At 43.4% G+C, this 220,717-nt stretch overlaps 1 protein-coding gene across 1 annotated transcript; it reads left to right on the top strand.

Annotated features, from left to right (window-relative positions):
* Positions 1 to 24,495: 24,495 nt before the first annotated feature.
* fbxo38 (F-box protein 38) lies at positions 24,496 to 190,421 on the top strand (the record flags this gene model as incomplete). The annotated part of the gene is made up of 20 exons (XM_083652523.1): positions 24,496 to 24,629; positions 39,960 to 40,093; positions 51,619 to 51,782; positions 54,805 to 54,970; positions 74,143 to 74,418; positions 76,554 to 76,647; positions 86,154 to 86,284; positions 124,802 to 124,972; positions 133,724 to 133,866; positions 141,881 to 142,088; positions 142,336 to 142,482; positions 147,303 to 147,482; positions 148,952 to 150,121; positions 154,813 to 154,913; positions 164,967 to 165,069; positions 170,406 to 170,572; positions 176,515 to 176,660; positions 179,642 to 179,745; positions 184,276 to 184,389; positions 188,279 to 190,421. The coding sequence occupies 20 exons, from the start codon at positions 24,496 to 24,498 to the stop codon at positions 188,455 to 188,457; spliced, it is 4,032 nt and encodes a 1,343-aa protein (XP_083508649.1). The 3' UTR covers positions 188,458 to 190,421.
* Positions 190,422 to 220,717: the final 30,296 nt, after the last annotated feature.

Consider the following 220,717-nt stretch of genomic DNA (forward strand, 5'->3'; position numbering starts at 1 on the left):
TAATGTGTAGTTAATCCTCTAGCTCTGTAAATATGGCACTTTAAGTTCTAATAATTTGTGTCTCGCCAACAGCAAGTTACTCTGGAAAAGTAATTAGTTACTGATTACTGATTACTCCTTAAAAAAGTAATAAAAGTTACTTTACTGATTACTTTTTCAAAAAGTAACTACCGTAGGTACGTTACTAGTTACTCTTTTTTTTTTTTTTTTTACCCCAAATACACTTAAGTCGTTACATGTCTAGCATGTCACTGTATTAATCTTTTTTGCTTTGGTATTATATAGGCCAGGGGTGCCCAATACGTCGATGTCGATCGACCGGTCGATCGCGAAGGTAGTGTGGTAGATCGTATGGCATTGAGGGGGATTTTCTTTATTTTTTTTATAATAAAATAAAATATAATGGAAGTACATGCAGTTGTTTATTTTAATTATGGATCATAATACAATGCAATTGTATTGTAAAGTGAGAAAAAATAAATCATGTATTGGGGGAAAAAGTGATGCATCGATTTAAGATGCATCGATAATCGTAATCGAATCGAATCGTAGCCCTCTGAATCGTAATCGAATCGAATCATGTGGCCAGTGAAGATTCACAGCCCTAATGTCAAGTGGTTGTGGGACAACGAGAAAGTGTTGTGAGGTTAGTTACTGCAGGCTGGAAACGATGTGTGTGCGTTTGCGATGTTGAAACTGGACTGGTAGATCTCGGGAGGCTGGCTACTTGAAAAGTAGATCTTGGGTCAAAAAAGTTTGGGCACCCCTGATATAGGCTATGTTAAAAGAAACGCCAACGGCATTTTACTTTGAAATTCGGTTAGAAAGAACAGGAAGTGGTGTGTTAAGACTGGCTAGCTTCACACTGGAAAATACGTGAAATGATAGTCAGACAGATAACCTGAGTGTAAGAAAGATGCTGTTACTGTCGGAGACGAGTGGTAATAAAACAACTAGGGCTGGGACTCGATTAAAAAAATTAATCTAATTAATTAGAGGCTTTGCGATTAAAGGCCGGCTTTACCGTGGGGAATATGAATATATATTAATTCTTAAAAAATCTTAAATTTCGAATCCGTTGAAATTTTTGAAATTGCTTGTTCACAGCCAGAGAAAAAAAAAAAAAACGGTAAAGCCGGCCTTTAATTAATCGAAATGAATCGCATACGAGAAGCAACATTTTTCAAATCTAATGGTTTTTGGTATATGAGTGAATCAATGAATAGAATAGACATATACTATGTGTAACAAAATCTTGTTTATTTTCTATAAAGCGAGTACACAGACCAACAGCTGAATGCAATTTTTAACATAAAGTGCAGCAATTTTAGGAATATGTTAGTGGTTTTTGAGATCACAATATCCACAAGGCTCAAACTCAGAGATTCAGGTAGCATATTCAAGCACTTTTGGGACCATTTGTAGACCAAAAAAAAAAGTGTGATTAAAATGCGTTAATTTTTTTAACGCGTTAATTTTTCGGCGATTAATTAATCGTAATTAACGCGTTAAAGTCCCGGCCCTAAAAACAACACAGCCTCAATGCAAACGTTTCAATCTTCGTTGCTGTAAGAAAAGTGATGATGATCTGTCAACATTCCCTGGGCCGTCTGACTACGTCAGAAGGCTTTGACGAGAAGGGTAGGAAGTAACAAAGTGTACAACACTTACCCAAAGTGTATCTGTTAATCCAGTGAACTGTTACACCCAAGTCTACCTCACCCAGCGTCGCCTTCAATTTAGCCTCCATCCCTATGCTCCATCCCCGCATATTCTCTCGAGGTAGCCAGCAAACGTCTTTCTGTGTGGCAGCTTGATAATGTTCTTAATGGCTATTTTCTCTATGATGCATCGATATGAGGGCGAGTCAACAGCCCACATTGACATTATGATTTCATTCCTTTTGGAGCAAATGTTGGTTTAACAGATGAAATCTAACCTTGACGCTTTAGGCTACGTAGTTTACTGGTATAGTCAGTGGGCTGCCTCTGAGTTTGGGGATTACTTAGCCCAGTGCGTTAGCCAGGCTGCTTGGTCTCTTCTCTGTATAACATAGCGAGTAACTAATAAAACATTTTCTGAACTTAACTACTTCAGTCCCCAACCAACGTTACTTCCTCGCACACCTTTCTCAAAACAATGTCCTTTTTATTGCAGTCCATCAATATCTCTGGTGGATCAAGCAGTGTTCTTCTGTTTTATCAATAGGTGAGTGTCTTGTCTATGTAAAACTAACGCTAGATCTATAATATGAAGAGCCTGTCCAGCCAATGCCTGCTTGAGACTGGCTGCCACAGCTGTCAATCATCCATTTTTATATAGTCAAATAACTAATTAAAAACAAACTGATCAGAAAGATGACCACAGGCATAGCGTGATAATAACTATCTAAAATGATACAAACCACCTTTGGAAAATAAATTGACGTGTACTGTGATTGTTTCGTTTGTCCATTTCCCCATCCACTAACATGGGGGAGGCGGGCCTTGTGACATATACTGGATACAGCCGCCAGAGCGGCGATCTAACATGCACTAAAGGGGACCAGATCCTCTGTCCATTGTTTTTTTATGTCGATGGCCTACACTGAAACAGAATTCATCAAAAATGTCAGGGTGTCAAGGGCTACATTCAACTACATCTGTCAGCGCCTCTCCACAAGACTCACGGCAAGACGCTCACTACAGGCAACCCCTCAGGTTTTGCTTGCACAGAAGTGCCCGCCTGGCCCTCCAGTCCAATACAGTGCTGTCCGCTTTGGCTTTTTGTTTGTCAATTAATAGAGCTCAACAGGAACGTGACTTTTTGTGATGTAATTTCCCCCGGAAATAAGTTCCGCATCCATTTTCTCTGTAGACATTTCGATAAATCCAAATATAACGAGTTTTAAGGCTCGAACCAAGCCAAAAGTCTTCCAGAGAATCGTGAGTGACCATAAAACATTTGGTTTAAGCGAGAACAAAAAATAACGGGGGGGGGCAGGGGGCAAATTGATTTTTTAAATATATGCCCGTATTCCGATGTGAAAAATGAAGGTACTCGAACGTTAACTACGCTATGGTGCGACGCAAACATCTGACTAGACATAATCCCAAATATGTATAAATCTGTGATTGTGAAACAAAGCATCAAAATGAAACTGCGGTCAACAGACAGTCGGCGGCATCACCTGTGACACCTGGACATCCATGGCAACGGAATCGTACATGACTGTTACCTCTCACTATATAAACAAGTGGAGCCTCATCTTTTTACTAAAGAAAGCACTAGTGGTGGTCAGTCACGCTGATTGGAGAGTGCACAACTTGCAGCACATAGCACAGTATTGTGTTGTTCAGGTTTGTAGTTTACAGTGCAACACTTGTTGATTGTGGGCCAAATGGTCATGACAAAAATATAAAGTATGTACTTTTTTTAACTGCTTTGGGGTGAATTCTTAAAGGGATACACCACTTTTTTGGTACATGACTGTTACCTCTCACTATATAAACAAGTGGAGCCTCATCTTTTGTTTTGATATCGAGTAGTGACTAGCTGTGTTTCCATTACAGTTTTTCGCAAAATAATTGCGATATTTCTACAACTTCGACAATGTACAATTGCGACTTGTAGGCGTTTCCATTGAAGTTTAGTTTGAGTGACGGCGCACACACCTGAACGCAATTCCCCGTTGCAGCAGCTGCCACAGTGATTACGCACGGGGATCTGCCCCAAATCCCGTCCCCTGCATGCTCAAATCTAACCAATGGTCAATGCAAATCACAACATGAAGTTACAACGCATATAAACGAGCCTGATTATCAATTCAAAAGAACATGTTGCTGGCTGTGGTGAATGCAGTGAGCGCGAGAGGCAGAGGAAAAAAGGTAGCCTACAACTGCGCGCACACAGACAGGCAGCCTGTCACCATGGACCGATTTCTGTCATTAAACATGATCTATTTTCCTCAGCTCCGCTTTTGCACAACACTCGTCTTTCTGCTAGGTTGCTGCGGAGGTTTTGCCACGGCTTATCGAACCCTTTCTCCCTCATTTTCCGCTCCTTTTCCAAAGGAGAATGGGTCACATGACGTGCAAATGCGGAAAAGTGTGTTTCCATTACACTTTTGCGATAAACTGCTATATCGACACGTCTGAAAAACCACCTCATGAGAGCGCAAAAACTTTTTGCGATATTTGGGAGGTTTTTCGAAATGTATGTGTTTCCATTACCCACTTTCTATTGCGATATTTAGATTTTGCGCATTTCTGATGGTAATGGAAACACGACTACTGACTGCATTACTAAAGAAAGCACTAGTGGTGGTCAGTCACGCTGACTGGAGAGTCTGCACAACTTGCAGCACATAGCACAGTATTGTGTTGTTCAGGTTTGTAGTTTACAGTGCAACACTTGTTGATTGTGGGCCAAATGGTCATGACAAAAATATAAAGTAAATATAAAGAAAAAGAGATCTTGGATCTTGGATCTCAAGTAATTTTCCTGGTAAAATAAAGGTGAAATAAAAAAATATATAAAGTATATTTGTACTTTTTTTAACTGCTTTGGGGTGAATTCTTAATGTAATATTTTTTAATGATGCACCAGGTTAGAGTTCCTAGTACAATTTACAGCTTTTGTTCTGAGAATCTTTTTAATATCTAAGCAAAATTTGTAGTTGAACTTAAAGAGTAACTAAACTCTCACTTTGAAGCTATTTCTGTCCACAGCATATTTTTGAAAGATGCAATAGCCTACTGTCAACTTTCTGGGAGGGGGGTTGGTCCTTGCCATTTTCAACAGTTTCAGCCATTAAGTACTGATATTTCATATTCATTTGCTGTCAAATGTCAATATTAATACCAGTATTCAAGTGTTACATAACTGGACAGTCATGTAATTCAGGTTAGGGGAGAGTGGGGTGAGTTGTGCCATCCCTTGTATCTAGAAAACCATAGAAGAAATTGGTCATGTGACCACACATTTTTGAAGGCATCCATTTTACTCACTCTGCAAAGAAGGGAGGCAGATGGCACAAGAGCTAAGCACATTTAAGTTAAAAAAAACTCTTTTGCCTCTCAAAGTAAATTGTTTATGATCAAGGTTCATTGATTGTTGTGTCTGAACAATTATAGACAAGCTTGAAAACATTTCACACATGTGTTAGTGTTTTAGTAAGCTACAATATGAGGCTATACTGTTAGCATGATGTTAGCTCCAAACCAGCTATATGATACAAGTTTGTTAAAATGGTGGGGATGGGGTGATTTGTGCCAAAAGGCCTGGGTTAAGTTGTGCCAGTGCAGTTGCAGTTGATTTAGTAAAGTTTTATGTCATTTTGTTCTTAAATGTTTAAATAGACCTTGTTGAAGAATATTGCATTATTGGCAAGTGTAGCCTGGCTCTGTGATAGTTGATTTTGTTCATTTTGAACATAATTTTTATTTCTGAAAATGTTAAATATATAGGTCAACTGCTGCTACCGTTTAGCCTTGTTTAACCCTGTTATAGTACACTGGACTTTAATGTTATCTTTATTTTGTCTTGCTTTGATATAGCATTACAGTATATGAGATGAAAATGTTCTGTTTTACTTCAGTAATCAATGGCACAATTTACCCCAACGTATTCTCTCCAAAGGCACAACTTACCCCGCACCGGGGGCAAGTTGTGCCAAGAGACCACTTTTTTCTTTAAAGCCATATTTTTTAAACAGTTTATTTAACATCCAAAGGGAGTGTTCCCAGTGGTGCACAACATCCTGAAATATATTTACATATTCTAGTTGGAGGCATTACTGTCAAGCCCTCACTTTAAAGACACCTCAAGTAAAAACTGGCACAACTCACCCCACTCTCCCCTACAGCTCAAAAAACATGTTTTAGTATCACTAACCAAATCAATATTGAATCAAATCGTGATTAATCGATTCGGAACCTTGTGAATCTGAATCAAATCGATTCATGAAATTTGAACCGATACCCAGCCCTATGGGAGATTGTTGCTTTTTTCTGCTTCCCGGTTTTGTTAGACAATCGTGGTCATTCCTGTACACCTTCGTGCTTAAATACTATTTCACAAGGTGAGTAAGACAGCGATCTATCACATGATAACTGGTTATATCTTATATAAAAAGCATTATTCCTGCTAGCATTGATCCATTACAGTTTGCTTACTGTTCAAACAGATCTGTTGATGACGCTATTTCTCTTGCTTTACACACTGCCTTGGTACATCTTGAGAAGAAAAACACTTATGTATGTCACTTATGTATGTCAGACTACTGTTTATCGACTATAGCTCCGCATTCAACACTATTGTACCATCAAAATTGATGTTGAAACTCAGGGGCCTCGGTCTGGGCAGCTCCATCTGTAACTGGCTATTTGAGTTAGGCCCCAATCTGTGCGCATTTGTAATAGATGTTCATCTATAATTTTCCCCAGAACCGACGCGCCCCAAGGCTGCTGCCTTAGTCCTCTGTTGTACAGTCTGTTCACCTTCGACTGTGTCGCCAGATTTGGAAACAACATCATAAAATTTGCGGATGACACCACAGTGATCGGATTAATAACCGATGGCGACGAGAGGGCCTATAGGAGAGAAATAGAAGATCTAACCCTATGGTGCCAAAACAACAACCTCTTTCTAAATACCAATAAGACCAAAGAAATCATTGTCGACTTTAGAAAGTCCAAAGTCATTCACACCCATATTTCCATCAACGGGTCATCTTTCGACATAGTCGATAGCTTCAAATTCCTGGGCACACACATCACAGACACACTCACACACACACACCACACACACACACACATCACATCACAAACACACTCACATGGTCTCAACACCAAGTGTATCCTCAAGAAAGCACAGCAGTGACTGTACTTTCTGAGGCGCCTCAAGAAATTTGGCTTGAGCACTAAAGGCCTTGTGAATTTCTATCGCTGTACCATAGAAAGTGTTCTGACAGGGTGTATCACAGTGTGGTACGGCAACCTGACCGCCCAGGACTGCAGACGGCTACGGAGGACTGTGAAGACAGCAGCTAAAATCATCGGCACAGAATTACCAAACCTCCATAACATCTTCACCACTCGCTGTAAAAAGAAAGCCAAAAACATCATCAAAGACACCAGCCCGCCCTTACCCTGTTCTCACTCCTCCCTTCCAAAAATGCTACCGGAGCATCAAATCACACACCACCTGTTTCAGTAACAGTTTTTTACCCCAGGCAGTCAGGCTGCTGAACAGTTGATTTACATGCACTGCAATGCACTGACACTTTGTTGCGCACTATTATTGTATTGTTTTTGGACTGTGTTATGTTTACACTAAGTGTACAGACAGACATGTTTGTATCCTGTGTAGCCTACATAGTGATGTAGGTCTACACCCTTTTTGTCGGTCTTTGTGACCATGTCCTTGTATGTTTAAGGCTGAGGGTGCTCAGAGCATAACGAATTTCATTCTATTTATACACTGTATTTATACATTATGTCAAATAAACTTGAACTTGAACTTGATGGTGAAAACACCTATTGATGTCCCATGACGGCAATGGCGGGGAAGCATTGTCTCATAACGTTAATGGACGCCAATGGCGGAGAATGAGTTCAAACTGGGAAACGGTCTTTAAACAGTCGGGAAACCAGCCAGGGTTAGCTCTAGCCAGGCTAGCCATTGTTAGCAATAACAGTTGGTAACAATGCATTTCACGGTATTTTGTGCATAAAAACACTGCAGCAACATGTCCACACACATAAGTGTATACAGTGCTGTGTGTGCTGACACAAGCCAGATGACAAAGCATGACAGGTGATGATATAGTCAAGTGAGTCCGTTTAACGCAACGTTACTAATTAGCACTATTAATCACAAACGTACAGTAATTTTGGAACTGTTGTAAGACGAGTTGACGTCTTCTATGCAGTGTGTTTATGCGTTAACGTTATTAGCAAATAGCCGAAATGGACGCGGAAAAGGAAGTGACGGTGGCTTTTCCGTCACTTCCGCTTTCTGATATTGTATCTTTCGGCTATTTGCGAATAACGTTAACGCATAAACACACTGCATAGAAGACGTCAACTCATCTTACAACAACAGTGGAAAATTACTGGAAAGTCGCAGTGCAAGACAAGTTGCTATTTAGACTCAGGGCCGCTGGAAGTCACTTTAAGCAGGGGGTGCTGGGAGGAAGGGACTCAAAAGTTTGATGTTTTATTTTATGTTTTTTAGCCATATTTAGAGGAATGTCTCATTTTAAATTAACATTAGGATTATACTGTTGTGATGTAATTATTCAGTATTTTCTCCTTTTCTCACTCATTCAGAGCAAAGGGGGATATATATATAGCATGATGATAATGCTCTATATCTCCCTATTTGCTCTGAATACACCAGTTAACATGACAGAGTTAACATGATAGAAATATTATCAGCAAACTTAATGACTAGACTAATTATTCTGATCTGAATGGCAATGATTATATCAAGAAACATTGACTCCTCTCTTTGCTGTATAGTGGGAGGTGCATTTTTGAGTAGGCTATTAAAATAGCATGTCAAGTTCACATTTCTTTATTGCCAGATTAAACAATTCGTATTGGTTGTTGGTTGGTTCAACACATGTGTGCGCATGCGCGCTTCTTCTTCTCTAGCCTACAAGCATGTAACTTCCTTGATTGTTATTGTTGATAATTCTATTTAAATAGGCTACATTTTCAGTATATCAATAATGCAATAATTTTCCGAAACATTCCCAAACAAGAAAGAAACATAGTGCACTGCAGAATATTTATAATTACATTTGTAAAAAAAAAAAAAAAAGTTAAATCATCTCGCCACTAGGGTGTTGGCAAAGCTGAACTTTGGATGAACTTTTGCTCCACCACCTGCGAGGGGGCAAAGCCGACTGGAGGAGAGGAGACTCCTATTTAATCAAAATGCTATTCACCAAAGTTTTTCTATATATCCTGTGTGCACTGAAGTCACAATGTTATAACCATATGTCACGTGAAACATGGATTGTATTATATCGTTGAAATGCATTGTGTTGACTGAGGGATGTGAACACGTGTCTATGGACTTCCAAGTGGAAAATGTAATCTCAATATGAATGGATTTTAATTGTATGCTGAAATAGTCTGTGTTACATGCACAAAGTTTGAAATGACAATTGTATTAATGCATTGTTGTGTGCAGAAGTAAGCCTGTTACATAACATGTTTTCAGATGAGAGTGGGAAGAGAGTGTCATTGAGTTCAAGACCATAGGAGGTGTCCCAGTTGATGGATGTTTTTAGATAAGGATGGTTTAGAGTATCAGTGAGTTCAAGACACCTAAGGGAGGTGGCCGAGTTGATGGGCAGGGCCACCATTAGGAGAGGGATCATGTAGCATCCAATCAGAATTGAAGTCATTGAGTCAGCAAAAACATAGACACACCTTCGATGACAATGACAGATAAAAGGAACGGAACTCAGAGCCTTTTTGCTCTCCTGCATAGGCAGGGAGTCAGACGGGAGACCGTCACTTAGATGCTCTCGAATCCACCAGGGAGAGAGCAGAGATTCTGTAGGCAGACCATTAGATTAATAGAAGTTAAAAGAAGTTCTGGAGTTAGGGATAAAAGAAGCACTGAATTGGGTGCCCGTGCAGGAAATCCCCTGTGAATTTACGGGTGGAGCACGAAGAACAGAGGTCTGTAGGCAGACCATTAGATTAAGAGAAGTTAAGAGAAATTCTGGAATTAGGGATAAAAGAAGCACTGAATTGAGTGCCCGTGCAGGAGATCCCCTGTGAATTTACGGGTGGAGCACGAAGAACAGAGGCCTTTAGTCAGGCCATTAGAATAAAGGAATGATCTAAACGACAAAACAAGGTTTCATTTAGAGAGGTTGGCCACCTCAGATAATAAATCTTTAAAAGCCAAGAGTGATACTTAAATAGGGAGAGTATAATGAACTCCATGTTGAAAATTAAGGTAACGTACATTGGATAATGATGTCATGTATATTGGACTGAATGTAATGGACAATGATAGTATGCTTTGTAAGGAGAAGTGTTAACTTATATATAAAACCTATAAAAACCAAGGATTTTTCATTTTATTATTTTTCTTCTTCAAAACATCATTGAGAAGGGTCCACACATCTAATAAGGTAAGAGGCATGATTTTGGGTTCAGATAATTAGCCTCCTCCATGCATGTAGAAATGACAGAATGATCACGGGCTTCAGCTCGTTTTTCTCACCAGAGAAATATGTACTGGGTGATTCTACTATATAGGTTAGTCAATTCTTTCACCCTGGAGGGAAAAAGTGCCGTAAGGCCACCTGTATCGGTAGACTGCCCACCCGATGTTCGGGGAGGAGGGGGTAGAGGTCCTAGATTAAGACCCGGAGGTGGACAAAGGATTAACGTGTTGTTACTCATCGGGGGGAACTTACGTGTCTGCCTTTTTACTCTGGGTATTTATAGTCGTATGGGATAGCCTCTATTAGGAAGAGATCCGCTGGTTATCACGGTCTCTCGCCTCCGTGATTTGGGAGTGCTCCGATGACACTATTCTAGCTCTCAGGGGAGGGGTCATAGGTCAGAGGTCGCTCGCAAATCATTTCAGGGGGTGCTGCAGCACCCGTACTTCCCGCGGCCCTGTTTAGACTGTAAATAGTGGAGCACGGATGCGGAAAAGGAAGTGACGGTGGCAATAGAGGCATGCTGTACAGGAAGCTGGGAAAAACGGTAGGGCTGTCCCAGAGTCTATTTTTCAAATAAAAATAGACTGGGTTCCCAGATTGGAAGTAATGCAACAGTCACAAATATGCCTATAACGTTACTACCATTATGCTTATGTTCATGGAACATTGTTTGACTGACTGCAGTTAGCTGCGGTGGTGGGACTGCCTATCATAACATTAAGGACTGCCTATTATAACGTTAGGTTGATGCTAAACTAATAGATTTAGCTATATTTGTAGAAATTACCACCCAGCCCTACTAATAACGTTACCGTCTTGTGTTGATAATGAATGTGTCGGAAATATGCCTAACATTACGATTATGCTTATGGAACATTGTTTGACTGTTCAGTTTGGTCAACTACTAGACGGTACCGGGGGAGAAGGGGCGTGCATAAGCGCATGCCTGTTATAATTGTACTGGACATAGGCATGCCACATGCCAAACAGGTGTATCAGCGCAAAAATGTGGGGATAGATGGCATTATCCTATCGTGGGCACTAAAATACTCGCTGCGCTGATGAGCACACTATTGTAACGATCCCACAAACCAGTCGAAGAGTCAGGTTCTTGTCACCGCACTTTATTGTGGATCGCTATTCACAGGACTACTGTCAGCCGTAGTCCACGCCACCAACACCCCACAAACACACTCCCAAACCCAGCTAGCTTCTCCTAGCTTCGCAGCTCCCAATACACACAGCCTCCTTCCTCAGGCTCCACATCAACAACCCTGAGCTGTCGCTCTCTCGTTCAGATTCCCCCTTCCCCCAGCCAATCACAGGTGAACCCCTATCTTCCACCACACCCACTGGCTGGTATGCTGCCTTTACGTAACCCCGTAAATCCCCACAGACATGTCAACCCCAGACTAACGTGACAACTAGACAAACCCATGTTTACTGACAAACCCACATCGCTATAATCTCTGCGCAGCGCAGAAACATCAAGCACGGACGTGCCACGCCAGGACATCAAATTCTGCGGTAACACTTTACAATAACGTACACAAATACTGTAGTAGTTACTAGTAAACTAATCATTAACTAATAGTTAGATAATGAGTAGCTAAGGAATAATTTGCCATTAGTCAATCACTAGTTAATCATAGAGTAGGTAGTCATTAGTTAATGATTAGTATCTAAGTTCCTGAGTAGAGTAGTTAATCAATACTTAATGATTACTAAATGTCCGCTCGTGAATATAGTAGTTAATCATTAGTTACTGATTAGTCGGTCAGTTCCATGAGTAGAGTAGTTAATCGTTCGTTAATGATTAATAAATGTCAGTGCGTGAATATATTACTTAATAATTTGTTAATCATTAGTTAAGGTCACATTGTGAGTATAGTAGTGAATCATTAGTTCATGATTAGTTGTTAATTCCTTAGTAGTGTAATTACTCATTAGTTAATGGTTAGTCAATGGTCAGTTTGTGAGTATAATTAATTGTTAGTTACTCATTACTTAATTATTACCTGTCCATTAGTTACTCTTTTTGTGTACCCTATTGTAAAGTGGTGCATCATACTCAGTAGTTTATGAATACTGAATCATTACTTAATTATTATCTGTCTATTAGTTAGTCTTTTTGTGTACCCTATTGTAAAGTGGTGCATCATACTCAGTAGTTTATGAGTACTGAATCACCTGTCCATTTGTTACTCTTTTTGTGTACCCTAATATAAAGTGAAAGATATCCTTATCAAATAAACACTCAGTCCAGGTGAGATTCGAACCCTGAACCCCAAGATTGTTAAATTGTAAGTCTGGTTCTCTACCATCTGAGCTAACCAGCCTGTTAGTTGGTAGAGCCATACTAGGGATCTGTAGAGCCAGAGACTAAGTATTATGTTATATCCATATACTACTTTCTGTTCAAGTACTTTTCCTTATTCCACCCAAATACTACCTTCTCTCCAAATACTTATAGTTTTAAAGGTATATTCCATCCAAATACTGCTTCATGTCCAAGTACTTAGGTATGTTTCAGCCACATACTACTTATGTCTAAGTACTTGTGTTTTAAAAGTACTAAGTATTAAGTACTAGGAGAGAAAGTAGTATTTGGGTGGAATATACCTTCAAAACTATAATACTTGGTCTCCGGATCTACATATCCATAGTATGGCTCTACCTAGCAACAGGCTGGTTAGCTCAGATGGTAGAGAACCAGACTTACAATGTAACAATCGTGGGGCTGAGGGTTCAAATCTCACCTGGAGCGAGTGTGTATTTGATAAGGGTATCTTTCACTTTATACACAAAAAGAGTAACAAATGGGCAGGTAATGATTCAGTACTCATAAACTATTGAGTATGATGCACCACTTTACAATAGGGTACACAAAAAGACTAACTAATAGACAGATAAAAAATTAAGTAATAATTCAGTATTCATAAACTACTGAGTATGATGCACCACTTTACAATAGGGTACACAAAAGACTAACTAATAGACAGATAAAAATTAAGTCATAATTCAGTATTCATAAACTACTGAGTATGATGCACCACTTTACAATAGGGTACACAAAAATAGTAACTAATGGACAGGTAATAATTAAGTAATGAGTAACTAACAATTAACCATACTCACAAACTGACCATTGACTAACCATTAACTAATGAGTAATTACTCTACTAAGGAACTAACAACTAATCATGAACTAATGATTCACTACTATACTCACAATGTGACCTTAACTAATGATTAAAGTCCCTGGAAACCAGAAATATTTCTTTATTATTTAGCATTTTGAGTTCATCACATCACAGGACCCTATGTTAATAAGCTACCAGCCAAATTTGAACGATGATGAACGTTGCAAAGTATATAAATTTAGGTTTGACAGGTGTGGCAAAACGCATGAGATTTCATTATTTTTTAGAGTGTACTTTCTCCCGCGGAATGTGTGGGCGTGTCCGTCTGCAGCAGGGACATTTATCTCCTCCGAGAGAGCGCGAGAGAGAGGGGGGGGGGGAGGGAAACGGAGAAAGAGATCAAGTTACACAGCGTGTGTGTGTGTGTGTGTGTGTGTGTGTGTGTGTGTGTGTGTGTGTGTGTGTGTGTGTGTGTGTGTGTGAGTGAGAGAGCCACCAGCCTGTGTGTCTCTCGCTCTCTCACTAGTAGAGAGCGAGTAGATTGCTTTGGCAATATGTACAGTGTACGTCATGCTAATAAAGCCATTTGAATTGAATTAGAGAGAGAGAGAGAGAGAGAGAGAGAGAGAGAGAGAGAGAGAGAGAGAGAGAGAGAGAGAGAGAGAGAGAGACATGGCCTGGCTTGGCTGAAACCCGACACCTTGCTAATCTCACAAGCATAGCGCTTGGCAGACGCACACAGAGGGAGACGGACAGCAAGGGAGCGCTGTCACTGGGGGCAAAGAACGGACTTGCCATAACGGGTGCGGATTGCGCGCGTGTACAAAGGTTATATAGAGCTTATGACGTCATAAGCTCCTGCGTTTTAGCACCTCACGCACTGCTGTCTTCAATGAGGAAGTACTTTGTAGAATCTTGTAGAAAAGTGGCGATTTTAAGGCTTTGGGTTGAAAGTAATGTATAATAATTTCGGAGGCACAAAATTACTAACATAAGACCCTAAATAACATAGTTAGAACGTTTTTGTGGATTTTGGTTTCCAGGGACTTTAACTAATATATTTGCACTGACATTTATTAATCATTAACGAATGATTAACTACTCTACTCATGGAACTGACCAACTAATCAGTAACTAATGATTAACTACTATATTCACGAGCTGACATTTAGTAATCATTAAGTATTGATTAACTACTCTACTCAGGAACTTAGATACTAATCATTAACTAATGACTACCTACTCAATAAATATGATTAACTAGTGATTGACTAATGGCAAATTATTGCTTAGCTATTCATTATCTAACTATTAGTTAATGATTAGTTTACTAGTAACTACTACAGTATTTGTGTACGTTATTGTAAAGTGTTACCAATTCTGCTGCTAAAATTGGGTAACCAGCAGATTATTCGTTGAGGCAATCAACTATAATTCACTGAGAAACCTTTATCACATCGCAAGGAGGGGTTATGGTAAATAAATTGAGAAAACTCCGGAGGGTCGTTGGCACCACAGCCGATCTGTCACAAGCTCTCTGCATCTCTCTCTGTCCTCGGGACGAGTCGGCAGCTCAATGTTTCACAAGTTTTAATTGAGTCCACTGGGAGGAAGCAGAAGCAAGGAAGCGCCAAATTGAAAAGGTGAAGCCCAGTTGGGTCAAGTTGGGGACCAAGGAGGCCAAGTTAGGAAGCGCCGAGTTAAGACGTTAACGCACCAAGGTCGAAGGCCAGGCTGAGTTGGGAAGCGCCAGCCGCAAGTCGCTGTAAGTCGCTAAAGGTCGAGGACCAGAAAAGTATAGTCAAATTATTGGTGCCCGCAAGTCAAAAGTCAGGCCAAGCTGGGAAGCACCACCTTCATTTTGGGGGGATTCTCTATCCTAGCCTATACAGATGCCCTCCTCTCACCTCAAGTCAGCTATGTCGTCGTCAGTCAAGTCCAAGCAGGGGCGGACTGCATAATTGGGCACGTCGGGCAAATGCCCGGTGGCCTGGCCTGGCCTGCAAAAAAAAAAAAAAAAAAAAAATTTGCAGGCCAGGCCCGGCCACTCACTGAACAGCAGGCCAGGTGCCGCCTACTGGTTTACTAGTGGTTTTATTACTTTATTCAGGTTTAAAGTGGGTGCATCTCATTGTAATTGCCCAAATCGGGCTTCAAACGGCCCAAATCTGGCTTTAAACGACACAAATAGGGCTTCAAACGGCCCAAATCTGGCTTCAAATGGCCCAAATTGGGCTTCAAATGGCCCAAATTGAGCTTCAAACGGCCAAAAATTTTCGCCGCCGCCCTTCGGACGCCAGCACGCGCGTCGGCCCGTATCAGCCTGGCCTGCTTGGTACCTAATGCCCGGCCTGAATTATGATCCCAGTCCGCCCCTGAGTCCAAGTATAACGTCAGCTATGACGTCAGTTTATTCTAGTACATATAGTATAGCAAGGGTTCTACGTCACCTCTCTGTCTGGCAGATTATAGCAGCAGCTGGCTTCACGGCAGGCCATCTCCGCCACCAGTGAGTCTTGACTCCTGAAGAATTCCCCACAGTGGGGGGGGGGGGGGGGGGATTCTCTATCCTAGCCTATAGATGCCCTCCTCTCACCTCAAAAGGAGCGCCACTGTTCAATGAAGTCATACGCCAAAGTATGCATGCCGTTTGCTTACCAAGTGCCTCTAATCAGTCAATTCAACTCTAACTTTATTTTTTTTGGTTATCATTTTTTTCTTTTTTTCTTTGACATGACAACAGACAGTACACATAACAGAAACACAAATGCATAACAAAAAATTAACCCCTACCCCCCACCCCAGGCGGCAATCAATATACATTACAATTGACCATATTATCTTGCTAGATCAGGAGAAAAAAATCTAAAAGATTGAGAAAAATAAAACAAAAAACAATCAGCTTGTATTATTTAGAATATACATTAGGTACACTATTATCTATTAGATAATAGTGTACCTATTATTATCTATTAGATAATAGTGTACCTAATTGTAATTGTAATTGAATTACTTGTAATTCAGCTCTAACTTTAGAACTGACTGTCAATTCAATGTACTTATATTGGGTCATATAAGAATTGTCTGTCCTCATGCTTTAATGGTGCTAGATTATATTGTCCAGTATCGCTCTTTGGGCACTTATACTTCTAAGGTCAAACTGCCTTAACAGTCTCAAAAAGTCTTTATCATAAATGTAAATCCAGGCGCTTTAGTTCCATTGGAGAACTTAACCCATCTCTCCACCTCCACCCCAACCACCCCACCCTCTCCAGATAGTCTGTGTGTCCATGGACAGGCTGGACTGTTCCATTAGTCATTCTGAGATTGAAATTCAAAATTACACAATCATAAGGAAAGACAGAAACCGGAACGGAGGGGGGGTGTGTGGGTACATTGGGTCGGACATTTCCTTTAACGTGCAGACTGATCTTGACCATGCCCATATTGAGGCTGTTTGGCTGGACATTTTATTGCCCAAGACGAAACCCCTCTTAGTCGGGGTTTTGTATAGACCACCGACCCAGTCTGTCTTTTATGATAATTTGGAAGAGACATTTTCCAGCGCTATTGACAACACAAAACGATTCTAATTGGAGGTTGGATCCCCTACGTCACAATCTATTATTGATCTTATTCTAACATCTGACAAGTCCAATATTTCCAATAGCGGAGCAATTGATTACGGCATAAGTGATCATGCAATAATTTATTGTATACGTAAAACTTGGAGACCGGTGATTAACTGTCACCACACGGTCAAAATTAGATCCACGAGGAAGTATAATAACGAGTCTTTATTGCACGAGCTAGGAAAATTGGACTTGTCACGTGTTCTCAAAAATGACATCTGCAATGTTATTTTAAATTTGTGTTTTTAAGGGCTATTAAATCAGCTGGCCCCTGTAAAGTCAGTCAAATTCAAAACTAGATTAGAGCCCTGGATTAAAGCTATTATGGCCAGAAATGACAGTCTGCAGGAATAAAAAAAAAGGATGAATCATCTTTCGGCTTGCTTAAAAAACTCAGAAATGTAGTCGATAGTCGGGTTGATAGAAAAAGGCCAAATTAGAGTACTATAATGACATAATTGCTGAGAACAAAGATGATCCTCAAAAGCTCTGGAAATCTTTGAAACAATTGGGGTACAGTAAAAAACTCAAAACAAAAACCCTCAACATGAACTTGAACTCAGAAGGTACCCTCACCTCAGACAAATCCCTGGTAGCAGGTATTTTTTATCAATTCTTTACAACCATTGCTAGCACCTTGGTAAGCAAATTACCCTCCCATTCGGGACGGTATGGTAAAGAGCATATTGAGAGTTTTTATAAAAGTTTAGGAGTCCATACAGATGATTTTCATTTTAATGAAGTGGCGGAAGAGGAGGTGCTGTTGAAGGTCAGGGCCCTTAAGCCTTCCAAAGCTACACGTAACATCCCAAGCAGGTTCATTCGAGATGCAGCCGAATTGATTACACCCTTCATTACCCATCAATCTGTCTATCAAAGAAGGTCACGTTCCCCATGATTTCAAACAAGCCAAGGTAATCCCCCTACACAAAAAAGGAAGTAAACTGGACCCCGGAAATTATCGCCCGGTCTCAATTCTCTCTTCCATATCTAAAATAATGGAAAGAGTGTGGGGTCCCTCGGGGAAGTATTTTAGGGCCCCTGTTATTTTTAATACAGTATATATCAACGATATGCAATCTGCCTGTGACTGCAACCTGTTCCTTTTTGCGGACGACTCGGCCCTCCTGTTCTCTCACAAGGACATGGGGGAGGTGGAAAGAAAGTTGAGCAATGAGCTTCACAGGGTCGGTATATGGCTCTTAGATAACAAACTATCACTTCATCTGGGTAAAAGAGTCAATTTTATTTGGATCGAATTATAATTATACTTATAAAAGTCCCCCGGTTTTAAAATTATGGTTGGTGATGTAGCCGTTTCCTCGAAGGAGGAGATTAGGCTACATACCTTGGCTGCATACTTGACAATAAACTCTGGAGAGAGCATGGCATTTTTTTTTTTTTTTCTGCTTTCCCCAAAATCTCAAAAAGCCTTTATTGGCATACTATTACTACTGGTGTTGACGGTGTTGACAGTAATAGAAGATGCCAAATCATTCAAACAATAAGTATTTTGCTTTTAGGAGCATTGCGCCAGCATGCAGCGCTGTTCCAAAACGTTGTTGCCTGGGAAACGCACATCCCATAATACAACTGTTCACACTGCATCACATAATAGTATGATGATACTTAGGATGCGATTGCGAACATAGATGCGAACAGGTTAGCTAAAAGTTTAGCGTCGCCAGCGAGGGCCCCCACCATTGCGGTCGGGGTACGTTTCAAAATCCCTCCAGGCCTGAACATTTTTCTAGGGGAAACACTGCTACACCCAATAACCCATCTCCTCCCCTCTCACTTCCTCAGCCTCAGGTGGCTCAGAGTGGAGGAGAGGGTCTCTCAAATCAAACTGTGTACAGGATTTTTAAACTGGAGGCTCCACGTTACCTCACTGACTATTTTTGTAAAGTCAGTGACGTACACGGATATTCCACCAGAGGAAGCTCCACCAACATAGTGCCTTTCAAATTTAAATCTTTAATAGGCAAATGTACCTTTTTATATTCTGCAGCACTTTTATGGAACAGAACCCCTGAAAGTATAAAGCTACTTACTTCCAGGTTCACCTTCAATACCACCTTAAAGAAATGGCTGCAGAATGGTTCATAATCTGTTACATTTCTGTCTCCTATTGGTTTTAAGCATTGGAACCCCTGTAGGGTCAGTGTTATTTGATGAGCAGGTCTCTTTTGATGTGTGAAGTGTTGCTTTTTCTTGTATGAAGTAATTCATGCAATGACTGATTATCATTGTATCAATGACTCCACAATCATTCAGTCATCAAATGACTGGGTGATTGATGTGGGCAGTATTGTTTTTTGTATGAAGTGTGTGAAGTAGGCTACTGTTTTTTTTATGAAGTCTTTCATAGTGTATTTTGTATTATGTTCCCCGCGCACACACTTGCTCACATTTGCACACATACATTCACTCCACTTGTCTTATACAAAGGACCACAATGGAAACAAGCTCTAGGGCTTTATTGTGTTTCTATCCCTTTGATCAATATTCCTTGTATTGTCCTGCGCAATCCTATGTTATTGCATCAATAAAGACATCAATCAATCAAAAAAAAGTTTGTTAAATCCCACCAACTGGCCTCTCATGATTGAAACGTAGGCCTAACCTACAGTATGGGCCTGTAACCTTGCTTGCAAGATGGATAACCTTGCGAGATCAAAAGAGATTCTCTCGACGTATCCATCTTGTCATGCACAGGCAGTTAAGATGATTGGTCGAACCATGCCGGCCCGACCAATCAGCGGCAGCCGTAGGCGGGCTCAGGCTCGTCTGGGCAAGTAGTGGGTACATGGTCTTTGTAGTTCTTTTCACTCGTCAACATGGCTGCCGCCGCGGAAGTGACAGGCAGTCTGAATGAAATTGAATGTAACGTTCCCAATTCTATGTATTAAATTCTAAAAAACGACCCTCAACATTTGGGAAGGCTAAGCCAGACAACTAGTTCGTTATAATCTAACTAAATGCTTCGAAGGTGACTTTACGACCGTGAGGACTCAATCAATGAATACCATGGAGATCAAGCACAGGCACCTTCGGCGATCTGATTGGTTCAAGTTAACACCCACCAGCGGTGATAGACAGATGGGTCATCCAATCACCTGCCAAGTAGCTTGGAAAAAGTGCCCGCCTCCGTCAGCGGGTCTGATTACTGCATTCCCAGATCGACTGGTTTAGTGAAACTATGTGGAGCTATACCGTTCATCTGGCAGCGTCAGGTTAATGGGCCTGCATTTCGTTGTATTTTTTTATTTTTTATTTTTTTATTTTTAAATGAGGGGCGGCTTTAGCTCAGGAGGTAGAGCGGGTCGGCCAATGACGCAAGGGTTGGCGGTTTGATCCCCGCTCCCTCCCAGCTGCTGTCGTTGTGTCCTTGGGCAAGACACTTAACCCTCCTTGCTCCCAATGGTGTGTAGGCACCCTGCGGTGTATGAATGGGTGAATGTAGACTACCTACTGATTGTAAAGCGCTTTGGATAAAAGCGCTATATATATGCAGGCCATTTACCATTTACCATTTAATGATCTCTCCTGTGTCAATAAAGTCTGTATTTCCCTGTGCACTTCCCCACCTCAAGTTATTGGAAATGTTTCGAACAGGGATGGGCAACTGCATCCCTGTTCTAATTGCGATGGAATTGCAAAAAAAAAAAAAAATACAGTGCACCTGAACATGCAAGATACCAGCTGAATAAGTGTCCAAATGTTCATGTCATTCTGAGCAATACTCCACTTCTGTTATAACATTTCAGTCTGGAATACGGAATATCTTTCAATAATCTTTATGACTAAAAGGCTAAAAGTAATCTCATGTGTAAGAAATGACTGTTCTACATTGAAATAAAAATTTAAATAATTAACTCGTTGGTTTTGGATTTATTGAGCTTCAAGAGTGCATTTTTGTTGTTGTGTGACCCTCAACACAGGCTTTGAGAATCCCGGCCCACTTACTGATACTTATGCTTAAATTAACTCACTCGAATATTCTGGTTTATTTCAAGAAAAACATTTTGGCTAGTGGAAATTCTGGTAACTTTAAAATCTAGCAGCCATATTGGCAGGTGGTCAAAAAAGTTAATTTCAAGCCCCTCAGGGAGAGCAGGTGGTGACATAGGAGTGAGGAAAAGGTTCATATATTGGTGGTTAAGACTGAATAATGACATCACAACAGTTGATTTAAAATGAGTTATTAGGTACCTAGCCCTCAGCAAAATCTGGCCCTCTGGTAGCGAGGACATTTTTTTGTGGCCCTCTCTATCATCAAAGTTCTCCCGAGGTTAGCTGAGAGTGTGATGTCATAGAGGAGGTCTTCCTGAGTGCGTGCATATATTGTTTGTGCTGCCACTTTCGACACGTGTTGACACATCTGTCGATATGTTTGGCAAGCTGCCACTTTGAACACACACCTGTCCAGTGTCTAATTTGTAAAGGCTATGCATTCCAGTGAACAGCATTTATCCATTTAGATACTGAGAAGAATGTTTTCAATGTTATTAAAACAGTTATTGTTATACAGAAACATAATGTGTATTGTATAGCTTCGTTTAAATGCTAGGTTTATTGTTGTAATGTGCAAACTAACACTTTTTCAGTGTTACATACATTACGTTGCTTTTACTTTGAAGGCAACCGGAAGTCTTACTGTTGCTAGCTCCCTCACTAGACAGGAAGTCGTATTGCTCACAGGCGTGTGTAGAACATTTCTGTCTGACGTCACACCCTGTGGACTGCTGCTAAACAAACCGCATCATCCACATCTCACATCTCTTTGTTTCAACTCTTTGTTGAAAGGAGCAGTTTGGGCAGAAAGAGAGCGGTAGGTTAGTATGTTTATGCAGCAACAACAACATGTCTGATGCTCGTCAATAAACTGGTTCAGTGTGCCTGCATGCTAAACGGGATAGGGGGGTTAGCTTAGCATGCTGTAACGTAACGTTGGTTCGGGTTGAAGAGGAGGCTAACGTCATTTAGGTGTTTACTTGTGCCTTTATAAGCTAGCTAACGTTATGTGAAAGACGGGTACACTTTTTGACAAGGTTGTACTATTTAGGGAATGTGGCAGGATAGCATGCGTGTTTACCTACCGGCCCAGTAACTGTAACTTGCTTGAAAACCGATTGCTAACATTAGCTGGAGAGATCAGTTCGCTAATAGCGTTAGCTGGAGATTGTAACGTTATTTTCTTGGTTAACGTTCTTCATATTCGTGTGTTTGCTTTTCGCTTACTAACTTGATTTGTTATAATATTGGCCATTTATTGTCTTCTGTGGGTTCATACGTACCAAGTATTAACCTTCTATCGCTGTAAAAGCAATGCTACTTAAGTAATACTAACGCTACTCCAGTAAAGCCACGAAACCTTACGTTTTTTTCAAAGCTTTATTCAACAAAAAGCACGTACAAATTACGTCAGGTACAGACAACACAGCACCACACAGGAGAGCTGAAAACATAAATGATTATATAGGTAGCTATATAAAAAAACGAAATGAATGAAAAATAAAATACAGTAATTCAATGCAATGAGAGATGGCTACAAAGAAGGCAAATACAAAATGTTACAATAAATAAGGAAGCACAGACCTTAGACTAGATTCTAGTCTAAAGTCTGTCCTTAGGGGTGGGCAATTCTTTCCCCCAGAACGCCATTCTGACTTATCAGAGCTGTAGTCGAGTCCACCTTCGTCGAGTCCAAGTCCAGATCGAGTCATTGGTGAATCGAGTCAGAGTCGAGACCAAGACCAGGGGGGAGTTGAGGGGATCGAGACCGAGTCAAGACCGCCACCATGTATCTGTGCCTTCTAGTAAAGATTTGTATTCGTTTTTGCAATAAGTTGTTAACATCAGAAACCGGGGAATAATAGTGGATGTATAGCGATCATCTGTCTGATGACTGATATCTGGCACGACCAGCAGCTCTATTCATAGTAAGTGAATCCTACTGCATTATAGCGAACATTCCTGAGTCCTGAAAAGTGACTTTTCATTTCATTGAAATGTCAAAAGTGACATTTCATTTTGCAGTCAGTTTGGCGGCCTGTGTGTTTTTCCTGGACATTTTCTGACTGTAACGTTAGTAACGTGAGGTCCCGCTCAGCCCCACTGCTATGTGCTTTGAGTTGCCGACCTGCACCAGCCTTATCACACTCGCTGACGGGGGCATCTTCTGATTGTAACGTTACGTAAATTGAATTAATCCAAGACCAATTCAAGTCCGAGTGATATTCACTCCAGAGACCGATTCAATTCCGAGTCACAGCACTCCCGAGACAGAGTCGAGTCCGAGTCATTTTCACCTGAATCTCCCATTTTTAACCCTTTCTCCTGCTGTTATTGGTCATTTCTCCTGTTAATCTCCTGATATAATAGTGATACAAATCCAATGGCTGTAGCAGATGAGATTTATTAACATAATTCTGCCTTTTATTGAGTTTTCAGGGTTGTTTTCTTTTCTTTTGAGGACTTTGGGGGCCGGATTGAGAGGGTCCAGGGTAGGGATGCCACGGTATGGACATTTCCCCACCGGGTAATAAACACGTGACAACACCGGTGTTACCGGTGACACCGTAAAAAAAACAAAAAACTTTCAACTTAGAAAAGGTCACGTCTACCCAGACAATTAAAACATCACATTAATTTAATGGTTCTTGATTATACAGAGGTAGGCCTATGTAAAATGTATTACCAGACGCCACTCTTCAATTCGGATGATTTCGTGAAATGATAGAAGGCCAGGGGCCAGTTAATAAACAATCAATATACATTTGTCTGTAGCGGATTGTAGGTTTTTGGGGTGTCAGCCGGAGTTTAGTCTGACAATGTTGTGCACACCGGATAGTTAGTTAGGTTAAGTACATACATAAGTGCCTGGGTAGCGAGCAGACGGCGGTAATTGACAATTTAGCAGCTAAATCATAGATTATTGAAAGATATTCCATATTCCAGACTGAAATGCTGTAACAGAAGTGGAGTATTGGCCAGAATGACATGAACATTTGGACACTTATTCAGCGGGTATCTTGCATGTTGCGTTCAGGTGCACTGTAAAAAAAAAAAAAAAAAAATCCAATCGAATCGAATCGAAAAGCAATTCCATCGCGGGCCACACAGGGGGCGCCCGTGGGCTGCATGTGGCCCGCGGCCCGCCAGTTGAGTATCACTGCTGTAGGTGGTCCCACATGCTGTTTTGTTGTGATAACGTGTTCTAAACACAACTTGTCACCGTGCGATCATAACGTTGCTGCGTTCGTGAAACGCATGTGTGTTTGACTCCTATCAGCTGAGCTACAAGTCGCTGTAGACTGATGTCACCTTGCTGTCTTATTTTCATCCATTTTCGCTTTGTCTTAGCGTTAACTCTTTCTTTCTGTCTCTTTAGTGTTGTGCTCAGAATCAAGGTTGATGTGTGAGTGATCGAGCCCCCGGCCGCACCGTGTGCAGGAGGAGGGAGGACGTGTGTTCGTGCCCCCTGCCGCACCGTACGCAGGACGTGTGTAGAAGCTTGACTCTCGACTTGGAAGCCATGGGTCCGAGGAGAAAGGCCACTAAACTCCAGCCTGTAGGGGGCAGCAGTGGGGGGGAGCTGGTCTTGAGGCACAACGAACCCAAAGACTACATCAACGAACTTTCACATGAAGTCCTCTGTCACATATTCAGGTAGTCTACAGCTATTCACAACCACCATGCTCTATTCTATTCTATTCTATTCTATTCTATTCTATTTTTTCTTTTTCTTGTTTTTCTCCCCTATTCTCTCCCCAATTGTACTTGTTCAATTCCCCCTGCTGTCCCGGTTGTTGCTTCCTCCAATATATTATATTCAGTTGAGTTCAGGGATGCAAACTAGGGAGGGGCACAATTAATTGATGATTGATAATTGATCATTAAGAATTTTGTAGATAAATTAATTAATTGATCGTTAATTTTCCCGATTATGGACCTTTCTTCAAATGCCCATCCCTAATGCAAACATGTCGCATTTCGGCACAATCCCCTTTTTTCATGTCAATTTGGGTGAATTCTGTGATTCATCCAGATCCGAAGAGATGTTTTCGATGGGGGTTGGGTGTAATGGGTGACAGGCTAATCTAGTACTAGCCAGTCAGAAGAAAATAGGGGGGGTCTTGCGAAATGAAATCCAACTCTCATTGGGATCTATAATTCTATCGCTCACGGAGATGTCCATACAACGCTGTGATCTACTGCAAAAGAAATGGAAATTATTATTATTATTGATACTTATTACTAGGCCTAATGATACTGTAAGTTCATACAGGGTATTCACGGGGTCTTGAAAAGTCTTGAAAGTTGGGAATTCAATTTAGGGAAAATCAAGACCCTTGAAAAGTCTTAGGTGGATTTCAAATTCAAGACCCTTTAAATGTGTTATTTGTTCGATGTGAATAGATGTGTTTTCATAACGTTCATTTACGCCGAGTTAAAAATAATTTGCGTGCTTTTAAAATAAATAATGTAACGTTACATGCATGTGACAGTGTGTCCATGTGGGTGTGTCGCGGGCGTCCCCCCTCCTCTCCTTCACTCAGTGCACTTGCTTCAACACAACAAACATGGCTGCTGTGAGCGCATGCGGTCTTGCCAGGTCTAGAGAGCGAAATATGTTATTTTGCTTACGTTATGTTGCTGACAGGGATGGACACTACATAGCCTGTCTGTAAACAATGTTTAAAAGTGCGGAGGCGAACTGGCAAAGGGAGCTGACCAAACGCAGACAAACATCGCAACTTCAAAGAGCAACAGGTAGCAAATGTGATCGATAACATAATTACACTCCCTCAAATAAGTCGTCAAACGATTTTTATTTTGTGACAGCAAACATTTTTCACACAGTTTGACGAGGACATGTGCTCAGTACGAGCGACCCTCTGCCAAGTAACGTTATTGAGTCATGACGCTGTTTATTTAATAGGGTGATCTGGTTGTAAAAATAAAACAATAGGGTGATCTGGTTGTAAAAATAAAACATTTATATCAGAAAGACGTTGAAAGCAGTGATTGATAATCAATGAAATCTAATCTTTTTCTGCAAATTGCATCATTTGGAGGTTGATTCTGGCACTCAATATTACGGGTGGGCAATATATCGATTTTATATCAATATTGTGATATGAGACTGTGTATGGCAAGGGTGTCCAAACCTTTTTGAATGGGGGCCAGATTTGATCATGTGAAAATACCTGGGGGTAGCTCTCAGAGTGCACCAGATTGATCCTCAGGGAAACACTGTTGTGTGCATGTGTGAGTGAGTGAGTGAGCGAGCATGTTATTGTTATAAATATACTTTATATATATTTTTAAGTTTAAATAAACCTTGCCTTTGGGTTAGTGACTCAATTTATTCTCTTGAGCTTGATTCCTTCCCGGCCTATCTGAATTCTGTTGTATTGATACATAGAAGTTATGGCAAACTAACATACCGGTAGTTTAGTTTTGCAGTCTCAAGCTCAAAATGTATAGTAAGTGTTAGTTAAAGGTGTGTCGCTGATGTAATCGGTCACAGCTCGAAGTGGCGATGGGGTCTTGAAATTCATTGGAAGGGTCTTGAAAAAGTCTTGAATTTAACCTCAGGATTGCTGCATATACCCTGATATACAACTGGCTAATATACATTAATACACCCTAGACCGGCTGACTATTCTCACTGTAATCAAGCTAAAATGAATCGATGCAGCTCCAATTGCTATTATTTTGCTTTCTTGGCTTTCTTTTGCGTGTGTTTGTGTGAGAGAGAGAATTATACTGCGTCATGTAACGTTATTGGAAATAACCATGCCTAGCCTTCACTGCTAATTGTCAGCTGATTATATTGAGCTAACGTTAGCCGCTAACGTCAGGTGAGTTGGGAGTTCTATTTATCCTCACAAAAAGCTGCATCAAGTAGCCGTCGCATTGATCAAGTATTTGAGAATATAGAATTCTGGCTTGCCTCTGGCCAGTGACACTTAGGAAAGACTAGGTGACAACCAAGTATAGTTTGGTGACGAGCTGGAGAGACAGTTGACGGCCGGAGAGACGGCAACCGGTACGGGATGGGATTAGCACCCCATCTTGGCTCTCTCGTGAGGGAGAAATCCATAAACGCTACGGATTAGCCTCCTGAAAATCTGCGCAAAGATCGGCGCGGCCTGGGGTCCTCCAGGCTAGAGCGAGGTGCTCGACGCAGGTAAATGACGTGCAGCGCACAGGCCCTCTTGAGGCATCCTTGAGGCATCCTCTCAGCCTCTGGATTGCCTTTGCCACGGGAGGGTCTGGTGAGACGAAGGAGGAGCACGGCCGGGAGTAATCCCACAGAGCCTAGATCCTCCATGCACCGAAGGGCCAATACTGCGGCGTAGCACTAGCTCTATTGCAGCGGATTGGGCGCTCTCACTTACCCCTCCCGCGGGCAACGTTGCAGACAGAGTAGTAAGGCTGATCCGTGAGCGGCTTCTGGGACGCGAGTCGGGGTCTTAATTGGCCTCGGCTGGGTCTACTGGGCGAGGGTGTATGATGTTGACAGACCCGAAACACCTAACGACCCCAGATAACATCACTGATGACGCGTCCCAGCGCATGCGGCAGTAGTGTATTTGAGAATATAGTAGCCAGCCTTACAACTAGCCTTAATTTTGATTAGCTGTCATAGATTTACGTTAATTTAACGTTAGTTACCTTGTCTTGGGTCCACTCCATTTAATGATGTCTTCTGCTCTGGTAGGTAGACGAGTACGGATACACTTCATGGAGTTTTCCTTCTTTTTCAGCTTGAAAAGATCCCAAACCTTAGACAGTTTCTTCACTATTTTATCTTTCTTTCTCCACTTAAAGTGTGTTGTGCCACACCAATAAGCGTCCGTGCGAAACAGTCTAAATGACGTGTTGATTCAAATAATTTTTGCCTCGATCATTATTTGTAATCGAATTACTCGAGTTACTCGAGGAATCGTTTCAGCCCTAGTGCGATGGTGAAGTGTGCCATACCCCCATCCCCCCTGTATCTCTCTATTTTATCACCTCATACATGTGTTTGCATCCCTGTTTATTCTATTTTATTCTATTCTTGATACTCTATTTTTGCTCCTGGCATTCTGTGAGGCTACCTTCACTCTGCAGCTTTTCCCCTCACATGCCACAGATGCGATGTTTTCTAAATCGTGTGAACAGCCATAAGTGCCATTGAGTCACATTTTCTCAATCTCGATCTGAACTACATCGATATTTGGTATAAAATGTCAATCCCAAGGAATGTGACCTAAATGGCACTTGTATTCAGGGTTCATACTAGGGATGGGCATCGAATTTTGAATTTTAGAATAATCGTTTATTGATTTTTTTTTTTTTTTTTTTTTGGTGAGTGAAATGTTGCATTGATTCTAAGTATAGTCGAATCGCTTGGTTTGAGCAAGTAAAACAATTTTTATAAGCAACCTCTCCCTCTTCATGGGATTTCATCCGCCATTCATTTTTCCATAAACCTTGCTTAAAATGCTTATAAAAATTGTTTTACTTGCTCAAACCAAGCGATTCAACTATACTTAGAATCAGGGGAGACAATGCAACATTTCACTCACAATTTTTTTTTTTTTTTTACATTTTTTTTTTCTTTCCGAATTTCGATTAAAAGTCGACTTTGGCCAGCGAATTTCGAATAGTGTTTTTGCTAGAAATGCCCATCCCTAGTTCATACAAGGTCCTTGAAGTGCTTGGACTTTGAGAAAAATAAGCAAGTACTGGAATGCCTTGAAAATAGCATTTCTTTTTACCAGGTCCTTAAAAAGTCATTGAAATTCAAATGAACCACATAACACTGTCTCATATTTTGACTAAAGTTTTGTTCATCAAGTGATTATAACTAAATTGCTCAGAATCATATTGCATGCAGTAATGGTGCATCAACTCTGATGTTACACAATGGTGAACAGCACACCTGCAGCTGTTGTAGAATTTGTCACAACCTTTGGCTATAATAACTTCACACAAGGCCCAAACAACAACAACAATAATCGCTAAATGCAATGTCAAAATAAAGGATGCTGGATTGACCACATCAAACTTTATCAGGCACCTGACAGGTCAGCCTATCATGGTAATGTGAAAATTAACTCATTGAGTGCCAGCCACTTTTGGAAAACGGATGCTCCCAGTGCCAGCCCTTTCAGAGCGTTTTCAGTGATTTCTCGAGGCCCACAGAATATTGTGTGATATTACTATGTAAATACCGAACATGCCCAAAGAACGATGAGACTCTCTTCTATCATCAGCAAAAAAAAGTTTATTGATATCATTTTCCGTTCTTTAGTTATCAGCCGGAGAAGATAGGTTGATTTCAGCAAAAACAGACGTTTCAAATTAGAAGCAGAGATAATGAGCCTTTTGTGAAATGAAGCATTTCAAGCACATCACTGACTCTGAAGTTAATATTTTCTGATGTAGTGACACCTCAAAAATAATTTCCTTCAATAAAAGAGCGAAAACAAAGGAATTTTGATGGCAAAATAATATTTTTTAGCTGCAACCAGCAGCGCTGGCCTTCTTGCTGGTCTTGATTTACTGCTGGTGGGCATCAGATATTCTAGCTTGTGTTTTGCCAATCTGTCCATCGAGCCTGCTGTCTGGGTCGGTACGTGTTGTATGGTGCCCTGCGTGCCCCACCCCCCTCAACTGCAAACGTGGGAGTGTCTCTGGTGGCTCTCTGCTGCACGTTTGCTCTGCACGTTTCAAAGTGCGCTACACCCAGCTCTATTTTCACATCGTTCCGCCGTTTTTGTTCGCCGGCTCCCAGCGCTTCCAACTGAGAATGATTTGGCTTTTCAGAAAGACACTGGTGTCGTGCTCCTTTTCTGGCAACTAATCATGTGGATGGGCTATCGCAGCGGAGACGGAGGGGCTCAATTGTGGCAGCAGATTGGCTGCTGTTCACAAGCACAGCTAACGTTACAGCATTTCCGTTTCCCCACACGGCTTCTTCTACTCTTTTTTCTCATCTTTCTCTAATCCGGAGAGCACTGTCGCCACCTAATGGGTCCGTAAAATAGCTTCTACACCAGGGGTGGGCAATTATTTTTCATGGGGGGCCACATGAGAAACCCAGATTGTTGCCGGGGGACGAACAAATATTGTCATGCCGTAACCCATGGATGGGTAACTTTGATGATAGAGAGGGCCACAAAAAATGTCCTCGCTACCAGGTTTTGCTGAGGGCCGAACGGCACCAGCGTGAAACATTTGGTGCATTTGAAGCCACGTTTAGAGGAATAACTCATTTTAAATTAACAGTTGTGATGTCATTATTCAGTGTTAACCACCAATATTTCATCCTTTTCTCACTCACTCCTATGTCACCACCTGCTCTCAGGGCTTGAAATTAACTTTTTTGACCACCTGCCAATATGGCTGCTAGATTTTAAAGTTACCAGCCAATTAGAATTTCCACTAGCCAAAATGTTTTTCTTGAAATAAATCAGAATATGAGTGTGTTAATTTAAGCATAAGTATCAGTAAGTGGCCCGGGATTCTCAAAGCCTGTGTTGAGGGTCACACGAAACAAAAATGCAGTCTTGAAGCAAAATAAATCCAAAACCAATGAGTTAATTATTTAAATTTCTAATTCAATGTAGTAGCCTTTTAGTCATAAAGATTATTGAAAGATATTCCATATTCCAGACTGAAATGCTATAACAGAAGTGGAGTATTGGCCAGAATGACATGAACATTTGGACACTTATTCAGCGGGTATCTTGCATGTTGCGTTCAGGTGCACTGTGTAAATTTTTTTTTTTTTTTTTTTCAATTCCAGGCGCCACACAGGTGGCGCCCGCGGGCCGTAGTTTGCCCATGTATGTTCTACACCTTCAAAATCCCCCATACTTTTAGAGGAGATGCATCAGGCTTTGATCCACGTCCCACCGTCAAAAAACGCATTTGCCGTCTTTAGACGTCATTGGCACTCTATGTTACTATTTGAATTGACGTCGTTCGACGTCATTGGCACTCAATGAGTTAACATTAGCTCGTACGGACGGTTAGCACTTAGCAAACATGTTAGCAGATGTTAAAACACTCATTACATTACAACCATCAAATATTTGAGACCTGAATGGATTTCCCAAAAAATACTTGTGCATCTCTGATAATCACTGTATTTTAATTGTACTGATATTGGCCATATTTATTGGCCATAGTTTTGACCTGGATGTGGACACAGACCCCCCCAGTGACCAGTCTTGCTTCTTTTGCTACATTTACCTGGCCCTGGTGAATGGATATATGATAATATGAATCGCAGTTGTCATCACTCTTCATGTGGGTCTGGACCCAAGCCCATCACTGGCGTTTATTCAGGACAGATACTGTCCGGGACACCCGATTGGCTGGTCAATGTAAGCGGCGGGACCTATCTAACGTTACCGATGACTAGGGCTGGCGGATCAGCCCCCACGGTTCGGAACGTCAATGGTCCGCGGACCCCCCCTCCCTCCCCTTCGTTTCATTTAACATTTAATGTTAGTGTATGAGAACGCCTGCAGCGCAGCCAGACACAGACAGGCAGGCAGGCATCATCATGGCAAGCACAAGTGAGCTTCCTCATCCCTTGTCGCCGCTGTAAAGTCTCTCTGAAGGCTGTGGCTAGTGGCTACTAAAGACAGCATCACAACAAACTTATTTCAACACCTCTGAAAAAGCACAGGAATGCGAGCAGCGTGTTGCGGGCTGCACAAGATAATGAGAGCCACAACACACACACGCGCACACGTTTCACGAACACATTATCACCGGTGAAATGTTGCCTTGGACACATAACAACAAAACAACACGTGGGGCCACCGAGTAGCTTAACGTAGCATCAACATTATGTTTCCAGACTCACCCGGTCTGGTCTGTACTGTGACTACGTTAGCAAGCAACAGCCAGGAAGTTAGGCGCAGTGCCACCTAAAACAGGAAGTTGGGTTGTTCTGCCTTCAGAGTAAAAGCATAAATTGTGTCATGAGAAAAAATATTTTTTGAGCTGTGCAGGGCAACAAATGGTTAGAGAAGTATAATAGTATTAAAAAATCAAATCGAAAATCAAATTTTGAGAGAAAAAATCTGATATAGGCTATTTTTGTTTTTTTGCTGATCCGAAAAATCTGTGATCCGTGGCTCAAAATCCGTCACGCGATCCGATCCGTGGGTTTTCTGATCCGTGCCAGCCCTACCGATGACGCATTACAGAGTGCCGCAACAACACACCTGTATGTTAAATAGCTAGCTCAAATCACAATTGGTCAGTGTTGCCACTATAACCTTACATCATTCATCTGAGACAGTTGTCATAGTTTTACAAACGCATACGAAATTTCGGACTGTGTGTAAACTCCGCCTGATATTCAGACTGAAGATCGTTACTGTAACTCATAAACTCATTTCCCCTTCTACTCAAGAAGACTGGTCTGGAGCCAGACTATAAACTCCTTGTCCATTTTGATGTTCTGTTGTACCTGTTTTCTTTTGGAAAAGTAAATGCATGATAGCTGTGGGATATAGGCTATTGGATTTTATTAAAATTTTTATTCATTGTATTTGCACAAAAAAGCTCTGTCCAGTAACCTGGAACACTTTTATTATGTCTCCGCCGGCGATAGCCAGGCAGGAGGCATTATGGATCCGGATTGTACGTCCGTACGTATGTACGTACCGGTACGTCCGTACGATGTTTGTTAACGTGATATCTGAGGAACGCCTTGACGGAATTTCATAAAATTTGCCTCAAACATCGACTTAGACTCAAGGATGATCTGATTAGATTTTGGTGGTCAAAGGTCAAGGTCACTGTGACCTCTCAAACGCCATTTTCAAGCTTGTTAACGCAATATCTAGTCAAGTCAAGTCAAGTCAAATTTTATTTATATAGCACCTTTCATACACAAGGCAATTCAAGGTGCTTTACAAAAAAATTATCGAAAAAACAAGCAGCAAAGCAATGCACATATAAAAAACATAAAAAACACAGCCGACAGTTTTAGTTAAAATATATACTCAAATTAACAAACATGAAACATTATTTCTGTTTTAAATAAGTTACAAGGCATTCTTCAGTATTATTATTACATGTACAGTCCATTTGTTGGAAATGTACAGGAATCTTTTTTTAAAATTACAGGCCGAGAGAGGCAGTAGTTTAGTAGCAGTTAAAAGCAAGAGTAAACATAAAGGTCTTTAGCTTGGATTTAAAAATAGGCAGAGTAGGGGCAGATCTAATGTGTTCAGGGAGTTTGTTCCAGTTATGAGAGGCATAGTGGGAGAACGCGGCTTCACCATGTTTTGATTTGGTCCTCGGGACAATTAGTAGACCAGTGCCTGAAGATCTCAGGGATCTGGATGGTTCATAGTGTAGAAGCATTTCAGAGATGTAGTGTGGGCCTGACCCGTTGAGAGATTTGTAAACTATTAGCAGAATTTTAAAGTCTATTCTAAGATTTACTGGCAGCCAATGCAGGGATTTGAGAACTGGTGTAATGTGTTCAGCTTTCTTGGTTCTTGTTAGAACTCTAGCAGCCGCATTCTGAATGAGCTGTAGTTGTTTAATAGCTTTTTTGGGAAGACCATTGAAAAGACTGTTGCAGTAGTCTAGCCTGCTAGAAATGAAAGCATGAATTAGTTTTTCAAGATCTTGTTTGGACATATAGCCTCTAATCCTTGCTATATTTTTTAGATGATAGAAGGCAGATTTTCTTATAAGCTTGATGTGGGAGTTGAAATTTAGATCAGAGTCAATAATAATGCCAAGATTTTTTACCTGGTCCTTTGGCTTCAAAGATAGGGATTCGAGGTGAGCAGTAACTTTGAGCCTATCTTCTTTTTTGCCGAAGACAATTATCTCTGTTTTGTCTTTATTAAGTTGGAGAAAATTCTGGCACATCCAATCATTAATTTGCGCAAGGCACTGACACAGTGTCTCTATGGGGGCATAGTCATCCGATGAGAGGGCTATGTAGAGTTGGGTGTCATCTGCATAGCTATGATAAGCTATTTTGTTTTTTTGCATAATTAGGCCCAGAGAGAGCATATAAAGGTTAAACAGGACAGGACCTAAAATTGATCCTTGGGGTACCCCACATGTCATTTTGGTTTGGTCAGATGTGTAGTTGCCAATGGAGACAAAGTAGTTCCTGTCTTGCAGATAAGATCTGAACCACTCTAGGACCGTGCCGGAAAGCCCGACCCAGTTTTCCAGTCTGTCCAATAGAATTTCGTGGTCAACCGTATCAAAGGCAGCGCTGAGGTCTAGTAACATTAAGATTGAGATTTTACCTGAATCAGTGTTCATTCGGATGTCATTTATAACTCTGATAAGCGCAGTTTCGGGGCTATGATGGGGTCGGAAGCCTGATTGGAAGGGATCTAGGAGATCATTGGAGGATAGAAAGGTATTGAGTTGTTGGTAGACAGTTTTTTCGAGTATTTTGCTAATAAAGGGAAGATTTGATATTGGTCTGTAATTGCTGATTATAGAGGGGTCGAGGCTACGCTTCTTTAGCAAGGGCTTAACAACTGCAGTTTTTAGAGATTTTGGAAAAATGCCTGTAAGAAGAGAGGTATTAATTATCTTCAGTATGTCGGTCGCCAGGCAACTGTAGACATTTTTTAGAAAGCTTGTTGGCAGGGTGTCTAGGCAACATGATGAGGATTTAAGGCCTCGTATCGTTTCTTCTAGTTTCTTGTGGTCAATGACATTGAACTGAGTCATGTTAATTAAGCACCTATTCTGTGGGTGCGGCGGAGCCACATTTGTTCTTGATGTGGAAATAGTTAGTCTGATATTTATAATTTTATCCCTAAAGAAGGTCGCAAATTCATTGCATTTGACATTGGATAGAAGATCAGGGGCAATTTGTGGGGGGGGGGGTTTGTCAGCCTGTCAACAGTGGCAAAAAGAGTGCGAGCGTCATTGGTGTTTTTGCTGATAATGTCGGAGAAGAAGAATTTTCTGGAATTTTTTAGTTCCTGGTTGTAGGAGTGAAGACTATTTTTATAGATGTCATAATCGATGTGAAGTTTAGTTTTCCGCCATTTGCGCTCGGCTTTCCTACAATCTCTTTTTTTGTTATTTACAGAGGGAGCGTTTCTCCATGGTGCTTTTTTCTTACCGGAGATTAGTTTAGATCTAATGGGAGCTACAGCATCAATAGCCTTTAGGGTTTTAGAATTGAAGTTATCTAGGAGATCATTGACAGAGGCTGAGGAGAGGGAAGGGGCCAGCGAGAAAGCCTCCATGAACCGTGTGCTAGTGCTCTCGTTGATGTGACGCTTTTTGATGGTTTTTGACCGAGTAAGAGCGATAGGGGTGATCTTGAGTTCAAGAAAGATACAGAGATGGTCGGACAGAGCAACATCACTAGCTGAAAGAAACGATGACTCAAAGCCCTTGGTGATAAATAAGTCTAGGGTATGGCCTCGATTGTGAGTGGGCCCAGAGACATGTTGTAACAGGTCAAAAGTGTCAAGGAGGTTATTCAATTCTTTGGCATTATTATCATTGGGGTTGTCAATATGAATATTAAAATCTCCTGCAATAGTTAAACAGTCGTGTTCTATGGAGATTATAGAAAGGAGTTCTGAAAATTCATCAAAAAAACTACTAGAGTACTTAGGTGGTCTGTATATAATCAGTAGTAAAATAGAGGGAGAGCACTTCAGAACAGCGGCCAGATATTCAAACGATGAAAAGTCGCCAAACGATACCTGCTTACATTGAAAAACATCAGAGAAAATAATAGCTACTCCTCTCCCCTTCTTACCGACTCTGGGGGCGTCAATGTAGTTAAAGTTAGGTGGGGCTGACTCATTAAGAACATATTCCCTGTTGTTTAGATCAAGCCAGGTCTCTGTGAGGAACATGAGGTCCAGTTTATGACTCGTAATCAGATTGTTTATTAGAAGCGACTTGCTTACAAGTGACCTAATATTTAGCAGTGCAGCCTTGATACTTGCATTGCTGGGTTGATTTTGTAAATGCTTTTCAGAGTGTCCCTGGAGAACAGATACTAGGCTTGGTCCTGGAACAGGACGTGCTGAGAGATAATCTTTGTTTGTTCTGTAGCTAATCAGGGTGGGGATAGCTAGACATTTGATCGTTTCATGATGCTCTGTGACCTTGTTTTTGGGGCCGGAAATGATTTTTTCAGTTTTCCCCTTTGGGGCGGGCAGGGAGATTGAGGGAAAGGTGAGCGGGTGGGAGGGGGAGGTGGTTTTGAGGGTGGGGGGTCGGAACAAGGAGGTCTTGGGGGTGGGGAGGAGCGAGGGGGTCTTTGGGGTGGAGAGGAGCAGGGGGTGCTGGCTATGCTGGCATGAGTCTGTTTAGCCAGTGTGTTCATGGATGGAGAGGGCTGATTAGCCAGCTCATTTAAGCGAGGGGGTCTTTGGGATGGGGGGGGGGGGGGGGGCGAGGAGGAGGAGGTGTTGAGGGTGGGGAGGAGCAGGGGGCGCTGGCTATTCTGGCGTGAGTCTGTTCAGCCAGTGTGTTCATGACAGATGGAGAGGGCTGATTAGCCAGTTCTTTTAGGCCAGGAGTCTGTTCAGCCAGTGTGTTCATGACAGATGGAGAGGGCTGAGGCTGATTAGCCAGTTGTTTTAGGCCAGGCGGAGGGGTGCACTGCAGGCCAGCTAGTCCAGCGTCAGCCCGCTCAAACAGTTTGTTGGAGGTGCGGAGCGGGCTAGCTAGACTAACATTAACCTCCTCAATCAGCTTGTTCATGCCAGCTGAGAATGGCAGTAGGTGGAGGGAGGGGGAAAGGGAGGAGGGCGATGAGAGGGAGGTGGAGGAGTGGAGGGGGGGGGGAATGAGGTCTCCAAGGAAACAGCTGGGGGGGCGTCGCTCCCCGCCGGGTCCAAGGAAACACCTGGGGGGGCGTCGCTCTCCGCCGGGTCATCAGGCCGTTGAGCTGCGGTGGGGGGCGAGAAGAGGGAGGTGGGAGAGTGGAGGGGAGGGGGAAAGAGTGGGGAAGGGGGGGTGGAGGAGAAAGGGGGGGTGGAAGAGAGGAGGGGAGGGGAGAAGATGAAGTCGTCGTCGTTTGGTGGAGCGTCGACCAGTTGAGCCGCGGCGTCGACCTGTAGAGCCAGGACAGCTGCTGCAGGAGGCGTGGCGTCGTCCTGTTTAGCCGCGGCGTCGAAATGTAGAGCCGGGGCGGCGGCAGAAGGTGGGGCGACGACCTGTAGAGCCGGGACAGCGGCTGCCGGGACAGCGGCTGTCGGATGTATCTGTCTTTCTTTTGTCTGAGCATGCTGTATGTGTCTGTGACAAAACCAAATATCTGGGCCACTTCATCACTGACCATATGGGTGATGATGATGATATGTATAGACAGCGGCGTGTGTTATACATTCAGGCTAACATGTTGGTCAGGAAATTCCACTCCTGTTCTGATGATGTAAAGATCACACTCTTTAGGGCTTACTGTACCCCTATCTATACTGCCCCCCTGTGGGCAAAGTTTAAGAAGGCAAGCATGCATAAACTTCAGGTTGCCTATAATGATTGCATGTGCATCTTGCTGAAAAAGCCCAGGTGGAGCAGTGCTAGTGAGCTGTTCTGTAAGGCGGGGGTGGCCACTTTCCAGGCGCTCCTGAGAAATCTGAGGTACAGGTTAATCTGTAGATTGAACGTGTCTCAGAATGTGTTTCTGTAGGCATTATGGATCCGGGTTGTACGTCTGTACGTATGTACGTACGTCCGTACGTATGTACGTACGTCCGTACGATGTTTGTTAACGCGATATCTGAGGAACGCCTTGACGGAATTTCATAAAATTTGCCTCAAACATCGACTTATGCCTACCCCACACTACAGGATTTTCAAATCCTTGAAGATTATAAAAATCTTGAGAGCCCACACACTACAGGACAGAGAGAGCCGATTTTTTAACATTTCAATCTTGGGACACACACACAATCGCGTCTGTTCAAACGCAACCCCACACACTAGAAGATTATGCCGAAGATTCACATTGGAAGCAGGGCTCGACGTTAACTTTTAAAATGCCTATTCAGTGTGCGCACCGGGTGTAGTAGTAGTAGCCTAATAATGATAATAATAATAATAATAATAATAATAATACATTTGTGTCATTTCGTTTTCTAAACAAATCTTATTTTTTGATGACAATTTCCTCGTTCTTTGTTTCTGTGCGGGGCTGCGGGTGGACGCGGACCAGATTATTTTGCGAAAAACTAATGGAAACGCAGCTACTACTGGCTCTCTGCTCAAGATGCAATCGCCTGTCGGGTTGTAAATATCTAACATGTTAGATATGGCCGATTCACAATCGGGAAGAGGCAGTCTTCCCGATTGTGAATCTTTGAACCCCACACACTACAGGATCATTTGGGAAGATTATCTGCCCGACGCGCTTCAAATCGGGAGCACCCCCGAGAAAATCGGGAGGGGGGAATCTTGGCCATAATCTTGCAAATTATCCTGTAGTGTGGGGTAGGCATTAGACTCAAGGATGATCTGATTAGATTTTGGTCTCAAACGCCATTTTCCAGCTTGTTAACGCGATCTCTCACGAATACCTTGACGGAATTTCATTAAATTTGCCTCACACATCGACTTAGACTCAAGGATGATCTGATTAGATTTTGGTGGTCAAAGGTCAAGGTCACTGACCTCTCGAACGCCATTTTCAAGCTTTTTAACGCGATATCTCAGGAATGCCTTGACGGAATTTAATCAAACTTGCCTCAAACATCGACTTGGACTCAAGGATGAACTGATTACATTTTGGTGGTCAAAGGCCAAGGTCACTGTGACCTCTCGAACACCATTTTCAAGCTTGTTAGCGCAACATATCAGAAATGCCTTGACGGAATTTAATCAAACTTGCCTCAAACATCGACTTGGACTCAAGGATGAACTGATTAGATTTTCGTGGTCAAAGGTCAAGGTCACTGTGACCTCACGAATGCCATTCCCAAGTTCGTTAAAGCGATATCTCAAGAACGGCTTGATGGAATTTCTGCCAATTTGGCTCAAATGTCGACTTGGGCGCAAGGATGAATGGATTACATTTTGGTAATCAAAGGTCAAGGTCACTGGGACCTCTCCAACGCCATTTTCAAGATTGTTAACGCAATATCTCAGGAATGCCTTGACGGAATTTCATCAAATTTGCCTCAAACATTAACTTGGCCTCAAGGATGAACTGATTACGTTTTGGTGGTCAAACTTCAAGGTCACTGTGACCTCACGAACGCCATTCCCAAGTTGGTTAACGCAATATCTCAAGAACGGCTTGATAGAATTTCTTCTGATTTGGCTCAAACATCGACTTGGACGCAAGGATGAACTGATTCCATTTTGGTTATCAAAGTTCAAGGTCACTGTGACCTCTCGAATGCCATTTTCAAGCTTGTTAACGCGATATCTCAGGAATGTCTTGATGGAATTTCTTAGAATTTGCCTCAAACGTCCACTTGGACTCAAGGATGAACTGATTACATTTTGGTGGTCAAAGTTCCAGGTCACTGTGACCTCACACACCCAATTTCCAAGCTCTGTAACGCAACATCTCAGGAGCGCCTTGACGGAATTTCTTCCAATTTGCCTCAAATGGCCATTTGGACTCAAGAATGAACTAATGGCGGAGGCATAAGTCCGCGTTGCGGTCGTTCTAGTTTTGAGATGTGTTTGAGTGAGATGGTCCTACTTAAGGCAAATGATAAGAATTGTTATATGAATGTTAATTTTCAAACAAAGTTACAAAAATCTTTGTGTAAGCTGTCAATTATTGTTCTTAGAAAGAAAATCGGAATCGGCAAGTCAGACTATTCAAAAATCGGAACCAGCCAACAAAAATGCAATCGGTGCATCCCTAAGGACAACAAGAAAGAAAGAAAGTCACCAAATAGGCTTGGTTAAAAACTGATGTTGAAAACTAAATGTGTGTGTGTGTGTGTGTGTGTGTGTGTGTGTGTGTGTGTGTTTGCGTGCGTGCATGTGTGTGTGTAGATACCTGCCCATGAAGGACATCATGTGTATGGAGTGCCTATCCAGAAAACTTCGAGAGGCTGTCACTCTGTACTTGCGAGTGGTCAAAGTGGTGGATCTATGTGCCAGTCGCTGGTGGGAGTATATGCCTGCAGGTAAGGGCTATCACTACAAAAAGTAATAAGTAATAATACTCTTAATAATAATAAGCACGCACGCACACTAGGGATGGGCATTTCTAGCAAAAACACTATTCGAAATTCGCTGGCCAAATTCGAATTTAATTCGAATTTCGAAAAAAAAAAAAAAATGTAATTTTTTTTTTTTTTTTTTGTTTGTTTGTGAGTGAAATGTTGCATTGTCTCCCCTGATTCTAAGTCTACGGCTTTATTAATTAATATAAAAAGCTTCTGCTGTGGATTTTTAGCTCAAACAAGCATTGCACCACTGAAGTAAAGAACATGTTACATGACATTGACATTTTCGAAAATAAAAAACAGTTTTGACAATCATGAGTGGTTCATTAAATATTTAGTAGGCTCAGGTCTGAGTGCCAAAGGGGTGCCAAAGTCACCCCCTCTCCCTCTTCATGGGATTTCATCCGCCATTCATTTTTCCATAAACCTTGCTTAAAATGCTTATAAAAATTGTTTTACTTGCTCAAACCAAGCGATTTGACTATACTTAGAATCAGGGGAGACAATGCAACATTTCACTCAATTTTTTTTTTTTTTTTTCGAATTTCGAATTTCGAATTTCAATAATAAAAGTCGACCTTGATAATAACAACGATTATTCGAAAATTCGAAATTCGATGCCCATCCCTAACGCACACACTACTCGACGGTTGTCAGTCGCTGTTCTGTTCAGATTAAGAATCAGAATCAGCATTATTGTTCAAGTATGCACACATACTAGAAATTCTACTCCGGTTTACATTGTTGTTGCTCCCCATGTACTCACACAGGGGGGGAAAGGGTGCATACAACAAGTGAGTGACAGTTTACATTTTAACTGCTATTTACAATAATAAGTGTGATGTAAGCCCTTCTAAACATGCAGTGAAATCCGGATTATTACCAGCTGCTAGCCGGTCGGCCTGCATGTTTAGAAACAATTAGCCGCCTTTTGCGCACTGCCACGAGTGCGGATCATGACCATCTGAGCCCCTAGTAGCCTACAGGATCTGCATCATTGGCAAAACGGCTGTTGTTTAACACCGGCAGGTCATGTTCCGGATCATGTATGTCTGAGTGGGCGGGTGTTTTACAAACCATTAATGTCCTTGTGCTATTTAATAAATTCATGAATGGACGTAGTTACATGGCTGGATTATTTGTAAGAGAGTCAAATTATGTGAGTAAACAAGTAAAAGTTGAATCATTTCATCCCCCCCCATCTCCCCATTTATCATTTACTAGGGGTGTCACAATATATCGTCCCACGAAATTTCGCGATAGTAAAACGTCACGATATGTATCGTTGAGATGAAATCTCATATCGCAACAAATTTTTTTTTTTTTTTTTTTTTTTTTTTTTTTTTTTTTTTCAAAAATCGACTAAGAAACGTCTTTGTTTGTTGAAGTTCAATGTGTGGAAAGTAGTTCAGTTGAACAAGTCTCTGAAGAGACACATGAGAAGTTATACAGGAGAGAAACCATTCAATTGAGTTTCTGGCAAAACTGTTTACTTGACAGGAAAAACTGAAGCATAAAAAATAGACTAAGAAAAGTCTTGTTGTTTGAGTTTGAAGAAAAACTGAAGATGCATAATGAGAATTTATACTGTTGAGAAACCTTTTAGTTCAAAGTAAATCTAAGTGACGGTGTAACTCATTCTATTTCAAGATAAGCCTTATCTCCAATCTCATGTTTTTTCTAGTTGTTATTGTAATAACAATTTCCCACAACAGCATGTTTTGTATTTGTGCATTTCAAATAAAATACTACTTTTCCAGTCATATATTGTCATTATTCAAGTTTAAAAAAATATTGTTAAAATCGTATCGTATCGTATCGTTATCGTGAACCCAGTATCGTGATACGTATCGTATCGTGAACTGAGTGTATCGTGACACCCCTATCATTTACCCATCTGCCAGTTTGAAAATGCAACAAGGAGATGATAGCCTACTACTTACTGCATTAGGCTATTGGGTGATAAGTACCCGCTAACGTTCACGTAGCCTATTAATTACTTAATCGTTCGCACAATTGCCTATATAGTCCAGTGCACCCGAAAGATCTATTTTTCTAACATAGATTTTTGTACTCCTCAAGGTGTCTAATAAACACATTTTGTTGTTACCCCGTTGAAATAGTGTCCCATGTGGGCCCTTTGCGGGCATATTGCGATGTCTGATGAAAATGGTTAAGGGTCATAACTTTTGAACTAGACATCATAGTAGAAGACAAATGACACCACTTTTCTGTATGAGTCTGGTATGAGGAATTGATTGAGAGGGTTGTTTTCATGATTCTAACAGGTTTGGTATAGTAAAACTAGAAATCTCTTGAAAAAAGTGTATAATTTAGACTCAAATTCTTGCAAAAGAAATCTATCTACATATTAGTCCATTAGCCAGAAGGGTTGGGAATAATGCTCATATAGATTTTTGGCAAGGTATACATCTCTAGAGTTAGAAAATATGTGATAGCATTGCACCAATGGTAGCTAAATGTGTGTTATCACTCGATTTATAACACCATGCAAAACACACTTTTCAAACCTATTAGTTGCGGGACTTAGGGACATTTGAGGCTAAGTTCATGCAAATCAAATCTAAAAGCACCAGATTTTGACCAGAATTAGCCCACGGCATGTTCTAACAATTGAGCCAGAGTGCCCGAGCCGGTGACCCCGGGGTCACCATGGTGGCCAAATCCAATATGACCACTGCCCGAAAATGCTTTTGGCTATAACTTTTGAAAGAGATGAGCTAGAAATACAGACTTGGTGTCTATCTTATGTTTTTTGACCATTAGAAAGGTGTTGGAATGCTAATCTTTACTAGGGAAGATGTGTGTGGACCCCTAATCTGCATATTTCCAAGATGGCAGCTACCTGAATATGAGTTTTACCATAACTGTTGATGCTTTTAGCAAACTCGGTGTCCATTTTATGGTTTTTGAGTTTTAGAAACACATTGTAATACCGTAAATTCCGGACTATAAGCCGCGGCTTTTCCCCCGTTTTTTGGGCTTTTTTGGCCCCTGCGGCTTATATAACGGTGCGGCATATCTATGGATTTTTTCAGAAAAAAAAACAAAAAACGGAATTCTCTCTTTTTTAGCACTCTTTCTAACTATAAATCCACTTCTGTTTTAATTTCCTCTCTTGCCCTCTTTTCACCACACTGTATGACACTGTGTGCACTGTAAAAAAGAAACACAGGTGGTGTTGTGTTATGTTGTTTTGTTGAAATGTTAATAAATGGGAGCTTCCTCAAACAGCCATCTCTTTCCCGACAATCCCCTCTGTGCATGAACCCTTACATATGGTAATTAAACATTAAAACACAAAAAAAAAAAAAAAAAACCATTAAAACACCCGCGGCTTATAGTCCGGTGCGGCTTATATATGTAAAAAACAGTCAACTTTGCAGGTGCGGCTTATACACCGGTGCGGCTTATAGTCCGGAATTTACGGTACTCACATTTATGATTGAATCTGTCTATAGCACTCTAACTTTGCATAGTAAGTAGGCTACCAATATGGTCGCTATCCCATTTCTTTTTTACATACACTTTCACCCAGATGGAGTGTAGAGTTGTAAGAATGAGTTACCATCTAACTCTGTATGATGTCTAGTTTAAAAGTTATGACCCTTATCCATTTTCATCAGACATCGCAATATTAAAGATATATATATTATAGATAGATATAGATATATATTTAAAGAAATTAGATGTGTCTCCCTGGAGGTGACGGCCGTCTCCGAATCATTTCCTCAAATGCTGCTTGGTTGGCAGAGCAGCACTCTGACACGGCCGGCTTTTGTAGGTTTTGTAGAATGGACAACTGCAAGCTACTTTATGGTTGGATCCGCCCGTTGACGTCAACAGGCGGGAAGTTTTAAGCACCGCCCAATTCAAATCTGCCTTAAGAATTTCTTTTTATATTTAAATGGGTATATTTAGGATTTGGGTTGAAACTAATGTCTCAAACTTTTTGAGGCTTACCCTTGACCTATCGCTAAGTCCTGAACGCAGACGAGCAAATCACAGCGCGTGCAGCTACACAATACACTCGGACAAGCTGAGCCTAGAGCTCCATAGAGAAGCATAGAGAAGCAGAAGAAATCGGGATCTCCTCTGGTTTTATGGTGTTTCATACAGTTATAAATTGAAGAAAATTGTCAAACGATGTGCATGGGGGTAAATGCAACATTACGAGGTATCCTGGGAGGCCAGGCAATTGATAATATTAAACTAGTAAACGTAGATCCATTCACATCCACAATGCTACTGTTTTGGACATTAAATCTGCAATCGTGGTGACAGTGAGATGAGTCTTCTCCCTCATTTTCCTTCCATGATCCAAAGGTATCATGAAATCATCATGGTATTCAGAAAGTCGGCAAAAGAAAATGCTTAATTATGCGCGTTTCCAGTCATTACGTTATGCGCGTAATGGAGTTGAAGAGGATCAAGGCGCATTGATTGATGTAAAAAAACATCGCCAGACACCAATCAAACCCTAAAGCGAGGGAATTAATCCCGTTCCCCAAATAAATGTGATCCAGGAGGAAAACATGATGTTAACAGCTGTAGGCTATGCCTCTGCTGATCTGCTGCTACATCAACACCCCATGCGTGCCTGCCGTTGTCTCGCTATGAAAAACATCTACACTATTTAAAGTTTCTTGATTATACAGAGGTACATGAAATAGATTACCAGGCGCCAGGGTGGGAATTCAGTTGTTTTAGGGGCGAGGCCGTTTGGCCTTTGGCGTCGCATATTTCTTTTAGGGCACAAGGCCACATCACATGCCAGGGCACAAAGGCCATGAGGAGCAATTTTTCTGAAATGTGTGTTCAAATGAGCCAATTACACATCCTTTGCATAGGACAGGCTACATTAAACTGAGACCACTGATGCTTTTAAAACAGCCGACAGTAGCAGGCTGGTAGCAGGGCACTGCCAAGGTGACCTTAGGGATCTCAGGGCATCACGGCCAGAGGGAGGGGCAACGAAGGCCATGGCCTCATCGCCTCCGTGTAATTCCCACCCTGCCAGGCGCCACTCTTCAATTCGGCATATATATAATCCACTAAGTCAGGGCTATTCAACTAAATTGTTCAGGGGGCCACATTGTCAGAAACCTAAGGGGCCGGGGGCCGGACCGTTCCGTTCCCCGAGCTATTAATCCCATTATATGTACACTTGACACAACGCGCCACCACAATTTTCAAAACTTGCATTTCACGTCATTGCAAAAGTAGCTTAATTTTCATTTAAAAGTGCTTCATTTCTGTGCAACAAAAGCTGTGTTAAAGCCCCAAAAGTGAACACATTTGAAACAAATCTAAGTATTCTACAACACATGCCAGCCATTTGAAATATAATTTGGTCAATTCTGACCTCTCTTAGCTACACCACAGCATTGTAAACATGTATAGTGCATCAGGAAAGGAAAACAACTGTAAACATTCTTTCTTGTTTAGAACCTAGCACAGTATTAAATACTGAGTATCTCATGAAAAACTATTAATATTGCATATTTTGTGTTTAGCTACGTCTCATAGCATTGTAACATTGTACTGCAGCAAGAAAGGAAAACTACTGTAAACATTTTAACCATATTTCTTGTTTAGAACCTAGCTAGCTACAGCACACATTTCCTGAAAAACCATTTATAATGCATCTTTCTTGATTAGCTACATCTCAGCGCCATCTCCTGAAAAACATTAATATTGCACCTTTCGTGTGGCTACATCACAGCATCTCCTGAAAAACATTCATAGTGAATCTGACTTGTTTAGCTCACTTTAGCTAGATCACATCTGAAAAACAACTAGTCGGGTGTAATAAGTAAATGAGGTTTAATTGTAAAAAAAAATATATATACCGTAAATTCCGGACTATAAGGCGCACCGGTGTATAAGCCGCACCTTCAAAGTTGACTATTTTTTTCTTATATAAGCCGCACCGGACTATAAGCCGCGGGTGTTTTAATGGTATTTTTTGTTTTTTTTTCAGTGCACACAGTGTCCGCGGTGTGGTGAAAAGAGGGCAAGAGAGGAAATTAAAACAGAAGTGGATTTATAGTTAGAAAGAGTGCTAAAGAAGAGATAATTCCGTTTTTTATTTTTTTATTTTAGTTACTCACAGTACTATTGACCAGTCCAACTCAAAAGATATTCGGCAGTTTCACTTTGAGCTCTTGTTCCGCCGTTGTCCATCAATGGTTATGACGAGTCTCGCTGGGTACAGTACGCCAAAGCGATATCCATTGACTTTAACCTTTTCAATGATGCTGTTGTATGTTGCGCGTTTCTGTTGCACCAACGCGGAGAGGTCCTGCCGGACGAAAAAGCGCGTACCCTCCCAGGTGAGGGGCTTCTTCCCCGCAGCCTGGAGGATGAGTTGACGGTCGGGCCAGCGGAGTAGGCAGATGAAGATGGCCCTCGGTGGCAGGCCGGGGTCTGGACGTGGCCGAGGCGCCCGGTGTGCCCTGTCCACCTCTGGTGGTTTCTCGCCTTCCTTCAGGTCCAGGATGTAACACAGGATTTTGCCACGAAAGCGTCCATGTCACCAATCTCAGCTCCCTCTTTTACATTGATCAGGCGAATGTTATTTCTTTTACTCCTGCTGATTAAGTCATCAACCTGCGTGTGCAGCGTTTCGATGTTTTTGCATTTTATCCACTTTCGGACTCACTGTGTTGTTTTTGTCCTCCAGTGCGCTGATGCGCTTTTCCGCATTAGAAACTCTGTTCACGGTTGCATTATTTTCTTTAGTGAGTGAGTGGATGGACTTCTGCACGTTTTCAAACTTGTTTTCAAGCTGCTCAAACCTCTGAGCGATGTCGGACTTAATCGATAGTGTTTCACGGAGTAAAAGTTTAGCCCAAGCCGTGTATCTCCAGCCTCCAGCAGGTGAGTCATTTCCTCATTCATGGCGGTGATTGCTTCGTCTTTTTCTTTCTGCTTACCTGTGTTGTGTTATGTTATGTTATGTTATGTTGTTAAAAGAGGGCAAGAGAGGAAATTAAAACAGAAGTGGATTTATAGTTAGAAAGAGTGCTAAAAAAGAGAGATTTTTTTTTTGGGGGGGGGAAAAATCCATAGATAAGCCGCACCGTTATATAAGCCGCAGGGGCCAAAAAAGGCCAAAAAACGGGAAAAAAGCCGCGGCTTATAGTCCGGAATTTACGGTATATTGAACTCAGCCGCCAGTTGAATAGCCCTGCTCTAAGTGAATCTCAATTCTGGATGTGAGTCGCCTGTTATCCCCACCCACTGTCTTCCTCCGTTAAAACTACATGTTTTTGGAGTTTCATTACAGATTTGCTAAAGCCGTTTGCATGCACGTATCGCATTTCTTTTTATTGATAGCTTTAAATGTTGTACATCATCATTACATTACATTACATTATATTACGTCATTTGACGCTTTAAAAAAAGATACTTACAATAACACATTTTTGTCAGCAATAGAGCAATCAACTATGCAACACAGTATGACAACTACAACATCTGAAGGAATAGTGGTAAAGTTAAGTTAGTATTTTTTATTTTATTTTATTTTTTTAAGAGAGAGAAAGAAGTTAGTTCAAGAAGGGCCCAGATGGAGCATGAAAAGGTGTGTCTTTAGTAGGGATGCACCGATCGATCGGCACGTGACCGGAAATGGCCGATTTTCACGTGATCGGCCTCGATCGGTGATCTGCGCCGGTCACTCTAAAATGCCGATTCTGTGAGCCGATTTTCAAGTGACGTGCGCGCACCCAAAAGCAGCGAGACAGAGACGGATGAGTTGCAGCCAAAACAAAAGCTGCCACTACACACATGCCACAGCATGTCTTCGTCGGTGTGGAGCCGCGGAGGGGCAGGGTAGGTTGGAGTCCACTCCAGTCTGAGCGGCTCGCTTCACCTCACCAGCTCTTCCCCGACCAGCGTCCACTTCACCGCTGCCTGCTGCTGCTGCTATCTGTCACCAGTCACGACTCACGTTGTAACGTGGATACAGCCAGGAGAGGACTTGTGTTTCGTATTGCGAATAGATGACGAACATAATAATAAAACGCATCGGACCAGTGTGCGAGATGATTTTTTTTCGAATGGCGGATTAAAAAAACCGCGCTCTGTGTGTAAACTACGATATTCAAACGGAGTCAACTCAAACTCATTTCCTCATCTAGGCTACTCAATAACAGCCAAATCCACAACTGTAGAGTGGGCATGGCTTCGAAGGTCTCTGGGCTCCAGAGCTATAGGCTATAAACTCCTTGTCCATGGATAACATTTTGACGTTTATTTATTTTATTTTATTAGTTTATTTGGTAGGGACATATACAAAAAAACATTAAACCCCATAGGGGAAGAGATGCTTTGTAACAGATTTAGCCATAGGCTACTTTCCATCTGAAGCCCCTGTTCTGTTGCACCTTTTTTCTTTTGGAAAAGTAAATGCATGATAGCTGTGGGATATACTGGAATTAATTGTTTTATATTCATTGTATTTACACAAAAAAGAAAAGCTCTGTCCAGTAACCTGGAACACTTTTATTTTGAGATGTTTTTGAGTGAGATTGTCCTACCTCATGCAAATGATAAGAAATGTGACATGAATGTTAATTTTCTATTAAAGCAAAGTAAAAAAGTAAAAAAATAACCCGCCAATTATTGTTCTTAGAAAAAAAATCGGAATCGGCAAAAATCGGTATCGGCAAGTCAGACTATTCAAAAATCGGAAATCGGAATCGGCCAACAAAATCGCAATCGGTGCATCCCTAGTCTTTAGTCTTTTCCGAAAGATCGGCAGTGATTCAGCCGTCCTGACTGAAGGTGGAAGCTCATTCCACCGTTGAGGTGCCAGGGACGAGAAGAGTCGCGATCGGGATGAGCGACTTTTTAGCCCGCAGGACGCGGGGCGTCCTGCACTGGTGGAGGAGCGAAGGGAGCGGTGAGAGGTTTGGAACCTGACCATAGATTGCAGGTACAGCGGAGCTGTCTGGTGTACTGCCCTGTAGGCCAGTACCAGTGTCTTGAATTTGATGCGTGCCGAGATGGGAAGCCAGTGAAGGTCCTGGAAGAGGGGAGTGACATGAGAGAATTTGGGTTGGTTGAATACCAGACGGGCTGCAGCGTTCTGAATGAGCTGAAGCGGTCGGATGTCGGCGGCAGGTAGGCCAGCCAGGAGCACGTTGGAGTAGTCCAGGCAGGAGATGATAAGTGACTGGACCAGGAATTGAGTCGCTTCCCTTGTGAGAAAGGAACCGATTTTGCGGATGTTGTAGAGGGAGAACCTACAGGAGCGTGCTGTCGCAGCTATGTTGGCCGAGCAAGACAGCTGGTTGTCAAGGATCACCCCAAGGTTCTTAGCTGTTTGGGAGGGAAGCACAGTGGTATTGTCAATGGAGATGGAGAGATCTGCGAGAGGGCAGTCTTTCCCTGTGAGGAAGAGTAGCTCTGTTTTACCAAGATTGAGCTTGAGGTTGAGGTGGTGGGCAGACATCCAGTCACCAATGTCTTTGAGGCATGCAGAGATGCAAGCCTTGATTTGGGTGTCGGAGGGGGGGGAAGGAAAGGAAAAGCTGGGTGTCATCAGCATAGCAGTGATAAGAAAAGCCATGAGATGAGATCACATGGGCAAGAGATCTGATATAGAGAAGGAAAAGTAAGGGGCCCAGGACTGAGCCCTGGGGGACACCGGTTGTAAGAGGGCAGGATCTGGAGAGGGACCCTCTCCATAAGACCTGGTATGAGCGGTTAGAGAAATAGGAAGCAAACCAGGAGTGTGCAGATCCTGAGATGCCGAGGTCAGACAGAGTGGAAAGAAGGATTTGGTGGTTGACTGTATCGAAAGCAGCAGACAGGTCAAGGACGACAAGAACAGAGGAGAGGGATGAGGCCTTAGCAGTGTGAAGGGCCTCTGTGACTGCAAGAAGAGCTGTCTCAGAGTGAGAGGCCTTGAAACCGGACTGCAGAGGGTCCAGGAGGTCATTCTGGGAGAGATAGAGAGAAAGTTGGTGGGACGCTGCTCGTTCGAGGGTTTTGGAAAGGAATGAGAGAAGACAGACAGGTCTGTCATTCTGAATAGCAGTAGGGTCAAGGGAGGGTTTCTTATGCAGAGGCTTGCAGAGGCTGCAGTCTTTAGAGCAGGCGGAACAAGACCAGAGGACAGAGGAGTTTATGAAGGTAGTGAGGAAGGGAGATATGTCAGGTGAGATGGTTTGGAGGAGAGAGGAAGGGATGGGATCGAGGGGGCAGTAAGTGGCTCGGTTAGAGCTGATGAGTTTAAGTACTTCATCAGGAGAGAGGGGAGAGAAGGAAGTAAATCCGGGGACGGGGGGCAGAGAAGCAGGATTGGAGTCGGGAGTGTTAGTGAGGGTATCTGGAGGATGGAAGGAGGAGCTGATGTCATCCACCTTTTTAGTAAAGAAGGTTACAAAATCATGCCATTTATTCTAGTCAGCGTGCCCTCTGTCCGAGTCAGCATGGGGCTTAGCGATAGGTCAATTAGTCATGCCTCTCAAACGCCATTTTCCAGCTTGTTAACGCGATATCTCACAAATGCCTTGACGGAATTTCATCAAATTTGCCTCAAACATCGACTTGGACTCAAGGATGAACTGATTAGGTTTTGCTGGTCAAAGGTCAAAGGCCAAGGTCACTGTGACCTCTCGATCACCATTTTCAAGCTTGTTAGCGCAACATCTCAGAAATGCCTTGACGGAGTTTCATCAAATTTGCCTCAAACATCGACTTGGACTCAAGGATGAACTGATTACATTTTGGTGGTCAAACTTCAAGGTCACTGTGACCTCACGAACGCCATACCCAAGTTGGTTAACGCGATATCTCAGGAATGTCTTGATGGAATTTCTTCGAATTTGCCTCAAACATCCACTTGGACTCGAGGATGAACTGATTACATTTTGGTGGTCAAAGTTCAAGCTCACTCTGACCTCACACACCCAATTTCCAAGCTCTGTAACGGAACATCTCAGGAGCGCCTTGACGGAATTTCTTCCAATTTGCCTCAAATGGCGATTTGGACTCAATAATTAACTAATGGCGGAGGCATAAGTCCGCGTTGCGGTCGTTCTAGTTAGTTCGTTCTAGTTAGTTCGTTCTAGTTAGTATTTTATTTTGCACCCCTGTTTTTTTTAAATATACTTAATGACGAAACGTATTCACACTTTATGTGAGGCAGGCGACAACAGCACAGCATCGCACAGTTCCCGGACAATGGCATTTGGAGATTGATTGACAGCTGTCATGTTATGATATTATTGGTTGACATTTGATAGTCTATGCTGACGTAAACACACTGTAGATTTCATTATGAATAAAGACAACATGGTTGAATTTTGATGTAAAAAAAACAAAGAATTGGGATTTTTGTGAATTTTTTGCATTCATTGTTAAATAGGTGCACTCTATGCCCATGGATGTTGGGATTTTCATTTAAGCTTGACTTTAACCCCATGTAACTGTGTTGTCTGTTCTAGGTTTCACAGACGGCAGCTTCTTGCTCCTCCTAAAGAAGATGCCAGATGTGGAGCAACTGTACGGTCTCCACCCTCGATACCTGGAGAGGAGACGGGTCCGAGGATACGAGGCGTTCAGCATACCAGGGGTACTGGAGGCGCTACAAGCCTGTCCCAATCTGCTGGTCAGTATACCAGGGGTACTGGAGGTGCTACAAGCCTGTCCCAATCTGCTGGTCAGTATACCAGGGGGAGTGGAGGCTCTACAAGCCTGTCCCAAACTGCTGGTCAGGATACCAGGGGGAGTGGAGGCGTTGCAATTTCCAATCTCCTTGCTGTGCCAAGGAAAACGCTGGCCAGCATGGGTGCTAGGGCTGGGCAATATAATCTATACAGCAATATATCGCAATATTTTATTTCCCGATACTGTATCGATACTTGGACGGCAAGTATCGCAATATAAAAAATAAAAAAAACAAATTTGCAGGCGATGCCATGCCAGGCCTCTGCATCTGGTGATTCCCACCCCTAATCGATACTGTATCGATATTTCCCATATCGATGCATTCAGTAACACTCAACACTCAGTAGTTTTGACTAAATTTGTCCACTAACTTATCAGTATAAAGTGATGTACATATTATTACACTACCTGGGTGGTACACAGTAGTAACACTCAACACTCAGTAGTTTTGACTAAATTTGTCCACTAACTTATCAGTATAAAGTGATGTACATATTATTACACTACCTGGGTGGTACACAGTGTGTTGTATCTTTAGCTCTATTATTTAATTTTGAGTAAATTCTGTAGAATATCGCAATATATCGCAATATGTATCGCATCGCAATATATCGTGATACAATCGTATCGTGACCCAAGTATCGTGATACGTATCGTATCGTATCGTGAGATCCTTGCCAATACCCAGCCCTAATGGGTGCCCATGCCTTTTCGTCGCTGGGGCCACGTCTCTGGAACCAGCTCCCAGCAACAATCAGGGCATCAGACTCTCTCGCTGTTTTTAAATCAAAACTTAAGACCCACTTGTTCCTCTCTGCGTTTCCCTAGACCCGCCGCAGCCGAAGACTCCCAAAACTCCGACAGCTTGAGCGACACCGCATTAACAAACATGAACGCCCACACAACGTTACTCCACAACGTTTCCGTAACCGACGAAAACAGTCAGGGTCACCACACTTTGGAGGCGCAGAGAACAGGCAGGACGAAGGAGCTTGATTTGGCACTCATGTCGTTTAATACAAACACACCAACCTCCACCACCTGGTAACTTCCTCATATCTACACCCTCCATATCACCTACCACAACCCACAGTGTTAAAGGGCACTGTCCACACTGTCAATTATGGTGAATTCGATCCCACATTCCTCTACAACAGGGGTTCCCAAACTTTTCCGACCAAGTACCACTACTTACCAAACCAAATTTCCCAGGGACCACTTCCACTGCGTATACCCCCCCCCCCCCCCCCCATAAAATGAAATATGCTGATTTCACCATGCAATAGCAGCAGAAAGGCTAAATAACAATATAAGGCTACTAGCTGGTTCAAAATGGATACACACAGACACTCACACACACACACACACACACACACACACACACACACACACACACACACACGTCAGCATTAGGCTGTGAAAAAGAGGACCCCTTTGAAGAAAAACAAAATGTCCCTCGTCAAAATTTAGCCTAAATTTGGAGTGTTATTTAGCTACCTTCTTGACAAGCTAACATGACATGGTTGGTACAAATCGATTCCTTAAGTCTTCTAGTTTCATATGATACCAGAAACTTCACCCTGGCTTTAAAACTGAGCCTGCTGCAGCCTCTGAAAATAAATGTTCAAAATTGTGATGTTTCCGAAAATCGGCCCAATCCGGCAACTGCTCAGGGTTAATGTGTATGTAAAAACTGTTGTCTGTAAAAAAAAATATATATATATAAATATATATACGGTATATTAGGGGTGTCACGGTACACAAAAGCCACGGTTCGGTACGTACCTCAGTTTTGGGGTCACGGTTCGGTACGAATACGTTACGGTACAACTGCGGAAAAAGCAAAAAAAATCATTTTTTATTGAACCTTGGGCATTCATTTTGAACAGGCAGTACATGGCCCTGTTTAAAGCAGTAAACAGTACACAGTGAACATACACTCTCTTGCATTAAGTTATATTTTGCTGGCTCGGTCACAATGTCACAATCAGCTACAAGGCTGAAAAGCAGTATTTAAATTACTTAAAATGCCCATCCCTAGGGCTGACACAATTATCGCATTACCGCGGTTATACAAAAAGTCACGCCCACTGCAGGGTCAAGCTGGTTATCGCATAATTTTTTAGCTTGTAAAAGTTATGTGATCTGAAATAAATGCAATATTAGTTTTTAAATAATCATAATTGTGTGGCTTTTTTCCCACGTCATGTGATGGAAATTTCCACTCACCAATTGGCAGTTTTCTGATGGAGAAAGTGCTTTCATCTGCTGGGCACAGAGAAAGCGCTTTGATCATCCCCTGCTAATCGATACTCACAATTCTCAAAGGAATTAGTAACACATGTCGGATTTAGTGTAAAAAAACTACTAGTCGACTATTGTTTGGGAGTAGTCAATGATTACTAAAATGCGGTACTCGTGAATGCCGTACTGTCGTCATACTTCCTTACTTTGACCTTTTTATCTGTCATTCTGGTGACGGTCAGCTGCGTTCACATTGCGGAGTGGTTTCCGCCTGAAATCTGCCGCAAAGAGTTGAAAATAGTTCAGATCCGCACAGAACGGGTCAGGTCACTGCTCCACTTAGTTTCTGACACTTTTTACAGCGGGAGGCGGGTCACAGGTTTCAGGTGGAAACTGCTCCTCAATGTGGTGGGGTATTATGCACTTCCCCAAACCAGGAGGGGGTGGGGGTTTAGCTAGGGATAGGAAGGCTGTAGAGAGTCGGGATTGGATGGTAGCGGGAGTGGCTAGGGCAATGCGGGTAGTGGGAGGCGGCGTGGACAGTAACGGTCGGGGCTATACAATAGGGGCCATAGCGAGGGGTGGGTTGACTTGTTGGTGGAGGCATATAACCGTGAGGCAGGAATTACTAGAGGTCTGGTAAATTCTTATATCGCAGTGGCAACCCTTAATTAAACGTTTATTTTGGACACTGCCTAATCCTTTTTGTTGTTTTTTAGGGTGTGGAGACCTCCCATTTGGAACTGGTGGAGGCTATATGGAACTACATGCCCCAGGTCCACATACTGGGAAAGTTCCGCAACCGTAATGGGGCATTTCCCATTCCTGCTGAGAACAAACTGACCATCCCCATAACTGCAAAGATACAGACCCTGCATCTAGTTGGTGAGTAGAACCCATAGGTGGGGCACAGGAGATTTTATTTGGGTCGCCAATTAAATTCTTCTAAATTCTAAAGTCTTTTATTTAAAATGTCGATATTGTTTTACTGTTGAGAAGGAAAAACAATACATAGCCTGTTAACTCCGCCTAAATGCATTTATTTGGTCTCATTTATAAAGTATTGAACATGTATATAGCCATTTAAACATGAACTCTGGACTATGCCCATTGAATCAGGTGCAGATATTTCCGAGTGTTACCTTTCCTGACAAGAGGCATTGGTTTTTCCACACTTGAGGAAAATCCTCCATTGTAGAGACTAGATAGTGGGGGGGGTGGTCTGCAGGCTGCAGCCAGGAATCAGTGTTTATGCGAGGCAGACTTTGAATTACATTTTTATGTACCGGTATGTATGTAATACATTTTTACGTATGTACGTTAGGGCTGGGTTAAAAAAATCGATTCTCCGATTTTTTTTATCTATTTTTATTTTAATCCTTTGATATCGATCCATATGTCCAGAGATCGTTTTTTTTTTTTTTTTTTTTAATAAACAGGCTATAATATTATAGACTGTGTGGTAGTTGAAACATAGTTTCAAGTTGATGTTTATTTATGTTTGTAGTTGAAACAAAAACATAAGTACTGTAGGCTACTTAAATGGAAATGTTTGATCATTAATATCTACTTTTAGAAATGATATAGGCTGAAATCAAATCACTGTGCATAATTGTGAAAGTGTCTTTATTGACAGATGAAAAGGCTTTTATTTACCCTTTGTCACCACCTGGTGAGTAAATATATGTGTAACTAAAACCATTAAAATTGACAACCGGTCCGCAACTTTTTCCCCCCATGTATCTACCGGTCCTTGGCGCAAAAAGGTTGGGAACCCCTGTGTTACATAACTGGACAATCATGTAATTCAGGTTACAGCTCAAAAAACATGTTTTAGTATCACTAACCAAATCGATATTGAAATTAATCGGAATCGAATCGAATCGGGATTAATCGATTCGGAACCTTGTGAATCGGAATCGAATCGATTCTTGAAATTTGAACCAATACCCAGCCCTAATGTACGTCCATACGATGTTCGTTAACGCGATATCTCAAGAGCGCCTTGATGGAATTTCATCAAATTTAGCTCAAACGTCCAGTTGGACTCAAGGATGAACTGATTAGATTTTGGTGGTCAAAATTCAAGGTCACTGTGACCCAGAGATGGGGACTTGGACTTGAGACTTGGACTTGAGTCGCACTTAAGTCACACACACAGTGACTTGAGACTTGACTTGAGACTTGTCCTCAAAGACTTGAGACTTGACTTGCACTTGAAGGTTTGGGACTTGTGAACAATCTTTATTTTTTGGTGCATTAACATTAACTCATTGAGTGCCATGGACGTCGAAGGACGTCCAATTAAATAGTGACGTAGAGTGCCATGGACGTCGAAAGACGTCCAATGCGTTTTTTGACGGTGGGGCATCGATCAAAGCCCCCTGCATCTCCTGTCCAATTATTGTAGGTATTGAAGGTGTATAACCTATTTTACGGACTCATTAGGTGGCGACAGTGCTTGCTCGGTGCAGTCCAGATTAGAGACAGGTCCGAGAAACAGCCTAAAAGCCGTGGATCAAAGACAAACCGATGCATGCTCCCAGAGCCATTTGCTCTGTCGCGGGAGCTGACATTGGCTCCAAACAGGAGTCAATCCGCGCTCACAACTGAGCCCCTCTGTCCCTGTCTGTCTGTCTGTCTGTCTGTATAGTTTCTCCACCCGATTAGCAGCCAGGAAAGCAGCCCCTGACGCCAAACCATTCAGCAATCCGGGTTGGCTCTTCCCTGCTGTGGCGCTGAGAGCCGACAGCAGCACACAAACGCAGCACTCCGAAAATATAATGGTTGCGTGAGGCTGTGTGCAGTGTGGGGAGGAGTTTACGGGGGGAGGGGGGGAGGGGGGTGGTGCACGCAGGGCATCACACAACAACTACGTCACTACATCAGAAAATATTATCTTCAGACTCAGTGAATGTGCTTGAAATGCTGCATTTCACAAAAGGCGGATTATCTCAGCTAATAATTTGAAAAGCCTGAAAACGCTGAAAACAACCTATCTTCTCCGGCTCATAACTAAAGAACGGAAAATGGTATCAATAAACTTTTTTTTGCTGATGATACAATAGAGCCAGCTCGTTCTTGTGCGTGTTCGGTGTTTACATAGTAATATCACACAATATTCTGTGGGCCTCGAGAAATCACTGAAAACGCTCTGAAAACTCTGGCACTGGGAGCATCCGTTCTCCAAAAGTGGCTGGCACTCAATGAGTTAAGGAAATGCCTACTAATGATAATGTCAGTTAATCAATGCTGATACTGTGTATGTTAATAAAGGAGTGAAGATAATACAGTACATGCTTTGAATTCCTTAGTTTTAGCTATGCAGTGTTCTAAGCAGACCAGATGGCATTGCAGCAGATGATAGCATTCTCATCCATAAGAGACTTGAGACTTGACTTGGACTCGTGAACAAAGACTTGTGACTTGACTTGGACTTGAGCTCAAAGATTTGAGACTTGACTTGGACTTGAGCTCAAAGACTTGAGACTTGACTTGGACTTGTAAAAATGACTTGTGAGCATCTCTGCTGTGACCTCACAAATGGCATTTCCTAGCTCGTTTACGCAATATCTCAGGTCGCTTTCACACATAAGCTGTTTGGTCCGCTTTAACCGCGCCAGAGTTTGTTTCCTCGGATAGTGCGCTTCGTTTAGGGTGGTGTGAAAGCCCAAACGAACTCTGTTGCGGAACAAACAAGTGAACTCTGGTCCGCTTGAAAACGTGGGTCTCGGTTCGTTTGCAAGTGAACTCTAGCGCGGTTTGTTTGTGGTGTGAAAGCAAACCGAACCAAACACAAGAGCAAATATAAGAAAGGCAGTGCATCATGAGTAGAAGGCGGTAGAAGGAAGCAAAACAAACACTGCGGCGCGCACACGGGTCGGTGCGCACAGCTTTACCTCGCTCGTCTCGTCTCATCTGCAGAATGATGTTGGACCCAACAACTCGCTGCCTCATCTGCTGCTCATATTGGGCAGATTCTAGTAAAATATTTATTTGATAGTAACACCAAAGTAAAACCAGAAATCCCAAGATTGCATAAAGGGGGTGTTTCTCTATGGATTGTGTTTCGCGGATTCATTTGTATTGTTCAGTCAGCCCTCAGCAGGCAAGGCGGCAGAAGAGGAGAGATTTCCCCTCTATATTCTGTCCAATAGAGGAGTGACTGTTTCGACCACGTGACATAGAAAGAAACAGAAACATAGAAACAGAATGTTTGGTGCTCTTGGCAAATTGAATGTGTGACGCCTCATACACACCATGAAACGCTAGGCGGCATGCCTCCTGTGAAAGCCTCTTTGACGCTGCAGCTTGATAGGCTGTCTTGCTCTATTGTCTGATTGTCTGATTGGTCCATTTCAATGCAACATGCAAGATACCCGCTGAATAAGTGTCCAAATGTTCATGTCATTCTGGCCAATACTCCACTTCTGTTATAGCATTTCAGTTCGGAATATAACTAACTTAACTTCTAACTTAGTTAGAATAACTTAACTTTACCACTATTCCTTCAGATGTAGTTGTCATAGACTGTGTTGCATAGTTGATTGCTCTATTGCTGACCAAAATGTGTTATTGTAAGTCGCTTTGGATAAAAGCGTCTGCCAATTGACGTAATGTAATGTATGTAATGTAATGAATATGGAATATCTTTCAATAATCTTTATGACTAAAAGGCTACATTGAAGTAGAAATTTAAACTAGAACGGGCTAAATCTGCTGAAGCAAATTTGATTGTGCTTGCTCCCGCGTGACGCTCCGCCCCCCTTGCACCGCCCCTGCCTTAGACCCCACCCTCCCATCCAGTATAAATACAGCCTCAATCGGCACTGTGTAGCTCAGACGTGTTTGGGCGGTTGCAAGGGTGTATTAACTGGTTGCTAGGGTGTTTTTGGCTCATCAGTATAGGGCGTTCGTAGATCGTTGCTAGGGTGTACTAAGTAGTTGTGGGCCGGAAATGGGCGGGCCTTTGTGACTACAAGCAGGAGGAGCCAAGGAAACCAGGGCAGAAATAATTTTGATTGTAGAAGCTACGGTTCCAAACTTATGAACCAGAACGTAAAGAGGGCAGCTATAGCGCCACCGTGAGGTCAATCGGTGTCATTTTTTAGGCCAGTGTAGAAGAGTACTCTATAAACCTATGTACCCAATTTGTGAACAGTCGCTCTTATGGTTTGTGAGATACAGGTACTTAATGTTGCTATAGCGCCCCCTATAGGCGAAATGACACAATTTTAGTTTTATCAGCTCAGAGTACATATGTGCATACCTGGACCAAGTTTGGTTCGGATCGGACAATGTGGTCCGGAGTTATGGCGATTTTTGTGAAGTAGGCCACACCCACAACATTTCGGAAGTCGATTATATCACAACGGTGCGGAATTTCAAAAAACCGTGAAATAAGTTTTGTGCAGGACAGTCCACACACGCTGTGTGATGTGGTTTGGTGAAGATCGGGCAAAATTTGAAGGAGAAATAGCAAAAAAACACTTTTCGACAAAATTCAAAATGGCGGAAAATCTAGTTAGACGGAAATGGGCGGGGCCTATATCACCAGATGCGGAATGACCCAAGGAATCCTAATTTTGAATGTAGCCCTTACGGTTCAAAAGTTATGGACCAAAACGTAAGGACGGCTGTTATAGCACCACCATACGATACGATACGATACGATATACTTTATTGTCAGTTCACACTGAAATTTGTCTTGCAAGACAGCGGCAGTCCCATGCACAAACACATGACAAAGAGAACAGAACCAAAAAATACAAAGATACATACACACATACAGCACACAGAGAGCACTGGTCACTGCTCCACTGACCCTCGGCCATGTTCTTGATTAAGCCTCAGGATCGACTGATGTTTGACCATCTGGTCAAATAGTGTAATTTTCCCGCACATAGTAAAAGGTGACTCTGTAAACCTACCTACAAAGTTTGGTAATGGCAGGTCATACGGTGTCTGAGCTAGAGCTAATATAATGCCAACGATTTCGAAACCCCATTCAAGTGAATGGGAAAAAAAATCGTACCTTAACGCGAATATCGCGAAAACCGGCTAACAAAACCCTTAGCAATCCAAATGCGCACGATTCCTCAATGCGCACGTTTTGATGTCTCCCATGTCTGTGTAGTGTGAAAACTGTAGGAGAAATGGCGAACACAACTTTTGGATAGAAGAAAATATAAGAATAATAAGTATGAGAGATTCTAAGATTGTGTTTGCTCTATCAGTTAGCACAATAATAATTAACTTGTTGGTTTTGGATTTATTTAGCTTCAAGAGTGCATTTTTGTTCGTGTGACCCTCAACACAGGCTTTGAGAATCCCGGGCCACTTACTGATACTTATGCTTAAATTAACACACTCATATTCTGGTTTATTTCAAGAAAAACATTTAGGCTAGTGGAAATTCTAATTGGCTGGTAACTTTAAAATCTAGCAGCCATATTGGCAGGTGGTCAAAAAAGTTAATTTCAAGCCCTGAGAGCAGGTGGTGACATAGGAGTGAGTGAGAAAAGGATCAAATATTGGTGTTTAAGACTGAATCACATCACAACTGTTCATTTAAAATGAGTTATTCCTCTAAACCTCACTTCAAATGCCCCAAATCTTTCGTGCTGGCGCCGGTCGGCCCTCAGCAAAACCTGGTAGCGAGGACATTTTTTGTGGCCCTCTCTATCATCAAAGTTGCCCATCCATGGGTTACGGCATGACAATATTTGTTCGGCCCCCGGCAACAATCTGGGTTTCTCATGTGGCCCCCCATGAAAAATAGTTGCCCACCCCTAGCCTAAACGCTGTTTGAATGCCATTGAATTTAATTGAATTAAACGCCAGAAGAAGCGGCTAAACGTTACATAACACTGACAAAGCTGCTAACTTGTAAACAAGCAAGTTACACTGCGTGGGATGACAAGCAAGATGCGGTGAGGAAGAGGGGATGACTCCTTGTCATGTTCCAATAATCCATTAGATGACCGAACTTAATCATCATGGTAAACAAAACTCGCATCCAATAACGTTAACAAGCTAACAGGCTAGTAACAGGCTTGCTGTCAATCTTAACATTGTTCTTCTTCTGCCGTTTTATTCTTCTTCTACTGAACATGTAGGTATTTTGACATTGACTAAAGAAATACTGCCGCCTAGTGGCCGCTTTTAGATAGGATTCCAAATTAGTGCTTAAATCAAACACATCAATAGCAAATGCTACATAAAACAAATACAACAGGGGGAGGGGTTCTTTGTTTAGAATGAAGTTACCAAAGTTGCCAGTTGGCAAATACCTGGCTGTATCTGGCCTGCTACCTCAGTCCCTACTAGTAGCTAGCTAGCTACTAGCAACCAACTAGGTTGTTTTGTTTTCTGTCTGTTTGACAGGGTAAGGCTTAAACTTTGAATGTTTATACATAGCTTAATTTGAACAAATTGAAATACCCGGTAGTACTCCAATTGCACAAGTTTAATTTTTGTAATTTATTTTTGATAACTAAATGCTTTTCAGCCGTGTAGCTGATTGTGACATTGTGACCGAGCCAGCAAAATACAACCTAATGCAAGAGAGTATCAATCAATCAATCAATCAATCAACTTTAATACATGTCCCAGAAGGGCACTTTGGTTTACATCAGGCAGTAGTGGTTTTAAACGATACACTCAGAACATTATTACTAGTTTGAGAGTAATAAAGGCACACTTCAATATTATACAATACATATACATTTTAGAGATGCTGCGATCCGATCATGTGATCGGATATCGGCGCGATATCAGCCAAAAAACATGGATCGGATCGGATTCCAGCGAAAATGACCGATCCAAGGCTCCGATATAAGCACTCCATTCCATGACTCCGCTCCAGGATTTCTATCCAGCATGCAGCAGCAGCAGCACACAGAGGCCACGTGATCACAAGTTACAACAGGGCTTCTAGTAGCAGGCAGCTAGCCAACTGGTATCACCGTAGCACTACACGGAACACGGCAACGGCATAGAGAGCGAGCGAAAAAACCCAACGATGTCCGCCGTGTGGGAATATTACACACTAGAAAGCGAAGGGGACCCAACAGCCAAATGCAAAACTTGCAATAAAGACATTCCACGCGGTGGCAGCGCCAGTAGTAGGTACACCACAACGAACCAAATAAACCACCTGAAAAAGTATCACAACGAGCTGCATGGGGAATTTGTGAAAGCCACTGAAAATAAAAAGCGTCAACAACCTGGTGGTTCCCTCAGACAATCCACGTTGACAGCGAGTCTTGCAACCCGTGAAAAACTCCCAAGAGAGAGCAAAAAAGCCAAAGAGTGTCTATCCCACACCCGTTGACAGTGGACACATAGGAAGATAATATGTGTAAATGGCCGAACGTAACTACAGGCAGGATTATAGCGTATTTTGAGGAATCAATAGACCCCTTATACGCCTACATCACAATGACAACAAGCAGCGTCAGATGCGCAAGACGGAGGCAGAAAGACAGACTCCGCGCAGCCCTGTCAAGTAGTTTTCCAATGGCTGGAAAACTATTCGAGCTAGATATGTCTTTGTGTTGTGCAGTGCAATGCCAGAATCGGAAAGCTATTGTAGCAGAGTATTCAGGTCCGCCTATTCACACTTGGTTAATAAAATAATAAACGATAGAGCCAGGCTGTAACGCTATAGCTTCTCCCCACATATCCTGTTCTACGCAACTCGAGGGAACATACGCAGACTCGCACACACGCAATAGAACACAACACAACACTGAACAGTCTGTTACACTATCAACAAAGCAAGGACTAAAGTTTTACCGAATCCCGTCAACTCATAGCCTACTGCTTTTAATGCTAACCGTAGGTGTCTTTGGTTGCAAGCCGAAAGAGGAAATCGTTAAAAATGCCCGACTTTGCAGTGCTCGCTCATTTCATATCAGGTATCTGTAGTAGGCTGCTAGTAACATCCACATCGCTCGGTTAGGTAACAACCAAGTAACGTTAAATAATGTCATCATTATTGAGTTGAACTGATTGGAACGAGGACATCATTAAAAATGCCCGACTTTGTAGTGCTCTTCATAATCAGGTAAGCTGCCTGAAACTGTAGGCTGCTCAACATCGCTCGGTTAGTTAACGACCAAGTAACGTTACATAATGTCATTATTGAGTTGTGTGCATTATCAACATAACAATATATCTTTGCAAGTTACAGAATAATTATCTACGCTATCCCCAGTTATAAAGGAATGCACGATATGTATGACTAGGCTTGGCCAATTGACAGCGCCAGTGCGTATGGGTCTGTAATGCATAACATTGCTTATCACTAGGCGATAAGCTGTGGTAGTAAGCCGAGAACTGCATTTTAAAACTAAAATATAACTGTGTGTTGCAGATGGGCACAGAGCAGTCCTGACAGCGGGGCTTTTCCACAGTTCTCACTGTCTGTCAATGCTGGGCTGACGGCTTTTTGCCTACACGATGCGCGCGCAGCTCAATGTTGACAAGCTGTATAAGGGGTCTATGGCGGTGGACGGCAACGCGATGAACAATCTCAAAAGCTCTGAGGCGTACCAATATCTCCACAGCAACAAAGTAGGTCGTGTGCTCATCTACAAACACGACGGCTTTGTTTACTTGAAGGCAAGTGTTGTCAGTCAGTCAGACTAACGTTAGGTTACTGTCCTCTCCTCTGTCACAGTCAGTCAGACTAACGTTAGGTCACAGTCCTCTCCTCTGTCACAGTCAGTCAGACTAACGTTAGGTTACAGTCCTCTCCTCTGTCACAGTCAGTCAGACTAACGTTAGGTTACAGTCCTCTCCTCTGTCACAGTCAGCCAGACTAACGTTAGGTGTCTCTCCATTCAAAAACAACACAGTTTGCCTTGATCACTGCAAAACATGACATGCCGTGTATAGCCTCCACACAATAGGGCTACACACGGTAAATCATGGTAAATACGAAGCACAATACCCGCCGTGTTAAACAGAAGAAGACTGGGATATTAACTTTAAGGCGACTCACTTCTAGACTTGAATGAAATTGTATTCACTTACTCACTGCTCCGTGGATTACCATTTTACAATTTCGGAGCCGAAATTGTAACATAGCAACGTTGGTCCACAAACGTTGCTATTTTACAATTTTTTTGGAGATCGGGTTGGGATTATAACGTTAGTTTGCCGAGTCGCACCTGGTAATCCAGAAATGGCGTTATGGTACAAGAAACTTTAAATTAATAACGTAGTAGCTGATGTTATCCATCGTTGTAAAAAAGTTTTGATATTTCGGCTGCTGCCTTCTGATGTGCTCGCTGCTGTGGACGCAATGTGGACTTAAACGGAAGCCGGGGACACGAAAGGCTGCTATGGCGCCGCCCTAGGAACGGCCCAGGAAACTCATCTATAACAGAGCACATTGCCCAGTTTATAGTGCTCGATGACCAGCCACTGTCGGTGGTTAACTCATTGAGTGCCAGCCACTTTTGGAAAACGGATGCTCCCAGTGCCAGAGTTTCAGAGTGTTTTCAGTGATTTCTCGAGGCCCACAGAATATTGTGTGATATTACTATGTAAACACCGAGACTCTCTTCTATCATCAGCAAAAAAAAGTTTATTGATATCATTTTCCGTTCTTTAGTTATGAGCCGAGAAGGTAGGTTGATTTCAGCAAAAAGAGACGTTTCAAATTAGAAGCTGAGATAATTAGCCTTTTGTGAAATGAAGCATTTCAAGCACATGACTGACTCTGAAGCTAATATTTTCTGATGTAGTCACACCTCAAAAATAATTTCCTTCAATAAAACAGTGAAAACAAAGGAATTTTGTTTGGCAAAATAATATTTTTTAGCTGCAACCAGCAGCGCTGGCCCCTGCGTGCGCTGCTGGTTGCAGCTTCTTGCTGGTCTTGATTTACTGCTGGTGGGCATCAGATATTCTAGCTTGCGTTTGCCAATCCTGTCCTGCTGTCTGGGTCTGTCTGGGTCAGTGTTGTATGCTGCCCTGCGTGCCCCACCCCGCTCAACTGCAAACCCCTCCTCCGTGGGAGTGTCTCTGGTGGCTCTCTGCTGCGTTTGCTCTGTACTGAAAAGTGCGCTACATCCAGCTTTTTTACAGCGTTCCGCATGTATTTGTCACCGGCTCCCATGCTTCCAGTTGAGAATAATAACAACTCCACAACTAATCATGCGGATGGGCTATCGCAGCGGACACGGAGGGGCTCAATTGTGGCAGCAGATTGACGGTTATGCTTCATGCATATCGATGCATACGGATGCGATTTCCGTTTCCCCATGACTTCTTCTCTGTTTTTTCCTCGCCTTTCTGTAATCTGGAGAGCACTGTCGCCACCTAATGGGTCTGTAAAATAGCTTTTACACATTCAACATCCACCATACTTTCACAGGAGATGGATCAGGCTTTAATCCACGTCCCACCGTCAAAAAACGCAATTGACGACTTTAGTCGTCATTGGCACTGAACGTTACTATTTGAATCGACGACTATAGTCGTCATTGGCACTCAATGAGTTAATAATGTCGGGTTTAGACGCTTGGTAGAGCAGCTGGAGCCCTGCTACGATATGCCCAGCCGGAGTTATATCACTGACACAGCCATCCCGCAGATTTATAAAAAGGTGAGAAGTTTCCTGTCTACATATTTGGGAAGTGCAAATGCAGTTAGTTTTCCAGACTACAAAATCAGTACTAAAAAGTAAAGCTAAAAATGTTTGTTGCCTGCTAGCTATCAGACAGCATAGAGAGGCTTAAATATGTGCTGTATCGGTATCGGATCGAAATCGGTATCGAATCGGGTATCGAAATTTGATCGGAATCGGATCGGTTTTGAGGCTAAAATATCGGAATCGGATCGGAATTGAAAAATCTCGATCGCAGCATCTCTATACATTTGTTGCAATATGTACAGATTCCAAAAGACCATCTACTCCCTGCTGCCAGTCGCAGCGTGTGCTGCACCCTTTGCAACTAGCTCATCAACAAACGCAAGAGTCTGCCATAACATACAGCGCCAGTTTTGGATGTGTCAGAGGAAAAAAAAGGGGGGGGGGGGGAGAGGAGGATGCAAAAAGCTAGGGGGAGTGTGTGAAAACAGCTAGGGATGTCGAAAATCATAATTTTTCTTGACCGACAACCGACCCTCATTAGCCGACAATTGTCGGTTAACCGAGAATATTAAAATGCGCCACATTAAACCATTACCACAACAAATGCTTGATTTTTTTTTCATTATAAAGCGTTTATTTTTTACATCTACAAGCAGAAAAAAACACATTAACAAAACGAGAAAAGACAAGTTGAATCCTCCAGCCATCTAAACAAAAACATTCCTCAGATAGGCTATGATAGGAGCTGCACGCATTGCAGAAGGGGGAAATACGGAGGGAAAAAACCCATACTCACGCTCACAATTCTTAAATGAATTATCTTACTGCATGTGTCGTAAATAGTCTAATAAAACCAGCAGAAACTAATTTTAAAAGCTCAGAACGAAACGTGTCGCTAATTGAACGAATTTCCACTTTGAATAGCACATCATGACACCGCCCCAAGCCTTCACGCTGCAGGGCGCACTGACGAAGCGCTTATTGCTCTCTCCTCCTTCTGACATTCTCACTAATTCAACAGTGCTTTTGAGATCTGCAAAAAATAGTTTGCTTCTCTCTCCACGCTTCTCCCTCTCTCTCTTTATCTGCGACGAGGGCTGTAGGTGGCTATTATGCTCTCTGTGTGTCCGGCTGCACGACATGACGAGTGCAGCAAGTCCGCACGCTGACAGCTGTCCGCATTGCGGGACTCGGGAGGATGAACAAATTAAGCAGTCTGTCCAAACTTTTTACCGATCTAATGAGATGCAGAGAAATAATTATATATTAATAGCCGATGTGTTTAGAAGAGCATTCTCACTCTTGCTGTAATCGTTGTGGGATTATTACACCTGAGAGACAGACAGACCCAGAGAGAACTCAATTTACGGTAAAAGTGTGGATTCCTCAGTGAATCGATGTGGAAGACGCAGCTTGTTTTGAAACGCGTCATTGAAAGTAACCTCATGGTTTCATGACAGCTGCTGGAACACAGAAGGAGCATGACTGACTGGCTCGCTGTAGTCTGCACAGGGCAGGGCGTCTTCTCCCGTCTGGTCAAAGCAGAGGGGAGGCGGGGGTGTGGCGCATGTGTGGAGCTGAGTTTATCACAGAGCACATCTCGCACGCGGGGGGAGAGGCGGACAGTGAGAGAGACAGTCAGGGCTGACAATGCACACTGCTTTTCTATTTGGAAAAGCCTTTCTCTAAATGAATGTTGTTCTGGCAGTGGCAGGAGCTTTTAATTCCTATATAATGCTGCTACAGTAACTACTTAGGCTACGTTAACATTGTTGCTTACCGTGAGGGGAAAAAAACACCATATTGGCAACACGTTGTATGCCAATTTAACTCATTGAATGCCATGGACGTCCTTCGACGTCCAATTAAATAGTGACGTAGAATGCCACGGACGTCCTTCGACGTCCAATGCGTTTTTTGACGGTGGGACGTCGATCAAAGCCTTCCGCAGCTCCTGTACAACTATAGTAGCTATTGGAGGTGTATAACCTATTTTACGGACTCATTAGGTGGCGACAGTGCTTGCTCGGTGCAGTCCAGATTAGAGACAGGTCCGAGAAACAGCCTAAAAGCCGTGGATCAAAGACAACCCGATGCATGCTCCCAGAGCCATTTGCTCTGTCGCGGGAGCTGACATTGGCTCCGAACAGGAGTCAATCCGCGCTCACAACTGAGCCCCTCTGTCCCTGTCTGTCTGTCTGTCTGTCTGTATAGTTTCTCCAACCGATTAGCAGCCAGGAAAGCAGCCCCTGACGCCAAACCATTCAGCAATCCGGGTTGGCTCTTCCCTGCTGTGGCGCTGAGAGCCGACAGCAGCACACAAACGCAGCACTCCGAAAATATAATGGTTGCGTGAGGCTGTGTGCAGTGTGGGGAGGAGTTTACGGGGGGAGGGGGGGAGGGGGGTGGTGCACGCAGGGCATCACACAACAACTACGTCACTACATCAGAAAATATTATCTTCAGACTCAGTGAATGTGCTTGAAATGCTGCATTTCACAAAAGGCGGATTATCTCAGCTAATAATTTGAAAAGCCTGAAAACGCTGAAAACAACCTATCTTCTCCGGCTCATAACTAAAGAACGGAAAATGGTATCAATAAACTTTTTTTTGCTGATGATACAATAGAGCCAGCTCGTTCTTGTGCGTGTTCGGTGTTTACATAGTAATATCACACAATATTCTGTGGGCCTCGAGAAATCACTGAAAACGCTCTGAAAACTCTGGCACTGGGAGCATCCGTTCTCCAAAAGTGGCTGGCACTGAATGAGTTAATATGCAAATTAACTGTTTGACCGACATGCTTAACCGACCAATGACGTTGTCGGCGGTTAACCGGTTAACGGTTAACCGTCGACATCCCTAAAAACAGCATTCCAATTGATTTCCGCTCCAGACATGGTCTCCAACTAAGCACTTCCATGCAGAGCAGTGAATTTCTCCAAAATGTGATCCATCTTGCGATTCTGATCAGAAGTCATAACAGTCTGAGTACTCACGGCTCGGCCCCTTGAATGGCTCCCATCATTTTTACTTTCCGATAGACTAGGGCAACGCTCAATCCAAGAAGCAAATGTCCTGCTATCATAAATCCAAATATGTAAACTTCTTCGATGTCCTCAACCGAGAGAGCCGCCAGGCAGACAGCCCGCCACTTCTCCCATGAGTCCATCATATAGCCCGCAGAAAAAGTACCATCTGGGCAGATAGGTTCCCCCGAACCAGCGATTCTCGTTGGATTCTTTTTTGTCAATTGCGTTGAGAGACCAGCTTATCAGTTCCATGATTACTTCAGATAGTTTTGAAGAGACAGTGCAAGAGTAGCCCGGTCAGGACGAGTGAGCAGGCAGTGGGAGAGAGGGAGAGACGAGAAAAAGCGACCGCCTTCGTTGAGAGCAGAGCAAGAAAAGCAAGAGTATGTTCACTGTGTGTACTGTTTACTGCTTTAAACAGGGCCATGCTGTACCAGTTTGTGACACTAGGTGGAGCACTAGTACTGCCTGTTCAAAATGAATGCCCATGGTTCAATAAAAAATAAAAATAATTTTTTGTTGTTGCTTTTTCCGACGTTGTACCGTACCGAACCGTGACCCCAAAACCGAGGTACGTACCGTACCGTGACTTTTGTGTACCATGACACCCCTACTGATACGTTTCTACAGCTCCAAGCTGGAAGCTGGTTTCCACGCCCACAAAACGCTGCGGCACAGCGGAACAGCGATTTTGCCATTGTAAGTGTGTATGAGGCGTGAAAGCGAACCAGACCAAATGAAAATCGCAACAATGTTGCAACTTCATCCCCCCGAATCGCACAGAGTCCACCAACTTATGTGTGAAAGCAACCTCAGACACGCCTTGACTGACTTTTGTCGCATTTTGCTCAAACGTCCACTTGGACTCAAGGATGAACTGATTAGATTTTGGTGGTCAAAGGTCAAATTCAAGGTCACTGTGACCTCACGAACGCCATTTTCTGCCTCGTTAAAGCGATATCTCAGGAACACCTTGACTGAATTTCGTTTCGTTAGGGCTGTCAATCTTACTCTATAATCCAATTAAAATTTCAGTGCTTTATTATTTTAATATTACATTTTTATTTAAGAATTTAAAATTAATTTTTAATTAACACATTCACTGCCAGCCATTTTTTTTTTACTGTAGGTAGCTTCTGCCAGAGGGTTTTTTTGAGGATTCTGGCTCATCTTTCAAGACCCGAGGATTCTTTTCTGCTAAGATTTTGTGAACACAAAATATCTCAAAAGAACTAATAGAATGTGTGCTTTCTCTGTCTAAAAGAGTTAGTTTGTAGAGTTAGTAGTTATGTAGGCATTAGCACTTGAATACAGCATGGTTTCAGCGTCTGAAAATTTAAGCTGAGATAAATAGCTTTTTGTGAAATTCGATAGAACAGTCACTTTAACCATTCATTTTTGGCATCAGTAAGACGTCAGACATCTAAACAATAGTTTTGAACAGTAATTTCCTCCATAACAGCAGGAAACCCCCCTCTACTTCAAACTCCTCCCTCCGTGTGTGTTCTTCTTGGCTGCAGCGGGCGTGTCACAAGCTCGTTTCTGCTGCTGCTGCTCCTGTCTGCTGGCGGCCGCTGGGCGAGGATGGGCTCGCTCGTTTCTTGGGGTTTCGGTTGAGAAACCCCAAGAAACGGGGTTTCTTTTGCGATTCTGGTCTTATTTATGCTGTGTGTTTCAAAGTGTGTTGCACCCATAATCTATTATGCAAATTTGCAATCCCCCACCGCCAGCAATCAGCGCGAAAGCGAAAGCGTTTTCGCCAATCCATTTTACAGTATGAGAATGGTTTCATCGCGCGTTCCCCTGCAGTTTTGGCTCGACTTTTTCTAGTCTGGAGAGCACTGTCGCCACTTAGTGGGTCGGTGGAATGGGTTGTACACGTTCGGTGGCTCCAATATTTTTATAGGAGACGTGGGGGGCGTTGATCCACGTCCCACCGTCAATTTTTTTTTTTTTTTTTTTGACGACTCAACTCGTCATTGGCAGTCAACTGTTGGATTTTTTTTGACGACTCAACTCGTCATTGGCAGTGAACGTGTTGACAAAAAAATAAAAAAAAAATAAAGCATTTTTATTTTGTTTCAGTCCGAGTGAAATGTTATGTCTCTCCTGATTCTAAATATAGTTGAATCGCTTGCTTAGACCAAGTAAACTATTTTCATAAATAAGCATTTTACGAAATGTAGATGGAAAAATGAATGGCGGATGAAATCCCTTGGGTTGTATGCTGAATGCAGAAGAGAACATGACTTTGCTGCTATGCGGCAATCCCATTGATGTAGGCTATTAAAAAGAATGGGACACACAACTGTGTGAAACTCATCCTGAAGGAATGGAAGTCCCCCTCCTCACCCTCTTTTCAATTGTGGCTGATGGATAGGACCTCTGTTATATGGATAGAGAGACTGAGGTTCCTGAGGACCAACTCACTTAAGAAATTCTCTGCTATTTAGGACCCATTTCTAGCCTACCTCGTTGAGGTTGGGGGTGACGGGTGATTCGCCGGGCTGATTTCTCATAGACCCCCTGTGTGGGATCCCGGGCACAATACCTCTTACAAGCATATAAGCACCTTACGTGACTGGTAGCATGACGTAATACTGAATGTCCATAATTTTTTCCCTCTCTCTCTTTCTTTTCTTTTCTTTATTTTTCCGGTGTCTGACTGAGCCTGTTTGTTTGTCTTTGTTCATATGTTGGTCAAAAAAGTTGAAAATAAAATATTGAGGAAAAAATAAAAAGAATGGTACACATGTTACTTTGTAACGTTACAATTAAATCCCTACACGGAACTTTTAAACTGGTTATGAAATACTGGTGCCTCTATGAGCAAAGGAGACCATCAGCGGGGGCGTTGGATATTTCTTTATCATTATTTACATGTCTCCGGAGTAGGCTCTAGCAGAGGAGAGCATCCGGACAGTAAAGCCCTGCCTGTCCAGTTGCCAGGAAAACCCGTGGCTCCGGCAATTGAAAACGACTGTCTTGTTAAGGCTGATCAAGGGGATCGATTTTATTCCACCAGATGCTGAGGGCAGCAAGACAAAAGACTGCTGGAAATATAGGAGAGGGAAATAACACACAAGAAGGTATGCTCCACTAAACATCTCCACCTCAGGCTGCAACGTTAATGTACTGCGTGCTCACGAGATTACCATTGTGTTTTATCACCGGGTTTTATTAATATTTATTAAAATCGAATGATATTTGAATATCGAAATTCATTCTAACAGCCTTACTAAATGCCCCCCAAAAAGACACTCAAACAGACACAAACAAGTCTATTAGTGATCCTAAAATGGTTGTTTGTTATATTAAGTTGGCTATTCAACATCTAAATTTGGGTCATATGGGGGGACCGGTGGGGACAAAAAACACTTTTTTTGTGTGATTATCGATTCTGGGATAAAAAATCAATTAAAAAAATCAGCAAATAAAACATCACGAAACTTAAATTAATCAATATTTTTGATCACCCCTAATATAATGTTTGTCACATCGTTTTGTCTGTCGTATGCGATTTTAGTATCCCAACTGTCCCAGAAATACCTTCTTGGTAGGGATGGGCATTTCTAGCAAAAACACTATTCGAAATTCGCTGGCCAAATTCGAATTTAATTCGAATTTCGAAAATAAATAAAAAAATGTATTTTTTTTTTTTTTTTTTTTTTTTTTTTTTTTTTTTTTTTTTGTGAGTGAAATGTTGCATTGTCTCCCCTGATTCTAAGTCTACGGCTTTATTAATTAATATAAAAAGCTTCTGCTGTGGATTTTTAGCTCAAACAAGCATTGCACCACTGAAGTAAAGAACATGTTACATGACATTGACATTTTCGAAAATAAAAAACAGTTTTGACAATCATGAGTGGTTCATTAAATATTTAGTAGGCTCAGGTCTGAGTGCCAAAGGGGTGCCAAAGTCACCCCCTCTCCCTCTTCATGGGATTTCATCTGCCATTAATTTTTCCATAAACCTTGCTTAAAATGCTTATAAAAATTGTTTTACTTGCTCAAACCAAGCGATTTGACTATACTTAGAATCAGGGGAGACAATGCAACATTTCACTCAAAAAAAAAAATTTTTTTTTTTCGAATTTCGAATTTCAATAATAAAAGTCGACCTTGATAATAACAACGATTATTCGAAAATTCGAAATTCGATGCCCATCCCTACTTCTTGGCTCTTACTGTGTCACCTCTACCTAAAATAGGTAGGTACTGTATGTTTAGCTATTTCCAAGGTTTCCGCAGGGTCTGAATTTTAGGCCTTAAAATGTCTTAAAGTCGAACTGAACCTGTTCGTCACGTGCATAATGAGTCCGTTTCAGACTGAAAACATAGTTTGTCTAAGATGACAGGTTGAGAGGCGGGTCATAGTATCATGTCGATGATTTTATTTGACAATTCTGGGGACTGGATTGGGCTTTGGCCAATCCTGGCGTGTTCCGCCTCCAAATTGAGTGGGATTCAGTGTGTTGTGGCGCTCCCCTCGTGAAGAGCCTTTTGACGGGAGGAGTGGAGCTCAGCGAGCCGCAGGCAGCCAGCTGCCTTCGTGTTGCCGAGCGGAGAGTGCAGCACGTCGGCCTGGAATCTCCGAAATGCGACCCCTGACAACCAAGCTCTCGGATGCGCGCGCCATTATCGCTGCTGTAAATACGATATCCCTGGAATGCATTTCTTTGCATTATTAGAGATTATAGTTTTTGTTTTTTGTTCATGTTTCTAACAATTGGCCAAGTTAGTAGTTAGTTTATGGGATAGGAATTCTGCCAGATGACAGGCACTAGGCGCCATTTTCTACTTCATTTGGAAGAGAAAATTATCCAGAAATGAAGATTTGATTGACAGCTGCATGTTGTGATATGATTGGTTGAAATGGGGTAGAAATTTGATAGTACTAGGTGACGTCAGCAAACTGTACATTACTGTTATCAATGAAATCTTGAAAAATGAACTTTTGATGTGAAAAAGTGTGAAAAACTAAAGAAATTAGATTGTTGTGATTTTGTTTGCATACATTATTAAATCGGTGCACTGCATACCCAGGTATTTGAACTAAAAGAAAAGAAAAGTCATTTTTGGGTTCAGCTCGACTTTAAAGTGGACTGCATTTAGTATATAAAATGTCTTATGATTTTGTCACGTCTTAAATTGTTTGTGTTATGAAGTTAGCGTTGCTAAAGTTGCATTAACTTCAGTCTTGCATAAACACTGTAAAAAGCCAGCAGCAAACACCTGCTAGTTTCACATCGTGAGCATCAAAGCCAGATTTCCCTACATATGCCTCATGCTTTTTTGCTAGTATAGATGTGAAAAAGGTCTTAAATTGCATTCATAATGGTCTTAAAAAGTCTTAAATGTAACTTGTTGAAACCTGCAGAAACCTTGTATTTCACATAGCCATTGTTTCTCCTAGGTGTGAATGTCCCAGAGATCCCCTGTGTGTCCATGCTGCGTCACCTCTACCTAAAATGGGTTCGTCTCACCAAACCACAGCCGTTTAAGGACTTCCTGTGCGTGAGCCTGAGAACCTTTGTGATGCGTAACTGTGCTGGGCCGACAAACTCCCTGAAGTATGTCCCCCTGGTGACGGGTTTGGCCTCGGCCCGGAACCTGGAGCAGCTGGAACTAGTCCGGGTTCCCTTCCTCGGAGGGCTCATCCAACATGTTGTGGAGGACAGCTGGAGATCAGGTGAGCAGTGTACATGTCTGGATTAACAGCTGGAGGTCAGGTAAGCAGTGTGGATTAGGGGTGGGACCATATGGAAATTTGTCACGATTGTGATGAAATTGTCACAACTATTAGGGATGAACCAATATGAAAATTTTGGCCGAACCCAATAAATAACCGATTAACATTGCTGTTACGGCCGATAACCGATATTAACATTGCTATTATGGCCGATAACCAGTATTTACCGATGTCGATATGATCTGTATAAAAACAATTAATAATAATTTTTTTTACATACTAGGGATGCTCCGATCGGGCGCCGATATTAATTGACCGATATTGCCTCTATCGGCTTTGATTGGAGTTCTCAAAAAAGCCGATCAAAGTGGGCCGATCACATGCGAGCGAGACAATTAACCATGCACCTAAAATGACTTCACTCCTCTCTCCCTCCCTCTCTCGGTCAGCATAGACACAGTGCAGTATAAGCTCCTCCCTCTCTCGGTCAGCATAGACACAGTGCAGTATAAGCTCCTCCCTCTCTCGGTCAGCATAGACACAGTGCAGTATAAGCTCCTCCCTCTCTCGGTCAGCATAGACACAGTGCAGTATAAGCTCCTCCCTCTCTCGGTCAGCATAGACACAGTGCAGTATAAGCTCCTCCCTCTCGGTCAGCATAGACACAGTGCAGTATAAGCTCCTCCCTCTCTCGGTCAGCATAGACACAGTGCAGTATAAGCTCACTCCCCTTAAAAAAAGAGGCCATCATGACACTGATCGATACCTGTCAATCATTCAGTCCCGCATTTGGACAATGTTCTTAAACTCAACCAATTCTTGTAATAAAATGACAGTGTGTTTACTTGGAAAGAGTATATTTTCACTTTTGGTGCATTCGTTTGAAGTGGTATTAACTCATTGAGTGCCAATGACGACTATAGTCGTCAATTCAAATAGTAACGTTCAGTGCCAATGACGACTAAAGCCGTCAATTGCGTTTTTTGACGGTGGGACGTGGATCAAAGCCAGATCCATCTCCTGTGAAAGTATGGTGGATGTTGAATGTGTAAAAGCTATTTTACAGACCCATTAGGTGGCGACAGTGCTCTCCAGATTACAGAAAGGCGAGGAAAAAACAGAAGAAGTCATGGGGAAACGGAAATTGCATCCGTATGCATCGATATGCATGAAGCATAACGTTAGCTGTGCCTGCAGCAGTCAATCTGCTGCCACAATTGAGCCCCTCCGTGTCCGCTGCGATAGCCCATCTGCATGATTAGTTGTGGAGTTGTTATTATTCTCAACTGGAAGCATGGGAGCCGGTGACAAATACACGCGGAACGCTGTAAAAAAGCTGGATGTAGCGCACTTTTCAGTACAGAGCAAACACAGCAGAGAGCCACCAGAGACACTCCCACGGAGGTGGGGTTTGCAGTTGAGCGGGGTGGGGCACGCAGGGCAGCATACAACACTGACCCAGACAGACCCAGACAGCAGGACAGGATTGGCAAACGCAAGCTAGAATATCTGATGCCCACCAGCAGTAAATCAAGACCAGCAAGAAGCTGCAACCAGCAGCGCACGCAGGGGCCAGCGCTGCTGGTTGCAGCTAAAAAATATTATTTTGCCAAATTCCTTTGTTTTCACTGTTTTATTGAAGGAAATTATTTTTGAGGTGTGACTACATCAGAAAATATTAGCTTCAGAGTCAGTCATGTGCTTGAAATGCTTCATTTCACAAAAGGCTAATTATCTCAGCTTCTAATTTGAAACGTCTCTTTTTGCTCAAAACAACCTATCTTCTCCGGCTCATAACTAAAGAACGGAAAATGATATCAATAAACTTTTTTTTGCTGATGATAGAAGAGAGTCTCCTCGTTCTTTGTGCGTGTTCGGTGTTTACATAGTAATATCACCCAATATTCTGTGGGCCTCGAGAAATCACTGAAAACGCTCTGAAACTCTGGCACTGGGAGCGTCCGTTCTCCAAAAGTGGCTGGCACTCAATGAGTTAAAAAGATCTTTAAAAAGTATTACATTTAACAGTTTATACCTGTAGACACCCTTTTAGCGCTGCACATACTCAATATTTTGCAACCTCTTTTGTAACCTCCACCCAATATAAATGATCTCTGTTTATGTTTATGTTTCAGGAGGCTTTCGGAACCTCCACACCATCGTGTTTGGAGCTTGTAAGAACGCTCTGGAAGTGGACCTGGGCTACCTCATCATCACTGCTGCTCGCAGGTCCTCAACCAACCACTAATTCCTCAAACTCCCTGAGGAAAAACACTGTCTTAATATCAGGGTTTCCGCAGGCTCTTAAAATGTCTTAAAGTCTAAAATCTATTAATCCGAATTTTAGGCCTTAAAATGTCTTACATTTGACTGGTCTTAAGTTGTTTTAGGTTATGAAGTTAATGTTACCTTTATAAAGTTGCATTCAAGTCTCCGCTGTAAAAAGCCAGCAGCAAACGCCTGCTGTTATCCCCAATATAGTTTCAAATCAGGAGCATCAAAACCCAATTTTCCTTCATATCCCTAGTTTTCTTTTTGTGACATTCACAATGGTCTTAAAAAGGTCTTAAAATGTCAAATTTAACTTGTTGAAACCTGCTGAAATCCTGTAATATATGATGATGTCACTGATGATATTACTGATCTACCGGAATTTGAATGTCTGTGGTCCCTAGATTTTTGTGATGTCAAAGTGGTGTCAAAAGACAAAAATGTTGAGAACCCTTGCTGTAGCTTATGTCAAGAGACATACAAGCATTAGCAGGGTTCCCGCGGGGTCTTAAAAGTATCAAAAAGGCATAGAATTTATTATTCTCAAATTAAGGCCTTAAAAGTATTGATTTTTTTTGACAGGGTATTGAATTTTGTTTACAAAGGTCTTAAATTTGTTCTTGTTACGTCATAGGGACAAGAGGATTTTATTTTAGCATTTTTTTAGCAGAAATAAACATGAGAGCAGCCAGTCAGTCTACAATGTTCATCTTGCACGTCGAAGTAAACGCCCATTTCCTACCGCATATCATCATTGTATGAGCTGCCACTGAAAAGAGTGGACGTCCTCTGGAAAACAGTGAAAAAAGTGCCAAAGCGACAGTGAAACTAGCGTTAATGGTAGTGGAATGAGGAGCTTGTTGTCTGTTTCATCCATAGACCAGTAAGATAGTAGTTACGAAGTAACCGAAGTGACAGTGGAAGCTAACCGGATAGCTAACGTTACTGTAGTTCAATCATGAGTAGTCTTGCAATGCCAGCCGTAGATGATATCTACGTCTGGAGCACAACTCTCAAAAGTGGTTAACGCCCGCCCCCAACATACGTGACAGACACATTAATTGACCAACCATGGACCTCGTGGGCGGTGCATTCGGAATGTGTGCTACAGCTAAATAGACCCCGGGTGAAAACATCAACTTTATTCATTCTCACCACTACTACTTCCCACCATGACTAAAACTGCAAACTTTGGCTGCCTTCTTTGCTCCAAATCATTCAGTTCAGATAATAGAGATAAACTACGATTATTTCGATCCAGGTCATCTATCAAACAGGACTTTACGATTATCCTCTGAGGAGTTTATTGGCAAACTGCATGATACAAGCCTGGCTGTTTGTGCACCCTGCAAAGGTATTCTCCTGTAATATGATTGCTTCTCTCTTCACGGTGTTCCACTCTGAGCGTGTTTCCTTGTCGGTCTGTAATATGGGAGGGACACTGTATGACGCGGTGTAGGATTACGCCGCGGGAATCTGCCTGGTGCCGCCTTCCGTCAGAGACTTGTGATTCAGACCCTCTGTCGCTGGAAGCTTGATGACGTCGACGGTGGGTCTGACTACATGAGACTAAATCATGAGAGACCAGTTGGTAAGATTTACCAAGCAAGCTTTGTTCAGCAAATGGCATGGCAACTACTTTGGCATATGACTCATTGTAAGATGACGCTCCTCTTGTGTTGAGAGAGGAGGGCATCTGTGTGGCCTAGGATAGAGAATCCCCCCGTGGGTAATTCTTCAGGAGTCAAGACGTTGGTGGTGGACTGGAGGGGGGTGGATGGGGTGACCCACAGCTTCAGTGGAGACGAACAGCCGTGATGTAAGCTGCTGCTATGATCCAACTAGAAGAGGAGGGTGACATAAAACCCTCGCTATACTATGCCCATCCTCTACGGTGATTGGCTCAGGGGATGAGGCATGTATGACATCACAGATGACATCATGCAGCAAGTATGACATCACCAATGACATCAGCAAGTATGACATCACCGATGACAAAGACGTCATGGGTTGATTGGGCGAGATATATCGCAGGGTGACATAATAGGATCTTCATGCTTGAAATTGCAAGAAACCCATATTAAATCAACAACAGCGCAGTCTAAGGGCCTGTGTCCACCTAGCGTCTTTTCATCAGCTCCGGCGTCTATTTTCAATTGTTTCCAATGGGGGGAGAGCGTATGCGAGCGCACACGGACGTCTAGAGAAAGTGCGCTGCGTCCAGCGTATATTTTCAGAGCGCTCTGGTGTTTTTGTGCGCCCGGCTCCCAGCGCTTCCAGCTGAAATTATTTTAACTTTTCAGAAAGACGCTGGTGTTGGGTGCTCCTTTTCTGGCAACTAATCATATGAAAAAACTATCGCATCAGAGACAGAAAGGCTCAATTGTGGGAGCAGATCGGCTAGACACTTCATATTTCTGGTGAGTGTTGAGCTAAATCACTGTATGTGTGTTGTTTGCTAATGTTAGCTGTCAGCTATCAAGCTACTACCACACTGAACTAACGTTAGTTTCAGACTGCTTCCTTGTTATATTGTGCGCCGAGATCAGCGTTCCCCAGCGCACTCCCAGCGTTTAACGTCGGAAAAAGACGCTAGGTGGACACAGGCCCTTAGGCAAAGCTGGATTTCAATGGTTTGGTTTTTCAATCGCCATTCTCATCTCATGCCAGGGGCGTGGCTATTCCTTTTAGGAGAAATATTCAATTTCAGCTCACCTCTATGACGGGGGGGGGGGGGGGGGGGGGGGGGTTGACAGCCAAATGTTGTCTAAAGGGAAATATGGTTCCTCTTAACCATTTTCAAACATGGGTTCTCGGACTGATGGGTGTGAATGATGGAATGTCACAGCCTTGAACATTTTTAACAAAATCAGTTTACTGAGTTCTTTGACAAAAAAACATAAATTTATTTAGTTACAGAACAACATTACTTCTGACAAATGTTACTAGAAGCTTTTAGACTTTCAGAAGGAACGCTCTGATGTTTTCTAAAACTTCAACTGGTCTCAGGGTCCTTCTATACTGTATGTTCTGCACAGTGCAAAAAAACAACTCTTTAATGTCGCAAGGATTGCTGGCATACCAAAATATCAGTTTGTGTATGTTTACAACCTGTCAGCATGTACAGTAAGTGCTGCTGCGTACAACTTAATTTAGTGTGTGGATATTGGAGGCATTTTTTGGGGGAATATGTCACTACTAGGAGAGGAGAATAGCACTAATTTGTCAAACTCTTGACAGCTGTTGGAGACTCTGGTCTGAGATTTGGCTCTCACCAGTCTACAGCTGTGCCTCTGTCACAGGCCATCATGGACAAATTTGGACTATAGCACTAAATGTATTAAACCACATACATTCAGTAGATCAGACCAATCATTCTTCTTCACTTGCAATTTCGTTGTATATCTTTTTATGCAATGATAAATAAACCTACTACTACTAAAGATAAAGAAAATAATTGTATCTGAAAATTATAGTAAAACACATTGAATAACAGTTTTTAAACTCTTAAATCAAATCATATTTTAAATGTATTTTAAGCCCATGGCACACCAATCAAACATTCTCCAACTGCCAAAAACAATGTTGGCAGTTGTTGGAGAATGTTTGATGACAAACAAGGATTAAACATGTTGAATCTGACCAAACAAGGCCAGACCGCCATGGCACACCAAACAAACATCTGTTTGTCTGTGTTTGTTGTAGAATGTTTGATTGGTGTGCTATGGGCTTTAGATGAAATTGACACATTTACAAGTAAAAAAAAATTGCCTAAAAGTTAGGATTATGCCTATCTTTCCATGGTTAACACGTCTGGGGCCGGTTGCACCAACTGGTCTTAACTATGCCTGGTAGTAACTCCTACGTTAAGACCAGTCTTTAGAGTGGACTTACGCCTGTTGCACCAACAGGGCTTACGTCTGGTCTTAACTATGCCGGTCGTAGCGATGCGCGTCCATGTGAAAGCATGGGAATGCCCACTGGAATGCGGCACGCGACCTGTTTAGAAGAGTGTGCCGACGTCAAATGACGCGACGTGCGGCTGTAATAGTGTGGCTAATGTTAGCGGTTAACTGTTACTTGTCGTTACTTTACATGGCAGTAAAATGCCACTGAATGACCAAATTGATTTAACTTTTAACCATTTCGATTTCCACTTTCCATACGGACCCCCAGCATTGGTTAGTTGTTAACGCCGTGACTATATTTATAACGTTATAACATACTCCGGTTTGCGGTTTATAATTGAGCGCTGAATACAGCCGTGCTGAGGGGTTGTGACTATTGCGCAACACACAGGTGAAAACCGTCTATACTGCACCTTACGCCTGCTCTGGACTAGGCGTAATATTTACGACCGGTCTTAGTGAGAAAAAGGCTTACGCCTTGGTTGGTGCAACCGGCGTAGCTGTTAGGTCGTGAAGTTACGACCGACTTAGCTTAAGACCAGTCGTAAGACCAGTTGGTGCAACCGGCCCCTGGTGTTTACTTGCTGAATGCTTTAGTGGATCCAACAGATAAGTGCAACGTTGCATAACACAACAGGGTGTGTAACGCACCACCGTTTCCGTTTTAGACAAGCGTTTTGCTATGTTTTGTCGGAGCTGGACTCAGCCCTTGTCTGCCTTGTCTGTTCACTTCACTCCGCAGATCAGAGTGGGTACGCAGGCGGAGTGTGAGAGAGAAGGAAAGACAGAGAAAGAGAGCGATGCGAACATCTTTGTCGATAAACGGCTTAACGCTAAAGTGCTGTGAGTGTTTGTGTGTGCGTGCGTGTGTCGGTGCTTAAAGCTGATATGCGGGGGAGAGAGAGAGACGGTGTCTTGCAGTGTTGAGCGGAACACTCATCAGGTGCCCCTACCTACAGCCTCTGTTCCACGCCGTTGCGCGGTGCATTCTAGCTCTATAATCCTTCATTTTCAGAAAGTTCTGTTCAGGGTGACTAACATAAATCCACCTGGAAATAAGGTCCAGGTTGTAATTTCCCCCCCCCCCTTCAAGTCCAGAATTCATGCGGGATGCAATGAAATGCATGCTTTTTGTAAAGAAAAAAAAAATATATATAGCTGGGAGCCCAAAATCTTTACTTTTAATGGGACAGAAACTGTCTCACAGTCGGCTGCACATAGAGACCAATGTTATTTGTCCAGCAAGGAGGATTGCTCGTTTTGGTGAAAATGAGGTTGTAGCTCATGGTTTGTGCATTAAAAACACTTCGCTTATGAGCTATTGAGCCGAGAAGTGTGAATCTGTCAATATATTTGCAACTTTACCGAAGTCAAGCAGAGCTGATGTTTTTAAGGGAAGGCAGACGAGACGGGCAGTAAGTTGCAGAAACTTCACAATCTTGTGATCTATTTCAATGATGACAAACATGGCCAGTTATGCAGGCAGTTACAGCACTGAAAATGCCCCAAGGCACAGCCTATACGGGACAGCTTTAATCGCTCGCTCTTTTTTCTCTCCGTCATGTCTGTAGGATATGTTTTCACTGCGAGTCTGCATCAATGTAGGTTACGTTAATTGTTACTTCAAAAAGGAACCGCAGCAGGTAAACTGTCTCACATATGGTTAAAGTGATGATACGGAAGATTTCAGTTTTCTTGTCTCTGACAACACCTATGGCCATGCGCAGTAATTGCAGATGAGATCCACACAGTGGCCCATATGTGACGTGAAGGTTTTTTTTTCTTCTTCTTCTTAACACATTCACTGCCAACAGTTTTTTTTTTACTGTAGGTAGCTTCTGCCTAGGGTTTTTTTGAGGATTCTGGCTCATCTTTCAAGAGCCAAGGATTATTTTCTGCTAGGACTTTGTGAACACAAAATATCTGAAAAGAACTAATAGAATGTGTGCTTTCTCTGTCTAAAAGAGTTAGTTTGTAGAGTTAGTAGTTATGTAGGCATTAGCAGTTGAATACAGCATGGTTTCAGCGTCTGAGAAGGGAAGCTGAGATAAATGCCTTTTTGTGAAATTCGATAGAACAGTCACTTTAACCATTTATTTTTGGCATCAGTAAGACATCAGACATCTAAACAATAGTTCTGGGGCCGGTTGCACCAACTGGTCTTAACTATGCCTGGTCGTAACTCCTACGTCGGTCTTAGTTAAGACCATGGACTTACGCCTGTTGCACCAACACGGCTTACTCTGGTCTTAACTACGCTGGTCATAGCAATGCGCGTTCATGTGAATTGTCGGGGAATGCCCTCTGATTGGCCCAAATGTGCCTCGCGCCGTCACCCACTACTGTATGTGCGTCACTACACCCTCCCTCCTCCCACCCCCCTCCTCCTGTGGAAGCCCCGGGGGAAAATGGCGGCGCCCATTAGTGTCAGGGAGTCTGAATGAAATTGAATGTAACGTTCCCAATTCTATGTATTAAATTCTAAAAGAATTAACGCCAACATTTGGGAAGGCTAAGCCACACAAGTAGTTAGTTATAATCTAACGTCGTGCTTTCAAAGACGGCGAACTGGCGATGTTACGACGATGACGGTCAAAAAGGTCTCCGCGGAGATCTCTGTTACAGGCAGGCTCTACGCCTCCTCCTGACGAGGCGTAGGAGTTACGCCTGGTCTTAGTGAAAATAAGGCTTAAGTCGTCTTGGTGCAACCGGCGTAGCTGTAGGTCGTAAAGTTACGACCAACTTAGCTTAAGACCAGTGTAAGACCAGTTGGTGCAACCGGCCCCTGAACAGTAATTTCCTCCATAACAGCACCCCCACCCCCCTCTCCTTCAAACTCCTCCCTCCGTGTGTGTTCTCCTCCTCCCTCCGTGGCTCTGCAGCGGGTGTGTCACAAGCGAGTTTCTGCTGCCTGTCGGCCCCTCGTCGGGCGAGTCTGCATGGGGCTCGCTCGTTTCTTGGGGTTTCGGTTGAGAGCTTTGATGAAGCTTTGTGCGATTCTGGGCTTTATGCTGCGTGTTTCAAAGTGTGTTGCACCCAGTCTATTTTTGGAACCCCCCACCGTTGTGCGCCACCGTTGTGCGCCAGCGCGAAAGCGTTTTCGCCAAACCATTCTACAGTATGAGAATGGTTTCCTCACGCTTTTCCCTGCAGTTTTGGCTCGGCTTTCGCTAGTCTGGAGAGCACTGTCGCCACTTAGTGGGTCAGTGGAATGGGTTGTACACGTTCGGTGGCTCCCATATTTTTATAGGAGATGTAAAAGGGTTTGATCCACGTCCCACCGTCAAAAAAATGCTCCTTTTCAACGGCAGTGAACGTGTTAATACATTCAAGTTGGCCAGTGGGGGCGGTAATGCAATGCTTGGACACCAACCGCGCACACATCTCAAAAGAAGAAGTTGCTCAGCGGTGCTCATCGATCCCACTGGAGATCGCTAGCCACTTTCAGACATGAACTCCGGGTCAGGTCAGGGTTGCTTGCCCTGAGCCTGACCCGGGGGATATGTGAAGTGTACCCTTTCAGACATCAGGCATGTTGCTTTCATACATGTGGAGCACCTCTGGGTGTAAAGTAGAGAGGGAGAGGGGGTGGGGGAATTTGAGCATGACCACACAATGGGGAGTTGTGAAAACTGACCACACAGCTGTACTTTACTGTCTGAGCATAGCCTTAAGTGAATCGCATTGACATTCAACAAACTATCACGACATGCAGAGTCTGAAAACAAGTTGCTAAAAATAGATAATGGGCGATAACTGCCTAACGTTCACGGCATATAATCGTTTGCGCATAACGTTAGTAATTAATTAAACAACCCTACAACTCACATGCATCGATTTCCTCGAGTCTCAAGCGCTACAAAGAAAACAGGTTTTTGCTATGTTCAGTCCTAAAATGCATCAATCCTACTAAAATTATAAAGAACACAGGAAGCTAGACGTTTTTACCTTCAAAATAAAATCTATGTTGTATTACTTAACAAAAAATCAGAGCGGTCGACTCACTACGGGTTAAAATTGACTTTTCGAAGGGAGCAGATATTCTTCCAGTTTATCTCCGTTCTGTATCTTTCAGATCACACACACACAAAAAAACATTACACGTGCATTTACTTTATTTAATTGCCGTTATTGAGAAGGTTGTACCCAGAAGTTTCCGTTTTATACTGCCTGACTTGACGCTACTTGTAATTTGCGGTTCTGCACATGAATCTTCACAAACGCTGTGTAAACGTTAAATCAAAGGCATGAACGCAACCAGATCCAGATACCCTACCTAGCGATGTCCAATATTGGGAAGCAGGACGACCCTCGTGTCTAACAATACTCTATTTTAAATGTGTGTGCTGTGCGAAGCTATGCAGAAATGAAATAAGATCAAAGCCATGAGCGTTTCAATCCAGCAACACATAGCCTGTTGGCTGACGCACATGGAGCAGGTTCGAGCTTCATTTGGAAGCTGAAACTGAAACTACATGATGTTTTTTTTCTATTTATATAATACTAATCTGTCACGCTGGCTTTCTGTCTCTCTCCCTCGCCTCGTCCCACTCACTGAGCTGGCTACTTAACGGAGCTCTGGAGGGGAGGGGGAACAATCTGCCTCTGATACTAGAGTAGGAGCTGGTCTTAGAGCAGGAGAATAGGAGGGTCGCGGGAGCGCGCATAGCTCACCAAAATGTGTTCATACATACACCGCCACCCGGATCCCCTCTAGATAACTCCCGAGTCCCAAGGCATGTCTGAAAGCGGCTTATGACACGTGGCTGGCTGGGCGGTGTGTGTGTGGGAGATTTGAGCTGTCAAAAGGTAACAAAAGGCTCGCTCCTGGCCAATAATCCCGCCGCTTGACTGCTGCGTAGGCGGGCACAGGGTGTGTTCTGCCCAAATCTCTAGTGGGATCATAATAACGCGGAAACAACAGCAACTTGCTTCGACTCCGCCTACCCTCGCTGGCGGGTGCTGGATGATGTGAAACCCGTCAAGAACTGTGCGCCACTTCGGATATCTTTTTGTCTTTTTAGTTTTCTGGACCACAGACACAAGTTCATAAGTGTTGCAATACAGAGAGAGGCAAGGGCTTTCATCAATGGGCCATAGGCTCAATCACCATTGTGTTAACTGATTTGAGGATATATAGTGACTTTACAGACATTTATTTAGGTTAAAATCTTCCGTATTATCACTTTAAACTTGCAATTAATCGGCGGTCCACATGCGTGCCAAACCGTGGAGCCTGGTACGGATCAACTGCGACCAATTGCAGTCGTGTGTGTGCGCGCATGTCTAGGTTCGCTCGTTCTAATTTAGCAAGCGTCCCAAGTGGGCGGGGGTGAACATGTAAGCAGCCCAATTCAAACACGAGATGAGAAGGCATCTCACAAAGCGGCCCATTATGACTGACTGAATGACACACCCTAAACAGCCTTGTCTTGACCACGTTTGCTTCACACATGGTAAAAAGGACACTTTTTGCCCCCAACCAGGCAAAAACTTCATGAAATGGGTGGGACATTGAATAATATTGAAAAGAACTGCATGGTCATGTTTTTTCAGGCTTCATGAGGTGCGGATTCAGCCGTCGCTAACTAAAGATGGAGTTTTCTCAGCTCTCAAGATGGCTGAACTGGAGTTCCCTCAGTTTGAGACTCTTCACCTGGGATATGTGGACGAGTTCCTGTTGCAATGTAAGTTAACATTGCATTACATTACCAGGGTATCCATGGGGTCTTGAAAAGTATTAAAAGTTGATAAATCAATTTAGGCCAAATTAAGACCCTTAAAAAGTATTAAAAAGTCTGAAGTCTATTTCAAATTCAAGTACCGTACTTTTAAATGTGTTGCTTTATAAATGCTCTATGCTTTAAAATAGTGTTGTAAAAGGGCCTGTTGCAAAGTTGACTGAACCATTTACTGCTCAGCGTCTGTGGCTGCAGTGTTTCCCATCCCACAAATAGATTTTGACTGATACAGTATTGATAAAAGTATTGTCTGGGCTGAACATCAGTCCAATCAAAGTTAGGAAATTCCCCTTTTATTTTATTTTACTTTTGTTTATACCTACAAAGCAAATGTTACTTTGTACTTTAGTTCTCCCCTGGAAGTGATGTTGGTTTAAATGGGCCATTGTATTTAAGCAAACAGTATTCTACCATATAGTGACCTGTATGCAGAATATATGTGGAGACAATTCATCATTTACTCATTGAGTGCCAGCCACTTTTGGAGAACGGACGCTCCCAGTGCCAGAGTTTCAGTGATTTCTCGAGGCCCACAGAATATTGTGTGATATTACTATGTAAACACCGAACACGCACAAAGAACGATTCTATCATCTGCAAAAAAAAAGTTTATTGATATCATTTTCCGTTCTTTAGTTATCAGCCGGAGAAGATAGGTTGATTTCAGCAAAAACACACGTTTCAATTTAGAATCTGAGATATTCAGCCTTTTGTGAAAGGAAGCATTTCAAGCTTTTCATTGACTCGGAAGCTAATATTTTCTGATGTAATGACACCTCAAAAATAATTTCCTTCAATAAAAGAGTGAAAACAAAGGAATTTTGTTTGGCCAAATAATATTTTTTAGCTCCAACCAGCAGCGCTGGCCCCTGCATGCGCAGACCCTACACCTTCTTGCTGGTCTTGATTTACTGCTGGTGGGCATCAGATAGCCTATTCTAGCTTGTTTGCCTGTCTCTGTGCATCGAGCCTGCTGCCTGGGTCTGTGTTTACTGTCAATGGTTGTATGCTGTAGTGCCCTGCGTGCCCCACCCCCCTCCTCCTCCTCCTCCGTGGGAGTGTCTCTGGGGCTCTGCTGCGAGTGCGTTTGCTCTGCGTTTGCTCTGCACTGAAAAGTGCGCTGCACCCCGCTTTTTCACAGCCTGTCGCCGGCTCCCAGCTGAGAATAATGTAACTTTTCAGAAAGACGCTGGTGTCGGCAACTAAATCATATGGAGGGGCTATCGCAGCGGAGACGGAGGGGCTCAATTGTGGCAGCAGATTGACTGCTGTTCACAGGCACAGCTAACGTTATGCTTCATGCATATCGATGCGATTTCCGTTTCCCCATGACTTCTTCTCTCTTTTTTCCTCGCCTTTCTCTAATCTGGAGAGCACTGTCGCCACCTAATGGGTACCTAAAATAGCTTTTACACATTCAACATCCACCATACTTTCACAGGAGATGGATCTGGCTTTGATCCACGTCCCACCGTCAAAAAACGCAATTGACGAACATACTCGTCCTTGGCACTCTACGTTACTAAACGAATTGACGAACATACTCGTCCTTGGCACTCAATGAGTTAAGCCACAGCACATATTCATGTGATGTGTGTGTAGTTCTTCATAGATCTAGCCTCTTCATTTTCCTCTCAAAGTGCACCAGATTGATGCATTTTACTTTAAAATGTACAAAAACAACAATAGCAAGCACACTCAAGAGTTAAGTTCAGCTTAGGTGCAGGGCCAAGGCTAAATATTGAAAAGGGAAAAAGGCCAACACTCTAGAATGTCCTTTTAGAGTTTATACAAGCAGACACAACGAGCGTGTTTCAGTTAACATCCTTCATCAGCATCAATGTTGATGAAAGCTGTTAGCTGAAACGTGTACTGGCCTTTTTACCTTTTTTTTTCTTTTTTATTCAATATTTTGGCATTTATTCATAATTTATTCATAATATGGCATTGCTCTCTGTCAGAATTTGCTTGGATGTCCTGATTTTGGTTTAGTAGCAAAAGTAAACACAAGTTAATAGCAGCATTCACTATAGACTATAGTGAATGCTTTCCACAAAATCATGAACAATGAAGAAAACCAGAAGGAATACACTTCCACTTTTACCAAATAAACCAAAATGTATGTTCTGCCACAAGTTATATCATCCTGAAAACCCAAATATTTGAAACCAGTAAAATTATAAAATTATCTGTCAGTGCAACAAGGTAAATAAAATAAGTTGTTGGTCCCCCATAGTAAACATAAACATTATAATGACATCTTCCCATATCTGTTAACCTGTCACAAGTAGGTGGCTGACTCCTACTGGAACAATTTGGTGTACCCATTACACTTAACTCATTAGAATATAATGCAACTTAATCCCCATCCCTGAACCCACAACCTCTGGCAACCTACTGCCAAAGTTGCCCCCTACCAGCTCACCCTAATGTAGCAGGCTAAAATCGGGCCTGGTCTACATTGCACTTCTATTGAATTGAAAATAAGTCTAAAATTCAAGATCACAAAGTACATTTATTTGCATTCATTTGATTCTCAATCACGACACACTGCTAAGAATTATTAATATCGAATTAAAAATGCTTTGAAATGCAAAATAATGGCATTTTAAACATGCGATACAAAGATGCGATTAATCGCAATTAACTATAGTTAATCGCAAGATGAATCGCGATTAAGAAAATTAATCGTTTGACAGCCCTATCAGAGACACACCAAAAAAACCATACCAACGTTACAATATGGTGCTAGCAGTGCTTGTAAGAAATGCTCGACATAAAATTCCCTGCAAGGAGTCCATGAGAAATCAGCTGGGCCAGTTATTCGTAATTTCTAACCTCGTTAAAGTAGACCAGGAACGGGTCCCAAATATTTGAGAACTTCGTAAGTGAGTTGGTCCTCAGGAACCTGAGTCTCTCCATACGACCGAAATCATGTCTGCCAGCCACAGTTGAAAAGATGGGGGAGAGTGGGCCTTCCACTCCTTCAGATAAGTCTCTTGGCGACAGTCGTCCCCTGTGTCAGAGATTGTTGCACAGCCCTAGGGAGGAGCAGAGAAGATTCACAACAGCCGAAGATGGCTGTTCTGAATCTAGCACCTCTCACATAGTGGTGAGACAGAAGGGTAGATCCTGTGCAACCTAGACTTGGAATAGTGAAGTTGTGAGTGACTTTAAATTGGATCAGCTGGTGTCTGCTGTTGATTGAGTTGTACCGAGTTGTACCACAGACAGCCTTCTGTCCCATATAATTTCAGACAATTCAACACCAAGTTCCTCCTGCCATGCCTCTCTAATCCTCTCAGTGCAGGCCCTGATACAGCCATCAAACAGATACACTAATCTAGAAGAAATATGCCTGGAGTCAGGGGGACTCAACAAAACATCAAAAAAGCATGTTCATTTGGGAGAACTTCAAAGTCATGAAACTTTGATCGAACATAATGTCTAACTTGTAGGTATCTGAGCCAATGCGTGCCGTGTTGGGCAACTCAAGTTTCCCAAGATGCGAAATGACCATCTATATAGGTCTCTGACGGAAACTAGCCCCTTCTCACTCTCACTAACCCTAACCTCAATGGCTGCCTCCAGCTTGCTCTCAACTTCCGCGGGTTTTGCAGCGTGGCTCGTTACAGCATCCTCGGAGTTTAAGATACGACCCTCTGCTTCAGAAATCCGAGTGTCAAGTGTAGCTATTTTAGACGAGAAAGCTTCCAATTTTTTAAGAACGGGGTCGATCTTCTTGTCAAAGGAGAGTGCCACGCCTTTAAGCACTTCAGTGGTTATTCTATTCACCAAGCTGTTGGTCTCCTCCTCGCTCAGACGTGCCGCCGCCATGTTGACTGGGCTGCCCTGGTCAGTTTGGTTCTGGTTATCGTCAGTGTTGCCTCTCCCTCTGAGTCTGTTTTTATGGCATCTGCTCATTTGCAGACTCCTAATACATTATTCTCGCTCACATATATGCTCACATTATATATGCCTGAGATAAATACTAACAGCGAGCTGCAGGAGCTCTAGTGTCAACCAGCTATTCCGCCAGCAATGTCACCGGAAGTCGGCCTTTTCACTTCAGCTTTAGCTCAGGAGGTAGAGCGGGTCGGCCAATGACGCAAGGGTTGGCGGTTCGATCCCCGCTCCCTCCCAGCTGCTGTCGCTGTGTCCTTGGGCAAGACACTTAACCCTCCTTGCCTCGTATGATTGGTATGAATGTAGACATGAATGATGGTGGTCGGAGGGGCCGTTGAGTGCCGATGTGTGGCTGCCACGCTTTCGAACCACCGGTACGAATGGTGTGAACGAATAATGATTCTGTGAAGCGCTTTGAGCACTTGGAAAGGCGCTATATAAATCCAATCATTATTATTATTATTACAATGGGTGCACAGCTTCCATCGCGTGAATCAGGCGGAGGCGGAGTGCCGACAGTCTGGCTGCCTGCCTCTGTTGACGTGAGCTTGGGCTGTCAATTTTTTTTTTAATGCGTGTTTCACAAATACGATCACGGCAATTATTTGTATGCACTGTACATCAAACACATATATGCTCATGTTTTTGTATCTGTTTTGGAGCTATTTCAGACTAAGTTTACAAGATTTATGGGGCTGGGGAACTGTCCCCGCTGTCCAGCCTCGCTGCAAACACAGTCCATACGGGTTGAACATGCAGAGAACTCAACATTTACACTCGATACACTGCACGGGGTGGGTATCCCGCTAGTTATAAAAAAGAGGTGTTAATGATTAAAAGTCCTTAAGACGGGGTTCGTACGGTCATGGAAAAGCCTGGAAAATCATGGAAATTTAAATTCAATTCCAGGTCATGGAAAAGTTTTGGGGGGAAAATAAAATCCGACAAGGTTTTGGAAAAGTCATGGAAATGTGTTTAATAAATATTTTCATGATGTTCATTTACACAGAGTTCAGAGCATAAAAATAATATAGTGTAAATTGGACGTTAACCGTCGCTGTGTTTCTGTTGTGTGTGAGAAGTGAATTCAGTGAGTTGCAGGCACGCCCACTAGCCTACATCTGCAGCTGAGGTAACATTAGCACTTAGCAGTTAGCAAACTCGTACTATGCCGCCTAGGGGCGGGGCCGATCCCATCCAATATCGGTATCGGGTGCCGATATTGGCACTAATTCACGGATCGGATCGGAATCGTATTTTTCTTATTCTTTTTTATTCCAGCGCAGGCTGGCCGTAATTTGCCCATGTATAATAGTATCCTTCTTTGCCTTGTATATTTTCTTAATTTTGTCTGCTTTTTGCAAGGTTTATTTTTAAAAAAAATCTTTAATTGGCCAAATCTTTGCCTATACTGTATATTCAAGAAAGATATTGGTATCGGCATAATATCGGTATCGGCAGATATCCAAATTCAGGTATCGGAATCGGATCGGAAGTGAAAAAAGTGGATCGTGCATCCCTAATGCCGCCGCACACATGCCAGGGAAGTACAGCTTCAACAATATGTGGCATTTCAAAGATAAGTACCAATTATGGCTCGCGAAAGACAGACGACGCGCTAAATGCTAACTGTGCTGTAAAATGCTACTGTGAAGCGGAAAAGCACGAGAGCGCAGCTGCTGTTGCAAGCAGCCCAATTCCTGTCAGTGAGTTTGACATCCATCGACGCTAACGTTAGTGTCCCTTACTGTACCACAGCAAAGAAATAGACAAGTTTGGACGTTTCAACAAAAGACGAGATAAAGGGATTTTGACAGTCAAACTACGGTAGTGTTAAATAAATCCACAGGGAACCAGAACGTCGGCTCCATAATAAATGCCAGTCAGTCAACACAGCAATCAGCGAGGTGCATGTGTGTGCGCGCGTGTGTCTCAAACGAAGTAATTTATCGTCACTATACCATTTAACTTTAATAATGTTTTTCTGCAAATTGTGTCTCAGCGTTTCTACATGGCACTCAAGGTTAGGGCTGGCCAATATTGTGACTAGTGTTACGTCCCTGGCATAAGGGAAAACCAGGACATGACATGCTAGGTGCCCCCACTCTTCCCATTCCCAAAGATAGACAGCTGGACCAGGATCTGCAGTTCTCAATGTAGCAGTTAATTCTTTTTAAGCTTCAGAGAAGAGCAATACCCAAAAACAATAAACAAAACCATACTAGAACCTTCTCACTTCCCTAACCAAAACAAAAGGGGATACATAAAAAAACATTAATCTTACCTCCCTCCTACAACAAAAACAGGGACTAAAGTAATAAAGAAAAGGGCTTTCTCCCTCCTACGGGCCTGCTACATGAGTAAAAAAGAGTTATTTACAATTGACAACATGAAAGGGCTACCATTTTTAACCATGACAATCAGGTGCTTGGATTTACCAACACTAAGTAGTTCTCGGTTCACTAATATGAGCCTACACAGAAACTATCAGGAAGAGTCCCAGTCGGTGTCGCAGATCAGCCATATCTTTTGGGGAATGAGGAGAGCAAGGGGCAGACAGAAGGGCTCAGGTGGAGTATATCAGCTGTAGCAGCCAATCAGCAGCCAGCCCTCCCACAGCCCAAGCAGCACACACCTGCAGCTCATCACCCACTCAACACTGCCACATACACACAGGGAGGGAATGATACAGTTAACACACAACCAAATGACCAAGGTCATAACACTAGATGAGACCGAGATCTCATCTTAGATTTTGTTATGGTAATTTTGTGATATTTTATAGTCTTTTCCTGGTTTTAAAGGCTGCAGTAAAGTGAAGTCATTTTCTGAGCTTTCCAGACTGTTGTAGCTGTTCTATTATTTGCCTTTACCAACTTAACATTATTCATTATATCATTATTCACTGATGATTATTTATCAAAAATCACATTGTGTAAATATATTTAGTAAGAGTCTGTTAGAGAATGCAATTTCCACTCTTCTCCGCTAATGTGATAATTATAACAGCCTATCTAAACCAAATGAATTGAAGCCAGGAGTCCAGGAAGATGTCTTATGAAAGTATATTTATTACCATAACATTCTCCTATACACTGTGTTATAGGAGAGACTGAATCTCAATGTACCATCTGATCAATGTACAGAGTCCAAATATTCAGCAAATGACTCACAGTTTAACATATGCTTATACTGTAAGGAGGAAAAGCAGAGAGGAGGGGGATGAACTTTGGAAATGTGTGTGCGTCCACTTGAGTCTGACAGGGAAGCTGTTATCAGTTGTTATACCATGGTCTGGGTGAATACTCGATTCTGATTGGCTGCAAGGTGTCCATTAAAAAGTGATATTGTACAGTGATAATGGACACCTAGCTAAATGGTCTGTTCACCGTTCATATCAATGCGCCATAGTTTCATCAGTGTTATCAGGAGAGCAGTTTGAGCTCTATACCCCCGTTAAGGGTTAATATGACAATTTTGGATGTTGAGAAAAAAATTGACTCGGTCAAAGTAAGTATTTAAATCACCCCTGTGTGCTCAGTTTATCAAAAATAACTCTTATTTACAATTTTGATTTTCGTTTCGGAGATTTTTAACCTCGCGTCACCAGGCTCTTCTCGGCGACAAAGAGGATATTTCCCTCGGCTCGTGCACGAGCGGGGGCGAGCCCTTTGAGAGAGAGAGAGAGAGAGAGAGAGAGAGAGAGAGAGAGAGAGAGAGATGCATGCAGTGCGAGCCCCCGCTGCACTTTTCACTTCCTGAAACTATTCGCTCTTAAATGTTAATATACTTGGCCAATACGTATCTATCATACAAAATAAAGCAAGCAGCCAAACGGTAATGTCTTCATTTAATGTAGAACGCAAAACATCGTTAAACCTGCATTCCTGTGATGAAGTTAACGTTTGAGTCGGCTTTAAAACGGAGATTGGTGGAGGTGGGAGGGACTATTTTATTTCGTGGAAGACTGATTTACAGTATGAATAACAGACATTTAGCCATTTAGATTGCTTTATTTATTACACATGGAAATATAAATGACTGGTCTTATTGTTTTGTTGGCAAGTGACCATGGTATAAGCGGGTTAATGCCCTTCGAGGTGTACATTATCACTTTTTAAGGGACTTCGCGGAGGCAAACCATCCTCGGCTTCGCCTCGGACGGTTCACGCCTCCGCGTCGTCCCTTAAAAAGTGATAATGTACACCTCGTCGGGCATTAACCCTTACTTATTGGACACGATGCACTGCCCAAGGTCTCAGCAAAAGAGAGAAGTCCTCAATGCCACTGGGGTGAATCTATATGTGTGAGATGTCATAGGAAATGGCATGGAACTTATATTTTTCTCCAACAATCCACCCAATTGTTATGTTTATCAACTATAACAAAAATAATAACAAAATTTAAGTTCACTATTCAATATGCTTGTATCTGTACTTAATGTGGGCCGGGGCTGGGGCGGTTTGAAAACATAGAAACTTTGGGACTATTGGGAAAGAGAAAACAAATCTTAGTGATACAAATAACAAATTTTACGTCACCACTGTGGCTATAATATAGGAGTGGGCCTGCTAAATGCCACTGGGGTGAATCTATATGTGTGAGATGTCATGTCATAATGTGTGAGATGTCATGTTATGTTAACTTATAGCATAATTATGCGTATGCAATTATTATCTTATTGAATAGGAAATGGCATGGAACTTCTATTTTTCTCCAACAGAGTCCATATCGCCCAGCCCAATTTACAATTGAAAATGTTGCCCACTTTGTAGAAAATACCTTTATACCTATAATATAAGATATATCATCTTTCGCCATTCAGCCTAAAAATACTGAGTTATGATTTTTCGTCCATATCGCCCAGCCCTATTCAAGATCTTTGTTGTCGTCAGTGTTGGGGCTAGTAACGTGTTTTAGTACTAAATTACCATGTTAGTTTTTCAATTATTGTCATCTGTTAGTAGTTACATGACATAGAATATTTTTACTCACTGACTTTTTCCTGTATACACAGAGAATTTACTAAATGTTTGGTCATGGAAATTTGGTTTAAAGTCATGGAAAAGTCATGGAAATCCATTGGTCAAAATGTGTATAATACCTGTTCAGAGTCGTTAAAATGTTTAAAAGAAGATATTTGATAAAGAAGTTTTAAAATCTTAAAGAATATAGGATGAAGATGTTTACAAAATCTTTGGAACTCGTTATGCCTGAGTGGAGTATACAACAATAATAATAATAGCTTAATGGCAATAATAATTGGCTGGGGAGGCGCAGCTGTCTATATGTTCTCATACATTACATTACCGTAATTTCCGCACTATAAGGCACACCTGAGTATAAGCCGCAGCAGCAAAATTGCCTGTTTGTTACATGTATAAGCCGCACCGGACTATAAGCCGCGGGTGTTTTGATGTTTAATTACCATAAGGGTTCGTGCATAGAGGGGATTGTCGGGAAAGAGATGGCTGTTTGGGGAAGCTCCCATTTATTAACATTTCAACAAAACAAGTTGCATATTTGCATAACGTATTCAAGTGTTACCATTTAGTGCAATAGTAGCTACAGAACATGTACTGTGCTGTGTAAATTTAGGGGTCCTTGGCATGAAAAAGGTTGAAAACCACTGATCTACATTATAGCCTACAGTAGTACCATAACAAAAAACAAAGCTTACAGCGCTTGACGAGGCAATATCAATGGCTACCGTAAATTAAATGTGTTTTTTTTAAAGTGCAAAATAAAGTGCCTGTAACACGACAGTAAGCGCGTAAGCCTAAAGTTGCAGTAACACGGCTGCTTAAAATATACGGTAATCAGCCTACCAGAAAAGTCATTAATCCTCGTCTTCATCTTTTAGGCTAAGGTGCAGTACACGGCTGTAACCAGAAAAGTCAAGTCATTAATCCTCATCTTCGTCTTCTTCCTGCGTACTAAAACCACCAAAGTCCTCATCTTCAGTGTCGGAAACGAACAGGCTCAGGGTGGCTTCGTCAGCCACTCTCCTCTCTCCTTCGTTGTCGCTCTCAAAACCAACGAACTCCTCTTCGTCACTGTCGGAATCGAACAGCCTCTGAAGGCCCTCAGCTGTGGCGGCGTCCTCCTCTTCATCACGCAGCAGTCCAGCCTTTCGGAACCCGTTGGTGATTGTGGATGTTTTGACACTCCTCCACGCTGTCAGGATCCACTGGCAAACTTGAGCCTTCAGTCGGATCTGAACGGTGGACACACCTCGGCCGTCTGCTCTCTGTGTCAACACCCTGATGCCAAGGTTACGTGCTGCTGCTCGATTTCCTTCTTTCCTTCTTCTTCTCGCCGCCATCGTCGTAACACAGCCAGTTCTCCATCTTTTGAAGCATGATGTTAGATTACAACGAGCTAGTTGTGTGGCTTAGCCTTCCAAAATGTTGCCGTTAGTTTTTTAGAATGTAATACATAGAATTGGGAATGTTACATTCAATTTCATTCAGACTGTCTTTCAGGCTCAATCGCTGCCATTTTCCCCCCGGAGTGAGGGAGGAGGGAGGGTGTTTTACTGTAGTGGCTGAGAGAGCGTAGTGGCACAGTGCTCCAATCAGGTCGCGAGGCACATTTTTTGCAACATCATCCAATCAGGGTCTCGCTCTCGTAATGTCTGTCTTGCTCTCGTTCTGCCTCATACCAACATCCATAGATTTTGGAGGTCCCCGAGCGGCCGTTAGCTGATAAAATCCATAGATAAGCCGCACCGTTATATAAGCCGCAGGGCCAAAAAACGGGGAAAAAGCCGCGGCTTATAGTCCGAAATTTACGGTACATTACATTACGTCATTTGGCAGACGCTTTTATCCAAAGCGACTTACAATAACACATTTTTGTCAGCAATAGAGCAATCTACTATGGAGCACAGTCTATGATAACTACAACTTCTGAAGGAACAGTGGTACAAGTTTAGGTTAGTGGTACAAGTTTGGGTTAGTGTTTTTTTTTTTTTTTTTTTAGAAAGAGAGAACGAAGTTAGATCAAGAAGGGCCCAGATGGAGCCTGAAAAAGACTACAGTGCAGAGGAATTGCGCCGTATGGAAGGAGAGGCAGTTGAACAGGCCGCCGGAGACGAACCAGAGGCCGGGGCCCCGAGGCTCGCCGTGCGGGGACAAATTCTGCATCGTGCCGCTGCCGATGGACCGCTCTGCTACAGCGAGAGGCCAATTTCTTCTTGAAGAAGTCACTGTGTAAGGTGTGTAAGATTGCATCAAAGTTTTGGACCATAGATCGTTGGGTTTTAGAGACTCATTTTACACGAAATTACAATAAAAAAGTTGAACCAAAGATGTATCTGTTATTGACATTATCGCTATTATAACGTACTAAGCATATAGTGGGCAATTGCAGAATTATGGCCAGATATTATCTACTGTGAAACAACACTGTATAGCCACCCCCATTATGTAACTTTTTCATGTCATTCCCTGAAGCATACTTTATTTTTACTCCTACAGCAGCGTTTATCTTGGGTGAGTGTGGCACTGTGGCATGCTGGAAGGTCTTGTGGATCTCCTTCAGGTGGACTGGTCTTCGGTCTCTCGTCCAGCAGCAGCAGATGTCATCGACGTCATCGCCATCATCGAAGTCTTTATCCACGTTATCGATGATTATTTATAAAAGATCTCATTGTGTAAATATTTTGTGAAAGCACCAATAGTTAGAGAAGGAAACCTCTCTTTGCATTTTATTTTGGTTGGTGTTTTAATAAAAGTACTTGTGATATCTCACATGTGGCTTTGATTTACCATTGCAAATTTAGCCCAATTTGTAGAAAATGCAGATTTGAACAGGTCTAATGGTAAATATGGAATATCACCCAAGGAAATACCACGGTTTAATGCCAACAGATAAACCATACAGATTTGTTGTAATTGTAAACACAAAAAGGGAGCAGATACATATAACACAATGTACAACTTTTATTCAAAGACGGGATTGAAAAGTATAGTTCACTTGCATTCACCTCAGACAAGACTGGACACTACGTTAAAGTCTGAAATGTACCTAGATTTGCTAGAAGAATTGACATTTCAGCTTGTCACCTGATGTCAGTATAGGAACAGTAGTAAGGATTTTGAAAGTTTTGATGAATCAATCCAAGTTAACGTTAAACAGCATGGTGCAGGTTAAAAAAAAATCTGAATTGACATTTTGGGCTCATGATTAGGCTACAGTGAAAACACAAAAAAAAGACAAAGATCCCCCCGCCCCCAGAGGCCCCCAGGGTATAAATATGGAGGAAAAGGTGGCATTTTATAAATGGGCGTGTGACATAACAACAGGAGTGACATCACAAGAGGAGAATGTTCTGCTGGGGCTGACACAGGGATGCAAAGTCATGGAGAGTGAAAAAAGGTGACAGATACCAGGGCAGACATAAACCCACTCAGAAATCCTCATATTTTGGGCTGAAAAATGTGACTGTCACCTAAAGGTGACTATTTTGCATCCCTGTGACATCACAAAAGGTAGTTCCATGAAATGGACTAGTGCCCCCTGCTGGTTACAAAAACTAGTCTAAACGCAGCTATGTGTGATTGAAAAAAAGTTTTTTCCCCTAAATCCCATTGCTATATACCCCTTCCACATATTAATGCAATGTGGTCTCCAACCTGCACCATGCCCTTTAATCACAGAATGCCTGTTATAGTAACGTATGATTTAATTATGCATTAAATTATTTAGCTTATGAATCTTACAGTAATACTAAAAATAAACATCTAGGTAGCGTAGCTAGGTAAACAACTAGGAGTGCATTAACGTTAATATTTATATTATCGTTAGGTCAAACACACCTTAACGTTATGAGTGCGACTGTTTTTGATTAACATTAAGTCCATGATCAAGTCTAGCATTTCGGTATATGTGAAAAGTATACTGTTATGCTAGCATTATTAGCACAGATGGCTATGTAAAACGCTATTTACAGTCCATGGTCAAACAGCAGTAACCACCGACAACTTCATTCACTCACCGAAAAAAGCGGAAACCACCCTTCTTTGAGGTACGGTTAATACAACCAACTACATCGCAAGAAGGCATATTTACTGTCCAATATTGACTAAAAGCCACAACACCACAACATTAGCATAGACATTGCAAACAGCCCCCTTGAAACAGGCTGAGCCAGTCTCGTTCTGGAGGGAACCCCTCAGCTGAATTCACGTTGGGAGTATGATATCAAGCCTTGATCCATTTTTATTTTACTCCTTAAGGCGTTTACAGACTCGTCCGTCAGAGCCTCGCCCCGCCCTCCCCATATGACTGCGGGTGGACGCCGTCGGCTGACGGGGGCTCCTCCAAAATGTAACTCAGCGGCGACGATACGTGCGTGACATCAGCTGCACGAGAGTTGTGATTGGCCGTTGCCTTCGGCATGAATGGCTGCAAACGACGTACCAAGTCATCAAAACGGCCCGACGACATACGGAAATATTTGTAGTGCATTTCTTCGTCTATCTCCCGCATTGGATGAACTAGCACGGCGTACTCCCCTTCGTCAGTCCTGGTTCTGTTCAGTGGTCTGACGGACCATCTACGTCTTCTTCTTCTCCTCCTCTCCCGTCTCAGCAACATCCCGTGCTCCACGTCAATTTCCTCATTATATTGTAAGATAATGTCCAGCGCTGCCAATAAACCAAGAGCATCCAATGCCGCCGCCATGATTGAAAGTTCTGGGTAAACAGCGAGATTACGTCATAGTAGTGCGCCACGACCCGCCTAGTGCACCCGAAGCCACCTAGTGTGTCGGAGGTTTACTGCAACCAACTGCTGACTGACGTCCTAGCATGTAGGGCTCGCTGGCACCGGCAGACGGCGAGACGGCTCCAATTCGAGGCGGACGGACAAGTCTGTTGTGGCCTTTAGCAGTGTGGATCGTACAGGTATAGTCCTCCTCTTTGTAATGGCGACTGCAAACTCCCAGATCGAAGCAAGCTGTAATGTGAATTGAATTGAATTGAATTAGCCTTTATTGTCTCCCTTGGGAGAAATTATTTTTGGGCATCAAGAGACACAGCGTTAGACATATACATATTGACATATAGACAGTGCAATCAGACGACAATTAACATTAAATTCCTACAGTGTACATATACATCAAGCATACCCAGTGGTAAAGTATTGCACCAGCCCTCCACAAAAAAAAGAGAAAAATGTTGAAATGAAAAATTATTAAATTACTTATTAATGTAGCCGTTCTGCTAGCTATGCTAATGTTAGCTACCCAGAGTAGCCAAGCCAAATGCCTTCTTCTTCTTCTTCGAGTTTTATGGCGGTTGGCAAACATATATATCAGAGAGTTCCCCAAACTTCTGACCAGCCAGATATCTTACCAGAGCAGCCAGTAGTTGTGGTGGGACAATGCAAAATTTTTGGCCCCTTGAAACCAGATTAGAGGACCATTTACATTAAAGGCCGGCTTTACCGTGGGGAATATGAATATATATTAAATCTCACGCCCCTAAGGTTTTCGAATCCGTTGAAATTTTTGAAATTGGTTGTTTCCCGCCAGAGATATCACCAGAAATCCACTCTGTGTGGAGGGGGGGGGTGGTGGAGGGGAGGGGCGGGTGCGGGGACCCGAAATACTACATTTCCCACAATGCACTGGGCTCGCGTGGCCTTCGTTTTCATGCCCACCCCTCAGGCATTTGGCTGATATCAAACTCCAGTAGGTGGCGGTAATGCACATATATGTTTGCCAACCGCCATAAAACTCAAAGAAGAAGAAGAAGAAGAAGAAGGCTTCGACAATAAAAGATACAAAGAAGAAGAAATAAATCGAAAATAAAATTGCCTCCAAATTGCACCAAATGTAAACGGTAGTATATATGTCGGGAGATGTCTTCATAAAAAAAAAATCATGCATTTTAAGGCATTTTCGTAGGAGTTACGCGCATCTGATGTTGTAACTATTTTCTGTAAAAATGTGTAAAAATGGGTACATTGCTCAGCGTTGATTTCGTTACTTCAACTCACCTACTACTAGATGTAAAATTTGACGAGCTTTCCAATGCCGCCAGTCCCGTGTCTTTTGGTGCTTCCGTTCCAGAGATATGGTCTCTTGGCAAGGAGCTATGGAAAGCTAACCTAGCTACAGTATGCTATGCGGGTGAACAAGATGGCTGCCTTTTGCTTTTCGTCGAGAGCTCTGAAGGGGCGTGGAGGACCTCTAGAGGCGGGACCATGGCTCACAAGACTTGTAGTTCATAGGCGCTCGAGTTCCGCAAGCGGGGAGGGAAGCCGGGTGACGCGTAACGCGTCATCCGGCTTCCCTAAAAATGTGAGAGATGCCTGATAGGTCAGGCAGTGAAGCTCCAATTTCAAAATATTTCAACGGATTCTAAAACCTTAGGGGCGTGAGATTGATATATATTCATATTCCCCACGGTAAAGCCGTCCTTTAAGATTAGACTGTTTTTCAGTCTTAACCATCAATTTGCTGAGTGAGTGGCACTGCTCTTGCCCAGATATAGCCATATAGTTAAAACACTAATATTTTCTGACTCACCTCCACATCACCAGCACCTGCTGATGTCTATATCATTATTCACTCATTTGCAGTTGATATTTAATTTTACAAATAAGACACAAAATTGCTTTACTTAAATGAACATTTATTTAACTCTGTTAGTCACACTCTATTTCAGAGTCCTCGCTGTCAAGCTGTGTGTTGTCCAGCCCTATTGTTGTGTGGTTTTAAAACAGTTGCTCAGTGGTGGTTCAACCACCAGATATCCCTAAAACAAAAGGTACGCAGCAAGCCAACACATGGCTGGCGATCTTGCCAAAAAGTGAGCCATTGGCGATTTACGGTTCCACATGGTTCAACACAGTTTGCCGCAGCCTGCCAGATAGTGGTCACCTCACGTTATCGTATCGAGGTTAAATGCTGGAAGACGGTGCAGCTTTCCAAGTGTTGTTCACACGTCAGCTATTCATTAAATTTAGCTTAGCAAGTTAGCACAACTCCTGAAGGCTGAGGAGAAAGAGAGCAAGACACCGCACATTTTGGAAGAGCTTGGTTGGTCATTTCGTATAATCCGACATTAGTCTAAATGAATCAACGTGACAACATTATTAACAGTATAATCACTATCAAGATATTTCGTCTTAAAAGACTTAGAGCATGTTCATTAGTTACGTTAGCTTACCTCACGGTTCATGTCATGTCATGTCATGGGCGAAATGAACGTGTCGCTCTTAACTCTGTCACCTGTGACACGCCCCCCCCCCCCACACAGCACTGTTGCGGCTGTTTCTTGTGCGGCTGGGTGGATGGAAGCTCAGATCAGTATTATGTCCGACGAGCAAACTTATTCGTCTGATCGACTTTATGGTGACAAGAAGCATGCACATTCACAGCTGCTTTACATTAGGACGTCAAAGGGAGAAAAAAAAATGACGATACATGTCAACTCCTCAAAAATCGAATCAATAAATTCCTAGTCGGATCAAGAGAGGAGCCAGATGGTGAAATGTCCGACGACCGGCTCTTGTGGAACTCTCTGATATATGTGCATTACCCCCACCTACTGGAGTTCGATATCAGCCAAATGCCTGAGGGGTGGGCGTGCACTTAGAAAACCACAAGCCCAGTGCATTGTGGGAAGTGGAGGATTTCTGCCCCCCGCACCTGCCCCTCCCCACCCCACAGAGTGGATTTTGTTTGATTTTTCAGGCTATGAACAAGCGATTCAAAAAATTTACTAATTTTCATCCTTTAGCTGAGTTAGATTAATATTTCCAAAACATTTGTTTTATTTACTAGAATATTTATCTATCCAATGCTTATTAAAGTGCCCCAATATAATAAGTTCATTTATGCAAGCAATATAATTAATTGTAGAAATCATACAGTTAAAGGATTCGGCAGGTGCAGAGGGAGGTCTATAAATGTTTCCAATAGTTATGTACTTATTAGAGATGCTGCGATCCGATCATGTGATCGGATATCGGTGCGATATCAGCCAAAAAACATGGATCGGATCGGATCGGATTCCAGCGAAAATGACCGATCCAAGGCTCCGATATAAGCACTCCATTCCATGACTCCGCTCCAGGATTTCTATCCAGCATGCAGCAGCAGCAGCACACAGAGGCCGCGTTGAGCCTAGGATGACCAGGGCCAAAACGTTGTCTTGCTTCAACATACATCGCATCGCATAAACCATTTCCACCCGCAGGTTTGAGGAGTAGCTAACATAAACGTCAGATAAATACTCTATAGGCTAACGTTACCCACTGAGGCAGCTAACATGGCTAATTAGCTAGCTAACACCAGCTATCTTTCTCCTCTAACTCACGTTAACGACACGTTAGTTGACTGAGCGAACGGCGCTGTACAGCAGGTCGTTATCAAAACGTATTGCACTGAAGAGAAGTAACATTAGATAATGACGAAAGACTCCTCCAATCTGGCAGTGGGAATGTATGCACAAACTTTGTGTGTAACTTTGCGAGACTCAACCGAATGACTGATGAGTCTCGCATTGAGCCTAGGATGGCCAGGGCTTAGATCTGCGTGAGCACGACCCGTCGTAATTTGTCCAATTCAAGGTACATTAAAACGTTGTCTTGCTTCAACATTCATCGCATCGCATAAACCATTTCCACCCGCAGGTTTGAGGAGTAGCTAACATAAACATCAGATAAATACTCTCTATAGGCTAACGTTACCCACTGAGGCAGCTAACATGGCTAATTAGCTAGCTAACAGCAGCTATATCTTTCTCCTCTAACTCACGTTAACGGCACGTTAGTTGACTGAGCGAACGGCGCTGCACAGCAGGTCGCTATCAAAACGTATTGCACTGAAGAGAAGTAACATTAGAAAATGACAAAAGACTCCTCCAATCTGGCAGTGGAAATGTATGCACAAACAGGGACAGGGCTGTGTGTGTGAGAGAGAGAGACAGGGACAGGGCTGTGTGTGTATGTGTCCTGTGTGAGACAGAGTGGGGGTGTATGTGTGAGGAAACAATAATTATTTGTGTCCAGTGTTCACCCATTACAAAAGAAGTGTGTATTTGATTGTTATGTTTTAGTTTTACATCAAATTAATTAGATGAACTAAATCGTTTACATACTATATTACCAAAGCACACACATACATACCTAACCCTAAAAATGTTTGTTGCCTGCTAGCTATCAGACAGCATAGAGAGACTTAAATATGTGCTGTATCGGATCGGTTTTGAGCTAAAATATCAAAATCGGATCGGAATTGAAAAATCTCGATCGCAGCATCTCTACTTATTCTCATGCAGAGTCACCTTTATAAAAAATACACTCAAAATGTAAAGGCTCAACATCAGGAACAATTAACTCAGAGACCAGGTTAGAGGACACATATGTACCGTAAATTCCGGACTATAAGACGCACCGGTGTATAAGCCGCAGCACCAAAATTGACTATTTTTTTCTTCTATAAGCCGCACCGGACTATAAGCCGCGGGTGTTTTGATGTTTAATTACCATATGAAAGGGTTCGTGCACAGAGAGGAATGTCGGGAAAGCGATGGCTGTTTGGGGAAGCTCCCATTTATTAACATTTCAACAAAACAAAACAAAAGTCAGGTCACTAATCCCCAGACAAAATCACACAACAATAGGCTATATGTGCAGCAAACCTGTAACCAGAGAAGTCAAGTCACTAATGCTCGTCTTCCTCTTCTTCCTGCGTACTGAAACCACCAAAGTCCTCATCTTCAGTGTCGGAAACGAACAGGTTCAGGGTGGCTTCGTCAACCACTCTCCTCTCTCCTTCATTGTCACTCAAAACCAACGAACTCCTCTTCATCTATAGCTGTGTTTCCATTACAGTTTTTCGCAAAAGAATTGCGATATTTCTACAACTTCGACAATGTACAATTGCGACTTGTAGGCGTTTCCATTGAAGTTGCGTTTGAGTGATTCCCCGTTGCAGCAGCTGCCACAGTGATTACGCACGGGGATCTGCCCCATATCCCGTCCCCTGCATGCTCAAATCCAACCAATGGTCAATGGAAATCCCAACATGAAGTTACAATGCATATAAACGAGCCTGATTATCAATTCAAAAGAAAATGAGTCGCAAAATGTTGCTGGCTGCGTGAATGCAGTCAGCGCGACAGGCAGAGGAAAAAAGGTAGCCTAATAGCCTACAACTGGTCCGATTTAGAGATGGAGGGGGGAAAAGGCTGATTTGGTTCTATAATTGCACCTGAAACGTGTGCAATGTATTAGCCTACTCACAGTCACTGTATTCACTTCAGACAGCACCACCGCACCAGTGTGTGCTTTTCATCCTCTCATCTCGCCGCTGTGCCAAATGCGCGCACACAGGCAGCCTGCTGTCACCATGGACCGATTTCTGCCATTAAACATTATCTAATTTGCCCGGCTACGCTTTTGCACAACACTCGTCTTTCTGCTAGGTAGCGTTGCTTCAAAGTTTTCCACTTGCTGCGGAGGTTTTGACACGGCTATCGAACCTTACTTACCAAACTTATTTTCCGCTCCTTTTCCAAGGGATAATATGGGTCACATGACGTGCAAATGCGAAAAATGTGTTTCCATTACACTTTTGCGATAAACTGCTATATCGACACGTCTGAAAAACCACCTCATGATCATCTACTGCTCGTTCTCATGCTGTCGAGAACGAGCAAAGCTTTTTTTTGGTGAAAGAATCCTCCAGGGCGCTTCTTGTTAACAGTCCGAGTGAGTGGCAGGTCGAACGTCAAAGGCACTTCATCCATATTTATGATCTGCTCCGGTTCGATGGAATATTCCTTGATCTTCCTTTGTGTGAATTCGCCGAAGTTTGTGATTTTCTCCTGGTAGTCGGGGGAGGGAGTTGATGGGCTTGTGGCCGTTTGCTTACCGTAATTACCATATGTAAGTGGTCACGCACAGAGGGGATTGTCGGGAAAGAGATGGCTGTTTGAGGAAGCTCCCATTTACCGTATTACCGTAACATTTCAACAAAACAACATAACACAACACCACCGTTGTTTATTTTTACAGTGCACACAGTGTCCGCGGTGTGGTGAAAAGAGGGCAAGAGAGGAAATTAAAACAGAAGTGGATTTATAGTTAGAAAGAGTGCTAAAAAAGAGAGATTTTTTTTTTTCTTTTTTTTTTTTCTGAAAAAATCCATAGATAAGACGCACCGTTATATAAGCCGCAGGGGCCAAAAAACGGGAAAAAAGCCGCGGCTTATAGTCCGGAATTTACGGTAACTACACCGCCACCCCTAGTACCTCTATCAACTCTGTATAGAACATAGTTTGGAAGTTTAATTTCATTATTAGATATTCTATATCAGTGAGCCAAGTTTCTGATAACGTGATAACATTGGGTTTATGCTGTTCAACCCATGCTCGAAATAGATCTATTTTTGGTACAAGGCTTCTGATATTCAAATAGATTATTTTAAATCCTTTAACAACATCCATTATGACACTTGAGGGTTATGAGAATACTATCACTGATCAAAAAAGCAAAGCAGATCCAAAGAAAACAATTGTATGTCACAAAGATACCAAATACATAATCAGACAAACAGACGGGACGGACAGACAACACACATTACAAACACACATACACAGTGAAAAAACAGAAAAAACATGGACAGCCCATTGACTCTTGACCCAAAAGGCCCAAGGGTTCTGGTGAATAAGCCAGAACTGCTTACACTGAGCTTTGACTCTTTCAATGGAGAAGAAGATATGTAGCACAAAACAATAGGTAATTAATTAAAGCAGCTACGAGCAAGATTTTCGATTATTATTAAACAGTCTAAATGTAATATTGATGCATCACATCTTACCTATAATAGTAGCTGAGACCAAAGCCGTGTGAATCGGAGATTGCTCTCTTGATGATTATAGAGTCTGTCTGTCTTCCGGCGGGCCAGATAGACCAGGAAGTGAAATGAAACGGTTTACGGCAGCTGCCTGCCTTCAACCGTTTCGCTCTGCCTAGCAACAGACCATAAACAAGGAGAACGCCATGCTCGCTACATCCAGGCGCTTGATACTCTCGCGAACATCTCTTGTTATATTCTAACAGTTTGTTTGGAAGTTATTTTGTGGTTATGGCCGAAGTGGCTGCCGCAAACCGTTTCATTTCACTTCCTGATCTGCCCCGGCCGCAGACAGACTAATCATCAAGACAACACTGGCCGATTCACTCGGCGTTCAAGCGAGACTACTCTGCGTTGGTCTCGTCTACTATTAGAGGTAAGATGTGAGGCATCGATATTAAAATTAGACTGTTTAATAACAATCGAAAATCTTGCTCGTAGCTGCTTTAATAAGCAATAGGCTAGTGCAGTGTTTCTCAAACTTTTTCAGACCAAGGACCACTTAACCAATAAAAAACAAGGCCAGGTCGAAACCTGGCATAGGGCCGGTGTGCTCAGTAAAGTGCAGAACTCTGCCAAGGTGTAGAGTCATTTGTGTTCAGTCTAAAATTTTGGCCCCTTGAAACCAGATTAGAGGACCATTTACATTAAGATTAGACTGTTTTTCAGTCTTAACCATCAATTTGCTGAGTGAGTGGCACTGCTCTTGCCCAGATGTAGCCATATAGGTAAAACACTAATATTTTCTGACTCACCTCCACCACCACCTGCTGATGTCTATATTATTTAACCATCTCATTCTCTTTAACAGTCCAACATAAAATCTATCAAATAAAATTAAAGCAAGAGCTTGTCCTCAAATAAAATGAATATAGTGCAATTCAAAATAAAATAGTAGAATAAATTAAATTCAAGTCACTTTCAGGAGGAATACCAAAAACCTTGTGCAATGTCAACTGAGTTTAGCAGCAGTCCAACATAAAATCATCATCTTACAGTACAATGGTGTGCAATTTTCAGTAACAGTGCTCTTAATTTTGGAGAAAGACAAAATGCTCCATGTAAGATGGTCACACACTGGACTGTACACACATCATCCAGACACAAGACTGTTAGTAGCATCCACACCCAACATTGGTCCATGTGAAAGGATGGGAATGCCCACTGGAAGCATGTGTGTGTTTGTGGCCGTCCGTGCATGTGTTGATGTGTAATCGTGTGAGTGTGACAATAAAGACGGGCTTGTCCGTCTGAAATCGTGGAATCGACTGGAATGAGGCACGCGACCCAGTGTTGCCAGATGGCAAATGTTGAATTATCGTACCAGAGGGTCAAAATTATCGCTGTTGGAGTGAAATTATCGTACGCCCCCTCGCCTATGTCGGGGGAGCTGCGGCTGATCACAGGCTACTTTTTGGACTTTTTGGACTTTTTGGCATGATTTTTCAACACTGTGATCTCAGCCTGCGTTGCAACAACAACAAAACACCCTGCACGTATTGGCTGCAAATATGTTGTTTGAAGAGATGATTGTATAAACAGATAGAGTGATAGACGTAGGATTCGTCGAAGTGTCACAAAATGATGAAATTATCGTACATTTGGGGGATTTTGGGATTATTGATCGTACATCGTACATAGGTCGAAATTATCGTACACATACGATAATTATCGTACGTCTGGCAACGCTGACGCGACCTGTTTGGAAGAGTGTGCTGACGTCAAATGACGCTCCGCTGATGGGTAATGTGGCTAATATGTTAACGCACTTAGCGGCTAACTGTTACTTGTCGTTACTTTACATGGCAGTAAAACGCCACCGAATGACTAAATTGATTTAACTTTTAACCATCTCGATTTCCACTTTCCATACGGACCGCCAGCATTGGTTAGTTTATAACGTGACTATATTTATAATGTTTATAACGTGCTCCAGCTTCCGGTTTATACTATCAGTCTGAATACAGCCAGGGGTTGGGGCCGCAAACCAGTCGGAGTACGTTATAAACGTTATAAATTGTCACGACGTTAACAACTAACCAATGCTGGCGGTCCGTATGGAAAGTGGAAATCGAAATGGTTAAAAGTTAAATCAATTTGGTCATTCAGTGGCATTTTACTGCCATGTAAAGTAACGACAAGTAACAGTTAGCCGCTAACATGAGCTACACTATTTTAGTTTTGTGACGATTGGGGCGCGTCGAGGCACGTAGCGTGCGTCGACGTCATCGATTACGTCGACTCGCCGGGACAGCCCTAGTCCGAGGAGCAAACGATTGTTCACATTCACAGCTGCTTTACAAAGACAAAAAAGACGATACATGTCAACTCCTTAAAAATCGAATCAATAAATTCCTAGTCGGACCGAGAGAGGCACCAGACGGTGAAATGTCCGACGACCGGCTCTTGTGGAACTCTCTGAACGAGCTAGCCACAATATTAGCCAGAGGTGCATTACCGCCACCTACCGGACTGGAAAGCGGAAAGACATTTCACCGCCGATGTTGCCCTGAATCCGTGCTCAAATGGTCTGGGCGACAGAGTGGAATGTAAGGGCCCTGCTGTGCATCTGCACACCGGCCCCAAAAACTTGGGGACCACCTAACTCCCAAAACATCCCCAAAAACAGTAGGCCTACTACTTCAACTGTAAATTACAAATTAAAGGCTAATTAAAGGCCCATTCCGTCAAGTGTCACTGTTACTGACGCCGGTGGCCGTTAGAGTAACTGCAGGCAGCGTGTGAACGAGCTGACGCGCGGGCACCATACTTGCACGCGCACAAGCAGTTGCCTGGCAACAGCAGAGGTATTGGTTGCTGTGTAACGTTAACTCATAAAAGTCACTTGAAAACGGCAACCTGGACAATTTCCTGGGCATCCTCGAGATGCATTCAGTTTTTGTGTTCGAATAAGTGTTAACTGGCTCTATATTCTGACAGCAATCACTGAAATAGTGTGTTTGGTCAGTAACTTGGAACTCCCAACCCCCACTGTAGGCCTACTCTGTCTCTCTCCTGTAGCCCTGCATGCAGAGTGGATGTATCTACGCAATCATAAGTCGTAGAGACTCACGGGTGGATTCGGGGTCAAAAAAAAAATATAGTCCTTAACTCATTCATGGCCAAAGACGTCTTTGACGTGTTATCAGGAATAGCCCAGAGGGCCAATGACGTGTTTGACGTGTTTTTGTTTTTATTAGTGCAGCGCGTAGTTCAAAGACTTCCCCAGCCTGTGACATGTTATCAGGTTCCTAGCCTCAAAGACAAGCCGACAACACGCGATCAAACACATACCGCAGCTGTTGTTTTGAAATGAGCAGGAGGAAAAACAGAAAACAGAGAAACGCGCTTCCTTGTAGAGAGGAGAAACGCCATTGAAACGCCCCTCGGCGCGCTGCACTGGTCGCCTGGCTGCAGAGCGAACCTGGATTGAGTTGTTCGCGGTAGTCAAACCCGTGACGAACATGATCGATCCGGTTCCAGCGCCTGGTCCCAAAGCCAAGCCGGACCCGTTGCAGCATTCGTCCCAGCCCGAACGAGAGGAGGAAAACGATGCAGAGGCAGAGGAGGCTAGACGCTGATCTCAGACCAGTTTGGTGTTCCCCTCCTATGCTAATTTGTGGGGGAAGGAGGTGCGATCCAGCAGCAGCTGTGGACAGAACTCTCTCTGTGTGTGTGTGTGTGTGTGTGTGTGTGTCTGTGTGTCTGTCTGTGTGTCTGTCTGTCTGTCTGTCTGTGTGTCTGTCTGCACACTCACTCACACTGAGTAAACTGTATTGTTGAATGTAAAAAAAGCACTTCATGTATATATATATATATATATTTTTTTTTTTTGTCATTTGTGTCATAACGAATAATATTTACATGTCTGATGTCAATACAGTTCAAAATAAAAGAATTGAGAGCGAGTTTTTTTTTCCTGGTGAACCCAGAGACGTACATCTTCATTTTGAGGTATTGCAAATCACTTTGGTGCTAATAGATAATTTACTGTGGGTCTTGAAAGATGACCAACAATTATGAAAATCTTTGGCCTGTGCTAAATATTGGCAGTCCTAAACTGGCCATGAATGAGTTAATAGGCTAATATACTGCGTTTCATTATCGTAGTCCAGTCAGTACGGCTTTTTACGACAATAGACCCCCGCTTTACGGCAATAAACAAAAAGATTCACGGCAGGTCACGGGAACCACCAAACATTTCGCTCCCAGTATACTTGCTGGATGTAAACATCCTAACAACCGCAGCTAAAGTAACAACAGAAAAATATAAGGGAACTTTCCCAAAAGGTACGGAGGTCATCAACTCCAACAACAAAAACATCGTCATGCTTCAAGTGGACACTGGGAAGTTTCCATGAACTTTTTATTGGCAGCTAACAAGCTTACGCTAGTAGCTAGCACCGTTAGCTTCAGAGGCAACTGATACTGGAGAGTTCATGGAGGAATTTGAGGATATGAAGACCTCTTCTGCAGCTTTATGATCACGGAATAGCTATTCTTTGCCCTCGACAAACACACTCAGTGTGCAGGGATAACGGAGTGAGTACTTTAGTTTAAAGTCCCTGGAAACCAGAAATATTTTATTATTATTTAGCATTTTGAGTTCATCACATCACAGGAGCCTATGTTAATAAGCCACCAGCCAAATTTGAACGATGATGAACGTCGCAAAGTATATAAATTTAGGTTTGACAGTCTGGCAAAAGTAATGACAATCAATTATTTTTTAGAGTGTATTTTCTCCCGCGGACTGTGTGGGCGTGTCCCGTCTGCAGCAGGGAAATTTCCAGAGAGAGAGGGAAAGATGGTGTGTGTGTGTGTGTACGTGTGCGTGTGTGTGTTGCTTCGCGCATAGCGTACTGACTGACGGTCATCTGTCTATCTGTCTGCACGCGCGCACACACACACCACACACACATCAGCGCTGTGCACTTGCAGGCAGAGGAGAGAGCTCTCCCTCTCAAGGTTTCTATACACCGCCGACGAGTAAGCGATAAACTCGCAGATAGATAGATAGATAGATAGATGTTGGTTCTTAACACATTCACTGCCAACAACGTGTAAACACGTTTTCAGAATCCAGCTGTTGACTGCCAACAACGTGTTAACACGTTTTCAGAATCGATTTTTTTTTTTGACGGTGGATCGTTGATCTGGCCCTTTTGCATCTTCTATTATACTGTTAGAGCCGCCGGGCGTGTGCAATCCATTCCGCCGACCCACTGAGTGGCGACGGTGCTCAGACTATTGAGTGTTGTTTGGCCAGAAACGCACGCATTCCAGCTGAGCTCAACCGAGGACCCAGAAGCGAACGAGCCTCATTCTCATACTGTAGGCGAAAACCTTTCACACGGGCGCACGGCGGTGGGGGGTTCCAAAGGTGGACTGGGTGGAAAGCACACTTTGAAGCGCGCAGCATAAAGCCTAGAGTCACACAAGGCTTCGTCAAAGCTCTCAACCGAAAATCCAAGAACGGATTAAGCCACATCCACGCTCGCCGACGAGGGGCCGCCAGAGAGGGAGGCTGCTGCTCACTGCTCAGACAGGCAGGAGAGACTGGCTTGTGACTGACAAACGCTGCTGAAATCCACCAGACACGCCCACGGAGGGAGGAGTTGTAAGGAGAGGGGGTGCGGGTGCTGCTATGGAGGAAATTACTGTTCAGAACTATATTGTTTATGTCTGATGTCTCACTGATGCCAAAAATAAATGGTTAAAGTGACTATTTGATTGAATTTCACAAAACTGCGATTATCTCAGCTTTTTGTCTCAGACGCTGAAACCATGCTGTACTCAACGGCTAATATCTACATAACTACTAACTCTACAAACTAACTCTTTTAGACAGAGAAAGCACACATTCTATTAGTACTTTTGTGAACTTTCTGTTCACAAAGTCCAAGCAGAAAATTATCCTTGGCTCTTGTAAAATGAGCCAGAATCCTCAAAAAAACCCTCTGGCAAAAGCTACCTACAGTAAAAAAAAAAGGCTGGCAGTGAATGTGTTAAAAGAGCCTTTGTGTTGACGCAATGCGTAGTTAGCTAGCTGCAAAAAGGTGTGGGACCACTAGAACTCTGAAGAGAGATGGAGGCAGAATGTGCGGGACTGCGGGTTGCGCATGTACAAAGGTTATATAGAGCTTATGACGTCATAAGCTCCTGCATTTTAGCACCTCGCGCACTGCTCTCTTCAATGAGGAAGTATCTTGTAGAATCTTGTAGAAAAGTGTCGATTTTAAGGCTTTGGGTTGAAAGTAATGTATAATAATTTCGGAGACACACAATTACTAACATGAGACCCTAAATAACATAGTTAGAATGTTTTTGTGGATTTTGGTTTCCAGGGACTTTAAGTTCGCGAAGTCTCCGTTTGACCGGATCAAAGGACTTGCGTTTCTTCGTCAAGTCAGCACTGTAGTCGGGGTATATGAAGATACGGCTCCCGTTGTAAAACAGCTCCCTTTTTTTTCACGAGCAAGTTGGAGGATTTTAACTTTATCCTGAAAGTATAGTAGCTTAATCGGGATAGGCCTCGGGGTGGAAATATCGATCCGGCGGCAGTGGGAGTGCGTTTCGCGGCCTTCTGCAGATTCGGGTACTCTGACAAAGCGGAGATAAGCAGATCTACTCTGGTTTTCCAGATCTTCAACTTTCTCCATTAGGTAAGAGTTATCTTTTTCATGTCGTTTAACTCTTGTGGAGAGATCAGCAACGTCATCCTCATTTGCCCCAACACGGTGTTCAAGCTGGGCAACATGTTCGCCAAGGGAAGATAAGGGCCCCTATTCTCCCACAGGACTTCGGCGCTAAAACGGACCTTAACTCATTGAGTGCCAGCCACTTTTGGAGAACGGACGCTCCCAGTGCCAGAGTTTCAGAGCGTTTTCAGTGATTTCTCGAGGCCCACAGAATATTGTGTGATATTACTATGTAAACACCGAACACGCAAAAAGAACAAGGAGACTCTATTGTATCATCAGCAAAAAAAAGTTTATTGATACCATTTTCCGTTCTTTAGTTATCAGCCGGAGAAGATAGGTCAAAAACAGCAAATACAGGCATTTCTATCTAGAAGCTGAGATATTCAGCCTTTTGTGAAATGCAGCATTTCAAGCACATTCACTGACTCTAGCTAATATTTTCTGATGTAGTGACGTGGTGTAGTTGTGTCCTGCCCTGGGTGCCCCACCCCCCTCTCCCCCCCTCAGCTACAAACTCCTCCCCACACTAGTAACACACAGCCTCACGCACCCAGCGTCTATTTTCGGAGTGCTTTTTGTGCGCCGCCTCCCAGGCAGCGCGACAAGGAGCATTTCCTTGTCGCGCTGCCGGACTGCAGGGAAAGGGTTGGCACTTCGGCGTCGGGTGCTGCCTTTCTGGCGGCTAATCGTGTGAAGAAACTATGCAGACAGACAGACAGAGGCAGAGGAGCTCAGTTGTGTGCGCGGATTGACTGCTGTTGCCAGGCACCGTCAGTTGCAGCCAGAGCAATCTACATGGCTCTGGGCTGCAGCATGAGCGCTTTCTCTTTGATCGGGGGGCTTTTTCAGGCTATATTTCGGACATTTCTCTAATCTGGAGAGCGCTGTCGCCACCTGATGAGTCCGTAAAATAGGTTATACAGCTTCAATAGCTACAATATTTGTACAGGACATACATAAGGCTTTGATCCACGTCCCACCGTCAAAAAAGGCAATTGACGACAATCGTCGTCTTTGGCACTCTACGTTAGTATTCGAATTGACGACAACTGTCGTCATTGGCACTCAATGAGTTAAACGCAAAAAAACGTGCCTTGCGCCTGTCTTGGGAAGATATCAACATGGCTTTAGGCTGGCAAATGCGCTTTACGCTGAATGGGCATGGCGCACTCCCTGAATGGGCGAAATGGGCGTTTCGGCCTTAAATGCCGGCCTAATGATATCTTCCCACCTGGCGTAAATTTAGCGCTTTGCGCTTTTGAAAACCAGGCCTATTCAGTGCGCCAGTTGAGCGGGGCGCTCCTCTGCCTCTCCCCTGTCACCCTTCTCTGTCTCTCTCTGAAACCAGGCCTATTCAGTGCGCCAGTTGCGAGGAGCGCTCCTCTGCCTCTTCTCTGTCACCCTTCTCTGTCTCTCTCTGACTCCCTCGCTCAGACAGACACAACACACGTCCCATAGGAAAAAGAAGTTGTAAGTTCACTGCCTGTGAAATGTCCCAGCATGCATTGTGCTACTCCATTTCGCTACTAAATAGCAACCAAATGAGCCGAAATAGATATAAACTAGATCTAAATAATGTGTAATGGTAACACAACCTGCAATTGTAGAACACTTCAATATTGGACCAAATGTGAAACATATATGTCATCCTGGGCCTATATATATCCCTCGTCGATTTAACGTGATTTAGATAAGTGACAGCGTAACGTGCTTCTACTGTCATGTCCTACTGTGATGTCCGCTCCAATAAATTGGCTCTACTTCACATTTTAGTTTAACAAATAAAAACACATTTATGCAATGACTTTACATAATGTAGGCTATATTTATGTGCATCATCCTACCTGCAGCAGGGGAGAGAAAATGATATCTTTCTGGACAAACTTTCACCAATCTAATTAATCTCATCATAGGCTATATTTTTCTAGCTGATGCGTTTAGAACATTCTTTTCACTTTGATCTTGCTATAGTGTAGCGTATTTACATGCTTGCAGTATTTAAACTGCAGTTAGATTGGTTTGAGAAGCATAATAATATGGAATAATAGCCTATATATGGAGGCAGACAGACGGGATGAAGGGAGGTGGGGGGGGGCAGAGCGCTTGGCTTTGTCTGGTTTTACCGGATTTCTCCTGGAATTGGAGCTTAAAAGGCAAGCTTGTGACTCTTTACTGCACTTCACCAATGAGCTGATGGTGCATAATTTTACGCTTAAAAGGCGTGGTTATAATGGTTGAGGCCGCGTGTAGCGCCGACACCAAGATATCGAGTGCGCTGGTCCACACCCACTAATCTGCGCTGCGCCAGGCCTTAAACGCAGTTTCTACGCCGATTGCAACGATACGGGCCCAAGGAGCCTTTAATGGCAGTCAAAGAAGAAATAATAGGATCCACTTTTGTGTCAAAGTAAGTAATCAGATCAGCTTTTGACTGTGCTATTGCATCAAACAGCGTTTTCAGTTGAGCTTCATCCATTATTTGGTGACTTGGAATTGACAAAAAAGTATGTAAATAGTGTCCTTTTGCCAAACAATTGAACAATTATTGAGTAGTATAAAAGCCACGATGATTGTAGTGAGTGAATAGTGTAGTTAAGGATCCATGAAGTGCTACAAATTGTCAAAGATAGACAAAGTCCTGAGCTCAAACAATCGGCTTACTCACTCTGTGGCCATCTTGGATCAATTGTGATATAAATAATTGGAGGCAGCTGCACATATTTGCTAAATAAAGTCTTGTTGAACCTTACCGACCGGTCTCATGATTGAAATCTCTATAGCCCTTTTCAGACAAGTCATAAGAAAGGAAGAGATACTGCCGTATGTAAATACTGTGAATCGGTATACAGCTACAACACGACAACGACATCAATGCTCTATCACTTGAACAGTGTTCATTCGGATAAATTGGCTGGCTCCTCTTCCTCAAACCTGGAACAACCCACCATCAGCTCAGCGAGAAAGAGTTGTGACGCACGGCGAGCAGAAAAAATAACCCAATCGATCTGCGGGGTTTTAGAAAAAGACATAATAATAATAATAATCATTGGATTTATATAGCGCCTTTCCAAGGCTCAAAGCGCTGACACAGGATGATTATTCGTTCACACCATTCGTACCGGTGGTTCAGAAGCGTGGCAGCCACACATTGGCGCTCAACGGCCCCTCCGAACCACCATCATTCATGTCTACATTCATACCAATCATACCAATCATACCATTCATGTCTACATTCATACCAATCATACGAGGCAAGGAGGGTTAAGTGTCTTGCCCAGGGACACAACGATTAGCAGCTGGGAGGGAGCGGGGATCGAACCGCCAATCTTTGCGTCATTGGCCGACCCGCTCTACCTCCTGAGCTAAAGCCGCCCCCATGATGCCTATCTGTGATTCGGTGTACACCTACAACAACAATCACTTGAACAATGTTCCTTCGGATAAATTGCCTGGATCCTAGTCTCACGTGGACTGGAGCTAAGCAAGTCCGCACCAGCGTTTAAGAGCTGCGACGCATTGCGAGCAGAAAAAATAAACAATCTGCGGTAAGTGAGCCCCTGTTGGACCTAGGCAGTGGTTTTTATATGTTTCATAGCGTAGCTGTGAGAAATATACAATATGTTTCTGCTGTATAAATGAAGGTTTTATTGAGGAAAAAACGCATTTGGTATTGTTTGGATTTATTTTTATTTTTAATTGCAATTAATCGAATTCCAGAATTTGAAGGGATTTCCGGAAAAATTTATTTACGGAATGTGCGTCCCTAATTGATCATATGTGGGGGCACGGTGGCTCAGTGGTAGAGCTGTCGCCTCGCAGTCAAAAGGTCCTGAGTTCGATTCTCGCCTGGGACACTGTGGGCGCTGTGGTTGTGTTCCCCCCCATATCCTCAGTGCCCACTGCCCAGGTGGGTTATCTCGTTGTAAGGGCCTTTCTCTCTGTGTGGAGTTTGCATGTTCTCCCCGTGCTCCCCCAGGGGGGCTCCTCCGTATATAACCCCCCCCCCCCCATTAAAAAAACGTGCAGAAGATCAGATCGTCATCGTCATCCGACCAGTGACGACAACATCCGAAGTCGGTCCCCGGGCACTGTACGAGAAAGCGACCACTGCTCCTGGCCTGCCCCCCGGAGGAAAGGACAAAGCCAGGATGGGTTAAATGCAGAGGACAAATTTCACCGGCCACCGTCAGCATGTGTGTGTTGTGGCCCTCCGTGCATGTGTTGATGTGTAATCGTGTGACAATAAAGACGGGCTTGTCCGTCTGAAATCGTGTTTTTAATGTCATGGGATGTTGTTTATAAGCAAACTGACTCAAATTTAGCCAACCAGGAACACCTTGACGGAATTTCTCCAAATTTGGTTCAAACATCCACTTCGACTCAAGGATGAACTGATTAGATTTTGGTGGTCAAAACCACAGTCAAAGTTCAAGGTCACTGTGACCACACGGCTGCCCGTTTAATGCTCGTTAACACAATATCTCAGGAACGCTTGAGGGAATTTCTTCAAATTTGGCTCAAACATCCACTCGGACTAGAGTTCTCAACGGTCCTAAAAAATCTAACCCGACCCAACCCAACTCTCCCACCGTTGTCACATAGAACACTCAGCCCGCGACTGACTCAGCCTGACAAAAAAGAAGAAGCAGGTATTAGACTAGGGCAGTGTATCTTAAAGTGTGGGGCGCGCCCCACTTGTGGGGCGCAGTGGTATTACAGGTGGGGCGCGGGTGAAATCCGCGGAACCAATGTTTTAGCCATTTTTAGGTCGGACTTCTTTTCCCCGTGAGGAAATAAACAAACCCCGCGCTTCTGTAGTGACACGTTCATTCATCAGACAGACTGGAGGCTGTTTAGTTTAGATTAGTGTGTACAATGAAGAGACATTTGGCTGGGACAAACAAGGAGTCGGAGGGCGGCAGTCAACTAAAACAACCGAGACGAAAATATGATGACGCCTATCTTGCTCTGGGATTCACAGTCAATGCGGTAGGAGACGAGGAGAGACCAGTCTGTGTTCTCTGTCTGAAAACTCTGGCAGCGGACAGCATGAAGCCTAACAAATTAAAAAGACACTTGGAGACAACACACCCCACTTTCGTCAATAAGCCACTCGGGTTATTTCAGAGGAAACTCGGTGAATACCGCAAGCAGGAAAATCGCTTTGTAAAAGTGGCATCAGTGAACAGCAAAGCACAACTAGCGTCATACAAGGTCGCATACAGAATTGCACAGTGCAAGAAGCCGCACACCATCGCTGAGGAGCTCATACTCCCAGCAGCTATCGATATGGTGTCAACTATGCTGGATGAGACCAGCGCTGCAAAATTGAAGACTATCCCGCTGTCCAATGACACAGTTGCAAAACGTATATGTGACATTTCAAATGATCTCGAGGAACAACTCACGGAAAAACTGACAGACACACGTTTCGCCGGACGAGGCTACGGACAGCAATAAAGACTGCTTGCTTATCGCCTATGTTCGCTTTGTCACGTCGGAGTCACTGAGTGAGGATTTGCTGTTTTGCAAGTACGTTACAAGCAGAGCAACAGCTGAAGAGCTATGCTTCTGGACAGTTACCTGACACAACACGGGCTGAATTGGGAGAACTGTGTGGGTTTTTGCAGCCACTAATACTGAGAAAACTTGAGTCCTCACAATTATTATTATTATTTTCTGCACAGGTTGCACTTTATTATTCTTTTGAAAAGATTTGCAGTGGAAAACAGGCTCATTGCAGCCACTAATACTGATAAAACTTGAGTCCTCACAAATGTCTGCACTTATTATTTTCTGCAGGTTGCACCTTATTATTGTTTTGAAACGATTTGCAGTGGAAAACAGGCTCATTGCAGCCCTTAATACAGTGATAGTGACTTGAACTCACAATTAAGATATTTGAATTGATTTTGTTTTGTAGAGGTTGCACTTTATAGTTATTGTTTTTGAAAAGATGTGCAGGGCAAAACAGCCAGAATATAGAAATGAATGGTCATTATGTCAATAAAAGTTAAACTTGGACCGTTTTGTTTCAATTTTGTTGGGGCGGTGGGGCCCGAAAGATTTTCTTCCTCCAAAGTGGGGCCTGACAGAAAAAGTTTGAGAACCACTGGACTAGGGCATTATAAAAAAATTGCAACTAATGTCGGCGCGGCTCTAATACAATGGGAACGGTGTGTGTGTTACTGCCATAAATGTTTTTCAGCTTTCATGCTATGTTGTTATGGGCGGTATGCTTGCTTATTCCTTTTCTGGCTCGCTCTCCTGCATCTCCGGTGCGGGGCTGCTGCATGCGTAATTATGCAGCGTACTGAGAGCCCCGCTGAGTGATGCCGCTCTCTTTGAAGTTTAATTTAGTTGCACCAGCACACATTTTCTTTAACAGCTTTTTTAAATTAATTTCTATTAACCCTTGTACCCTGCTATTTTTTTGTAACTCATCTTACTGTTGGTCCAAGCGACTACCCAACATATGAATAATTAATAAGATTATTATCAATTTTTTCCAAAAAAAATTTTTTTACATTTTTTTTATTCATTGGTAACTTCATCCCTCATTATGTGTACCAACATTTCATACTTAGTCAGAACTTTAACCCCTCAAATGCCAGTGTCCAATAGTACTGTAAGTACAGTAAAAGTACACTAAAAACACAATTTCCCATAAATTTTCGTTCCCATAAATGCAAAGTGGATTTTACAAGGGGGGGGTTTCATAGCCTGGGATAGGTCAAAGATTGGCAGCAACATTCATTTTGATCCATCTTTAGTTTTTTGGGAAATTCACTTTATCTTTTTTTACCCTCAATTTACTGTTGGTCCATGGCATGGACCGCAGTTGAGAATGGTGAATTTCATAGTATTTATTTTATTTTTTATTTTGGTATTGTTTCTTATTTCATTGATAACTTCATCCCTCGTTATGTGTACTGACATTTCATTCTTACTCAGAATTGTAACCCCTCAAATGCCAGTGTACAGTAGTACAGTAGAGTACAGTACGAGTATAAACACAAAAAGTTAATTATTTGTGTTCCCATAAATGCAAAGTGTGTGTGTGTGTGTCAGAGAGATGGACAATCTGCAGTATACAATGTAATTTCTATCTGTAAATTCAGATTACTTTTGTAATCAGATTACTCATCGTAATCAGATTGCTCATTGTAATCAGACTACTTTTGTAATCAGATTATCATCAGTGATGTCATAAGATGTTTTTGGTCACTAATGATGTCACTGATGACATTCATAGACATTGTGACATCATCAGTTGGTTTTCATATTTACTGCATGATTTGAGCCAAAAAAGCAAAAAGTGCCCGTTTTGGACTCCCAGACTTTTCCCCCAAAAAACACAAATGAGCTTTAGTCCATCATCTATCCTGGTCTAAAGGCTTCAAATTAGTAGTGTGCACTGTAAAATTCTGTTTTTGAATATTTTCCCATGTTCGGCATACAGATCAATTTCCTGTACATTTCATGTAAACTGCATGTAATTGGTTGTTGTGCCAAAACTGGGGGAATAGGGGGAAATAGCCAAACACAATAGAAACTAGTAATTACAAGCCTTGACTCGAGGTGAGATGTGTAACATCAGGGAAATAATCTTTTTTGGGGAAAAAAAGCTGGAGGTCCTAAAAAAAGTGTTGTTTTTGTTCAAAATTAACATTGAAAACAATGGAAAAACTATGCAATGGACTTTGAGGCCATGTAATTCCCCCAAATTTTCAGCCAACCACAAAATTCCATTTCAAGGTCAAATTTCAAGGTGTTTGGTCCAGGATGATAGAATAAAAACATAATGTGAGTGCATTTTTTTTTCAATGGCTGGAGGTCTCAAAAAAGTATGTTATAATGGAAGTCAATGAGAATTTGCAGGTCATGCAACAACCCCCAACAGTAAACGTGTGAGTATTTTCTCTACAGGAGGCCACGAAGTGTTCTAACATGGTGAGAGGGAGACTTTTGTAAAACACAGAAAAAAAGACCTGAGCATACTTTTGGCCTTAGACCACCGAAAATGTCAAAATCCTATCCGCGCGAATGTTAAAACGATCCAACCTTTGGACTAACAGGGTACAATTAATCTATATACATTGAATCCGACCAATTTAGTCTGATAATTCATGAGATAATTGTATCTATTTTTTTCTGCCAGCATTCGTCATTTTCCCCTTGGCGCACATAAAGACACATGCTTCCCTTCCATCACTGCTTATGGCAAGAGGGACTTAAACTGTAGGCTACTCGTGACAAAACCAGACATCGATTTCTGACCTGAAGAAGGGGTGGGAGCACAGCAGGTACTGTATGGTGGCTGAGGGAAGAGAGGTGCCGGTCTTGGAGTCGTGTTTGAAGAGCACCTTGCATTTTTTGCATTGGACGTAGGCTATCTCTACTGCCTCGCCATCTACGTCCACCACAGCATAACGTTTTCCAGACTACTGACTTAACCCCCCCTCCTGACGCTCCAGGGTGTATTGCCCTTTGTCTAACCTTTTCTTTATCGTCTTGGCATCCATTTTGTCAGGTGGTTTTCTTCACTCACAGTAACAGTAACTCACTGTGACCGCATGTGTCTATCTGTTCCATCAAAGAAGGGAGGCGGGATAGGAAGGTCATAGAGAGTCGGGTTTCGAGGGGTGGGTAGAGGGACTGGCTAGGGGGATGTGGGTGGTGGGGGTAAATGAAGGGGGCGTGGTTGTAGCTAGGGATAGGAAGGTCATAGAGCAGGGGTGGGCACATTTTTTTTCCAGAGGGCCATACTGACTTACATCAAGTAAGCGAAGGGCCACACATTGGAGATCATACCTGCCAACACACTCACTATTTTTAACCCTCTCTCCCGTTGTGATTGGTAATTTCTTGTTAATCTCCCAATATAATCATCATCAGTATATACAGTAAATGGGAGCCGGGGCGCTGTCCGTTTGTCTGTCTGTCCGTTTGTCTGTCCTATTGATGACATCATCGTCTGATCGCAAAGTCGTTACTGATTGGAGAAGACTGAATCCACCACTGGCCAAGTGAACAGTTCCCTCCCATAACCAGCCGGCTGGGGGGAAGCATCCCAGACCCAGAGAGAGCTATGCAGCATGCAGTAACGTAGTGTATCACAGTAAGAACTCTCATGGGTCTGGCGTTGAGACTAGGCCAAAGTTGACTTTTTGTCAAAATTTGCCCACCAAAAAAGAAAAAGAAAAAAGAATGCGAGTCAAATTTTACATGGTCTCCCCTGATTCTAAGTATAGTTGAATCGCTTGGTTTGACCAAGTAAAACAATTTTTATAAGCATTTTACCCAAGGTCTATGGAACAATGAATGGCGGATGAAACCCATGGACAGGGAGAGGGGGTGGCTTTGGCACGCTTATTGTCATTAGGCAGCCATACCTACATTAGCCATTAGCAACATTAGCATTAGCGTAGCGCCGAGATGGCCCATGGAACAGTAGACACAATATCGGCTTTTCCTTGTGGCTGAGTGTTGCTGTAATATAGACAGTTTAAGACCATTTCTACTACATTTCTAGCGTTTCTAGAGCTACTGGGTGCTGCTAGTGTTCGAGCTGTTCTGTTCCAGTGCGCACTGCGCAGCTCTGGTGTGCAGATCCTACGGCAACGTCACATGGTCAAACGGTGTCATTCTTAAAGAGACAGGTGCGGGTAAAAATACAAATTATATAACAAAAAATAACTTTCAATAATAAGTCGTTCTTGATCATAAAAATGATTATTCGAAAATTCAAAATTCATTGCCCATCCCTACTTTCCACGTTACATGCTAACAAATAACTGACAGTTTGTATTGTAACAGACTATTCTAATGTGTCTATAGCCTATGAACAGTCTATGAACCTATGTAGTCTGTGGGGCTCTGTGTGTGTACACCTCCGCTGTTCCCCTATGTGAGGCTGTGTGTGTCCCTCCGGTGTTGCCGTACGTTAGGATGTTTGGGAATACAACTGTCTTCCGCTGTTTATGTTGTGTCGTGCTGAGAATATTGCGGGAGTGATTCCTCGATCTCATCTGATTCTCATCTCTTTTGTTGTTTTATTATCAAGTTACAAGTTAATAGGCAAACCCAAAGATGCTCAGTTACGGTATGCCCTATCGCTGCCTGTAAATAGTTTCCCAAACCTATATGTGAAGAGCTGCAGTTACGCTGTGTAAGGTATCATCATGGAGCAAAAGAAAACATTCAGCATGGCTTATATGGACGTTATCAACGGGCTTTCACCAAGGACACCAAACGGTGTCGGAAACTATTTGAACAGGGTAATTGGATTCAGTCGGACATTTTGCAGTTTGGAATCAGAGCACCGTGGACATATGCAGTTGGACATGTGCAGTTTGGAGGACCGTGGATGTATCTCTTGTTAAAGGATTAGATGCATCTGTAAACAGACTTTTGGTTCAGTTATTTTACATCTGAGGACGCATCGCTGCATGTAAAGATGTCTGATTTTATCCTACCTTGGTGCTGTTGTACTCCTCAAAGTAACATTACAGGGTGAGCGCTGGCTTCTGATTATTTTTGAGCATGTATAAACTATGATAAACTATAGCTGGCAAAGCTAGTGTGCTGCATTACTGAGAGTGTTGTAAACAATGCCAGATGACGCTCTGCTCGATCCAAGTACATTTTCTGCATTATATATTCAGAAACATATTTTCATATCGGCACATATCGGCAAACATTTAAGCCGATACAGATATGATGTTTAACGCCGAATGAGGACAATATCTGTACTGATATATCGGTATGCCGATAAGTTGGTCGGCTCTAGTTGGAAGCACTTGTGTGGAGACATTTGTCAATGTCACACAGACAATACCTGACAGAGATTCTTGTTCTACATAAGTTCACATGAATTTTAACAACTCACTATATATAAAGTGAAAGATTACTATGTAAGGTTATTAATGTACCTGAAATGGCTTAATGTCGTGTGCGTTTTTGTGTGTGTAGGTAAAATGAGTCACTCGGAGCTGGTGAAGTATGGTCTGGCTGACGTTATTGAGAACCCAGGCATCATCACCGATATCGGCATGAAGGCCGTGAACGAGGTGTTCACAAATATCAAATACCTGCTCATCTACAACTGTCCTCACCTGCACAACCCTCACCAATGGATCACAGGTAAGTCTATCCCCTATGTTGGCTTACTCCTAGGTAAAGCTAGTGCTGGGCGATATGGCCTCTAAATAATTTCTCGATATTTTTAGGCTATATCGCGATACACGATCTACATCTCGATATTTTGAAATCTCCTCTAAAGCAGTTAATAAATGCTCAATTTAACCCTCTGATGCATACAATTACACCAATATGATGATTCTAGTAGTCCCTGGAACATAACTCTGCATTAAAACATTCTTGTTCAGGGTCTAAGCATATTTTTTACCAGCTAAAAGAATAAATTGCCTTTTGGGGTCATATACCTAAACATTAATTCATGATTGCTTAACACATTGACTGCCAGCCCTTTTTTCAATGCTGTAGGTAGGTTCTGCCAGGTTTTTTTTTGAGGATTCTGGCTCATTTTACAAGAGCCGAGGATTCTTTTCTGTTAAGACTTCGTGAACACCAATCATCTAAAAAGAACTAATAGAATGTGTGCTTTCTCTGTCTAAAAGAGTTAGTTTGTAGAGTTAGTAGTTATGTAGATATTAGCCGTTGAGTACAGCATGGTTTCAGAGATTTTCAGAGAGTTTTGAGATAAATGGATTTTTAGAACCACCTCACGTGCCTGTGATTATGGGTGCCCTTGGGCAAGTCTGTATACTGTATTGTGTGTGTGTGTGTGTGTGTGTGTGTGTGTGTGTGTGTGTGTGTGTGTGTGTGTGTGTGTCTCCAAACTCCTCCCTCCGTCTGTGCTGCTGCTGCTGGCTCCGCAGCCGCTCTCGGGCAGTCTGGATTACTGTAAAACGGGCTCGTTCGTTTCTTGAGGTGTCGGCTGAGAGCTTTGAAGAAGCTTTTGCGATTCTGGTCTTATTTATGCTCAAAGGTACTCGAGTGTGTGTGTGCGCGCGCGCGCGTGTGTGTGTGTGTGTATGTGTGTGTGTGTGAAATCGAAAGCGTTTTCGCCCAGCTATTTCCTTGAAAATTAGAATGGCTTTCTCCCGCGGACCCGCGGCTGTGGCTTTCTCTCTGTCTGGAGAGCACTGTCGCCACCAGCTGGTCGGTAAAATAGATTATACACATTCTCTTCCTCCAATATTGGTATAGGAGACGTAAAAGGGGTTGATCGATGTCCCACCGTCAAAAAAAAAAATGTTTATGTAAGCCGAGATATCTCGTCCTTGGCACTCAACGGTTGGATTATGTAAGCCGAGATATCTCGTCCTTGGCACTCAACGTGTTAACACGTTCACTGCCAATGACGTATTAATACGTCAAAAATAATCCAACGGTTGACTGCCAATGACGTATTAATACGTCAAAAAAAAGATTATTTTTTTTTTGACCGTGGGATGTGCATCTAACCCTTTTACATCTCTTATATAATTATTGGAGCCACCGAACGTTTACAACCCATTCCACCGAGCCACTAAGTGGCGACAGTGCTCTCCTGACTAGAGGAAGGCAAGCAAAAAGCAGCCATTCTCATGAAAATGGATGGGGGAAAACGCTTTCGTTTTCGCGCTGATTGCTGGAGATGCGGGATTGCAAATTTGCATAATAGATTACAGGTGGAACACACTTTGAAACACGCAGCATAAATATGACCAGAATCGCAAAAGCTTCTCTCAACCAAAACTCCAAGAAGCGAGCGAGTCCATCCAGACTTCCTCAAACAGCGGCCGCGCAGACAGGCAGCAGCAGCAGCAAAGCAGTGAGACTGGTGACAAGCTTGTGACGGCCGCTGCAGCCAAGAAGAACGCCCACGGAGGGAGGAGTTGGAAGCAGAGGGGGGTTTCCTGCTGTTATGGAGGAAATTACTGTTCAAAACTATTGTTTAGATGTCTGACGTCTTACTGATGCCAAAAATGAATGGTTAAAGTGACTGTTCTATCGAATTTCACAAAAAGCCGTTTATCTCTGAATAATTTTTCTGACGCTGAAACCATGCTGTATTCAACTGCTAATGCTTACATAACTACTAACTCTACAAACTAACTCTTTTAGACAGAGAAAGCACACATTCTATTAGTTCTTTTGAGATATTGTGTGTTCACAAAATCTTAGCAGAAAAGAATCCTCGGGTCTTGAAAGATGAGCCAGAATCCTCAAAAAACCCCTCTGGCAGAAGCTAACTACAGTAAAAAAAAAACGTCTGGCAGTGAATGTGTTAATATGAACATAAACACTAATGCTAAAGGCCGGGTTTCCCAAAAGCTTCTTAGTGCTAAGAAACTTCTTAGACCCTTCTTAAGGCTCCTGTAAGAAGCAAACGCGTTTCCCGATTGCTTCTTAGCCTAAAACGATCTTTCGTTAACAATGTTTTGTAAGAAGGGTCATATCTTAACACCTTCTTAGCGACGAAACGCTCGCAGATGTAGCCGCGTCAGGCAAAAGGAGATTAATCTGTATAGATGAATACAGTGCGCACTGTTCGTCTTATTGTGTTTTCCCCTTTTTCCTTTCTTTCATGCACCCTTTAGTGTTTAAAATTGGGGAACACTTGAAAATCTCTCCTCTATGTAATATGGTTACTTGTGTTTTAAATGTTTTACCGTAGGCTATATTCCTCTAATCAGAATGGATTCCTTTTATAATAAGAATGTCGTGGATTTATATAGCACCTTTCACAGAACCCAAGGTTGCTTAAATTTAAATTTAAATTGTGATGCTGCTCTGTAGTGTTTCTCGCAATTTTTCTCACTCCTACTTTACCCTTTGTTGTATGCTGTGTATATAAAGCAATTTGAACTGCAGTCCATGTCTGAAATAAATAACGTTTAATAAAGTTTAACATGACCACAATTAGGTTATTCTACAACCATCCCACATTTTCATGCACAAACAGTATGAGATACAGTAGTTCATCCCCATCAAATGCACACACACAAACAATGCCACGGGGCACATCAACAAATATTGCCACTCTTCAACTTAGGGATACTTGACAGGGACTGATTGACATCAGGCAACTGACACATGTAGCCTCATTGAACTTGGTGAGCTGTTGATATTTGGTGGGCATGGCTTCAACTACTGCTATCCTTGCATATCTATTTTCCCCATTCACGGCACAAAGTTATGTTATATGATTTCCTTTTTTATGTGTTTTCATTGTCTTATTTGTCTGATTTTATCCAGGTCATTGGTCATTATTTGCGTCAGTTTAGTTGACGTTTTCAGATATTCTTCTGCGTGTGTAATGCTATACTTTTGTGGGGGAACCTGGTGTTTCATATTTGTAATGGGCAATGCGAGCAAGGCTATTTAATTTGTTTAGCACATTACATACACATTGAAAATTAAGGGTACATAACATTATCCTACATGGAATAGGTGGGCAGAACAGCAGGGGAATGGGAGGATTCAGCCCGCAGTTAGTATTATAATTCCGGGCACCTCGTTTCCCCCACTTGTTCATGTTTAGCGTTATTTATTGATGGGGGTGAGTAGGACGCCACTTGTTGTTACATCAAAACTTCATTTGGGAGCATGTTATTATGTGGAACAATAGATTAGCCTGGCATCGATTGATTTGTTTTCAGCACCGAGATGGTGAACAGCTCCAGTTAAGATGCTTCTTAAGAGCCTTCTTTAGCGTTGTCTTAAGAAGGGCATTAAAGCCCCATTCAGTAAGTTTTCCACTGCGCCCTCTGCGTGCATTAGTATCGATAACGATATCGCCGTTCAAAGTCACACAGCGCCAGAAAGCTCTATGTACATGTTGTGACATCGGGTACTCACCACGTGATGAAATAATAATCCATAGTTCCGTGAAACATCATTTTCGTAGCAAATCCGAATCGAGTTACTTCTTGGTTTTCAGGAATACAACGCTGCGGCTGTAGAGCGCATGCGCACATCTTTTTTTTTTTTTTTTTTTATTGCTACGGGACGTGGCAGACAAACTGCTTAGTCCCAGGGCTGGCCAATGGAGGGCGGTGTGGGATAAATAAAGGCGAGATTCTCCCTATTTCAAGTCAATCTACCATGTCCTATGACTAAAAAGCTCTTATATTATAGTAAAAAATGTCAAAAATCTTACTGATTGGGGCTTTAAGAACGGGTTTTGGAAACACTCTTTTCTTAAGGCTCCGTCTTAGCTGACCTCTTCTTTGGAGCCTTCTTAACAGTCTGAGCGGCTCGATCAACCTCACTGGCCCCCCTCTCTCTGCTCTCTCCCCCCGGGAAGCGATGCTGCAGCACCACCACGCACAGCCGGCTTGGCGAGGTGAACGTGAGCATTGTGTCCAGTATGATAACCTGCCTTCTCCATTCCACATCACCGCTGCTGCCTCAGCCTGTCAGTCATGTTGTAACGTGGATACAGGAGAGACTATTTGTTTCGTATTGCAAATAGACGGACATAATAATAAAATGCGTCGGACTCAGTGTGCAAGGTTTTCTGTGCGTGACGTAGGGCTGCTCGATTAATCAAATTTTAATCTAGATTACGATTTGGGCTGTCCACGATTATGAAAACAAGATAATTGACATCAAACGATTTTGCGGCTCTTGTCTCTCTCGTTCTGTCTTGTATTGTAAATCAAGCGCACCCCTTCCTTTGCTCGGCCGCTCCCCCAAAGCCCAAAGAAGCACACCAGCTCGAGTTGTGACTGTCGTGTGAAGAGCCACATTTCACAGAAAGAGAGCCGCTGGTCGAGAAGAGAGGTGAAACAACGTATGTGGGGTGGAAACACTATGGTTTCGCCGAGTTTAAAGGTCCTTACACTGCGCATATCTTGCACTGTTTGTTCCAAGTCTGTGCCTGTGATTGACAGGTGGGTCAAAACTCGCATCGCAATTCCGTGCCGTATATTCGCATCGCTCCCGATGTGTAAGGACCTTAACTGATGTGTAACTTACACATCAAGAGTGATGCGAATATACAGCATGGAATTGCGATGCGAGTTTTGACCCACCTGTCAAACACGACCTCTCCCTCTGTTTAATCACTTGAAATCCACTCACAAAGTGGTCTATGACCAAGAAATAACGCTAAATGAACAAAAAGACAAAGTCCCATCTAGTTACTCCTGCCACAACACAGTCATCGATTCAGGACACTCTTTACAATGTGACCGCATTGATATGATGCATGAATATGCATTCAACAGCTAACGATCTCACAGATAAACATTAACAATAGCCTATTATGAACCTAAACATAAGTCGCTTTGGATAAAACCATCTGCCAAATGAGTAATTTAATGTAGCCTAATGTAAACGAACGTTACTCAATAGCGTTCTCATTTGGTTAGATTTGAGGTTTAAGGACTACTAGTTCAGATGTTTACCAACATATTGAATGTAGATTAATAGTTGCAGTTGGTTGTGGCAGTTCACTGCAACATAGTAGGCCTACATATACTGTATATTTATTTTAGTTTTTATTTTATTTCTAAATCTTTGCACTTTTATTATTTATTTATTTATTTATTTATTTATTTATTTATTTCAATTATATCTAAAATCCAAAGACATCCAATGTTAAAAAGAAAAGCCAGTGTCAATGTTCAATAAATGCATGATGTTCTCAATGTCAATGATGTCAATAATCGTGTTAAATAATCGTGATCTCAATATCAATCAAAATAATCGTGATTATGATTTTTGCCATAATCGAACAGCCCTAGCGTGACCATCTTTTTTCGGATGGCAGATTTAAAAAAACGCATAAGAAATTTCGGACTGTGTGTGTAAACTCTGATATTCAGACTGAAGATCGTTACTGTAACTCATAAACTCATTTCCCCTTCTACTCAAGCGGACTGGTCTGGAGCCAGGCTATACACTCCTTGTCCATGGATCACATTTTGATGTTCTGTTTCACCTGTTTTCTTTTGGAAAAGTAAATGCATGATAGCTCTGCACTTTTTATAGATTTATCCTGCTGCTACCCCATTATGTTCATTATGTTTGGTGAAACATAATGACGTTTCCTGATCAGCCCGTGACGTCAGTCAAGCCCTAGCGTGACGTCAGGCATGACATCAGTTGTCCTCAGTTCATGGCGTCAGGCATGACGTCAGTCCTCCCTAGTATATATAGCGAGGGTTCTACGTCACCCCCCACTCTGGCGGATCACAGCAGCAGCCGGCATCGCGGCTGTTCATTCCCCCTGAAACCATCCTCTGAAGCCATCATTTCACCCCACCCACCTCCCCAGTCCACCACCAACGAGTCTTGACTCCTGGAGAATCCCGGGGGGGGATTCTCTCTAGCCCAAATAGATGCCGCCCTCTCGCCTAAAGAGGAGCGCCATCTTACAATGGAGTCATACGCCAAAGTACTTGCCATGCACGCCACTTGCTAAATAAAGTCCCTTGTTAAACCTTACCGACCGGTCTCTCATGATTGAAATATAATGTGTGTATATACTGTATAATATAAGAATATTGGCCATTTTATCGATATCTGTTTTTTTTACTCCCTAATATCTGTATCAGTATCGGGCCCAAAAATCCAGTATCGGTCGGGCTCAACTCGTGGTGGGCAGTGTTACTCATGGCAAAGTCTTTCAGATATGGAGTGAACTCCTGCAGATATCCAGGCATCACTCTGCTGGGGTGGATGTATGAACACAATTCTGTGAGCGCCTGCAAACGGATCTTATTTAACCACCAAAGCACCCTAGTGCAATGTCAGTGTGGCTCACAAAGCGGACAGGATATTGTCCAGAGCGAGCGAGTGGCCGCCGTGTTTTTTTTTTATATATATTTTATTTTAAATTTTAACAATATATGAACAAAACACAAAACTAGCTCATACAAAGGGGGAAAAAAAGAAAAGAAACATATGTATAATATCAACAGTCATAATGTGGTGCTACCATCCATATAGGGTGCTTATGTGCTTGTCAAAGATGTCACGCATGGGGTCCCACGCAAGGTGTCCAACAGGAACCCACCGGGCAAGTCACCCGCCGTCCCCAACCTCATCGAGGTAGGCTAGAAACGGGTCCCAAATAGCTAGAAACTTTTCAAGTGAGTTGGTTCTCAGAGATCTGAGCCTCTCCATCCTTATAACAGAGATCATGTTCGTCAACCACAGTTGGAAAGAAGGTGAAGAGGGGGACGTAGATTCTTTCAGAATTAGTTTTTTGGCAACAGTTGTCCCCAGTGTCAGAGACTGTTGCACAGCTGTGGGGAAGCGCAGAGAGGTCTCCGAGCAGCCGAAGATGGCGAGTTCTGCCTCCGGCTGAAGGGCTATTTTGTAGGCCTTAGAGTACCAGTCAAATATTTTGGCCCAGAATCCCGTCAGTGCGAGGGCAGAACCAGAAGGCGTGAGACAGAGTGCCCTCTGACACCTGTCTGCCGTGCTGAGTGTTAACAGCTTACAAGCGAATGATTTGTTGCACTTGTGACAACGAGCATTGTCAGCATTGACTCTATAACCAAAGTTACCTCTCTTCCCTGGCGTCTCTGCCATCTCCACCTACTGTACCCAAGTGTGTAATAGGTTATATATACCTCAGGTTATGTAAAAGTAAATAAACTGTTAACACGTTCACTGCCAACGTTCAAACTAAATCCAACGGTTGACTGCCAATGACGTGGGATGACCGTGGGATGTGCATCTAACCCTTTTACATCTCTTATATAATTATTGGAGCCACCGAACATGTACAACCCATTCCACCGACCCACTAAGTGGCGACAGTGCTCTCCCAGACTAGAGGAAGGCAAGCAAAAAGCATGTGTGAGGAAGCCATTCTCATGAAAATGGTTTGGCGATAAACGCTTTCGTTTTCGCGCTGATTGCTGGCGGTGCGGGATTGCAAATTTGCATAATAGATTACGGGTGGAACACACTTTGAAACACGCAGCATAAATAAGACCAGAATCGCAAAAGCTTCATCAAAGCTCTCAACACAAACCACAAGAAACGAGCGAGCCGATCCAGACTTGCACAGCGGCCGCCAGCAGACAGGCAGCAGCAGCAGAAGCAGTGAGCCTGGTGACGCGAGGTTACAGCAGCAGCAGCAACGAGCTTGTGACATGCCCGCTGCAGCCAAGAAGAACACACACGGAGGGAGGAGTTTGAATGAGAGGGGTGTTTCCTGCTGTTATGGAGGAAATTACTGTTCAAAACTATTGTTTAGATGTCTGACGTCTTACTGATGCCAAAAATGAATGGTTAAAGTGACTGTTCTATCGAATTTCACAAAAAGCCGTTTATCTCTGAATAATTTTTCTGACGCTGAAACCATGCTGTATTCAACTGCTAATGCTTACATAACTACTAACTCTACAAACTAACTCTTTTAGACAGAGAAAGCACACATTCTATTAGTTCTTTTGAGATATTGTGTGTTCACAAAATCTTAGCAGAAAAGAATCCTCGGGTCTTGAAAGATGAGCCAGAATCCTCAAAAAAACCCTCTGGCAGAACCTACCTACAGTAAAAAAAAAACGGCTTGCAGTGAATGTGTTAAAAGTCAAGTCAAGTCAAACTTTCTATTTCTATAGCACATTTCATACACAAGGCAACACGACGTGCTTTACATACAAAGACAAAACAATGTAAAAATGCAGAAAAGTACAAATATAAAAACACAGACACACACATACACCAAGAAACCGATAACCTAGTCATAAGCTGTTATAAAAATAAAGGTTTTTAACCTGCTTTAAAAAATAAAATAAAAAGCCCATTCAGAGCTTCTATGTTCAAGTTAGGCAACTAAATTATAAATGCATATGCCAATATTTTTCGTCTTTTACCTCTTTTTTGTTTTTTTTATTTTTGTTTTTTGTTTGTGCTCAGATCAGTCCCGATGGAGCCGTCTTGTTGATCTGACTCTGGTTCGCTGTCATGCCATCAAACTGGACTCTTTCTCCCAGTTCATAGAGCTACTGCCCAGCCTGGAGTTTATCTGTCTGGACCAGATGTTCAGAGAGCCACCCAAGGTGCATGCACGCACACACACACACACACACACACACACTGTTCTTCTCATTGTAGATGGAAGTTAGCTGATGTTTGCTAGCTAAAATGAATATAACCACTTCTTGTGTTTAAATCTGGGTAACAGTGCATTGAGAATAATCTCTCGCTCTCTCTCATTTCTCAAGCTCGCTGCACCTCCCGTGCATGTGTGTTTTGTGGGCGCTGAGGAAAGTTGCGACCGACACAGGCGCTGCAATGCTGCTCTGCAGTCCGCATGCCAATTGTGCACAAATAGTCTCTCCATTCTCTCTCTGAGCAGCACTCTTGAGTATGAACACCTCAGCTCGAGCGCGGAGTGCGCTCCCGGTTTGTGGAGCTAAGTAGGGATGGGCATTTTGAACCCATTTCCATAATCGAAATTCGGGAAAATGATCGATTATCGATAATATTAATAATATATTTTTAATATAAATATTTTATTTTTATTTATTTATTTTTACAAAATGCCTATGTGCGAATCGCTATGAAACTATTTTCAATCCGCCTGGTAATGGTGCTCCGTGAGGGAAGCTCTTACGCTGGCTCAATCACATTGATCAGGTGTTGAAAACGGCCTGGGTGATCTTTTCTGCACCATCACATCTCCTCGCCGCTAACACCGAAGTGATGGTAGGCTGAGAGGACGAGGTGCCTTCCTCGTTAACCAGGCTGTTCAAGTGGTGAATCATTGGCGTTGTAGCCGTGTTGTACTTATAAACGGCATCACAGTTCTTGCAATGAACAATGTCGTCTTTTAACTCGAAATGGTCCCACACAAAACTTTGCTTTGCTCGCTTCATTTCCTCATCTGGCTGAGTGCTGACTCAGCTGATAATGTGCTGTTGCTGTTCTCACAGCAGCCAGCCCAGTGAGACCATGCCCATAGCCCCACCCAGAGGTCTTCTGTTCAGTTTTGTCTGTCTCATAGTCCCATTGCGCCCTCACCTGGTTGCGACCACGTAGTGAAATCCAATCTTATAGTTTCAGCACATTTAGGCCTATTTGATTTGATTAAAAAATATATATAAAAAATCAATAAAAATTCCACATGATCGAATCAATTCCTTAACGAACAATTATCGATTTTCGATTATTGATGAACAAGACAAGACAAGAGGTGAGCAGCAACAGCGCGAGCACCGGCTATCTTCTTTTCCTCCTCTGATTGGTTGCGCTCATGAAAGGTCAGCGACATGTACATACAGAGACATACAAGTTCAATGCAATTACCACACACATAGCCTATAATATTATAGCCTATGTTTATATATATATATATATATATATACAATTCATCAAAATACATACTACAGCATGCGCTGGGACGCGTCATCAGTGATGTTAACTGGGGTCGTAAGGTGTTTCGGGTCTATCGAACATCATACACCCTCGCCCAGTAGACCCAGCCGAGGCCGATTAAGACCCCGACCCGCGTCCCGGAAGCAGCCTTCCTACTCTGTCTGCAACGTTGCCCGCGGAAGGGTTGATCATGCCCAATCCGCTGCAATAGAGCTAGTGCTACACCGCAGTATTGAAAGACCCTTCGGTGCATGGAGGGCTAAGGCTCTCTGGGTTAATCCAGGCCGCGCTCCTCCTTCGTCTCACCAGACCCTCCCAAAAGGCAATCCTACTATGCCGCACCATAGGCAAAGAGGATGCCTCAAGAAGGCCTGTGTGCTGCACGTCATTCGCCTGCGCCGAGCACCTCGCTCTAGCCTGAAGGACCCCAGGCCGCGCCGATCTTTACACAGCTTTTCAGGAGGCTAATCCGTAGCATCTGTGGAGTTCTCCCTCACGAGAGAGCCAGGCTGGGGTGCTAAACCCATCCGTACTAGGGGTTACTAGGGAACCCACCAAACGTGACAGATGAAGAGGAGAAGATCCCAAGTATCCTTACCAACCCCGACATCGATGGACCTTTCACCATGGCCAATCTAACAAATGCCAAGAACACATTAGCCCATTGATACCTGATGCAGCATTTGCGTGTATATCCCTCATTTGTGTGTGTATCTCTTTGAGACCCCGAACCGCGTCATACGCGGTCTTAAAGGGATACACACACAAATGCTGCATCAGGTATCAATGGGTTAAAACAGGGAAAGGCAGCCGGCCCAGATGGAATCCCCACAGAGGCGTTGAAACATTGCGACCAGGATGACATCCTCCTTGATTTTTGCAACACTCCATTAATGGAAGGAGAAAAACCACAACACTAACACTAACATCCCTGTCCCCAAATCAGGCACACTCAGAGCTCCATGTTAACTTTTAAAAGTGGTTGCCAGAGTGGCAACCTGGCAGGAGCTTTTGGTTGCCGAAATAAAAAATATGGTTGCCATTTTTAGTCGCCTTATATTTTGAGGCATTAAGATACCATGCAGTCATAAGTCAGCTTAATAATGAAGATCTGACAGAAAAGTAAGTATAATAGTCTATAGCAGGGTTCCCCAAATAGCGGTCCGCGAGCGCCTGTGTGGCCCGCGGTGGAATTGGGGAAAAAAATTACACTGCAGCTGAACGCAACATGCAAGATACGTGCTGCTCTCCGTATTGACCTGGCTATGAGCCCCAAAAAACTGACTGACTGACTGAGAAAGAGAGTGTGTGTAACTGAGATGTTCATGTTAACTCATTCTCTGCCAGGGTCATTTCGGTCTGTGTGCTCCCAGTGCCAGGATTTTGAGCATATTTCCTGATCTTCCAGGACCCACAGAATATTCTGTGCTAGGAATAAAATTACACAACATATCTCACAATAAAGCAGAGACTCTCTTCTTACCCCTTGTAAAAAACTGAAACTCGACCATGTTTCCTTGTCAGAATCAGAATCAGATATAATTTATTCACCATTATGTTATGTAACATATAGGAACTTGTTTTGGCATTAAAGTGCTTAAACTTTTTTCACATAAAAGGGACAGTGCAAAACGAGGCAAATACAGTGGAACAACAGGACAAGAAAGTGCAATATTTGGTGATCATACAGGTATGGGCAAGTGCAAATATTTGGATAAGGGTTCAGGCCCGAGGCAGCTCCCCTTAGGGGGGGGGGGGGACCGGGGGATACCTGACTGGTTTACGAGACGTGCTGCTGAGGGGAAGAAGCTGAGTCTGTGACGGTTTTTTAGAGTCACTGGCAGGCGTAGCCGCCTACCGTGAGGAAGCATGGAAAAGAGGGCGTGACCCGGGTGGGATGGGTCAGCCATAAGCTTTCTGGCCCTCTTCAAGGCCCTGGTGTCATGTAGGGACTCGAGAGAGGGGAGGGGGCAGCCGATCACCTTCTCCGCTGATCGAATCACCCGCTGCAGCTTGGTCTTGTCCTTGACCGTAGCCGCAGGGAACCAGGTGATGATGGAGAAGGTGAGGATGGACTCAATGATGGAGGTGTAGAACTGAGTCAGCATAGACCTCGGCAGCCGGAACTTTTTTAGCTGCCGCAGGAAGTACATCCTCTTCCGGGCCTTCTTCATGAGAGCGTCGATGTTCAGCTCCCACTTCAGGTCCCGGGAGATCGTCATGCCAAGGAAGCGGCAAGACTCAACAGAGGCCACTGGGGTGCCTCCCAAGTTGAGCGGGGGGGGAGGGGCTGCCTTCCGCCTGAAGTCAACTACCATCTCCACTGTTTTGAGAGCATTGAGGGCCAGGTTGTTGTCTTTACACCAGCTCTCTAGCCGCGTGATCTCCCTCCTGTAGGCGGACTCATCCCCATTGGAGATGAGGCCTACCAAGGTGGTATCGTCTGCAAACTTCAGGAGCTTGACCGACGAGTGGAGGGAGATGCAGCTGTTGGTGTACAGGGAGAATAGTAGGGCAGACAGAACGCAGCCCTGCGGGGAGCCAGTGCTGATGAACTTTAAAAGGGAGATGAATTTCCCTAGCTTCACCCGCTGTGACCTGTTGGTTAGAAAATCCGTGATCCACCTGCGGGTAGAGGCCGGCACCCGCAGCAGGGACAGCTGGCGTTCTAAGATGTGTGGTAGGATCGTGTTGAAGGCCGAGCCGAAGTCCACAAACAGGATCCTGGCGTAGGTGCCTGCATGGTCCAGATGTTGCAGGACAAAGTGCAGAGCCATGTTCACGGCGTCGTCCGTGGATCTGTTGGCTCGGTATGCAAACTGCAGGGGGTCTAGTAGAGGGTCTGTGATGGACTTCAGGTGGGCCAGGACCAGACGCTCAAAGACCTTCATGACTACAGACGTCAACGCGATAGGTCTGTAGTCATTAAGGCCTGTGACCTTGGCCTTTTTGGGGACGGGGATGATGGTCGAGGCCTTGAAGCACGCTGGGACCCGACACAGCTCCAGCGAGGTGTTGAAGATGTTGGTGAACACCGGGGACAGCTGGTCGGCGCAGTGTTTCAAGGTGGCGGGTGTGACGGAGTCTGGTCCGGCCGCCTTCCGGGGGTTTTGGCTCTTAAATAGGCGGTTTACCTCCCTTTCGGTGACAGAGAGGGAGGGGGTGGGGGGGGGGAGAGGGACAGGGGAGACAGGGGAGGGGGGAGTGTGTGTGGGGGGAAGGGGGGAGTGTGTGGGGGGGGGCAGGGGAGGTGGGGTCACCACTGGGGACTGAGGACTAGGGGTGTGGCCGGGAGGCGTGGGGAAGGAGGGTGGGGGGGAGCTTCTCTGTCTCGAACCTACAGTAAAACTCGTTGAGCTCGTTGGCGAGGAGGAGGCTGTCAGTCGTCCGTGGGGACTTTGGTTTATAGTTAGTAATTGTTTTGAGGCCTTTCCAAACGGAGAAGGGGTTCCCCTCAGAGAACTGCCTCTGAAGTTTCTCCGAGAAGCGTTGTTTCGCCGCCTTCACCGCTCTCGCGAAGATGTATTTGGCCTCCTTAAACCTGTTAGTATCTCCACTACGCCTGGCCACCTCCTTCTCAGTCCGCAGCCTGCGGAGACAGGCTGTGAACCAGGGCTTGTCATTGTTGTAAATCAACCTGGAGCGGAAGGAGACACACACCTCCTCACAGAAGCTGATGAATGACGCCACAGTCTCTGTGTAATCATCCAGATTGTTACCAGCCTCTGGCCCCGCCCACTCGACAAGACCCCGATCGCAGCCTGCGCGCTCCAGCCAGGCGCAGAGTTTCTCGCGAGCCTCGGAGGACCACACTTTAAAGCGTCTTGTTACAGGTTTACAGTGTTTTAGTTTCTGCCTGTAGCAAGGGATCAGATGGATTAGCTCGTGATCACTGTTGCCCAGCGCGGCACGGGAGACAGAGTGGTATGCCTGCTTAGTTGTACTGTAGCAATGATCCAGAGTGTTCGCCCCCCGAGTTGGACACGTGATGTGTTGCCGGTACCTCGGAAGAGCGCGGCTTAAACTAGCCTTGTTGAAATCTCCGACGGCAACCACCGGGCTTTCAGGATATTTCCGTTCAATGCTGACGATCTGCTCGGCTAGTGTGTCTTGTGCTGTATCGACGTCAGCATCTGGTGGAATATAAACACACGCGAGGATGATCGAGCTGAACTCGCGGGGGGAATAGAATGGACTACAGTTTATGACGAGGGATTCCAGAGAAGCGGAACAGTGTTGGGTGATCACTGTAACATCCGAGCTCCAACAATCGTTCACGAAGAGCAATACACCTCCGCCTCGCGACTTGTTGACTGAAACAAAGTCGCGGTCCGCCCGATACATGGAGAAGCCGACCAGCTCCACCGCTTCATCGGGGATGAGAGGTGATAGGTGGGTCTCCGTGAACGCGAACACAGCTGTTGAGCGAAAGTCATTGCTCCTTGCTACGAGGGACCGGAGTTCATCCATTTTATTACAAAGAGAGTTCACATTTGAGAGGAAAATACCCGGGAGTGGAGGCCGATTTCCCCTCCGGCGAAGGCGAACCAGGGAGCCAGCCCTCCTTCCTCGCTGCCGCCTGACCCACCTCACAGCCTGGGCGAAGACTGCGGTTCCCTTCACGAGTATATCCAACAAATCCGTGGATCGGGTGAGTAGTTGGGGGAAAATGTCCGGTGGGGTTGAATTCCCAATGTTCAGAAGTTCTTCCTTTGAGTAAGAAGTTACACATGACACAGAAGCTATACAGGACAAACAGAGCACAGAGCACAGTAGCGCCACAGCAGTCTTGTTTAGTTACAAGCAGTGGAAGTTAGCTTGTTTTCACTGAAAATGCCCTCCTTTGTAACAGAAATAGGAGAAAAAGAGGTTTTTAGTGAACGACACCGTTTCAAGCAGAACTCTCTTTTGAGCCTTTTATTTTTTGCCTCAGTGACACATCAGACATATACAGTATTTGTTTTCCCAAATAAATAAATAAAAAATAAGAGAATGTATTTTACAGTTGCCATGTGGATTTTTAGCTTAGCTTGATAAAAGCATAAACAAATACAACAAACCCTTATGTGGTCACACTCACACACTCTCTCTCTCTCTCTCTCTCTCACACACACACACACACACACAGGAATAACGAGTGCTGTAACGTTACCTCTCATAACTAACGTTAGCACAGAAGATCACACAATAGCTACGTTAGTGCTGTAAACTTTGAAATGTTTATGTGACACATGTTTCGCCTTGGTTGCTGGGGACGGGTGTGTGACGCGTTTGACGTATCCATGTGATTCCCCCTCCCTTGAGTGAGACAGAGCTGGCAAGAGGAAACGTGAAGCGAGTCATGCCGGCGGCATAAGTTATAAACAATGCGTGACAATTATACTCGAATGTTGTGTGTGTGATCATTTCATCTCAAACGCGATACAAAAAATAGGCTACTTTTTACCATCGTCATCGCTCCAAGTGGCATCCATTTCTCCTCCTCCGATTCATCCGTGTCAGAACGCTGTGAAGGGGAGCCTTCGTAGCAACAACAAAAACGCCAGCGTCTTCCTCGCCATCGTCGCCATCCGAGAACTCTCGATCGGACTCTGTGTCGACCACAGGCTCCACCCATAAATACTAAACTAGCGGGTTCCTGTTAACAGTTTGACCTGAAACAATGTCACAGGCTGGGAAAGTGTCTGATGTAATGTAAACACCCAAAACATGAAAGTACGTCCGAGTACGTCTTTGGCACAGAACGCCATTGTTAAAAGTACGTCCAGCCAGACAACTTCATCTGCTTTGACATCTTTACGGTGCGTCGTGCAGCCGATGTGCATGTGTGCGAGCAGCCGCCTCTCCGAGTCAGTAAACACACTGCACGTGCAGCATCACGTAGGTTCCGACTGGTAATTAGTCTGGTAACATCATTCCGATTGTAACAGCAATAAAATGTCACATGCATGTCACTCACAAGTATTTAAAAATAAAATGTATTTGATGTATATTTTGCTGTTTGCTGCTGCGCCTATTTTTTACATGTTAAAACGTGGTTGCCACTGACACTGTGGCAACAAAGGCCAAGACATGGTTGACTTTTTTTTTTTTTTTTGCTTCCCGGGGCGACCGGGCAGCCGTTAATGCCGAGGCCTGACACTGTCCAAAACCGACTACCGCAGCATCAGCCTAACCTGTAGTCTGGCCTAACTTTACAAGAGGCTTATCCTTAACAGGATAAGTTTGCCCTGGGCTTCAAATCTGGGCCAAATCGAGTCCCTCGATGAATAGGTTAGTAAATTGAGTGATAACACACATTTGGAGGCTACAACTGCAATGCTATCACATATTTTCTAACTCTAGGGGTGTATATACCTTGGCAAAGATCACTAGTATGAAAATGAATCTCCCCAGGTGGTACCGGTGACCCAAATTTGGGTCAGTAGTGACCTGGCCACCAGGCCGAGTCGTCTAGAACTGTATGACATCAGTTATTTATGACCCCATCAGTGATCTCATAGCAGCGTGAGCTGTGATTGGCCTACGTAAAATATTGCTGTGTACCAAAATCATGCAACTCTGGACAAACAGACACAACGCCAATTATAGTAGTAGGATGTATTACAAGCTTGTGTGTGTGTGTGTGTGTGTGTGTGTGTGTGTGTGTGTGTGTGTGTGTGTGTGTGTGTGTGTGTGTGTGTGTGTGTGTGTCAGGGCTGTGCCAGGGTGGGCCTCAGTGCAGGAACTGGGATCGGAGTGTCTTCAGCACTGGTCAGCAACCAGAATTCCAACAATGACAATGACAACAACAACAACAACAACAATAACCACCACCACAACAACAACAACGAGCCCAACCTGCCCCCCCCTCCTCCTCAGCCTGTCATCAACAACCAGAGACGCCCGCAGCAGCAGCACCATGGCAAGTTGCGCACACACGCTCTCATTTCACTGTGGCATGGGTTGGACCTGTGCTGCATATCAGCCCCAACCAACACCAACATGAAATGATAACCAGTTTAATGATAAACATTTTCAGCACATTTGAACAATACCGCGATAATACAGATAACGTGATAATTTTGGTAACTACCGGTATTATATAATCGTGATATTAAATTTTCATACTGTTTCATCTCTAATCTAGACTTTGTTGTTCCTTCCCACAGAGCCAGTTGAGGTAAACGGACTGGAGGAGGAGGAAGAAGAGGAGGAGGAAAACCTGGAGGCTGAGGCCCAGATGGAGGTGGATGGAGGAGAGGATCAGGTGAAGCTGGAACCTGAAACACCAGCTCCTTCTGACGAGGAACAAGCAGGTGAGGAGAGGAGAGGAGAGGAGGATGTGAAGCTGGCTCCTCCTGAAACAATTTGGGAGGAATTCTTGTTTGCAGAGCACTTGTCAATCATCTATTGGGACACCGCCTAGTACGCCTATGTTATTTTAGTAGCGCACCCATCAAGCGGCCAATATTGGGAAGCAGCGATTCCTTCTGCCCAATGATGCCCCAGTGAAAATGTAGCATAACGCGGAGGAAGTTCCCATCCCCCCCCCGGACAGGTGCCTTGCCTGACCAGAGGAGGTGCTACTGCAGCGACCAAGACTCATACCCCACCGGCTTCCCACCGGCAGACATGGCCAATTGTGTCTGTAGGAATGTCTGACCAAGCCTGAATTACCGCTGCCGGGAATAGACTACTTGCACAACTCCACTACTTCCTGAAATGAGTAGGGCATCTTGGTTTCCTGTCCTACACTATTGGATGAACTGATTAATGTCAGGTGTGCCTGATCACTGTTGTTGTGACCGCAGCAGTCAGGCACACCTGACGTTAATCAGTTCATCCAATAGTGTAGGACAGGAAAACAAGATGCCCTACTCATTTCAGGAAGTAGTGGAGTTGTGCAAGTACCGTAATTTCCGTACTATAAGCCGCACCGGAGTATAAGCCGCAGCAGCAAAATTGCCTGTTTGTTACATAGATAAGCCGCACCGGACTATAAGCCGCAGGTGTTTTAATGTTTTTTTTTTTTTTTTTTTTTTTTTTTTTTAATTGTGTTTTAATGTTTAATTACCATATGTAAGGGTTCGTGCACAGAGGGGATTGTCGGGAAAGAGATGGCTGTTTGAGGAAGCTCCCATTTATTAACATTTCAACAAAACAACATAACACAACACCACCTGTGTTTTTTTTTACAGTGCACACAGTGTCCGCGGTGTGGTGAAAAGAGGGCAAGAGAGGAAATTAAAACAGAAGTGGATTTATAGTTAGAAAGAGTGCTAAAGAAGAGAGAATTCTGTTTTTTTTTGTTTTTTTTTTTTCTGAAAAAAATCCATAGATAAGCCGCACCGTTATATAAGCCGCAGGGGCCAAAAAACGGGGGAAAAGCCGCGGCTTATAGTCCGGAATTTACGGTAGTCTATTGAACCCGGATCTCTGCGGTGGTAGGAGAGTGTTTTTACCTCTACACTACCAAGACACCTTGGTGAACTGTTGTTTTAAAGGATACCTCTGTGTTAGTGAAAGACTTACTGCTGATTTTAAAGGATACCTCTGTGTTAGTGAAAGACTTACTGCTGATTTTAAAGGATACCTCTGTGTTAGTGAAAGACTTACTGCTGATTTTAAAGGATACCTCTGTGTTAGTGAAATACTTACTGCTGATTTTAAAGGATACCTCTGTGTTAGTGAAAGACTTACTGCTGATTCTAACACGTTCACTGCCGTGGACGAGTTAACTCGTCAAAAAAAATCCAACGGTTGACTGCCGTGGACGAGTAAACTCGTCAAAAAAAAAGCGTGTAAAGAAAGCCGAGCCAAAACTGCAGGGAAAAGCGTGAGGAAACCATTCTCATACTGTAGAATGGTTTGGCGAAAACGCTTTCGCGCTGGCGCACAACGGTGGCGCACAACGGTGGGGGGTTCCAAAAATAGACTGGGTGCAACACACTTTGAAACACGCAGCATAAAGGCCAGAATCGCATGCAGCTTCAGCTTCATCGCTGTTATGGAGGAAATTACTGTTCCCGATCCAGACTCGCCCGACGAGCAGCCGCCAGGCAGCAGAAACTCGCTTGTGACACACCCGCTGCAGAGCCACGGAGGGAGGAGGAGAACACACACGGAGGGAGGAGTTTGAAGGAGAGGGGGGTGGGGGTGCTGTTATGGAGGAAATTACTGTTGTTCAGAACTATTGTTTAGATGTCTGATGTCTTACTGATGCCAAAAATAAATGGTTAAAGTGACTGTTCTGCCTGTTCTATCGAATTTCACAAAAATGCAGTTATCTAAGCTTTCATTCTCAGACGCTGAAACCATGCTGTATTCAACTGCTAATGCCTACATAACTACTAACTCTACAAACTAACTCTTTTAGACAGAGAAAGCACACATTCTATTAGTTATGTTGAGATATTTTGTGTTCACAAAGTCCTAGCAGAAAATAATCCTCGGCTCTTGAAAGATGAGCCAGAATCCTCAAAAAAAACCTTGGCAGAAGCTACCTACAGTAAAAAAAAAAAACTGTTGGCAGTGAATGTGTTAAAGAGCATGGAGCAGGGTAATTCCTTTGCTAAATGTATACTTAACCTTGTCCCTATGTATATTTGAAAAGTTAATGCATCATTAAAAAAAAAAAAAAAAAAGTTTGAAAAAAAATATGGAGAAAAACACCTTCCTTTTTCAGAAGGAAATAACAGACTTTTATTCTGTTAAGACAAAGTCTGCTACGTCACAGTGGGGAGTGGCTCCCGCGTGCGTGTGTCCCTCTCCCCTCCCACTGCATGGTCAAATCAGTCGCATATTCAGGACAGATAGTCAGGTCAGGTACTACGCTAGTCAAAGTCAATCAGTCAGCCAGTTAGTCGGTCGGTTAGTTGGTAGGTTAATCACTAGTTCGTTTTTAGTATATAGTTAGTCATTTAGTCAGTAGCTGCCTGTAGTAAGTCGTTGTCAGTGAGTTTTGGGTCGGGTGTCGCCAGGTTCCTGCATGCAGATAAGTCAGCTCCACTCTGCTGCTGCTGCCTGTCTGCGTGACACTCTTTCTATCTCTCTCTCTCTCTCTCTCTCTCTCTCTCTCACTCGCTCTCTCTCTCTCACTCGGTGTGTGTGTGTGTGTGTACCTGCTGTCTGCGCGGTGACACGCTCTCTATCTCTCTTTTTCGTCTCTCTCACTCGCTCCGGGAGGGAGGGAGGGGAAAGAGCGAGTGGAGGGGCCCTCCGTCAGTCCCCCTCTCTCTCTCTCTCTCACTCGGTGTGTGTGTGTGTGTGTGTGTGTGTGTGTGTGTGTGTGTGTGTGTGTGTGTGTGTGTGTGTGTGTGTGTGTGTGTGTGTGTGTGTGTGTGTGTGTGTGTGTGTGTGTGTGTGTGTGTGTGTGTGTGTGTGTGTGTGTGTCTACGCTGTGTGACACGCTCTCTCTTCACTCGAGGGAGGGGGAGGCTGCGGCTCTTTCCTCCCCGCACAGCACAGCACAGCACCGCTGCTCTGCTCTGCTCTGCTCTGCTCTGCTCTGCTCTGCTCTGCTCTGCTCTGCTCTGCTCTGCTCTGCTCTGCTCTGCTCTGCGCCGGGCTGTGTGCAGCCTGGGGTCTGCTCTGCTGTGCGGGAGAAAGAAGGAGGAGGAGAAACCGCCACCTCCACAGCCAGCCACCTCACACACCCCAACTGTGCCCGGCTCGCATGCCTCTCGGTCGGCTGGCCGGACAATATGCACCCCGCTGCAGCTTCGGGAGGTTTTCTCACTGTGTTCGGGACTTCGAAAACTCGGCCAGATGGCTGGACACATACGTCACTTTTGCGTGTGTGTGTGTGTGTGTGTGTGTGTGTGTGTGTGCGTGTGTGTGTGTGTGTGTGTGTGTGTGTGTGTGTGTGTGTGTGTGTGTGTGTGTGTGTGTGTGTGTGTGCGTATCGAATTACAGTCCGCACCTCGGCCCGCCTCCGCTCGCCTCGCTTGCTTTCTCAACTCTCTCCGCGGTCCGTTGTTTCATAGCTGGGCTGTTCCTGCTCTCTTTCACTGTCAAAATTAGGCTGAGGCCATCGTATTCATGTACATAAACATTTGCTACCTCCTCTTCCTCCTGAAAACCGGCGTTAGCATCCATAGTGTGTGACTGACAGCCCTGACCTAAGTGATGACAGACAGAGGGACAGACGGGCATGCCTGGCGACTCCCCACTCTGACGTCAGAGTTTTGGGGTCCAAGATGTCAAAATAAAAGTTCAAAAAATAAAACGACCCCAGAAGTCACTGTAGTGTATATGTAAGTGTCTTAATGTGAAAATCAAGTTCCTCCATAATTCACCTACACATTGACTGATTGGGGTCTCTAACCTGCCCCATGCTCTTTAAAGGATACCTCTGTGTTAGTGAAAGACTTACTGCTGATTTTCCCCACATCTCTTTCCTATGAACTTGCCATTGTTTTTATGTTTTACCATTAGATACAATTATTTGCAGGTGATCTGCATTTTACATAACATCCTAGCAGTGACCAAATTTACTTATTATGTTATGAGTAGCTCCAATTTTTGAGCAGAACTAGCTGTGTACAGAAGACTTCACAGAGATGAACAGACATTTTTTCCAAACCCTGGAAGACGACTTTTCAAGACTTTAGTAAAAGCAGACATGTTTTCTTCACATCCTATTGTTAGTAACAGTAAAACAGGTTTGGCAAAATTGCAGAGGCATTGCAAAATTGCAAGCATTTTTGTAGTACACTGGTGTGGATTTGCCCTATCTGTCCAGTTCAAACTGTGTATTATTTGTGGGGGCGGCTGTAGCTCAGGAGGTAGAGCGGGTCGTCCACTAATCGCTTTGGATAAAAGAGGTCGGTGGTTCGATTCCCGGCTCCTCCAGTCTGCATGTCGAAGTGTCCTTGGGCAAGACACTGAACACCAAATTGCTCCCGTTGGTGTGCCAGCCCCCTGCGTGGTAACCTGCTGCCATCGGTGTGTGAATGGGTGAATGTACCTACTGACTGTAAAGCGCTTTGGATAAAAGCGCTATATAAATGCAGGCCATTTACCATTTGTGTTGTCCAGTCCAGCTCACTGCTCTCTGACCCCTGCATTTTACAGGTCAAGAAAAGCTTAATTTTTTTTTAAATCTGAACAGTTTACCTCTCCCTCTCACTGCCAGGTCCCAGTGGTTTAGTCCAGCAGTGTGGACCAGCAGGGGGCAGCACTAAGCCCCCACAGGTCGCCTCAGACTCTGACAGCGAGGAAGACGAGGGGCTAACAGCTCCTTCCTCTTCTCAGCAGCCAGCTTCCTGTACAGCAGGAGTCAGTGCAGCACAGAAGATAGCCAGCAGGAGCAGCAGTGAGTTTCATAGTTTGCTGTCCTTTACCTTGTGGGGCAGTTATGATGGGAGGTTTGTGTCAGCTTTGATGGAGAATCAAAATAGATGGGATGGTATATAGGTTGTGTTGAACTGGATTTGACTGGTTTGTTAGTCCATATAGCACAACTCTGTAACAACCTTCTCTACAACAGTTTTTGAGGACTGATCTTTAGAGCTCCAAAAATAACAAATAACAAACTAGAACATGCTAACCGGTCATGGAAAAGCCTGGAAAATCATGGAAATTTAAATTCAATTTCCAGGTCATGGAAAAGTTTTGGAAAAAAATCAAATCCGACAAGGTTTTGGACAAGTCATGGAAATGTGTTTAATAAATATTTTCATGACGTTCATTTACACAGAGTTCAGAGCATAAAAATAATATAGTGTAAATTGGCACGGCACGTAACGTTAACTGTCGCTGTGTTTCTGTTGTGTGTGAGAAGTGAATTCAGTGAGTTACTAGCCTACATCTGCCTGTGGCTGCAGCTGATGTAACGTTAGCACTTAGCGTTAGCAGTTAGCAAAGTCGAACTATGCCGCTGGACACATGCCAGGGAAATGCAGCGTCAACAATTAGCCTCAACGCGATGGGAGAAATTCTGGGTTTCCAAATATTTGCATGGCCCGTGACAGGGCCTTTCCCCCTGTTTAAAAAGACAACGTCTGCTGTATGGGAATATTTCGGCTATCGTAAAAACACACATGGCCAGGGCTTAGATCTGCGCGAGCACCACCCGTCAAACCATTTCCACCCGCAGGTTTTAGGAATAGCTACCATTAACGTCAGATAAATACTCTCTAGGCTAATGTTAGCTACCGAGACAGAATGGCTAGTTAGTTAGCTAACACCAGCTATCTTTCTCTAACATCAACGTTACTTGACTGAGCGAATGTCTTGTGCAGGCCAGCAGGTCGTTATCAGAACATATTGCACTGAAGAGAACTAAGATTAAATAATGACAAAAGACTTCTCCAACCTGCCAGTGGAAAATGATGCACAAACTTTTTGTGTGTGAGAGAGACGGAGAGAAGCGCCGCTCAGCACAGAGCACAGCGACAGAGACTCTGTGTGAGTGCATTAACATTGAAACAATCATTTGTGCCAGTGTCCACCCTATTTTACAAAAGAGAAGCATTTATTTGATATTATGTTTTAGTTTTACATCAAATTAAGTAGATTAACTATATTGTTTACATTTATAAGTAAGAATAGTACTATATATTACCAAAGCACACACATATTTGCCACAGTTAAGTCATTACAAATGTAGGTTACATTAACATGTCTTTATTTATTCTCAGCCCACAATTCAGCAAACTATATGTTATTTAAAATATAAAATACATTTTGTTCAATGGCATTTTTTAAAGGACAGTGAAACCGTGCTATTTTTGGCCAAGGTTATACCGTCAAAAACTCATACCGCTCCATCCCTATTTCCAGGTAAAGGAAAGACACCGCTGCGGCGTGGCAGCAGCCCAGCTGTGGCTCAGGACACCAAGAGCAGCTGTGAGAAGAGCTGTCAGGTCACCAGCGAACAGATCAAAGCTGATATGAAGGCGGCTACCGAGAGCAGTCATAAAGGGATTCCTTCTGGGGCTGGGGAGGGCAGTGCGAGGCGGGCTGAGGAGGGCAGTGCGAGGCAGGCTGTGGAGGGCAGTGCGAGGCAGGCTGTGGAGGGCAGTGCGAGGCAGGCTGTGGAGGGCAGTGCGAGGCAGGCTGTGGAGGGCAGTGCGAGGCGGCCTGAGGCTGGAGAGGGCAGTGCGAGGCAGGCTGTGGAGGCCAGTGCGAGGCGGCCTGAGGCTGGAGAGGGCAGTGCGAGGCGGCCTGAGGCTGGAGAGGGCAGTGCGAGGCGGCCTGAGGCTGGAGAGGGCAGTGCGAGGCGGGCTGAGGATGGAGAGGGCAGTGCGAGGCGGGCTGAGGCTGGGGAGGGCAGTGCGAGGCGGGCTGAGGCTGGGGAGGGCAGTGCGAGGCGAGCTGGGGAGGGTAGTGCGAGGCAGGCTGGAGAGTGTGGTGGGAGGCAGGCTGTGGAGAGCAGTGCGAGGCAGGCTGGGGAGAACAGCGTGAGGCGGGCTGAGGCTGGAGAGGGTAGTGCGAGGCAGGCTGCGGCTGGGGAAAGCAGCGGGAGTCGGGCTGGGGAGAGCAACGGGAGGCAGGCTGGGGCTGTGGGAAGGACTGGGGTGAGGCCAAGACCTGGACCTGGGAGGGCTGGGGAGGCAAGCGTGAGGCAGGTGGCTGGACCTGGGAGGGTTGTGGCTGGGACTATCCACAGAGCAACCACCGACAGAGCAACTGGAACTGGGCTGAACAACGTTGACGCAGAGGGCCCTTCGGGAGTGAGGACTGGGGCAGTTTACACAAGGGAAGGTGGGGTGAGGCAAAGCACTGGGGCCGGTGGAGATGTTGACAGACTGGAGCACAGAGACCATGCTTCCAGGAGACGAGCACTGTTGGCTGGGCAGGGAGAGAGACAGCCTGGCCCTCCTGGATCTTCCTCTGCTGCTGGATCAAGTTTACCGCAGGGTTCAGCCGGAGAGGAGGGCTTTGTTCCCAGACGACCTTTAACCCGATCTCACACCCGTTTGTCCTCTGTGCCCCTTGTTCCTGAGGCAGGTAAGACTGAAATTACAAATCATCTCAAAGAGCAAATTCAAATTGTTTTCTGGATGACCTCCTTTTACTTCTGCAGCTGGCTGACCGGCAACTCAAGGTTATGGCTATAAACCCCAGCTTTATAAAAGGTGAGGAGGACCTCGCAATTGGCCATCTTGCCCCCGCAAGATGACCTAAAAAACAATTATCTCTACACCATTTGTGAACACATTGGGGTGTGCAAAAGAAGGGCGTGCCCTCTGTGCCTGGCATGGGGCGGTGCCCCTATATATGCTAAAGCAGGGGGCATGCCACTTAAGATTGACAAGACCTATTCTCGAGCCGCCCTGGTCAGGAAGGGTAGTCTGGCGAGGTCCTCCTTACCTTTTATAAAACCGGGGTTATAGCCATAACCTTGAGTTTCCGAGCCCATAGTAGAATTAATCCAGGAAACGAACAGCTGATGGCCTTTCCGGAGCCGCTTAGTCCTGTCCATACAGCATATGTGCGAAGAGCACGGACAGGGCAAAGGCACTGAGCCTGCTGACTCCCAGCAAAGGTTTCCAGAGTGATAGGGGAGCAAGAGTCCATAACCTTTCGCATCAGAATCAGAATCACTTTTATTGCCACAGTATGCAAGTTACATACGAGGAATTTGTCTTAGTGTCTGTATGCAGCGTAGCGGTCACATCAATATACAGAGATAAGAAGTAGGAAGATCACTAAACACATAAAGACAATCACAAAGTTGCATGTGCAATCAAATCGAGTAAATATATACAATATGTACATGAGTGGTGAAGTGTTCTGTGGATAATAAATATGAATTTACGTTGAATTTACATGAGATTTACAGAGTGAGTTAAATAGACGTTAAATAGGCAGTCGATTTACATGAATTTACAGTCGGAGTTAAATAAGAGTTTACATTGAATGTACATGAAATTTACAGGCCAAGTTAAATAGGCATTAAATGTGCAGGGAATTTACATGAATTTACAGTCCCAGTTAAACAGGCATGAAGGCCGTGTTAGGGATCATAGTCACCCTTCCACCCCAGGAGCAAACTGAGTGCACGAGGGGTGGACAGAGAGCGCGTGAAGTTCACCAACTCTGTTGGCCGAGGCCAAAGCTAGCAAGACCGCGGTCTTGAGGGACAGGCGATTCAGGCTTGCCTCCTGCAACGGTTCAAAGGGCGGGCCTTCCAGGGCCTTTAGAACCATGGCCAAATCGCAAGAAGGCATCAGGGTCCTCCTCCTGGGAACAGGGAGGGCCCTGTGGGCCCCCTTTATAAAGGCACGGACCAGCTTATTCTGTCTCACAGCCTCGCCTCCAAGACCAAAGTGGCCAGCCGGCACTGCTGCCAGGTAGACCTTTAATGTGGAAATGGCTCTGCCCCCATCAGGTACTGGAGAAAAGTCATGACTTTCTTAGAACAAATATAGGGGTTGTGGCCCTGCTTACGGCACCAGTCTTGGAACAACCTCAACTTCAGACCGTAAAGGGATCTGGTGGAGGGAGCTCTCCGGTTCCGAACAGTGGCGAGCACGCTGGGAGGGAGATCTAGCCACTCACGGGCCAAGCCCAGAGAGCTGAGAGCAGAGATCCCCCCCCCCCTTCCCCGGCGACAAGCCAGGGGGTGCAGCAACTGTTAAATCTCCCGATTGCTCGGGCATTGCTGGTCAAAGCGGGGCTACCAGGATGAGCATGTGCCCATGATCCCTCACTCTGGCTAGGGTAGGGGAAATCAACGGCAGCGGAGGAAATGCATAAAGCAGTTTGTGGGGCCAGGCGTGCGCTAAAGCATCTATGCCCAGTAGGGGTGTCAAAAATAATCGATTATAAGATGCATCGCGATGCGGACCTGCACGATTCTGCATCGATTCACAAATGTCAAAAATCGATTATTAAAAAAAAAAAAATTATATAATCAAATAAAATATAATGGAAGTACATGCAGTTGTTTATTTTAATTATGGATCATAATACAATGCAATTCTAAATGCACTTTTATTTTAAAAGTAGCCACACAGTGAGAAAAAAGAAAGTGAGAAAAAAAATCATGTATTCGGGGAAAAAAGTGATGCATCGATTTAAGATGCATCGATAATCGTTATCGAATCGAATCGTAGCCCTCTGAATCGTAATCGAATCGAATCGTGAGGCCAGTGAAGATTCACAGCCCTAATGCCCAGGGGCGCGTCCGGGCTGCGTAACGAGAAGAACCGGTCGCAATAACTGTTCCCCCTCGTGGCGAATAGGTCCACTGGTCACGCCTCTGCCGTGACCAGATCCGTTCCACTATAAGGGGGTGATGAGCCCACTCCCTGTACACTGGCCTGGCCCCTGGACATCAGGTCTGCTCCTGACCCGCCCCTGGACATCAGGTCTGCTCCTGACCCGCCCCTGGACATCAGGTCTGCTCCTGACCCGCCCCTGGACATCAGGTCTGCTCCTGAGTTCAGGATCCCCGGGACGTGTGTCAAGCAATGAGGGACAGGAACTGCGCACTGCTCCACAGGATCAGTCTGCAAGCTAGCATGTGCAACTTCAGTGAGTGTAGGCCTATTTATATACGACACTGTTGTTGTGTTGTCCGACCTCACAAGGACATGGCGTCCTCTGATATAAGGGAGGAAGTGTTTCAATGAGAGAAAGACTGCCTTGAGTTCCAGAAAGTTGATATGGGCTTGCTTGTCCCATGGACGGCCACCACCTCCCTGGACTGGATCGTGCCCAAGGGCAGCCCCGTGGCCATGAAGGAGGGGGCCTTCCACTTCTGGACCACCATTACACACTTCTGAGTGATTTGTACGTGCCATGTGCCATGACGCATGGGGTCCAGCTTGAGCGAGGCCACCCAGCACTGGAATTCCCTCATGTGCAGGTGGCCAAGGCAAACCACTGAGGTAGCCGGCACCATCATGCCCGGAAGTCGTTGGCAAGTCTTGAAGGTCACAGAGTTGCCACAAAGGAAGAGCGCGAGACATGCTTTGAAAGACTCCACGCGGGCCATGAAAGGAGTACGGTAGTCTGCAGGGATATTCTGATGTAGGCTATCTCTTGAGATGGCCTTGCTCTTTTCCTCGTTTATCACAAAACCTAAGTTGGTTAGGTGTGTTGTGACCATACAGGTGTGGGTCAGAGCCTCCTCTTCCGACTAAATTAGCTCAAATTAGCCAATCGTCCAGATAAGTTGCCAAATGAATGCCCTTGCGCCTGAGCGGGGCGATCGCTGCCTCCACACAATTGTATTGACAAGGATGTCACTAGATGTCACGCCTTTTCACGCCTGTTTGAATTGTGCCACGGAGTACACATGTTAAATTTTGACCATTTAAAAGATAACTATGCATGTCAAGAAAGTCGCAGTTTGTGCTAAAACTGTGGCACTATAAGTTATAAATCAGAAAGACTACGCACAACCAGTCGCATAAGTGACGTCTCTCCCACCAGTCCATTGTTGTTGATGGTGTGATGTATAATGTGTGACACGAGATGTAGTTGATTGACAAAACTAAACCTTACGTTTCAGTTTCAGGACAAACTGCGACTTTCTTCATTGTTATCTTTTAAATTGTCAAAATGTAACATGTGTACCCCCCCGTGGCACAATTCAAACGGGATAAAAAAAGTAACGTTATCTCTCCGTTCACAACTATTCATATTTTTCACACGCTCGTACAGGGAGAAAACCAGGAAGTGATGGTTCACTTTGGCTCTCTATTCAGGGATGGGTTTTTATATAAAACAAAGAAAATATTTTGAAATTAGCCTTAACTGCATTTTCTACCTGCTCTGAGCCCTGGATTATAACGGTTATAATCCTCCTTTTTACAAGTTTAAAAAGCTGCAATTTTTTTTGACAGCAACCATTTTTTGGCAGACACTTTTTGATAACCTCAAACAGGGACACTAGAGCAGCCCACAGAGTTGCATATAACATGTAATGCATTTTCTACAAGCATCATGTATAGGGAGTAACAGGTTTTTGTCACCAAAACACACATTGGATTATAAATTAAACCTACTGATCTGATTTTGTGATTAATCAATGGTTATGGTTCACACATATGCTCAGGTGCCTAATGGTTGTTAGAGTTCACAGTATGTAGCCAAGCTGTGGTTAATAGCTCTGGCTCACTGTATAGAGGCCTAAAGGTCCCTCTTTCATGTTACCAGTATATATTACAAATCTGTGCACATGGTTTACTCCATCCATGGGCATGGTTTAGGACTAAATTGTAATGAAACACAGTTCCACAGTTCTTTTTTATAGATTAATAATGCTGCTGTTTGTTTAATATTCACTCATTCAGCACAGAAATGTGTCAGTTGCTTTCGTTGTTCTTGTCAATGGACGAGTGTTATAGAGAAATCGTGAAATAACTGTTGCAATGGTGCAGTGTGCCGCCTGCTCCGTGATACGACGCAGCACGCCCCCCCCCCCCTCCGCAGCAGCGTGCCAAACTGGGTTGGCAAAGGTATAGACGTGAAGAAAGTGACATCCTAAACGTGACACAAATCGTGACTGACACCGGATAGGATATCGCCATAGCTGTGATAAGAATCACTTCTATTGCCGCATCTTCGGCACTTGGCCTGCAGCCTCATGCCTAAACACAGCCGTGACCATATTACAGTACAACAGCACTCCCTATCATGTGATATTGCTTCATTGAAGGTTTGTTGTTGCTCTCTGTGTTGTGTAGACCTGCTGAGAGCCAGGCCTCGGGTCACCGTGAGGCGGAAACGAACAGCCGATAAATCAACCAGCACCTCGGACCCTGTCACTGAAGACGACCATGTACAGGTATGGCACACCTCATACTTGACCTCATACTCTGATACGATTCGATATCTATTCTGTTAGGGATATTTCATTTGCAATACCAATTTTGCTTGGATATGAAAGAGATTCTCAGAGAACTAATGCTGTAAATTGTACAAGGAACCCTCTAACCTGGTGCATTATTAAACACTAGCAAAGTACCGAGCGTTGTCCGGGTTAAATTGACACAAAGCAATACAACTACGTCTATTGCTTGCCCGGAAATGATGGTGGTGTCCAGTTTTCAGGAGTATACAACCTGATTATGACTGTCCCCTCATCATAACCCACTGCCATGCAAATTTCCATCACAATCCAACCTGGGGTGTGCACCTCACACCAACACGGTGTGGGTGTGAGGTGTTTTCCAGGATTTTCCAGGTGGTTCAAGGACTTGACATGCCCATGACCTTCCCCAGATCATAACCCACTGCTGTGCACATTTTCAGCCCAATCCGACCTGCACTGTGGGCGTGCATAAAAGACACACATACGGACGTCGGACACACATACAGACGGACAACTTCAACTTTATTAAATAGATATTAATGTTCACATTAAGAATTCACCCCAAAGCAATTATATTAATGTATTTGTGGGCTGTGCTGATAAGAGCGAGGCTACTACACGAGGCAATGTCCGTGGCGAAATGAGTGCCAAAACACTGGACGAAGTGATTGCCAAAGTCACGCCTACTTCCGGGTTAGGCATACGAACCAAGGAATTTCATCTGAAATTTATTTTTCCATAGACATTTCATGAAACTGAGGGAGGACCACCGCTCAACCCGGCAACGTCTTGGTTGAGGTGCTGGAGAAACTACTACAGAATCCACAATGAAAGAAGGGCTTCCCGCACACTTAAATTTGCACTAAAATTCACATATATTGTGAGCTTTCGGTCAGCAAGACCTTCATCAGAGCATACAGAACAATCAATAGCCGCTTTCACACACAGATCGCGCAAAATTGCAGTTCAGAAGGCCCGCAAAGCCGGCAGCCTCGCCACAGAAATTGCTTTCACACACAGCCAAGCAGCACCGCCACATTCCCGTCCTCGGCTGTGCTTTCAGGCGACAGCCACCGCTCCCGGATTGAAAGGCGAGCGGAAGTATTTCCACCCAGCTCCTCCTAGCCCAAATTAATATTTTCATAGGTTAGTGTAGCCTAGGCTACTGTATGATGAACAAATTCATTCAACAACCAAACATCGCTGATGTATGCCAGCCAACAAGGTGCAGCTGCGCTCGTTAAGGATCAAACTGATCAAACGATGTGCAGCTGCGGTCATTAAGGATCATCAAACTGATAAAACACGAAAGTGTTGTCCACATGCAGCATGGTAACAAGGCTTTCAATATTCATCTGATCGACTTTGTGGATCACAGACGCACCATCATGTAGCCTATTAGGTAGGCTACAAGGCTACTTGTATTCTTATCTTTTGGTTCCAGTTTGTTGTAAAGCAAATTATTCCCATCAAGTAGCCTAATTAGGGGCCGTTCTGAAAGACGACGCCCGCATATCAAACAGCTGCAGTCTGCATAACGTTTGTCGGGGGAATAGTAGCCTATAGACTATTGTGTTGCCTTGAAGGCATTTGTTTAATTTTTACTAACTTCATCTTTAAATAATTATAATAATTTTTAGTTGAAAATGAGAAGTGAATAATTAAAATACTTTACAGTTGAGAACTATTTTGGGAGATCTATTTTAGTTTGAAATCGCATTTTATTTTTGTAAAGCATGACATCACTTCCTGTTTAGTCTCTTCCTGTTGAGCTCCACATGGTCCTGTAGAGAGAAAAAGAATGCTCTGAACACAATCTGACACAAACCGCTTGCATCCTACATCAGGCATCGTGAAGCAATGTCGTAAGTTCATTTATCGACTTTAAACATGTTGGACATGATATATTTTCAATTATTTAGTCAAAAGTGACGTTTGTTAAGTTGTTTAGAAACTGTTTGTTTACAGTTGGGTATGGCTAATGCTAATGCCAGTGGCATGTTGAATGCTATCTACAATGCAAGATAACAATGTACAATGTAAAACACGGACACTGAATGTTTTTTGTATTGTTTTTATTTATAGTTTTCACCATACAACGTGTTAATCAAGAAGAGTGACAAGTAAACGGTCAAACTTACTTACGGCTCTGTCTTCATTGACTCTGGTTTAACTGAGTGTTTAGTCAGAGTTTCGACGCTCTGCACGAGAACATTACAGTGAAAAGACAGCATTCGATGTTCTGAAGTGGGCAAGATGTCAACCAGCAAGATGTCAGCCAGCAAGACGTCAACCACCAAGAAGTCTGTAGCCAGTACTAGGAGCAGCAAGACAGCATCGTCATCGGGAAGTGCAGCCCGCGCACGAGCTAAAGCAGAAGCCGCCATAGTAAGAGTGTCATATGCTAGCCAAGAGGCTAAACTGAAAATGGAAAAGGCTGCCAGAGAAGCAGAACGGATCACAAGAGATGCTCAAAATCAGCTGGAAACAGTAAGGATAGACGCAGAGTTGGAAGTGCTAATGCTACGACGAGAAGCTGATGTGGCCGTAGTGGAGGCTCAAGTGATGGAAAACGCTGATGCAATTCATACAGTAATTGAAAGCGGAAAATCTGAAGAGAGGACCAAAATGGAACGAACCAGTGAATATGTCCAATCTCAAAATGCCCTTCAGACTCGCTCTCCCTCCCCACACATGGCAGCCCAACCTGTTGCTTCGCCATTCCATGATGATTCACACGACAGCTTCATAACATGGCGTCCACCTGTGGAAGATATTTCACAATTACACACAATCAACAAGCCAAAGTCTGAAAATGCTGATCCAACGATGTACGTACCTGCACCAAATTCACCTGATCCAACTAGAGTTGAGACAAAGTCTAATGTCAGAAAAACATTCCCCACCCTAAACATAGATGCTCAGTCATATGCGCCCCGACATATTCCTCCAGTTAGCACGTCACCACTGGCGGAGCCTTTGGCACAATATTTGGCACGGCGAGACCTTGTAAATTCAGGACTGTACCAATTTGATGATAAGCCAGAGAATTATCGTGCATGGTACTCTTCATTCTTTAGCGCAGCTGGTGAAGTTGGCCTCACAGCAACCCAAGAATTGGACCTCATGACTAAATGGCTGGGAAAGGAATCTGGCCAGCAGGTGAAACGTATACGCTCAGTGCATGTCAACAACCCCAATTTGGCTTTACACAAAGCGTGGGAGAGGCTACGTGAGTGCTATGCTGCCCCCGAAATCATTGAGCAGTCACTGTTTCAGCGGTTGGACAGTTTTCCTAGGATTCAAGCCAAGGATCATTCCAAATTACGTGAACTAGGGGATTTGCTTATGGAGATCCAAGGCGCTAAAGAAGACGGATATCTCAGTGGACTGTCGTACCTGGACACTTCTCGTGGCATCGGCCCAATCGTAGACAAGCTACCATATGGACTTCAGGACAAGTGGATGTCTTCTGGGTCACAATACAAAGGAGAGCACCATGGTCGCTTCCCTCCCTTTGAGTATTTTTGCAACTTCGTGTGCTATGAGGCAAAGAAGCGAAACGACCCTAGCTTCATGTATCAAAGCAGCACCACAACATCCACAAAACCACCAGACAAATCCTTTGTGAGGAACTTTAACACCAACAAACCCATTTCAGTGCACAAAACAGATGTTTCTACAACCAACGATGATCCTAACAGGAACTGCCCGTTACACAATAAACCCCATCCTCTTAAAAGATGCAGAACATTCAGAAACAAACTCCTCGATGACAGAAAGGCCTTCCTCAAGGAGAGAGGAATATGTTTCAAATGCTGTTCTTCAACCTCCCACTTTGCCAAAGACTGCAAGTCCTCTCTAAAGTGCACTGAATGTGACAGTACCAATCATGATGCGGCCATGCATCCTGGCCCATTACCTCAAACTGTCAAGGCTCCTCCACCATCACAAGGGAACGGCGGGGAGGAAGAAGATCATTCTAACACGGCTGTCGTTAGAACAAGCTGCACAGAAGTGTGCGGTCCTGGTCAGTGGAGCTGTTCATGCTCAAAGATCTGTCTCGCGAAGATATACCCCAAGGGTTCCATGGACATGGCCATCAAAGCCTATGTAATTCTGGACGATCAGAGCAATCGCTCATTAGCAAGACCAGAGTTCTTCGAGCTGTTCGGTGTAGAGAGCGAACCATTCTCATACCATCTCAAAACTTGCTCTGGCATCGTAGAAACATGTGGTAAGAAGGCAGAGGGATTCCAGATTGAGTCACTGGACGGCAAAGTTCTCATCTCTCTCCCACCACTCATTGAGTGTCATGAGATACCAGACAATCGGTCTGAGATTCCAACACCGAGCTCAGTTCTACACCAGCCGCATCTCCATCACATTGCCAAGCATATCCCAGAACTGGACCCGAAAGCAGAAATACTCGTGCTACTCGGAAGAGACGTCCTAAGGGCACACAAGGTCAGGCAGCAAGTCAACGGACCACATGACGCCCCTTTTGCCCAACGTCTGGATCTGGGCTGGGTAGTAATTGGAGAGGTGTGCCTGGGCAATGTACATAAGCCGACATTGACAGTCAACACGTTCAAGACCAACGTGCTGGACAGTGGTCGCCATACAATTTTTCAACCCTGCACAAGCTTCATCCATGTCAAGGAGACGCAGAGCTTTAACAGGCCTGGCAAAGCACCTGAGAGGATGCTAGGGCAGACAGTTTTCAACCGGACTGAGCATGACAACAAACCTGCTCCATCAATGGAAGATACCATCTTCTTAAAGATAATGGACACAAACGTCTACAGAGACGACGCAAACAGTTGGGTCGCTCCATTACCGTTCAGAGAACCACGCCAGCCGTTGCCGAATAACAAAGGGCAGGTACTCACCCGGTTTGCATCTCTGCAACGAACCCTGAAAAGAAAACCGGAGATGCAGGAACAGTATGTGGTATTCATGGAGAAGATCTTTGCTAACGGACATGCCGAGATAGCGCCACCACTGAGAGAAAATGAGGAGTGCTGGTATCTCCCAACGTTTGGGGTCTACCACCCGAAAAAACCCAATCAAATCAGAGTGGTCTTTGATTCAAGTGCCCAGCACTCCGGTGTCTCACTCAATGACGTGCTCCTCACAGGCCCCGATCTCAATAACTCCCTCCTGGGTGTCCTGCTACGCTTCCGGAAAGAGAAAGTTGCAATCCTGGCGGACATCCAGCAGATGTTCCATTGTTTCTTGGTGCGTGAAGACCATCGCAACTTCCTCCGGTTTTTATGGCACAAGGACAATGACATCAACAAGGAAGTTATTGAATACCGGATGAAGGTCCACGTCTTTGGCAACGGGCCATCTCCTGCTGTGGTCATCTATGGGCTGCGAAGAGCCATCAGGGAAGGTGCACAGGAGCATGGTGCTGATACTGTCAAGTTTGTGGAGAGGCACTTCTATGTTGATGATGGCCTGGTGTCCCTACCAGATGAAGCCGAAGCAATCGACCTGCTCCAACGAACACAGGCTTCACTTGCTGAATCAAATCTCCGCTTGCACAAGTTCGTGTCAAACTGTCAAGCAGTCACAGAGGCTTTCCCACCTGAAGATTGTGCCCCAGTAATCAAGGACCTAGATCTGAGTGGAGAAACAGCACCCACACAACGGAGCTTGGGTCTGCTGTGGGAAATCACATCCGACACATTCACCTACTCCGCATCTACCATGAACAAACCATTCACCCGACGTGGAGTCCTCTCCACTGTCAACAGTGTTTTTGATCCCCTGGGTTTGCTGGCACCCGTCACGATCCAGGGCAGAGCCCTCCTCAGGGAACTTACATCTGAACAGTCAGACTGGGACACACCCCTCCCGGAAGACAAACTGAGTAGATGGGAGGCTTGGAGGGATTCGCTCCAAGACCTAAAACAGCTTCATGTTCCACGTACGTACACAGTAACCTCACTCACTAAAGCAGCACGCACAGAATTGTGTGTGTTTGCAGATGCTTCAACCAAGGCCATTGGTGCTGTGGCGTACCTGAAAACAGTTCAGGAAGATGGGCAAGTCGAAGTAGGATTCGTTATGAGCAAAACAAAGCTAGCACCCCTCTCCGAGCCTACCATCCCAAGGCTTGAGCTGTGCGCTGCCGTCTTGGCAGTAGAGATGGCAGATCTCCTACAGGATGAGCTGGACCTTGAGTTGGAAAGAACGAAATTCTACACGGACAGCAAAGTAGTGCTCGGCTATATTTGTAACGAATCAAAACGATTCTACACATACGTCCACAATAGAGTTCAACGTATCCGACAGTCGTCAAAGTCTGAACAATGGCACTATGTATGTACAGAAGAAAACCCTGCAGACCATGCGTCAAGATCCTTACCTGCATCCCGCTTGGCACTGACCTCTTGGTTCACTGGACCCTCCTTCCTGCGTCAGCCACCTGCAGAGGAAACACGTACACATGAGACGTTCGAGCTACTTGAACCTGGAAATGACTCAGAAATTCGACCACAGGTACACACCTGTGCTACTCACCTGGAACCAATACTTACCTCTGAGCGCTTCCAACGCTTCTCCACCTTCGCTTCCCTGGTAAGAGGAGTAGCATTGCTCGTCCACATGGCAAGATCCTACAAACATTCAAACCACAACAGCAAATGCAAAGGCTGGCACAGATGTGACGTACCTCGTACTCCAGGCGAATTGGCACAAGCAAAGAATGTTATCCTCAAAGCAACACAAGAGGCAGCCTTTGCAAAAGAACTTTCAGCCCTCCGAGCCAACAAAGCAATATCCAAAAACAGCCCCTTGCAGAAACTCAGTCCAATCTTGGAGGACAACTCCATCTGCGTTGGAGGCCGACTAACGCATTCAGAACTTGCAACTGCAGAAAAGAACCCAATACTTCTACCCAAGGATAGCCACATCTCCCTACTGCTCACACGACATCACCATGAGCAGGTGAAACACCAAGGTCGTCACCTGACGGAAGGAGCGATCAGGGCAGCAGGATTGTGGATCTTGGGAGGCAAGACGCTGATCAACTCAGTACTCCATAAATGCATAACCTGCCGCAAGCTGCGTGGGAAGCTGGAAGAACAGCGCATGGCAGACCTGCCACCTGAACGTCTCAAAACCTGCCCTCCATTTACGTATGTGGGGCTTGATGTGTTTGGGCCCTGGTTTGTCACAACTAGACGCACAAGAGGAGGACAGGCGAACAGCAAACGGTGGGCCATCATGTTCACCTGTATGAGTTCGAGGGCTGTGCATATCGAAGTCATCGAGGCTATGGACTCCTCCAGCTGCATAAACGCTCTCAGGCGCTTCTTCGCACTCAGAGGCCCTGCGACACAGCTCCGATCCGATTGCGGTACTAACTTTATTGGAGCGTGCAAGGAACTTGGGATGGACAAAACGGTACAGAGATACCTCAGCGAGCAGGGATGCAGCTGGGAGTTTAACCCGCCACACGCCTCTCACCAGGGAGGCTCTTGGGAACGCATGATCGGTATTGCCCGAAGAATCCTTGATTCAATGTTTCTACAGCACAACACTCGCCTAACCCATGAAGTGCTTTGCACACTAATGGCAGAGGTCACAGCCATTATAAATGCACGACCACTCCTACCTGTGTCTGCAGACCCGGAAAAACCCTTCATACTCTCACCCTCAATGCTCCTTACGCAGAAGTCAGGAGTTCCACCTCCACCCGGGGAATTCTCGGACAAAGACCTGTACACAAAGCAATGGAGACAAGTTCAGGCCCTTGCAAACCAGTTCTGGACCCGCTGGAGCCGTGAATACTTACCTTCCTTGCAGCAGAGACAGAAGTGGACAGTGCCTCACAGAAACCTTCAAGTTGGGGATCTAGTTCTGCTCAGGGACAAGCAGACCGCCCGCAACTGCTGGCCCATGGCCAGGATCACCGCCACATTCCCTGGAAAGGATGGACTTGTAAGAAAGGTTGAGGTGAAGACCACCGACCAAGGCAGTGTGAGAACCTTTCTTAGACCAATTGTAGAAGTTGTTCTACTTCTGCCCAAAGACTGATCTAGAGACTAATGTTCTGGATTTGCACAAGTTCTAGTGACCTCACATAGGTCAGGCGGGGAGTGTGTTGCCTTGAAGGCATTTGTTTAATTTTTACTAACTTCATCTTTAAATAATTATAATAATTTTTAGTTGAAAATGAGAAGTGAATAATTAAAATACTTTACAGTTGAGAACTATTTTGGGAGATCTATTTTAGTTTGAAATCGCATTTTATTTTTGTAAAGCATGACATCACTTCCTGTTTAGTCTCTTCCTGTTGAGCTCCACATGGTCCTGTAGAGAGAAAAAGAATGCTCTGAACACAATCTGACACAAACCGCTTGCATCCTACATCAGGCATCGTGAAGCAATGTCGTAAGTTCATTTATCGACTTTAAACATGTTGGACATGATATATTTTCAATTATTTAGTCAAAAGTGACGTTTGTTAAGTTGTTTAGAAACTGTTTGTTTACAGTTGGGTATGGCTAATGCTAATGCCAGTGGCATGTTGAATGCTATCTACAATGCAAGATAACAATGTACAATGTAAAACACGGACACTGAATGTTTTTTGTATTGTTTTTATTTACAGTTTTCACCATACAACGTGTTAATCAAGAAGAGTGACAAGTAAACGGTCAAACTTACTTACGGCTCTGTCTTCATTGACTCTGGTTTAACTGAGTGTTTAGTCAGAGTTTCGACGCTCTGCACGAGAACATTACAACTATAAATGCACATGACTACTATAAGTAGTATAAATATAGTTAGTATAAGTAGTTCTTGTTTTTGTAAGGGAATGCACAGAGCTGTTTTCCAGAGGGAATATCCTCAGACGAACTCGCCACAGACAGCTATAGTCCTCTAAAGCTTATTATTATATCCGTTAATTTTACCTACTAATGTCAACATCGTTTGACCCTGCAGTCATGATTGTATAGGCTACTTTTTTTACTTTCACTCATGCACTTTCTTGCTGCATGAGGTGATTTCCCCTGTAATTTTTTTATTTTTTTATCGCACCATTCCGGCTTGCTGCTCTCCTACGCTTTCAAGTGAAGGCGGGTTGCCTGGTAACCCGGCGCTGTGACTAGGTCGACTGGCGGAACGAAAGGCGTACAACAATTAGCCACCAACCCGCGTTCACAACTTTCACATTCGAGGCGCGGATCCTATTTTCCATGCATTTTGCGGCTTTCAAGGCCGGTGTGAAAGCGGCTAATGACAGGCAGGCTAAGAACATGTCACTCCTGATCTAATCATCAGCAGTATGCAGAACACCTGTGCACACTCAGCTAGAAGCAACACCTTCTGGGGATTGTAGTTTTCCAGGTGTAGGCTGTGAGTCCTACTGAAGGGACCTACCAAACTATCTGAAAAAAAAGGGTGACACAAAGAATACAGAAAAACAGAAAAACAATCACAAAGCATATTACAGTAAAGTACCACAAAAACAAATATCACAGGTATAAGAAATACCTTCAAATTTTTATCAAAGTAAGATCAAAAATAGAGCAGGGAGCTGTGGGAGGTTTTCAGGCTGCAGCCGTCATTGTCATAGACCTGCTCTACACAGAAAAGAAGAGCGAACAGACAAGAGCAGAGAACATCCTGATCTACAGCATAACACTCATATCAAAATCTTCATTAAGACCAGTGGGTTCTAAAGCATTTAAAGTATCAATCCAGAAAAGCTCTCTTTGGCATAATCTCCTATCTATATCTCCCCCTCTCGGCAGCACTCTATGATGTGATCAGTGATGGTCACACGAGCAATTGTGATGTGGTCAGTGATGCCATCACTGATGCGAAGTTGAGCAATTGTGCGCTGCGCATGCCCAATAGAGTATGCAAGTCCACGCAGCGGGCGAGCTGCAGGGCGGGCGATAGCAAGCCCGCATATCAGGTGGGCCTAGGAATCGAGATTTCTAGTATTTTCTTTAGATTTTGTCTGAGTGGAATTTCATAGTCTCTCTCTCTCTCTCTCTGCAGGTTTTGTCTCTGAAGAGTAAGAACCTGGTGGGCGTCACTCTGACCAACTGTGGAATTACAGACTTGGTGCTCAAAGACTGCCCGAAGATGATGTTTGTTCATGGTAGGGTGTGTGTGTGTGTGTGTGTGTGTGTGACCATGTGCGATATATATATATATAGATATATATAGATATATATCTATATATATAGATATATATATAGATACATAGATACCGTAAATTCCGGACTATAAGCCGATATATTTTTTCCCGTTTTTTGGGCTTTTTTGGCCCCTGCGGCTTATATAACGGTGCGGCTTATCTATGGATTTTTTCCAAAAAAAAAAAAAAAAAAAAAAAAATCTCTCTTTTTTAGCACTCTTTCTAACTATAAAGCCACTTCTGTTTTAATTTCCTCTCTTGCCCTCTTTTCACCACACTGTATGACACTGTATGACACTGTATGACACTGTGTGCACTGTAAATAACAACACAGGTGGTGTTGTGTTATGTTGTTTTGTTGAAATGTTAATAAATGGGAGCATTACATATGGTAATTAAACATTAAAACACAAAAAAAAAAAAAAAAATACCATTAAAACACCCGCGGCTTATAGTCCGGTGCGGCTTATATAAGAAAAAAATAGTCAACTTTGAAGGTGCGGCTTATACACCGGTGCGGCTTATAGTCCGGAATTTACGGTAGATGGATAGATGGATACTTTATTGATCCCCTTGGGGAAATTCGGGTGTCCAGCAGCTCATACAGTCTGATATAAACATATAAAAACACAGATTAAAATGGCAAGACACATTAGAAGAGAGGAATAAAGTATACACAGGGGTTAAAAAACCAAGATTATCTTAAAATGAGGTACTTAAAAACTAAAAAAAACTTTTTAGAGAAAAATAGTTACAAATAATTGATCTGGTAAAAAAAAGTGCAAATAAAAATAATAATAAAAGGTCCAGTAGTGTAGTAAAAAAAATATGAAAAAATGTCACTAGTTCCAGCTCCCGTTATTGCACAGAGTCCACGCATGTAGTGTAATTAATTGCACCAGAGTCCAGTCAGGACATGAGGCCCTGCCACTGGCAGAGTTGTACAGTCTGATGGCTGTGGGGACAAAGGACCTCCGGAAGCGTTAATAATAATAATAATAATAATGCATTTTATTTATGGGCGCCTTTCAAAACACTCAAGGACACCTTACACAAGCAGCAAGTTACAAGACAATCAACAATCGCCTCACAGCTCGAAGGTCGTGGGTTCGATTCCCACCTGGGGACGAGGTGAACGCTGAAGGAATGCGTGCCCGTCCGCATGTCCTCGAGTGCCCACCGCCCGGGTGGGGTCGGCAAAAGGGCCTTTCTGTGTGGAGTTTGCATGTTCTCCCCGTGCCTCCCGGGGGTTTCCTTCATATAGGAACCCCCTTCACAAAAACATGCAATATCCTGGTTGCTAATGTGGTTCCTCCTCTGGTCGTTAAGGGCGCCTGTTCAGAGGGAGGGGAACTGGTTGGAATAGCGTGAACCTCCCACGTGCTATGTCCTACCAGTGAAGCTTCCTCTGTCAGGTGAAAAGAAGCGGCTGACTGACTGCCCATGTCTCGGAGGAAGCATGGAGCCAGTCTCGGCTCTCCCCAGATCGGCAGAGGATGGAGTAGCAACCAGGATTGAGAAATCAAATGAGCACTAATGGGGGGGGGGGAAAGACAATCAACAATAATTCAAGATATAAATTAAAAACAACAATTAGGTAAAATAATTGTCACACAGAATAGGCCAGTTTTCAGACTGGATTTGAAGTTGAGAGAGAGTCAATGTTTCGGATGTCCTGTGGGAGGGAGTTCCAGAGACGGGGGGCAGAGTGGCTGAAGGCTTTTCCTGCTTCAGCACTGAACCAGAGATTTTCATCTGCCATTTATTTTCCCATACACATTTCGTAAAATGCTTATAAAAAGTTTTACTGGTTCAAACCAAACGGTACAGATATATTTAGAAACAGGGGAGATCGCATAACATCTCACTGGGACCAAAACATAAAAAATGCGTGTTTAAAGAAAATATTTTTTTGATGTTTTGTTTTTTTTGGTCGGAGTGAAATGTTCTATGGTCTCTCTGAACCGTTTGGTTCGACAAAGTAAGACGGTATGCTAGTGTTTGGACTGAGAGAGCCTGGTGACGCGAGGTTTGGACAGGAACATCAGCAGCAGATCCATTCACAGCGCTAGCTGGCTTTAACTGAAACTACACATGCGCGAGCAGGAACTGCACAGAGCTCTGCCATTGGCTCTGAAATTTGCCCGCCCCACAAAAGTTCATCCTATCCAAATGTGGAGTGGGCGGATTCAAAAGCCTGAAAACTCCCCGCCCTTTTTTGAAAAACTGACTAAATCTGTTTGAATCTGTTGAGTATCTCTTTAAATGTCACCTGACAGCTCAGTAATCCGCTCTGCCACTGTGTTGGCTGAAAGGCTGATGTTGCTGAAGTGACTTTTTCTCTGGACAGACGATATTTGCAACCTGCAGCATGCAGTCTTTTAGAAATGTGCCTTTAGTAAACAGCTTCCCCGCTTTGCCGATCATCTCACTCACCACGTAACTTGCTTCAACTGCTGCACCAGCCTCCTTTCTGCCCTTCTGGAAGAGATGTTGTTGTATTGACAGCTCTTTCTTTAGCTGTGCAGCACGTTTGTCCCTCTCATCTCCCCGGTACTTTGCTACTGCTCTACATGTTTAGTTGAATAATGTCGCTTCAGGTTATATTCTTTTAGTACGGCGATTTTCTCTTTGCAAATGAGGCAGGCGGCATTCCCTTTGAACTCGACGAAAAAACAATCACTCTCCCACTTCTCCAGAATCAGAATCAGAAAGACTGTCTGTGCTCGTCATCAACCTTTCTTTTGCCTTTTGACAGCGACATGTTCACTTCTCAACAAAAGACAACATTTTATCGTGCAAATGTTTTTCACTCAGGTGAGCCCAATCACCTGCAAATGAGGTGGATTTTACATGCAGTGATGATCCCGCTGGCCTGGAGTGTGAAGCCGTGTTGCCAGATACTGCTGACAGTTCCCAGCACAAATAGTTTAAAAGCATGCTCTGTGTTTTACAACAAGCGGAGGTGCGGGCCTGATTTCACTATAACTTCATATCAAGTGGCGGGCCGTATGAAATCGTTTTAGGGGCCGTGAGTTTGAGACCCCTGATCTAAAGTAAAATTAACTGAAAACTGACATTCCTAGACTGAAACATGCGCTTGTTAACACATTCACTGCCAGCTGTTTTTTTTTTTACTGTAGGTAGCTTCTGCCAGAGGGGTTTTTTGAGGATTCTGGCTCATCTTTCAAGACCTGAGGATTATTTTCTGCTAAGATTTTGTGAACACAAAATATCTAAAAAGAACTAATAGAATGTGTGCTTTCTCTGTCTAAAAGAGTTAGTTTGTAGAGTTAGTAGTTATGTAGGCATTAGCACTTGAATACAGCATGGTTTCAGCGTCTGAAAATTTAAGCTGAGATAAATAGCTTTTTGTGAAATTCGATAGAACAGTCACTTTAACCATTCATTTTTGGCATCAGTAAGACGTCAGACATCTAAACAATAGTTTTGAACAGTAATTTCCTCCATAACAGCAGGAAACACCCCTCTCCTTCAAACTCCTCCCTCCGTGTGTGTTCTTCTTGGCTGCAGCGGGCGTGTCACAAGCTCGTTTCTGTTGCTGCTGTAACCTCGCGTCACCAGGCTCACTGCTTTGCTGCTGCTCCTGTCTGCTGGCGGCCGCTGGGCAAGTCTGGATGGGCTCGCCCGTTTCTTGGAGTTTCGGTTGAGAGCTTTGATGAAGCTTTTGCGATTCTGGTCTTATTTATGCTGCGTGTTTCAAAGTGTGTTCCACCCGTAATCTATTATGCAAATTTGCAATCCCTCACCGCCAGCAATCAGCGCGAAAGCGAAAGCGTTTTCGCCAATCCATTCTACAGTATGAGAATGGTTTCATCGCGCGTTCCCCTGCAGTTTTGGCTCTGCTTTTTCTAGTCTGGGAGAGCACTGTCGCCACTTAGTGGGTCGGTGGAATGGGTTGTACACGTTCGGTGGCTCCAATATTTATATAAGAGATGTAAAAGGGTTAGATGCACATCCCACGGTCAAAAAAAAATATATTTTTTTTTTGACGTATTAACACGTCATTGGCAGTCAACCGTTGGATTTTTTTTGACGTATTAACACGTCATTGGCAGTGAACGTGTTAACATGTCATGTTTTATGCAACGCTAAAATTTGTTCTGAAATCCGTTGCTCTGTTTTGTCAGATGAGTGTTTTACAACTACTAAATGTACTAGCTAAACCGGAGATAGCCTGTGTTGCTAGCTGCTAGTTAGCTGCTGTAACCTATGTAATCAGTGATGGGCAAACTACTTGGAAAATGTAGTAAGCTAAGCTATCAGTTACTCTCGATTAAATATAGCTAAACTACATTGAAGCTATCCCCAGAGAAATGTAGCAAGCTAAGCTACGAGCAACATGGCAAAAGCAGCTTGCTACATCAAAGCTACTTTTTTCTCACATTGAATCAACTTCATGTCAAAGAACAACTTTCCACCAAACAAATAGGCAGGCAAAAAAAAAATCTCATTTTGATTGTTTATTATATTATAAAAGACACTGAAACTCTCACTGGCACAATATTCAAAAACAGACAATAAAACCTGAACATCTTCTGAATCTTCTGAACATCACTGCCAGTGGCTCCCTCTGGCTCTGCCATCTTTCAAAGTTTGTTGCTGATGTGACTTCATCAGCACATGACATATTTTGCCCTTCCCTTAACCAATCGTCAGTCTTCATTGCCTAAACCCAACCCAATCAGAGGCAGAGTAGTGCCGGGTCTTGCTGCAAGAGAGGCAAGGATGCTAAAAAGCAAGGATGAGACAACAACACTTGTTGTCTGTCATAATGGAACTGGAAGTGCTTTATTGGCTATACAGGCACACTTGACATATGCAATGTCTCCTCCTGTTTAATCCAAACCGCAACAGAAATCTCCACTGCGTGCTTTGCTCGTGGATTTTCTCTGGTGAGTAGCTTGTAGCTTTTGCGGGAAGCTACAAGCTACTTGGGTCTATAAATAGCTTAGCTACTGGGTTCAAAAGTAGTGAACCTACCACCAAGCTACTGAGAAATGTAGTTAAGCTAGGTAGCTTCGCTACTGCCCAACACTGTATGTAACATAAACATTATCTTGCACAGCAACTGCCTCGCTCTATGTGCAGGTCCCCAAGAGGGACTATTTTATATACATGTTGTGATATATGCTCATTATATCACAGCTAAAGGTGTTTGAAGCATGACCTTAGCTGTGATATGAGCATATATCATGACCTGATATACATATACTGTACATATGACTGTATTTTATGTTGTTACATTTTACTATATCTACTGTCTCTCTTTGCAGCCACTCGGTGCAGAGTGTTGAAGCAGCTGAGAGTGGAGAATGCTTCCATAGTCAATAGGTTTGACTATGCCCAGTGTAAGAAGCTGGACATGGAGCAGGTCCTTCACCAGATCCTCAGCATGCCTCCAGAGAGAAACCGTATCATCTACATGAGGCCCATGCACCAGGTTAGTGATTTCACTTTATTATGCCTCCGCTGGCGATAGGCATTATGGTTTTGGGTTGTCTGTACGTACGTATGTACGTACGTCCGCCCGTATGTCCGTCCCACGTTCGTTAACGCAATATCTGAGGAACGCCTTGCGAGACTTAACGAGCCAGTTACATGGCGTTGCATTCTTAGACATTGCCGTTTGCTTTTATTTGGTATGTTACATACAATTGGCTAAATTATTAGTTAATTCAGAGTTCGATGATATTGGAGAAGCCATCCATTTTATTTTATTTTATTTTTAGCCGGAAGTTTTGATACGGCCACACAACCGGGTCAAATGGGCGTGGCTACATAAGGTGAATAGGAAGAGAAAGTTTAGAATTGGCCGCCATGTTTTTTCTACGCTTCAAACCGTGGAAGACAGCCCACAATGGGCAATGCGTTGTTCATCCAATCAGGTGCAGCAAGGAACAAACATCGAGCCCTCCCACAAGTGTACAATTTTGTGGACGCGGGGCGTGCGTGAAAACACACGGGATGGTGTAAGATGATAATGAATCTGAGATGCTGCTATCTACACATGCAGCAGGTTAGTGATATGCTGCTATCTACACATGCAGCAGGTTAGTGATATGCTGCTATCTACACATGCAGCAGGTTAGTGATATGCTGCTATCTACACATGCAGCAGGTTAGTGATATGCTGCTATCTACACTGGCCCAGGTAAAGCCTCGAGAATAGACCGTATAAAGAGTGTGTGATGTCACCTATTGGTTTGATCTCCTGTTTTGAAGCATCTTGGTTGTCCCACAGCGAAACCAGGGGTTTCGCACAGAGCCGCAGCTCCGCTTGCTAATGGTTCGTGATCGGCGAGCTGCACGATCACTGGACATGTGACCTGTCAATCACGCCCAAAACATAGGGCCCTATCTTCGTACAGGCGATATCCCCTATTAGCGCTTGCGCACCTGTTTGCGCGTGCCTTAATGCAGGCAAGATAACAGTCCGCCTTGCACATTTGTCCAGGTGGTATGCCGAATTTTGCACCCCCGCCCAGCAGCAAAAAAAAGCATCCCCACCTCACGGGAGCATAATTGTAATGATTTATACAGAAACATAACTGTTTAAAAATGATATAATTGTTTGGGTAGACGTGACCTCCCTGTTTTTAAGTTAAAACAGCCCCAACATCTTGTGAGGAGGATGTCATACTCGCGGGGAGCATAATCGATCACAACAACGGGCAAGTGCAGATTAGAGGCGTGCCAAATCATTTATGCACGGCACAAACGGGATTTGGGTGGTGTTAACCACCAGAATTATTCACGGGTCTCGCCTGGCAATGCCTGGGCGTTACATCAATCAGATTCCCGTCTCGCAGTCCATGTAATACTATTTGCGTGAGGCATGCTACTTACTACTCCTTACTACTTAATACTTCTCCCCATGCTTAATTTGGATAGGTGTAGGCCTATTGACTGTATATATTATCCCTATCTCATAACGACACCATCACATCATATACCTTAAAAACATCTGAGTTTTGATGCAATTCGGGTTATTTTGTTGTAGTGTTGCGCGATCTTGACCACAGTCAGATCGTCCAATTGCCACCCTTTGACATCGCCAATGCACGATGTCATTGCCCTCTCAACCCCCCCCCTCCTTCCCGTGGTCAGACAGTGTGTGTGTGTGTGTGTGTGTGTGTGTGTGTGTGTGTGTGTGTGTGCGGGCGGGCGTGTGCGCGGTGGACACTGATGGGCAGCAGAAAGAGCAGAGAGATGTGTGACGCAGCTGTGAGTGTGTGTTGAACTTGTCCAGACTATTTGTCAGTGAATAAATGCTACTAGCCTACTGTAGGCTATATTTAAACATGTTTTTGATGTCCGCAATGAGCCTCGTTAATAATATCTAATCACTAGCCTGTTTGTGATTCACAAGCCTGCTTGTCGTTTTTTATTCGCTTTTTAGCTTGTCTCTTTTTTCTTTTTCCTCCGCATCTCCGCGGATCAATCTCCACAAACAAATCTCACAGCAGTTTAAATATAGCAAGCATGTCAAATATAACTCTACACACTATAGCAAGATCTTCTAAACATATCGGCTACACTTCCCTGCATCTCATACTGAGATTAGATTGGTAAAAAGTTTGGACAGACTGGATTGTTTTTTCATCCTCCCTCATGACAGGTAGGAAGATTAATTACAGCCTCTGACGGTCAGCGGCGCAAAACTACGGTATGACAAAGTTTTATTCATCGTCATTGTGCCTGCCTACGTTTACATAACGTTACTCCTATGGAGCTGAGCACAGAGTAGCCTAGTTTTGCATGCCAGGCGGCGCGGCATGTGGAGAATGAAAAAAACCCCGAGATGAGACGGATCAAAGGACGACAATGACAACAGATTTGTCATTAAATATTTTAATAACAAGGCTCATTGCAGACATCAGAAGCATGTTTAAATAAACAGTAGTACTAGCATTTATTCACTAATAGTCTGAAGAACACACACTCAGTCACACCGCTGTGTCACAGGTCAGGCAGCAGCCACACGCGGGGGGGCGGGGCTGATCGAGATCGCCTAGGGAAAATCAGTCGTCATTGAGCCATTGAGTCGGCAATATACGATCCGATCGCCAATCGCCACAACCCTATTTTGTTGACTGGGGTGGGACAATAGAAACGTGTTTGCAGCGGGTAAACGGCGGAGACAAGAGAAAAGATTGGAGGATTTACAGTGGACTCAATTAAAACTCGACTCGTGCCGAGGCTTGTGCCAGATCGGCTGTGATGCCAACGACCCTCCGGGTTATAGCAGGTGACGGTGAATAGCGTATTGCAAGTAGGCTACAATGTACAAGTTTTCTCAATTCATTTACCCATAGTTGATTTAATTTAATTCCAGTGTGCAATAACTGCAATTTCACACATACTGTACATTCTATTTTATTTTATTTTATTCTATTGCATTTTATTGTATTGACTGTTTTACGTTTAGGGAGATACTGTGTGATATTGTGTTATGCTATGTTGTGTTATGTGGACATTTCATGCCTGAGTGCGAGCAACTGTAACTTGTCCCAATTTCCCCCCGGGGATCATTAAAGTCTTTCTGATTCTAATTCTGATTCTGATAACCCCTCCTTGCGATGTGATAAAAGTTTCTCAGTAAATTATAGTTGATTGCCTCGCTGAATAATCTGCTGGTTATCCAATTTTAGCAGCACAATTTGAAGTCCTGGCGTGGAACGTCCTTGCGTAATGACGTTTCTGCGCAGCGCAGAGATTATGGTGCGCGATCAAGCGCAGCAGTGTTTTTGCGCCTAAAAAGTGGTTTTCAAAGCTCTTAGTGCAAAGTAATTGCGCGCTGCTGACGATAGGATAATGCCATCTATCCCCACATTTTAGCACTGAAACGCCTGCTTTGGCATGTGGTATGCCTATGCCCAGTACAATTATAACAGGCATGCGCTTGTGCCCGCCCCCCAATTTGCATTGTCCATGGCGTTAAATGAGCGCAAATGCTAAATTACCACTTTTGGGAAGATAGGGCCCATAGTCTTTATCTTTATTGTTTATTTGACAGTGACAATGCACAATATATTGCACCAGAAATAGCTAACAGCCAATTTGCATCTATAGTCCCTGGGTGGGAGTAGGCGGTGGCACAAAAAACAGTATTACAGTATTCTTTTCGGTCGTCTATTTCAATGTTTCCCAAAGTCTGGGTCGGAACCCACAGGTGGGTTGCAGGAGGTTTTATTTGGGTCACCAAATACATTTGTCTTTTTATTTAAAATGTGCATATTGTTTTACTGAGAGGAAATAACTTAACTACGCCTAAATGCATTTATTTGGTCTCATATATAAAGTATTTGACGTGTATATGTCAATAACATGTGCACAAAACAAGGTTATGATCAAACATATATCTCTTCGAAATGGCTGGTTTACCTATTCAAGGTCATATAAGGTGATGTGGAAATGGTAGTCAAAATTGTTTCATTTATCCACAAATTTGGGACCTACTGTACATTGAGAATTGGGTCACGGTGGTTTGTCATTTTTAAAAAGTGGGTCCCCAGAAAAAAAGTTTGGTTATTTTACTCTAAATGGATGAGTTTTATAAAAATTCACCCCCCGTGTTATGAAAGGTGAAATTAGCTCTAGAAACCAACAACTACAACAACTACTTTTTTGAACCAGGCTGTAAACATGTTATTCTGCTTCACACAAGAGTTGTCAGGAACTTACAGTAACCTACAGAGTGAGCCTATTGTGTTAGCTCCGCCCTCCCTGTGTCACCACAGACACCAAGTTCATAAATGCTGCAATACTGAAAATGCAAAGGCATCAATCAATCATCATTGTGTTAACTCACATAGATAGATGTGACTTGACACTTATCTAGATGAAATCTTATCGATTAAAACTTTAAAGGGAGGCTTTGCCGATTATCAACCCACTTTGTATCATTATAATCTCGTTAATATAAGCAGATGGGCAGTGTTTACCTTGTCTATATGTTTTCCACATGGAGAAATCCTCTGCCTCTGCCTGCAGAAACTTCGCCCCCGCCAGCTGCAAGTCATTAAGGCTTGTTAAGGTTCTGGATGTGATTCTCTGTGGATGTGCGCATACAGAAAAAATAAACCATAACAGCCGCCCTCAAAGCCGCCTCAAGCAACATCTGTTCCCTTCCATGTCCAGAATGAGGCGTAACGCGTCAGAATGAGGTGTAACGTGTCAGAATGAGGTGTAACGTGTCAGAATGAGGTGTAACGTGTCAGAATGAGGTGTAACGTGTCAGAATGAGGTGTAACGTGTCAGAATGAGGTGTAACGTGTTAGAATGAGGTGTAACGTGTCAGAATGAGGTGTAACGTGTCAGAATGAGGTGTAACGTGTCAGAATGAGGCGTAACGCGTCAGAATGAGGTGTAACGTGTCAGAATGAGGTGTAACGTGTCATTTTGATACCAAAGTGCCTGGAATAAAGTGCAGAGCTTTCAGTGCAGGAAAACATGAAGACAAGATAAAGACTTTCCATCTGCATATTACTGATACATATATATATATATATATATATATATATATATATATATATATATATATATTAATGATACATTAATCATTAATGGTACAAAGTGGGTTGAAAATCGGTAAAGCCTTCCTTTAATTCCTTGTGCAGTGTTTGCTAATACAATAGCTGATGTGAAGTAAGCTAGGTTTCAAATTAAGCAATAAACCCCAATAGGCCATGGTTTACAATCATTTTACAACGGCTAAGAGGTGTTGGAAAATCATTGTAAACCACAGCCTCACACAATTCCGTGAAAACCCGTCTATATAATGTCCATGGCCAGCATGTACAGTATACATGTATAATGCTGGCCCTTGGAACCCTGTAGAGTACCACAGGAATGAGTCCAGGAATAGCACTTCGGTTCGTAAGGGGAAAACTTTATGGGAGTGGAAATGTATGTTCAGCAGGATAATCTTCACAAATGTGCACCACTTTTATGACTTTTGAAAAGTAAATGTGTTTTTTTCTTTCAATGTGATTTTCAGAAAATGTTTAAAAAGTCATAAAAGTGCTCCTCGTTTGTGAAGATTATCCTGCTGAACACAAATTTCCACTCCCATAAGCTTGTGTTAACCACAGACCTTATTTCATGGATTTAATCGAAATCCTATAGCCTTTTCCCGTTAAGAACCAGCATGGCAGCCATTTCTAGTTGAGCCTACAAAAATACATCATCCCTGCGGTACTCTTACATCCAATATGACAGGAGAAAGGTCCATTCTGCCGTATGACAGTACAGTGTATACACTGCCACACATTATGCTCACCGTATCTCTGGGAAGCATTTCAGTATGGAGCTCATTAATTATGTGCTAAATGTCAAATGAATGCATCATTAATTCTGTCTCCCCTCACCTTTTTTTCCTAGATTGATTCTCTAGCTTTGGAGCGTCAGCTGTTCCAGGGTCCCTATCCCTATCACATTGCTATAGTGCACGAGTTCAGTAACCCTCCAAACATACGCAACAAGGTCCGCATTCGCAGCTGGATGGACACCATAGCCAACATCAGCCAGTGAGTACTAACACAGATAGGCCAGTCATTACATGAAAAAATCACCTAACCCTGAACAAATTGATACAAAATGGATTCTGGTACTAAAAATCTAGGAAAATCTGACTTCAGGAAAGGGGTCATTTTCAAGATGGTGGATGCCAGGAGCTTAAAATGGCTATATCTAAATTACTATTCAACCTGGGTGGTTTTGGTGTCTACCGCACACCTAGCAGTTGATTATCCCGCTTATACCATGGTAATATACTGCGCTCGATGCTTAGGCTCATCAGTGATGTCACACGTGTGTGTGTGTGTGTGCCCCATTATGAGATCAGTGATGACATCATAAGTGTGTGTGTGTGTGTGTGTGTGTGTGTGTGTGTGTGTGTGTGTGTGTGTGTGTGTGTGCCCCCTATGACATCACTGCTCACTCTTGTCACAATGTCTCCTTGTGTGTGTGTAACATCACTGATCAGTCTTGTCACAATGCCTCCTTGTGTGTGTGTGTGTGTGTGTGTGTGTGTGTGTGTGTGTGTGTGTCTGTGTGCCCCCTTATGACATCATTTTGACATCATCATTGATGACATCACATCATTAGCTAATTAGCCTAATTAAAAAATCTGGCTCCATCAGGTCACCCGCACGGGTGCCTTTTACACACCCTGAAGGTTTCAGCCCGATCGCACATAAAACGGCATAGCTGTGGCCGAACACACAACTTGAAACAAACAAACAAGCCCACATACTCAATTTTATAGATACACTTCACATTTGTCCTGGTGCGCTCGGTATGGAGCTCGTGCATATTTACCCACGGAACGCAGACTTCATAGCAGTGATATTGAGCGGCCCTCTGCTGCAAACACACACACTGCTCTCTTCCCTCACTTCCTTGTTTGTCCCAGACGGGGTTACTATCACATATATGACAGCTAGTAAATGTACAAACCTTGCATTCACTTTATCCCCAGGCTGAAGCATGACGAAATCTTCTGGACTGTGTGGCCCTAAACGCTTTCTTTCCAATTTCTCTTCCAACAGCAATGTACCAAACCGACCACAAATAGTCTACGCGATTCATTGTAGTAGGCTAAATAAAAACACACTTCACAGTATTTAGCTAGCTAGCAGCAATGTACTGGTCTGATTTAGCCTTGGTTTGTTTATTTTCTCCTCGTCACATGACATTTCGCGGCCACACCTGTTGGGCGGAGTTCATGTCAGGAGTTCACATGGGGCATCATCATCTCTCATAAAAAATTGGCATATGACAGGCCATGTCACATGGTTGTTTCTATGGCAACGGTGGGTCAGAGCGCCATGTTGCCCCACATGCAGGAAATGCAGCACGCTGCGCGAGCAGAGCCGTGCACACAGGAACAGACACACACAAGGAAATTACTCCAAAACAGCACTATAGGGATTGTGAGTAAAGTGAATTTATATAGACACCAAATTCACAGTTGAATCACTACTTTGTATTAAATATAAAACACGATTTGCCACAACAGTCAGATGTAATGAGCTTCTTGCAACACAGCGCCATCTGGTGGGGCACTGCCCTACTTGGGGCGTCTGTGGCTCAGGAGGTAGAGCGGGTCGTCCACTAATCGCTTTGGATAAAAGAAGTCGGTGGTTCGATTCCCGGCTCCTCCAGTCTGCATGTCGAAGTGTCCTTGGGCAAGATACTGAACCCCAAATTGCTCCCGTTGGTGTGCCAGCACCCTGCGTGGTAACCTGCCGCCATCGGTGTATGAATGGGTGAATGTACCTACTGACTGTAAAGCGCTTTGGATAAAAGCGCTATATAAATGCAGGCCATTTACCATTTACCTACTTGCCCCTAATGCAAAATCGCCACTGGATACGAACCGCTATGGAGTCAGAAGAACTCTTTTAATTGGTTCAGCTGAGCCAGAAAGCGAACATTATGCTAGCAATTTTCAAAGTCAATAACATTGCATACTTTTGACAAATAGACCTTTTTATGTTTGTAAACAGCAATTACGTAATTTGTGGGCAGAGCCGAACTGGTTGCAGAAAGTTACAACTAGCGGTTCAGCTGTCATAGAAATATGGAAGATCCGGACGCCGCCTCCACGTATTTTCAAGCTTTGCCAACAGACAGGTTACCTTTCCTGACCTGTACTCACTGTCAGGATCGGTCTAGGATCCAACTACATCGCCAAAGTTGCAGTGCCGCACATCGTGCGCTGCTGAGAACCCGACATAGAGCAGTGCTGAATTTTGTGCATTTCGGCACAGCGCCACCTACTGGCAACACAAAAAGCGGTTTATCTTGATAACTGTTCATCCGATTGACTTCAAACTTGGGGAGTGTGCTGCTGGGAACTCGATGCAGTGCTGAATGTCTTGTAATTTGGCATAGCGTCACCTACTGACAACGCAAAAAAGCAGTTTATCTCCACTCGAGAACCATTCGTCCGATTGACTTCAAACTTGGTGGGTGCGTTGCTGGGAACCAGATAAATTGCAGTGGTAAACTTTGTGCAATTCAACCAATACGATCACAGCTTTCACGTATCTCCAGGACTGTATGTCAGATCGACTTCTTTATGTCTGTCCTTCGCGTATCTCGAGAACCATTTGTCTGATCGACTTCAAACTTGGGGAGTGCGCTTAGGGGGACCTGACTCACTGCAGTGTGTGCGGGCGAGTGCTCATGGGGTGATGAATGGGGGGAACGGGCAGTAAAGGTGAAATGGGATAAAGAGCTCAACGTTGAAACATGACAGAAAAATTAGATTGTTGGCATCAGCACTTATGCCAGTGACATTTCAGCCTTGATTATCCATAAAACAAGTTTTGTTTTACTAATGTGCTCTAATGGAGTGCTCAAACTGCCAATGTCATGCTTAGCAAGTAAATATAGCTGATGATCTTTCTGTGTGTGTGTGTGTGTGTGTGTGTGTGTGTGTGTGTGTGTGTGTGTGTGTGTGTGTGTGTGTGTGTGTGTGTGTGTGTGTGTTCTTCCTCAGGGAGTTAATAAAGTATGAGTTTTTCCCGGAGGCCACTCGGACGGAGGAGGATGTTAAGAAGTATCCCATCTACCCCTGGGGCCGGGACATCTATACATTGGAGGGTAACCACAGTAAAACCTACACTAACTAACTCCCAGCACATCTACCAACTTCCCCTCGGGGTAGATAGACAGATTTATTTGCATAGTGTTACAGTTTGGTTTGAATGTATCCAATTTCATTACTCAACTTGGCAACTTGGTACATGCAGTAGATTGCAGCTGGCGTGGCCCCAATTTAGAGAAAGGGTGTGAACAGGGTCAAGTAGGGATGGCACAATACCACTTTTTACATATCCGATCCGATATCCGTTAGCACAATCTTGAGTATCTGCCGATACCGATATCAATCCGATCCGATCTTTTTCCCTCGCTTATACAACTAAGCTGTTAATAATAAATTTACCAATGCACTTTGCTTAACCCAGCCATCTAAACAGCATGTTCAATCTGTGGAACAATATTTATTCCTTAAATGAAAGGCTATAGCCCAGAACATACTTAGGGAGTGTGCTCCTGGGAACTCGAAGTAGTGCAGCGCTGAATTTCTTGCAATTTGACATAACGCCACCTAAACACAAAAAGCAGTTTATCTCGAGAAACATTTGTTCGATTGACTTCAAACTTGGGGAGTGCGCTGCTCGGACCCCGATGGAGTGCGGTGCCGCATTTCATGCAATTTGGACTTATTATAGGACTGTCTGTATGTCTGTCCTTCGCTATGCGTGCTAGATTCCTAGGCTCGCCCTGTAGCTCACATACGCAGCTCGGCCGCCTCGGCCAACATCATCGGTGATGTCATCAGTGACATCATCACATACTAGTGCAATACCCATAGTGCTATGTTTATTATTATCCCCCCATGCACCACCCTGTGGGCGCTTCTCCCCCCCACACCCACACTGCAGTCCGTCAGGTCCCCCTAAGCACACTCCCCAAGTTTGAAGTCGATCCAACAAACGGTTCTCAATTTTAACTAAGAAGATTCTGCTCCCGCCCCCAACCCCCAACCCCCAACACACACACACACGGGTACATCTACTGTACCCATTCCCCTTCTCCCCATTGCTCTCCCACTCTTCAGCGCACCCCCCCCCCCCCCCCCCCGCAATTGTAGTAGCCGTTACTCAGTGCCCGTTCCCCTCCCCCTTGACATCACTGAGGATGTCACAATGAAGTGCTTTAGTGACATCACTGATGCAATTGTGAAATCAGTGTCTGTGCACAATTGCCCAATTTTGCATCACTGACATCACTCACTGATGATATCACAATGATTGGGCGCAGACATACATCAGGCTTTCCGCTAGACAAAACAGGTGCAGGACATCGTGTCCTTTAAGATTTAAGAGAAGTGGGATAAATTCAGGACTCATGTTAAATCTGTTTTTCGCTTAAAAATAATTGATATAGGCTTAGGCTATATAAATAATGTCATAATTAGGCATGTATATTTTTATTTTGTATTTGAACGTATAAACAGCCAATAAGACTCAATTAGCCTATCATTTCCAGAGGTGCAACTGCAACCGTGCTTTTCCGGTCACACGGTGCGCTATCTGGTGATGGTCCGGCTAGTCGTCTCATCCAGGGGGAAAACACTAGCTTCCACGTTAGCAAGCAGGCAGAACACACTAGCCTGCTTTTACATTAGCATCAGGCGACAGCAGACGTTGGAATGATTTCTCAGACGATAGATAGCATAGCATGCAAAACTTTAGCCGTACAAACACACTTATTGCAAATGAGTCGGGCTAATTGTAATAATTGAGTAGTAGAAAATAGTAGACTTGGCTTGCTTTGGGTAGCTAGCCGCTACGTTAAGAGGAAAACACACGCGCTATGACGGTGCACAGCAGCACACACACTGACACACACAAAGTCTCCAGTCTCCACCGCACTGTCAAAACCCAAACACTCAGTCCCGCCCAGCCACCCCATTAGCCAATAGCATTTTAGATCACTCACTGATGACATCACAATGATTGTGCGCAGAAATACATGACAGACAGACACTCCTGGAATTATAGATAGAAGATATATAGATAGATAGATAGATGGAGTAGAGATAACAGTTAGGCGCGCGTAGTGCTAGTTACTGCTGGTTACTTGAGGTATAATAGCCTTATCCACCTTATTTTTGAATGCCCCGCTGTAAAATAATTATGGGTACAAGGTCCGGTTTAACTTGACTTGATTGTTGCAGCTTGCGCATTTCCTCGTTAATGAGGAAATGGGGAGTTGATTGTCACAATAAATAAGACTGGTTTTAGACTTATTTGAGGGATTGTAATAATTTAATCTATCACAACGCTATTTCTGTTGCTCTTTGAGCAACTCTGGATATTTATCGACGAGATTTTTGCCAAGCTGGACCTGATTTGCTCCGTTCGCCTGCAGCTTTGAAACATATTGTTTACAGACGGGTGTCAAGCTGTCAGCAACGTAACGGGGGGAGTAGGGCTGGGAGGATTACACCGGAAGAAGCACCCATAAGGCATCATGGCAGCTAGAAATAAGGTGGATACCCTTAGACTGATGACATCACTGATGACATCATCCCCGATGACATCATCGCAGAACTTATAATAGCCTCACCCAAGGATGACATCAATGATGACATCATCACTGGTGACATCATCATTGGTGACGTCACTGGTGACATCAGCCCGCCCGGGCCAGATTCGGCAATGAACTGATAAAGTAACGTAACGCTAGTTGGATGATGATGATGATGAAGGCCATCTCAGATGTTTTTGTTTGTTCTGAAATGAAATGTGAACTTGCACAATGCTGTTGGGTAACATTACATTTAACGTGCAAAAATTGCCTACCTTCATGCTAACTAAGCATTCATCCTCAGTCAAACATCTGCAGTTATTCTTCACTCTTCTTTCTTTTGAATGGCGAATTGAAGAGTCAATGATTGCACCCAACATCTGCAGTTTGTTTTGCGTTTATTATCTGTTACCCTCCATGTTAGCCTCAGCCTGCTTTGATCGGCACGGAGCTCCTACGTCATATCCCTCCCAGGTGATAGACAAATGGTTCGTCCAATCACCTGTCCAGTAGTTTTTATGCCACCGCCGGCGATAGCCAGGCCGGAGGCATTATGGATCCAGGTTGTCCGTCCGTATGTACAGTACGTCCGTCTGTACAAGGTTCATTAACGCGATATCTGAGGAACGCCTTGACAAAATTTAATCAAATTTGCCTTAAACATCCACTTAGACTCAAGGATGATCTGATTAGATTTTGGTGGTCAAAGGTCAAAGGTCAAGGTCACTGTGACCTCTCGAACGCCATTTTCAAGCTTGTTAACGCGATATCTCAGGAATGCCTTGGCAGAATTTCATCAAATTTGCCTCAAACATCGAGTTGGACTCAAGGATGAACTGATTAGATTTTGGTGGTCAAAGGTCAAGGTCACTGTGACCTCTCGAGCGCCATTTTCAAGCTTGTTAACGCGATATCTCAGGAATGCCTTGACAGAATTTCATAAAATTTGTCTCAAACATCGACTTGGACTCAAGGATGAACTGATTAGATTTTGGTGGTCAAAGGTCAAGGTCACTGTGACCTCTCGAGCGCCATTTTCAAGCTTGTTAACGCGATATCTCAGGAATGCCTTGACAGAATTTCATAAAATTTGTCTCAAACATCGACTTGGACTCAAGGATGAACTGATTACATTTTGGTGGTCAGACTTCAAGGTCACTATGACCTCATGAACGCCATTCCCAAGTTCGTTAACGCAATATCTCAAGAACGGCTTGATAGAATTTCTTCTGATTTGGCTCAAACATCGACCTGGACGCAAGGATGAACTGATTCAATTTTGGTTATCAAAGGTTAAAGGTCAAGGTCACTGTGACCTCTCGAATGCCATTTTCAAGCTTGTTAACGCGATATCTCAAGATTCAAGATTTTATTGTCACTCCATAGTACAAGTATCACGTGTGAAATTCTTGTGCGGTGGACTCTGTTTACAACATAGTACAAATATAACAGGGCATATGAGTGCAAAAACAACAAGAGACACAACAAGCAATAAGGCAAAGTGATAAGACAAGTCAGAGACAGTGGCATATTCACTGCACATAGGTGCACAAAGGTCAAAGGTGGTCAAAGGTCAAGGTCACTGTGACCTCTCGAACGCCATTTTCAAGCTTGTTAACGCGATATCTCAGGAATGTCTTGATGGAATTTCTTCGAATTTGCCTCAAACGTCCACTTGGACTCAAGGACATTTTGGTGGTCAAAGTTCAAGGTCACTGTGACCTCACACACCCAATTTTCAAGCTCTGTAACGCAACATCTCAGGAGCGCCTTGACCGAATTTCTTCCAATTGCCTCAAATGGCGATTTGGACTGTAGAATGAACTAATGGCGGAGGCATAAGTCCGCGTTGTGGTCGTTCTAGTTTTTACATGACATTGCAGCCACTGAAGGCATTCCCAGATGGGTGTACGTGTTTTTTGAAAACAAAACCGCCCCCATCTGGCAGCGTCAGGTTCATGCTACAGTAGATGATCAGAGGAAACTCCCAAAAACTTACTGTTTTCCTTCAGTGATGTAATTTTCTGTCTGTAGGAGTAGTGGATGGCGCCCCCTACAGCATGATAACAGACTTCCCCTGGCTGAGGACTCTGAGAACCGCTGATCCCAACAGCTATGCCCGCTATGACTTTGAAGACGACGAGACCAGTGAGTGCAATCAACACATCATGCATGGTGTTCTATTCATGTTCATACAGTGTTGGGAGGGTTATTTTTAACACGTTCACTGCCGTGGACGAGTTAACTCGTCAAAAAAAATCCAACGGTTGACTGCCGGCAATTTTGACGGTGGGACGTGGATCAAACCCTTTTACATCTCCTATAAAAATATGGGAGCCACCGAACGTGTACAACCCATTCCACCGACCCACTAAGTGGCGACAGTGCTCTCCAGACTAGAGAAAGCCGAGCCAAAACTGCAGGGAAAAGCGTGAGGAAACCATTCTCCTACTGTAGAATGGTTTGGCGAAAACGCTTTCGCGCTGGCGCACAACGGTGGCGCACAACGGTGGGGGGTTCCAAAAATAGACTGGGTGCAACACACTTTGAAACACGCAGCATAAAGGCCAGAATCGCATGCAGCTTCATCCCAGGGGGATGGGGGTGCTGTTATGGAGGAAATCACTGTTCCCGATCCAGACTCGCCCGACGAGCAGCCGCCAGGCAGCACAGACAGGCAGCAGAAACTCGCTTGTGACACACCCGCTGCAGAGCCACGGAGGGAGGAGGAGAACACCCACAGAGGGAGGAGTTTGAAGGAGAGGGGGGTGGGGGTGCTGTTATGGAGGAAATTACTGTTCAGAACTATTGTTTAGATGTCTGATGTCTTACTGATGCCAAAAATAAATGGTTAAAGTGACTGTTCTGCCTGTTCTATCGAATTTCACAAAAATTCAATTATCTCAGCTTTCATTCTCAGACGCTGAAACCATGCTGTATTCAACTGCTAATGCCTACATAACTACTAACTCTACAAACTAACTATTTTAGACAGAGAAAGCACACATTCTATTAGTTCTTTTGAGATATTTTGTGTTCACAAAGTCCTAGCAGAAAATAATCCTCGGCTCTTGAAAGATGAGCCAGAATCCTCAAAAAAAAAAACTTGGCAGAAGCTACCTACAGTAAAAAAAAAAAACTGTTGGCAGTGAATGTGTTAAAGGCACTATGTGTGATTTTTTTGTCCACTAGATGTCGCCATTTCAAAACAAACAAAAGTTGTTTACCTAAACAATCTCGATCCCACCCACCAGCGCAGAGCACTTCCTGGTTCCCCCGCCCCCCTCTCCCTCCCAAGCAACAGAGAAATAAACAACTATTTTGTGCATAGCCTACCTACTGCAGACGTAAGTACATAAAACAAGCACGAATGCATCTCGGCTATGTCTTTGGCTTGAGTAATGACACATTTCACATGATAGTCATAAACCTTTAGGATATTGACAATAGTCTGCTTGGTAAGACTGTTATTGTTATTTGTATCAACGGTTACATGGATTTTGAAAAGGTTAGGTTACATTGTAATACATGTAACCTAACCTTTTGCATAGCCTGCCCTATTGCTAAGTACGGTTAGGCAAAACATTGTCTAAAACTAGTTTGACATAGCTAAATTAGGATGATTTCAATTCAATGTTGGGGACATCGCTAGCTAACCACAGCTGTCTGTCAACAGTGAGTAGCTTAGCCTGTGTTTTTGTTCGTCTGCTAATACCAAGACATGGCCAAAATGTATTCATAGTGCAACGCTAGTATTTTCTCATTGTTAGAGTTGTTCAAACGCTTGAATCACTGCTGTTTTTTATAGGAAGGCAAACCAAGGTGTATGCCTGAAGCCCAGGCTAGCACCAGTGGGACAAAGAGGAGGCAGGGTCGCAGAGAGGAAGGTCGGCTGTAGGACGATAGCAGATCTTGTCGACATCCTGAAGAACCGCATAGCTGATGGAACTGGTCACGTCATTCTGGTGTAGCCCATATTTTAGTTTTGCAAATAAAGTATTTTTTCTGATAAACGAAGTTGTGAAATCAATGTACTGAGAAACATCACATACACTGTCTATTATATAAAGTAGGCTATATATACACAGAAACACAAATACTGGTAGGCTACTGTAGCTAGACACACTCAGCTTTAGGCAAATCTAATGTTACAATGGAGAATAGTGGCCAAGAGACATGGATGAAGTCATATCAACTTTATTGGTGTACAGAAGATTACAGACAGCAAACATCAAAACATCAAAGATGATGGAACATGTATTATACAGGTTTGCTATAAAAGCACAATTTATCCATCTCAAATATCATAATCGTGGGTCCAGCTTGTTTTCTATCTTGACTATCGTCAGCTCTTCTGGATGACTGGCACCTTGAAAATCAGACAAATGGAAATGTGTTTAGTATTCATTTGAATCATCTATTTTGTAGCTGCTATCAAGGCAGGGTTCCTCCACATTGTCATGAATTAGATACTTTTACCAAACCTTACCAAACCTTGATTTGTTTGGACGGTGTTACAGCTATTTTCTAATGTAACGTTGCTTAGTGAAACAGAATAGAAAAACAAACTGCTAACATTAGCGAACTATAGCTTTTCTCCATGGCGTTTCTAAGTGTTTACACATTACTATACCGTTCTGCGTCATAGTGACAGCAACTGGACGTAATTATAACAGAAAATGCATGCGAAATTTCTAATGGGAAGTAACGCTATGTCATGCATGTCAACTTGTCACCAGAATGTCTGTGTATAAGTTATACACGAACGACAAGCTAATCTAATCCAGCAACGTACAGGCCACACTAGCAGTGTAAAGTCATTTGAATAGCCGTGAAAAGCAACAGTTAGCCAAATGATTACAACATTCCCAGAACAAATTCACAATATCGATAACAACTTGTACATTTCGCTATCATGCGTAACGTTACTGAAATGGGACATGCAAAACCTATAACGTTACTTACCATGTGTAAGTACAGGAGAACACGCCAGCTCCGAGTCACTTTGCAGGCCAGATATAGCTGCTCGTAGGTCTCTCCATCTAGTGAAAGCCAGACCGGCAAGGTTGACTCTGGTCTGAGATACTTCTTTTCGGCGGCGATTTGGCTAAAGTATGAAACCGCAAACATAAGGTGGATCAGAGAATGGAATGTCTGGAATGCCCGCTTCAGGGATCCGCCATCTTTGTCTACAAAATTCTGTTTTGGGCTCTGGGCTGGGAGGGGCTCACTAGGTCGGCCTCTGAGGGAGGGATTTCTATGTAAACAGGTTCGGCGATGTTGGGAGGAGATTTGGTGGCACATCACAACACAGGGAGGGGGCGTGGCTTAGTTGTAAACACAGAAATGAATCACTGTAAGTCCTCAACATATACAAGGTAATGGTTTGGTGATATTTAATAGTGCAGAATCTTACACATAGTGCCTTTAAGATGTATTCCACTACAGAATACTGAACACAGATGTTGGAGAAGACATTTAACTGGCTAGAATAGATGTTGGAGAAGACATTTCACTGGCTAGATGTTGTAGAAGACATTCCACTGGCTAAGTATTGGAGAAGCAAAAAACACAGTCCAGAAAACATGCTCATGTGACCACCAGAGATGTTGACTTGGACTGGAATCGCACTTATTGCACATCACACAGTGACTTGAGACTTGCCTTCAAAAGACTTGAGACTCGACTCAGATTTGAGATTTGGGACTCATGAACAAACTATTTATTTATAATTTCTTTGGTGCCATTACGGAAATGTCTGCTAATAATAACGTCATCTAATCAATGCTGATACTGTATACTAATAGATAAAGTAGTGAGGATAATACAGTATGTTTTGAATTCCTTAGTTTTAGCTATGCAGTATTCTAAGCAGACTGGATGGCAGCCAGCAGATGATAGAACGCTCATCCATAAGAGACTTTAGACTTGGACTCTAGCTCAAAGACTTGGAATTTGACTTGGACTTGTAAAAAAAAAGACTGATGAACATCTCTGGTAAGCACATTATGTTGTGGTGTCTCTCTTGTCCTGTCAGGCACCATCTACGCTCCGCGGCGTAAGGGCCAGCTGTCGGCTGATATCTGCATGGAGACTATTGGGGAGGAGATCTCTGAGCGCAGACAGAGCCGCCGAGGACTGTTCCAGAGAGTGGTGGTCCTCTTTCTCCATCACTGTGACACACCAGGAGAGCCTGTGGACGACCACTACATCTAGACTGTGTGTGTATGTGTGTGTGTGTGTGTGTGTGTGTGTGTGTGTGTGTGTCTGCCTGCCTGCCTGCCTGCACCGTTGTGTGTACCTCTGCTAGTGCTAAATGCAAGATGGAGATGAGGATGCCTGAATGATTGTTCCTGACAGACAGACTGGGTCAGTCATCTTCACATTGTTCCTGACAGGGTCAGAGCCCGGCCGGCCATTATTACAACTACACATTTTAAGTGCTATCTGCCAATCCACAGTGTGAGCATGTCCTCCATATAGAGAGCCAAAGTCACGCCCACTTCCGGTTTAGGCATACAACCAAGGGATTTCATCCTCCATTCTTTTTTCCATAGAGATTTCGATTATCAAAATAGTTTTACTTTGCCAAACCAAGCAATTCAGCTACCGTATATTTAAAATCAGGAGAGACCATAGAACATTTCCCCCGAACCAACAAAAACATCATCTAAAGATTTTTTTATTATCCGCTATTTTATTTTTTTTATTATTATTATTATTTTTAGTTTTGGTCCCAGTGAAATGTTCTATGATCTCTCCTGATCCTAAATATAGCTGATCGCTTGATTTGGTTTGAAACAATTTTTTAAAGCATTTTACAAAATGTCTTTCAAAAAATAAATGGCGGCGGAAATCCCTTGGTTCATATGCCTAAACCGGAAATGCGCGTGACTTTGGCACTTTTGCCTTGTTGAGATGCTCCAACCAGCAGGCACTCCCTAATCAGCAGCCATGCAGCCAGCATGATTTGGATTGGCTCTGTCCACCCTGTGCAGGCTGTCATTGGCAGGGAAATCCTCTTTCATGACTGGATTGCTTGGTTCTTATATCCTCCAAGTGTCCACACACACAAACAGAAAGCACAGCACTTTGTCAATGTGCTGCTTAAAGTCCTGAGGTCAGAGGTCAGACAGTGCCTTTCAGGGCTTTCCTACAGAGCCGCAGCTCCGCCTTCTATTGGTACATGATTGGCGAGCTGTGTGATCACTAAACAGGTGACCTGTCAGTCACCCCCAAAACTTTTCTATCGTTTCACCCCCCGCACAGTTATGAAAGGTGAAATTAGCTATACAGACCAAAATATTTTTTTGAACCAGGCTGTAAACATGTTTATTTATATTGTGAACTCGGTCATTTTAACATTGGGGTGAATGGGGACTGACTCGCTTTTGCAGCCAGCTTCAAGTGGCCATTCGAGGATCTGCAGTATTTAGGACTTCCGCATTGGTAGATGGGGTCGATGTGAGATGTGAATGTGGTCATGAAGGAGCTTGTGAGAACTCAACATGGCCGCCTGGCTATACGTTACACAAACACTATCTGAACAACACGCTCACCTTTGTGGGCTACAGTGGTGGAAGGCTAGTTGAAAGCTGCCATACTCTCCTCTCATGCACCTGATGCTTTTTTCCCCCTTTTCTGTGTCCCAGTTACCTCCCTAATGCTGTGATCCCCATCAGGAATATAATATAAGAGAGAAGTTATCAGCCAACACTATCCCCCAGATTGCCATACAATGGACTAAAGATGCACTTAGCTCTAAAATGCTTTTTGGCCAGCCCATTACCTGTGACATTGGCTGCACTTTCAAACTGTTTTAACCCTTAAGCTATTTTATTTTATTTTCTGCATCTAAATTTTGTTGCTAAGCATTACTGGCCCAAACTGTGTGCTGGCTTACTGGATAGCTTGTGTTCTAGCTTATTGTCAGGAAGGAATGGTCAAACTGGTTTGAGTTATCAGGGATTTCATTGGTTCTTTAGATAGACAGCTCTGCCCTATAGCATTGCACAGCAGTGGATTCAATTGACTTTACATTCGATCAGTTCAGGAAATGGATTTTTAGCAAACAAATTGAAATTCTATTTCCATGTTGAATGGGCTGAATGTAAAGCCACATGCCTTCTGCTCGTGTATAAAACTGTACAGATCTCATGTTGTTCATATGTTTATAAGAAAAGAAAGACTATTTCACATAATAAAAAAATAAAAGACCTGAACTGAGTGGAGCTCAAATGTCCCAGTGTCATAATTCGTTTTAATAATCATGGTGTTTCAGCTATAATGAATTGATATGACATCTTGCAATTTTCATCTTCTGCAGCAGCGGTGGGTTTTGTAGCTGCTGAGTTGTATTGTGATGGGTTGGTGACACATCAACCCCACTCCAAAGAACTAAAGGAATTGTATAAATTTGCGGACACTATCCAATTGCCATGGGACATTCTCTGTCACTCACGTAATTTCTGTTGTTTATCTGCATTTTTATATGGAATTCCCAACCGAAAGCTAAGTGACATAGATTCATACATATTTCACTAGCTAGCGTATCACATTTCATAATAAATATCTCTACACATTTAAGCATATAAAACATTAAGTTATGAACTTAGTCATGAACAAGAAGCGGGAAGCATCCCACTTTGTGTACATCATAGGTGGCCAAACTACAGTCCGTGGGCTAACGTGGCCCGAAAACGACCCTGTTTTCTCGTTTTTCCGTTTAAAACCAAAAAGGAGAAAATGGGCCTGTTTTCTTGTTTTTCCCGTTTTTGGTTCAAAAGGGAAAGAGGGTTATACAGACTCATATATATATACACACACATATATAAACCACTTTGTGTTGTCAGTAGGTGGCACTATACCGAATTGCATGAAATTTGGCGTCCTCCAGTCTACAGTATATATATATATGGGTAGTATAGTACCTGCAAGAAATTAAATCTGTTCCGCCCCCGTAACATCAATCCAGACAAATCTTTAGGTGAGAGATAGAAAGTAATAATCGAACTTGGGTAAAGAATCACTGTCAAATCTCATTTCAAATGCATTATCAAAACATTAAAGAAATCACATCAAAGTGCTTGTGACACATAGGCTAAGCTACTGTTATCTTTTTAGCTGGAAGGTCAGAGAGCAATGAAAACATCTCCATACCAAAGCAATGGATTACCGATAAACTGATGAGTGCACTTCAACACTAGTGTTTATCTCTCTTACATTCAGTGCACATTAAGCATATTAGAGTACATTTTAACCCATGAATTCATCTTTTTAATATCCATTTTAACTTATTTAGTGTTTTAGCTCCATTTTAGCATGTTCATCTTTTTATATTTATTTTTAGCACATATTTATATATCTATTACAAATCCACTTTCACCCCTGGACAGACTTGATTGGTCAGGTTCGCTGAGATCGGCGCCCTGTGGGCAATCTGAATATTAAACAAATTAGAGATCAGCCTCAGCTCACGTGCGTAGTAAATATTTAATCGGCCAAATCCGCCACATACACACTCCATTGAACCGGCGCCCAAAGTGGGCAGGGACAGTATAATCAGAGGTGGAAAGAGTACTGACAAATCCTACTCAAGTATTGTTACTTTAGTGAAAATTTACTCAAATACAAGTAAAAGTACTAGTCCAGGAAATTACTCAAGAGTAAAACAGTAGCCTATTTAAAAGTACTCGAGTAAAAGTACAATTGTGTTGGTTAGAGGTTAGATTCTCTGCTTGAACCCAACCCGGCCCGTGGGTCGGGGCCGGAATTTCCCCTCTAATTCCTCTGACATGGGCCCGGCTCGTGGTCAGATATAAGGCCCTTTATTTTTATTTTCTATAATTGGGGTAATATTTGGTGTTCTAATCAGAATGTTATATGTACATTGTAACCTTAGAACCTTATCAATTCATGAGATTGAACAGACAACACGGATATAATTTAGACAACTTACCAAGAAGATTTCGCATTCAGGCCGGGCTCGGCTAAAACAGAACGTGCACGGGCTCGGCTCGGGTCGGGCTTGTTTTTTTGGGACCGATTTAAGCTCTAATTTGGCATTACTTTAAAAACAAATATATTTTAATTATGTAACCAAATACATTTCACACATCTAACACGTTACATGTTACCTAAGCTGTCCCTGTCTTTGTCTGTCTTGTCTTTCACAGAGAACAGCTCGTTCAGATGCAGTACCAATGCTACTGTGCTGTTTTCATAGTGCAGTGTGCAAAACAAAAATCTAAATTTACTCAGTGTACATTTAAAAATACTCAAGTAGAATATCTATTATTCAAATTACTCAAGAGTAAAAGTTCTATAGCATTATAAAAAAATACTTAAAAAGTACAAATCCTCATAAAATCTACTCAAGTACTTGGGTACTTTTACTTGAGTACTTTCCACCTCTGCGTACAATTCACACAGATTGGAGCCTGCTGCAGTGCTGACAAGCACAGATAGACTACCATGCACACTGTGTGAGTAGGCAATCATTTTTTTTATAATTATTTCACATTATCCAATTAATTTAGACTGTTTAACATGTTTAAGGCTGGTGGACTTTCTTCTCCCTCGGCAGTTTCCCTTTCTTCTCCCTTCTCCCTTGCGCCCTCTAGTGACCAGCTGCCACTGCAAGTTAAGTTAACTTAGATGCAGCAGTGGCCTGTATGAGTTAAGTTAACTTTAGAGAGGAGAGATGCAGGGGCCTGTACCACAAAGCAAGATTACTGGCTTAGCGAGGTAACTTCAGGTTTCACCCTAGTTTTGCCGTACCACGATGCTAATTAACTTCTTATCGAGATAGATCACCATAGCAACTTATGCTCTACGGCTAACCTGCTTTGTAGCAGGTTAAGTTCAGAGGATAAGATCAAAACCCATGAAAGACCCACCTGCTTACCAATCAGCTCTCTGGAAACAGCGAGTCACCATTCATATGGTCCCCATATGAAAAATACATTGCATTCAAATGAAAAAGAAAGAAAAAGGCTCCTGTTGAATTAATCAAAGACTAAAGCCTTGCACTTGTTGCAGGCTACATTTAAATTAAGCCCTACTTGCCACTTTGGAATATGTTTTTATATATTCATTTTTGTGCTCTCAAGTAGCCTAGATATGTTGTTTGACCCCGCCGATCGATTGCAGCTGAACGGTGAGTGGAGAAATATCACTAAACCGGCATAAAAAGGTTACATAAACATCTCCAAAGCGCACGGTGCCGTGTGCGCAACGGAGCTGAGACTGACGGGTTGGAATTGAAATGGTCATACAGTACATGCTAGAATAGCCTACTACATCTAAGCAATTTAATATGGGATCACCTGCACACAGGCGATCCCATATTAAGATGATTCATATCTAGGCTACTCCTGCATTTTGCAGCTGCAACTGTGTTGCTTTTGGCCTGTATGATGTGATTGAACTTCATATTTCCAGCATCATTATATGAAATATGGAGATATGCGACTCTGCTGACAATAGCCTATATATAAAATAGGCTATTTTTTATAAATGAAATCTATGCCCGCACCTACCGTGTCGATTCAGTTCAGAAGCATTTTTTTATTTTATTATCATTCTTTTTTTTATTGATTAGCCTATAGGAATTATTCAATCAGTGCGACTAAACACATCATGAGATCATTATTATTCATTGAGCCTAAATGGTCTATACATACGGATTTTGGACTGAGATAGATTACACATTGCTTCCACAAAAGACATGCCGGTTTTATTGAGAGGGTGAATTGAGCTGCTGTAGATAGCCTACGTGGAGGCAGAAACCGCTCTTCAAAGAAATTACTGGTGTGGATAAAAGTGGTAACTTTAGACAGTCATTCGGGAACAGACTAATAATATCCAACGCAGATTTTTTTATTTGCGGTTTCAATAAATGAGGAAATAGGCGTGTCTGGCGCTGTAGAAGTTGGAGCAGTCCATATTGCATTGTGATTGGCAGTTGTTAAAAACCATGCCTCTTTTGCGGGCACGAGCTCCAGTGCACGGGCATTTTCACGTGCACGAGCTCTCGGCTTGATTAGAAAAACCTGGTTCCACTTAACGAGTGGCAATCAACGTTCGTGGTACAAGTTAACTACATTCGAGCTTATCTGCTTTAGACAAACCAGATCAAGGGACAGATCCTGGATCTTCTTATACAACATTCGTGGTATACGGCTCAGTGGCCTGTATGAGTTAAGTTAACTTTAGAGAGGAGAGATGTTGCAGTGGCCTGTATGAGTTAAGTTAACTTTAGAAAGGAGAGATGCAACAGTGGCCTGTATAAGTTAAGTTAACTTTAGAGAGGAGAGATGCAGCAGTGGCCTGTATAAGTTAAGTTAACTTTATTTATTTATTTATTTTATATTTTTTATCCCCCATTAGTGCTAATTGAATTTATTTATCCTGGTTGCTACTCCACCCTCTGCCGATCTGGAAAGAGCCGAAACTGGCTCCATGCTTCCTCCGAGACATGGGCAGTTAGCCAGCCGCTTCTTTTCACCTGACAGAGGAAGCTTCACTGGTAGGACATAGCACGTGGGAGGTTCACGCTATTCCAACCAGTTCCCCTCCCTCTGAACAGGCGCCCTTAACGACCAGAGTAGGAACCACATTAGCAACCAGGATATTGCATGTTTTGGTGAAGGGGGTTCCTATATGAAGGAAACCCCCGGGAGGCACGGGGAGAACATGCAAACTCCACACAGAAAGGCCCTTTTGACGACGCCACCCGGGTGGTGGGCACTCGAGGACATGCGGACGGGCACGCACTCCTTCAGCGTTCACAGCGTCCCAGGTGGGAATCGAACCCAGGACCTTCGAGCTGTGAGGCGACGGCGCTTACCACTGCACCACGCCTTAAGTTAACTTTAGAGAGGAGAGATGCAGCAGTGGCCTGTATAAGTTGTTAACTTTAGAGAGGAGAGATGTAGCAGTGGTCTGTATAAGTTAAGTTAAGTTAGTCCATGCTGGGATCCTGTAGGAATGAGCAGTAAGATGATCCAGAGCAGGTTAGTTTGGCGTGCTGCCGAAGTTACCATGGTGATGTACCCCATGTTACCATGGTGATGTTTTGACAAAGCTTGATAAGTTCCTGGTAGATCGAAGCGTTTCAAATAAAAATAAACACTGATTGGAGCCTCCAGTGTGCGGACTTCCCTGTTTTATTTACCATGGTGATGTACCCTGTTTACAAGTGAGCCACCCTCCCAAGGGCGTATGGGTTTCATTTGGAAAGTGGTGGGGACATTTGACCCCTAGGGGGGTCTGGGGGCATCCTAACCCCCACCCCCTCCGGAAGAAACTTTTTTACATTTTAAAGAAAAATGCATCAATCTGGTGCACTTTGAGAGCAAAATGAAGAGGCTAGATCTATGAAGAACTGCACACATCATATTAATATCTTCTTTACTATGATGTGGCTTTACAATGATAAAAAAAAATATTGTCTCATCCCTACTGTTCCACTACTTGATTGCTATTGAGATGTGTACTGATTTATGTAGTGATTTCAGTAGTAATGAGTAGAGAATTGGGACATTTCACTACTGATCACTAGTGACAATTACTACATAATGACTATTTAAATGACTGCATGATTACTACTTAATTACTTCTGTCTCACTATTTGGCTTTTGGGAAATGACTATATAAACACTCATCCCTTCACATTCATTATTGAATTACTACACTTTGCTTACACATTTATTTCTGTATGCCTTCACAATCCCTATGGAATTACGACGTCCTTCTGTATGTGTAGTGTTTTATCACTACTGATCACTATTGAATTTACTTTCATTTCTACACAAACCCTTTTGAATTACTATTTGTAGTGGCTTCTTGTCCTTAATTCAAAAGTTCCTTAGCCACAGTGGGCAGTGACTGGCAATAATCCAGACTCACACAAAACATCAAATGTCCAAAGGTTGTTTTCTTGTCAAAAGTATTGTCTATTTATTTTTCCTTTTACAGCTCAAAACTTCCATAGTCAATACATAACTGAAATACTTGAAACAAAACTTGAAACAAACTAAAGATGAAAACCCTTAATTGGCATGAACCAAGGAAAAAAACATGATCTTCAGCATGGTCAAAGCCTGTGTGCCCTGCCAGGCCACTCCCCCTCATTTAATTTATTTTATTGATTTATTGATTGATTTATCATTTATCTTTCATAACCGGTTACTTTGTGACATCCGAGAGTCTATGAGTAATATGTTTATATTGTATAAAGTTAAATGGGCTGTGGACTTGTGGCATAAACCAAAACTAAGAACCTATCGTCTCATAAAGGACAGCTACTGTGTTGAACCCTATGTGAAATTTGATTTGAACAGACGAAAATAATCTGTGTGCTCAGCTATCGGGAACCCTTCCCTTAGCACTAGAAACCGAAATGTAAGGCTACCCCTGAAGAAGAAAGACTCTGCTTACTTTGTGAGCTACACGAAATTGAAAATGAGGTTCATTTATTGTTTTAGTGCACTGCTTATGACGCGAGGGATGTACTCTTTAGGAAGATGTCCTCTATCTATGTTGACTTCTTTGAGCTGGATGACTATGAGAAACTTGAACTATGTTTCAGGAAGGGAGTCTTCCTCATTGCAAATTTGATCTGTCAAGCATGGGAGCAAAGACAGAACCTTCTATTTAGAAATTGATTTATTGCTTTTTATATTGCTGTCCGGCCCATTGCTGTCTTACGACTTTTATTTTAAATGTATCATTGTTGTGTTGTTTATTGTTCTATTTTATTGTTGTGTCTTGTAAACCCATGGGGGTTGGGCACCTAGAGCAGAGGTTCTCAAATGTTTTTCAGCCAAGGACCCCTTACAAGATAGAAAATATACCGCGGACCCCCTCATTCTGATTTGTGATTTTGGGCTAAGCTTAATTGTTTCCACGGTAACGTGCTTGACTTTTAATTTGATAGGTTTGTTATTAGAATGTAATCCATGAACCATTTTAGATTTAAAGCATGAACTATTTTCGTTGAACTATGAAGATTTTGCAAAAAAAAAAATTTTTTTTTTTTTTTTATTACATTACATTTACATTACGTCATTTAGCAGACGCTTTTGTTTTGTCCAAAGCGACTTACAATATCACAATTTGTCAACAGTCCAGAAAACCACTATGCAACACAATAAATGACAGCCAAGATATTTTGATAGACTAGCACCATGTAGGAAGAAGTTTGAGAAGGAATAAGTAACATGTAGCATTTTCTTTTTAATTATTAAAAAAATATATATATATATATATATATATATTTTTTTTTACTTGAAAACTTTTCGCGGACCCCTGGGGGTCCGCGGACCCCCATTTGAGAACCACTGACCTAGAGTGCTTGACACGTAAATAAAATATATATATGTTTTATTAAAAACTTGTATTAAAGTTAGATTTAGACTAGATTAAACATTTTCAAAGGGAAAGACGCCTTTCTGACAGAAAGTGCATGCAACTCATGTGTAGCCCTAACCCTACCCATAGAACCCATTCTCATTCAGATATCTTGAGGTGAGAGGTCAAGGGACCCCTTTGAAAATGGCCATGCCAATTTTTTCCCTTACCAAAAAGTAGCCTAACTTTGGAGTGTTATTTATGACCAATCGATTCCTTATGTCTTCTAGTTTCAGATGCTATAGGAACCATCATGCTAGCTTTAAAAATGAGCCCGCGACAGCCTCTGAAATACAATTATATCAGTCGTGGATTTTCGGGCCCCAAAAAGTGGTGGGGACAATTTTAGCTCCTCAGAAACATGGACCTACACCCATGCACCATCCTGTCAGACAGCAGAAAGTCCAGGTTCAACTTCACAGTCTGTCAGTTAGCTAGACACAATGCAGGGCTACGCACGTGTGCACGCGCGCACTCACACACACACACACACACACACACACACACACACACACACACAGAGCTTCCAATCTGAACTCCACAAATCTTTCTCTGCTCTTTCCTGCTTATACAAGTTGGAGTGCAGTAAGGATAGTCATTCTATCTGGCACACATGCACACACAACACACACACAGCCGTAGTGTGAATGGTCAGACTGTGAATGTAAACAGATTCTCTCTACCTGCACTGTGTCTGCTGTCTGCTTGGACAGAGAACACTTGCACCAAGGTTATTATTCTATTATTAGAGGTGGGAAGAAATATTGATATATCATGATACTTCCTCTTGCCATGTGATTGTGTGTTTTTTTGCATTCTTTTTTGCATTCTTTTTTGTGTCAACTTAATTTACACAGATTGTAAAGATTTTAGTGAGGCATTTTGTATTCCTTTAAACATTTTAACATCCACATACTTCACACATGGAGTCGTGGACAAGTTGCAGTCAGTTGGCAAAAGCAGTAATGTTGCGCTTGCGCGTCTTTAACGCTGGGCGCAGGCGCAAATTGGAGGCGTTGCCTAGTCATCTGCTATTCTCCGTGCCCCGCACGTGGTGCAAATGGGATTTGGGCGGTCTTAGCCTGCATTATTCACAGTTGTGGCCTGGCAATGCCTGGGCGTTACATCAATCAAACCAATCATATTGCACGATGCATGCTGTAATTCTCTCCATGTGTAATTTGGACATCTCACAACAACCATCACATCATACACCTGTGAAAAGCTTTTAATTGATGCAATTCGGGTTCTTTGTTTGACTGGAAAATAGAAACGTGTTTGTAATGGAGAAAGGGACATTTTATCGACAATAATATTAGAATAGGCAGGGGTGGCCAAACTACGGCCCACGGGCCAACTGCGGCCCGCTGCCTGTTTTTAAGTGGCCCGCCATGAATTTAGCAACAACAACAACAACAACAAAAACTTTTTTGCTAAAAACGTTTTTCCATTTTAAAGTTTAAAATGGAAGACGAAAACGAAAAAACGAAAACGGGAAAAAAACGGAAAAACAAAAAAATTAAGAAAAAGAAACGGAAAAACAAAAACAAAAATTCCCCCCATTTCATTTTTTCAATTCAGGAAAATGAAATTTGAAAACATACAGAAATACCCATTGTAATAGGTGAGCACATCAATAAACTATGTGTCAGATATTTATTTAGGTAGAAATAAAAAAAATTATGGCACAAGGGTTTCCTGGTCCAATTTCTTTTGCCGCGAAAACTGCCACGCTTAATATTGTTTGGCCCGCGACTCCTTATATTTTTCTGTATGCGGCCCATAACCAAAAAAGTTTGGCCACCCCTTGGCTACAATGTCCAAGTTTTCTCAATTCATTTCCCATTAACCCCTCTTTGTAACCTATTTGTTCCTGTTTATTTTCTCACAGTTCCACAATTTTAGCAGCATAATTTGATGTCCTGGCTTTGGGACATCCGTGCGTAATGACGTATTCAAGGATTTCCCCTGCACTGCGCTGCGCAGCGCGGAGAATAATGGTTCGCTCAAGCGCAGTGAGGTATTTTTGCGCTAAGACCTTCTTTTCAGAGGTCTTAGCGCAAAGAGTTGTGCACATAGGGATGATAGCAAACGTGAGGATTTAGCGCAGCCATGCCTGGTTTAGCATACGGCACACCCACAGCTGTGCTGAGGCGGAAAAACCGGCGCAAAAGTGCCTGTTATCGCAGCCGGAGCGCAAAATGGCAGTCTGCGCTCGTCCAGTGATAGCATAGACACGGCGTTACGTCGCGCAAACCGGGGCGCAAGCGCAAAAAGCAGATAGCGCTTGATGACGATAGGGCCCCAGGTTTTCCCCAGAAAGTCGGCCAATTATCTACAAAGCCCACACCATTATCGGTACACCACCTTGACAGCCAGAAGGAAGACATACAGCTACATTTCAACACTAGTCAGGTTTGGGAGGTCCAGAGAAAACTACGCTGTCCAACATCATGATCATAATAATCCATGCTATGACTCTGCTCCATATGAGGGCAAAGGCTGACGAGAAAACACACACACACACACACTGAGATTTATATAGGAATTACCCTTTATGTAGAGTTGTCGCACATTAAGTAATGGGTAGTGTGTGTGTGTGTGTCTCTGTGTCTCTGTGTGTGTGTGTGTGTGTGTGTGTGTGTGTGTGTGTGTGTGTGTGTGTGTTTGTGTGTGTGTGTGTGTGTGTGTGTGTGTGTGCGATCGTGCGTGCGTGCGTGTGTGTGTGTGTGTGTGTGTGTGTGTGTGTGTGTGTGTGTGTGTGTGTGTGTGTGTGTGTGTCTCCATGCTTGGCTAATAGCCCTGTCCTGGCTGTCAGCTGCTGTAAACAGTGAACCATCTCCAAACATTACCTTATTAAGACACGAAGAGAGAGAAGCAGAGAGAGACAGAGGGAAAAGAGATGCTATTTTTCAGTTTCACAAAGGCACACACACACACACACACACTAGCCCAATCGCCAGAATAAAATGTCGGCATTGTACTTTTCTGCAATACAATCTCAAGGTAAATTTGAAACAAAACGTCTCTTTTACATTTCTAAAAGGTGGCATTTGACATTTCTGCAAATCTACAATATCAATGTAAATGTAAAGGAAAATGGCAGTTGGGTTAGGCTGCCTTAATATTCAGTGCTTGGTCCACAGAGGCACTGAGGCCTAGAGTGGGGAACAAAAGAGTTTGGCAGTCTGTTGCCAGCCTGTGGGACTCTAAACCTTCTGTTTGATGGCAGAAACTGATATTCTTCAACTTATACTTATACCGTTAAATACGGAAGTACGGAAGTAACTTATAGCCTACCGTTCGTTATTTAGAAGGGGGGGTCACTGGAGGGATTTGGTGTGCTCTGAAATAAAAAGCTGTGCCCCTTCTCTGATCAAAATATATTTTTCCTTGACCCTCCCCAAGTGATTTGAAAAATATGATTGACCCTCCCCAAACAATATGCTATTTTCGCTTGTGAAACAATCTTCAGTCTGTGTATATCAATATTTGTGTTTAAATAGCAGTTTCTTTTCTGTTTGGTTTAATTGCAATACACCCCACCAGCAGCCCTGCCAATCTCAATAAACTCTGCTTTCATGTATTATTGTCTATTAACTCAATTAACTTATTTGAATGTGTTCACGTTCAAAAAAAGAAGAAAACAACTCAAACGCAAAACTGAAATTAAGCCATCCACACGGTTTGTCGCCGTTGTTGTGAGGCAGCAGTAACTCTTCCAGCACTCGTTTGATTCCTCTCAGTTTGTTGTCCTCCTTTTTGTCCAAAGCATCTTCGAATTTGACAAGAACATCGACAGCAGAGAGAGACTGCAGCAAAATCCTTAATCTTCTGTGCAGATAGCTGGTTTTACGGACATTCGTCCTCTCTATATTTTTTGATGCCATGTCTGTTTGTTTGCTCGACTTTGTTCCAGTGGGTTATTCGCGCTGGAAATGTACTTCCGTATTATCACCAGAAAAGTGCCACTGATTCGCCAGATACTGTACACGCCTACTGTCTAGATAGGCCAAGCACAAAGATTGACAGATAGGACCGCCAAAGAGAAAACATGCACCGGGACATACCAAACAGTTTGGACAGGAGGGGTGTAGATGAAGCAACTCAGTAGTTGTTGAAGTCCTAAAAGCAAACATTAAAAAAAAAAAAGTTTATATATTTTTATCGAATCAAAATTGTATACCCCTCCCCTGGACTCAAATTAAAGAGAGTGTACCCTCCCTCAGACTAAATTTAAAACAGGATGACCCTCCCCTATTTTCCTCCAGTGGACCCTTCCCTAAATAACGAACTTAGAAGTGATTTAGGACATTTTCACACTTGCCTTGATCGTCTGAATCAAACTAGAGTTCGTTTTCCCCCTTGGTGCAGGACCAGCAAACCACCCTCCTGTCATTAGAATGCCTTCTGAGGGCAGCATTCAATGTTATTGGTTCTCGTGCCCGTCCAATCAGTGAGAGTGGGAGGTGGGTTCTGTTTGTTTAATCTAAATATTAAGATGTTAAAGAGTTGAAAACAGCTCTAAACAGTTTCAGCATAGCAGACTAGCTAGATACTTAGCAAGTGCTAACTTCATTTAGCAGCTAAATTTAGCTAAATTTTAGCTAATGTTAGCTACCCTAGCTAGTGAATGTTAGTATAGCTAGCTAGCTAGTCTGCTATGTTGAAACTAGCTGTTTATCTTAAATGTGCAACTTCTCTGCCTTGAATTGCAGTGTTTTTAAACAGTTTCAAGCTCGCAAGGCTCCACAACTCCAAATACAAGCACATCAGCTTTCATAGTCAACACATTCTGCCCTGAGGGCACTTTCTCAATAATACTGCTCTCATGGCAGATTATACTATATACATGCAACAACATTAATTTGCTGCTCCACCTCCGAGGGCCGTTTTCTGCACCGATATGGTCATAAGCATTCTGCTCTCAGGACACGTTCTCAAGATCAAGATTCACTTTACAGTCCCACGGGTGGGAAATTTGTCTTGGGCTAACACCCATACTGCAGCCATGAGAACATACACGTACAACACGCAAGGGTTAATGCACTACGAGGTGTACATTATCAGAAATTATTGGACGACGCGGAGGCATGAACTGTCCGAGGCGAAGCCGAGGATGGTACCACATGTGGAGCACATATGGAAAACAACATTTACATGGGTTTCACATGTAATCACATGGGAATTTATATGGGTTTCACACATTTCACATATGAAAATGTTCAAAAACCACACGCCTCCCATGGGCAAAGCACATCTTTCACGTGTTCCACATGTTTTCACATGTGAAATTTAACATGTTTTCACATGTGTAATCACGTGATCACGTGATTTTGCACATGTGAAGTTTATGTTTATGTGGTCTTTCTGTAGGCATGCAACAACATTAATTTGCTGCTCTGATGCAACAACATTAATTTGCTGCTCTGAGGGCAGTTTTCTGCACCCATAGGATCATAAACACTCTGAGGGTACTTTCTCAATGCTGCTCTCAGGGCAGCTCTCGTATCTCTCGTATCTCGTCGTAAGGGCCTTTCTCTCTGTGTGGAGTTTGCATGTTCTCCCCGTGCTCCCCCAGGGGGTTCCTCCGTATATAACCCCCCCACCAAAAACATGCAGAAGATCAGATCGTCATCGTCATCCGACCAGTGACGACAACACCCGAAGTTGGTCCCCGGGCGCTGTACGAGAAAGCGACCACTGCTCCTGGCCTGCCCCCCGGAGGAAAGGACATGCCTGGATGGGTTAAATGCAGAGGACACTTTTCACCGGCCACCGTCAGCATGAGTGTGTTGTGGCCGCATGCATGTGTTGTGGTGTTCGTGTGACAATAAAAGACGGGGCTTGTCCCGTTACGAGAGTTTTGTTTTTTTTAGAGCTTATACTATATACATGCAACAACATTCATTTGCTGCTCTTAGAGCAGTTTTCTGCACCCATAGGTCATACATTCTGGTCTGAGGGCACTTTACTTGTGCAATGCACATGCAGTTTCGAAGTAATACTGCGCTCTTCTCTTTTTTTTACTGAGGTGGTCTGAATCAAACCACAATCAGGGTTAGCTAGAATGTGACAATCACAGCACACAAACAAGGGTCATTCCGGTTCTTCTATCTGCTATGTTGCCATGGTTATGCATTATGTATATTCCAAACTTCATACTGCAGCTTTAAACATGGACATATTGAAGTTTGGATGTTTTTAAGCTTTTGACAGCCAATTGAAAGTACTTAGTTTACTCTGTTAGCAGCAGGGCGCAGTGTGTCTGCTGTTTTGTAAGATGTAATGGATTCTTTTTTGTGGGTCCTTCCACAGCAGAACCCCGACATGCTGACGAGGAAGATCAAGCTGTGGAACATCAACGCCCAGAGCCTGTGTGAGGGCTACCTGATCGACGCCACCACCGTCAAGTCAAGTCAAGTCAAGTCAAGTTTATTTGTATAGCCCTAATTCACAAGCATGTCTCGGAGGGCTTCACAGAGAATATGTCTAGCTAATTCTAGCCAGAGATGGGAAAAGTACCCGACTTCTTTGCTTAAGTAGAAGTACAGTTACTTGTGTAAAAAACGGCTCTGGTAAAAGTAGAAGTACCGATTCAACTATTGACTCAAGTAAAAGTAAAAAAGTACAGGCTCTGAAATGTACTCAAAGAGTAAAAGTAAAAAGTATTTTTAGCGGATGTTTCTGTGCATCCTTTTCTGAACCTCACGTCATATTAATAATAATGTGAACTTAAAATATCCCCTACAAACATGTTTTTATACATCTTAGAACTACGTTGTGCACTGTACTACTATGTGTACTATGGTTTTTTCACAAAAAAGTTCAATTATCCCATTAGAATCCTTAAAATGACATCTACTCCTCCCTCATTAATATTTCCAGGATATATGAATATGCAAATAGTTAATTACAGAAATTTAACTGTTGGATGCAAGGTGTCTCCTACTTTATTGAAGCCTCCAGAGCACATACACTGAGATTAAAAATCACAAGACAAGATGTAACTATCCTTTGTGTAAGAAATATACCCTGTGCTTGTGCTTGTCATGTGTTTTTTAATCTCAGTGTATGTGTATGTGGTCTGGGGGCTTCAATTTTCTACAGTGTGAGTTGAATATTGGACCAGGATTTGTTTCCAAGCTATGTGATGATTCATGCTTGTATAGGCCCACCTCTTGAAATCAGATTTTTAATCAGCACAGAGAAACTTTCCACTTTGAGCAGACGCATGTGAAGCTGAAACATTCAACTGAAGTACAGAAACAACAAAACACACTTCAGGTGTAATTAAGCTATTATTTTGTTTCCTTCTCTCCCCTAAAAGGAGGTAAATAATAAGGTGCAAGGGACATATGGCTGTGCATTCTGTAAACAATGAAGTGCAACGGACAATCTTCTTCAGCACACTGAACACTTTAAACATTTCTTCCACCTATCTTCTCTCCCTCGTGTTGTCTCTTGTGTTGCCATTCACATTTTCTCCCATTTCTCATTCTGTTAAAAGCATTGTAAAAAAACATTGGCACATTTTGTCCAGCGATCCTGTTGTCGGCCGCGAGTTCGTTAATCCCCCTACTGTATATGCGTCCTAACAACTTGAGGGACAAACTTGTCAAAACAGACCTTTATCTTAAGCCTACACATTTTTTACGTTCTCTCCCGTCTGATGGGAATTTCTCTTGCTCCAACTGTATCAATTGTAATGCCATTATTAAAGGTGCGCATTTTCCCCATCCTCATACAGGCAGAAGGTTGAATGTCAGGGGTAGAATCGCTTGTAGAACCACACGTGATCTATCTGTTGAAATGTCCCTGTGGCTTGTGTTATGTAGGCAAAACTAAAAGAGAACTGAGAACTCGCATATCTGAACACAAAAGTAGTATCAGAACTAATGACAAACATTTGAATTTTGTTGGTCATGTGTCCAGTTTACGTTTTATGGGGATAGAGTCCGTGGGTCCTCTGTTAAGGGGTGGCGATAGAGAAAATAAACTTCTTCAAAGAGAAGCGTTCTGGATCCATTACTTACAAACCGAACATCCTAGAAGCTTAAATGAGGAATTACTTTTGTCTTGTTTTTTATGAATTAACTTTCTCTATGGCCTTGCTATCGTATTCTGGCTTGTCTCTCAAATCCTCCTCTCTAGTTCCTCAGATTGGTCACTTCCGACGATGTATGATTACTTTTGGTTTATATAGGCTATATGGTTTATTAGCCTCTTGTGAAAGGTGGTTGTCCATCTCGGGTCTACACTGTATGGGTCTTTTGTACGACATGAGTTACTTTTATGAGTGCCTTTTAACTTTATTACAGATTTTTGTATACTGATTTTATAATGCGTTTTTTTCTCTATTAGGGGTTCTATCTAATTATCCTTCCTATGGGGATTTATTGTCTAGGGGAGGTCCACCATTGCCTCCGTGTTGTATAGTGTCCTTATGTGGAGATATGGGCAATTTGGGATCCCATCATCCCAGTACCATACCCGCTCAAAATATATAATTATTTCTATTTCACATGTAGAAATAGAAATAATTGGCATGTTCGGCTTACTGGTTCTCATATGTGCCATCTCCATATTATGATTTTTTTTTTTTTTTTGTATTTCTATGTATTCTGATTGTCTAATTGTTGATCTGTGCCAGCTGGATGCATTCCCGGGTTTTGCCTCCTTATATATGGGGTCACACCCATTCTCTTAATTAACACTGAGGAAAGCCACAGGCTGAAATGTGTCTGTTGTACTGCTGCTGTGCTGATTAAAATCCTTTTGAAATGTAACCTGTGAGTGCTGCCGGTTCCATTGGACTTTTCATGTTTTGTTGGGCCGGCACCCAAAGTATTTATTAGGCTACTGAGTTGATGAATAAAGGATAACTGGTAACACTTTACAATAAGGGTACATTAATTAAGGGTTAATTAATGCTTAGTTAATGCTTAATAAGCATGAATTAACATTAATTAACAGGGTTAGTAAAGCTTAGTAAGCCTTAATTAACCCTTAATTAACATTAACTAATGTGCATTAAGTAAGGGTTGGTTAATGCTTAATAAGCATTCATTAACGCCCTTAATTAACATGACTAGTAGTGCTTAATAAGCATCCATTAACCCTTAATTAACGTTAATTTGAGGTTTGCTGGTTCCGTTTCTTCATGTGGCCCTAATTTATATGCATGTTCTATAAGCATTACTTAACTGTAATTAACCATATATTAATGCTGTTTGCGACCCTTATTGTAAAGTTGCAAACATATATCCCTTAAAGTCCCTGGAAACCAGAAATATTTCTTTATTATTTAGCATTTTGAGTTCATCACATCACAGGATCCTATGTTAATAAGCCACCAGCCGAATTTGAACGATGATGAACGTCGCAAAGTATATAAATTTAGGTTTGACAGCCATGGCAAAACTCATGAGATTTCATTATTTTTTAGAGTGTACTTTCTCCCGCGGACTGTGTGGGCGTGTCCAGTCTACAGCAGGGAAATTTCTGTCTCTCGGAGAGCGCGAGAGAGAGGGGGGGAGGGAAATGGAGAAAGAAAGAAAGAGAGATGAGTGCACACACCGTGTGTGTGTGTGTGTGTGTGTGTGTGTGTGTGTGTGTGTGTGTGTGTGTATGTGTGTGTGTGTGTGTGTGTGTGTGTGTGTGTGTGTGTTCGCGCGTTGCTCCGCGGCTCCTGAGAGGAAGAGATCTCTGTCCGTTCTTTGCCCCCACAGCGTGTCTGTCTCCCACTCTGTGTGCTCTCTCTCTCTCTCTCTCTCTCTCTCTCTCTCTCTCTCGGGACTAGTGAGAGAGAGAGAGAGAGAGAGAGAGAGAGAGAGAGAGAGAGAGAGAGAGAGAGAGAGAGAGAAGCACATGGCCTGAAACCCGACACCTTGCTAATCTCACAAGCATAGCGCTTGGCAGACGGCACACAGAGTGAGAGGGAGACGGACAGCGAGGGAGCGCTGTCACTGGGGGCAAAGAACGGACTTGCCATAGGTGGGTGCGGATTGCGCGCGTGTACAAAGGTTATATAGAGCTTATGACGTCATAAGCTCCTGTGTTTTAGCACCTCGCGCACTGCTGTCTTCAATGAGGAAGTACTTTGTAGAATCTTGTAGAAAAGTGGCGATTTTAAGGCTTTGGGTTGAAAGTAATGTATAATAATTTCGGAGGCACAAAATTACTAACATAAGACCCTAAATAACATAGTTAGAACGTTTTTGTGGATTTTGGTTTCCAGGGACTTTAAGTAACACTTAATAAAAGCTTGAGTGTGCCTAATAAGCATTACTTACCTGTAATAAACCATGTAATAATGCTCTTTGTGACCCTTATTGTAAAGTTGAAAACATGTATGCCTTAAGTAACCCTTCATAAACACATTAAAGTGCTGAATAAACATTACTTATCCGTAATTAACCATTTATTAATGCTCTTTGTGACCCTTATTGTAAAGTTGAAAACATGTATGCCTTAACTAACACTTCATTAACGCATTAAAGTGCTGAATAAACATTACTTATCTGTAATTAACCATGTATTAATGATCTTTGTGGCCCTTATTGTAAAGTTGAAAACATGTATGCCTTAACTAACACTTCATTATCACATTAAAGTGCTGAATAAACATTACTTATCTGTAATTAACCATTTATTAATGCTTTGTGACCCTTATTGTAAAGTTGAAAACATGTATGCCTTAACTAACACTTAATTAACTCATTCATGGCCAGTTTAGGACTGCCAATATTTAGCACAGGCCAAAGATTTTCATAATTGTTGGTCATCTTTCAAGACCCACAGTAAATTATCTATTAGCACCAAAGTGATTTGCAATACCTCAAAATGAAGATGTACGTCTCTGGGTTCACCAGGGGAAAAAAAGTGAGCTTTTAGCATGTTCTGTACTCTACTTATAGCCATTTATATACACCCTGTTTTCACCAAAAAGGTCTCTCTGAGAAGATAAATTGCAGAAAATGGCATTTTTTGTAAATCACACAATCTCAGGCAGAACTCGCTCTCAATTCTTTTATTTTGAACTGTATTGACATCAGACATGTAAATATTATTCGTTATGACACAAATGAAAAAAATAATATATATATATATATATATATATACATGAAGTGCCTTTTTTACATTCAACAATACAGTTTACTCAGTGTGAGTGAGTGTGATCATAGAATAGAATGCAGAGATCAGTGTAGTCTCACACACACACACACACACACACACACACACACACACACACACACACACACACTCCTTACCGCGAGATCATCCGGGTCCTGTCACATTGGAATCCAGTCTTCCTCGCCCTCGACAGGAAAGTGGCCGTGCTGCTTCGCTCTGTGTGAAAGCCATTTCTGTGGCGAGGCTGCTGTTCTCCTCCAACTCACACAGTTGTGACTCCGTCTCGTCTCTTTCGGGCTGGCACACAGGAACGGGGTCGAGGGACCAGGATCGATCATGTTGGTCACGGGTTTGACTACCGCGAACGATCGATGTCCGCTGCCCTGCAACAAGCCGATCAGCTCGTGCAGCGCGCCGAGGGGCGTTTCAATGGCGTTTCTCCTCTCTGCACAACTTCACAAGGAAGCGCGTTTCTCTGTTTTTCCTCCTGCTCATTTCAAAACAACAGCTGCGGTATGTGTTTGATCGCGTGTTGTCGGCTTGGCTTTGTGGCTAGGGACCTGAAAACATGTCACAGGCTGGGGAAGTGTTTGAACTACGCGCTGCACTAATAAAAACAAAAACACGTCAAACACGTCTTTGGCGTGGATGGCTATTCCTGATAACACGTCAAAGACGTCTTTGGCGGTGAATGAGTTAACACATTAAAGTGCTGAACAAACATTACTTATCTGTAATTAAGCATTTATTAATGCTCTTTGTGACCCTTATTGTAAAGTTGAAAACATGTATGCCTTAACTAACAGTTCATAAACTTATTAAAGTGCTGAAAAACATTACTTATCCGTAATTAACCATTTATTAATGCTCTGTGTGACCCTTATTGTAAAACATGTATGCCTTAACTAACAGTTCATAAACTTATTAAAGTGCTAAAAAACATTACTTATCCATAATTAACCATTTATGAATGCCCTTTGTGACCCTTATTGTAAAGTTGAAAACATGTATGCCTTAACTAACACTTCATTAACACATTAAAGTGCTGAAAAAACATTACTTATCTGTAATTAAGCATGTAGTAATGTTCTTTGTGACCCTTATTGTAAAGTTGAAAACATATATGCCTTAACTAACAGTTCATAAACTTATTAAAGTGCTGAAAAACATTACTTATCCGTAATTAAGCATCTATTAATGCTCTTTAACAATAACAGCGCCCTGGAAGCCGAATCAACAGCCCTCGGAGCAGAGCTTCCGCAATTCCGTTGCTTATAGAACATGCATATAAGTTAGGGCCACATGAAGAAACGGAACCAGCAAACCTCAAATTAACGTTAATTAAGGGTTAATGGATGCTTATTAAGCACTACTAGTCATGTTAATTACGGTGTGTTAATTAAAGTCCCTGGAAACCAGAAATATTTTATTATTATTTAGCATTTTGGGTTCATCACATCACAGGAGCCTAGGTTAATAAGCCACCAGCCAAATTTGAACGATGATGAACGTCGCAAAGTATATAAATTTAGGTTTGACAGTCATGGCAAAAGTCATGAGAATCAATTATTTTTTAGAGTGTATTTTCTCCCGCGGACTGTGTGGGCGTGTCCCGTCTGCAGCAGGGAAATTTCTCTCTGTCTCTCTCTCTCACCCTAACCCTGTGTGTGTGTGTGTGTGTGTGTGTGTGTGTGTGTGTGTGTGTGTGTGTGTGTTCGCGCGTTGCTGCATAGCGTACTGACTGACGGTCATCTGTCTGCACGCGCGCACACACACACACACTGACACACACAGCAGCGCTGTGCACTCGCAGGCAGAGGAGAGAGCTCTCCCTCTCAAGGTTCCAACACACCGCCGACGAGATAAACTCGCAGATAGACAGATAGATAGATAGATAGATAGATAGATAGATAGATAGATAGATAGATAGATAGATGTTGGTTCTTAAAATAGCCTTTGTGTTGACGCAATGCGTAGTTAGCTAGCTGCAAAAAGGTGTGGGACCACTAGAACTCTGAAGAGAGATGGAGGCAGAATGTGCGGGACTGCGGGTTGTGCGTGTACAAAGGTTATATAGAGCTTATGACGTCATAAGATGTTGCATTTGGGCACCTCGCGCACTGCTCTTTTCAATGAGGAAGTACCTTGTAGAATCTTGTAGAAAAGTGTCGATTTTAAGGCTTTGGGTTGAAAGTAATGTATAATAATTTCTGAGACACACAATTACTAACATAAGACCCTAAATAACATAGTTAGAACGTTTTTGTGGATTTTGGTTTCCAGGGACTTTAATGCTTATTAAGCATTAACCAACCCTTACTTAATGCACATTAGTTAATGTTAATTAAGGGTTAATTAAGGCTTACAAAGCTTTACTAACCCTGTTAATTAATGGTTAATTCATGCTTATTAATTAAGCATTAACTAACATTACAACATAACAACTAAACATTAATTAACCCTTAATTAATGTACCCTTATTGTAAAGTGTTACCGGATAACTTAAAGGGGGACTTACCACCCAGATATGCAACCAAACGGCATGCTGCTTGATTTGAAAAAACCTATGGGAAAAACCAAGAAATTACATCTCCTCTTGTCTATACTATACTCTTTGGCTGTGCTCAGCTCAGGATTTTTTTCCGGAAATCGACGCCATGACCGTTTTCCCGCAGTTTCCCCAAAACATCACAAGACAAAGTTATCCAAAATCTTTATAAATATCAACAACTAGCCAACGCTGGTGGCCTGTATGGAAACAGCGTTGCTCAAAATGGTTGAAAGTTATATCAATTTTGTCATTCAGTGGCGAACTAGAAATTCACTTTATTGGCTCCCATTTGTGTGTATGTAGCTCTCTAAGTATCGTTAAAAGAGCCTAGTTACGCGAGATCGCAGCACAGCACAATAGTCAGGACAAACGCCCCGCTCTCACGCTCATCTAATCACAATGCGAGATTTCTCCACGTTATTCCCTTGTCCAACTTGCCATATACAGCGCCATGGACTCCCTTTTAAATTTTTCGTGATTCTTGTCAAAAGTTTGCACCTCTGCTTTTCCTCTCGAGCGCAGAGCGCAGAGCTGCAGCGGGGTACTGGAACATTCTCCCCCTCCCTCCTCCCTCCTCCTCAAGCCCTGCTGGCGGCTGCTCATAGAGGCGAAACAGCCTCCTCCCTTTGTAGCCTTCACAAAACAACAACAAACAAACACAAACAAAAATCGCTGGTGTGCGATTTTTCTGCACAATCAGTATCTGAAATTGTATACAGGATTGTGGGAAACCGCTGCATACGACTGGGCAAGCAGCTGGTCACAGACAGGCGGGCAGAGCGTCAGTGCAGCAGCAGCTCCGTGTACCAGTGTGTCCCCAGCGAAAAGGGGCACAGAAGACCACCAGTGGTCCTTGAGAGGATTCCAGCATTCTCTGTTGTCTCTCAACCTAATATGGAATTCTGGACAAAATCATATCTAGGCTACATAAAAATTAAAAAAAAAAATCAGATTTGCATCTGAGAGACCAAATCTCATCATAGGGCTCCTTAGTATGAAAAAGGTTGGGAATGATTTACAGCAACACAATGCCATTTCCTTCCTTTTATGATTATAGTGGCGTTTATTGATAGTATTGTGTTACATAGGAGTTGGTAGGAAAATAACAGGCGATTGTAATGAATTAACAGGTGATTAACAGGTCAAGTGACACAAACAGCCAATGAGCTGTGTGTATTGTAGCACCATATTGGTAGGAAAATGCTTGTGACATCCAAGGAATAGGCTTGGAGTTGTGAGGAGCCCGGGAAAGGGTACAGGGGGAGTAGGGGAGTAACTATCTTGAAATCCCATAGTCTTTGGTTCATCGTGACGTCACGACGTATCAAATCTCCCATTCATTTGAGGGCAAAAAAAAAGCAGTGTTCAACCCATAGAGGGCACTTATGCCAGTTATGCGGCTGAAAATGATACAAATGGTACAATGGCAACAGTTTGGTCTCGAATGTGGAAATTCTGACCAGAATTCTTCACACACCACCCCCAAAGTCATATATATTGGTTAAAAGCTGAAAAAAAGTGTTTTGGGGGTAAGTTACACTTTAATAACTTGACTTAATCATCACATATGTGCCATGTTTACAGCTATTTGCACTATACCTCTGATATAATAAGCTACCTCAAGCTTTCGAGCTTGATATTGTTTATTATTGTTGCAGCAGCAGCCCTCTGTCATAATTATGCACTGATACTGTAGTACTGATATTTGCATTATTCCTCAGAATTACTAAGCCCAGTGGAGCTCTTTTTTTTGCCTCCACATTGTTAGTGACATGATTATGTCATTATGTTAATGACAACATTGAATTGAATTTGGGGAATTCGCAGGAGTCAACTATGACTCTACAATACAGCTCACGCCCCATTCAAAGCAAATGTTGAAGAGACTGCAGTGTTTCTATTACTATGTATTCCATGTGTGATATTGGCCATTTCAGATTTAAATAAACTATTTATTGTGTCTTGAAGCCATTGAAGAATGCTACTATAACACCATCTTTTGTATAAGCAAATGCATGCTATACAATTCATGTAACTTATTCACGTTACTAGACTGCCCCCCCATGAAATACAGCTTATCAAAAGTGTACTTGTGTGAGAATGCTTTCTCTTTTCCTAAATCCCATTTATTTATCACTTCTATGTTCATGAATTTCCCTATTGACTATTAGGAGGGTGATTAAAAGTAGTTTGATATTTCTGAGGGTGATCAAAGCTCATGTTTCGGTTCAAATATACATACTACTGCATGCGCTGGGACGCGTCATCAGTGATGTTAACTGGGGTCGTGAGGTGTTTCGGGTCTGTCAACATCATACACCCTCGCCCAGTAGACCCAGCCGAGGCCGATTACGACCCCAACCCGTGTCCCAGAAGCAGCCGCTCACGGATCAGCCTTCCTACTCTGTCTGCAACGTTGCCCGCGGAAGGGTTGATCACACCCAATCGGCTGCAATAGAGTTTAGTGCAGGGGTGGCCAAACCTTTTTGGTTGTGGGCCGCATACAGAAAAATATAAGGAGGCGCGGGCCAAACAATATTAAGCGCGGCAGTTTTCGCGGCAAAAAAATTGGACCAGAAAACCCTTGTGCCATCAAAAATTTAATTTCTACCTAAATAAATATATGACATAGTTTATTGATGCGCTCACCTATTACAATGGGTATTTCTGTATGTTATCAAATTTTCTTTTCCTGTGCCAACAGGTTAAGACAGAGATAATTTAATATAACATTAGTATTAAACATTAATTCAGTATTTTTTTATATTTTTTATAAATAGACCATGTCAGGGTGCCCAAGTATAACCCATTTTCAATGGTTTTAAATTGAAAAAACGAAATGGGGGGAATCCGTTTTTTTGTTTTTGTTTTTCAGTTTCTTTTTCTTAATGTTTTTGTTTTTCCGTTTTTTCCCCCGTTTTCGTTTTCCGTTTTAAACTTTGAAACAGAAAAACGGAAAAACGTTTTTAGCAATTTTTTTTTTTTTTTTTTTTTTTTTTTTACTTTTTTTTCTTCTAAATTCATGGCGGGCCACTTAAAAACGGGCAGCGGGCCGCAGTTGGCCCGCGGGCCGTAGTTTGGCCACCCAGTGCTACACCGCAGTATTGAGAGACCTTCGGTGCATGGAGGTCTAAGGCCCTGTGGGGTGATTCCAGGCCGGGCACCTCCTTCGTCTCACCAGAACCTCCCGCAGAAAAAGGCAATCCTACCTTGCCGTACCATGGGAAGGGAGGATGCCTCAAGGAGGCCTGTGCGCTGCACGTCATTCACCTGCGCCGAGCACCTCGCTCTAGCCTGAAGGACCACAGGCCGCGCCGATGTTTACGCAGATTTTCAGGAGGCTGATCCGTAGCGTTTGTGGATTTCTCCCTCACGAGAGAGCCAGGCTGGGGTGCTAAAACCCATCCCGTACCGGATGCCGTCTCTCCGACCGTCAACTGTCTCTCCAGCTTGTCACGAAACTATGCTTGGTTGTCACCTAGTCTATTCCCAAGTGCCACTGGCCAGGGGGAGCCAGGGGTTTCGGTTCAAATATACATACTACTGCATGCGCTGGGACGCGTCATCAGTGATGTTAACTGGGGTCGTGGGGTGTTTCGGGTCTGTCAACATCATACACCCTCGCCCAGTAGACCCAAATAGATATTTCTATTATATCTGCACAATTATTATCTGATATGGCTGTACTATAGGCACATGCGAGTAATATGGCACTCTATGTGTCTCTATATTTAGATAAACAATGATTCCCCAATTGTTGCATTCATCAATTGATATTCCACAATTCACTGTTACTGTAGCACTGACCCCTTTATTGAAGTGTATAAAATGGGGATCACTGTACAAACAAAAACACACACACACACACACACACACACACACACACACACACACACACACACACAAACACACACATACACACAAACACACACATACACACACACACACACACACACACACACACAAAACAGCACACACACACACACACACACACACACACACACAAAACAGCACTACAGTGTAGTAGACAAAGTATCCCTGAATACCTGAACGATTTTTCTCCTGACATTTTTATAAAATAATTTACCTTCACATTCAGATCTGTCAGTTGACAGTATTATTAGTCTGACTCGTGCCAATCATGGTGTCATGCTGTAATCAATATGACAATGCTGACATTTTAGCGCTGTTGTGATGTTCCTGTGCTATAGATTAGAGACTTGGAGGTGAGTTATGCTTCAGGGTCAGTGCCATCTGTAAGGCAGAGGTGAAGTGGGAGCAGGGGCTAAGAGGTGCACTGACTGCACTGCACTTTAATGTCATACAGTAGACTGTATGACATTGCACACACATGATACGAATGCTGTCCTTTTTAATGCTTATTTTATTCTATTTTTTTTATTATCTTTATTTATATGGATATGAGGTATATGTGGGATCTCTTTTTTTTTTTACTTGTATATCTTTTATTCCTCCTATGTAGCTTGGTACTGCACAATTAATTTCGTTGTACAAGTTACAATGACAATGAAGGTTTTCTATTCTATTCTATTCTACTCTATTCTTTAGCTGAGCCTGCAACACTATTGGAGTGCTACTTCAAGACTCAGAATGAAGGCTGAGTCTCGTGTCAAGGATACCTGGGAACCATCATCAGCCAGGCTGACCTGAAATGGGAGCTGAACATCAGGGCTCTCACCAAGAAGGCACAGCAGAGGATGTACCTCATGCGGCAGCTGAAGAAATTCAAAGTGCCAAAGGCAACGATGGTGCACTTCTACACCTCCATTGTTGAGTCCATCCTTACCTCCTCCATCACCGTCTGGTATGCTGTTGCCACTCTCAAACTGCAGCGCATCATCCACTGTGCTGAGAAGGTGATCGGATGCAACCTGCCATCCCTTCGGGACGTGCACACCGCCAGGATGCTAAAGTGGTTTCATAAAATCATGGCCAACCCCTCCCACCCTGGACACAAACTCTTCGAAACACTCCCCCTCAGGCAAGAGACTGAGGTCTGTCAAGACCAAAACCTTTCACCACCAGACAGCTTCTTCCCAACTGCCATCACCCTCATCAACAAGGCCCAAAAGCCCCCAAACCACCCCCCACCCCACTAACATGATCCCCCCATCATACATCATTTTACAGTAGCTGCTTCTGATAACAATTTTCTTTACCCCATTAGATTACTTTTGTTAACGACATCACGCACCGCTTGGACTGTCAATTCCTATTTAACACTCCTATATTCATGTATATATTGTATATTGAACTGCACCTGCACCCTTGTCTTTTAGATATGATTATCTATTATCATTCATCATATCATATCATATTATTATTATTATTAGATTATTAGATATGACCGCTACACTGCATACTTACACTAAGACTAATTCCTTGTATGTGATCTTTACATAATTGTGATTCTGATTGTGATTACGCAATACCAAATACGTACACCGACTACACCGAATGAGACTAGCAGAGTCTCCTAGCCAATCTGATTGGCAGACCCCAACCGCTTGCTTTTGACCTTGTGTGAAAATGAACCAAACCAGCTGAAAAACTAAATGAAACAACTTTACATGCCTAAGGGGGCGTGGCCTAAGGGGGCGTGGAAATGTTTGGCCATGTTTAATCACGAAAAGGCACCCAAGTTCCAAACGGACACCATGACACTATGTAGATAAGTAGGTCGTGGGCCAAGGATGAACTGATCTAACTTTCCACACCCACTTGCCAAAAGGAGCCTAAGCAGATTCACGTAACACCACGGCCGTGGCGGAAGTAGTGCCCTCTACTTGTTTCTGTTTCCAACTCCTTATTTTCTTTGTCTTTTCTTCATCCTCACTCCTCCCTTATGATCATCATCATGAATGTTTATTACAGACAATATCTACATACCAACATGTACACTTTTAAAACAACCAACAACAGTGTGTGTACCATAATTAACCATATTACCATATTAACCATATTATATGTCATTACAAAAGCAAACTAGATTGTTCCTGTCTCTCATTTAGCCCAGAGGTCCTTGAGGGGGTTCCAGGGGGTCCCCAGCCAAAAGGGGGGCAATTTATTTTCGCTATAATTCCATTCATAAGTAACACAATGACTATTTTGGTCATGGGTTTTATACACTTTCTGTAATAAAACATCTAAAAGCATCAATCTTATTATCATATGGGACCGTGGGACAAAATCCTATCAAATGGGGGTCCGTGGTCTAATCTTTATCAGTTTAGGGCTCCCTCATGTGAACATTTTTGAGAACCACTGAATTAGCCTACTCTGATTCCCACGGCGTGCCCATATGGGGCATGAAGCGATGGTGTGTGTGTGCAGTGTGTGTGTGTGTGTGTGTGTGTGTGTGTGCAGTGTGTGTAAGCAGCCAGTCAAACATCACTTAGTTACTCCAAATAATTACCCTCTTCCTTTCTCTCTCTCTCTCACACTCACACTCTCTCTCTTGCTCTCTGTCTCTCTCTCTCTCTCTCTCTCTCTCGCACACACACACACGCACGCACGCACGCACGCACGCACGCACGCACGCACGCACGCACGCACGCACACACACACACACACACACACACACACACACACACACACACACACACACACACACACACACACACACACACACACACACACACACACACACACACACACACACACACACACACACACACAGCAGCAGCAGCAGCAGCAGGGTAATAGATTCCACATGCTGTTTCAGTAGGCCGTCCAGTCAGCTGCCCGAGCAGAAAAAGTCCAAATTTAGAAGAAATATGAAAATTGTCAAAAGCTTTTTCCCCTCACCAAGGAAACAACTCCCCCTCTCTCCTTACTCGCTCTCCCTTCTCCCCCTCTCTCTCTCCCTCTCTCCCCCTCTCTCCTTACTCGCTCTCCCCTCTCCCCCCCTCTCTCCTCATACTCGCTCTCCCTTCTCCCCCTCTCTCTCTCCCTCTCTCCTTACTCGCTCTAGCTTCTCCCCTCTCTCTCCCTCTCTCCTTACTCACTCCCTTCTCCCCTCCCTCTCTCCATCCTCGCTGTCCCTTCTCCCCTCTCTCCCTCTCTGTCTCCCCCTCTCTCCTTCCTCACTCTCCCTTCTCCCCTCTCTCTCTCCTTCCTCACTCTCCCTTCTCCCCTCTCTCCTTCTCTCCTTACTCACTCTCCCTTCTCCCCTCTCTCTCTCTCTTTCGCTTCTCCCCTCTCTCTCTCTCTTTCGCTTCTCCCCTCTCTCTCCCTCTCTCCATCCTCGCTGTCCCTTCTCCCCTCTCTCTCTCTCTTTCGCTTCTCCCCTCTCTCTCCCTCTCTCCATCCTCGCTGTCCCTTCTCCCCTCTCTCTCTCCCTCTCTCCATCCTCGCTGTCCCTTCTCCCCTCTCTCCCTCTCTGTCTCCCCCTCTCTCCTTCCTCACTCTCCCTTCTCCCCTCTCTCTCTCTCTCTCTCCATCCTCGCTGTCCCTTCTCCCCTCTCTCCCTCTCTCTCGCTTCTCCCCTCTCTCTCCCTCTCTCCTTACTCACTCCCTTCTCCCCTCTCTCTCTCTCTGCCTTCTCTCCTTCCTCATTCTCCCTTCTCCCCCTCTCTCTCTCACACTCTCCTTACTTGCTCTCCCTTCTCCCCCTTCTCCCCCTTCTCCCCTCTCTCCCCTCTCTCCTTACTCGCTCTCCCTTCCCCCTCTCTCTCTCCCTCTCTCACTGAGGTGAGGGAAGTCACCTCACCTCCCTTCTTGCCTCTCTCTCCCCCTCTCTCCTTACTTGCCTGCCCCTCTTTCCTTACTCACTCTCCCTTTCCCCTCCCTCTTTCCTTACTCATCTCTCACCCCGTCATCCCCTCTTTCCCAGACAGACTCTACAGGTCACTGGTCGAGGTCATGGGGGTCCTCTAACATCGGCCAATCAAACATGTCCCGGGGGAGGGGGGGGTCCCTGATGTAAGCCCCTCCCCCATTCACCATACAAGGTAACAGAGGAATGCTTCCCTGGCACGCCAGGCCATCTGCTTCATAAGAAAGAGAGACAGAGAGAAAGAGAGACAGAGAGACAGAGAGACAGAGAGAGAGACCCGAGGGTTGTAACTTGGCCCACATTGATGTGATGAGCCCTTCTTGACAGCAGCTTTTTTGAGTTAGATTCACATTCTAACTTCAGCCTACTAAAGACTACCTCAGAGATACCAAGGCTACTAAAGACTACCTCAGAGATACCAAGGCTACTAAAGACTACCTCAGAGATACCAAGGCTACTAAAGACTACCTCAGAGATACCAAGGCTACTAAAGACTACCTCAGAGATACCAAGGCTTGTAGATATTTCTTTAAGAAGTTTTGGAATTTAGGATGAATGGAGACAATGGAACAATCTTCCACTTATTTGGTCGCTGGCTGCTCACTCCTACAGGGAAAGTAAGCCAGCAGACAGATATCAAGACAAGCAAGTCCAAGAGCAGCCAGCTGAGAAACATGCAGGAAAAACAGCCCACCAGCAGCCACCTCACAGCCAGCCACCAGGCTACCAACCAGCCACCTCACAGCCAGCCACCAGGCTACCAACCGGCCACTTCACAGCCAGCCACCAGGCTACCAACCAGCCACTTCACAGCCAGCCACCAGGCTACCAACCAGCCACTTCACAGCCAGCCACCAGGCTAGCAACCAGCCACCAGGCTACCAACCAGCCACTTCACAGCCAGCCACCAGCCAGCTACCAACCAGCCACTGGAGATGACAGATCCCAGGTTAAAGGGTTACTGGCATTGGACACATGCAGGGAGGAAAACAAAACATTGCTAATCAAGGTATGGCTCATTATAATCCCTCTGAATGCTAGCGAGCTGTTTCTTCTAGTTAAATGCAGTGTTCTCTGGGCTCCAGTGTTCCAGTCCAATGCTACACTTCATTTGACGAGTGTCTTGGGTGAATGTGTGTAGAGATGAAAGGGTATGAACATTTCATATCACGATTACAGCGACAGATCCAGACAGCTGCTGCCATGTCCATGAGTCAGACAAGAGAATAGACAAAAGCACCTCCACAAATGCTGAGTTGCAGGTGCCAGACAGAGGTACCACTCAAACGTACATGCTGGTTTAGGCCAACTATAAACTATATATTATATATATCTGTATAAAACAGATCTGAGTGAGTGAAATCAGTGTGTGAATGTGTGCATGTGTACATATAGTGTGCAGACTCTATTGTTCTTTTTCTACGTATGATGTGCATTAGTAAGTAATTAGTAACTGAGACCAATTCTAACATGGAGAACATAAGGAACAATAAGTAAGGAAGTAAGGAAGTAAGGAACAATCATAACATGAAGGGGGGAAATGAAAATTGTAGTTAGGCTAATTGCTCGTTATCATT

Source organism: Poromitra crassiceps (genome assembly GCF_964638095.1).
Source record: "Poromitra crassiceps genome assembly, chromosome: 15".
Taxonomy (NCBI): domain Eukaryota; kingdom Metazoa; phylum Chordata; class Actinopteri; order Beryciformes; family Melamphaidae; genus Poromitra; species Poromitra crassiceps.